Here is a 204,563-nt window from a genome sequence, read left to right on the forward strand (position 1 = left end):
TCCTCTCCTCTCCTCTCCTCTCCTCTCCTCTCCTCTCCTCTCCTCTCTTCTCCTCTCCTCTCCTCTCTTCTCCTCTCCTCTCCTCACCCCTCCCTCCCCTCCCCTCCCCCCCTCTCCTCTCCCCCCCCCTCCCCTCCCCTGTTTTCCTTTCCTTTTTTTTTTTTTGGAAAGAGATTACTAATTAACAAGCTTCTGACAATGTATCTGTAGTTAGCAGTAAAGCACATATTCTTAACATTTGTTTGCTTCTATTCTTCCCTTAATTAGGACTGGATTTTTTTCTTTGTCTCTTTTTAAAATATTTTATTTATTTATTTGACAGAGTGAGAAAGAGATAGTGAAAGAGAGAGAGAGCACAAGGTGGGGGGTGGTGTGGTAGTGGCAGGCAGAGGGAGAGGGAGAAGCAAGGTCCCTGCTGAGCAAGGAGCCCATTGCTGGACTCTATCCCGAGACTCTGGGATCATGACCTGAGTCAAAGGCATATGCTTAAGGACTGAGTCACCCAGGTGCCCTAAGATTGTTTCTTTCACTATATTTTGCAAATTTAATTACATCTCAGTGTTGGTCTGCTTTTGTTGATTTTGTTGGGACTTCTCTGTGCCTCATTGACCTGGATGTCTGTTTCATTCCCCAGATTAGGGAAGTTTTCAGCTATTATTTCATCAAATAAATTTCCTGTCTTCTTTTCTATCTCTTCTCCTGGGACTTCTATAATATGAATGTTTGTTGGGGTCCCTGAGTTCTCTAAGTGTATTCTCGTGTTCCATAATTCTTCTTTCTCTCTTTTGTTCAGCTTCATATTTTCCATTATGTTGTCTTCTAGATCACTAATTCATTCCTATTTCTTCCAGCCTGCTGTTCATTGCATCAAGCCTGTTTTCAATCTTGTCTATTACATTCTTCATCTCAGATTGATTCTTTTTAAACTGTTTTATCTCCGTTGTAAGTGTCTTCTTTTCTTTTCTCTAGCCAAGTGATTATCTTTATGATTATTTCTTTGAATTCTCCATCAGGCTCATTACTTATATCTTTTTCGCTTAGATCTCTGACCATGGCCTTACCTTGTTCTTTCATTTGGGATAAAATCTTCTGTCTTTGCATTTTGTCTAAGTCTCTGCCTTATTTTTTGCATTTGAAAAGCCAATTATGTCTCCTGCTTCTGAAAGTAATGGCCTCATGAAGAGGTCATTGAGGTTCCCAGAGCCTGGTGCTTTGGGGGAGTGTCTCAGGTATGTGCTGCATATGCTCTGCTCTTGTGTTTTGGCTGCTCTATCCTTCTGGCCATTTTGCAGAGGATCTCCTTGCCTGTTGTGGGCCATTTTTGGTCCCTCGCCAGAATGTGGCCAGTTTTAACTAGGTATGCTCTGGTCTGCTTGTGAAATGAGACCTGAACTAACTCCACAAGAACTGGGGCCCTGCAGAACTCTGGTCAGGTGACATGATGTGAGCACGATTTTGTGCTTATCTTCTGGGAGATGGGAGGGCTGCTGCTCCAGGACTGAGACAAGCTTGACTGAGAAGGGCAGTCCTGTCAGAGTGCAGGGGGGTGGGGCTTGGTGTTAACACATGCAGCAGCCAGTGTTCCTGCTGTACCGACCTCCTACAGGTGGTTCTGTGTTTATGCTGAGGAGTGGGGGGAGGGAAATGGTGCCAGCCAGCACCTTTGTTCCCAGAAAGGCAGCTCCATGAATGTTGCCTCTTGGGGACAGCCTCTGAGAAGAGTAAATCATCTTCCTGCTGTGTACAACAGGTGCTCTTTAGATCACTATTTTCCCACTGTCTGCCCAAGTACTGTTTTCCTACTTCCTCTCCAGGAGCAGTGTAGTGCCCTCAGGGCTCTATCCCAGCCAAACCCATTGACCTTTAAAGCTCCAGTTGTCAAGCCCTGCTGGTTGCAAAAACTCAGAAAATTTAGCCTCATTTTCCAAGCCAGTGACTTTGGGAAAACATTTTCCTTGCGCAACCATCCCCCTGTTCACTCCTCTCAATCTTGCCCTTCTCTGAGACAATGGCTCCTTATCCCTCCACAGCACCTGGCATCTGTTTCTTCCCTGAACTCCATCTCTGACTTTCTACTGTCTTTGATGTGGCCTCTTTTCTCCCTTTAGTTGTGGAGTTTGTTCTGTTTGTGTTCAGGCCAATTTCTGGGTCATTTAGGATGATTTGATAGTTATCTAGCTGTGTTCATGGGATAAGATGGGCCAAGGGTTTTCTCCTCTGCCACCATCTTCCTCTCCCTCCAAAAGCTTCTTATGTGTTGCTGTTCCCTTTTTCTCACAAGTCTCTGGAAATAGGGTAAGTCCTTGTTCCTTCTTTTAGCTTCCAGGTGATTCTTCCCACTTCCTCCCTTCCAACTCCAGATTTCCTGTCATCAGACTCTAACACTCAACTATAAACACTGAGCTATACTTCACTGCTGCAATCATACCTACCCTGATTGACATTCCTCATTTCCAATGATTAGCTCTTCTCACTTGTTCAAACAATACTCCTTCCTGTCTTGAATCATGGTTATTTTTAGTATAACCAGAAATGAAATCTCAAACTCCACAAGTCCAAAACTTAACTCTTATAGACTGCCTTACCCAGTTTTTCTCCTCTCAATTTCTTTCTTCTCATATGACACTTCTAATCATTCAGGAAATTACATTAGTCTTCAAAACATCTTTAGGCAGTCTTTCAATTAACTGGTCTATTTTCTGTGCAACTTCCAATTTTTCTGGTGGCATTTGAACTTGCAACTCAGAGGCTCCTACCTACATCCCGGGCTCCTTGTGACTGCATTCTAGATTACACCTTCTTCCACTCTTCTATCCCTGGAGGAAGTCACATTCCCTTTACATTAAACAATATATAAACATAGTGTATTGCTATCCATTTCTCCCACCCTCTCTTCCTGTGGTCTCCTCACCATTATGGATTTATATATTTATGTATTGAATATTATTTGAGTGGGATGGAAATGAGACAAAATAAGAATTAGATAAATATGGTTCCTTGTTCTACTCTCTTGAACCAGAAATCCCATATCATCAATATGGCCTCTTGTCTTTTAAAAGTCTTTAATCTTTAATGGACACATGAAAAAGTATTCATCATCATTAGCCATCAGGGAAATTCAAATCAAAACTCCATTGAGATACCAGCTTACACCAGTTAGAATGGCAAAAATTGACAAGGCAAGAAACAACAAATGTTGGAGAAGTTGTGGAGAAAGGGAAACCCTCTTACACTGTTGCTGGGAATGCAAGTTAGTGTAGCCACTTTGGAAAACAGTGTGGAGGTTCCTCAAAAAATTAAAAATAGAGCTACCCTATGACCCAACAATTGCACTAGTCGGTGTTTACCCCAAAGATACAGATGTAGTGAAAAGGGCCATATGCACGCCCAATGTTCATAGCAGTGATGTCCACAATAGTCAAAATGTGGAAAAAAACAAGATGTTCTTCAACAGACGAATGGATAAAGAAGATGTAGTCCATATACACAATGGAATATTACTCAGCCATCAGAAAGGCTGAATACCCAATTTTTGCATCAACTTGAGTGGGACTGGAGGAGATTAGGTTAAGAAATAAGTCAAGCAGAGAAAGTCAATTATCATATAGTTTCACTTATCTGTGGAACATAAGGAATAGCATGGAGGACATTAGGAGAAAGGAAAAATAAAAGGGGAGAAGTCAGAATGGTAGATGAACCATGAGAGACTATGGACTCTGGGAAACAAACAGAGAGTTTTAGAAGGGAGGGGGAGGTGAGGGGATGGGTGTGTCTGTTGATGGGTATTAAGGAGGGCACAGATTGCTTGGAGCACTGGGTGTTATATGCAAACAATGAATCATGGAATACTACATCAAAAACTGATGATGTACTGTATGGTGGCTAACATAACACAATAAAAAAAAAAGAAAAAATAGAAAAGTCTTTCATTCTTTTATTGTAACCATAAATGACAAAATAATAATATCAGTAGATTTAGTTTTAAATGTGTATCTTGAATTTTATTAACCCAATTTCATAACAGAAGCTACTTTTTAAAGGCATCATTCTCTAAGATGAATTGTGGAAAATTATATTGTATTCTAACTTTGGACACCATGGATAGGATAAACATTGATTTCAGAAGGTCTCCTGAATTTAGGAAAATGTTCCCTCAACAATGTCTGATACTAAAGTATTTTTCTGATATCATCCTTTCATCCTTTGACTCAGACACTTGTTTTTCCAGAGTTTAGTCACCAAATTTGAATTGCTTAAAAAAAAAAGAAATCCAACAATCTTTGCTACATGATTTTTAATGACCTGACTTAGTTTTTCAGTATTCTGAACAAAATGGGCAAATATAGGACTTGAGTAATAAAGCTGGGAACAAATTGTGAGCAAGTGATGGTTTATTAATGAGTAATTGATTTTAAAACAATCATGTCTGAAAGCAATAGGGAAAGTTAAAGAATAATTCCTAGAATTAGAAGGTGTGGGCTTCTTTCATACAAAAGTGATACATTTGAATAAAATAAATATTCATGTAAGCAAGATAAGAATTTCAGTCTCTAAATAACCTCAGTATCAATCAGAAGTTCAATGGAATTAAATAGATGTTTATAATAGGAAATTCTTAGAATCATTTGGAAAAGGTGATATGGGAAATATACTCTCATTTCACATGAGTTTAAAGAGAAATTGCTATTTTCACATAAAAAATAAAGCTGGCTCTAATATGCTGTTTTGAAAATTATTATAAATGGCCCTCTGAGAAAAATCTCAAGTGTCATGGATGCCTCAGAAATACCAATTGAACATTTTTTTATCTTGAGCAAAAACAACATCAACAACAACAAAAGACACCAAAACTTGAAGTTCATAAAGATAAGAAAAAGTTACCCTCTGTATCCCTATTGATTTTAAAAACAATTAAGTTGTAGTGAATTCTCCAACTCTGGGAAACATGATATAATAGGGCATCACAGTTTAGTTTTCAATTCATCATCATTCAAGACTTTGGAATTTTGGTGCATATCTTTGCACTCATTTTCCTTTCCTGGAACTTTTGCCTCTATAAGCACAGTTCCTGAAGAGACATTTTCACCAGGTAGACGACGTTTCTTCAAAATAATTAGGATTAAAAAGGCTGGAATATAGCTTATTCCTCTTAGAGCTGATGGCAAGCCAAGATAGATGTATCTATCAAAAAAATGTTAAAACATATTAAATCTTACATAGTGTGGTGAGTACAAGCTAGTATTGCATATCTTTAATTATTAATATTTCATTCCCATGAGGACAATAGCAGCTAATTGTTTTGCATGTCAATTTTATATAAGCAACTTCTTTGAATTCACTTATTCTAATGTTTGTTAAATGTTTTTTTTTGGAATTTTTCATCCAGAAAATTCACACTTATTTTCTTCTTTTCTAACCTTTTAGGTTTTTAAAATCTTTTTACATTAAATTGAACCTCTAATTTAAATGTAATACTGACAGCGATAGCAGTTTTATTCCAGTATCTAATTAAGAATGCTCCCAAAGAAATCTCCATCAATTGTGATTTCTACTCTGGGGGGGTTTTTTGATGACCTTAATCAAATTAAGGAACTTCCTCTTCTATTCTGAATTTGCTCAAAGTTTTAATTATGAATATGTAAAGTATCACCAAATTATTTTTCTGCATATAGTTAGCAGAATATCAAAGATCTTACCCCCTTTACTGTGTTAATCTATTAGGTTAATAGATTTTTCTCATATTGAACCATCCTTGAATATCTAACATAAACTCTGTTAGTGAGTGTTTTATACATTAGATTTGATTTGTTCATTTCTTATTTAGAATATTTGCATGCATAGTTATAAGTAAAATTAGCCTGAACTTTTTTCCTTCTACTGAACTTGTCTAATGTGAATATCAAGATTGTACTAATTTGTAAATGAATTGGAAAATTTTCTCTTTTTTTCCATTTCTTAGAATAACTTGTTTTATGCAGAAATCATTAGTTCATTGAAAGTTTGTAAAACTTGCCTTAAAAGAATCTGGACTTGATGCCTTTGGAGAATGGGAATTTTCAACTGATTCATGTTTTTAAATAGCTATGAAAATATTCATGTTTTCTATGTATTTATAGTAAAATTTTGTAAGGTGTACTCATCTAGAACAGTCTCTATTTAATGTTTCTAAATTGCTGTATCTATCCTTTTATATTCTTCATAGTGTTTATTTGTGTCTCCTCTCTGTTTGCCTTCCCAGATAACTGTTATTATTATTATATTTTAATCTTTTCAAAAAACAGTGTTTCACTTTTTTATGACCTCTATGGTGTGTAGTCTATTAATTTCACCATCTTTTAATTTCATCTTTTTACTTCTAAAATATTCTTATGAAACACTTCAAGAATATAGACAAAATAAATTAACTAGTATGTTTGTACTTACCACCCAGGTTTTCAAAATGATTAAATTTTACCATTTTTGTTTCAGGCCAATTCAAAAGAAAATACTAATACATTAAAATCCCATGTGTGGCCCTATGATATTATCTTCTAGCCCTTTCTTGATGTAAGACTATGTTGAATGTTATGGATTTTCTTTCTAGTTTATTTTTATAGTTTTACAAGGTATATATTAATAACATATATAATTTATATATTTTTACATTTTAAATAATTGGTATATGCTATACATTTTATTTTGAAAATTTCTGTTAGCCCCTCATTTTAAAATTTAAAATCATTTCTGTTAGCCCCACAGTTCTACAGTTCTACTTTTTTTTTTTGAACCACATTTTAATTTGTGAACATGCCACAATTTATTAATCCAGGTCTCTATTGGACACTTGTATTATTTAACTTTTTTCTAATATCAACAATACTGCAATAAAACTTTCATATGTCTCCTTGTGTACGTGAACAAGAGTTTCTCTAAAATATGTCTCAGGGTTGTAGAGTACACAACTTAGTAGATATTGTCCAAAAGTTTTCTTCATTAGTTTTTGTTCACTACCAACATTCCTCATTATCTACAGTGTCTTCTATTATAAAGAAATTTAAAAATTTATAGTCACATTTGCTCATTTCTTGCTATGTGGTTTGTGTTTTTGACTCAAACCCAAAGTAATAAGGATCAGAGATATTAAGCTCTATTGTTGCTGGTACCTATCTGCTATTGGTCTAATTGTTATTTCTTTGTAAGCCATCTATTTATTTCATAACAGGTTCTTTCTATTTATCTTAAAAGTTTGTAATTTTACTCTAGTATGTCCATTTATATTTATTCTATTCTATTCAGAATTCATCTTTGATATGAAAATTCATGTCTCAAATACCAGGAAATTCTAAGCCATTAATTCTTATATCTGACACTTCCTCCATTCTCTTCCTAGAATTTTTTTTTTTTTGAGGTGTATACTTTGTTAGTTGATCTTTAATATTATTTAAGCATTCATTTTTGTTGAATCAGTTTAGGTTATTGATTTACATTCTGGATAATTATTTTTTTCAGTTCACCAATTCTCATTTTAATTAGGTTGGCTTGAAATTTGTTACATACTTAGGATTCCTTTTATTATCTCAATGCTATACATTTATTCTTTTGTATTTCCAAGAGTTCTTTTGGCATTCTCCTTTCTGCTTGATTTTTCTTTTAATTTGTTATTCACTTTTAATGGATATTATGTCATTTATTTACTATTTTTAAACCTATTGTACTGGTTAAGCATACTTATTTTAAAGTCTTTGTCAGATTATATAATTTAAAACAGATTAAATTATATTAAATTTAATCTGGAATGAAGCCATGTTTCATCTGGTAATTTATGCGCATTTTTTTTTTTTTTACCACTAGATTTGTTCATGTGTTTTTAAGTTTTAGCTGGCAAAACTAAACAATTTTGAGTATTTTGTTGTTGCTGCTGACCGTTCTGGTGTTCTTTCACTATATTTATTCTTCTAAAATCTCTTTTACAAAGAGGTTTGTACTAGTTTCCTAGGGCTGCCATAACAAAGCACCACAAACTTTATGGCTTAAAACAAAGTTATTCTTTCACAATTCTGAAGGCTTGAAATTGGAGGTCAAGGTGTTGGTAGGGCCAGGCTTCCTCTGCAGGCTCCAGGAAAGAACCACTTCCTTGACTCTTCTTAGCTGCTGGTAATTGCCAGCAAACCTTAGCATTCCTTGGTTTGTAGATGCAACCCTGAAATGTCTACCTCTGTCTCCACGGTATTCTTCATGTGTATCTGTGCCCTTGTGCCTCCTTTCCTCTTCTTATAAGGACCCTGATGATTGGAATTAGGACCCACTCTAACCCATATGACCTCATTTTAATTTCACTAATTCAAAGACTTATTTCCAAATAAAATCATATACTGAGACTATGGGTAGATGTGAAATTTTGAGGGACACTACTCAGCTCAGTCCAAGGGTGTTGAACACCACCTCATGGATTACAACATTGAATCTGGATCTAATCTCTTGACTCTTTTGAAGAACTTTATTTTCTCTGAAGCCGATCATCCAGAAACCACTGTCCATTTCTATGTTTAGAGGCTTTGCATTCAACCTTTGTGCTCAGCTCTATTTAAGCCTATATGTTTCTGTTCAGTTTCTAGTTCAGGAAAACTGAATGTCCAGAATGATGTTTACATTATCTTTGGAACCAGATATATCCCTTTAGAATTAAAAAGATATATTGTATCTATTGTTCTTATTTGAAACAGGAAATATATCAATATATTAAGTTATATAACTTAATGAATTATTTATCAGATTTCTTTACTTTATTCGAACTTGCATTGTCCTTTTTCTAAATTCTGAGTTCACTAATTTCCAGTCTTTTTTAAAAACATGTATACATTCAAATTTCTAAATAAACTTTTGAGTACTGGTTTAGCCTTGTCCCAGAGGTTTTCCTATTCAATGATTTCACTGACATAGAGTTTTTATTCCTTCATTATTTTTTATAAATTATTTATTCTTTAACCTATAATTAATTTCATTTGTGAGATTTTGGTAATATTTTATCATAGATTTCTAATTGCATTGCATTATGGGCAGAAAATAGTGGTTACATGGTTTCAACACTTTTTTTTAACTTTGTGGCATTAGACTTAGTTGTAATAAATGTTTATTATAGGCTGGAGAAAATATATATTCCATTGGTTGAGCTTTTTAAAAATTGATATATATCTACTAGATGACTCTTGTACAGTTTGGTGGTTCACACTTTTCTCTATCCTAAATAATTTTTGTTTATATTTTCTATTCACTTGTTGGGAACGTTTGTTGAAATTTTCCATTCTGATTTATATTTCTTCCTGTAATTTTGTGAGCTTTTTGTTTTATATGTTTGAGATTAAGTTGATAGATATATATGGGCTGATTACTGGTATATATTATTGATAAAGTGTTACTTCTTTTATGATGTAATATCCTTCTTTAACTCTATTAATCTTTTTCACTTTTTTGAAATTTTTCATTTTTTTAAAGTAGGCTCCACATCCAGCATGGAACCCAATTCAGGGCTTGAATTCATGACCTTGAGATAAAGACCTGAGCGGAAATCAAGAGTTGGATCCTTAACCAACAGAACCACCCAGGTTCCCCATCCTTTTCACTTTAAATTCTATTTTGTCTCAGACTCATTAATATAACCACAGGAATTTGATTTAATACCTGCCTGGTATATCTTTCTGACCTTTATCTTGAACATTCCTCACATTATATTTTTTAGGTTGTGTCTTATAAATAACATATAGCTAGAATTTTGAAATTGAAACTCACGTGAAAGTCACTATCTTTTAAGAAGCAAGTTCATTTGCTTTACATTTATTGTTAAATCTGATATATTTAGGTTTATTTTTTCAACTTATTTTGTATGCTCTTATTTTCCTATTTCTTAGTTTCATTGAATTTTCCTTAATCCTTTCCTTCCTTTCTAAGTAGCTTAGAATAAATGTAAGTGGCTATCCTTATATCCTTACATTTTTGGTAAAATTTAATCAGTACTTCTGTTCTTAAGAACTACAAAAGATTTCTAGATTTTACCTGGATTTTGAGCTAACAAGTTAGCCTGCCACAGTTGCATGGATGCTGATTCAAGATACAAGACTTCCAGGTCAGAGACACAGGATTTTTTTACTCACAGTACAACAATCAACAAAAGCTGCAAATTCAGGTTGGTTCTCCTTAACCTTCAAGTCCGAAAGGAATCACACAGTGAGAGACCTACGAGGATTTTGTGCACACAGTAGGCTTGGATCATGGCTAAGGATCCCTAAGTTAAGGAAATCCCATTCTTTTAAGTGGACTACAAGCAAATCTGCCAACCTTTGCCCTAGAGAGAGTTAATATTTGTATCATCTTAGACAGCAAACTCTGTTCTATAGAAAATAAACCTCACTTATATCTTCCAAGGTCATTTATTACTCAAACATCCTTGAGAAGATAGTCCACAGCAGAAGCCTCTGCTAACAGGATATGCAAAAATGTAAAAGAGACCCATGGAGAACTGTCTACCAACAATGCCCACCTCCTATTTCTAAGCAATATTAACATCTGGTGAATTTTCTCATGAGTACACTTTATCAGCTACTCTAATTAACCTCACAGAGTTTGGTACCAAATATAATTATTTTGTCTGAAATAGCATTTAATTAAGGCTGCTATCAACAGGAATCCTGGCAGCAGGCTTAGGCCAATCTACATTAGGGGCCCTTGGGGTTTCTCAACTGTGAAGCAAACACATTCTGTGCACAGTTTGTGCCTGGGCGCACCTCCACTCTACCTCTGCAGAGCTTCAGGGGAACAGAGAACTGATGAAAACATGAGTCTCATGCTGTCTGCACCCTTCACAGTTCTTCACATAGATCCTTTTACTAATCAACGTAAGACCTTAGAGAATTTTAAAGAATGCTTCATTGTTTTTTAGTAAATGAAAACATTTTCGAACTGCCCTGTCAAGAAAAATTAATACAAATTTAACAGTTCAGGTCTCCAAATGAAAAAGAAATATGAAAATAGAGCAAAATGGAAGTGTTTGTTACAAAACACATTATTATTATTTTGAGTTTTTTTTTAAAATCAGACTCATAATAACAAAAGAATATATATTCTGGAAACACAACCAAAAGTAGTCTAGTATCTGACAAAGAAAATGTTACACATGAATGGTACTATTTTATGTATAACCTGTGCCTAGAAAGCAATCTCCAAAAAATTTATTATCTTTACCTGAAGTTGGTAGAATCATATATCCTGCATGCCCCTGACTCACCACATTTCAAAATTCCCCAATGTAAACATGTGGAATCCACTAAAGCTCCAAAATATATAGGTGCAGGAATTCCAGCTACAATTGAAGAGAGGAGAAGGAAAAATCCATCAACAAGGAAAGAATTAAGGCACATTATTTTGTTTGGAAACATTTTAATTTTCTCTATTTGTAGAACAAATAAAGTTTAACAAAATATGAATAGAATGTTCTGTTTTATTTTTAGAAATTAGAAAGTACTTTTATTATAAAGTTTCTAAATTATAAAAGATAAGTAATATAATATATAAATGCAGCATAAAATTATCACATTGAATTAATGATTCTTTATATTTTTTTCTGCAGTGTTTTAAACCGATCATGTGTATATTTTACTTCAACAACGCATTTTTGTTCATTTGATTTTCAAATCTTCTAATAGATGAAAAATAGAATTAAGTTCAGATAGATCTTTTTCAAGTAAAAGGGGGAGGTTCTCCATGTCTTATTGTACCACATTCTCATATAAAAGAACAAAGTGCTGCAAGCAGAAGAGATATTTGCTAGACTATTACTCTGGGAGAATGATTTCATTTACTTAGTATTTAATAATGGTCTGATGCTGGAAAAAAGAATGATTTTTACCAAATACTCTTGTGCAAAATGTATGTAACCCCACACCAAGAGACTTCTCTTCAGGCTTGATGCACCTAAAAAATAAGTAAATACACAAATAAAATAGAAGTAGAGATTTAAACACTGTCATAGTTTTTTTTTTTTAACTCTTTGTATGCTGGTAACACACTGGGCACTAGAAAATTGTTTTGCATGCTCAGGTCTTGGTTATTCAAGAATAATTATCCAGTATATAGCCTACAGAGGACCTCTACTTCTGGTCCTTGGCATTTTACCCATCATTTTTTGCTCATTCATTTGATAACTCATTCAGAGTTATCAAGGAAGAAAATATTTCATATCGATTTCTATGCCAATATCCACTTATTGACATGGCAGTTCTTTATTAAACCTTCAGACTAAAAACAAAACTATGCAACTCTCACTGTATTAAAGTCATTTGTACTGACAAAATACAGAAAAGCCAAGAATTTGTATAAGTAAATGGAAGGCAGAAAGAAAGCAGAAATAAACATTTTCAAAGGAATATAACAAATCCAAAGCAAACATATTTTATGTGATTTGGTACTGTTTCGAGTCACACAGATCTCTCCATTTTCTCCCAAAATTCCACCACTTTTGCACTGTTGCCTGAAATTCCTATATGTAGAAATGGAGACTATAATTCCCCAGTGGCCCTTTTTGTGTCCCACTCACTCCAGCATCAACATTGCTAACTCCCCAAAGAATTCACTTAGAGAAGTCCACTGCATTCCCTTCCCTTCCCTGATTAACATAAAGCTGAGAAAATAAATTCTGCTTTCTTCACAAAGGCATACAATACATTTTTACCAAAAATGTCATCTTATTGGCATTTTCTCAATGTAAGTATTTTACTAAATTTGAAAAATATCATAGTTTGACCTAGACATTATCTTCCTGACATATAGGTTACTTAGACAACATCAGTGATTTATTCAGAAGGTAGTTAACAAAGCCAGGAGACCTAGCATGATCCCCTTAGTCCCACGGTTTCCATTTAATACAGAAAACAGGGCATTTAAATTTTATTGAAATTTTTTTCCTTCCCCTCTATCTCTAATATAGCCCTTAATGATCTCACAGAAGCATGAAATACTAATAACAAAGAAATTATTTAAACTGTTGGAACAGTTTAAACTGTTCTATGAATACAAGGAAGGCAGTGGCGTGGCAGAGGAGAAGGAGTTATTTTTATTTTTATTTATTATTTTTTTTTTCACCACAAAATTACTTTAATTTGGAAATGTTCAAAAAAATAAGTTAATGAAATAGTCTGGTCATCTGGCTAATCAGTTCTACAAACTCCACACATGAGATGAGCACATGTCAAGTCAGGGGAAACAAACACACATGCATATATACAAAATCAGAAAGATTAAAGACTCCTAAATTCACAAATAAAAGCCCTTTAACAGCGCAAAACTCAACCGAACACTATAATCATTGATTTGTGTTGATAATAACGTAGTGTTATTGTAATCACTTTCACTGATTGGTGTTGGTAATTTCTAGAATTCAAGAATCAGAAAATTAGCATGCAAATCATGCAAAAATGCTGAGAGAAATTGAAATCATTCTTTAAACTGGCAGATAGCATTGATGTTGTGCCCCTTTATCATCAAGGTAGGAGATCCAGGGAAATTCCACAAAAATAGAGACAAACAGAAGTATATTAATAAAAACCTTGGGGTTAAATTCTACAATATTGTTCTGGCAAGAGACGGGGGAAGAAAATAGAGACATGAAGAGAACCTGATTAGGTACTTGTTTTATTAGGGGGTAGATACTAATATTAAAAAGTTTTGAAGTTGATAAGTAAAACATTAATGTAGAATTTCAATAATTAGGTTTAGCCATTTGAAAGATACAGCTTTCAAAGTAGTAACAGAACATCCAATATACACAGCAGTTCCCCCTTATCTGTGGTTTCACTTTCTGTGGTTTGAGTCACCCGCAGTCAAGAAGCAGATGGTCTAGGGACTGGAAGATCAAAAGCAGCTGAAGGCTACAGTACCTATATCACAGTGCCTATGTCATTCACCTCCTTTCATTTCATCATGTGGGCATTTTATCATCTCATATCATCACAGGAGGAAAAAGGGTGAGTACAGAGGCACTTGGGTGGCTCAGTTGGTTAACCGTCTGCCTTCAGGACAGGTCATTATCCCAGGATCCTGGGATCGAGCCCTGCATTGGGCTCCTTCCTCAGCTGGGAGCCTGCTTCCCCCTCTCCCTCTGCCTGCCACTTCCCCCACTTGTGCTCTCTCTCTCTTTGTCAAATAAATAAAATCGAAAAAAAAAAAAGGGTGAATACAGCACAATGAGATATTATAATAGTGAGAGAGACCACATGCACTTAACTTTCATTGTTACAATTATTCTATTTCATTATTAATTATTATTGTTAATTTCTTGCTGTACCTAATTTATAAGTTAGATTTTATCACAATTATGTATATATAGGAAAAACACAATTTGTGTAGGGTTTGGTACTATCCACAGTTTCAGGCATCCACTGGAGATCTTAAAATATATCCCTTGCAGATAAGGGGTTTCACTGTACAATGGAAAGCAAAAAAAAGAAACAAAAAGAAAGCAAAATCAATAGAATGTATTAAGTAAAATAGTAAAAAGAGCTTTGCCACAATAATTATAAAAAAACATAAATGGGTTAAGTGTACCAATTTTAGATGATAAAATCATACCTACAGATTATCTATGGAGCATAAAGGAAGATTGAAGACTGAAAATAAAGGGAAAGGAAAAGATGTAACAGGAATAGTGAACCAAAAGAAAGCTAGAACTATAATTTTAATAAGAAACAAAGTATAATTCCTTGAAAGAAATAGCTAAAAGATAAAGAGAATTAAGTGATGCTAATAATAGAAGTACAATGACCAAAAGCATATAATCCTATAATATAACCTCCAAATACTAAATTAAAAAAAAAAAAACAAAAAACGGGTGATGGGTATTAAGGAGGGCACATGTTGTGATGAGAACTGGGTGTTATATGCAACTAATGAATTGTTGAAATCTATATCAAAAACTAATGATGTACTATATGTTGGCTAACTGAACATAATTTTTAAAAACTGACAGAATTATAGCAAGAAATACATTAGCAATATTTAGAGATTTGAACACCTATCTCTGAAAAACTGATGAATTACATTTACAAAATTTCAATAATAAAGTAATTTACTTCAAAAGATCTGAGAACTGTATACTCAAAATGTAGAAGTTACCTATTCTTTTCAGAAAAATGTGAAGTACTCAAAAAATGCACTAGGCCCCAAAGAAAGCCTTGACATCTCACCTTCCCAACCTGTAATCTTTCAGATTATGTTCTCTGAACATAAAAATGAAATAACAATTATATCTATAGAAAGTATATATTATATCGATAACAAGTATATCTATAGAAAGTTCTAATCAATATGAAAATTATATAACATGTTAATAAATAAGCTTTGGTCTGGTGGGGCAAATCATAAGAGAAATTGCAAAATAGTTCAAAATAAACTTCAAAGAAAATATTAATTGAGGCATAAATAAGTAATAGTTGGGAGGAAATGTATAGTTTCATCTATAGTAGTCAAAATGAACAAATGATCTAAGTATTAAACTCAAATAGTTAGATAAAGAACAACAGAACAAGCCTAAAAGAAAAAAAAATTAAAAAGAGCAGAAATACATGAAATAAAGATTAACCAAATGAGAACTGATTCTTTAAAAGGACAAAAATAAAACATATGTCTCTGGCAACAATGATCAAGAAAAAAATGATGAAGGAACAAAAAAGTACATAAGAAAAAAGAGTAAACCTTTCAGATATACCAGAGAATATCAGAATGATAAAAGAACATTATAAACACTTATTCACTAACAAGCATACAACAGGTGTAAGTAGAAATGGAAAATGTGAATAGGCACTAACATTGAAAAAATGGAAATAATAATCAAATATCACTGTCCAAATGAGCCCAAAATATAAATATTTTTATAGGTGGATATATGTAACTTTCAACAGATAGATATTTAATATAAGTAGTTCCAGAAATTAAAAAAAAGAAAATTTATAAATTCATTTTGTGCAGTCTCAAATGATTCCAAAGCAGAACAAGAATAAAATAGTAGGTCTGTTTCACTTATAAAGATAGATATAACAATTTTAAATAAAGCATTGTTTAAACAAACCAAATCATATATAAAAATATACCATAACTATGGTTTTTCTCATCCATGCAATCAGTTTAACATAAAAAAACTGTTTTATTTTACTACACTAAAAATACTGAGTAGAAAAATTATAGAATCATAGATGCAGAAAAATACAATTAATAAAGTTTGTACCCATTTCATTATTAAAGACTTAGAAACTAGATGGAAACTATGTACTGAAAATCTACAGCAAGTATCATAATGGAAAAATTTATATGGTTTCCATTAAGATTAGAATACTCACTATCACCACTATCACTACAATCACCAGTATCATTTTACATAATTTTGGAGGTCCAAGTTGATGATAAGAAAATTTAAAAAGCCTAGGATGTGTAAGGTTTAGAAGTGAAGAGATATAACTCTCCACATTTGTACACCTTTCTATATAGAAAACCTAACAAAATCAAAAAATTATTATAATAAGAAAAATTAAATTAAAAACTAAACTTTAAAAAATTAACAGCATCCCTCTAAATTAACAATAACCAACTAGAAAATATAAGAGAAAATAGGGTCACTTATAATCACAAATAAATACATACCAGTATGTATTCATACAAACATCCATATCCGTGTGTAGATATATGTGGATATGCATATGTTTATAATTGTGAGTGATATAATCTTGTATATATGTATATATTTGGGTATATGTGTGTGTATGGTATTTATAGAAGAAAGTTTAAATAAATGGAAAGATATTCACAAAAGATATTTCACAAAAATTTGATGCCAGATTTTCTCCAGTTAATCTATGAGTCCACACAAGCTCCATCAAAATTCCTATGTGAGTATAAAGATCCATACATCAGTAGCTAAATCAGTTTGTGAAGAAAAGAAAAAAGAAAGAGTAAAGATGACAGTTTTGTATGCTCTCATACTGTTACCATATTGATTTTATTACTTTGATATTGTGTATGTTAATATCTCATATGGTAACAGTATGAGAGCATACAAAACTGTGGAATAAGAATAAAAGTGAAAAATAGCCTCATGTAATATTAAAACATGAGATATGATAAAGGTGGTACCACAAATCAATAGAGACCTCTTATTTATACTGATGTTGGGAAAACTACTTTATTATATGTAGAAAAAACAACACTGAACATCTGTCCCCCTTGTACCACACATAAAAATAGACTTGCAGTGGTTTAAAGAACCATATATAAAAGGTGAAACTATGAATATTAGGATAAAATTTAGGTTAATATTTTTATAAATTAGGAATGAAAAAACACTTTTAAAATATGACTCCCCAACATAAAAATCCTAAGGCAAGAAATTTCAGTATGATAAATTTCAGTATGATAAAATTTAGGATTTAATTTCATAAAAGATACTATGGAGAAATTAAGGATGAGAGACTAAGAGATAATTGTATCCTGTAAACAATATTATATTAATATTTATAATTTAAGCAGAATCATCAAAATTGCCAAGAAAAGTGTAGGAAATATAATAGAAAATGGACAAAGAAAATCAATAAGCATCTTGAAGCAGAAGCCTAGAGCTAAAAAAAAAAATTGATAGGATGCTTAAACACACTGAATCAGGAAATCACACATTAAAACATCAGTGAACTACCAATCTAGACCTGTTGGAGTGGTCAAAGTCCGAAAGTTAGATAATTCCAAGTGTTAGTGAGGCTGTAAGTGTAGGAACTCCCTCACAGTAAAGGTGTGAGAATAACTCATAAGTACTAGCAGTACTTGGTGAATTTATGTATGCCTGTGCCTTATGAACCAAAACAAGATTTACAGCACAACAGCTCCTGTGTGAATATAAAAGCACATACCAACAAAAAAATTAGCATTTTACAAAGGACAATCCATTAAGATCATATAGCTATCATATTCATGTGAGTGCCTATGGTAAGAGGATGTGAAAAATGGAACGAAAAAAGCAAAGTAAAACAAGAATGAAAACTTGTCCCAGCCTATGAGAATAATGTGCTATGCACTGAGAATTGTAATTATCTTAACTCTGCCTCTAAGTTCCAATAAAATACGAAGAAAAGAGAAAGAAATGCAAATTTTGTTCACTAGGAATATCTGCGATTGTCTACTAGGCATGAAGAATGCTGGAATTCAATGAACACATGTGTACGACACCTAAGTTTGAATTGGAACTCTGCAGTTTCCTAGTTTGAGAAAGCCCTTCATCATTTGTCTCTCACAACAGACTTGTAAAAAGAGTTGAACATTTATTGTTACGCCTATTTTTTTATTAAAAAAAATGAAGCTCAGATTAAGTGACCCCAAGGCTTCTGATGGCTTTACACTCGATGTCCTACAGCTTGAGCCATATGAAATGACTGCTAGGCAACTACTCTTTACCTATTGAAATGACCATTTCATACAGTTTATACTAAAATATAAATGTCTCTTCTTGTGTTAAACAATGAGAGGGTCACATAATTTAACTGCAAAAAATAAAGGAAAAGTTAGGAAGAGAAATTCCAAAAGGTGAATATTCATATTCCTGAACTATAAAATTTTATAAAATTTCAACAATGTAGAACTCTTATTAAGTGATACATGAAAGCACTGAATTCTTAGATAACATGGGCTCTAAGTGGCTTTCTGAGAAAAAATTACCTTAATAAAGGGCCAAAAAGGAATCCAAATAAAGAAAATGATTTTTGTACCTTAGGAGAACCATATATCCAGGTATGGCAGATAAAGAATAAATAAAGCTGCCAACTGCTGACAAGATTAAAAAGTACTGAAGCATCATGGAACAGTCATGTCCTTTGTCACACAGTCCAAGAACTGCAGATGAATTTGCTGACATTTGAATGCAGCTACAATTTCGGAACACCTGTGTGAAAATAATATATTATCCTATTTAAGAAAGTAAAATTTTGAACACAAATCACAAATATTTTCTACATAGCCAACTGGATCAAGATGGAGACTATTTATTCCCTTTATTCTCATCTCAATTATGGTCCCTCTCAGGATTATAGCATAAAACAAGACAGGGAAAGGCGGTTTTAGAAAAATACATTGCTTTCTAAATATGTGAAGTAAATTTGCAATAGCTCAGATAGTCTGAAGTCATGTCTTTTAAAAACATATACTGTTTTGTTACAATAGGAAGTATAATAAAGTTTGTTTCAGAACACTCAGTGGAAATATTTAGATACTTATGAATAAAGCTTTATTTCAAAAAATACAGTTCATTTAAAAAAAACAGAGTAAAGTCAATCCTTTAAAAATTCTTGTATGTTTCCAGGTTTTCATAAGAATTTTATGAAAATTTTTTTGAAAGTTTTACTTTATCACCAACCAACATTTTAAATACTGTAACATTACTTAGGCAAAGAAAGAAAAGGCTAATTCCATCTTCTTAAAAAGCTGTCAGGGGGCGCCTGGGTGGCTCAGTGGGTTAAGCCTCTGCCTTTGGCTCAGGTCATGATCTCAGGGTCCTAGGATCGAGTCCCGCATCGGGCTCTCTGCTCAGTGGAGAACCTGCTTCCTCCTCTATCTCTCTGTCTGCCTGCCTCTCTGCCTACTTGTGATCTCTCTCTCTCTGTGAAATAAATAAATAAAATCTTAAAAAAAAAAAAGTCAGAACGTGAAAAATATAGAAAAGGAGAAAAAAATGGCAAAGCAATTAGCCGGATAATTGAGATAAAAACCACCAACTTCATCTCAATGATAAAAATATTTTAGTCCAGAATATTTTTAAAATGAATTATCTGAGTAATGACATTACTGCTTTATTAAAGATCAGTGATCAGTGTCCACTATATTCAAAAAAATTAAAGAAAAAGATTATTGGTCAGGCATTATGGAGTTAAAATAAGATTTGTGGAATAAAAAGTAAATCAAATGAACATTCAGAAAGACTTCAATTTTACTTTTATCAAATGAGGACTCAGTTCATGTTGGAAGTTTTCAGTGCAATGCATAAAAACAAAGTTCTGTGAAAAGACCAATAGAATATGTTACCATATTTATTCCTGCTCCAACAGATGTCTCACAACCAGCAAGACAAGCTGACATATATGACACACCATTGTTTCCACACACAGGGTCCCATGTTTTAGTTGGACAGTTGCAATCCCTGTTACAATCAGCAAGGATGGTATCTCCCACATATAAATCTTGTTGCATTCTGAAATGATTTATAATAATGCATGAATGTTTAAAGACTATCAGAGCATTTTCTTTTTCTTCTTTTCATCTTAATCCAAGATTTTATTTCCTCTCCTCCCCAAAGTGGAAACAGGAATCTTCCCACTATCCATGTGTGGACTCAGTACTAAGCTCTGGCATTAAAAAATATCTGTTTTGGTGACCACATAGCCACTTTTCAGTGATTTTCTTCAGATAAAGAAATAGCCAAAACAGGCATTAACTGAGTGCCTATCACATAGAAGGTGCTTTTTCAGGCATTATTTGAACACAAAAATGAAGATGACTGAATCCCTGTGGTTGATCCATATGGTAGTAACAAGAGATCTTATGCTTGAACGCAATTTTGAAGATCAGAATCTGTAAGTTCAATTTGTAATGCAGATAGTACATTTAGCTTTAGAAAGCTAACTACTTGAGTAAACAAATACATTCTCCTAGTATAAAGTATGTGCAGTGGTCACCAAAATGGCAAGATAGGTTGTTCTGGACCAGCCTCCCTCCCAAGAAGACCAATTAGCAGCTATCCATAGATAAGATAACATAGTGAAAATCCCAGAACCTGGGGGTGAAGCTAAAGTACCCCCCTGGACCATGAAGACCTAGAGAAACCACACTGGAATGGTACAAGGAGCAGATGCACTCTAAACAAATTGCCCCACAGCCAGCTCAGCATAACGCCTCACTGGGAAGGCCTCCCTGGGCCTACAATTTTGCCAGTGGGAAGAGAGAACCCAAGGTGGACATCAAGCTCCCTCGGCATTGTGAGATGTTTCCCAGGAGGCCCATTCAGGTCTCACCTCATGAGGATCACTGGGAGAATCTGCAGGCCTCACTTATGAGGAATTAGATAAAGAAGGAGAAAGGGGACAGGGATTATAGCAAGCAGCACTCAGATCTTGGCAGACTGTATTCTTACTTGCAGCATTGACCAAGTACAGATCCCAGCCTGTGGTACAGCTCATCTATAGAGCTGAATGGTGGCTTCTTTTGGCCAAGGAGCTCAGCTGGCACTTCTGCTTGATTTGGGTACCTAGTCAACAGGCCATGGTGGCTGTGGAGACAGTTCAGCTGCCCTGTTTGGGCAGAGAAGCAAACTCTGCCTAACTACTGAGCACAGCCTCCAGTCCCACCCATCCAGAAAGCCTGGCCAGAGAACCTAAGCCAGAGAGTCCATCCTATAGCCCTGCTCAGTCTGGGAGCCAAGCTAATAGCCCTGCCTTACTGTTAAATGTAACCTCTGGCCCCACATAACCAAGGAGCCTGAACAGTAACCCTGGGCAACCTCAGAGCCCAAACTACAGCACCACCCAGTAGTATAGCCCAGCCTTCGGCACTACCCGAAGTAGTAGTGAACACAGCGTGAAGCCTTGCTCAGGCAGGGAACCTAGTCAGTGACTCTACCCAATCATGGAGCAGAGCTTACAGCCTCACCTGATGAGAAAACGTGGATAGTGATCCTACCCAACCAGAGGATGCAGTTTCTAGCACCACCTAACTCTGGGATACAGCTAGAGGCTTCTCTCCTCCAGAGGGTCGGGCTAGCAACCTTGTCCCAACAGTAGAGCACGGTTAGCACCTTGTGAAGCTCAGCCTCAACAAAATATTGGCAGAGAAATTAAGAAAACAATCCAATAATTGCATCAAAAGAATAAATACTTACGGAATAAATTTAACCAAGGATGTGAGAATATGTACACTGAAAACTATTAGACATTGATGAAAGAAACTGAGGAAGACACAAATAAATAGAAAGATATTCTAAGATCATGGGCTGGAAGAATTAATATTGCTAAATTGTCCACACTACCACAAATAATCCGCAGATTCAGTGCAATCCCTAAACAGATTCCAGTGTACCACTGGCATTTTTCATAAACATAGGAAAACAATTCTAAAGTTTGTATGAACCCACAAATAAGTATCCAAAACAATCTTGAGAAAGAAGAACAAAGCTGGAAGTATCACACTTCTGGATTTCAAACTGTTTTTACAAAGCTACAGTAATCAAAACAGTATGATATTAGCATAAAAAAGAGTCACAAAAATTATGGAACAGAATAGAGAACCCAGAAATAAACCATACATATATGGTTAATTTACAACAAGAGAGCTAAGAATTTACTGTGGGGAAAGGATACTCTCTTCATAAATGATGTTGGGAAACTGGACAGCCACATAAAAAGAGTGAAACTAGACCACTATCTTACCCAATACACAAAAATTAAACTCAAATGGACTAAAGACTTAAATTTAAGACCTGGAGCCATAAAATTCCTAGAAGAAAATATAGTGGGTGAACTCTTTCATATCAATCTTGGCAATGATTTTTTGGATTGACACAAAAAAGCACAAGTAACAAAAGCAAAAATAAGTGGAACCGCATCAACTAAAAAGCTTCCAGACAGTAAGGGAGATCATAAACAAAATGAAAAGACACCCTATGAAATGGGGGTTAAATATTTGCAAATCATATATGTGTTAAGCAATTAATATCCAAAATATATTTTAAAACTAATAAAACTCAATACCAAAAACTAAAAACTAATAAAACTCAATACCAAAAAAACAAACAAGCTGATTTTAAAATGGGCGGAGGATCATTTTTAAGCCTTTTGATTAAGACCAAGTGTTAAAATGGGCAGAGGAACTAAACTGAGAATTTTCCATAGAAGACATACAGATGGCCAATAAGGAAGTGAAAGGATACTCAATATCACCAGTCATTAGAGAAATAAAAATCAAAGCCGCAATGAGATATCATCTCACATCTGTTAGGATGTATTATCAAAAGTCAACAGAAAATATTACTATGCATAACCTTCCTATAAATTCAGATAACCCTCAAATACATATCCAAAACTATTCAATGATAGACACATAATTAGACAAATGAAATGTATGAATTTACATATGAATTAATATTTCATGTGTTAAGATTCAGTTATGCTGGATGTGAGCCCATTGTGGAAACATATAAAGGTGATTGAGACTTTATAGGTAATTCTTAATTTTACCCACTTATGAAAGTGTAAAGTATATGGATCATATATCTTAATACAACCTAAGACTGTTGGTAGTTTGTTTGATATCCTCTTTACTATATACTAGTATCATATACACACATGTGCAGTCATAAACTCACTAACCCTATGATATGTTCCCAACCTCTTTAATAAGCCTAGAGCCTGGAGGACTAGGCTTATAATTGACAGATGGAGGAAAGGTAAAGACCATGGGTTATTGTTGGGAATTCTAATTAGCTAATGATCTGGTCAAGGGTAATCATTGAATAAAATACATTATTAACTGTCCTAAAAGTATGATATTCATTAGAAAACAACATACCCTTTATAAGTGGTGGTTATGCCAGCAACTGAAGAATTATCACAGATCATGAGAAAACACAAAAAATGGAGAAGATACTCAATTAAAGATAACCAACATCCTATGTGGGCAGCTTGTTTGACAGTAATTTTGAACTTCTTCATAATTAAACCACCAGCTATATATCCAATGCATATTGGAGGTAAGTTATAAATGCCTATAAATGTAAATAAAATGTTATTTACAAAGAGACTTAGCAAAAGAACAAATATGATAACACTTATCTAATATGTCTTACGTAAGAAACCATTTAGGTCCAACTCACAGTGAATAAAGCTGATTGAATTTTATCTCCAGTTAGTTATTATATCATGTATATATATCATGTCTTAGGTTGTATTAAGATATATGATCCATATACTTTATGCTTTCATAAATGGGTAAAATTAAGAATTACCTATAAAGTCTCAGTCACCTTTATATGTTTCCACAATGGGCTCACATCCAGCATAACTGAATCCTAACACATTATATGTACTAAATATAATCTCACGTATGTTAGGATATATTAACTAAATGGAGATAAAATTACGTACAGAGAGATTTTTAAATGCCCCACCATGTCAAAGTATTTTGAAGACTGTCATCACTATTCTTCTTTTAATTAATTATAGTAGGCTGTAAATTTCTCATATGCAGGGATCATATTCTACATTTCCTTCTAATGGTTCAGGTAGGAGTGACAAGTCAAAGTTGGCCATTAATTTATGATTAATATGATTTTGCGGTTGTTTATACCCACTCTAGATGTTGAGAATTTGACTTCGTTCAAGATACTTTGGAAGATTGCTGAGCCTGTGATTGTCAAGTACATTTACATTTCGTGTCTCTCTCCCTAAAAAAGGGGGAAACATCAAGAAAAAGGAAAAGACAGTGCTTGGTTGCATCCTTACAATGCCAGGGTAAGTGAATCCCATCAACATTTTCTTGGGAGACTGGTTAAAAATTCATTCCAGAATACCACACCAGATTGTCTAATTTAGTATGTTTGAGGTGGGCACCAGGTATCTGAACTTTTAACAAGCACTCTAGGTGATGAGGCTGCAGGCAGTTTGGGAAATTCACTTTTCAAAACAGTAAAAAGCTCTCACGGGAAAGCCAAGATGGAAGAGAGCCACTAGAGTTAATGTGGTCTCGTGAGAAACAGAATGCTTGGGCTGTAAAGACGCCTCAAACCACCAGAGGGCCCGAGGAACTAAGGAATTCATAACCTTGAGTTAAAAGAGTAAAACTCAGACTCCTAATGAATTAACATTGTTTTCCTTTTTGCATTAATGGTTTGCTTCTCTGAAAATTATCTCTAATCCGTACATTCCCCAGGATTTCCAAAAATATTTTGAATTTGCATTCTGACTGGAGAAAGACCAGAAAAGAAAGCCAGGATTTCCTGGCTTCTTTCCTTCCCTTCCTTGTTGATTTCCCTGGAGAATGGAAGGGGGAAATGCGCCAGAGACGGAAACATCTCCACATATTTCAGTTTAGGAGTTTGCTAGACCCATCATCATCACACTATTTACCCTTTCATGGTTAAAAAAAAGGGGAGGGGGAGCTACTGATGTAAAGAAGAATAAACATACCAATTAGAAAGATTGCATCTGAAGATGATTTTCCATATTGCTGTTCCAGATATTTAGGCATGAAGGTGAACATATTAACAAATGCATTGAACTGTACAATGCTAATTAGTATGAAAAGCATATAAATTGTGTTGCACAAAAGACTTTTCATGAATGGTAAAAAATCTGAAATGAAAGAATGACAATAGTGTTAAACTAGCTTGACTGCATTTTGAAAATGACTTTTTCTAAAACATCAACCTCCCCTCTCAAATTAAGTTTTTCTGCTTATGGTACACATACTTGTTTTTGTTTTGCTTTGCTTTATTTTTTTACCTCCTGAAAGCTAAAGTTATATCACTTTGGTACCCTCTGCAAGTCAGTAATGCAGCTGACTGTGCAGGGAGCAGAACACAACTGTTTTACTATCACTAAGTCACTATTGTGTCTTAAGGAAAAACTATAACATAATCCAAATATTGTCTGTGTTCACACCAGTTTCTTTATTTTTCTTCTTTTTTTCCTTCTCTTAATATCCTCTCTTTTCTAGAGATTGCCTAGAATGAAAGATGCTTGGTCTGTTTTTTAAAGTTTAGAAGGAGATCAACTTGATCAAGTTCACACTCAAATATTTTATTATTGTTCCTGACCATTTAAAATATGTGGGAATTTATGGTATATAATTTTCTCAAGTGCCAGGTATTTTCCTACTGCCACAGAATGACAGTTTGGTCCTGCCAGTAGTTCATACTGGACACACAATGAAACCACCTAGGGATCTTTTAAAATACAAACTCCCAGGTTCTACTCTCTGAGATCTTGATTCATTTGGTACTTACTAAGGATTATGTAAATGATATAACCCAAACTTTCCGCTGTCAGTATGGACTGACACAGCTCAGGGCCAAACTTGTGACCCATTTCTTGGAAATGTTCCAAAGTCATCCTGCCACCATTTTGGGGGTAAAGTCTCACCTATAATTACTTTTCACTTTTCCTATCTTCATATTCTTTGTCTTGATTTCCTTACTTACTGTGTATTTTTTGCCCAATAAACTGGCTGGAATCCAAAGGATCAATAAATAAATTCAGAGAGAGAAGGGTGCATATCTTAATGCAAAGAAACCTATTATAGCTGTAGAATTCCTATTATGAATAAAATACATGGCAGGTGAGAAGTGCTCAGAGCACTTTGGAGATTTTTAAGTTGTCCATGTTTGTTGACATCTCTGTTCTAGTAGATAAGTCTCAGTAGTTCAAATCTCTTTTCTATATGTTGCATACTAAGTTCAGCTGTTCCCTAGTTGTGAAAACTGATCTTGCAGATCACAAACAATATTCTATGTTAAAATCTTCTATCAGTCCGTATCAACCTTTCAGAAGGAATTGTGAGTATAATCACGACCACTCTGAGAATTTTGAAAGGTTCTGAATTGGCTTCAAATGATCTGAGAAGTATTATGTTTAATAACAGTTTAAGTGAATGTGTACTTGTTAATAAAAAATTCTGTGCAAACTGGTATTATAATTTATGGGTGATGGTAGAAGTAGCATCATCAACAGTAATAACACTAATACTAGTAGCAGTAATAATAGTAATATGTGCCAGCGCTCCTTTTACTCTCACACAACAACTCTGTAATAATAAGTACTGTTATTAACCCATTTTACAGATAAGGAGACTGAATCTCTCTTCACCTTGTAAATGAACAATCTTTAAGAGTTCCAAGGCCCAGGCCATACCTCATACTAATTAAATCAGACCTCTTACTACATATACTACAATATTATTATTTTAATAATACTACAATATTTCTGGGCATCAGTATTTTTTTTGTAATTTTGCAGGTAATTCCAATATATGGACCAGTTTGAGAATCAACGTTCTTGAACATTAAATACTTAGATTACTTTAGCTTAGTTTCCCACAGAAACACTTTCTGTAAATTATTCTTTGAGCTTTTATTGAAGATGTATCCAAAAAGAAAAAAAATTGTTCTATAAAATATGCACTTGTACTTGCTGGAAACTATGTGGTTCCATTTCCATAGTGCTTGCATTATACATCATATGATAAGTTTTTCTTTTTTTTAGTGTGTTACTCGGAGAACACTCTCTCTTTGAGAATTCTTCTTCTTCTCTCTATCAAGTATGGAGAGTTCTGTGACCTCTCTTTTCTTTTTCTGCCCTAACTTGCAGGAAGCTCATAGTTAAGCTAACATTTGTTGTTATTGTTGTTTCAGAACTATACATCTATTTACAATAGTGTATATATTTTCCTCCTTTTGTTCTCTATTTGGATTCTTTTTAATTAGACCTATGTTATCTATAAAAAAGGTTTTTTTAAAGGCAAATGAGAATTTATTTAGTGCCTGAATTAACATAAGATTTTGTATATATGTTGATAACAGATAATTTGGCTTCCAAATTATGTCACTTATTTCCAAGTAGTAGCACAGGAAGACTCAGACTTGTTAGACATTATTGACTACTGACTATTAATGACAAATTATCTTAATGCACCCTAGCATGATACAGTGTTAAGGTGAAATATAGACACATTTCTAAAAAAAACAAAAAGTAAATTATATGGTATTTAGAATTTTTATATTTGCCTTTAGTGATTCCATCCTTTTCCTTCTTGACTTTTTTGCTTTGTTTCTCTTCTTTCTCATTTTTAATGATGTCTGCATTATTCTTTAGTCCTTCCTTTGGAAGCGTTTTGGGCAGAAAGAAAAAAGGAACGGCAGTGAGCACATTCACTCCTGCACAAATCAAAAAGCCAAACCACCATGCACCAACCCAACGAGTATCAGTGGGAGTTATGGTCAGATCATCTGTAAAGAAATATACACATTTTTATTAGCTTGTCATGAACTATAATTCCTTCATGAACTATAGAAAATTATTAATATTACAGTTTTCAGGTTTTATCCAAATATAGAATTTGTAAACAACTTAGACATTCATAAAATTTGTCCGATGGTAAGTGGTATTACAATATTGCCTAGCAATAAATTATTTTGGTTCTCTGTCCTCTCCTGTAGGAAATTTATAAAAAAGGTACTTATTAAATAACTATAAACTCTAATTACATATAAATAATAATTTGATTAAAAGAAATTCAGACCTATGTTGTCTTTATATCTCTTGAGAAAAGGAAACATGGTTGTGGCACAATAGAAAGAGCACTGGATTTTGAGCCAGAAGGTCAACATTTTAATTTGTTTTCCTGCCCCCTGGTTTGAAATATTTGAAAAATTATTTAAACTCCTTTACTCCAGTTGGCACACATGAACCCACTAAAGCAAGAATGACCTGTGATAACATAACTGGAGGTGATTTGTGTATTCTAGACACTATAAATAAATTTTATTGAATTACCTGTGTTCACAGATCCAGTGTCAACATAAACATTTGCACAGAATGATGCTAACAAAAGTCCAATCAAAGGACCAACGATAGCTCCTGTTTCTACAAACCCTAAAAATAAATGAAAATATAAAGTTATAGTATAGTTATATACCCACATAAAGAGTCCTAATTCCATAAAGAGTCTGAAGACGCATTGTTTGTGCCTCAGATATATTTGCCTTAAGCTTCCAATTTGTAAGAAAATTAAGCTTGGTGTACGGATAAGTAAAAAGTTTGTTTCTGTTAATGTGGAGAAAAAAAACCTCAATATTTAAAGCCACATTCTCTAGTCCTCCAAATTCTTTTGTGTGATAAATCGCAGGTAAAATCTGCTGTAGCAGCATTGGCTAGGATCATGCTGTTGACAAAACCACAACACAGAGTGAGATTCTTTTGCTGCTTTCCGTAGGCACAGTTTTGGAGGAATTCCAGACCAACACCACGTTATGATAATTTTCTCATGACATGTTCCTCAGAAAACCTTCACTCCCACATCTCTGACTTGAAACCTCTTCTTCTGGCTATGTTCTCACTGTTACTGATACTTCTCTTCTTTGATCATGATCTCCTTTCTTATCCTCCACATTCTTGCCTTCTATTCTCATCAATCCCCTCTGCCCTCACGACTTCTTACTCATCTGGAATTTCATCATCGGTGAGTTCATGGCCTACCTGCGATTTAGAATCAAGGCTGAGCCATCCCTACTGCGGAAAACACAGACATAACCTTCTTCAATGTGCTGCTCCTTCCTTCAAAATATGTCTTCTGCCTTCTCCATGGTTCCATAGGCTACCCCCCATCCACAGACCTGACTACTTGACCTCAACCCCTTCTATCTTCTCTGAGGTCTTGCTCAACTAGACATGTTTTTTTGTGTGTGTGCTGGTTTGGTCTTCCCTGTTCACTGATTACAATATCTCACATATCCACCCTGCTTGCTTTCATTTCACTGCTCTGCATTTACAGCCCCACCACTTCCTGAATCTACTCAAATCCTTCCACATTCTTCTCAAAATACTTGCAGGTAGCACCAGTGTCCTTTTCGCCACTTATTTGGTGTCCTTTTCTGGTCTCCATTCTCCTAACTCTTTATGTTATTTGACACTGCAGGCTAGCTCCCCTTTTGACATTTCCTCCTAATACTTTCACTAAACTATGCATTTATTGTTTACTTTTTCCCTTGTTACTACTCCTTTGATTTTTTTCTTCACATTCTTCTCAATAACTAAAAGTGTTCCTTGGTGTTTTAATGTAGAATTTCTCACTAACTCATTTCTATCTCTCTCTTTTTTAAAAATTTTATTTATTTACTTGAGAGAGAGAGAGCATGAGAGGGGAGAGGGTCAGAGTGAGAAGCAGACTCCCTGCTGATCAGGGAGCCCAATGTGGGACTCTATCCCAGGACTCCAGATCATGACCTGAGCTGAAGGCAGTCGCTAAACTAACTGAGCCGCCCAGGTGCCCACTCATTTCTCTCTTAATTTCATTTGTTTTCTCTATGTAAGTGACTCTCAACATTCATTTCTACTTTTCTGTTCTCTCCTAAACTTCAAAGTCATACATGGAACTATTTTCTCCCATTGTGTAACTTATTGATTTATAGTTATTTAATTATATGCATGTGTACATTTATTTATTTCATTTTTTAAGTATGATTTTTTTCTCTAATTTAATTACACACAAGTATTTATCAGATTTGGTTGATTTATAATTATGTAGTTATTTATAAACTAAAACTTATATGGACTATGTCTTATTCATCTTAGTACATATAGAGATTATTACTATTATTTCCATATATTATACACCCTAGTATTTATTGAATAAAGAAACACAGATTATAACAAGGTGTTTGTTGATTTATTGCAGGCAAGCATTTGTATTATTTCAAGATAAATATTTGTATTCTTTCAAGATAAATAAGGGATTTGAAAAGACAGAAAAGAAAAACATCATAAAAGCTTATTGAAAAATCAATGAATGAGCAAAAAGTGCCAAAGATTACTTGGGGTAACGTCCTCTAAATATTTGATCTATCTCAATTATGTATAACTCTGCTCCAATTTTCTTTCACCCTCTTTGACATTTCTGATTCTTAAAATATATGTCTACATTAATAGCAAAATATGTCCAAACTAAAAGCTACACTTTTATAAATAACAACAGATTGAACAAATAAAGAACACAAATAAGCTATTCATAATAAATTAAGAAGATTTAGGAGATTAGTAGACTACATAAGAAGGCAGATCCTATTTTGGTTATTGTGGGAGGTGACATTGATTGATTTTAGAAAAGGAAATTTCAAGAAACATAACCAAAAGTATGAACCAGATATTTATGAAGAATCTGAAAAAGCCTGACTAGCATGGAGAGATTGTGAAGAAACCAAACAGACTGAGTAGTAATTGGAGAGATTAGATTTAGTAAAGAAAGAGCTAGTATGTTTTATTGACATGGTAAGGAAGACATGATTAAAACATTATTTGAGAAAAAATATACTGCAAGCGTGTTTATTAGAAATTGAAAGAAAAAGCTAGTGATAACATGACCAATGAAGATGTTATAATAATCTATAGATGAAGTAATAAAGACCCAAACAAAAATAGAGGTAATGAAAATAGTGAGAAAGATTTTGAATGTAAGAGACATTTTAAAGAAAACATTGGTAAGTCACTTAACAGACTTGGTATAGAATGGTGTCAAGGAAATGGATGAGTCAAAGAGAACTCCAGGGGTACTAGATGAGTGGTATTTTTAATAGCAAAAAGCAGAGTTAGAAAAGAGGCTTATTTGGAGTTAGCTCAATTTGGTAAACTTTTATTGATGACCAGCTGTACCAAGGTACTCTTCTCCTCATTCTGGAAATCACTGAGTCCAAGTAACTGACATCCACCTGTAAGGAACTTCCTTTCCTGAGAAGAGGTTAAGGCAGATTTTCAAACTCACCAATATATAAAGGAGAGTTTTCAGATTTGGCAAAATCTTCTATGTAGGAAATACCCAAAGGCATGATGGGAGTTTCTCCAATTCCACGTATGATATTTCCTACTAGTACATACACCCACATTAATGATTTCACTTCTTTCACACAGTCTGTATTAAGGACAAAAAATATTGTATTAGTGTTTTGGTAGTAAAGTATCAGTAATACTTAATTCTAGATTTTTGGTCAACATTTCAATTCTTTTCTTTTTTTTTTTTTTTAAGATTTTCTTTATTTACTTGACAGACAGAGATCACAAGTAGGCAGAGAGGCAGGAAGAGAGAGAGGAGGAAGCAGGCTCCCTACGGAGCAGAGAGCCTGATGTGGGGCTCAATCCTAGGACCCTGAGATCATGATCTGAGCCGAATGCAGAGGCTTTAACCCACTGAGCCACCCAGGTGCCCCAACATTTCAATTCTTACATGACATGGCATCTTGTCAATGATTTATACTACTATGTCAGCTATGCATTATTGGACCATCCTATTTGCATTTTCTGACAGGGTACTTAGGTATGGCCAAATGTAAGTGGTATATTGGAGCTAGTTCCTACTGTGTTGGAATAGATGAGTGGTATACACATCTCTTTTCAATTTAGTATTTAATGCAAACACATTGGTAGTTTGATGGCAGTATTTACACACACAGATTGACAAACAGTAAAAGCCATAAACTTTTCCCTCCAGAGAGACAGTCTATCAGCACCTACTGAACCCAGCTGGCTGCTGTGAGAGCTACCCCACTTCTGTACTAACTTAGGGAAGAGAAAAAAACAAACACAAATATCTCTTTCTAGAATTGATACTGTGAGATTTCAATAAGAATCTCTCTGAAGTTTGAATTCTCTACAGCTCTAATTACTTTATAGAAACTAAAAATATTTAATCAGGTAGTAATCACATTTTCTCTATAGAACCTACTGCATACTGTTAACCACCAAATAATTTTTAACAGAGAAACCAACCCCAATCCTTGAAGCAGCGCTGCTCAGTAGAGTAACAAAGAGTAGGCCAAAGGGAATGAAAGGGAGGAAGATAGGCAGTTGTCTGAAAACAGCCAATTCTGTTCTAAGCCTATATGGCTATCAAGCCAGGAAGACACTCTTTAGGGTCATGTTTTCAGAAAAGTGAATGACAATTTATTTTTGTCTCCTACAATCTGCCCAGGTACCCATAGATATGAGGCTCCTGAGCTCAGCTGGGCCTGGAAATACCTTGTGAGGTTTATCTCTCAGTTATTCCCAGTCCAGAAAATCATAATGCCCATTTCTGGGTATTTCCCCCCCTACCCCATGGTGAGCACAGTGTCTAGAGATCATGGGCAAATTCTAGGCCTACTCCAGGACAAAAGTTAACATGTCAGGTGATTAAAGTATTAATGTACTTTTCTGGAAATTCACTAGACTGGGAAGGTTTTGATTTATCTACTACAATGCAGATTTAAAAAAAAAATAGGAAATAGGACCTAGGTCAGCCTTTGGAAAAAGTCAGTTCAAGAAAAGAATAGAGGCCACCATTGATGTCACAGGGTTTTTTTGTTTGTTTGTTTGTTTCCCCAGGGAGTTGCTTTGGCTTAGAGTTTCTGAGACAGCTATTCTTACACTCCTTGAAACTGTTTAGTTTCCTCTGATTCCATGCCAGCAGTGAAATTCCCAGCCTTGGGGATGAATATAACTCCTACTGATATGAATCCAGCATAAAAATGTCCCCATCAGAGGAAGAGAAGTTCTGGTCTGAAGTAAATCAGTGGGTTAGTTCCAGACTAAGCATCACCAGATGATTATATAGGTCCCTTCACATATGAAGGAGCAGAAGCTGGCATGTTGGTGTCTGGGACTGCAGGAAGCCAGAAGAAGCACCGCTATTGTGTCAGGATATAAATTAGTATCTCTGGTAAAGAGGAAGAAGTAGAGCAGAAAGAGAAGGTCCTAGTTCAGCAGAAAGAGAATAGAGTAAATCAGAGTCACAGCATACTTGCCTGCTTTCTCTGCTATAGAAGACCTGTGTTATAACACAGATCTTTTTGTTTCTGTTACTCATTTACAAATCATCAGCATAAATCCTCTTTCTAAGATGTTTTCCTCTGTGGAATTAACTCTAAGTGGTCCTTGGATGGATGTCTTTGACTTATTTTTAACTAACCATTTCAAAGAATAGATAAGACATTCTTATTAAGTCTATTCAAATATGAGAGGAATAACATTTAAATTACAGGCCATTTCTATTTCCCTCCATGATCTCCTCCAAAATCTCTGAAAAAAAATTTTCTTTTGTTCATTTACCTTACTCACTTAACCAAACGTAATAACATTCAAAGCCCCTCAGCAGAAAGTGTTCAGTTACAAATTCACTGAACAGAAAGCAGTACAATGAAGTAGACAACCTGATGGATCTTCTGTTGGTCTGAAAATCTGGGTTCCATTTTCCATACACAAGAAACTGTTTGAGGACAAATTGCCTGAAACTGAAACTGTAGATTCATATTCATATCTGTATGAACACAGGGAAAACATGGTGATGTTAAGGAGCCAATGAAGACAATGTGAGCATTGTGCAGATTAACTCCTGCTTCACTTAAGACACAACATCTAAATCCAGGAAAGATTTCTTTTCATTTTGCCACCTAATTATCATAAATTAATATAATCAAAAATAATTTGCCACTCACTGTCAAGGTACAATCCCATGACAGCTAGCTTTCAATTATCTGTATGTGAATGATCTACCTTTTAAATCATCTGACATTAACTTTCAGTGGTTTTTAGGTGATCATTTCCTGGAAATAATTACTGTGGGAGAAGGAACAGAAACCAAGAAAAATAATAGACTCAACAAAATATAATTAAAGGCTTTTGGGGGAAAAAAACAACACAACAAAACAGGTCTCCCATTTCTGAGAATCCAAACAATAATCCCTTCATGTGTTCATTAGTGTCCTCAGAGAAACAAAACATGTACCCATCATAATGAGAAACCTTAGGAGAATCTCAAACACTGTGGCAGCACAATGTAATGACTTTTTCTTTTCTCATTAGAACAAAAGTGTTAATAATCTGTGACCATTATCTTAGGCAAATTACCACAAGATCCACATGCCTTTTCCCAGAAAGAAAATTACATGCTGCAACAATGGAGGAAAACATGTCCAGGTCTCTTTGTTAGAAATTGCACTGGGTTGGTTTCTATATTTCTATTAGAGAAGAGAAAGCCAAAGAAAACTTGCCTCTCTGAGTTTCAAATAAGCTAAAGAGTGTTATGCTTGGATGTCACCAAAAGTCCTAATCATTGTGTTACAGAACACAATAAAAAGGGTTAAAATACAGAGATACCCATAGAATTTGGCTATGAATTGTGGACAAAGGCTTCTGTCTCCAAGCCCATGATCCTATGAGACATGGGAGCTTCAGACAAAAAAAAAAAAAAAACAAAAAACAAAAACCTTTGATAGAGTGTAGAAAGAAATTAAAATAATAGCTGAATATTACTTGCTTCTCCTTGAAACCTCTGATACCTTCAGAAATAACTGAAAGTTGGAGTATCTTTTTCATTTAAATTATTTCTTAAAACCCAGTAACTCATTCCATGTCCATTCATTCCCCAAACATCCCCAAATGGGTAGTAATGGATTTTAAAATAGGAAAGGAAAAAAACACAATACTATGCAGATAAAGAGAAGGGAGGATTTGACAAGAAGAGAGAGTTTAATAGGATTTTGAAAATAAAAAAGCAGATAAGTGAATGATCACTGAAATTGTGGATATGAGAAACATAACCCCGAGTAAGTGGTTATAGGAGAGCAACTAAACACATGCCATACAAACCTGGAAAGCTTCAGGCAAGAAACAAGATACTTCTAATGTGAGAGTATGCATGGTCCCAAAAGAGGATTGCCTTAAAGTGTGTATAAGGAGCAGTTAAGCCCTTATAGACATCCTCTGCCATCGCAACTGATTATGGCCTTTGTCTCTAGAGACTAAATAGATACTGAGGCTAGGGAAGCCATGCTAAAAACTACAGACATTAGGATAAAAAAATCTACATACTGAAAATCAAGATTCCCACCCCCATGTGCTGGTAGCCAAGCTCCAACCTCCCAGAAAACAAATTAGAGAATCACCACCTAAGAAAAACTCACTGTTTAGGGGCAGTTCTAAGCCACCTAAAAAATAGCCAGTCCCTATACAATCACCCTACAAAGAAGTCCTCCATTAATTAAGCCTTATACACATACACAGAACTTCCAGTTAGCTTGTTGTTGTTATTCCTCTTTCTTAAATATGACTAGATACCCGAGAACCACCAGATATGCGGGGAAAGCCTGTAACAGTAAAGATAGAGACAGAAACAAATAAAAACTGTACACTCACAGAAAACAGAGACAATGAAGTGAGATGAAGAAAATTTAGACAAAGAAAATTTACAAAAGGACATTGCATTCTTGAAAGAAGAACAAAATGTTCCTTAAAAAGATACAGTCAAGGATCAAAAGAGTTGTTGAAAATTTAAACTGTGATAGCAAATGTTAGAAATTCATTCAGAGCTTTGGAAGATAAAAATGTCTCCCAAAAAGTTACAAAAAGATGAGGATATAGAAAATTGGAGAAAAAAAGATGAGAAATATATAAACTTAATCCAGTATGTACAGAATTCAAATAGTAGAAGTTCTAGAAAGAGAAAATGGGGAGGAGGTATATCATCAAAGAAATAATACATGTAAGTTGTCCAGATTGAAGGCACCTAGCACAATAGAAGAAAAAGATTTATACCAAGATAGTTATGATGAATCCAGACTCCGGAGCTTAAAAGAAAACCCCAGTAGTTCCCAGAGAAAAGAAACTGGTCATAGGGATTAGAATGGCATAAGAGTCTCAATAGTAACATTGGAAACTAGAAAACATTGGAATGATGTCTCCAAAATCGTTAGGAAGATATTTCCAATCTAGAATTTTATATCAGCCAGGCTATCAATCAAATATGAGAGTAGAATAGAATATTTTCAGATGTCCATGGTCTTAAAATTTCTACTTCTTTTACATACTTTTTCAGAAACCTATTAGATTGTGTTTTCCACAAAAAGGAGTGAGAGTAAAAAGTAAAGCAGAAGATATGATAGCCAGGATATAAGTTAACTAAATGGAGAATAGAAGCAAACAAATTCCAAGAATAACAGTGAGGGAAGATTTCAAGGGAAGAGCCATGCACCAAGCCTGGGGAGATTCCCATTCAGACTGCAGACAAAGACTTGATGGTGACATAGAACTATCTCTAAGACAAAAATGAGACCCTGTGATATGTATGAGCATTTTGAGATGTTGCCCTATCAGTGGAGACTTTGCTGATGATTAGTGAGAGATTAAAAAGAAATAAATAAAGAAAGAAAATGACTCAAGTAAAAAGGGAACAATTATTAAATCCAAGGAAAATAAAGATGATATAAGAAAGGAATAACAACATGGTTCAGCAATGAAAGACACTTACATAGTACATGGAAATAGTGAATATAATTTTATAGCAGAAAATCAATATATGTTACAGAACACAAAAGTATTAACAACTAAAAAGATGAACATTTACTTAGAACCATGGAGACAAATAGCAGAAGAAAGTACTAAAAGATTTGCAAGTAGCTACTCATGGAAAGCAGTAATATGAACAATGTTGAAGGGATAGGGGACAACTCTTTTTTCAAAATAAATTTAATTTTACAAGTTGGTGCACATATTACTTTGGTAAAAATTAAAATAAAAACCATCCTTCAGACTGGTCTGTCTCTTAGTGACCTACATACAAGTAAACAGAATCTCATTGTAATTAGAAGTGTCTAAAGACATTTTCCCAGGTCCTAAGACTCTTTTCATCAGACTCCACTCCATAAAGTCCCAAATCTCTGTTTCATAGATGGAGATAATGTGACTATGTAAGTGAAGCAAGGAAGCCTAGAGCCCAACTGACTTGTGGAACAAAATCTGCATCTTTCAGCTCCCATTGCTGTGCTATGTGCTTTTAGGAAGTATTGTTCCTAGAAAGGGAATTTCAAGTTTCATTTCATGCAGCCAAAAGTTGAACATAAAAAGTCACCAGAAACTGGAATACTTACCGGTCCATGAGGAAATGAGGTAGAGATTGTAAGAAACACCCTAGGCCCATAACCACACATCCAACACCAATCAGTATAGGTCTATGTAATTTGGTTCCAAAATAACTCACAAATATAATCAACAAAAGATTTCCTAGGAAAAAATTAAGATAAAAATGAATATCTTAATAAGCATGATCAATAGCTTAGCTTCATCCAGTCATTTACTGTCTGGCATTTATTGTATAAAAACTATTTTGAGTACCAGGACTGGTGCTAGCAATGCATAAAGCAGTAAATGAATAAGACACAACTCCTGCCTTGAAGAATGACTCTGTTTCACAATCTCAACAGATATGTAAACAGATCTCTGTGGAACACAAATATGTAAGGAGGGCAGGGCACCTGGGTGGCTCAGTGGGTTAAGCCGCTGCCTTGGGCTCAGGTCATGATCTCAGTGTCCTGGGATTGAGTCCCACATAGGGCTCTCTGCTCAGCGGGGAGCCTGCTTCCCTTCCTCTCTCTCTGCCTGCCTCTCTGCCTACTTGTGATCTCTCTCTGTCAAATAAATAAATAAAATCTTTAAAGAGGGCAGAAGAGAAGCCATTGGAAGGGACTGAGCAATGGTTCTAAGAGATGTTAAAGACTGTGTGTGTGATTATGTAGCTTAGAAAAATGGGATACCAAAGTACGTGTTAGACTTTATGTCACCTCTGGCCTTTCTCTCCATGTCTGCTCCATGCTTGAAAAGAGAAGCCAAAGTCAAATTCAGATAGATATATGTTTAACTCATGATTTAAATATAACCAACCCAGAGATCTCTAATTTTACTTCTACCCTTAGAAGTAAAAAATAGTAGGTCCTCACTTCTCCAACTGGGTCTTAGAAGTAAGTCTTGCTTTGAGAAGTCAATTCAATAATAAATTTATCCACGTCTTAGGATGAAGTTTAAGGATAAAGAAACTAAATGTGGAGGCCCCATTCTAAGGGACAAGCCCTTGATAAGAATGACATAAAAGGTTGTAAGAACAAAACACATGAGGAAGTTCTCATATGATACATTTAAAATTTAGTAATCAATATTTTCCCTGATCCTACTCTGCATAGGAAAACTTCTATGATGAGCTTGAGAACTATAAAAATTTAAAAAACTCTCCCTTAAGTTTTTAATAATTTTCCAAGTAGTAGTGCATATTTTGAAGACTTTTCTTTCCATATCTGTTTCTCTCTAGTCTGCCTTATAAGAAGAAGAGATGTCAGTACCTACATTCTTTCATGTAGACAGTGCCCCACCAAGTGCTACCACAGTGACCTCCCTAGGTTTCTAAAATCCCCATCATCAAAGCCATCCATGTTGAAGGTATTATCTCTAGAAATCCACCATTGGAAATCCATATCCATTTTGGAAACAAGAAGAGAGGAAGAGCCTCCTCTCCACGTAAGGGTGAGCTTTTCAAGCTGCCTCTCTCAGTCGGTAAAATAATCACATGAGATGGAATAGAAATGGATAGATAAGATTTTATGAAGGGTATGGAGAACATGGTCTATAAAAATTACTGAGGAAAGGTAAGCAAACTAATGCCGCTTTATTGGCATCTGTAAATTGCCTTTCCTCTTCCCTTCAGCCATTATTTCAGATCTTCATCATTCTTCTCAAGCCACCTATTGCCACTCACTTTCCATAGTCAATACTTCCTACTTTGTCAAGAAATTTGGGGCAGTCATGTTTCCCACCTTACGGCCTTACATACTTCCTTCAGTTTCAGAGGTTGTGGTGCCCATCTGACCATCCAAAGTCCAACACCCTATCTAGGCACTCCCATTCTCTCCAGCAACTTACTCCAAGAATTAAAATCTCTCTCATACAATTTAAGTCTCTCTTTCTCTGCTGTGTTTTAATTACAGATATTCTCTAGTTTCTCTCCAAACCGACAGTCACCTGTAGTCACAGATTCCACTTCTTCCCCTCCCCTTCTTTCCCAAAGTCATTGCGCTCTTCCTGCCTTCTAGCTTCTCTATCTACTGTTCAGGTAGATAGAGCCCTGGCCAACATCATAATTATCATACCATAAAACCTGGGGTATAGTTTTCTATTCTTGTCTAATTGGATATGTCTAACACTTTTGAGACTGCTGACAATTTTTTCTTTTGGAAATTTCTACTCCTTTGGTATCTATCATTATATTCTCTCCTAATTTCCCTCTTAATTCTCTGATTATTCCTTCTCTTAACACTTTGGTGGGCTCCTTTCTTCCACTTGTTCCTTAAATATTGGTGCACCTCAGGGATCTACCTTTTGTCCCTGGTACTTATCTTTCTTTACCATCTCCCTAAATAGCCTCATCTGTTCTTTACTTTTAACAACTACTGGCTTACTCAGTAATCAGTAGCTCCAGCTCAAACTGTTCTCCAGTGCTTCTAGCTCATATAACTGCCATGCAGACATCATTACTCAAAGAGCTCACTGCTAATACCACAAATAGTTTGCGTAAACAGAAATCATCATCATCCTCATAGCCACCAGCACAATCTCGTCCCCCTTCTCCTATTCTCTGTGCCAGTACCACTATCCACTCCACTGCCCAAGATGTAAATCTGGGGATACCTGCTTTTCTCATCTGCCACATCTAATCTTCCACTAAGTTCTCAGGAACCTAACTCCTCAGTATTTTGTAGGTCACCCTCTTCTCTGTATTTCTATAGTATGATCCTGACTCAGACCCAGACAGCTCTCTCTTGTGCTTTTGTGTTATCCTGTTAGGATCCTCTCTGGTTGGCTGGCCACCTTTAAATGTATCTCTAACATAGTCACAAGCATGGCCTTGATTAAAAGCAAATCTGACCTTTGGTTTTTTGTTTTGTTTTTTTCATTTTATTTATTTATTTGACAGAGAGAGAGAGAGATCATAAGTAGGCAGAGAGGCAGGCGGGGGCGGGGGGACAGACTCCCTGCTGAGCAGAGAGCCCAATGCAGGGCTTGATCCCAGGACCCTGAGATCATGACCTGAGCCGAAGGCAGAGGCTCAACCCACTGAGCCACCCAGGTGCCCCTGACCTTTGTTTTAAATAGCTGCTCTTAACCTGTGGTGTATAAACAAACCTCCAAGGAGTCCATGAATAGAAATCAGGGGTTCCATGAACTTGAGTGAGAAAAAAAAGTTGTGTCTTTTATTTTCACTAAGTTTTAATTAAAATTGATATTAACATTTTCTTTGATAGTGAGAGTAGGTATAAACTATGTAGCATTAACAGTACTTAAGATTTTGTCACAGATTGTCACCAATAGAAGTTATAGATATTTGCTTATGATACTACAGTTGTTGCAGATACCTCAAAATATCAACCCTACTTATTACTTAAAAAATTAGTGTAGATATTATATTTAGTATGTTAGTAAGCACAAATATTACTATATGACAGTCATTTTAATATTTTGATAACTTTACTCAGTTTTTTTTTACTTTTATAATTTTTATTTTATGCAAATTCCATAGCAAGCACACAAGGCTAACCATAGTCCATTTCTCACCCCTGCCCATTTCTCTAGGCTCCTATCTTAATAAATTCCACATAAGCTTTGTGAGTCAATAATATTGGGCTGAATGTTACTCCCCATACAAATTACTAAGCTATCTCGCCCTTAAGCTTTTTCTATTGAAATTCCCTTCACATACATCCTTGTTTCTTCACCTAGAAAGCTTTTTACTTATCTTTGAACATCTTCCCCAAGTAAGGCTGTGTCCCTGATGTGCGTTCTTATAGGACTTTGCACCTACCTATACCACCAAACTTACTGCATTCAATTGAAATTATTATTGTACATCAATGCCATCCCTTAGATTGTGAGCTGGGTCCAGGCTGGACTGTATAAAGAGTTATATCTTTTCTCCATCCCCAGGATCCAGCGCATGAGTGGTGCAGAGTTGTGTCTGGGGGAGGGGAGTGTGTGGTTAAACACTAGGAGACAAGATCAAGCATCACCTGTTTCAGTTTTCCCTCTCCTCAAACCCAATTTTTCTTCCAGATATTGATTAAGTATATTAAAGATAACTTGCACCTTGGAGGAAGTAGAAGCTACTCTAAAACTGTGAAAGAAAGGCGTTCATAGTTCTACGCAGCTTTGTTTACAGGAGAAGTCTTTTTCTTCCTCATTCTTCCTGTGTCTTCACATCTTCCCAGTCCTCCACAAAAAGCAGACAGTAAGAATAGATTCTATTCTTTCCTAGAGTCTGTTTCTGAAATAAATTCAGGGAGATAGAAAAACAGTTTCTTTTTCCTTCTGCACTTAGAAAGAATTGTTAACTTCCCAGAAACAGCAGAAGAAAAATATTCATGTTTTCCTTTAGAAAACAGATTCCTTTGTTTTCCATGATGTGTATCTTCTAAATAGGAAGATGGAGCTTTTAAAAATTATCAAATGATAGATTAGATACAAAAATTCTTCTAGTATGCTACTCATACTAGATAACCAATAACTATTACAGTAAAAATTCCGATGGTGAGATATGTGGCAATATTTGATTATTATTTGGGGGATAATATTTAAACTAATTGTTTCTATGAATATTCCAAAGTTAGCAAGGCTATTCATTCCTTTTGGAAAACATGTTACTCAGTTAGATTAGATGTCCTAAGATTACAAGTAAGGAGAATAAAATTCAAAGTAGCTTTATAGATAAAATAAAATATAAAAAGAAGTAATGCAAAAATAATTCATTACCAATCTCAAAGCTTCCGTTAATAAATCCGACTAGAGATGTAGGGATGTTGAATTGTCTCTCTATTTGTGTGAGCATGGAATTCATATAAGATCCAGAGAGTGTTTTGGATACAAATGCACATGTTATTGCCAGAAGAAACATCTATGGAGAAAAAAATGTGAGAAAACACAGGAAAAGTTTATTTTTGATCATGTATGTTTATATTTGCCACCTGTTGACAAAATATCTTCTACCATAAGACTGATTATCTCCAAGATAAGTAACTCTTGAATATGCAAGAAACTTTTAATGTGGTCCATTCTTCTGGTCTTTCATGCCATGTTATCTCTGAAAACTCAAAGTGGGACTGAATTTTGTAGGTAGTTGTAGCCTCGTTATTTTATAGGCACATCTTGTATATACACAGAGACAGCCATTCTAAATAAGATATAGCTAGTAGTTTTAAATAGATCTTCAGCACAATAATGCTATCTGTAGTACAAAGAAGACATATACGATAAGAAAAAAAGGAACATGGCATTACACAAAGACATTATTTCTATAGCAAATTTGCTCAGGCTCTCTCCAAAATAATAGGTAAGTCATGCAACATTAGATCGCTGCTCACTCCCAGTTTATTTATTTAAAACCATGTTATATGTTATAATATATTTACGTATATTATAATAAGTAATTAATAAAAATATTTCTAAACTGACCAAGTATTTGCTATAAGAAGAGAATATGAATACAATAAATTTCCATGCATTGAATTACATTTCCTGTATACTGATATAGTTTCAAAGGACAGGTTGATGGGATCCATTAAAAAAAAACAAGGACAACTTAACAAATAGAATCATTGTAATCACCAAAAGCTAGTATGGTCTCAATAAAAACATGGAAAAGTAAAAATTTTGGTAGTTTTATTAAATTAGAAAGAAACAGACTTAAATTTCAGTAGAGGATTTGACAAAGGAGTCTTAAATAATGGGTAATAGTATAGTTAGGTAGATTAAGCACTGCTTCAACACCAACAAATTAGTGATGAATAGATTTAGGTCATCTTGAATGATGGTTTCCAACCCTATGCCATAGACTTTTTCCTTGGTCCCACTTAAATACGTTTCCTGATGACATTTCCATCCTGGGAGACTGTTCAGTCTATGCTCAGCATACTCAAATCCCTAAAATCCTCACCCCTCCACCTGCCACTTTCCCATTCTTGAACCAACCCCTCAATTTATATTACACCTGTACAGACCCTTCAAAATTATTAACAATCTTTTCTACTTCTCAGTCTTCAACCCAGTCAGGAACTTTCCATGACCAGCAAATGATCTCTGCAACAGTCATCATCAAACTTACCTCCATCTCTTCCTCTCTAATTCCCCTCCTGCCTTTGAAGGATAGGTGTCCCTTTTCCATTACAATAAAATCCCTCTACCCATGCTTTTTGAATCCATTCTTCCCATTTGAGATTATGATTTATCAATAAATACTCTCTCCTCTATTTCCAACCTCACACCCTTTACTGCCTCTCTCCCCACTATAAATATATCTAAGATATTTCTGTCTTTAAAAAAATATTTTTTTTCCTTAACCCCTGATAGTTGCTACTCCAGCTAACACCAGGCTATTTGGAAGAATAATGTAGGTTTACTGCCTAGACTCTAACCTTCCATTCACCCTTTAGTTCCCTACTGTCTGTCTTCTCCTGAAGCTACTCCATGAAGGGTCAAAAACAACTTCTTAGTTTCCATGTTCAATAGATACTTCTCAGTCCTCAACTAACCTGTTGTCTCTGAATGATTTGGCCCCACTAATCACTCTTTTCTTCCTGAAATTCCCTACCCCCGTGTATACCTAAATGTCCACCTACCTTCTAGACTCTTTCCATTCAGTCTTCTCTTTGGCCAGCCCCTTCAGGATTTGTCTTATACCTTCTACTCTTTGTGCTATATGTGCTCTCCCTAAGAAATCTCACTTATTCCCATAGCTTTCCCTATCACCCATATGCTGAAATCTCTCAAATGTACACAGTTTAGCTGAGATAATTGCCAGCATTCCTTAGTTGCCTCTAGTCTTGTCCATACCTACACTCCCTCCACTTGCCACCACCACTAATTTGGAGCTTAGTAAATATCTGTCAAATGAATTAATAAATGTATAACTAGCATGTGATTTCACTTCTTAAAATGTTTTAGTGATTTCCCATAAACAAAAATCTCTACTTTTTTAGATGACAAAAAATGTCTCATCTATATCTCAGGATCATCTCCTGCTGCTTGTCCCTGGACATAATGTACTACTTACAGCTGCTTCTTCTGCTTCTTCTTCTTCTTCTTCTTCTTCTTCTTCTTCTTCTTCTTCTTCTTCTTTTTTCAGTTTTCCAAGATTCATTGTTTATGCACCACACCCAGTGCTCCATGCAATATGTGCCCTCCTTAATACCCACCACCGGGCTCACCCAAGCCCCTACTCCCTCCCCTCCAAAACCCTTAGTGTGTTTCTCAGTGTTCACAGTCTCTCATGCTTTGTCTCCCCTCCGATTTCCTCCAGCTCACTTCTCTCCCTCTCCCAATGTCCTTCGTGTTATTCCTTATGCTCCACAAGTCAGTGAAACCATATGATAATTGACTCTCTCTGCTTGACTTATTCCACTCAGCATAGTCTCTTCAGTTCTGTTTACTTACAGTTTCTTAATTCACCATGCCATTTCATGTCTCAAGAGCCTTTTACAGGATGGTATTCCACTTGTAAAGTTTTTCTTCCCCTTATGCATCTGATAAATGTATACTCTATTTCAACTATCAACTCTATCATCATTTCTATTGTGGAGCCTTCCTCGTCTCTCTCCTCCCCAGGCAGCCTTGACTACTCACTCATTACCTACCTGCTGTATACTGTCTCTATTGTAGCTCTTATCATAATGCACGTTATGTATGTGCTTGGATGCCTATAACCTCCTCCCTCACTATACTGTGAATAATTCAAATATAGGATTCATATATTATTTACCTTTGTATCTTTGGTGTCTAATAAATACTTAAAGACTAGTAGGAACTCAATACAAGTTTGCGGAATGAACGACAGAATAACTATTCAACAACATCCTGAAGAAGTGGTCAGAGCTGAAAGTAGGTTGAATATAAGATGAAATATAATAGAATTAAATAAATACTCCTAAGCTGAGTTGGCTATGCCAATTCATTTGGAGAAATCTGAATAGAAATTTATGTGAAAAAGACCTGGGGGATTTAAATAGCAAGCTCAGTATGAGTCAAACCTGTTACTTGGCTGAGAAGATAATATGGCTTTATCTCTAGTTATTTATTCTTTTATAGTAAATGTCATTTATAGAGACCAACTTCACAGTATAAATCTTTGCAGAGCACATGACTGAGAATAAAAAATTTCATATGATTTTATAACTCAGAGTTTTATATTTAAAAGTAAGGTCTACCAAGTAACATGTGAATCATATTTGGGAGAATAATTTAATTTTTTTACAATTTAAGGAAGGAAACTAGGTGAATCATGACCCCATTGTTTTTTCCTAAAACACCTAGATGGGTAGCCGAAACAGTTTGGTTCTAGTCACAAAGTGAAAGCAACTCGTGGCTATTCTGACTCATATCTGGTGCAAAATAACCTCTATATTTATGTAGCTAGTCTTACTAGCATTTAATAGTACTGCCCGGAGTTCGAAGTAAACTTATTTTGAGTACAGTCTTCTGATGCTTTCTAAAGAATTTTGTTTAATATGCATATTTCTAAGTTCAGAGAAGCAAAAAAAAAAAAAATCTGACTATTAGGCATTTGGAATCCAATTTTACATGATAAACTTGTCCTCTCAATATTTTTGCATAACATGAACATCAATATCTAATCTTGCCAAACTCCAAAGTAAGCAAATATTAAATTAAGAGCAATTGTTTATAAATAACACCTGACTTGACTTTTTTAAATTTAAATTCAATTAGCCAACATATAGTAGTACATCATTAGTTTCAGATGTAGTATTCAATAATTCATTAGTTGCATATAACACCCAGTGCTCATTACCACATGTGCCCTCCTTACTGCCTATCATCCGGTTACCCCATCCCCCTACCCACCTCCCCTTCAGCAACCTTTAGTTTGTTTTCCAGAGTTAAGAGTCTCTCATGGCTTGTCTCCCTCTCTGATTTCTTCCCATTCAGTTTTCCCTCCCTTCCCTTATGATCCTCTTCACTATTTCTTTTATTCCACATATGAGTGAAATCATGTGATAATTATCTTTCTCTGATTGACTTACTTGACTTTTATACTATTATAAAATGCTATTAATTTTTCTTCCAAGTTTTTATTTAAATTCCAGTTAGTTAACATATGTTATCCATAATAATAGCTAATATATATTGAATGTTTACAATATTCTAGTCATTTTTCCAAGTTTGTAAAGGGTAAAAAATCCTATGAAATAGGAGTATTGTTGTTAGCTATTTCAACTAAGAAAGCTGAAGCACACAGAGGTTACAGAACTTGTCCAAGGTCACATGGCAATTATACAGTTGAATCTTGGTATGAACACAGGGAGCCTACACCTAGATCCTTATTTTTAACCAATTTTAGACAAAAGACAAGAGAATTTGGGGACAATTTAAGAGGAATTTTTAAAATAATTAATATGACATTTTAGCCAAAAGTAGTTTTCTAGTTCTAGATCATAATTCTCTAATTTTATGCACATGTGTAGATTTTCCCTACATGTGTGTGAAGAGAAAACAAACTTTGATAGGGAGAATATTGGTGGCAGTTTTAGTCTGGAAGCCACTTGCTGGCACTAGCTGAAGAATCCAGACAAATTCCCTCAGTTTAAAAACAAATTCAAATTTTCTTTGAAGGCAAATGGCTTTGAAGCTATACAAAAAGAACTTGCTCTGAAATAGTCAAGAATACCAGAAACAGCTAACAAAATGGGCATTATTCTTACAGAGAATGATTGATATGTTGCCAAAGCTTGAAGTAAACATTTGTTTTACTGGGTTGTTTTGAAGTAATCATTGCATGCAGATCAACAAAGCATTTCTGCCCAGGGAACCATTTTCTAGGAAAGACCCCTATACTCCTATGGCCTAGAAACTCCATAAGGGTGAGCATTAAAATGGCCTTTTGATACAGCACATTAAATCCTGGTGTAATATATTATGTGCCTGAAAACTTTAAGATCTTATCTTCCATTTAAGTTCCTCAAAATCATTTCTGATTAAATTGCCTGAATTGATAGCCCTCTTTAACCCTTAGTTTAAAACCAACCTCAGCAAAGCAAGAAATTATCAATATATCAACTAATGTGACATTAACATTAAATCACTTCATGTGAACAACTTTATAAGCTCTAGGTTAAAAAAAAAAAAAGGTACATATACATATATCCACACACACACAAGTCCATACCTTCAACTTGGAAAGACATCTTATTCTATGGGTTTCAATTCTTTTCTCAATTTCTGCCATGTTGCTCTTCTGAGTATTCCAAGGCCTTTAGGTTTTAAATCTTGATATTTCTTAGTTCTATCCTTTTAAGAAGACAAAAATCTATTAATGACAAAATCATAAATCGTCATTCTTTTGAGGGAAACACGGAATCTGAGTAACAATCAGAATCCATTGTATTACAAAAATACCTGAGAAGCTTTGATTCAGATCTAGAAGAAAATAATGACGTTAGAGAAGATTTAGTTTCTAATTTTCTATTGAGAAAGTTACATCAAATAACTTTAGTTACTCTTTAGTGAGATTAAAGATATTAGAATAATTTGCTATGGTCCCCTTGCAAAATAATGACCACGTGATTAAAACAAAGCTTTTCATTTCTTTAGCCAAACAAATAGAACCAAAGTGAGCTTTTTGGACTTACATGAAAATGCTGCTTTTAAGTATACAAAGACTTTGATTTGTGTTTGTGCTAAAAATCTGCTTCAGCAAGCCTACCAAGGCTCAAAAATCTCTATTTGGCCAGGCTCCCTCTTCAAGTTCTTTGCGTTCCAAGACTTCCCTGGAGTCTCAGGAAGGGAAACGTTTTCTGGGGCACTGCTGATTCAAGGAAACCTGGGGAGATATGGAATTTTAATCATGGAAATAGCCTAAGTAAAAATAACAAATAATTCTATGATCTGGAAAAGAACCCTACAGTTCCAAGTTAGAATGTGAGGTTTAGAAGAAGACCAAACATGTAAGTGCCTACACACATAATAAATATAGATATATGTATATTTACACACATATATATTAGTCACACATTTTTATATGTAAAACAAGATGAGTTAAACTCTATTAAATTCTACTAACCCCTTACAAAGATTTTGTCTGCTTGTGTCTTGAAACTAGGACATTATTTTGCACCAAAACCAAAGTGTTTCATTCTGACAGTATTTATTCTACTAAATCTACTTCAGGTTGCCAGAATGATACCTTAGTAGTATCCCCAGCATTAATATATTAAAATGCTCTGAACACTATCCATTTAACAGCTGATCTCAGTGACACTAATTTATAAAACCTAATTGCTTTCCCTCTATACATTTGCTGAATCCCACTTCCCTACATGCATTAAGGCAACAGCCACTGAACAATTATGTATGAGCTTAGTTCTCTTTACTCATCCTCTCACAGACATAACAAATATTTCTTGAAAGTCAGCTACGTACCAACCATAGGGCTAAGCACAAGCTTTTAGCAGTGAACAAGAAAGTAAGCTGTCTTATAGACAATATAAACAATGTAAAGGTGTAAGCCAGTGTGGAAAGCACTTGGACCCAGATCCCAAGGAACTTATATTTTTATTGAAAGAGGTAAAATTTTTAAATAAAACACCTTAGAATACAACTGAACAGTATATGACCAAATACAAATTGTCTGGTACCTACGTGGTGAAAACTTCATAGATCATATGTGAAAATTATTAAAGACAGTTTTGGTAAACTGAATAGCTTACAAATAAACTCATGCTGAAATCTCCCCCATGCCAAACCACCTTAATTATAGAGCAAGCACATGGCACTAATTTTGGAAAAACCAATAGATAAGGTTAATTTTTCAAAGGAATGGGAACTGCTAGTCTTCAGTCCTCATTTGTAATATATCTGCTTTTATCAGAAACCTCTCAAGTGTCCTCATTTATTCCTTCTCAGGATTTAGAATCCAGTCTTGCTCTTCTCTTTTTTTCCCTTCTGTTTTCCTTGCCAATATCTGAGCCCAATTATGGTCACCCAATCAAACAATAAGAGAGGAAGAAAACCTATTCCTCTTCCAGGTCAAAGTTAGCTTCACTCTTTTTAGTGGCTAAAGTCATGACTATTCTAAATGCCTATTTTTCCTATGCTGTGGCAACAGGACATAAAAGATGGAGATAGTAACACAGAAAATCCCACAAACAGGAATTCTCTAGTTCCTTCTCTGCATGATGATACTATGTGCCCATCTTGAGCAGTTTTTATCACCAGGACTCAAATATTTGTTCAAAATGTGTTTATTGTCTTGAGAGAAATTTTATAAACAGTTGTCTTGACTGGGGTAAGAGGTAGTGTTTGAAGCTAAGCACTTGAAGAAGTTAAATGTGATTGAATTAACACTAAGCATACCCTAAAACATTTCAGCTTTTCAGACACATTTTAAAAAATTTAATGGAGGAAATTAAATAAATGAATCAATTAAATTTATTTTCCTTATTATAAAAAAATTCATGAAACCCAATAGTTAATGTCACAATTACTGTTTAGTACTTTGGCTCCAAATCAGGGAATGCATGCGTTGTTTTTTCATACCCTCGTGGCCCTGCCAGTGCCAGTCATGTGAACAAACCCCTTTTGTTAGCACAGTGTTGTTTGTATGGTGACTTCTGCTCCTGGGACTGCAATGTCACCAACAAATCTCTATCAATCATCACTGTTAATGAAAACAACTTGCTCAAGTTTTATTAAGTGGAGAAACATTTTCTTTCTCTAACTCCTTCTCAGCATTCAAAAGGGGTCAAGTAATTCTTTAGTATGCATTCTTGCACAGATGTGTTTGAGTTTCTTGCATGTTTACTCATCAGAACCCTACTGGGGTTCTTTGTTTTTTAGCTGTGGTGAAAGCACATTATGGAATTGTTAACTAAGTGCATATTTGGGGTCATTGGACCTCTAGAGCTTTTCATCTTGCATGACTGAAACTCTATAACCATTGAAAAGCAACACCAGGTTTTTGGTACCCCTGGGTTGTCAGCCTTTAGTGATATGTCTCAATCACAGAAGAATATAATGTTTTACAAAATAAATGGTCTTGTTTGTGATTTTTTCCCAGTGTTAAGTATCTAGACTAGACATAGTTTTTTATTACTATAGAAATAGTTTTTATTACTATAAATCACTTGGGGGAAATACATATGTTTAATTTTACATTATTCTATATTATTGAATAAATAAAAATAAAGGCTTTCCTTTATTATGGCAAAACTGGGAAGAAGAAGACTTATCATCCTTCCCTTGGATGGATGTTTAAAAAAAAGAGAGGGCTGCACCAAAAAAAAAAAAATCTTATGAAAGTTATTCATTTCCAGAACCTTCAAATCTCTCCTAGCTCTGCAAGAAAAGAACAGCCTCTTGGTGGTATCCAGCTGAAATAATTTCAACCAATACCAAATCAACTAAGTGCAAGTAAGGCATGCGTAGAAGCAACAATAACTTTTCGTGTGATGACTTCCAAATATTTTTCTTCTATTAGTTAATTTACATCTGAAATCAAAAAACAAGATGATGGATTCTGCAACTCAACCTTACAAATATGATGTGGGAAACAGAGGCAGAAGAAAATCATTAAATTTCCCTACCTACTGAAAAGCCCTTGAAGCAGACAGAGTGGTTCTCCTCTAGGGACTCAACTGCCCTCACCTTGAGGCTTTGCTAAGGGCAAAAGGATAATCCTAGCCTGACTGACCCCTACCCCCAACTAGGATCCTGTAAGTCTAATTTAACTATTCCTTTATGTCACGGCCAGCGCAACAAATCAACCAGGAACGTGAGGGTAAGAGGATGAAGAAAAGAACTCGAGAAGCAGAGAGATGGGGGCAGGAGGAGCACCGAGGAGGATGTCCAACTGTGCTAAGTTTATTCAAAGCATTAAGGCCATATATATAGTGATATTACCATAGGAAAAGCAATACATCTGTGTCTAGTTAAACAACCACGAGTTCCCATAATAAGTTTCACAATTAACTATAAGCAGACCTTGTGACACCAAATGGCTGATGCTAGTACAATTGTTCTGTATTGATACAGCAAACCTGAAAGTAATTTATGAGCTGTACTAGGGCAGCAAGGACCAGCCACGAACTGATGATCCCAACCAAATTGTTCTCATTTGTTTAGCAAGCGTGTGGGAAGTCACGTAGGTGAGCGCACAACACATAGCACAGACCCTTTCTCAGTGCTACTCAACTTTTCCTGTCCTAAACCTTTTGTTAGGTTACTCGGACTTTAAAGGAGGCACAAGTCAGGGCCTGGTTTGGTCCTCGTATCAAGCCTTATTGCGGCCTCCCACACTTTTAGGAAACTTTATCTCTAAACCTCCAAGTGTGGAGGCCAAGAGAAACAAGGCTGTACCCATCTCGAGTCTAGCCCAATTTCCAGAGACAAATAACTCAGTTCCTTAAGCCCTGATGTCACCATCCCCTCCATAAACAAAACTGAAGGAGGCTGAGGTAGAAGGAAAAGTAAACAAAGTTAATTTTCTTCTAAACCCAGATCTCACTAACAAGGACGCTTGATAGCAAAAATGTGACATTCCACCACAAAACTCCCAATTATCTTCATGCTAGTGCCTCATTAAAGGGAAAATGGCCTTGGCTTGATAGTAACCAGGCCTTCAATATCCTGACCGTCTTCTTTACCCTGATAGCCCATCCGAACACCCCCTTTGTCCTCACCCACTGCCGAGTCCACCTCTACTCTGCTTTTAAAAACTCTGACTGTGGTCTGGCTCGAGGTCCAAGTCCCTACCCTGCTGCATCGGGTATACTTGGGCCCAAGCTTAAGCATGTCACCTCAGGGTCCAAGTCCCTACTCCATTGTGTCGGGTATACTTGGGCACAGGCTTAAGCTTGTCAAATAAATCCTCATTTATTGCATCAGTGCTTGGCTCCTGGGTGGTCTCTCGGACACAAAAGCTCGGGCATAACACCAAGATAGTGTCGACAATCATTCCCAAGCATATGACCCACTGATATACATCTAAAGGGTCTCACAAGAAGATTTGTATTACTGGTAATAAATAACCTTTCTCCCAAACAATAGCTAGCCCCTCAAGGTCCTGGACACCTTGCTTCCAAAATTCCTTAGAGACTTATGCCATCCCTAACCCCCTCCCAACTTACAAGTATATCCCTGGGGCAGCACCTCTTCCTGCCCACAGGTCCTGTCCCCGTGCTTTAATAAACCACCTTTTTGCACCAAAGATGTCTTAAGAATTCTTTCTTAGCAGTTGGCTCCAGACCTCGCCCCACTGAACCTCACCTAGATCCCAGAACTTCATCAAATATAGGCATTATTGTACTTCTTACATTCAGAGGAGGGACCAGGAATGCATAACTCCAGGCAAAAGTAGAGGAGAAACTTAAATGAGTCGTAGACTCATACATTGATTACACCATGCAAAGGAAAGGATGGAAGACACAAAAACACAAACACAAAAACCTCCAACAACAATCCAGCAATATGAACACCCACCTGTTACTTTGGATAACATACTGTATAACTCTAGATAACAGACCGAGATGTGGAAAAGTAAACCTGAAACCTGACTTCTAAATCTTTTGGGGAACTGATTATAAATATCATCAGTGTTATATCCCATGCCAAGTCAACCTAGCGAATGATTAGATAAAGCCATTGTTTTCCACACTTGCAATTTTTAAAAAAGATTGATTTATTTTGGAGAGAGAGCACAAAAACATGGGCAGGGGCAGGGGTGTGGGCATAGAGAGAGAATGTCAAGCAGACTCTCTGCTGAACTACTGAGCTCAGGGCCTCCCCCAGCTTGATCTCACAACCCTGAGATCATGATCTGAGCCAAAACAAAGAGTAGGAGGCTCAACCAACGGAATCATTTGGATGACCCTTCCACACTTGCAATTTAAACTCTTTCCTTTCTTCAGATTATTATCCCAATTCTTTTCTTCTTTTTGCCTGTATAAACCTAATTTTTGGATACAAAAACATGTTCTTTCATTTAATTCTGGCATGCTCTTTTTCCTCACAGAGATAAGATTTTATTTATTTATTTATTTATTTATTTTAGATTTTATTTATTTATTTGACAGACAGAGATCCCAAGTAGGCAGAGAGGCAGGAAGCAGGCTCCCTGCTGAGCAGAGAGCCCTATGCGGGGCTTGATCCCAGGACCCTGGGATCATGACCTGAGCAGAAGGCAGAGGCTTAACCCACTGAGCCACCCAGGTGCCCAAGATTTTATGTTTTTAAAGCTCCCCAAATAACAGAAAATCCTTTAAAATGTTTCCATTTTCCCCCAACCCATTGATTTATGTATTTGTTCCCTGACATTAATGGAGGGCACTAGATAGAGTAAAAATGTCAGAACTTGAACCCCAGTTAGTGAATTTTAGTTTAGTTGTGAGTTGTTTAAACTCTTTGAGCCTATTTTTCCTTGCCTAAGATGTGGGATAGCTATGTGTTTATGCCTACCTTGCAAGACTGTTAATGAAGATTGAGTTATAAAATTTACATAATGCCCCTTGTGGGGTTGTTGGAATGAAATAGTTACTGCATAAATGGCAATGATTATTATTCATTCATTCCCCAAATATTTATGAAGACTCTACTGCATTCCAACCATAGTAGTTGGTGCTAGGGATACAAAGATGAATAACATATGTGCTTGCTCATAAGGTATTGGGAGAGATAGACAATTAAATGGTAATCATAGCTAGCTAATGCCATTATGCAGACAATTTGAGCTAAGGGCTGAGAAGAGGCAATTAATGAAAACTTTTTATTTGGATATTCATTTAGAATACTATTTGAATACAGCACAATAGTTTAAGTATTTGGGCTTTGAATCGAAGCACAGAGGGTTTGAAAGGTTGTTCTTAAACTAGCTGTGTGATATTGTACAAGTCACCTTAATCTATCCACATGATGAAGAGAGTCTCTATGTTTCGTATCAGTCAAGGTCCAGACAGGAAAACAGAACTCGTGACAGGTAGTTCAATAAAAGAATTTAATATGGAAAATCAGATATAAAAGTGTCAGCAGAGTTTAAAAGTCAAACTGGGGGGGGCGCCTGGGTGGCTCAGTGGGTTAAAGCCTCTGCTTTCGGCTCAGGTCATGATTCCAGGGTCCTGGGATCAAGCCCCACATCGGGCTCTCTGCTCAGCGGGGAGCCTGCTTTCCTTCCTCTCTCTCTACCTGCCTCTCTGCCTACTTGTGATTTCTGTCTGTCAAATAAATTAAAAAAAAAAAAAGTCAAACTGGGGAGATAATGGGCAATCAAGAAATTTATACCAGTAGGAAGTCACTCCCACACCTAAGGCTGAATCAAAAAGGGAAAAGGCCTGAGCTGTAGGAGCAGGAGTCCTCAAGGATACACAGCCCTGGCCAGAAGCACCACCTACAGAGGAAGAATATGCCCAGGCTTTTCTTCTCTTTACAATCCCATCAAAAGTTCATAAATAACAGAAGTCAAACCAATGAATCACTGAAGTAATAATTAGTAAAAGTTTACTGTACATACACCAAAAAAAGAAAGTTAGAAAAACTAGGAGCACTCAAATCAAAACATGGAATGAGGTTCAGAAGGATATTATTATAAAATATATAGTAAGAAAACAGTGACAATTTCATTTTTGGAGCAGTTGGTCAGAATATTAGAAGTTTCTTAAATGATAGTGAATTGGTCAGTGGCTATTTCATATTAACTTTGGGAAAGAGTTAAAGTTTTCCTTAAAATTTCCAGAAGCATAAGCAAGAAATGACCCACATCCAGTTAGTCTTGCCAAAATAAGCTAAGTTAAGCTTTATTTGTACAAGTAAACTGCTTTGTCTGCTCCAGGAATTTCCAAGGCTGATCTTATTTGTTTCAATTTTAACAACTCCAGTCTTACACCAATACCTGGCATTCACAACCTAATTTGAAATCAGTTGCAAGAGAACCTGGGAAATTTCAATTTTAGAAGGCAGTGTCTTGAGATGCAGGGAGGATCAGAAAATAAGAGGCAGAAAAACAAATAACCAATTCAACCACAATCAGCTGCAGTAGAATTAAGATAATATGTAATAAATGTGTAGCAGGCTGTTAGCACACAATCAGCATTCAGTGAAGGATAGCTATTTGTATTACTGGATAATATACCTTCAATCATTAATGCTTTAAATTCTTAGTAATAGACTCAGGAGATTTAACAGAGTCGCACAATTGGCCAGCTCTTGGCATTACATATACAGACATTGCAATCTCTTTGTGATACCCAATAAAACATAAGGCTTTGCACCAAATGAACTGATTTTCTCTTAACTCATACATTAATCAATTACTTTTACATCATGTAAACACAGTTGTGGTCATCAAATCTTCACATAGCCAGGCATATCCAGCTTTCTAATTCAAGTTATATGGGGAGAAAATGGCGAAAGAAATCTGAGCTACATAGTCTGTTACCATGAGTGCTTTGTTAGACTGCTTCAACAAGCAAGTTTTTATAGGATATTAAAGTCAGAAGTAAAATCTTTCCATGGTGGAAGAAGAAAAAGGGAAAAAAATAATATTATTATTCCTTATTCTTACTATTTTCTTTTATGCAGATCGAATTCCATTGGCATGGCCTGCCTTTCCTCTCTTTGTAACCTCACTTACCCCACGTGAGACAGCTGATCAGATCCAATGACTTACCTGGGGAAGTTTATGTATCTGGTGGTCAACTGTAAGGAAGCCTGCTTGCCAATAGAAGTAAGCCACATTCCCTCATATCAGCTTGTTAAGTACTGAAAGTGATATTTTGGACTCTCTGTGTTATACTTCTCTGTCTTATTTTTCAGTGGACTCACAATTAGGATGAGGGGAAAGCTGGTATTAATTTATTTATTGGACACTCTTAAAGGCCCTGATACGCAAGGAAAGCACGAAAAAGCAGATTTTCTTAAAGGGCTATAACCAGATTGGAAAAACATAAGATCTATTATAGTATATACAGTGTGATATCATTTTTTAAAAAAAAACTATAATTAAAGATAATAATAAAACTATAAATATTATATACTACTTTCTATATGGTAGGCATTATTCTAAAAGATTTATGGATGTCAATCAGTTTGATTCTCATAAAACTCTATGATGTCAATCTTATCCTAACCTTAAAGATGTGGAATTAAGGTACAGAGAGGTCAAGTAAATGTGTGCAAGGACACACAGCTTGTGTCAGAGCCAGCATTGAGACCCATGCACTCTGGCCTTAGAGACTTTTTTTTTTTTTTAAGGATTTTATTCATGTGTGTGTGTGTGTGTGTGTGTGAGAGAGAGAGAGAAAGAGAGAGAGAGTGTGTGTGTGTGTGTGTGTGTGTGTGTGTGAGAGAGAGAGAGAGAGGGGGAGAGAGAGAGAGCATGAGCAGGGGGAAGGAGTTGAAGGAAAAGCAGACTCCCTGCTGAGCAGGGAGCCCAGTGTGGGACTAGATTCCAGGGCCCTGGAATCATGACCTGAACTAAAGGCATATGTTTAACCAACTGAGCCACGCAGGGATCCTGACTTTAGAGGCTATTAATCATTACCCTAATCTGCCTCACCACCATGGTCTATGGGGTGTGTGTTGTGTGTGGGGGGTTCACTGTTGTATTTTTTAGATAAAATACTGAAAGACCAAAACCAGAATCTTGACAGTGGTTATCTCTTAATGGGATTATCATTGATTTTGTTTTGTCTTTCCTTTGGAAATTTCTGTGCTGTTTTCCACAAGAATGGTTATACCCTTTTTATTAAAAAACAAACAAAAAAAACCACAAGGAAAAGAATGTCTTTCATTGGAATTGATTTTTTTAAGGTAATATGAGCACAGCACATTTCTAGTCCATGTTAATGTTCTATTCTTCACTACTTCTGTTTTTCTTCTTGCTTCTCTATTTTGCTCTCACTAAGAACTTTTGTGTGTCTCCTTTTTTCTCCCTTCTCTTTGATTACTTGGGCTTCAATTTGGCTAAACAGCTGAAAGCATCTGTGATTTCCCAGACTGGAATCACTGAAAGAGCTGGAAGGCACCTGGGGTCATTATGCAGAACTTCCTACTGGATGTGGCTACAGACCATAAAGGTATCCATTCCAGCCTTTACTCTGGGGATTAGTAAATAAAACAATTTTCAAGTTATACAACTTGAGCCCTAAATACATGCCAAGCAAGCAGTTTGGGGACTAGTGTTAATCATACGATAAGGCACATGATTGGCCTCTCCTTCAGGTCACCCTTCAGCTGAATTTGTCCGCATTAACAGCTTGGATCATTAGACAATTTTAAATTATCTTTATTCATGGTCATATGCTGTTTTATTTATACATCTAATGGGCCACTAAATAAAGACAGGAAGCTTGAAGAGCACTGCTGTTAAAATATAACCTAATGGGGAGCATTAAAAAATAAAAATGTTATAGATTTCCCTCAATATTATCGTCATTGGATCAGTAAGTTTCATTCATCTAATCAAAATTTTTACCTACTACCTTATTTTATAGTACTATTGTTCTTAAACCAATTTTTGGAGAATAATAATAGATGGAAAATTAAATCTAGATGGTCTTTTTCATTCTCAGAGAAATATCTGCAAATAAAACATAACAACCATTCCTTATTTCCTCAGTTTGAAAAAAATTCAAACATTCTAAAACTAAGCTTACTGATTTTAAAAAACTTTTTTAAACATTCTAAGTATAAAAATTTCTAACATCATAATATCAGCTTTTTAAATTTTAACGCCTTAACACGTATAATAGTTAAACACCAACCTACATTTTCATATATGATTCCTTATAGCCGAATACAACAAATTTTTGAATTTGTTTCTTAGCAGGTCATACATTTTCTCACAACACTAATTTAAAATAAGGAAGTGCATACCTGTGTTAAATAAAATGATATATATGAGAAGAAATTAGTTTTTATACTATTATTACCAAATATCATAATTAAATTAGGTTAATAATTGCCTATAAACACTTAGGTAGAATCATCTGCTTTTAAATAAACTGTTTTTTAATTTATAAGAAAATTGAAAAGATTGTACATTACCATGAAGGAGAATAAGAATCTCTCGTATAAGCCTAGAGAGACTGGCAAACACTGGTCCAGCCAAGTTCTCATTGGCAAATATGTATATACGATGTATGTATGCACGCAAAACACTTAGCAAAGCACTTTAACACACAAATCATTTTGACTAAAATCTTAAAATATCATTGAAGTCCATGATTCTTATCCATAACGTATCTTAATAATTGGCCTGCTGACCTCTCTTGGATGGTGGATGAGAAACACTCCCCACCAGAAATGAATCGCGTTAAAGCAGAGCTTTTATGAAGAGTTTCATTTGTTGGATCTGCTCCTTTAAGCAGCAGTATTGTTTTAGCAATGTTTATTTTGTATAACATCAAACATAGAGAAAATTTGCAAGAATATACAGGATTTCCATATATGCTATTTTTTGTTATCAAGTTTTTATTTAAATTCTAGTTAAAATATCATGTAATATTTGTTCAAAATTTCTATATCTCTTTACTCAGATTCACCAGTTATATTTTGCATGATTTTCTTCCTCATTCCTTCCCTTTTCCTCCCCTCCCCCTTCTCTCTTGTTCTCTTTGTGTATACATATTTCCCTCTCTGCTTGGAAGCCACTTGAATACTTTGGAGATACTGTGGTCCTTTGTAACTAAATATTTCTGTGTGTATCTCCTAAAAACAAGCATATTCTTTTATATAATCAAAACACAATTATTGAAGCCTAGAATTTAACATTGGTTAAATATTCTTATCTAATCCATGGATTATATTCAAATTGTGTTAATTGTCTTAATAATGTCATATAGCTTTTCTAAGTTTTTGGTTTGTTTGTTTCTTTGTTTTTAAAGATTTTCTTTATTCATTTGAGAGAGAGAGCACAAGTGGTGTGGAGGAGCAGGGAGAGAGGAAAGGGGGGAGGGAGGGGGAAAGGAGAAGGAGAGGGACAAGAAGACTCCCTGCTGAGTGGGGAACCCCATACAGGGCTTGATCCCAGGACCCTGAGATCATGACCTCAGCTGAAGTCAGATGCTTAAATGACTGAGACACCCAGGCACCCCTAGCTTTTCTATTTTAGATCCAGGATTCAATCCAGCACCATACACTGTGTTTCATTATCATATCTTAGTTTATTTTGATCAGGAGCAGTTACTCACCCTTTTTTTTCTTTTTCTTTTTCTTTTTTTTCCCTTTTCTTCTTAGTGTTTCTTGACCTTAACAGTTTTTTGAGTGTAAGTTAGTTGTTTTGCAAAATATCTCTCAATATGAGTTTGTCTGATGTTTCTTCATGGTAAGTTTTAGCTACACATTTTGGATAGGAATACTACTGAAGTGATATGTCCTCCTCAGGGTTTGAGATACATGACGTCAGTTTGTTCAGTTGTGCAAATGTTAGCTTTGATCATGTGAACGTATATCTGCCAGTTTTCTTTCTGTACAGTTATTATTTTCCTTGTGTAATTCATAAGTAACTTCTATGTTTCCAAAATATTCTTTAATAGTGGTAGGGAGAATTATAACAGACTCCCTGTGTCTGCTGAATGCAGGGAGAATGTGTTTGTCTTGGACTCAATATAGAAGTTAAACTTCTACCAAAAAACAAATAGGAAAATGCAAAAAAGAAAAGTAGAAAATAAGAGAAATAGCAAAAATATAAAAACGAAGAAAAACAACAACATAAAATAGTATAATAAAGACTTAGAAACTTAGTGAAAAAAATTAAAAATGGTCATTGTGGAGGTTAAAACAAAAAGCAGAATGGAAGTGAGTAAAATATATTAGACCAACTGCTAGACTGAGTCAGACTAGATGATATGATTTTATAGAAGATCATAAATATTTTTGTGTAATTTGTGCCAGAAATATTCAATAAGGAGAAAAAGAGGGAGATAAATAGAAGTATGTGTTCATCTAGAATTTGGAATTGGCAAATTTACTTGGCAATGGGTTAAGGAAGTAAAGGAATCTAAGAGGCCAGTAAGTATAGAATTAAATTATGGACCATGAAGTCAATTTTTCAAAATTTATTTATTTATTTCAGACAGAGAGAGCTAGCAAGAAAACATGAGTGTTTGGGGGGGTAGGGGCAGAGGGAGACACTGACTCCCTGCTGAGCAAGGAGCCCAACATCGGGTTCCATGCTAGGGCCCTAAAATTATGACTTGAGCCAAACACAGAAGCTTAAATGACGGAGCCATCCAGGCACCCCCGTGATGTCAAATTTGAAAGCAGAAAGAAGGGAAGAATGAAGGAAGTGGCAGATAGAAACCACAGGGAGAGTCATGTTGTGAGTAATGTGAGAGAGATGAAAAGCTGATTAACTGAAAAGGTTAGAGAGTTAAATAAATAAAACACTGTCAAAGAAAAACTATCCAGATGCACTTCCTGGTGCAAGATGTCAGATGAGGAGTAGTTTTTTGAGGTAACAGCATCACAGGACAACCAGACAGGTGTGCTGTTGATCTAAGAGTGGAAAGAAAGTGAAATGGAAGCTTCCTCAGAAAAGCAATGCCCAGGTTTGAATAATTGATACACAAGGATGTGAAATGTGCCCAGGTTAAGTAAAAAAAAATTCTCAAATGCATCAAATAAGTTTTCAAATGCATTGTTTCTCAAAATTTTGATATGATTTGTAATTAGTTTATGTTAAGATTGTGGGTTCTTCTGACATGGAAAAAAAAAATTTCTCCTGGGGGCAACTGGGTGGCTCAGTCAGTTAAGCATCCAATTCTTGATTTCAGGTGAGGTCATGATCTTAGGGTTGTAAGATCAAGCTCTGTGTGTGGGCCTGCATTCAGCACAGAGTCTGCTTGAGATCCTCTCCGTCTGCCCTTCCCCCACCCCCTCCCACTCGGGTGCTCTCTCTCTCTCTCAAATAAATAAATGAATGAAATCTTAAAAAAAAAAAAAAACTATCCTGACCAACATTTTAAAATGTTTAAAACAATATCTATTTTCCCCTTTCCTTCCCTGATACAACCCTTACATATAAAGTCTTATCAAGGTTTAATATTTGGTAGGGGTTAAGCTAGGGTGCTTCTGTAAAGTCTCTTAGAAACTTAGAAAAGTGACAGTCCACATTAAGTGAAATAGAAATTCCAGAACACCCATGGGAAATGGTAGGAGAAGGGGTCAAAAAGCTCAGAGAAGCAAACATGCTAAAGTAGACGTCACCTAAAGCCCCAAACCCTCCCAGTCATCTGTGTTCCTCAGGAGAGACTCCAAAGCATACTCCATTTGTCCAAGCCATATACATTCATTGGTGAGCATTTTTTTTTTCTAAGAAATTCAGGGATGACTACCCTCTGTAGGCCAGGGATAACATTAAGTTGCTATTAAAGAATAGAGCTCTTCGAGAGCAAAGAGGATGATAAAACCACCACACGATAGAGGTCAGATAGTAGCATTTAAATATCAGAAGCAAAGTGGATATAATTATTTTAGGTAGTATTAAGGTTGGGGTAGTAACCAGTGGGATCTGAACTTCAGAAAGTTAAGGGGATCATTAGTAGAACATGGCAACCTGAGGTGCAAGATAGATGAGTAACCAACAAGAATATTACTCAGCCTATACAATCACAAGAAATCAAGGGTGGATTATCAGGAGGCTGAGTATAGCCATTCCTAATAAAATGTGCAGTATCTTGTTCTGTTTCCTGATATGAGCCATTTTTAGATTAGAACCTATTGACTGAAGGGGAGGCCAGGTCCCCAGGAGGAAAGGACCATTACATCTCAAGTCTTCCAGTCTGTCCTCAGTGAGCTATATAACCATTTACTAGGGTACTCTTATGCTGGGGAAAGTGATATACTCAGACATTTCAGCGGCTAGTATATAAGGTCTGAGTTGACACTGATATCTCCCATTAGTCTGGGGCCATATGTGGGCAGACAATAAATGGAGTCCTAGTCCAGCTCTAGCTTGCAGTGGGCTCACAGACACACTCAGGGTTGTGTTTTTGATTTTTTTTGTTTATTTGGGTTGTGTGGGTTTTTTGGGGTTTTTTTTGTTTTTGTTTTTGTTTTGTTTTTTTTTTTGATCAGCTGTAAGTAGACTGATATTCTTGGTAAATGGCAGAAGCCCCACGTTTGTTCCTTGGCTTATGGGGTAAGATATCTCATAGTGATCTATGGAGAACAGCAGAAATTAATGCTACTCTAAAAGACCAAAAATGCAGGATTCCTTTTCTATCTCCCATTTAACACACCACTTTGGCCCCTGCAATAAATAGAAAATGCTAGAGAATGATAGTAGGTTACCCAAACTCAAACTAGCAGGAATCCCATTTGTAGTTGCTATGCAAGATATGTCATCTGTTCAAGGGAAAGTTAACATGATCTCCACTCTTTGTTATACATGTGTGTTATATAACCATTGATCCATGAACTATATTATTTTCTGTATCAAAAAAAAAAAACAGAAGTTGCTCATATTTGTGTGGGAGAAAAAATGGTATATATCTACAGAGAGAGCTATAATGGGAAAAGACAACGTGTGGAGGTTATGGCAAGCCCCAGTGTGAGTCACAGCAGAGACTCCCCTGAGTTTCCGAAGCAAGGCCATGCTCTCTGCAGCTACCAGGCCCTGGGAATGATGGTGTCAAATGACCATGTGACCAGAGCTGCCCACGATGAGCTGAGTTCTATTGCACTCACCAAGTCAGGTGGGTGCAAAGCTGTCAATCATAAGATAAAAGTGAGGCATTTGGCATGAGGCACAAGCAAGTTCAGAGAGCCTGAGTGAGCTGCAGAGCAGATAGATCAGACTCCGTGTTATCCAGGAGTGTTCTGCATGCATCTCTCCAACAGATCGTATCTACACTATTAGCAAAGTTCCTCAATATCAGCTAACAGCAGACCAAAAAATATGAGCTCGGTTCACAGATGGGTGAGCTCAATATGTGGGTGTTATGCAGTTATCCCTAAAGAAAGGTTATCAGATAAGGTTTTGCCCCTGAGGACATGCCTTAATGGCCAAGAAATCTTCAGTGTGATAGGAAATGATTTTATTTTGCAATTGCAGATTTCTAGGCTCTCTATAATCCCTTTCAGTTCTGCTGGAAAACACGTCACCTTCTGAACACACCTCTCTTTTGCAGTGTCTTTTGTTGCCACTAGCAACAACCAGCTCAGCAATCAATGTTTCTCTTGCAAAACCTCCTTATCTGTGTCTCAAATTCATTAGGTACTTTTTAATTTTCTAGGCTATTGCAGACAAACTGTTTGACCAAATGTTTTACCACCATGGAACATGAGTCACCACCGTTCTCCTAGATCATATTAGAGACCTTTTCGCCACTTGAGTCTTAACACTAGTGCTTCATACTTCATTTTTGTTACAGAAGAACCATATTTCTAGTACCAACTTCAGGATTTATAAGGTCTTGTGCAATCGTGATGCAGAACAACCTCAAAAGCCTCAAAGACATTAAAGCAACAAGATTTTTGCACCTTTACAACTCTGTTGTTTGGTGATGAGGCATACATAGTGTGTACTTAGCTGAGCCAGGCTGGATGTGAGGCTTCTGTTGTGGTTCACTTCCATGCTACATGTTTTCCTTTAAAAACACAGGTGACCTGAAGCATATTCTTCTGGTGTCAGCTGACAAAGAGTGCAAGTGAAGTAAGTAGAACATGCAATTACAATGTTCCTTAGTTTCGTGCTGAACTTACTCAGTATCGTTCTGGCTGCATTCTACTGACCAGAGCATGACAAATGGCCAAGCCAATGATGGGGGTGGGGAGGGGTGGCAGAATATATTCACCTAGAGCCAGAGGATGTGAAAAGATCCATGGCCCCAACTGTAAGAGCCATATTCATTGATATACTCACCCTCTGCTACTTGTATGGGCTACTTACTTTTTCCAATGCTTGTATGGGCTACTTACTTTTTCCAATGCACCTACCACACTGTTTTTCCCTTTTACCAGAAAATGTTTCTGCTTTCTCTGCTAATTCCTCTTATTCTTCAAGGTCAGACCCCCAAAGCACCAGTGTTAAGTCTCCCCCGACCCATCTTCATCTGCCTTCATACAATTTGTTATTTTTCATTGCATCACTGCTTCTTCATCATAAATATATAAGTATCTGTATCTCAATATAGATTATTATCTCTTTAAAGGAAGATTATAATATTTTACTCATAAAAAAGACCTTCTTCTACAAAACAGCTTCCCAAACTGTGTACCACTTATTTAGTGAACAGATTAAAGGGGTGGTGAGATATGAAGAGTCTAGCAAAAGATGGCCAGTCTGGCTTTGGGCCAACCAGAGTCCTTAAGGCCGGGAGCAGAGTCCTCCAGGTGGGAGTAGCCAGTACTGTTGGCCCTGATATGCAACACAAATAATTATTTTCCATGTGTGCCATAGAAAAACCTCTTAGGCACCTAGAAAAGTGTTGCTCTGTTAATCAATATTTCCCAAATACTCGCTGACTACATTAACAAACTATATATCCTTTCTATAAAATAATTAAATATCACTTTAAAATTGTATATTTGGAAGCAAATATTCTAGGTTCAACATACTACAAGTCAGTGTGAGTCCCAGGATTTCTTGGAGTTCAGGGTGCAGAAATCAAATAAGCTGTCATAGAATTTCTTAATTTTGATGTTAATAGATACAAAAACATGATTGTGCGAAGTACATAAAGACTACATGCTTGAATAACATTTAAAAACACCATTAACTGAGTCTTTACTTTCTTAAGTATAATGAAGTCCAACTGATAGAAGTAAGTCAAATAATAATAAACAAAAGTTTGTCTAAGAAAAATTGTTCAGGGACATCTGGGTGGCTCAGTGGGTTAAAGCCTTTGCCTTCAGCTCAGGTCATGATCTCATTGTCCTGGGATTGAGTCCCGCATCAGGCTCTCTGCTCAGCAGGGAGCCTGCTTCCCACACCCTCCCCCGCCTGCATCTCAGCCTACTTGTGATCTCTGTCAAATAAATAAATAAAATCTTTAAAAAAAAAGGAAAGAAAATTGTTCAGCACATTTCTTCTGGTCGAGAGAAAATTATATGTGCTGGGGGGCTAATGAAAACATGCCAAGGTGATTTATGATAGAAAATAATTTCTATGTGTCTATTTTATCTAAATCTGAACCTTGGCTGATTTGACTTTCCTTTCTACAAGGCCAGAAATCAGGAAAAAGAACAAAAGCTTATGGGTAGGCTATGTCTCCTCTCTTTTCTCTGGTACTAGAGAGCTATCTCTGCATCTTATTTTATCTTCCCGACACTAATACCAGTGTATATGAGGTAGATAAAAATAACCAGGTATTTCCCTTAGTTTAGAGGTCTCCCACCATGGTGAAAGAAATTATTAAAAGCTTTATAATCAAAGCTTTATTTAATCCCATCTATTCTAAGTGTCCTTAAATCAATTTTGTTTTCTTATCTCCTTTGCTGCCACTTTAGTCCAATTTGCCATCTTGTCTAATGTACTCTCAATGTTAGCACTTTTATTTAGTAAGGGAAAATAATTCCTTCTCCCTTATTTGATGACATAACTCTCCCCATCCTGCTTTGTACAGTTTTGGTCAGTAAACATATATGATATACCTAATACATATAGAACAGTCTTCTAGATGCTTGGAGGATAGGTAGCTTTAGAAGATGTGGTTTCTATCTACAGAAGGCCTATGGCTTAATAAATACCTATTGTAGTAACTGTAACTGAAAGTTATATCATGCCAGTGCATAGGCTAAGGAAAAAGAATGTAGGTCCTGGAACCAGACTAATTCCAATCCTGACTCATAATTTTCTAGTTATCTGGCCTTAGAAAAATTATCCAGCTTATTTCCTTATCAATAAAATCTACTCAATAATGGAGAGCCCACCTCAGAGGTTTTTAGTGAGTTACTGTGAGCTACTATGTGCAGAGATCTGAGCATCATGCCAGGAACACAGACAGAAAGTACTCAAAAAAATATTAGTTATGATTAGTATTACTTATTATTAAAAGAGAAAAAGAGCAAGCCATCACCTGCCCAGTTCCCACAGCAATCCCTCATCCGCAGGCCTCTGGTGTCTCCCTACCTTTGTCTCCTATGCCCACAACACATATGTGCACAAGCATGGACACACACACACACACACACAGATGAGCACACACACGTACATGTCTGCCCAAGCATGCGTACACATGGATCTTATTTTCCATCTGTCTACAGGTAGACAAATGTACATTCTAATGTGAACACTTAGAGGTAATGACTCCAGTTTTGTCTCTGTTAACCCAAAGTAGTGACTAGCTTCAAAACAAAGGAAAGAAGAAAGTAACTTTGTAGCCTGCTGTTATGGGCATTTTTTCCCCCCAAGATTTTATTTATTTGAAAGAGAGAAAGAGAAAGCTAGCACAAGCAAGGGGACAGGCAGCCCAGCATAAGACTCAATCCCAGGACCCTGGGATGAAGACATGAGCTGAGGGCAGATGCTTAACTGACTGAGCCACCCATGCACCCAATGGCTCTTTTTTTAGAGTAAGCAGAACTGCAAAGAATTTCATGAAAACCAGTTGTAGCTAATTTTACTGGCCATGAAGGAGAAAGCAGAACGGATGAAAGTCTGTCCTGTCGCCCTAACCCCCAAAATGATGTGAATAAGGCAGGCACAAAAACTGTTGTGTAACACTAGAGTAAGCTGAATAAAAGTAATTTTTAATTTATTTTTTATATTTTTATTTTTTTTGAGATGGTGAAGACTTATTTTTTATTTTTTCTTACTTGCATTTTCTAAACTTTTTTTTATTGTGTTATGCTAGTCACCATACAGTACATCATTAGTTTTTGATGTATTGTTCCACAATTCATTGTTTGCGTATAACACCCAGTGCTCCGTGCAATCTGTTTTAAAAAAATTACTTTGGAAATAGTCACATTAACTCTCTATGTTTTAAGTTAGTAGATTCTTGCCATCTTTGCTGCTTACTTGAAACTGCGTGGAATTGACATCTGTATCCCAAGCAAAGTATTCTCTCAACTTAGCCAACCAATTTCTTAAGCCGTTCCCCTAATGATGTCATTTAGGATGCACAGATGTGTTAAAAACAGGACTTGAAATACTTCTGAGTTCATCTAAATCATCTGAGTTGCTTGCAAATTATCTTACACAAAGGGCTTTTATTAATACAACCTAAAGAAAGAAATGTGATGTAAGTTGACTGTAGCTCAAAGACTTCATTTTTCTCAAGTTTTTCAAAAAAAGGTCATAAATTATGATTCATCAATCTCTGGCTTATGGAACTAGATAACATTTTACTTTCATTACCCACCAGGCTATAATTCTGAGTTTGTAGAAATGTGACTATCTTCAAATTCATCATACAACGGCAAAAATGGTTCTGCATTAGCAGAATAATAGCTAATAGATGTAATTTACTAACACATCTTTTTTTTTTTAATACTTTATTTATTTATTTGAGAGAGAGTATGAGCGAGGAGAAGGTCAGAGAGAGAAGCAGACTCCGCGTGGAGCTGGGAGCCCGATGCGGGACTCGATCCCGGGACTCCAGGATCATGACCTGAGCTGAAAGCAGTCGCTTAACCAACAGAGCCACCCAGGCGCCCACTAACACATCTTTTGTTTGAAATATCATTGACCCTACCAATATGGGAAATTTTAATTAAGCATCTGTTGGTGGTCCATTAAGTCTTCCCTTTGGCTGGGCTAGATGGGATTTTAAACAAACTAATTCCAAAATCACTCTCTGTAGGTTAAAATTTTCCTATACTCCTTCTTAGTAAGGTATTACAGAATTCCTGTTAAAAATGTATTTCCATGCATAAAAGAGGCTCAGTAAATATGTGTATCTTGGCTAATAGTGTATCAGCTGCTATCAGATTGCCTTATGCACAGTGAAATAGTTGGTCAAAAGATACAGCTGATCACTTATGAAGATCTACCACATGCCTCCAGTCAGACTAAAACACCTATATATGCTGTGAGAAACCCACACACAGAGCCTACCCACACATGGTCTACCCATACACCCTTATGATCCACACCTGTTTTCCTAGAGTCAAATTGTCATTGTCATTTGTTTTTCCTTCTTTAGTCTGAGAAATGACAGGTGAAGTTAAAGACTACTATGAGAAAATATTTTTTAGTCCCTTTTGTTCTTCTCCCTTTCCCTTAACTCCTCAGACGCGTCCCTCAGGGGTCTCGTTTTGTTCCTCTCCAATGTGACAGCAGCTAACTAAGGACACCGTTCTCATTAGAGTGTAACATCATCTTTCTCCTTCCCAGAAAACAAAAATGCATAAATGTCCTTCCGCCTTCTTAGGAAAAAAATGCGAAATACGTCCCTGTTTGTAAAATAAAAGAGAAAGCCCTTACCTTGATTATGTCATGTAAAGGAGACATTTCAGGAATGGATATTTCCATTGGCAGGGACATAGGACAGAATAGCACACAATTTTTCAATAGCTTTCTTTTTTTTATTTTATTTTTTCAGCTATTTAGTAAGGGAAATAGCTTTCAAATCACATCTGTTAGGTGGCTATTTATATATGCTAATCTATATATTAGTAATATATATATTATTCTATCTACATATATACCAGTTCTTATATAAAGGTGTGAGTATTGGCTGAAAATAAAAAAAGCAAAGACTAATATGAGTCAAATTGTTTTCTTTTGCTTGCTGAATAATTTCCTTTAAATCTGATAAAATTACTGTGAAACAGTGAAAACTAGGACTTTCATAACTGAATTTATACATGTTAAGAAATCAGGTAAATCTAATTGTGTACTATTTGCATGTAGCATTGATGTTGGAGGTTAAATAATTATATGTGCTGCCTATCAGAATGACTACAGTGGGAGATCCATAAAATTTTAACATTATAAAAAACCCAAGAGAAGATGTAATCCAAGAAACATCCCACCACCCCTTATCCACCATACCATAAACCCACAGTGTACCCCAATCTTGGCCTCACAGAAGCATAAATTATTAGTGGTCCACCTGATTCCTTTTCTACAGTATTCTATGACCTTATTCTGCTTTTTTCTAGTTCCTAAGAAACTAATCTAATTAATAAATTCATACTAATATATTATTGCTTCTTAGTTTTGAATTTAATATGCTCCTCCCAGGCAGGTACATATTTTAATGAGCCTTTTGTTAGAGTTTTTTCATTAAAAGGACTGGCTCACATGTTAGGAATTTTAGCACATGAGAAACAAAAGAGGCAAGTATATTTGATAAGAAGACCTTTAAAGATCCTTCATATTATACTGTAATTTATCTGAATGAATGTAGCAGAAAATTATATGCATAAAAGGAAATGAACATATTAATTAAAGTCCTACTCTATGCAAGTGCATTTGACTCATCAAGTCATACAAATACACTTTTCTTTTTTTAAAGGAAAGTTAGCAGTCTGAGGTTTTAGATTTAGAGTAAGTTTTTCTGTACACTGAATTTGGATGTTAGTAACCCCCAGCCCTTCTTTAATAACTAAGTGTAGTACTATTTCTCCCTCTTCTTGGTAAAATCTGTGTCAAGAATATAGGTTCTTTTTTCAAATCCCAGCTCATGTGTGCAGAACAAGTTTTGTAATCCGTATTTTATAAACATGAAGCAATTAATCTATAGGAGAAAATAGGTGGTACTTCTTATTGTACACCCACACAAAATGAAACCCTAACAGTATATTCAAAGAAACAGATTAATATTCAATCTTCAGTTGCTTTTGATCTGTTTTTATTTTATATTTGATTTCATTAAGCACAGTCTCAGAGTTTTCTAAGACTGTAATTTTTCATCGTCTAAATTCAGTTCATTCTTTACCTAAATCTCAGAAAATTAAGGCTAACTGTATGTAAAAGGCTAAAATGTATGTGCATATTCATACAGAATCTATCCTCTCCTTGCAGTAGGAAAAGTAAATTTTTATAAATCTGTGGGTCAATGCTTATGATATGAGCATAGTAGTCTACAGACTGAGAATAGACTAGACTATTCTGAAATTTTAGAATCAGAGAAAGAATAACAGATTGATCTATAAGCAAGCCCACACTATCTTTTTTTATTCCTTTGGGTAAACAATAACTCTGCTCATTAATTTTAGGTGAATGGCTAATCCTAAAAAACTCAGGATCACTATCAACTTGTGGGAATGAACTCATAGTATCATGTTTAGAATTATAATTAATTTTATTTTACTTTATTTTTTTTAAAGATTTTATTTACTTATTTGACAGACAGAGATCACAAGTAGGCAGAGATGCAGGCAGAGAGAGAGGAGGAAGCAGGCTCCCCGCTGAGCAGAGAGCCCGATGCGGGGCTTGATCCCAGGACCCTGGAATCATGACCTGAGCCAAAGGCAGCGGCTTTAACCCACTGAGCCACCCAGGTGCCCCTATTTTACTTTATTTTTTAAAGAGAATTTACTTATTTATTTGTCAGAATGGGAGAGAAAGAAAGAGCACAAGCAGGAGGAGCAGCAGGCAGAGGGAGAGGCAAGATCCCTGCTGGAAAAGGAGCCTGATGCAGGACTCTGGGATCCCAGGACTCTGGGATCATGGCCTGAGCCGAAAGTAGACACTTAACCCACTGAAACACCCAGGTGTCCCTGACTTTAGGTTAGCTTTTGCTGTGTCATCATAGAAGCTAAACAGGCAAAATTGAGTTAAAGTTATAAAATTGAACTGTATTTTTCCATTCAAGTCATGAAAGACAATCACAAATTATGTTTTTTAAAGTAAATGAACTAGTTATAGAATTAAATCTGAAGTCAGTAACAAAGTCAATTTACTAAATGACAAATTTACCAAATTTGCAAATTTACAATAACTTTTTATAAGGCATATTGTTTTTAAATACACATATATTTTCATTAAGTACATTTTGAGGAATTTTAAAGGAGTTCCTTAAGGAATTCCTTTTAAGAAATGTTCAATTTGTCAAAAGCTGAGTCCTAGACTTATTTGGTCTTTATTATTTTCTAATAAATGTATAGAATATATTAAAATATACTTAAAATTAATATATTCTAAAATATTAATATATTAAAAATAAGGCCTAATAAGGTACTGTAATAAGCATAATAAAGATGAATAAATTCATTGAATATATTCATATTTGTGAAAAATATGTTCATGAAGAATACAATTAGGAAGAATGCATTTATGAAGAATGTATTCATATAAAATATGTTCTTCAATAGATTCTTGACTATATTCAAGAAGTAATATTTGTATTTATTATATATAACCAATAAATTATGTTCATAGAAAACCATATAAAAAACAATTTAATGTGTTTACACAGATTAATCCTTAAAACAATACTTTTGGTAAACCAATACATTTAGAAATGGGCTATTCCACAAGAGGCTTTCAGCACTTTGATGTCTGAAGAATTTGCATACTTCTATAACATTGTGCTAAGAGCATAGTATGTATTGAAGAGTACATATATTTTTGCTGAGCACAGGAGGCAGATCGAAGATAGATTATTGTGTTCAAAGAATTTACCTTGTATTACTGCCAAATCAAACCATAACTGCTAACTATGTTGACTTTTTTTTAAATTTTATTTTTTATAAACATATAATACTATGTGACTTTTTATTGAGAAGATAGGACCCAAAAATAACACAGATGTGGAACAGTGATTGTCTTTAACTCTGCTTCAGCAGAAGCCATGGGCATCGCCATCTTTCCAGCAGTGATAAATACCTAGTTTTAGATTCCAAAGCAATTTCTCTTTGACTAAAGTTTGGCCTGTTGTATGACCCAACTTCCAGTATCATCAGATATTGCATATTCTAAATTTGCAAAGATATAACCATGGCTTTGTGTTCAACTTCACTATGAAAGAGACCTCCACATTTTCTAGGGCACTTCATGGGGAAACAAGATGAGCTAGCAAGCCATACCCATGCCATTACACCATTAATAGAAGGTCCCTTATGTTTCTTGGTGATTGCCACCTATGTAAACTAGAGCCTTTCCTTCACTTCTTGTGGGAAACTCTTAATAACATGACTAACCTCAAATTCGGACTTGTTTCATATGTGCCCAAGTTGGTCTACTTCTCAAGGACAATTTATGTGATATTTATAGGATACAAAACAGTGCAGTGGGTGTTGGAGTTGAGGCCATTTCATCAGCTTCTTTAACTCTATTTTCAGTAATTGTCTCACTTCACCATTAGCAGGCACACAGCTGATCAGCATGTTTGTTGTATAATGTGTCTATGTCTCAACAATATATAAGTTTCCCTGTGGCCCAGGACTATGGTTTTGCCTTATTTTTCTACCCATGTTTCCTAATTAGTGTTGAGTTTCAAATGTGTGCTGAATTCATACTGCCGGGCAGTACAATAATGTGGACTCAAGAGTTCTCAGCTAAATGAAACATGACTAAATGAAGGGCTGGTCTCACTTTACAGTAACCTGTCTTGACTGCCAAAATAACTAGGTATTTACATACATCCCCTTAGACCAGTGCTCACTGAGTCTTGTATCAAACCACAAATGATCAAACACATGACCCTTTTATGTCTTTACTTTTATTATCAGTTCAACCCAATCATTTATTATTTTTACTTTTCTTTGAGGTAGTTGATTGCCCATAAGAAAAATATTAAATTCCACTTCATCCATACCACAAAATAAATTAAAAAAATAGTTCTGGAAGAAAATTTTTGAGTTATTTATAGGCTATAGTGGAAAAATAGGCCTTTTAAAATATAAAACTAGAGGCAAAAATACCTATATTAAATACTAAAAAGTTAAAATTTACAACAACAACAGTAAGGAAAAAAATAAAGCCTATTTGTAGCAAATAAGAATCTGGAAAACATTAAATATATGTGATACATTCTAATAGCTTTAGATTAATAATGCTTACCTACCAATAGGAAAACTATACCATCAAAAGAAACATGGACAAAAAATAAAAACAGATGAAAAGTAAATAGTAAATATATTTAAAATGATAAAATTCTAACTACTTTTAAACAAATCACCTGTAATCAGTATCTTCATTTCTTAATCTCATTCCTCAACCACTGTGGCTTCTAGCCAAGCCATTGCACTAAAATCCTTCACCAGTAAACTTGGTGTTGCTCAATTCAGCATCTCCCTTTTAGTCTTTCTCTTTCTTCATCTTAGCAGAATTTCACAGTAAGAACAATTCTGTTTGGGGGGAAAAAAGTATTCTCTTTCTTTAGCTTCATGACACCACATTCAGTATCACCTCTTACCCCCACCCTCACTGTACTGAGTCATTTATCACCACCAGAGATCAAAGCCAGAAGACATTTTTATTACTTCTTGTCCCTGTGGATTTTACCTACTCCTATTGTCTCCATTACTATCTATAAACACAAACGTCAGAATCTTTTAAACAGTTGCCTGGTGAACATCGCAATATGGGTATCTCGCAAACGTTCCAAACATGCTGGTACCAAACTGTCCAAATCAGAAATTTTGGAGTCCTCCTAGATTCTGGTCTCTCCCTCACCTCCACATGCAATGAATTGCTGACTCCTGTTGAAACTGCTTTATAAATATCTGCTGAATCCATCCACTTATCCCTACTTCATAATGGACATCTGTTGTTTTGACTTTCTAGTACCCTTTCCACTTCTTTCAGTTACCAGAAGACCTCTGTTGGATTTATTTTTAACTCACTGAAAATATGAGTCTGTCCTTTTCTAGATGATGAAGCAGCAATAGTTGCAAGTCCACCTGTGGCCTTGTTTTTAGCCATACGGAAGAAGCCAGTATGAGAGAATAAGCCTGAAAAGCAGAGAGTATAGAAAAAAAGATGGGTAATGACAGCAAAGGGAATGGCAAAGAAAGGGAAAAGGAACAAAGGGAAGAGACTGTTGGAGTTTTGGGTTTCCTTTGTCACTAAGGCCCAGAAGAAAATTTTACTTTAATGTTTTGGTTATAAGAGTTAACAAATTCTCACTTTTGTCTTAAGCTGGTTTGAGTTAGATTCCCATCACATGTAACCAAAGAATTGTAAGACATACTATAAACCACTCCAGTTCACACTGTTGCCACCCACCTAATCTCCCCATAGGCATCCTTGGTCTTCAACAATCCATTCCCAAAATGCAACTAAAATTATCTTTTAAAAAATGAAAAATCTATCCATGGGGCACCTGGGTGGCTCAGTGGGTTAAAGCCTCTGCCTTTGGCTCAGGCCATGACCTCAGGGTCCTGGGATCGAGCCCTGCATCAGGCTCTCTGCTCAGCAGGGAGCCTGCTTCCCTTTCTCTCTCTCTGCTTGCCTCTCTGCCTACCTGTGATCTCTGTCTTTCAAATAAATAGATAAATAAAATCTTTGAAAAAAAAATAAAGTCCTCAATTTTAACATGGCTTTCAAGGCCCTTATGTGATCTACCTGACCTCGAACTACTTCTCATGTCGCATCTTGAATCTTTCTATGGTGGTCACATCTTGAATCCTTCTATGGTGGTCCAGGTACTAACTATGCTATATTTTCTTCAGTGCCTCAAGCATCAGTCAGTCTGAAAGCTCGCTCTTCTGTGCTTCCCTGAACTTCCTTCTCTGCCCAGCTGGATCAACTTCTGCCCATCTGTGAGTGCACTTCAGGGAGCCAAGTCTAACACCTTGGCCCAAGTTAAAACTTCTTTAGTATGTTCTTCCTCATCACACCTTTAATTGCTACCCATTCAATGTAGATTTAGACTGCCATCATCACCTTCATACATTCAAACCTGCTAAACTTTAAGTTTCATCAAAGTAAGAGCCTGATCTGTCTTGCTTACCTCTAAATCATCTCTCCCACTTCCCACCATCACCCAATTCAATGCCTAGAATAGAAGAGATGCTCATTAGTATTTGCTAAATTGATAATGAATTTTAAAATACAAATGAGCAGCCATTTTTTATCAAATTGTCAAGATTTCTTTATTATAATGCTCAACATTGGTAAAGATCTTTCATTCACTGAGGATGAAAATAAAAATGATATGGTAGGGTGCCTGGGTGGCTCAGTGGGTTAAGCCCCTGCCTTCGGCTCAGGTCATGATCTCAGGGGTCCTGGGATCGAGTCCCGCATTGGGCTCTCTGCTGGGCAGGGAGCCTGCTTCCTCCTCTCTCTCTGCTTGCCTCTCTGCCTACTTGTGATTTCTCTCTGTCAAATAAATAAAATCTTAAAAAAATGATATGGTATTACAATGGTAACTGAGTGATAGGTATCAAATATTTAAAAATGTAGTCTTTGACTTGACAAGTCTACTTCTGAAAAGATTAAGAAAAAAAATTAATTATAGACAAAATAATGTACAAAGGAATATTTACCACAGCTTTGCTTCAGTAAATTTTTTTAATGCCCAACATTAAGGATTGTTTATTTTATACATATACACTAGAATAAAATGTGGCTACTTAATATTACAAGGCTATTACTGATATGGAAAAGTATTCATAGCACGTTCTTAACAAAAGGCATGTTATAAAATGGTATAAATAGTATGATGTCACTTTAAATATACATGCAGATATAGAGAGTTTTAAAAATCAATGTTGGGAGAAAATTCACCAAAATGTTAAGTTTTATTATTTTTCAGAGGTGAGACTAAGTTGGTTTTTACTTTAATACTTTTGCTTACCTATTTTTTTCTGTTTCTTTAATGAGCAAATATAAGGTGATTTAAAATTTTCCTCATAAAATTGCCTCCATATTTGAGGAATTTGTAATCTTGCAGACACTGCAAAATGTTTCATATGCTTTTCCATTTAATTATCACATAATTGCAGAAGATTGCTTTTGTTATTTAGTATTATAAATGAAGAAATAGAGACTTAGAGATATTAATTTGCTTGAGGCCACACAACCTCGATTCCAATCCAGATTTGTCAGCCTCCAAAATCCTAGATTTTTTTTTTTTTAAAGATTTTAATTATTAGAGAGAGAGAGAGCACACACATGTGTAGGAATAGAAGGTGGAGAGGGACCTAGGGGGAGGGAGAAGGAGGTGGGAGAGGGAAAGAGATAGGAAGACAATCTCAAGTAGGCTCGCTATATGGAACTCATGGCAGGGCTGGATCTCATGACCCTGACCCTCACTCAAAAGTGAGTCAGATGTTTAACTGACTGAATGAACCCCTGAGGTACCCCTCCAAAGCTCCAGCTTTTAATCATTTTACTATAATAAAAAGGTACCTAAATGTGTACAAGGCACTCTACTGAATGCTAGGAGGCATTCAGTAAACAAGAAGTTAACAATTAGTAGCCTTACTTTCAAGCAGCTTACAAGTCAATAGATGAGACATGTAGACTACTCTATGACATGGGAAATGTGTTTTGTAACATGAAAAGTACAAACCTGGAGGTCACAAATTTCAGGATATGTTGGGAATAACAACCACATCATCCTGTTTTATCAGTGCAGTTTCTCAAAATGTGGCTTCAGTCCACATGCCACATATTCCCGGGCCCTCAGGAGAAAAAAATCCCTCTCAACTCAGGAAAATTCAGATGATCTCCGGGAGTATCATACATTTGTTGTCTTGCATTTTTTTTAAATGCCTTGCAATCTTTATAAACATCACTAGCAATGTAATGCTAAAAGCTTGAGAAGAAACCATTGGTCTAGGGAATATATGGGGTGTGCCAACACTAACCCAAATATCTAAGGTCAGACAAATGCCATGTAAGCCCACAAACATCTCCTGGGCTTTTGGGTCTTAGTTTGTACTAATTTGAAATGGGCCTTAGGAAGTTTTCTTCCAGGTTTCAAATAAAATCTTGGGACAAATTTGAATGAGAGATCGAAATGGATCCAAAATGCCTCTAGATACCCATATTTTTAAGGAAAATATCAGGTCTCCAATTATATCAGCCTTTTTGTAACTACCTTAAAAGGTCTGCTGGGATTTTGTTTTGTTTTGTTTTATTTTTACCAGATGACACTTTTTTAAAAAAAATATTTTATTTATTTATTTGACAGACAGAGATCACAAGTAGGCAGAGAGACAGGCAGCGAGAAAGGGGGAAACAGTCTCCCTGCTGAGCAGAGAGCCTGATGCGGGGCTCGATCCCAGGACCCTGAGATCATGACCTGAGCTGAAGGCAGGGGTTTAATTCACTGAGCCACCCAGGTGCCCCACCAGATGACACTTTTATTTGATTTTATTTTTAACTGTGGTAAGAACACTTAACATGAACCCTACCCTCTTAAATTTCTAAGTACACAATACAGTATTGTTAATTATAAGCACAATATTGTACAGGAGATCTCTAGAACTGATTCATCTTATATAACTGAAACTTTATACCTGGTGAATAGCAAATCCCCTTTCCTCTTCTTTCAGTTCCTGGCAACCACCATTCTACTCTGTATGCATTTAACTATTTTAGAAAGCTCATAGAAGTGGAAAATCATGCAGTATTTGTGACATAGCAAAATGTCCTCCAAGTTCACCCATGTTGTCTCATATGGAGCTAACAGACTACAGCCCTTGTGGTTTTTAATGACTCAAGTCTTTTAGAATTTGTCTAATTGCTACCGTCCACCCCCTCCTTTGCATTTAAGGATAGCTTTTAAAAAGGGAGGTCTTCTGTTTCATTTCACAGATTGACAGGTTAGAAATACCCTTCACCAAGGCACTTTAGTGCAGACCTACCTCCCCAAAACTGAATTTATCTCTGGAAATGCAAAGAGAGAAAAGACTAAAATGGATAAATGGTAGCAATTAGCTAAGAATCTAAGAGGTTAGAGCCATTAAAACATTAGGGGGCTTTATTTAGTCTGGTAAATAAAGTCAGTAAAATTCCAAGTGATCCTACTCCATTTTTCCAGTAATTGGGTCATCACCCTATTTCTCCACCTTCACCCATTTCGGTAAGGTCATTTGAGTAAGGGAATCTCTAATTTGGACATTTGGGTCCTCTGAGTAAGGGTACTACTATGGCTGTGTGTAGGTGTATTTGAGAACACAGGTCATCATCTTGAGTCCTTCAAGGCTGACCACATATAAACACTCCTTTGTGCTTGTCAGCGGTTTATAGATAAAATTTTGTTGCTGAGGGCCTCTGAAACTGAAAATATGTATTCAAAATACATAGGTGTTGGCTGTTTCACCCATATCCAGCAGTGCAACAAATATCGTCAATCCATCTATGCGGAAACACATTGAAATAAAAACACTCTTTCCCTGTTACTCTACATATTTGGTTGGTTCATTGGTTAGTTAACCATTTCTATGTGAGGGTAGGAGAAGTATGAGTGAACGTAAGCAAAAATATGTCAGTGAGATTGGCAATTTTGTCCCCCAAACAATTTATACTTAAAGTGAAACCACTAATCTTTAAAGCAATTTTTGGCATAAGTTACTTAATGTCTTAACAGTGGATATATGATATATGATAGATTTCAACCTAAATTATATATTACTCTTAGCAGTGCTATAACTTAATCACAGGGTATCCCTCTTAAATTATTATAGGACCTTTTAAGTAATCAAATCCTAATCAGAGTTCTTTTGACTTTACACAGGATCACTTAAAACTCATCTCTGTAATTAGATTACATGTAATTATCATTCATAACTAAAAGAAATGACCACTTGAAGCCAGTTAATTTAATTACATACATATCTGCTTAGTTTGGAAGTTACATAACATTAGATCAAATTGCAATTAAACTCAAGTATAAACAACAGAAAGTAATATTATTTATAAAGTGTTTCTAAATATAAAACAAAACAAAAAATATAAACAAAGTTTCAAAGAGCGAATGATCTTTTGAACCATCATGGACAGTAATATTGTGTAAAGGAAAAAGAGATTAACACCAAGACTTCTACAACATGGAAGGTGTATAGCCTTTTTCTGTACTTTCTGGATTGTCCTCAGGGAAAACAACAATAGCACAAAAATCAAAGCTCAGTGACTTTAGTAGGAGATAACATATGATTGCTCTGATGGGCTTATTACATTCTTTTTTGTGTTTTAATTTTCTTTTCATTTAACTCATATTTGAAAATCTCCTGTAGACAACTTGGCTCTTTCCCAGAGGTTTGGTCCAACCCTAGTTTCCTTTGCTGTCAGGCTTAGTGGAGAACAAGACATAGGCCAGGCAGCTGCCGGTCTATGAGGATATGGGGACACCCCTTTATGTAACTAAGGAGGCATTGCTGACCAGTCAACAGGAAAGAGAAGGTCAGGCTATTGGTCATTCTCAGATAGTCATTTTCTGCCATTTGACAGTAAAAATAGAGATTCAAATTTCCAAATCTACCTTCTCTTGAACTCCAATCTCAGTTATAAGAATTACTTTCTTATATATAATTGTTCCAACTATGTGGCAGCTTTGGTGTGTGACACATGGTGGTTACATTTTCCTTGACACTCTCTAACATGAATTTGAAAAGTTATGTAATTTCTCAAAGCATTGAAATGCTCATCTGTAGAAGTTAATATTTTCTACTTCACAGGGTTGTTTGAAGATCAAATGAGATATTGTACAAAACATATTAACACAATACCTGACACAGAGTTGATTCAGGATAAGCACACATTCCTAACGTCTACCTCTCTCCTCCCCATAAGACATTGTCTTCCGGCTCTTTGGGAACACTATGCTAACAATGATCTTTTCTGTCTCCCAGTTCACCAAACTCCCCTTTCCTGCTGGCTCCTGAAAGATCAATAAACATTTATTGAATGTGTACTTAGCAAGTGCCAGGTATTTTTAACATGTTATATTAACCTAACCCTAACCTCTCCTAAAGCTATTGGTCTTTCTTTCTTCTCTTTATGATGAAACCTCTTCAAAGAGGCTACTGTGGAAGAATGCATATAATGAATATTGTCAGAGGAAATACGAATGTCTGCATATTGTGCTCAAAATTTGGATGGCATGCTCAAGTGTTTATTTTCTACACACACAAAAGTCTGTTCATAATCTTAAAAGAATCCTGATTCTCAATATGTTCAGATCCACTGATGGACATCATTAACATTTCAGAACTGTCATACTATTCCTTAATATCTGCTTTTCTCCATACCATGCACTGAAAGTATTCTAGTTTTAGTCATCAGTGAACTTCTACTTGCCAACTTCCAATTTCTGTTTTTAGTCTTCATCCTCTGTAATGTATAAGCATCATATGACATTCATCCCAAGCTTTCCCTCTTGGAACTTTCTTGTCACTTCTCTTCTGATATTCTTTTCATCTTGGTAAGTCGTGTTTATGCATTCCCATTTCTTTCTCTGCTCCTAATCCTCAGTATGACTCCTAAATTTTGATGTTTCCAGGATACACTTTGTCTTAATTTACTCTTGTTGTACATACTCTTTTTGGATTATACAATTCATTTCCAAAATCGTCCCACATCTCTAGGTCAAACCTATCCTGATATCCAAATCCATATTCCCAGGTAATTAAAAAACAGATTGCATAAATGTCCAAAAATATAGTAAAGTTTTAAGCTTCATCAGTAATCAAAGAAATTCAAGTTATTATAAAAATATTACTTTCCTTTACCATATGATTCATGGGTATTTTTTTTCTAAATAATACAATGTGTTGAAAAATTTAAGGATAAGCAGATACACTAATGTATTTCCAAAGAAGAGTAGATTATTACAACCTTTATATAGAGGAATTGACTTTATAGCTCAGAATTCTTTAAAATATGCATACACAGTTCTGCTTTTGTAATATGCAGTTATTCCAAAGGGACTTCCCACTAAGACAACTAGAACTTCAATAAATTAAGATATTTTTAAGGCATAGATAAGCTCATAAGAAGAAAAGGAAATCTCAAAGTACGAGAGGAGGAGGCAATGAACTAAAATTTGTGCAGAGCCACAAGTAAGCAGAAGGTAAAAGAAAATTGCCCTGGAAACAAATACTGATAGAAATCCTAAAATCCTGAACTCCTAACCTTTAGGCTTGTCTCAGGGTTGGAAAGCAAATGTGAGTCTCTCATGTTATTCGGGACCTTCTGTGGAGCTAAGGTGATCCCAGATATTGGCAAATTCTGATAGTGGCAGATATAACCATATATATCCTTTTTAAGCGAACATCCCAGTATGGGCCCCTAGGATTCCTACAGATTGAATTTAAGAACATGTGATCTTATAAATACAAGCAAGCCATTGTGACAAAGACTTATCAGAACCAAAATACAGATTCAATTTCTAAGGAAATTCATATGCTGAAATTATCAGAAACATTAAGTAAACATATATGAAATGATTAAAAAACTGAAAGTAGATTATTTTAAAATCAAGAAAAGACTATTAAAAATGACTCAGAAGTATTTAAAAGTAAAACAACATAATCTTTGATGTTAAAAATTCATTGAATGGGAAATAGTCTATCAGATAGAGATGAAAGAGATAATTCATGAATTAGAGAAGAGATCTTGGGAGAATACTCAGAATTAGCAAATGGAGGGCACAAAATAAAGAGGCTGCATGATATAATAGATAAAAAGCATATCATAGATAAAAGATTCAGGAACCAGACTATGAATTCCAGCTTGACCACAAACTGGCTCTGTGACCTTGGTCATGTTACTGTCCTCTCTGTACTTCAGTTTCATCATCTGTTAAGAAAATAGGGAGTTGGGTAAGGATGAAGTGCTTGGGCCAAAGATGATAATATTAAGCATATAGAATAAATGCTATTAATATGACAGAGGTAAGCCCCAAATATCTATTATATCAAGAAACATGTGGGCTTAGCTTCCCTACCAAAAGGAGTTTTTCAGATAACTCACAAAAGACATTTCACTTTATGTTGTTCAAGAAACACATTAAGTACAAAGTTATTCAGGAAAATGAAAATAAAAGAATCAGCAATGATATGCACAGCATATGCAAAAAAGTAAAAAGAGAAAAAGAAAAAAAAATATGAGTCATGATAATGTCTCACAAGGTAGAATTCAGAGCAAAAAGCATTAGAAAAGATATGAAAAGGAAGATTAAAAGTACACATGGTGATAATTCACAGCGAAGATATAGGTGTTATGAATTTCTGTGCACCCAATGACAGTGAGGTGATTTCTTAAGGCAGAAAATGCAGTAGGTTCAAAGATAAATCAGCTGAAACAGTAATTGGGTTTAATTCTCCTCCCAGCCCAAGGTGTAACAAGATGAAAAGCATAAAAAAGGATTTATAAAATTTAAATAACATTTTCAATAAAGTGGATGATATGTCCATGTATTGAACTTTTATACTGAAGTGGAAAATATGGCTTTATAAAAGTGCTTATGGAAACTTTACTAAAACCGATCATTTATTACGTCACAAAGAAAAAATTTACTGAGGTCTAAAGAATCAATACAGAAAGCATTGCTTGACCACAAAACAATAAAAGAAAACTCCACTGAGAAAGAGTTTTTTTAAAAACCTGTTGAGTTAAAGAAGAGGACAAAAACAAAAATCACAGAATTTCTAGAAAACAATGTTACAGGTTGAAGCGTATTCCCCCCCAAATTCATATGTTGAAGTCCTAACAGTAAACTGAGATACACACATAATGTCACATGGAAATGAAGACAGAGATGGGAGTGATGCTACTTCAAACCAGCAAACACCAAAGATTGCCAGGCAACCACCAGAAGCCAGGGGAGAGGCATGGAGCAGCCATCTGAAGAAAGCATCCTGCTCATGTCTTGATCTCAGACCTCCAGCCTCCGGAACTATGAGACTATGCATACTTGTTTTTAAGTCACTCAGTTGACAGTACTTTATCCAAAAAAAGTAAAAACATCTCTGCTATTTGTGCTTAGTTGCCCAAAATCTCCCATTAGACTATATTTCAGGGTTTGGTACCCAATAGATGCTCTAAATATTTTTGAATAAATAAGTCAAGCTTTAGAGGAGAATAAATTAAATTTTCATTACAGTTCCTTCAAATGAAAGACTGTTGTTCATTTGTTTGTGTGCTTATTTTGTTTCGATTTTGGGGGAGGACTTTCAAAATTTCCAAATTGTTTGTCTGAAGTAATAGGATCTTAGAAGTCATTGAAAATACATTATTTTTTAAAATACTGAAATGGTTCAGGCTCTCTCAGCAGGGAGCTTGTTTCCCCCTACCCCTATGCCTGCCTCTCTGACTACTTGTGATCTCTCTCTCTCTGTCAAATAAATAAATAAAATCTTTAATAAATAAATAAATAAATAAATAAAAATACTGAAATGGTATAGAGAGAACGCATGTTCGTTAAAATCACTTCTTGAGAAACTTTTAAAATATAAAGTTGTAAACCATTAAGTACTAAACTCTCCACAAGAGTGTACAAATGAAATGAAGCTGTGAGGGAAAAGCATTGCTCACCCTTCCTTAGATTATGGTGGGATGTGATGGGCTCCTATCTCTTTTCAAATTATTACTCACATGTCTTGAACTGGTAAGAGGAGATATGAAGAGAGTGTTGGAGAAGACATTTTTCACTATAGGGATTTAAAATTTTTTCTGCGCTGCATTTTAAAGGGTGGCAGGAAGGAACAACTAGATGCGGAGTGAAAGCAATGGCAATTCTGGATTGCTTTCCAGCAAAGTGCTTCTGTGATACAAAGAGGTGAAAATATGTATGAATTTGTTGCTTTTTGCATAGAAAATAATCTTATTTGGGGTGCCTGGGTGGCTCGGTGGGTTAAAGGCTCTGCCTTTGGCTCAGGTCATGATCCCAGGGTCCTGGAATCGAGTTCCACATCTGCCTCTCTGCTTAGCAGGGAGCCTGCTTCCTCCTCTCTCTCCCTCTCTGCCTGCATCTGTGCCTACTTGTGATCTCTGTCTGTCAAATAAATAAATAAAATCTTTTAAAAAAAGAAAAAGAAAATAATCTTATTTAACCCATCACAGTGGAGTGGAATAGAAAAAACATTATTTGATAGCAAGTGGCACAGATTTAAAAACACATTTTTTCCTCTGAAAATGTTTAGAACATTGATACCATTTTCACGCTATGTGTGGCAATTCATTAGCAAGATAGTTTTTTAAATTAATTTATCGTCTGAATTCTAGTATAGTTAATAGGCATTGTTATATTAGTTTCAGGTGCACAACATAGTGATTCAACAGTTCTATACATTACTCAGAGCTTTTTACAATAACTGTACTCTTAACCTCCATCACTTATTTCACCCATGCCCCTACCCCTCTCCCTTCTGGTAACCATCAGCTTGTTTTCTACACTTGAGTCTCTTTGTCTGTTTGTTGCTTTTTTTCTTTGTCCTTTTGTTTTGATTCTTAAATTCCATATATGAGCAAAATCATATAGTATTTGTCTTATTTCACTTAACATTATACCCTTTAGATCTATCCATGTTGTTGCAAATGGTAAGATTTCATTTTCTTAGCTGAGTAATATTCCATTGTGCATATATATACCTATCTATACCACCTCATATTTATCCATTCATCTATTGACAGACACTTGAGTTGCTTCCATATTTTGGCTATATAAATAATGCTATGATAAACATAGCAGTGCATGTATCTATTTGAATTGGTGTTCTCATATTCTTTGAGTAAACACCTTGTAGTGCAATTACTGGTTCATAGAGTGGTTCTATTTTTAACTTTTTGAGGAACTTCCATACTGTTTTCCAGAGTAGCTGCATGGGTTTGCCTTCCTACCAACAGTGCATGAGGATTCCTTTTTTAACACGTCCTCTCCAATACCTGTTTTTTCTTGTGCTTTTTATTTTAGCTCTCTGACAGGTGTGAGGTGATATTGCATTGTGGTTTTGATTTGCATTTCTCTGATGATGAATAATGCTGAGCATCATTTCATGTGTATGTGGACCATCTGTATAACTTCTTTGGAGAAATGCCTGTTCATGCCTTCTGCCCATTTTTTAGTTGGATTGTTTGGTGATTTTTTTTTGGGGGGGGTTATTGATTTGTGTAAGTTATTTATATATTTTGGAAACTAACCCCTTATATAGATATATCACTGGCAAATATCTTCTCTCATTCAATAAGTCGTCTTTTAGTTTTTTTCATTATTTCTTTTGCTGTGCAGAAGGTTTTTATTCAGATGTACTCCCAGTAGCTTATTTTTGCTTTGTTTCCCTTGTTTCAGAAGACAATATCTAGAAAAATGTTATTATGGGCCAATGTCAGAGGAATTATTGCCAGTGCTCTCTTCTAAGATTTGTTTGACTTCAGTTCTCACATTCAGATCTTTAATCCATTTTGAGTTTATTTTTGTGTATGGTGTAAGAAAGTGGTCCAGTTTCATTCTTTTGCATGTTGCTGTCTAGTTTTCCTAGCACTATTTGTTGAAGAGACTTTTTCCCTATTGTACACTCTTTCCTCTTTATCAAAGATTAATTGGCCATAATTCTAGGTTTATTTCTAGGCTTTCTATTCTGTTCTATTGATCTATGTGTCTTTTTTTGCCAGTATCATACTGGGTTTTTTTTTTTTAAAGATTTTGTTTATTTATTTGAGAGAGAGAGAATGAGAGAGAGAGAGAGAGCATGAGAGGAGAGAGGTCAGCGGGAGAAGCAGACTCCCTGCGTATCAGGGAACCCAGTGTGGGATTTGATCCCAGGACTCCAGGATCATGACCTGAGCCGAAGACAGTCGCTTGACCAACTGAGCCACCCAGGCATCTACCAGTATCATACTGTTTTGATTACTATAGTTTTGTAGTATATCTTGAGATCGGAGATTGTGGTACATCAATTTTGTTCTTCTTTTTTCAAGATTTCTTCAGCTATTCTGTGGTTCCATACAAATCTTAGGATTATTTGTTCTAATTCTGTAAAAAAATGCTTTTGATATTTTGATAGGGATTGCACTAAAGTTGTAGATTGCTTTATGTAGTATCAACATTTTAGAAATATTTGTTCTCCCAATCCATGAGTATGGGATATCTTTTCAATTATTGGTTTTGGGGTTTTTTTTTTTTTAAAGACTTTTATTTATTTATTTGATAGAGAGAGTGCACAAGCAGGGGGAATGTCAGACAGAGGGAGAAGGAGAACCAGGCTCCTTGCTGAGCAAGGAAACCAATGTGGGACTTGATCCCAGTTCCCTGGGATCATGACATGAGTCAAAGACAGATGCTTAACTGACTGAGCCACCCCAGGCATCCCTATCTTTCCATTTCTTTGTGTCATCTTTAATTCCTTTCATCCATGTTTTATGGTTTTCAGAGTACAGGTCTTTCATCTCTTTGGTTTAGTTTATTCCTCTGTATTTTATTCTTTGTGATAAAGTTGTAAATGGGATTGTTTTCTTAACTTCTCTTTCTGCAGCTTCATAATTAGTATATAGAAATGCGATAGGTTACTATATATTAATTTGTATCCTGTGAATTTATTAAAAATCACTTATCAGTTCTAGTAGTTTTTTTGCTGGAGTCTTTAGGGTTTTCTATATACAATATCATGTCATTTGCAAATACCAAGAGTTTTAGTTCTTTACCAATTTGGATGATTTTATTTTTTATTTTATTATTATTATTATTATTTTGTCTGCTTCCTTTGGCTAGGACGTGAGTATTATGCTGGATAAAAGCGGTAAGAGAGGACATCCTTGTCTAGTTACTGATTTTAGGGGGAAAAGCTCTCAGTTTTTTACCATTCAGTTTGATTTTAGCTGTGGGGTTTTCATATATGGCCTTTCTTATGTTAAGGTGTGTTCCTTCTACACTTACTTTATTGAGGGTTTGTATTATAAATGAATGTTGTACTTTGTCAAATGCTTTTTCTGCATCTATTGAAATTATCATGTCATTCTTATCATTCTCTTTCTTACATGATGTGTCATATTGATTGATTTGTGAATATTGAACCCTTGCATCCCAGGAATAAACCCCACTTGATTATGGTGAATGATTTTTTTTTTTTTTATAATTTTATTTTTTATAAACATATATATATATATATATTTTTTCCCCCAGGGGTACAGGTCTGTGAATCTCCACGTTTACAAACTTCACAGCACTGGTGAATGATTTTTTAATGTATTGTTGGATTCGGTTTGCTAGTATTTTGTTGAGGACTTTTGCATCTAGGTATTGACCTGAAGGATTTTTTTTTTCTTTTTCTGGTGGTGTTTTTATACAGTTTTGGTCAGGGTAATGTGGCCTCATAGAACGAATTTGAAAGTTTTCCTTTCCCTTCTATTGTTTGGAGTAGTTTGAGAATAGGTATTAACTCTTGGTAGAATTCACTGGTGAAGCCATCTGGTCCTGGACTTTGTTTATTGGGGGTTTTTTGATTACGAATTCAATTTCATTGTTGGTTATTGGTCTATTCACGTTTTCTATTTTTTTCCTATTTCAGTTTTGGTAACATATGTTTCTAGGAATTTATCTCTTTCTTCTATATTATATTGGCAACTGTTCGTATTTATGTGGTGTTGGTTGTGATTTCTTCTCTTTCATTTTTGATTATATTATTTGAGTCCTCTCTCTCTCTTTTATGGATCTGTCTAGTTCTATCAATTTTGTTGATTTTTTTAAGGAACCAGCTCCCATTGATCTTTTCTATTGTCTTTTAGTTTCTAAATTATTTACTTTTTGCTCTAATCTTTATTTCCTTCCTTCTGCTGGCTTTAGGCTTCCTTTGTTCTTTTTCTAGCTGATGTGGTGCTTGATCCCAGGACTCTGGGATCATGACCTAAGCCAAAGGCAGATGCTTAACTGACTGAACCTCTCAAGCACCACTAAAAATTCTTTCTTTATTACTACTTTTTTTTTTCCTTGCCATTTTAATTGTTATGTGTCTTGGTGTAGATCTCCTTGGGTTGAATTTGTTGAGGGCTTCTCATGTCTACTGGATCTGGATTTTTGTTTCCTTCCTTAGTTTCAAAAAGCTTTCAGTTATTATTCCTTCAAATAAAATTCTGCCCCCTTTTTTCTCTCTTCTTCTGGGATCACTATAATGCAAATGTTATTATGCTTGATGGTGTTACAGAGTTCCCTTAATCTAGTCTAACTTTTTATTAATCTTTTTTCCTTTTCCTGTTCAGCATAATTGCTATTATTTTGTCCTCCAGGTCACTGATCCATTCTTCTGCTTCCTCTTCTTTACCATTTATTCCTACTAGTATATTTTTATTTCAGTTATTGAGGTCTTTATCACTTATTAGCTCTTCTTTACATTTTCTGTCTCTTTGTTGAGGGTGTCACTGAGGTCCTCCACTCTTTTCAAGTCCAGTGAATATCTTTATGATGATGATTTTGAATTCTCTAGCAGGCATATCACTTATCTCTGTTTTGTTTAGCTCTCTTGCTGTGATTTTGTCCTGTCCTTTCATTTGGAATGCCTTTCATTGGAATGTCTTCATTCTGTCTAACTCTCTGTTTCTACGTGTTAGGAAAGTCAGCTATGTCTCCTGTTCTTGAAAATAGTGGCTTTATGAAGAAGTCTTATAGTGCCTTGTAGTCCAATGTCCCCTGCTCACCAGAACCTGTAGCTTCCTATGTGTTGTGTGTGCCCTACTGTTGTGTCTGAGCTGCATTTGCCTTCAATTCAGTCATCTGCAGTGGCTCTCATTGCCTGTAGTGGCCAGGGTTTGGTTCCTGTGTTGCTAAGGGGCCAGTCGTAGGCCACCTTGGGCATGAGTTCAGTCAGACCAGGCCTTTGACAGAGATGTGGTCCCACCAAAGTATAGGGCACTTTCCTTGGGCTGTCCCCTATAAAGCTTTTGTTGGTAGGTGGGGCCTGAGGTCAGACCAGTTGTCTGCTCTGAACCCACTACTGGAACAACAGTCAAACTGGTATAGTTATTTTCCCCTCTCCCCAGGGCAGGGGGCACTTTGTGGTAGTACTAGCCCCTATCAGGGATGTTTGAACATTGCCACACTTGTGGAACCACTTTGGATAGACTCCTGCAGAGGGCAGGTTGGAGAGAGTGGATCTGCAGAAGAGTGTGGAGGCAAGGCACATTGTATTAGAAAGTTTTGTACAAGTCTGCTGTGGGAGGAGACCTGGTGCTGCTTTGGAGAGCTGCAGAGACTAAGTTGAAGTGATGAGTCTGCAAAAGAGCATGGAGGCAGGCCATGTTGTTAGCAAGTGAAGTAGAGAATTCATGTTGTGCTGTTTCCCACAGGTGTCCCTGTGACTAGGTTGGGTGGTGAAGGAGGGAAATGGCAATTAGTAGCTCTTTTGTCCTTGTAAAAGTCTCCCAAAGATCCCTGTCCCTTCTGCACATGCTGTGAGATGAGTAAATAAATCTCCTTCTCACATACTGCAGGCATTTTTCAAACTACTGTTTCTATGCTATATCTCAGTGGGACTATTTGTTATGCTGTCTTGTTAAAGGCAGAGACTCAGTTTCCTATCACCCTCTAGGTTTCCCAGAGCCAACCAGCTGATTTTTAAAGTTGCAGGTGTTAAGCCCTGCTAATGTAAAAACTCAAGATGTCAAGTCGCTCGGGTTTTCAAAGCCAAACATTATGGGGATTTGCCATACCTGAGTGTGTTCTCCTTGCCTACAGTGTCTGCTGTGGGGTCTGTTCCTCTCCCTTCTCTGTGTTTACTGAGTCCCTCCTGGAGACAATCCCATGGGTCAGCTTAGCTTCTGACCAAGTTCCCACCCTTCCTACCATTTTTGATGTGGCCACTTCTTTATGTTCAGTTGTGAAGAGTCCATTCTGCCACTCTTCAGATCATTTTCTGTATTATTTACACTGATGTGGGTATTATGTAGGTGTATCTGTAGAATGAGGTGAGTTTAGGATCCTCTTATTCCACCATCTTTCCCAGAAGCCCCCAAGATAGTTTTAAAACTATGTAGCAACAACAAAAATGTTTACATAGAAATCAGCTATAAATTATTACTATTTTTATGTTTTCTATTTTATATACACATATTGCATATATTGTGTATAGTTCAGGCATTGAATACAGACATTTTTGAATCATATTCTATCTCTCTAAAAACATAATATTTTCTTTATTCATCTGTCAACAGCCACTTAGGTTATTTTCCTACATTGGTTATTGTGAATATGCTGTGATGAACATGTGAGTACAGGTATCTCTTCAAGGTAATGATTTTATTTTCTTTGGTTATAAATCCAGAAGTGAGGCTGCTGGATCATATGGTAGTTCCATTTTCAGTTTCTCAAGGAACCTCTGTATTGTTTTCCATTGTGACTGAAATAATTTACATTTCTAGCAACATTGTGTAGCTGTTCCAACATGGGATAATTTGAACATCAAAAAAGGGGGATCAAAATAAATATATGCTAAAATATATGAGTTCACAATGAGAACCACCAAAAAAATTCTTTGGTCCCTTTTGGAGGATGCTAGAGAAGGAATTCATTATTATGTGCAGAAAACTGGTAAGTAAGGGGAAAGAATTAAGCATATATCTTGCCTTTTCTTTAAAACTGTGTCTCATGGTAGCCAATTAGTTAATGAGGAATGCTCTCCTTTGTTGAAGAATTTCAGCTAGTAAACATAGAGGAAATAATAGAATCAGACTTTCACTTGCAACCTGTAATAAAACAATGATTCTAGGCAATTATCAGCAATGATTGCTAAAACCAGTGACTAAAGAGCTAATGGAAAACTCAGAGTGGACAATGTGGCTGACAAAATCTGATCTCACTGATCAATCTTAACACCACAAGAGATTCAGCCAGATGTTGTGATGCAACAGGAAAGAAACAGTATCACATGTGAAGGATTCTTACCTGAATGGAATCAAGCCACTAGATCAAACAATAAGTATAGAAGAAAAAATAAAGTTAGGAAAATAAATAAATATGTAGGTTAAAAGCAGGTATTTGGGTTTAAATGAACAATAGACCATAAATCAGGAAAACTAAACTTTGGTTCAGGATTTCAACGTGAACTAGATGTGTAATTTTGGACAAGTTATTTAATATCTCTGGGCTTCTTTATCATTTCTAAATCATTGTATGTACTTTGTTAAATACATTAATTATCTTCTTATAGGAAATCATCATTCTTCCAAATCATTTGATTTTACATTTTTTTCCTTTTGGAATATCAGTAAATTTTACAGAAATATCAAATTGCAAAATCATTGAATAATTAGAATAAGTATTGAAAAAAAATTTTATTCTTTCTTTCTGAAATTTTTACTAAACACCCTCAAACTGTATTACTAAGCTTTAAAGAAGTATATGAGCTCAGTGAACTTAATTTTTTTACTTGGGGAACTTCCACCTTTTTTAGTTTATATAGATATGCATGTTTTCACTAGCAGTTGGAATTTGTTTTTCTTGCTATATATAATATTAAATTGTCACAACTTAGATTATTAACAAATATAACTTAGAAATATAAGAAAAAAGAAATGTATGGAGAAAATAAAAAAATAAATTTATTCTTTCAAAATAATTGCAATGTTTCTATGCAGTAATAGAAAAAGCAAAAATTTCTTAATTATATAGGTACATGTCTATTTAAATGCTGACAAATGAATTTGGGGATTGAAAATTATTTTTTTGCTGCCTTTAATCTTCCATCTCCACTTCACTGTAAATAACTTCTGATTTCTCTTTTGCGTATATGTGTGTGTGTGTCCTTTTTTTTTTATCTATGTTACCCTCATAGTTTAATCTACTACTGAATGTTCATGGAATTAAGCCTTTGGGGTCATTTGGCTTTAGCTTCCTCATTAGATTCCTCAGTGTCCCTGGCTTTGCTCTTTGCATATAAACACATTTGTTATTCTTAATCACTTCCTTTTATCAATCCCTTACTAGAGCATACTGCTTACTAGAGCATACTGCTGTGAAAATCCACACTTGTATTTTGCAAAAATGGAAAATTCAAAATTCTGCTGTGTGTGACACACCATTAACTGCCCAAAGACACTCTGTATCTGCTATGTTAGTATTTACTGATGTGTTAATGTAATAATCACCCATCTGCTTCTGCTATGAGGCACTTTCTATCTATAGGGGTGGAAATTAATGACAGTCTCTCTGAGCTGTCTGATGTCAGAGCTGGGAAATGTGTGAAGGTATATAAGAGCTGGATTACTCATTGGCAAGTGGGGGAAAAATACTCCAGTGGATGCAAGCTTGGGATTGTTCATGAAGCTTTCTTACCATTTAGAGACATTCTCTGATATTGCTGACACTGAAACATTAAAGGTAAAGAGTTTCCTGTTTATGGGAAAATATTATTTGTTTAGGGAAGAACAGATCTGGGATTAAATATATAGCTTCTTTCAAAGAATGCCTAAAGAGACAAATTGCTATAATATCAACTTTTGAAATTTTTTAGAGAAAGAAATTGGGAAAGTGAAAATTTTGAAATTATTTGAAAATTGTTTGAACATTATCAAGGGACTATATCAATAAAATTACTATCTTTGGAGATTATGTTTAAAAAGGGATCTTTTACAGTAGGTTCTAGTCTCAAATTCCATCTATCAGAACTATAAAAATTTTCATTTCAATGCTGAATTATTCTTTTCAGAAAATTTAAAAAGCAATGTGCCTCCTGAAGCTGCCAGTAGTTCTCATCGTACTCTCCATTGCATTAAACCATCTGAAAGCTACTCCCATTAAAAGGTTAGTATCTTAAAAATCCCGTTTCTTTTGTAAAATGTGGGAAAATTAGAATTAAAAACTGCTATTTAACTAACACCTCTTATGGCATTAGATGTATCTTTCTGACAGAACTTCTGACAGACAGGAATGGATAGTTCCAGTTTTGTCAAGAAGTATGTTCTTGGAACCTAGAAGGGCAAAATGAGAACACAAAGCAGGAAAAGCCAAAGGGTAGTAATTTCCATTATATTAACCTGATTCTCAAATAAACTAAAGAAACTTAAAATATATATTCGGTATCAGGTGGGATTTTATTGTATATTTACATAGTTTTTTTTTCTCAGAGGGCTCTGGCAATATTAAAAATTATTGCATCTCCTTCTGGAAATTGAAATACATAGAAATAATCAAGGAGAAAATTAAAATTTTTAAGAACGAGTTAAAAAGCCATTTGTTCTTAGGGGATTCTTTCTATATTGTTAACTGTTCTGTTAAGGAAATAGAACTATTTAAAAAATATGTTCTTCATGAAATTACTTCTGAGCTGCTCTAAATGTAAATTTATCCTTCTTAAAAATTTTTCAATAGGTAGCACATCCATCAGGATTTCCTAAGAAGGCTTATTTCAAAATGTGTCATGTCATTTAAGTGGTAATTTTAAAGAAGTCTAAAAAGTATGTCAGGTGAAAATGTTAGCAGTAATTACAACTTTTGAGGGGAAAGAACTGCAATTCTCCATTTATTTAAAAGATTCTCAAGTCCAAATTCATGCGTATGTCATAAACAATATAATTGAGGATTTGTTTGTGCCTAAAGTAAGTTTGACTTCTTATAGTCTTGTAGGACTGAATTTACATACTCTTTAAGACCAAGGAGTATTAAGGTTACTTTTGAAAAGAGTTTGCTTCAAGTCATATTAAAACTTTTCTCATAGAATTACTAGCATCTTGTCTATTTTCCTTTGAGGTGTTTTTTGTTGAGGTGGCAGTTTGTGGTGATATGTAGAGCTCTACAGCACCCACACATGTAATAAATAGCAGGAATCTTCCCTTTGCCCTTTCAAGCTTATCGAATTTGCAGAATGTTCTAAGAATTTACTCTAATTTTCAATTGGATTTTTGTGGGTAAAAATAAATGAAACTGACACAAAGTTTCTGGTAAACCAGCAGAACAATAGAATAACAGGAAAATTAACAGTATTACCTAGTATTTCTGTCTATATCTTGATTTTTTCCCTTCATTAGATATAGACTTCTCATAAGCACCTTTATCCAGTTTGTCTTTTTATTATGAGGCAAAGTTCACTCACAAATAAAATAGTATATAACATTTTTTATTTTCAAGTTATTTTCATATTAGTCTCACAATCTTTTAATTCGAATTTTTATTAGAAATATTTCCAAGGCATTCTTCAAATTACTCTTTAGTGAATTTCCAGAAATCAGTATGTTTGGTCATTTTTTTTTTAAGGGGAGAGAATTTATCATCCTGAGCTACTCAACCATGTAATATTTTATATATCTTATAAAAAGCTGTGAAACCTTTGTAGGAAATGACTCAAATTTCACACACTTCTAAAAGACAGTCTGATATAGATTTATCAATGTCATTTTTCTTATAAAATTTAATCATCTTATTTGAGATCTTTTTTTAACTCCTGTACCTGTGACATGAGATTAAGCGGAAACAAACTGACTTTACAAGCCATACCAAAAAATATTTTATACTCTTGACTGAGGCAAAAGGATCACACAATTGCCCACCAACTTTGAAACACTCAGTATACACCTGTTTAGCAGATAATCAGAGGTTAAACAACAGTGTCATTACTTCCACAAATGACTGTTGAGAACTAGAGCAGGGATACAGTTTAAAACAGTTTTAAAAATCCTTGAGGGAGCTTAGGTGACACAGTCAGTTAAGCATCCAACACTTGGTTTCGGCTCAGGTGGTGATCTCAGGGGGGCGGATAAAGTCCCTTACAGGCTCAGTCCTCAGTGCAGAGTCTGCTTGAGATTCTCTCTTCCTCCCCCGCTGCCCCTCCCACTCATGTTCTCTCTCTCTCTCTATCTAAAATAAAATAAATAAATCTTTAAAAAACCTTGAAACTGAGATATTTTTAAAGCAATATAAGAGTGATGATACTTCAGTCTATAGTCTGTACTGTTTAAACTCTTAAAGTTATAAATGTGTGCATGTGTGTAAGTGGTCAATAATTTGAACTAGTGTCTGTTACTAAATGTTACTAAAAGTGGTCAGTAGGTTTGAACTAGTGTCTGTTACTAAATACTAAATGCCTTGTCTGCCCAAGTAGTTAAAGAGAAAAAAAAATGCCTGAAAGTAGGGATGTGATACCTTTTACTAAGCATTTCAGCCATCTTTTTCTACCTTAATGATTGTTTGGGAAAGAATCTTATACATATTAATGCTATATTTACATGAAAAGTCTTGTTTGGGAAAGCAGTTTCATAATAATGAAACAAATTGATATAGAAGCTCTTAATATAGTATCGGTTTAATTCTTAAAAAGCATTAAATCACTCTTTGGAAATGTACGTTGGCCATGCTTACTATACATGCAAAGAGAAATAATTAAATAAATAATATAACTAATATTGACATATTAGACCAGATAATTGGGTCCTAAAGTGGGTTTCCTTTGTCTGAATAATAGGCTTTGTCAGCATACACTTATACTCAACAATACCAAGTTTACCTGATGCCATAGAAATTTCTGTATTTGGAAGAAAATATGAACATAAAAACCTTAAAGATTTACATGAGATTTAAAAACACTTTCTCTTAGGCTATCCCTATACAGAGATACAAATAATGAAGTATTCCCCATACAAAGTAAACACTTGAGATAAAAATCTATTGCATTTTGCCCCAAATTATGTACAACCACTTGCTTCCGGACATATCTACATATCTACATCTCTTTCCCAATTTACACTTATCCTAAGTTTTACTAATATTTTGATTTCTATGGAGCTGAAAACGAAAACATTTCCCTGGCTTTCCTAATCATCTGCAAAAAAGGGGAGCATGTTATCATTCTGTATCAATTGCCAATACCATTTTGAGAGAATGCTGGAACAAAGGGTGGTACAAAAATATACAGTTGACATAAACAATTCCATATATAGAAATAAGAGTTAATATTCGAATAAATTGCTTAACCATAATGATAATTTCTGACTTACCTGGAATATTATTTTGCAATTGTTCCAGGTTGCTAAAAGAATGCAATGAATATTGATACTATTAACATAAAAGTCTTTTGTTTTTAACATTCAACATAGTCCTATCATTAAAATTGTTCAAAAAAACCAAGTAAGTGGCAGAAAGATAGTAATGCTTATGTATTTATGTTAAGAGTAATAGAACTTCCACTCTATAACAATGAGAGTTTATGAACCAGAAATAAATTTGATTCCCCTTGGGTCTTAATAGTACCTGCCATTTCTCTCTTAACAGCCCTGATTTAATGATCTCAGGGAACTTAACAAAAATATCTTATACTGCTTAATTTTTATTGGAAAGATGTGGGAAATATATATATATATGTACATGTATATACACATGTACATATATATATAAATTCCACATATTCCAAATTAATATAAATTTTGTATTCTATATCTTTTTCCTATATTGGGAACTAGATTTATCACGATTTAGAAGAATAAAAAAATTAGAAGAATGTAAGATAAAGAAACATTTTTATTATTACTACTATCTGGAATATATGCTGAAGTTTCAAAGCTTCATACTAAGAAATTCAACATTAACTATAAGGGATAATTGTTATATGATGTCCTAGTCAAAAATTGCTTCTGCTGTATCTTCAAGGTGTCAGAAAATCTCAGTCATCCAGATATTTCCAAACCAAAACATTGAGTTCCTTACATGAAAATGTTTCCTTTAGTTTCCATCAATATGAGATATTTGTTGTCCTATAGATGTATCCAATCCTGAGTCTAAGGCTTTAACTTTATACATTTGTTCTATGTCACCAGTCACCAGATGGAAAAGCGGAAATGCAATACTGCCACGTGTGTGACTCAACGCCTGGCAAATTTCTTAGTTCGTTCCAGCAACAATCTTGGTGCCATTCTCTCGCCTACTGATGTGGGATCCAATACATACGGCAAGAGGAACACAGCTGAGATTTTAAACAGGGGGCCAATGAATTACTTACCACTTTAGAGGTCAATATATCTCTACAGTTCTTATTGTTTGTATAAATATACTAGTGAATTCCTGTGTATTTTAACATAAGCTTGAACATGAGTTTTATGTCCCATGTTTACTGCCAGTACATATAAATTGTGGTGGTAAGAATTGTTTTAAATTTAATGCTGATTAATACCCCATAATAAAAAAGTCAATGTCTTTAAAAATGAAGTTTTCTTGCTACTGATTTTTATTTTGAAAACATATTAAAAACTCATTCTTTTGCCTATATTTTTATGACCAGAGTTTGAGAACAAAAGAGAAAATGGTATTTGGAAACTTGGTAAATTGTAAATAGCTATCAGTAAAGTTAAGAACATTTAAAAAACAGCAATTATAAGGACTCTGTTAAGCAATTCTTTTTTGCATTAGATTTCTGAAATGAGATAAAATGCTATTTTAAAAAACTAATTTTCGCTGTTGACTCAGTCAAAATATTTTTTGAAATTATATTCTTTTTTGTACTTGCTGGTACTAGAGGTTATTTAAAAAGTACAAAAGCAATTTGAGGGTTTCATTGTGATGAGCTTTTATTAAACTTATATGCACTTTATTCCATTCAAATGGCTTTCAGCAAATTTCACTCATATTTTGATGCAGGGTACTGCAAAAAAAAAAAAAAAACTTATGTTCCTATTAATCATGTATGTCTTCAATTAAAAGATCACAGACTTCTGGAAACTATATATTGTATGGTAACGTATTTTGTTTGTTAAACTAATTGGACATTTCCAACAGAGGTTACATGTGTATGATACACTTTTTTTGAAGGAAGCTGTTGAATTGGACATGAAATATAATGTTTCCCTCCAAATCTGATTCCTACAGGAGTATCTGCTTTCCCCTGACCATGAGTTAGTTATACTTGGAAGTAGCATTAACTCAGATAAACTGCTATTGTGTTGTAATTTGCCATTTCTAGAGGCATTAAACTTGTATTAAAAAAAATAGGGAAAAAAAAGCGTCTCAATCTGAGTGGGAATCTGACTTGACTTATACATTAAAATTTCCCCTTATAAAGGGTGCCTTAGATTACCATATTATAGTTGTGTGTGTGTATGGGTATAAAAATAGGATATGAAATTTGTAGTGATTTTCTTTTTTCTTTTTCTTTTTTTTTAAGATTATATTTATTTATTTGACAGAGAGAGAGATCACAGGTAGGCAGAGAGGCAGGCAGGGAGAGGAAGGGAAGCAGGTTCCCTGCTGAGCAGAGAGCCCAATTCGGGGCTCGATCCCAGGACCCTGAGATCATGACCTGAGCTGAAGGCAGAGGCTCAACCCACTGAGCCACCCAGGTGCCCCTGTAGTGATTTTATATCATAAGTTGCATGTTGAAATTAATAAATGAATGTGTAAATTCCTATTTGTGATATTCAGCTGTCAGCCCATTTTTGAAAGTGGATTTGAGCTCAGCATTTTAAATTGAGTATGATTAAGTTACAATTTCTTAAACTTACTTATTTAAAATTTTCTTATAATAGTCTACTTTAAATAAAATTCTATTGAATATCACCTCCAAATCAACTTACCAATATATTTTTCAAGAGTTAAAAAAATTTTAATGAGTGCATATGACATATAAAGATAGTGTGTATTTTAGCAAACAATTATCAGGAATAAGAAAAGAATTATGTGTAGTTATAGTAACCTAACAACCTCTGGTGCTAAGGAGTGAAATGTAGTTAGGGCAAACTATGTAACTTACTCCAACTGGGAGATTTTGGAGAAGAAAAAAGGTTATTATATTAATATGAGGGATATTAACAGTAGATGTTTTTAAATTTAGTCATTAAATTTATTATCAAAGTGAAATATTTGAAGAAATTCAGTATTATTTTCTTTGTTGGTAGGCCAATAGGAATCTAAATATATAAAACTGGGAATCCCTTATTGTATGAGGCTTACTAGATACTTTCCCTGATTTTTATAATTACCTTATGAAAATAATGAGCTAAACTCAATTGATGTAATTGAAAATATCAACAGTAGGTTTTGGTGACTACATTTGTCCCAACCTTTCTCACTGTGTCTATGATACCTGAAATCATAGATACTCTCAAATAATCTGGAAGTGATTAAGCCTCCAAATACTGGGGCGTCTGGGTGGCTCAGTGGGTTAAAGCCTCCAAATACTAATATGCATGCCACAAATTATATTTCACTAAACAACTAAATATACAAGTGATTCCTCTATCTTCCATGTTGCAATACAGAGTCAGGCATAGAATTTATTTAGTAATGCTACATTTAAAACTTCTGGAAATTCTCTTCAGCACTTTGAGAGACCATTATTCAATGAAACTCTCACTTCGCTGAAGCCCAAATATTATTATCTAGCAATATTATGCAGATTATCTTTTGATCAAAGTAGAAAAGCCTGTGAGTCCAAAGCTCCTTTGACTGAGTACAAAACAGGTTTTTCATATAAATTAAGAGAAAGTATTCTTTTTCTACCATTTCCCTTTTCCACGTACACACTACCCAAAGCTATAGAAAGATTCATCTTCCACTCAGTGCATTTGTAGTAGACATTATTAGTGCTCACCAATATCCTCTTTCCTGAGCATATGAGAGATTACAGTCTCAGCCCTCTTGCATTCAGGTGAGGCCATATGGCTAATTCTGGCCAGTGAAATATTAGTGGAAGTGATATGTGTCATTTTCAGGCTGATCAAGTAGGTGAAAGACCTATATTTTTCAATCTTCCTCTTTCCTCTGCTGCAGCAGTTCCTGATGAGGAGGCCTCGACCAGGCAGGAGCCCTGAGTGACTTCATGGCTAACATTTCTACCAATCTGTCTTGGACATGGTGTATGATCCAGAAATAAACTTTTGTGACTTTTATCTATAGCCTACTTTAATACATAACCAAAGTCAAACTTTCACCCTACCTAACAAAGCTGCTTCTCCTGTCAAGTCCACTGAATTTAATAGGAGCATAATTGTAATCATTCTCCCACTGTAGTTCAGTCTTGAATTATCACCAATTGCTCAAATTCCTTACTCCAATATTGAAGTCAGTTACCAGGACACATGTACTTGAAAGCCTCCTTGCTACTAAGGTATGTTTCTTCTTTCTTCTTCCATTGACAATAATGTAACTCCAGCCTCTTTACTATAAGCCAAGACCTTACAGAAACCTGCAGATAGTTCTCCAACCCCCAGGATTTTCTGCCATTCTGTACACCAATACCAGAATAAGGTTCCTAATGCACATTCTTTACTCATCAGTCTTCTACACAGAATTTTTAAAAGGCTTGTTCTAAATCTATGAAAGTCCGTCAAATTCTTTATCCTGACATTCAATTCCCACCATAAATTAACCCCAATCTTCTTTTCCAGCTTTACTGCACATCATCTCACTTTATACATTCATTCCCTGCCAAACTCTTTGGTTGTTTTATTTGTTCCTGTTCCATCAGCACCTATTCTTTTCTTTTCCAGTCTCTGTCTCTTCCCTCCAACCCCCCAAGCTGAACAACTGTCCCCAGTGCAGTCTTTTGAAATCTTTTCATGACAAAGTCAAGATCTTTCATCATTCCCTTCCTGAATATAATTTCTCCACCCACTGAGTTATCATCGCACTTTGAGATATCTTTTACATTCAGAATAAATACATAATTCGAGTATTATTTATTGCCTCTTTATTGTATTAAAAATACCATATTGTTATGTTGTTGCTATATTATTTGTGTGACTAACACAATTCTTTCCCACACTGCTAGGTTCCTAAGGGCACAAATAGGACTCAAATATTCTCCATTCCACAAATTTTCTGTTTTACAAACGAGGAGCTTAAGCCTATTTACACATTCTGGAGAAAGGTATGCTACTTGAGTAGTTTCTGTTTTCTGTCCCTGATATTATACTGGCATAGAGCTTAACAGTTAATTCTTGTCTTCTGAAAATGATTTGACATTTACCACCAGCATCTTTTGGTATGGAATGTGCTTTACACATACCAGAACATATTAATTATGGTTTTCTTGTCTTGAGTTACTAAACCCTTAGGAAATGAATTCCATCACCCAATAAAGTTAACAGACTATTACACAATTAAATATTTAAATTCCATAAAATAGTTGTTGAAATAAAATCCTTAATTTCCATATGAAGTGGGATTAAATAACTTCCACTGAAAGTAGGTTTTCTGGTGGAGTGGGGCAGGAACAAATAATTATGTTTCTCAATTTATTGTAAGAAAAAATGCCTTTCCATTTGAAAAATGATAAAATATGCTAGCATCCTTCCCTTTCCCATTATTCATTTAGACTATACATTGAATTCATAAACAAATTTCTTTTTTTAAAGATTTTATTTATTTATTTGATCCGAGAGAGAAAGAGATAAAGAGAGACAGTACAAGCAGAAGAGGGAACAGCAGACACCCTGCTGAGAAGGGAGCCCAACATCGGGCTTGATCCCAGGACCCTGGGATCATGATCTGAGCCAAAGGCAGATGCTTTAACAACTGAGCTACCCAGATGCCCCAATAAACAAATTTCATAAACAAAATTTAAATCTTGGCCTGTTGCTTAAACTTTGAAAATGATTTAATATTTTATTATTTTTATGAGAATGTGGTGTATATTTGTCATTTCTTCCAATGTGGCTCTTTAACCTACATTACTTGGAAAATATTTATACTAGCTAAAAGTTCTCTATGTTGAAACATTTATTGATGATTCATAATGAGGTAACATAGAACACAGTGAGTCATAGTCGTGTAGCATTTTCAACAGAAGAAATTAAGACTCAAACACATTAGAAATCCATCCATCATGATGCTCAGACATTCCTTGATAATCAGTCCTGAGAGTTAGTCCATCAGGGAGAAATGAATTAAGTATTTATGCTAAGATTTATCCATTTAGAAGCCAATCAGGAGCTAAAGTTTTACATATTAATAGCCAACATTTTTGTGTATGAGGCAACATGTGAATTAGCAAAATAGCTATATCATTTGGCTTATAATTAATATCCTTAAGGATGTAAACTGTCACACTTTATATTATCTGGGATTAGGGCAACTCTCAATGATTCCTTTAAAAATTAAATATATTATGACAGTTATTAATACTGCAGCTAGTATTTTTCTTCTGGGGATTCAGAGATCTTTTCTGCATAATGGCCACTAGGCTCTGCTATCTAAATACTTTCAGTTAGAATTCTATGAGGTGATCAGGTGATAATAAGAATACAAATATATGCTTTACAGATTACAAGGTGGATCACCAACTTTTTTGGTGGGTGGGATCAGGTATTACTCTTTAGTCAAGTAAGTGAAAAATCTAAAAAGGTAAATCTATTGGTAAAACTCCATAGTACAGTTTTGGGAAAAATCCAACATATGCTTTTGGATACCTGTAATTATCGGATAATTATTTAAAGGGGCTTATTCTTAGGATATACTTAAGAAATATATCTTATATACTTGGGAAGGAGGACTTTCTAATAAAGTGTTATTTTTCAGCTGCTAAAGAAATCACTGGGTAACAAGTCCAGTGAAGAGTCCACGGTGCTTTGAAGGTCCCTTGGTCATCTACAAATGGCATGAAATACACCTATGTTGGTTAAGAAATGGCAAATTCTTTAAAAATTGTTGTCAGATTCTTCTCCTCTTGCATAGGAGGTATCAGCAGTATCCATGATTATTTCAGACCTGCTATTTCTTCACAACGGCAGTGTAGAAATTCTTATGAGGTGAAAATATAAACTGCTATATAGACCAGAGATTTGAATTTTGATGTATCATTATTGATCTGAAATCTTCTGTGTAGATCTTAGAAAAGATAAGAATACACATTCCTCTTACCATGGAGCATAGGAAGCTCTTGTCTTTCTCAGCGGAGGGAACCGCCATTTTGTTGCTGATCACCAAAATAGGAGATTTACATTTGTTCCATAGCAACACCCCTTGGACTGACTAGGGGCGAGCTGATGAGTGTGTGTCCTCACTAGGGCCTTACAGTAGGAAAGCTATGCAGCCTAGAGTCATGTAGACTTTTGTGACTATGATCAAGTTACTCTGAACCTTCCTTTCTTCACATGTGACATGAAAAGAATTACTAATTCAGAGATTGGCTGTGAAGATGAAAAGAGATTGTGTCATTAATGAAAATAGCAAGGAGTTTGGTTACAAATCTGTCCTGTAATAAATGCTGGTTTTCTTCCTTTCCCTGAGAAGAAGGCTCCTCTGTCCCTACTCTCTCCTGTCTTCCCACAAAGGCTACCTTGCCACAGCAGAATGATATTGGGCTACACTTTGTAAGGGGGAGGTACCTGCCCACTGTAGAGCTAAGGAGGGTGCCTGAAGAAGCATATAACATGTTTCTGGTTTTTTGTTTTTTTTTTTTTTATAACAGATACTCCATCCTACATCTGAATGTCCCTATTTATCCATCTCAGCTGTTTATCCATCTCAGTGTTTGGTACAATGTATTTGTACCCATTAATTGTGAAGCACTCATTGCCTTCCCATTTAGAACTACATATATATCATGCCTACTGTGCTCCAGATGCTATTTTAAGTTTATTCAGATGCATTATCTGATTTAATTCTCATAAAATCCTATGAAATAAATACTGTTATTTCTAGTTGTAAAGTAGATAACTGCTGGAGATGTAATGTACACTATGGTGACTATAGTTAATAAAATTGTATGTTTGAAAGGAGCTAGGAGAGTAGATCTTAAAAGTTCTCATCACAAGAAAAAAACATTTGTTACCAAGTGTAGTATGGATATCAACTAGACATATGGGAGTGATCATTTCTCAATATATACATGTATGGATCATTATATTGTACACCTGAAACTAATAGGATATTATATGTCAATAAAATCTCAGTAAGAAATACAATAATTATCCCTCTTTTGCAAATGAAGAAACTGAGGCTGTTTGACATTGAGAAAGTCATTTCACCTTCTTTTGCTTCAGTTTATGCCAAATACAATCCAAGTCGAATGGCAGAGCCAAGATATTAACCCAAATATTCTTCATTCTACACGTTTGCTGAACACCTATTCTATGTCAGGGACTCTGTAAAGTGCTTGGGATGAATCAATAATCCAGACAGACAAAACTGCTATCCTCATGGAATTGGCCTCACAGTTTTGGGATTGTGGGTACAAGAGGTGTGTTCTTAGCCATCATGTTATACTGTTTCCTCCTAAACTCAATTCTCCCTAATCTAACTCCTAATTTGTAAAATCTTTCTTCTCCCTTTCATAACTTAACAGTCTAAATCACAAAAATTTTGAGGAAACCAAAATTCTGTCCAGACAGAATTAGGAGAAAAAAGCCTCTATTTTATAGTACCATCTATACATACATACATATATATTATATACACACACATAAATATGTATAAATGTATATATTATTGTTAATTTTCACAAAACTCTATGAGGCAGGTATTGTCATACCATTTAGTGATAAGAACTAAGGAGCAAAAAATGAGCTGACATAATGCATAATTTCATTCTGCAAAAGTAGATAACAACAATAAGGATTTCTTTGCTGTCTCAAAACAGCTGCATATTTCAAAATAAAGGGATTCTATATCTTTAAAAGAAAATGAAGCAACATGTCCAAGATCACACAATTAATAAGGGTCATTCCAATAGTGGAACCAAGGTTTATCAGACTTCAAGGTCCAGTTTCTCTACATCATGTCCAAAGAAAAATATTTTTATTCTAATTCCACTGTGTCCTGTGGTTTATTTTATGTAGAACTCTGCCAAATCAGTTGGTCCTGGAACTGGATAAACAGGTCAGACAAAAGAATAATGGGACAAAAATACCTTTTCAAAATATGAAGAACTTGTTTGATGTTGAGAATAACAACCTTTATTCATTATGAGATAATTTTGTCTTATTTTTATTTTGGTTTTTAAGGTTTCAACTGAAAGAAAGTTTGAAAAATCAAACTTATTAAATATTTCTAATACTGAAAGATTGCTCATAGCTTTTGATTCCCACTCCTCACCAAATTCAACTTACATTTTCATATTGAGTTTTTTATTGAGACTTTTATGTCTTTGTTCAGTATACAACTAAGAAAATTTTCTTTTATGGTGTAACAGAAACTCTGCTGAGTGAATAGGCCTCATTTTGGAGATATTCCACTAAGGTCTTTCCCACGAGAGTTCAGACTGTTTTTAACTGTGTTGCTAGCACTTCTCTTATGTATTAACCTCTGCATGCTTCACACACGCCACAACACCGGTCATCTAATTTGCTTACCTTGCAATATTCTCCCTTGACCCTCTAGGAATCTACCTCCAGGTTCTGCTCAAATACCACATTCTCCAGGGGATCTCTTATGATCCTTTTAGCTCTTCTCTGGATTTACACAGACTATTATCTGTATTACTCTTGGTCACTGAATAAATGTTTATTCAGCTCACTTTGGTATTTGAATATACTTTAGTGGTCAGAATTTCAAGAATATCTTGATGATGTTCATAGTTTCAATCTTGTATTTTCATTATATATGCATGGATGTTATTTCCTCATGTAGTCTGTAAACTTCCTGGGGACAAGGAAGTAGGATGTTTGAGTCATCTCTGTAATCCCCACAGTAATTAAGCCTATTACTCGAACATAACAGGCACTCAATGTATATTGGTTAACTAAATTTACTCTATGAAAAATGAACAAATGAATGAATGAGTGAAAATAATATAAATTTATGATATATGTGATAAAGTTAATTATGACAGCTTACACCCTTTATAAGCAGGGGATAATAATTGGAGGGTTTTATTAAAGAGTAGGAATAAAATATGCAATGTACGTCACCTATCTCGGGTGTTCAATCATTGAGTGATAGCTATTACAGCCATGGTAACTGCACACAAAGAAAGGAACAATATGGTATTATAGTGGGGGCTTTTGTTATTGACAGCAAACAAAAAGGATTTAAAAGGGGGAGGGATAAAGGTAGGTAACAAAAGTGGGCTCAAAACAATGAGAAGTATTCAAAGAAACAAAAAGGGAAATAGAATAATGACAATAATCTACTCAAATCCCAAACAGGATTTGTATCACAAGATACCTTTCCTGCTCCAATTACCAATATGCAAAGGCATTTGCCTGCACAACCACATCTAGAATTACAAAATTTTGACAGAACCATAAAAGATGCGGGTTCTAAGAATCCACCCTCTTTGCTGTGAGAAACATTCCTTTTGTTACCTAGAAGAAAGGTCATGATCAGTAAGAAGTGGCCCACAAATCCTTACAAGAAAAAGGCAGAAATAGGCAGAAACAATATAGAAAAATCACATCTGGTAGAATTTACCTGGCTTGGAAGTAGCTTAGAAGAGTAACAGGAGGAGCACCTGGGTGACTCAGTGGATTAAAGCCTCTGCCTTTGGCCCAGGTCATGATCTCAGGAAGCCTGCTTCCCTTCCCCCTCCCTCCGTTCTCTCTCTGCCTGCCTCTCTGCCTACTTGTGATCTCTGTCTGTCAAATAAATAAATAAATACATAAAAGAGTAAGAAGAACTTCTAAAATTTTTAAAGGATGGAATTTAAGTAGTCAGAAATATTACCACATATATAAAAAACTATATATTAATAAATTCAATATTTTTAAAGTTGAAATCAAGGACAAGAATTATAAAAAGGAAAATTAATTTTATCAAAAAATTATAAAAAATAATTATCTTCATTTTGATTATTCTATAAACAAGTGAACATGGGGCCTATGTAATTGACATCCTGAAGTACTTAGTGTAAGTTCACCTGAAGGCATATAGTTGTGATAAAACTGTTGGCGATAATTGACTTTATTTTACAGAATACCTGCCTCCATTTCCAGAAATATGAATGATCTGAATAAGCAACAACTCTTATTTGAGCAAAATTCCAATCCCAATTAGCCACCATAACTGTCTGTGATTTGAAATCTATTATTTTGCATTTTAAAGGCTTTTTAGTTCAAAAGTCCCTCGATAAAAGTCAAATCCCTCTTGACAGGCAAATCCTTACTATTAACTAACACCTAGTTGAAGTATGTTAACAGCTACCTAAGAATAAACCCCTGGAGAATGGAAAAGGCCCCTGAAGACAAGAAAAAGAAGGGTATTTGGGGGTGGGGGTAGCAGGGGAGGTACTCTGGTTACAAGGAAGAAAAGGGAGAAGGAGCAGGAGAAAAAGACATAAAAGGGTCCTGGTTACCTCCAGTGGGGCTTTGAAGCCTACATTCATTTGTCACCATTTCTTGCACACTGTTAGCCATGACAATGTTAAAAACACCAATTTTACTCTGGTTATAAGGATCCTAAATGTAGCCTGGGTCAGTAGGGTACAGAAGGCTGGCAGGAGGAAACAGTGAAAAGAGCAATACAATGGAAACCTTTTGTTTCTCTGAAGCTTCCTCTGGCTTCCTCAGAGAGTATCAGATCCTTGGGAACCCTTTTGTCCGGAGTCCGCCACCTACAGAGAGTGAACTGGAAAGAGACTCTGAAACAGAACCAAATTCTTTGAGAACTTTGGCATTCAAAGTCAGTTTCTGGAGCTTTCTTTGAATTTGAGTTTATAATTAATATTTATCTATACCCAGGAGATACTGTCTAAGTGTGTTCAACTTCCATAATAGAAAAGTAAATTTAAGCACTTCAAGGATGTCCTGTTGTCATGGTGAAGAGAAACAAATCAACAGGATATTGGAAGCTACCACAGTAAGGCTGCTACTGTAGTGGGAAGGGTGGGTTTTGGAATCAGGCTGACCTTTATTAGGATCCAGGCTCTTTTCAAAACTTTGAATACATTTCTTAATTTCATTTAACTGCAATTCCTTCATTTACATATGAAAAAGATATCATCAAAGGATAGATATAATGCATGGAAAGCACTTAGTATATAATTTTACCTGGTTACACTACATTTAGGAAATTTTAGCTGTGGTTATTATTTTTTAAAGATTATATTTATTTTTTTGAGAAAGAGGGTGAGACCACAAGTTGGGGGATGGGTAGAAGAAGAGAGAGAGAATCTCAGGCAGACTCCTGGCTCAGGGAGTCTGAAGTCAGACCAGGGCTTGATCCCAGGACCCTAAGATCATGATCTGAGCCAAATGAAGTTGGAGGCTTAACTGACTGAGCCACTCAGGTTTTCTGACATTGTAGTTCATACCAAATTTAGATATTAAGTAGTCTTACCATTTAGCCACATTTAGCATAGATTTTTACACCAAGATTTACAGCATAAATAATAGAAATGCATATACCACATATGACATAAGTAATACTAGCAAATGAAGAAAAAAAATCACACCCTCACTGAAATAAAAGAAGGAGGATAGGAAAAGAAACTAAGAGGTTTTCAAAATGAGGTGCCTCTTCTGGGCTTTTCACTGGCTATTTCACTGGTTGTTTTTTCATTTGAGAATCAAATAAATTCATACAGTTTCACTGGATCACCATATTATATTTTCCTAAAGTAGATGAAATCACGGATTGTTACTGCCAGAAAAATTTCTAATTTGGAAGACAAAAAATGTTGGCCAGTCAAACCAATGTGGAACCTGGTCTACATTATCCAGTTCTTTTCCTACATTAGCAACACATTACAGTTTACATCACACATTTAGGTGACATTTTGGAACATCCAGGGTCCTGCTGCCACATCCGAATTAACTTTTAAACCCAAGTAGCCTAAATACCTCTGATTTTTTGGGACTGCCAAGGGACCATCTAGGTGGATCTTGTCAGGATTTATAGAATTGGTTCAAGTAGGAAAAATCTAAATCTTCTTGCTGGATTCTAAAAAGAATAGACATCTACATAGCATGTAATGAAAAATGAGACAAATGATGTAAAATACCTATGAGAAAGCCTGACATAAGTTTCAATCATTGGTAGCTCTTGTTACCTCCATTGCTAGATAAAATAACTAAAAGTTGTCAAACTTGAGCTTCACTGTATCCTTGTTCTGCCTCTAGGTAGCTATATTAAGTAACTCTTTCTTTTTTCTTTAATCTCTACACCCATTGCGGGGCTCAAACCCATGACCCCAAGATCAGGAGTCACATGCTCTTCTGACTTAGCCAGCCAGGTGTCCCTCTGTTAAGTAACTCTTAAGACATTTTCTACTTGCTGTTCTCATTTCAGAGAGAGGACATGTAATCCTATTTACATCCTGTCTTTTAAGAAATAAATAGCTATTTTGAAGGTTTAAAATACTATCTAAATTTCTGAAATTAACATCATTATTATAAATGATAAATTCTACTTTAAAAAAATCTCCCTTTATAAAGTGGCCCAAATTTGACTCCTGTGCTTTGACTGTGCTTACCAATCCCTATCCTGACATAGATGACATACTTTTAAATCTAAATCTATCCCCAGGATTCACAAACATGTCTTCAGACTAGATGGTAAAATGTTATGTATGTGTAGAAAATTCTTAAGTAGAACTAGCCACAGTATACTGACATAAAGGGAGGGTTGAAAGAAGCCAAATATATAATCCTGGTGTCTTCCTGAGAAAGTCCATATTCACTGAAAGGGACGTGTTATTGAAGAAAGACTTAAAAGTTGAAATAATCCACCCTTGTGCTCCTGAGCAGTATTTGTGTTTACCTACAGAAATAGATCGCAAGTACAAGTTCCCTGAGCAAATGGGATTTATGAAATCAGACAAAAAGCCTTACTCTTTTCTCTGTACTGCCTATAAAATTTACTTTATGGGGCCAGTTCTTTTTCTGATATTGAATGGAGTCTCAGACAGGTTGCACTACTTTCTGTTGAATTTCAAAAGAAAAAAAAAGTCCTCTGGTCGTGTTAGTCCCACAAAAAGGAATTTGAACATCATTTAAATTGCAGCTTCTTTCCTCCCACTACAACATATTCATATCCTACAATTGGGAAAAGGGGTCCTGGTTGTTTCTCTCTGTTCTCTGACAGCTTCTCCTGCCTCTCTACCCAACCCCACTCCAGCCCTCCCCCCCACAGTTGGACAAGGTTGCTTCTGTGACCTCCAGAGTTGAAACTTACATGAGGGATGTTAACAGAGCAGCAAATGTCATCCTTGCTTTCTTTGGTCTGCAGAGTTATTTAAAACAGACTCTCCTGGCCTTTCCGTGGGTCTTTGGAGATGCTCCCCTTCATTTGTGAACACTAACTTGCAGCGTCTTCCGCAGGGTAAATGTACTTCCTCTGACAGTCCACACAAGTTCTTCAAATTTTTACATGCACCGTGCACTTTTAGCCTCTCTGCTGGGGTCTCACCACTGCTGCATATAATCCAATCAGTCCAGATGTAAGACCCAAACTAGTGCCTGTTGGCCCACCATTGACTGGGATGTTGCTCCTTTTCAAATGTAGCCCCTGCTTCCTTCCACCTCCTGGCAGGAGGTTCCACCCACAGCCTTGCCTTCTAGACTTTTTTAGCATGAGTCAGACACCAGTTCCTGTATCCTCCAAACTGCAGAAGACAAATATAAGGTACTCTGAGGAAACTTCTGAAAGTCATGCTCACTAGGCTCAAGGTCAGGCAAAAGAACACTTCACACTGCCCTGAAACTGAAAAAGATGGTAGGCACCTGCCTGAGAAGATGCTGAAACCTTCTGCATCACTAATTTGATTAAAGCAGAAAGCCATGAGCAAAAGAAGTAGGTAAACAAGTCACTGGTACAAAACAGTCCATTACTACACCCAGTAAAAATGAAAATGTAATATACGATAAACACCGCAATAATAGTTCATCAGGAAAAATACAGTTTCTTTAATAAATGATATCAGTATCATAATTAGATCTCTATCTGGAATGAAATAGAGTGTTAGCCCTCCTAACCGTCATGTTCAAAACGAAAAAGAGCAATGGATTAAATATTTACTGTAAAAAATAAAAATACTTTTTAAAATAGGAAAAGTGTGAGGGTCAGGAAAATACTCTTAAAAAAAAAAAAAACAAAACAAAACCAAAGAAACAGAAAAACAAGGGGCACCTGGGTGGTTCAGTCAGTTAAATGTCTGCCCCTTGATTTCGGCTCAGGTAGGTAGGTCATGGGCTCCATGCTCAATGGGGAGTGTTCTTGAAGATTCTCTCCCTCTGCCCCTACTGCCCCCACCAAAATAAATAAATAAATCTTTAAACACACACACACACACACACACACACACACACACACGAAACTATAATGGAAAAAACTTACAGAGTTGACTATGTAATATTACAAATTACACAAAGACAAAACAATATCATAAGTAAGGTAAAAAGAGAGAGGAAAAAGAAAAGGTTTAAAATACACAAAAAGGAAGAAGTTTATATCTCTAATGTGAAAAGAGAACTCTTACAAGTCGATAAGAAAAGAAACAAACATGGGTACAAGCTGGGTTTTGTAAAAGAGGAAATGCAAATGAACCAAAAAGCTTATAAAAAAACCTTTTTCTAAAAGATGCCAAATCTCACTAGCAGCTAAGGAAATGCAACTTGAAACAGCACAATACCCTCATTTTTTTTCACATAACAAACTAACAAAATTTTTGAAAACTCATAACATCGAGTGGAATGGTGTATAAAAATGGCAAAGTTGTGAATTTTTTTTTCCTGTGATGTCACTTTTGGAAATCTATTTTATAGAAATAGACATATGTCTTTCTAAGGTATATAGGTCATGAACGATTTAGATTTATGTGCTGACCTAGAGAAATGTTTATGGTACACAGTTAAATGAATACAGCAACAAGGTAAGTCATATATATAATGATGATCCTATCCATATGACTAAAAGTAGGTGGAACATATATATATATATATAATGTATATAATTATATATATGTCATATATATTTTTATATGAGTATGGAAAGAAATATAAATGACATATACCAAATTGACTTTTTATATTTTTGTGTCATTTGGGGATTTTAAAAAATAACTTTCTCATTTTTTTTTTTTAAGAGAGAGCTTGTGTGCACAAGCAGTGGTGAAGGGGGAGAGAGAGAGGGAAAGAGAGAATCTTTTTTTTAAATTTTATTTATTTATTTGATAGACAGAGATCACAAGTAGGCAGAGAGGCAGGCAGAGAGAGGGGAAGAAGCAGGCTCCCTGCTGAGCAGAGAGTCCGATGTGGGGCTTGATCCCAGGACCCTGGGATCATGACCTGAGCCAAAGGCAGAGGCTTTAAACCACTGAGCCACCCAGGTGCCCTGGGAGAGAGAGAATCTTAAGCAAGTTCCACACAGGGCTTGATTTCATGACTGCAAGATCATGATCTGAACTGAAACCGAGTTGGATGTTTAACCACCTGAACCACCCAGGTGACCCTCTCATTTTTGAACTTTGAAAGAAAACACCAATAAGTATGTATTGTGTGTGTGTATAGTATAGAAAACTAATGCTCTAGGATTTCAGGGGAGACAGAAGGAGGGATATGGAAAACAGGGGGCTTGATCAGAATGAGAAGGATGGGTTTGGAGGAATTAGATAACCAAACGAGGGTCTCTCAGACCATGGGCAAAGCAGGAGGAAAGAAATATTATCTGGAATCACTTCGGCTCACTTCAAATGCTCTAAACCATTTGTAACTACATATTTGAAAAAAGTCAACGTATATATTCATATATTTGTGTGTGAACAAGCAATATTATTATTATTACATGATCTAGCATTACGCAGAGTATCTGTCACTATCGGGAAATTAGAGACAAGGTAAATAGAGAATCCAAAGAGTCTTATATTTCTGAATATTAACTTTACCTTATTTTTTTTCAAGGCAAAAAACAACTGAATTGCAACTCACAACAACCCAAATAAATGAGCTCCCTTTACCTTTTCATTGACCATCCTCTCCATTCATTGCTCCTTCTACACTGTAAGATCATCAGATTTTTTTAAAAGTACACATTGAGTAACCAATGTGTATAAATCTCTGCACACATGTAATGCGAGTGGAGCTTCTTGCCCTGCAGTGAATCAGTGTTATATAAATAAAGGGAACTTTGTTTATATAAGTTTTAATCCTTTGATAAAATTTCTTTGGCTCTGAGGGTTATTTAAAACTGGTTATAGAAAAGATTAGTCACCTGGAACCAGAGGTTCCTCCCTTGCAGTTTTTCTTCACAGTTAACTCTTATGTGTCTGTGGCTCTGACCATAGCATCATATTAAAAGAGTAAAGACTCACTCGGTCAGTGAGTAAATAATAAGTTAATAAGTATTCAACTTGCTAAGTCTTCAGTATTTTTCCCTTGAAAATTACTAAGGCTTACTAAGCCTTACTTTTGCACCTTTACTTTGTAAATCAAAGAATTACTGATTTACTCATTTAGTGTAAATAAAATGCTAATATGTTGAGCGTTAGTTCAATGTTCTGGGTGACTGGATAACCTCAGAAAAAATGACACTGGGACACCTGGGTGGCTCAATTGGTTAAGCCTCTGCCTTCTGCTCGTCATGATCCCAGGGTCCTAGGATGGAGTCCTGCATCAGGCTTCTTGCTCTGCAGGGAGCCTGCTTCTCCCTCTGCCTGCCACTCCCCCTGTTTGTGCTCTCTCTCTCTCTCTCTGACAAATAAATAAATAAAATATTTAAAAACAAACAAACAGACAAAAAACAAACAAAAATGATAATACCAAAATAGGAATAAACTTGGAAGCAATAAACTTGGAACAGTGCTGTGCACTGGAACATTCATTTCTATAGAGCGCCACCAACATTTCTGAATAGTAGACTGATGGGAGAAAAACAATTTGTTTACCAATTATTTCATTGTTAACTTGCTACCCAGATTTGAGGAGTGAAAGATTAGGGGTTATGTCATGTGCTGAGGTGGTCATATCCAAGTAAAACGGATGAAAGATGAAAGGATGGTTGGATTAACATGCTACACATGTTATGGAATGCTTACAGGCACTGGCTAAACCAGCTCCAGCACTACAAGTTGTGATCTTGGACAAGTTCATTATCTTCAGTTTTTTAACCCATTTCTAATTATTACATATGATGTAATTATTGCACTTACATCAAATAATGGCTGAGATGATCATTCTTTCATACAACAAATATTTGCTGAGTGCCTATTTTTTTTTAAGATTTTATTTATTTATTTGAGAGAGAGAGAGAGACAGTGAGAGAGAGAGCACGAGCGAGGAGAAGGTCAGAGAGAGAAGCAGACTCCCCGTGGAGCTGGGAGCCCGATGCGGTACTCGATCCCAGGACTCCAGGATCATGACCTGAGCCAAAGGCAGTCGTCCAACCAACTGAGCCACCCAGGCGTCCCTGCTGAGTGCCTATTCTATGCCAAATACTATTCCAGGTGCTAAGAAGTCTAGATGTCTACTTCATGGATGTTTGTTCTGATTGAAGGAAGATAATTTAAAAAATCAACATAATAAGATTAAGAGGGAATCTTTTCCCCTCACTAGCTTATTTAATAAATATGTTTTTTAAAACTCTCAGGGGCTTGGAGAGAGAGGCAGGATCAAGATAGGATTTATCAATATTTTCAGAACTGAGATGTCTTTCTGAGGCCAACCTACAAGCTCTGTCTGTCTACACTTCAATTGCCTGTGTGCTTTTAAGTTTGAAGCTATTTAGAAACAAAAGTAAGCTATATTCTACCAGCCATTCAGAAATTATTTTAAGATCGCCATGGGGATCTTTGGACATATTTTTTCAATCCTCATTTTTAAAGTGAATAAGCTCACCTTCTGTCGTGACTCTGTTCTGTCTTATCTGTAATCACTCCCTTAATCACACACATGCACATGTACATACACATGCGCACACACGCACGCGCACGCACACACACACACCCCGAAAGGGTAACTTTCAGTTACCCTGACTCATATGCCTGCCTGCCTAGGACTTTTATTTGGCAACTTATAGGACCAGCATCTTCAACATGATACTGACCATGCTGGATTTTCATCTATAGGGGAGGGACTGGGATACTCCTTTAGTGAGACTCTTCTCTAGTGGACTCACTAGCCAAGTGCTGAGGAACATATGTACAGGTCTTCAGGTGCAACACAGCATATGGTAAAATCTACTGAACATTGTTAAGGAATCAAAACAAATGTTGGAAGCAGAGGCAGAGTCAATAGTGACAGCTTAAAGGACTCTATGTTTCACTGCTGCTGAGGTAGGTATTTATTCAAAGAAGAGGCATCCAAAAATAACTGAGAAGCCTCTTTTAAACTCTTACTGTTTGCTTCCCTCAAGACCTCATCTCAAATTTGCAGCTCTGGACATAGTGTTCTTTGGTAATAATACCATTGTAAAGATCTTACAGTCTAGATCGTAGGATTGTGTTTCTTCTCATATTGGAAGTTGTGGCAACCATTGAGGGATAATTCATTAAAACTTAAATTCTGGCCTAAATACCATCTCACAACACTGGCAAACATGGTATATTGATGCCTGTTCCCCCACCATAAAATATACAGACTAACCATTGGATGGATAAGATTAAACAGGATTCAGAAAACTATGCTTTCGGGCCACATCTGACCTGTCACTTGCTTTTATAATCAAAGTTTTATTGGAATACAGTCACACTCAACCATTTAAATTTTATCCCTGGCTACAATCAATAAAAGCATTGAATAGTTGTAACAGTGATCTTATAGCCTGTGAAGTCTACAATGTTTAGGTTTAGCCCTTTATAAAATCAAGTTTGCTGACCTAGTATAGAATAATGCTTTTGGTGGCAGCAATGCCAGTGTGGAGTCATATCAGCAGAAGTTCTGATAAAAATTGGGACTTACAGCTATCCAGATACCAATGTGAAGTGTCGGAATGAATCCGTGTGTGGCTAGTGACCCACTACTATCCTTGTCTCAAATAACCTTTGAGATCATCGTTATATCACTGAGTTGTAAGGTTCAGAAACTTCCTTCAGAGTCTGTACATCCTGCTCTCTCTGAACTTCAAACACATGATGTGTGTTCTCTTCACTCCATTGCACACATTCATTCCTCTCAGTGAGCACTGCTTAGTCAAGTAGCTCCCTCATAACTCTTTAAAATCTATTGAAATAGTACTTATTTATTTTTTCAAGTTTTATTTAAGTTCCAGTTAGTTAATCTACAGTGTAACATTAGTTTTGGGTGTACAACTTAGTGATTCAATGCCTACATAACACCCAGTGCTCATCACAAATGCCCTCCTTACTCCCCATCACCTATTAGCCCATCTCCCTACCAACCTCCCCTCTGGTAACCATCAGTTTGTTCTCTATAGTTAAAAGTCTGTTTTTTGGTATGCCTCTCTCTTTTTCACCCGTATGATTTTTTGTTTCTTAGATTCCACCTACATGTGAAATCACACAGTATTTGTCTTTCTCTCACTGACTTACTTCGCTTACCATAATACTCACCAGCTCCATCTGCATCATTGCAAATGGCAAGACTTCAATCTTCTTTTATGGCTGAGTAATATTCTGTTGTATGTATATACCACATCTTCTTTATCCATTCATGACCATAGCAATTTATTACTAGATATGTCTCCTGGGGTAAGGCAAACAAAGGCAAAAAAATTAGTGGGACTTCATCAAAATAAAAGCTTCTGTACAGTGAAGGAAATAATTAATAAAACTGAAAGGTTTTAGGAATGGGAGAAGACATTTGCAAATGACTTCTCTGATAAAAGGTTGGTATCCAAAATATATAAAAACCTTACATAATCCAACACCCAAAAAACAAATAATCCAATTAAAAATGGGTGGAAGACATGAATAGACATTTTTCTGAAGAAGACCTACACATGGTCAACGGACATATGAAAACACGCTCAACATCACTCATCATCAGGGAACTATAAATCAAAACCACAGTGAGATGTTACCTCACACCTGTCAAAATGGCTAAAATCAACAACACAAGAAAAAACAGGTGTTGGCAAGGATGCAGATAAAGGGGAACCCTCTTGCACTGTTGGTGAGAATGCAAACTGGTGAAACCACAGTGGAAAACATGGAGATTCTTCAAAGGTTAAAAATAGAACTACCTTATGATCCAGCAATTACACTATTGGGTATTTATCCAAAGAATAAAAAAAAAACTAAATTAAAAAGGATACATGTATCCTTTATAATTTTTTTCTGTGCTCTCTTTTTAAAATGTGGAAAATAATTCTTTTAGGAAATCATTCATTTAGACAAAAATATATTTTATGGGCCTCAGGAACACAATTACTTTCATCATACCTCTTTGTTTACTTGTTTCCATATTTGTCCATGCATGGATGCTTTTATTTGCAAAACCTAAGACCTTATAAATAAACTGCATCTGTCTGATTTTCCCCATCAACCCACCTACTGTTTCACCCAGTTTGAAGTAACCATCCACTTAAATCTTGTGTTCACCATGAATCTTTCGTTCATCATTCCTTTGCTTTCATTTTTATGTAGTTTGCATTTGTGCATATTCCTAAAGAGGGAGAGAGTGTGTACACACCCATGCATGCATGTGTGTGTTTAATTGTTTTAAACTTTATAAAGTTTCAGGCTGTATATAATTTGAAGGGACTCAATTTTTTCACCTATTACTATGATTCATTCATTTTGTTGGATATATTATTATAGTTAATTTGTTTTTATTGCCAAGTAAAAGTCCATTGGGTGGAAGTACCACAGTTAAGTCATCTACTTTCCCATTAAGGACATGTAGGTTTGTGAAATCATAGAAAATATATATTGGTCTCTGCTCCCTGTTCCTGCCACAGAGCTCCCCAAACCCTTGTAATTTCCTAAGTGATAAGAGCACAAAGAGTATCTTGTTATAATTGTTTTTTACCCCATCCCTGGCAGAGGGTTCCTGGATATTCTATTGAGGGAATTCTAGGTGAGCCCCTGGGATGGCTCCTGAATGGGGCCTGGTCACCAGAAAGACTAAACTATGATTAGAAGCTTGGAATTTTCAGTTTCACCCCCCCCCACCAACATCTTCCAGTGTGAAGAGAGAGGCTGGAAATGGACTTAACATACCGATCATGTTTATGTGAGGAAGCCTCTATAAAATCCTGATAGCACGGGGTCCAGAGAGCATCCAAGTTGGAGAACACATCCTCATACCCGAAGGGTGACATATCACAATTCCATGGGGACAGAAGGGTCTGTATTTGAGACCCTCCCAGACCTTGCCATATGTATGTCCTCACCTGGCTATTCACCTGTGTTCTTTATCATATATTTAACAAACTAATAAATATAAATATAGGTGTTTCCCTGAGTTCTGTGAACTACTCCAGCAAATTAATCAAACCTGAGGAAGGATTATGCGAACCTACAATTTGTAGCCAAATTAAATAGAAGTTGTGGATAACCTGGGGGTCTACTACTTGTGATTGATATCTGAAGTTGGGGGCAGTCTTGTGGGACTGAGGCCTTAGTGAGATCAGATGCTATCTCTAGGTAAACAGTGTTGAAATTGAGTAAAATTGTAGGATACCCAACTGGTGTTACAGAGAATTGCTTGATGTGGGGAAAACCTCACACACGTCTGGTAACTATAGTGTCAGAAGTCCAGTGTTCTATATGCATGTGGTAGTGGTATTGGAGTAAAGGAGACACACAGGGAGAAATATGGGAGGAAAAAATTGGATTTTTTCACTACTCAAAAGGGAGCACTCTAGTTTCCAAACATAGAACTGCTTCTCTGGGTTTTGCTATTAAGAACTCCTGTGGGGCACCTGAGTGGCTCAGTGGGTTAAAGCCTCTGCCTTCAGCTCTGGTCATGATCCCAGGGTCCTGGGATCAAGCCTCGCATCAGGTGGGCTCTCTGCTCTGCAGGGAGCCTGCTTCCCCCCTCTGTCTACCTGCCTCTCTGCCTACTTGTGATCTCTGTCTGTCAACAAATAAATAAAATCTTTTAAAAAAAGAAGAAGAAGAAGAAGAACTCTTGTTATACAAGTGAAAATACTTCTTTTGAAAATAGGCTTACCTGCAGAAGGATGCAACTGAGGGGATGTGAATGTTCAAATTTAGGAGGTAAATCCAAATTCTTTGCTAGTACTTATGTTACTTTATACTCAGCAGAAATGCATGGAAGGTGTTATTGAAGTACAGACTTGGTATTTTCAGACTTTTTCATTTTTCTTGAAAGGATGGGTATAAAAATTATCTCATGATTGTGATGTGTAACTCCCTGATTAATAAGGAATATTGAACATTTTCTTTGTATGTTTGTTGGCTATATGTGTATCTTCTGTGATATGCCTGCTCATTTCTCTGGTCTATTTTTCTATTGAGCTGTTTGTGCTCTTCTTACTGATGAGTAGGTCTTCTTTGTATATTATTGATCCTAATCTATTAGTTGTAAGCATTGTAAATATTTTCTCCCACTTTGTTACTTGTCATTTCATTCTTTATCTTGGCCTTTGAAGAATAGAAATTTTTTACTTTTAGATAGTATAGTCAAATTTTTCAGTTTTTAAAAATGCATTGCCAGGGGTGCCTGGGTGGCTCAGTGGGTTAAAACCTCTGCCTTCGGCTCAGGTCATGATCCCAGTGTCCTGGGATCGAGCCCCGCATCAGGCTCTCTGCTCGGCGGGGAGCCTGCTTCCTCCTCTCTGCCTGCCTCTCTGCCTACTTGTGATCTCTGTCTGTCAAATAAATAAATAAAATCTTTTTAAAAAATTAATTGCCAATGCCTATTTGTGACAAGAAAACCCTGTCCAAAAATATTTTTTATTTAAATTCAATTAATTAACATATAGTGTATAATTAGTTTCAGAAGTAGAGGTCAGTGATTCATCAGTTGCATATAACACCTAGTGCTCATTACATCACATGCCCTCCTTAATGCCCATTGCCCAGTTACCCCAACCCCCTACCAAAGTCCCCTCCACAGCCCTCAGTTTGTTTCCTACGATTAAGAGGGTGCTTGGGTGGCTTGGTCAGTTAAGTGTCTGCCTTGGGCTCAGGTCAGGACCCCAGGGTCCTGGGATCGAGCCCCATGTCAGGTTCCCTGCTCTGCAGGGAGTCTGCTTCTCTCTCTCTTCCTCTGCTCTTCCCCTTGCTTGTGCTCTCTCTCTCTCAAGTAAATAAATACAATCTTTTTTAAAGAGTCTCTTATCGTTTGTCTCCCTTTCTAATTTCATCTTGTTTTATTTTTCCTTCCTTTCCCTTATGACCCTTTGTTTTGTATCTTAAATTCCACATATGAGTGAAATCATAAGATAATTGTCTTTCTCTGATTGACTTATTTCAGTTAGCATAATACCTTCTAGTTCATCCACACCATTGCAAATGTTAAGATTTCATTTTTGATGGCTAAGTACAGGGTGGTTCGGTAGCCCTACTTTCAACTTTTTGAAACTGTTTTCCAGAGTGACTGTAACAGCTTACATTCCCAGCAACACTGTAAGAAGGGTCCCCTTTCTCTGAATCCTCACCAACATTTATTGTTTCCTTTCTTGTTAATTTTAGCCATTCTGACTGGTGTGAGGTGGTACCTCATTGTGGTTTTGATTTGTATTTCCCTGACACCAGTGATGTTGAACATTTTTCATGTGCCTGTTGGCCCTTTGTATATTTACGTTGGGGAAATGTCTATTCATGTCTTCAGTCCATTTTGTGACTGGATTATTTGTTTTTAGGGTGTTGGGTTTGAGAAGTTCTTTATAGATTTTGGATACTAGCCCTTTATCAAATAAGTCATTTGCAAATATCTTCTCCCATTCTGTTGATTGTCTTTTGGTTTTGTTGACTGTTTCTTTTGCTGTGCAAAAGCTTTTTATCTTGCCCAATGGTTCATTTTTGCTTTGTTTTTCTTGCCATAGGAGATGTGTCTATCAAGAGTTTGCTGTGGTCAAGGTCAAAGAGGTTGCCGCCTATGTTCTTCTCTAGGATTTCAATGAATTCCTGTCTCACATTTAGGTCTTTCATCCATTTTGAGTTTATTTTTGTCTATGGTGTAAGAAAATGGTCTGGTTTCATTCTTCTACATGTGGCTGTCCAAATTTCCCACACCATTTGTTAAAGAGACTGTCTTTTTTACATTGGATATTCTTTCCTGCTTTGACAAAGATTAGTTGTCTATAGAACTGAGGGTCTATTTCTGGGTTCTCTATTCTGTTCCATTGATCTATGTGTCAGATCTATGTGTCTAATGATTACAATTTTGTAATATATGAAGTCTGGCATTGTGATGCTACCAGCTTTGGTTTTCTTTTTCAACAGTCCTCTGGCTATCCAGGGTCTTTTCTGGTTCCATACAAATTTTATGATTATTTGTTCCAACTCTGTGAAAAATGATGACGCTATTTTGATAGGGATTGCATTGAGTGTATAGATGATTATACACATTTTAATAATATTTAATAATATTTATATTTATAATATTTAATATACTATATTTATAACATAAATAAATTTATAATAATATAATATTTAATAATATTTATTCTTTCAGTCCATGAGCATGGAAACTTTTTCAATCTCTTTGTGTCTTCTTCAATTTCTTTCATAAGTGTTCTATAGTTTTCAGAACGCAGAACCTTTATGTCTTTGGTTAGGTTTATTCCTACGTATCTCATATTATCTTTGGTGCAATTATAAATGGGGTCAATTCCTTAGTTTCTTTTTCTTCTGTCTCATTGTTAGTGAATATAAATGTAACTGATTTCTGCACGATTTTGTATCCTGCCACTGCTGAATTCCTGTATGAATTCTAGCTAATTTTGGGTGGAGTCATTAGGGTTTTCCACATAGAATATCATGTTATCTGCAAAGAGTGGGAGTTTAACTTCTTCTTTGCCAATTTGGATGCCTTTTGGATGCCTTTTGTTTCTTTTTGTTGTCTTATTGCTGAGGATAGGACTTCAGGTACAGTTACTATGTTAACAATAGTGGTGAGAGTGGACATCCCTGTCATGTTCCTTACTTTAGGGGAAAAGCTCTCAGTGTTTCTCCATTGAAAATAATATTTGCTGTGGGCTCTTCACAAATGGCTTTCATGATATTGAGATATATTTCCTCTATTCCTACACTGTGGATAGTTTAAATCAAGAAAGGATGCTATATTTTTGTCAAACAATTTTTCTGCATTAATTGAGAGGATCATATGTTTTGTCCTTTTATTAATGTAGTATATCACAGTGATTGATTTGCAGATGTTGAATCACCCTTGCAGTCCAGGAAATCAATCCCACTTGGTCATGGTGAGTAATCATTTTAAAATATTGTTGGATCCAATTGGCGATCTTGGTGGGAATTTTTGCATCGAAGATCATCAAGGATAGTGGTCTGTAATTCTCCTTTTTGGTAGGGTCTTTGGTTTGGGGATCAAGGTTCTCATAGAAAGAGTTTGGAAGTTTCCCTTCCATTTCTATTTTTTGAAACAGCTTCAAAAGTATAGTTATTAATTATTAATTATTCCTTAAATATTTGGTAGAATTACACTAGGAGGTCATTTGGTCCTGGGCTCTTGTTTGTTGTGACATTTTTCATTAGTGCATCAATTTCTTTGCTGGTTATGGGTCTGTTCAGGTTTTCCATTTCTTCCTGTTTCAGGTTCCATTTCTTCCAGATTGCCTAATTTGTTGTCATATAGTTGCTCATAATATGTTCTTATCATTGTATTTCTGTGGTGTTGGTTCTGATCTCTCCTGTTTCATTCATGATTTCATTTATTTGTGTGCTTTCTCTTTACTTTTTGATAACTCTGGCTAAGAGTTTATTGATCTTATGAATTCTTTCAAAGAACCAGCTTCTGGTTTTGTTGATCTGTTCTACTGTTCTTTTGGTTTCTGTATCATTGATTTCTGCCCTAATCTTTATTGTTTCTCTTCTCCTGCTGGATTTAGGCTTTATTTGGTATTCTTTTTCCAGCTCCTTTAGGTGTAAGGTTAGTTTGTGTATTTGAGACCGTTCTTGTTTCTTGAGGGAGGCTTGTATTGCTATATAGTTCACTCTTAGGACTGCCTTTACTGCATCCCAAAGGTTTTGGAGAGTGATGTTTTCATTTTCATTTGCTTTCATGAATTTTTAAAATTCTTCTTTAATTTCCTGGTTGATTCATTCATTTAGTAGAATGTTCTTTAACCTCCAAGTGTTTGTGTTCCTTCCAAATTTTCTCTTGTGATTGATTTCAAGTTTTAAAGCACTGTGGTTGAAAATATGCATAGTATGATCTTAATCTTTTTGTACTGGTTGAGAACTGATTTGTGACCCAGAACATGATCCATTCTGGAGAATGTACCATATTCACTCAAAAAGAATGTGTATTCTGTTGGTTTAAGATGAAATACTCTGAATATATCTGTGAAGTCCATCTGGTCTAGTGTGTCGTCCAAATCCCTTTTTTTTCTTGTTGGTCTTCTGCTTAGATGATCTGTGCATTGCTGTGAGTAGTGTATTAAAGTCCCCTGTTATTGTATTATTATCAATGTGTTTCTTTAATTTGTTACTAATTGGTTTATATAATTGGCTGCTCCCAAGTTAGGGGCATAAATATTTACAATTGTTAGATCTTCTTGTTGGATATATTCTTTAATTATGATATCGAGTCCTTCTTCATCTCTTATTACAGTTCTTGGTTTAAGATCCTATTGGTCTGATATAAGGATTGCGACCCCAGCTTTCTTTTGATGTCCATTAGCATGATAAATTGTTCCTCACCTCCTCCTCACCTCCTTTCAATCTGGATGTGTATTGGGGTCTAAAATGAGTCTCTTGTTGACAAGATATTGATTGGTCTTTTTTTTTTTTTATCCAATCTGATGCCTTGTGTCTTTTCATTGTAATAGTTAGCCCATTTATATTCAGAGTAATTATTGGAAAATATGAATTTAGCGCCATTTTATTACCTGTAAATTCTGTTTCTGTGTATTATCTCTGTTTTTGTTTTTCTTGTCATTGTTACTTTTAGGCTCTGTCATCCCTTAAAGTATCCCCTTTAATATTTCTTACAGAGCTGGTTTAGTGATCACAAATTGTTTAAGATTCTGTTTTCCCGGAAGCTTTTTATTACTTCTATTTTGAATGACATCCTAGCTGGATAAAATATTCTTGGCTGTATATTTTTCTCATTTAGCACCTTGAGTACATAATGCCAGTCCTTTCTGGCCTGCCAGGTCTCTGTGGACAGGTCTGCTGCCAACCTTATGTTGCTTCCCTCATATGTTAAGGACCTCTTGCTCTGAGCTGCTCCTGCTTTCAGGATGTTCTCTTTATCTCTGAAATGTATAAGCTTGACTATTATATGTTGGGGTGTTGATGTATTTTTATTGATTTTGAGGCATCTTCTCTGTGCCTTCTGGACTGGAATGCTTATTTCCTTCCCCAGATTAGGGAACTTCTCAGCTATAATTTGTTCAAATAAACCTGCCCCCCCTCCTTCTTTAACTCCTCCTCCTCCTCCTTCTCCTTCTTCTTTTTTTTCTTCTTTCCAATTATTCTAATATTGTTTCACTTTATGATATCACTGATCTTTTGAGTCCTCCCCTCATGATCCAGTTGTTTGCCTCTCTTTTTCTGAGCTTCCTTACTCTCCATCATTTTGTCTTTTATATTACTGTCTCTCTCTTCTCCCTCATTAATCTAGCAGTAAGAGCCTCCATTTTTTATTGCATCTCAGTAACACTCTTTTCCATTTCGAACTGATTAAATGTTAGTCCTTTTTTCCTCTGGTGAGGATTCTCTAGAGTCTTCTAGGTTTTTTGAAAGTCCAGCTAGTAATTTTATAATCATTGTTTTGACTTCTGGTTCTAGTTCTAACACCTTATTATATTCATACGGATTAAATCCCTGGCAGTAAGTAGTGCCTCTTATTCTCTTTTATGGGGTGAGGACTCCCATCTTGTCATTATGCCCAGAAAGGAATAGATGAAAGAGCGAGAAAATACAAAAATAGCAACAATAACACCAGAAAAATATACACTAAGTTAATCGGGAAAGAACAGAACCCACCCCCCCACCAAAGGAGAGAGAGAGAGAGAGAGAAACTGAGAATAAAGTCAAACAGAAGGTGAATGGAACAGAACAATAAACTAGATCCTGACTCTGCATGTTAGAATAGATCCCAAAATAAGAAGGAAAGAAAAAAATATATATATATATACAAAAATAAAATTGAATAAAATGAAAAGAAACCAAAAATGAAAAAATATATATAAAACATAAATGTGAAAATAACAACTTCAAAAAAGAATTGATAGAATAAGAAAAATAGGGGCTGCCTGGGTGGCTTAGTGGGTTAAGCCTCTGCCTTCAGCTCAGGTCATGATCTCAGGGTCCTGGGATCAAATCCCGCATCGGGCTCTCTGCTGGGCAGGGAGCCTGCTTCCTCCTCCCTCTCTCTCTCTCTCTCTGCTTGCCTCTCTGCCTACTTGTGATCTCTTTCTGTCAAATAAATAGAATCTTTAGGAAAAAAAAAAAGAAAGAAAGAAAAATAACTGGAGAGGGGGAAAAAAAAACACCTGAAACTGAAAGAAGAATCATAAGAAAAATCTACAAATGCAACATACTGTTTTCCCCTAGTACTGGAGCCTTACAGCTCTCTATGACTGGTAAACGTGGCATTAGCCGGATATTCCTGCTGGTCTTCTGGGGTAGAGGCCTGTAGCTCTGATTCTCAAGTGTCTTTTCCCTGATTGGAATTGCATCACCTTTCCAGCGGGCCAGGCTAAGTAAGTGGCTCCAGATTGCTCTCTGTGATTTTTGTTCCTGGAAGGATTTCAGCACTGATTTGAAGGATATAAATGGCTGTGCCCTGATATTTAGCCCCAGAGCTGAAAGTTCACACCCCTTACTCTTTAGTATACTCTTGCAGAAAAGCAATCAATCACTCAGCTCCCTAGTTTTCCTCTGAACTCTATGTTCGTCCAGCTGTAACCAAGTGTTTCTATCTCAGGCACTCAACCCCACTTTGAGTCTCTACACTTTACAGATTATTATGGTGCACACACATTTTGCTCTTCCTGGGGCAGGGAAGGGGGTCTCACCATGGTTCTGCCTCTTGGTAGGCCCCTGCTCAGAGAGCAGTTACCCAACCATGTAGCAGTTCACGGTTTGTGGCAACACCAAACAAAAAGACAGCACCCGGGCTCACTGTTTGTGAGTGGTGTCCTGGTTCTAATGCTTGGGATCTCTGCTGCACTCAGGCACCCCTGTTCTTTTTGTGATTCCAGGGATCCTGAGATCATGCTGTCCCACCTGGGATTCCACCCCTCTTCACCACCTGAGCACGTTTCAGGCACGGATGTCTCCCACCGGAGCAGATTTGAAAGTTCTGATTTTGTGCCCTGTTGCTATATCACTTTCCAATAGCTGGCTTATGGAGGCTCCCTCCCCCACAGTTTAACTTCCAATATAATCACCTTGGATTCACGTCTCCATATCTCTTGCCTTGCAAAAAATGGTTACTCTTCTATTTGTATAATTGCAGCAATTCTTTTCTCATATCTATGGTCGATTTTGCAGGTGTTCAGAATGATTTGGTAACTATCTAGCTGAATCCCAGGGACCAGACAAAATTAGGGTTCCCTACTCCTCAGCCATCCTAGCTTTAGGTTCCCCAAAATATATATTTTTAAAAAACTAATTTTTTAAATGAAGCTTTAAAATTCTGGTTTTGATATGTAGATCTTTAATATACCTGGAGTTGATTTTTCTATATGATATAAAATATTAACCCAATGTATTTATTGGACAATTTCTCATTTCCCCATTGATTTCTCAGATATCACAGTTATATACCAAAATTTCAAAGACCTTTGGGCCTCTTTCTGGACTCTCATTTTATTCTATTTGTCAATTTAGTTCTGTACTATTACCACACTGTATTTATTACCATGTCTTTATAATAATTATTAGAATAATAAACCCCCTATACCCCACAGGCTTTCCTTAGAAGCACCCTGTTTGTAACCTTTTTTTTTTAAGACTTTATTTATTTATCTGACAGAGAGAGAGATCACAAATAGGCAGAGAGGCAGGCAGAGAGAGAGAAGGAGAAGCAGACTCCCTGCTGAGCAGAGAGCCCGATGCAGGGCTTGATCCCAGGACCCTGGGATCATGACCTGAGCTGAAGGCAGAGGATTTAATCCACTGATCCACCCAGGCACCCCTGTTTGTAACCTTTTACTTGGTCATATAAAATCAGAATAATCATCAAGTTTCATGTCTATGAATTGTATTAAATCTATGGATCAATTTTTAGGGGAAATGTCATCAGTATGGTATTTAACACTATCTATGATCATTGTATTTCTATCTGGAACTTTAAAAATATTTCTAAATAAAGTTTCATAATTTTTCCTATAAATATACCAATATATTGTGTTAAATTTAATAATTTCATAAATAATTTTATAAGTTTAAGATTCTTTTCCTTCCATTCCTAAGTTATTTGAAATATTTACCATGATTACCTGTTGGATTTTTTCAGCCATTAATCAAATGATAATGTTTTTCTCTCTTAATCTGTTAATGAGTTACATTCATGAATTTGTTTTGTTAGTTTTCTAAGAAAATAAATTTTGAACTTTCTCCCTCTTTTTTTTTAAAGATTTTATTTATTTATTTGACAGGCAGAACACAAGTAGGCAGAGAGGCAGGCAGAGAGAGAGGGAGAAACAGGCTCACCACTGAGCAGAGAGCCCGGCGTGGGACTTGATCCCAGGATCCTGGGATCATGACCTGAGCTGAGGGCAGCTGCTTAACCAACTGAGCCACCCAGGTGCCCCAAACTTTCTCCCTCTTTAATAAGTTAATTTATCCAAAACTAATTCTCTGTAGCCTATCCCTGCAAAGCTCCACTGGAAACCAGCTATTTTTTTAGTTCATGAGGCAATCATTCTTGGTAGAGTTTTAAGGTGAAGACTCAGGCCCCAAGTTCTGTAAGGTTTGGATCTCAGTCCCTGAGGGCTGGTGCCTTCGCATTAATAAATGCCATAGTAAAGGATTAGGGATAAAGACCAAGATTCTACCATGTTACTTGGTAGCATTTTTTAAAATTCCCAAACATATGGGGATTTTGTATTAATGTTTTGTTGCCAAGTTCTAACTTCTAATTCATTCTAGCTTGTTCATATATTTTAAATCTTTCTAACTTTCTATATGTTTGACTTATCAATAATCAGAAGAGTGTACTGACATTCAGTACTGTTAAAATTAATTTGTATGTCAGGACCCACAAAATGAAGGTCACCTCAGCGACCTTGACCATGTCACAAATGTAAACTTAAATCAGCCTGCGGTCACAGAAAACACCTCTCAAAGTATCCTAACATACACCAATTACAGTTCTCCAGCTTAGCTTTAGTAGGTTACCATACCCTAGAAATTAGGACCTGCTACCCTAAACTCCCAGCCAATCATGCCCGTTTCCAGGTTCCCTCCTCTAAAGTTCTACAAAACTCCCTCTTACCCCAAATTCCTTGGGAACAGTGTTCCACGGCTTGTGAGTTACTGTGATCCTCCAACACATGAACCGCTTTTTTCCTTGAATACAAGGCATCACTTGTCACTAAATTGTTTTAGTTTTATCATTTGACAGTACAATACATTTCACAGTACAATGGATATATCAATGTCTCTAATGTCTATTATTTAATGTCTAATGTTTATTATCTAATGTCTCTAATGTCTATTAATTGTGATTCATGTATTTTAAGGTTTAAATTTCTACATTTTCCAAACATATTGAAATCTTTTTATCATTATGTGATGATTTATTCTATTCTTTTGCAGGGGCGGGCATAGGGAGAGGGAGAGAGAGAATCTTAAGCAGGCTTCATGCCCAGTGGGCAGCCCAACACAGGGCTCAATCTCACAGCCCTGAGATCATGACCTGAGTGGAAATTAAGAGTCAGACACTTAACCAACTGAACCACCAAGGCACCCAACTTTCTTAATAGTTATTTTTTATCTTGAAGTCTACTTTATCTGATATAAGTAACTATACCAACTTTATCTTGACTAACATTTGCCTGATGTAACTTTTTTTCATATTTTTACTTTTATTCTTTACATGTCCTTATATTTGGTGTTTCTTTTGTAAAGATTATACATTTAGATTATTTGCCCTATTGACCACTTCTGTATCTTTTAACTGGGGAGTTCAGTCTAATTGTATTTCTTTTAATTACTTGGACCTGCTTCTACCATTTTAATTCATTATTTCAGTTTGTCTCCCTTTTACTAAGTTTCTTTTAATTCAGTTCAACTGGATCAAGGGAAATGAATGGCTCAAAGAGGGAAAATTCTAAGGACAAATAAAACCAATACATTACTGATGTGTTTGAAACTACTAAGCTGGAATATTAAGTGTTTGAACTTAGTGATTTAGAATATTAAGTATGTGAACTTACTGATCTAGAATGTTAACTTCATGAAGGCAGTAAGTAGCACATAGTAGGTACTTAATATGTTAATTTGGTATATTCTTGACATATCTTCATTCTTTGGACAGTTTGGGAATAAGGTAGAAATAGGAACAAAGAAAACTAAGCAAATAAAAAAGCAAGGCAACTATGAACTCCAGGAAAAACAAAAAACGTTGTATAAGACAAGGAGTATAATCATAGTATAAAAGCAGCATTGAATAATATTTATATGGTCATAACTATATAAACATTGAATACATATTTAATGAAAATTATACTTCACTATACTGGGATGCTATCAAAAGGAGTATTGTGTGTGTAGTTGTATTTATGAGGGATTATTTAAGAGTTACATCTTTCATAGGAAGGAATAGATAAAAAGTATAAAGCCAGTTACTTAGATTAAAAAAAAAAAAGTGATGCTGATAAGAAACAAAAAATGATGTTTTTATTTAAAAAAAAAAAACCCTTCTTTAATGAAGGGTTATTTGGAAATGGGGACAAGTGACAAATACTATTATTTTTGTTGCAAGTTTTGCAAAATTATTGTCATTTATATATACATAATTTTGATATTGATAAAAACAATTCATTAAAAACAATTTATTAAAACAACTCATTAGAAAATTTAAACAAAATATAAAAAAAATAAAAACTGTATGAATTAGTATATTTACTCAATGACCAAAACTATGTGTAAAGATGGGAATTGGTGCATATCAAAGAGAAGTTAAATCATGCTAAATTTCTTGAATTGTTTGGGAGGTTAATGGAAGCATACACATTTTAGAAAAGTACAATGCACATATGTATTGAAATTTAATTGGAGGGGGAGACAAACCATGAGAGACTGTGGACTCTGAGAAACAAACAGAGGGTTTTGGAGGGGAAGGGGGTAGGGGGATGGGTGAGCCTGGTGGTGGGTATTAAGGAGGGCATGTGTTGCATGGAGCACTGGGTGTGGTGCATAAACAATGAATTTTGGAATACACACACACACACACACAAATTAAATTTAATTAAAAAAAGAAATTTAAGGATAATCAACAAACTTACAGAATTAGAATGTTGAGCTTTGCTTTGAGCCTTATGTCATATAAGAGCGATGAGAGACTGTCTCACTACACAATATCTTCTTCAGAACACCTCCAGCTTCCAGAAAAAAAAAACATACTTTTTTCCAACCTAGCATGGGTCTCCACAGAAGTAGGGGAGGGTTTTGCCAAAGAATGGCAAAACTTTATGACCCTACTCCCACTCCCACCCTTTACCTAGGTTACTCTAAGGATGAAGACAAGAACAATACTAATATTGGAATGCTATACCTTAGTCCAAAAACAACAGAAAGAAACTAAATATGAGTCTCCTTCACTGAGCCAAAATTTTAGATGAAGTTTCCAAGTCAGTGGTGTCCCTGGGTGTCAGCTGAAGAAGGAGATCCTACCTGGAGAAAAAAATGTATTTTAATTTCGTTTCATGATTAAGATAAAATAATTAGGCACACAAACAATGGGAAAGCAGATCTCTTTGAGTGAGAGTCAGAAGAAATAAACAGAATCAGACCACTGAGAACAACAGATACTGGAAATTTCAGTCACAGTATATAGAACAGTTATTTATAAAGATTTAAAAGGTAAGGGAGTTTCTACTTAAAACAGAGCATTTAACTCTTGATACATGGAACAACCTTGATTCTCTGGAGAATTATGCTGAGTGAAAAAAGTCAACCCTAAAATGTTACTTATTGTTTTATTCCATTTATATAACATTCTTTAAATAATGAAATTATAGAAGTGGAGAACAGATTAATGGTTACCAGCAATTAAGGAGTAGATGAGGGCGGTAGGGAAGGAGAATGTGGCTATAGAAAGGAAGCATTAGTGATCCTTGCAGTGATGGAAATGTTCTAAATGGTTGTGATAGTGTACTGTAGCTTTTCAAAATACTACCTTTGGGGGAAACTGGGAAAAGGGTACATAGATCTTTCTGTATATTTCCTACAACTGCTTGTGTATCTTCCACTATCTCAATATAAAATGCATAAATTTTTAAAAAGTCTGAAACTACTGGGGTGCCTGGGTGGCTCAGTGGGTTAAGCCTCTGCCTTCGGCTCAGGTCATGGTCTCAGGGTCCTGGGATCGAACCCCGCATCGGGTTCTCTGCTCAGCAGGGAGCTTGCTTCTCACCCCCTGCCTGCCTCTCTGCCTACTTGTGATCTCTCTCTCTCTGTCAAATAAATAAATAAAATCTTTTTAAAAAGTATGAAACTATTACATGGAATTCAAATTTCTGTGTCCATGAATAAAGTTGTATGGGAAAATAGTCATGCTAATTTGTTTACATATTATCTATGGCTGTTTTCATGCTTCAATGACAGAGTCGAGTAGTCATGAGAGAGATCATATGGTCTGCAAAGCCGGTAATTTCTAATTTACTTTTAAATATGAGGAAGATCATTACATTATGATTCCATAAGTCATGGCTATCTGATAATTTACATTAATATTCCTTTTCAGATGGAGCATTGATAAATTTATAAAAAAGATAGTGTGGGATCCTGGGGCAGATGTCTGGGACTAAACAAAAGAGAAAATAAATAGGTGTTCAATTTCCTACAAACACCAGATGCTGTAACCATTCTATAACTGGTAATACATTAGATTACTTCAACATGTCAAAAAAATGAATCATTGCACAGCCAGCTAATGTATCTCTTTAAACACATGTTTCATCCTCCTGAAGAAAAACTTTTCCCTTTATGAATGCAATTTCATAACCACAATAATAATATTTTTTGATGTTATACAAAATTTTTTTAAACAGCTACCCTTCAAAATCGTGATTCATACAATAAATAACCTCATCTGAACCAAACCAGAAATTGGTTAAACTTTTGTCTCCCAAATCTTAAGAAGACATGTGAATTTCCTTATGGAATCATAGTTGCTAGAAAATTTTTTGACTCAAGATCATTTTGATGGCTAGAATTCAAAGTCCCACGTAAACCTGAAAGTATTTTCAGGACTAAAATGGAGAAATTTGGCTAAACTTTCATATAAATTTGCCTTGGGTTAACGTGAACACAGAAACAAAATTAATAGAAAAGATAAATAGTATTTGCAGTATTATTTGAAACGATGTAATTTTTTTCTTTTTAAAACAGATAAAATTCTTTGATACAACTATTTCTAATGCCAGTATTTTATGTCAACTAAAATAAACTGAATTCATTTGATACTATAATTTAATGTTTTTCTCATTTGGAAGGAAATATGCTAGACCTTCTTTATACTTCCATTTATTTTATGGGATCTACAATTTCAATAAACAAAAAGTAATAATACAGAGTGTTGTTCCTTTCTCTTCCCTTACTATAATAACTAGCTGTGGGAAATATTATACTTATTCATCAGAAAACAATCTGAATTTCTCTTACCTTCAGTGTAAAGGTAATGTTAAAATATTGTCTTATACACTAAAATGGAAAATAGTTAAGTATCAAGATAAGTAAATAATAATTCATTCCAGTGGACTTTCTCCATTTCCTCTGAGTTCCAGGCTGTTCTCTTTGCCCTTCCTCAAGGGGATTTGCTTTCATAATACACAGGAGGATCTTGACCCTAGAAAATGAATCTAAAGGTCTTTAGAGGATTTCCTGGCCGTTCCATGCTCCACCTAATTACTAATTCATTCAGGACATCTACACTGAGCACTCACTACTAATTGAAGATTGAGGATATAAAGGGAGACTAGTAATAATCCCTGAGATTAAGGAGTTTATGGTGGTGGGGGATAGGGTCAGGTGGGATAGTAGGTAGTTTTAAAATAAGGTGTTACAAGTCTAAATTCAGAGGTTGACGAGGTGCTATTGGAGCATATAGAGAGAACACCTAGCTCAGTCTTAAGGACATTTGATAAAGCTTCTTAGGGAGGAAGGTGATGGCTAGTTGAAATCAAAGGTCAGTGAGGATTTAGCTAGGGAAATCAGTTGGAGGAAAAGCATTATAAAAAAAAGTTATGTGCAAATGCTCGGAAAAAAAAAGAACATGCCAAATCTTGGATGCTGCCAGTATGGTTCAATATAGATAGAGCAGAGTGAGTGAGATCATGTGAAAATAAGAAGCTACAGGAGTAAACAAGACTAGATTTCAATGGGCTTAAAGTACTATTTCCTCTTTCTAGAAACATATTGTTTGGTTTTCTAAGCTGGTAATAGGAATTAGAATCACTTTGAACTCCCTACTATTTACTTTATTAAAACACAGTAATTACTAGGATATCAGTAAATATCTGTAATTACATGGTAGGTTTTCCTATTTATATAGAATGGTTATTTCCAGAGTTTAAAGCATTAAGGGGGGGGGGGTCATAATTAGCAGTTTTAGAGTGAGCCATTTAGAGAAATTGTACCTTCTTAATATTATAGTAAAGCACTAAGGGAAAATATTATATGAGATAGTAAAGGTAATATAATTAGCAAAATAATGAAAATAGTGAACTGTAATGTGAATATAGTAAAAAAAACTTTAAAAAAATTTAGTCATTTCTCAAAATAAATGAAACGTATTAGCAGTAAAAATAAGATTGGGAGTATTTATATATTTACTTATTTTAAAATTATTTTTATTAATATATAATGTATTATTTGCCAAGATTGGGAATATTTAATTCCGCCTTCACACATACTATTTACTAGACACTTTGGAAGAATGTTCATTTATTTTGACAAAATGGCGAGCAATTCTCTACAGTACTGGAAATTTTCGCTGAGGTCAAAACTGTAAATGGAAATAACTTCTCAGAACAATTCAGTAGTATTGCTTTACTTTGCTTTAATATGCCATGACAGATGTGCTTCTAAAATATAAAATCTTGGATTGCTAGGCGAAAGGTAAGAAAGGATGATACTGCCTGTGACATAAGAGTTTAAAAGCTAAGTCTATATCAAGTTTCTCCTAAGAATAAATAGTGAAAATAGGGGCGGTTCACTTATTCTGAGAATGCTCTGTCCTGTGAGAACTCTGGTCTGTGTTTAGAGAATTTGCTGAGCTTCCCTTGGCGACCCATCCTCTTTACTTTCTCTTCTTTTATTTTGTTCTGTGTCTTCTCCTTATCAAACTATGTGGAAAAACCACATCCAGGCGACTGGCAGTAAAAGAAAACTCTGGAATCAGAGAAACGTCTTTGGATTTGGGAATCGCGGTCCGAACCGCAAACTCAAGGACACTAAGTGTGAGCTGCCGGGCACCCGTAGCGCAGTCTCAGGCTCGGCACCGGCACCGGAAGTGGCGGCCTAGCGTGACTTCCGCTCCCGGAGTACAAGGCCCCGCGGGTCGCCCACTGGTTGTTGGTAAGGCAGTGGGAATCTGAGAGCATGGAGGCAGCCCGGCCTATCTCAACGGCCGGGAAGTTTGTGGTGGTCGGTGGTGGTATCGCGGGTGTCACCTGTGCTGAACAGGTAGGCTGGCGCACAGAGCCCCGCCGCTTTCCCGACCCCGGAGTCCCTCGTTGGCCGCTTCCCTCCCGCCGCACTCCTTCTTGCTGCCAGTGTTAGAGACTGCGTGGTGGTCCCTGGTCGAGGTTGTCAGAGCCTCTCAAGCTTCGCCCTGGGCTCAGGGAAGAGTGGGGAGCAAGGTTTTGGGAGGGGACCCCAAAGCTGACTGAACCAGATTCTGGTCCTGGTTATGTCAGAGCTGCAAGAGGGCTAAAAACCAGTAAGTACTTGGTCAGAAAATTGAGCCCTTTTTCTTAATTAACTGATTGAATTCAGCTTTCAGGTAGATGCCCGATTCTTAGTTCATCGTAAGTAACTGATAAACTCCTCTAACGTTTTCTCTTATACTTTTTCAGACTACACTTCTAGTCTCTACATGATGGAAGAGATTTCATCTCCAGTTATGTTTTGTAAAACAACCAGCAATAGATTAAATGTAGCTAGGACTGCTTTTCTGATTTTAGTGAATAATCAGACAATATATATACCTGTGTACATTCCAAAAAGGACTGTTCCGTTGATATAAAGTAAACATAAGCAATTACTGAAGTCACAGAAGTAGAGCAAGAAATTCAAGAGATTTTTGCAAACTTTTAATTTTTAGGTTTTTTTTTTATTTTCCGTTTTTTTTTTTTCACCAAGTAAACAGCTATGATCCAGGCATTGTACTAAGGGCTGATTAGTTATATATAAACAAAGCATGCTACTTCCTTTTTTAGAACTCACAGTCTAGTGGAAGACATGTAAATAAATCTTTCCAATTTAGGGGTGCCTGTGGAGTTGGCAGGGTGTAAATCAGGGAGGGAGTGGCCTTTTGTCTTAGTATGGAAAATTGAGTAAAAGTTCACCAGATAGACAAGAAAAACCAGAGGGTCCAAAGGGAGGCAAGGATATAATCTCAGGTGGGAAAAGTATGGCATTACCTAAGAGCGGCAAAGCTTAAAGAACATGGTGTTTGGAGGAGGTGACCAGAGATGAAGGTAGGAAGATTGGCAGAGACCAGATCATAAAGGGGTATATAAGTCTTGCTAAGAATTTAGCAAGAAGTTGCAGGTAGTGAGATGATTTGGAACAGTGGCCTAATGTGATCAAATGAAATATTATGAGAGGTGGTTTGTTCCAATGCATTTGGGCCAGGGGCAGCTGGTTAAAATGTGACTGGAAGGCCAATTGAAAGGTGAATTTAGTAGTATAAAGAAATTTTGAGGGCCAGATGTACCAGTGCAAACAAAGTGGGGAAATAAATTACAGAATATACAAAGAAAAGAAAGGTGGAAAGAGGGATAATATTATCAAATATTATAGAAAGTTCAAATGAGATGATACTGAAAAGAATCTGGTGAAGTTTAAGGATGTATAGGTGAATTGAAGATGTTCTTTTTTCCCCCTTATTGAGTCATTGACATACGGTATTGTCTTAGGTATATGTCATAGTGATTGGATATTTTCATACATTATGAAATGATGACCTCAATAGGCATAGTTACCCTCTATCACTATACAAAGTTATTACAATATTATTGACTATATTCTTTATGGTGTACATTACATCCCTATGACTTACGTATTTATAACTGGAAGTTTGTTCCTCTTAATTCCTTTAATCTATTTTGCCCAACTCCCCTCCACCCCCAACCCCTTTCCACTCTGGCAGTCAGCAGTTTGTTTCCTGTATTATGAGTTCTGTTTTGCTTTCTTTTATTCTTTTGTTTCCACAAATAAGTGAAATTATATAGTATTTGTCTTTCTCTGACTTATTTCACTTAACATAATTACTCTCTGGGTCCATTGATGTTGTCACAAATGACAAGATTTATTTTATCTTATAGCTGAATAATATTTCATTGATATTTATACCACATCTTCTTTATTCAGTCATCTATCAGTGGGCAGTTAGGTTGCTTCCATATCTTGGCTATTGTAAATAATGCTGCAGTGAACATAGAAATGTATGTATCTCTTTAAACTGGTGTTTCAGTTTTCTTCTCCTAAATACCTAGAAGTGGAATTGCTGAATCATATGGTAGTTCTGTTTTTAATTTTTTGAGGAACCTCCATACTGTTTTCCATAGGAGATGCACCATTTTACCTTCCAAATAACAGTGTACAATGGTTCCCTTTTCTCCACATCCTCACCAACACTTATTATTTCTTATCTTTTTGATAATAGCCAGTTAGACAGTTCTGAGGTTTATCTCATTATGGTTTTGATTTGCATTTCCCTGGTGATTGGTGATGTTGAGCATGTTTTCATGTGTTTATTGGCCATCTATAGGTCTTCTTTGGAAAAAATGTCTTTTCAAGTTTTGCCCATTTTTAAATTTTTTTATATTAAGTTGTGTAATTTTTTATTATGTTTTGGATATTAACCCCAGTTGGATATGACTAGCAAGTATCATCTCCCATTCAGTAGGTTGTCTGTTTGTTTTGTTGATGGTTTCCTTTTTTCTGCAAAAGCTTTTTAGTTTGATTTAATTTCGTTTGTCTTAGCTTTTTAGCTTTTTGTTTTACCTTGCCTGAGGTGAATGGTTCAAAAAATATTCCTAAGCCTGGTGTCAAAGAGCTGATTGCTTATGTTTTCTTCTAGGAGTTTTGTGGTTTCGAGTCTTATATTCATGTCTTTAATCCATTTTGAGTTTATTTTTGTATAAGGTATAAGATAGTGGTCCAGTTTCATTCTTTGGCATGTATGCTGTTCAGTTTTCCCAACAGTGTTTATGAAGAGAATTTTTTTCCCTGTTACATGCCTCCTTTATCAGAGATTAATTGACCATCGTATATGTGGGCTTGGCTCTCTGTGCCATTCCACTGATCTGTGTGCCAGTGCCATACTATTTTGATCACTACAGCTTTGTAGTAGGGTTTGAAATCAGATAGCATAATACTTCGAGCTTTGTTATTCTTTCTCAAGATTGCTTTGCTATTTGGGGTCTTCTGCAGTTCCATACAAATTTTAGAATTCTTTCTTTCAATCCTGTGAAAAATGCCACTGGTATTTTGATGGGGATTGCATTGAATCTGTAGATTGCTTTGGGTTAGTGTGGACATTTTAACAATATTAAATCCATGAGCATGATAGATCTTTCCATTTATTTATGTCTTCCTAATTTTCTTCTGTCAGTGGCTTATGGTTTTCAGAATGTAGGTCTTTCACATCTTTGGTTAAATTTATTCCTAGGTATTCTATTCTTTTTTATTCAGTTGTAAATGGGATGGTTTTCTTAATTTCTCTTTCCAGTAGCTCGTTATTAGCATATAGAAACGTGACCACTTTTTGTGTATCAGTTTTGTATTTTTTTACTGAAATTTTACTGAATTCATTTGTTCATTCTAATAGTTTTTTTGGTTGAACATACTCAGTTTTAATGGTATAGTAGGGAAAGAACTAGAAATTGGTAGAGTTTAGGAACCAGAGTGTGATTTAAGAAAAGTCTTTCAAGTTTAGAGAGAGTGAGGTTGTAACCAGAGGAAAATGATGAAACAATTAGCAAGTTAAGCCTCTAAATTCTGTTGAAGCTAATACTAAAATGGTTTTGTTTTCCCAGAGTGTATACTGGTTGGGCATTTGGAAGAGGCAGAATAGCAATGCCAAAGCACTTGGGAAAAGTCAGGCTAAGATTCTGAGTGTTTATTAGTAGGATGTGCTGTAATATTATCCTACTGTGGGGAAATGAAAATATTATTTTAAAATAAATAGAAGTTGAGTAAAATGTGTAAGCCTGACAATTCACAGACCTGTACCCTGGGGCAAATAATACATTATATGTTAATAAAAATAATTAATAAAAAAGTAAAATTAAATAAAAGTTGGTTTAACTGTTATTTAGGAAAATATTTTCTTCTCATTCTCTGCATGACAACTTTGAATTGGTATTAAGATAGTTTAAGTAAATAAGGAATACATCTTTGTATCATTTTTCTTGTTCAGGAGGCTTTGTTAGTGTTTAGTGTAAATGTATTATTTGTTTTATCAGTATCAGTGTTGAACATTACTCACCACTGCCCCATAAATAAGAATAATGGAGACCTTTAAGTGTGGAAAAATGAGTTTATAGTTTCCTAGATTAATAACATTGTTAAAATTGCATTATCCCTGTCTCACCCTCCATGGTATATATAATAATACCTAAAGTTATTTATCATGTATTTTCTCCCAACTTTTTTTTTTTTTTTTAATAAGTTGGCTATTCTGTTTCCATCAGAAGATATTCTCCTGGTAACAGCTTCTCCTGTTATTAAAGCAGTTACAAATTTCAAGCAGGTAAGAACCTTTGTATAACTTTCTTAGTATTAATGTTTTTAAATTTCAGTATCTTACGTAGTAGTTAGTGTAATTATAGTTTTTAAATGTTTAAAATGACAAATATTCTTTTGATAGTCATTTTAAAATCAAAGCTCAAAGTTTAGAATTATATATTGAATATCGAGAGCACCCAAATGATGTTGAATTTCTGGTCCTTTATTTTCTTCCCATCTTTTCCTCCCACTCAGAATTACTTTTGAGAAAATTTTAAATAAAGTGTTTTTGAGGAAAAATGTTATACAAATGTGATTACAAATGTATTTGGATATCATTTTATATATATATATACACAGACACACGCAGTTGTATATATACATACATATACAGTGTACGTGTTTGCAAATCAGAAAAGTGCTTCTCAGCCAAGTTTACATGTGCAGATGTTTCAGATATGTAATAAGCATCTCAGAACACTTTGTAGTTCCATGAATTTTCATTACACACATCATTACAATGAGAGTCTGAGATCATTTGGTTAATAGTATCATAGAAGAGTTAGCTCTAAACATTTTTGATGTGGTACCTCACATCAAAAAAAGTTTTGATGTATGTCCTAATATATATATATTTACATATTTATAAATTATGCATATATTGTGCTATAATTATGTTATAATGCTATGCAAAAAATTAAGTAAGTCTTTTGTTTCCATACCTCAGTGAAGAATACTACCATAGTCTTTAATACAAGTTTTCCCTTACATCCTGATAATAAAATAAAACTTTCTCATGTTGTAAACCTCTAAGACCAAGGGTAATTAAGCGCAATATAGTTTGTTTACAACCTGCTTAGAGATACTTAAGGTATCTTACTACCTAGGTACACCAAAGGACTTATGGACTTGGGAGAACCAGAGAATAAATTATGGCTATTAATCTCTTAAAAGAAAAAAAATATACATTCAATTATAGGCTTAGAGCACGTACATAAGAGAAAGATATATAGCTGGGTCTTACAAGTGTTTTTCCAGAAGACTGAATTTGGTGTAACTATTCCACAGTTGTAAGACTTGAGTTCAATTTTTGCTTATTTTGTAAATTTTGTACACTAGAAGGAAAACAATCTTGGGTTCTAGACCTAATTTATTTACTGGCTATGTAGCCTTGGCAAATCTGTATCTCAGTTGCTTCACTTGTAATAGTAAGGTAATAATATCTTCCTTGCTTAAGAAGTATTAAAGTTGTATAAGTTGGGAGTTTAAGATATACTAATATATGTGAAAGTGTATTAGAATAACAAATATTATGCAAGTGTTAGTTATTTGTAATATTAAGAAGTAGGAACTTGCATCCTTTTTATCATTTATCAAACACTTATATATCAACCAGTGTGCTAGGTATCCAGAATACAGAGATTGAAAGAGCTTATACCGAAAAGTCACTAATGGTTATCTCTGGAGTCAGGGGACAGCAGTAGTGGTGGGATAGTGTGAGATTCAGAGAACGGTAAAGAGGCACATTTTATTTTATCAGGAATTATTTGTTTAATGTTAAATGTTAATGTTAAAGTTTGTGGCTTGTGTAATTTCTAAAGGAGAAAGTACTAATTTTTACTAATAATAACTCATATTACTTATGGAGTATTTACTATGTACCAGACACTCATCTAAATGTTTTAAATGTATTAATTTAATCCTTAAGTAACTCTGTGAAGTAGGTTCGTATATTATCCCCACTTACAGATGAGGTAAATGAGTCACAGTGAAGTTGGGTAAGTTTCTGAGATATGTATAGATAGGTTTTGAATACAGGCCCTTTGGCTCCATAGCCCTCATGGTTAATGAGTAGCACTTTCTCAGAATAATTCCTCTCTATTGGGTAACAAATCTGTAAGACGTAGTTATCATACAGTATGGTAATTATACTGATAGTGGCAAAAAAAAACTGAGGTCATACTATAATATATGCATAATTATTTTTATAAATATATTATGAATGAGTGCCAAAGCCTGGCTTTAAGAATCCAGAAAGGCTTTACATAGGAGGGTGTATTGAAACTGAGACTGAAAGAATAGTAGGTTTTCCCATGTTTGTAAGAGGTTGAATGGAGGCAGGCATTTGCCAAGGTGCATAAAGTATATTGCTATGTAATACACTCTAACAGGTACCAATTTAATGCTGCTGGAGTGTGAAGTGTGAGGTCGAACCAGTAGCCAGGGGCCAGACCATGATGGGGTTGTATGCTATGGTACGGAATTGTATTTTATCAAAATTTAGATGTTGCCAAACTTTTGGAGCATCTTCAGCAGGCGAGAATGCTGAATTGGAGATAGAAATTTAGTATTCATCATAGTCTCGGTGTCAGCTAAGCCATAGGCATGGGGAGCAATCTCCCAGGAAGAATACATACAGTGAGAGAACCCAGCAGCAGTGCCCTGTGGAACACTGACATTTAAAGAAGATAAGAGAGAAAGGAAGACCTGAAAATGGCCACCCTTATTAGTCTAGATTGAAGAGGAGAACTATGAAAGAGGGGTATCCCTTGAATCCACAGAAAACAAAAGTTTAAGAGGAGTGGTCACAAGACACCTGGGTGGCTCAGTCAGTTAAGCATCTACCTTTGGCTCAGGTCATGATCCCGGGATTATGGGATCAAGTCCGGCATCAGACTCCTTGCTCAGTGGGGAGCCTGTTTCTCCCCCTGCTTGTGCTTGCTTGCTCTCATTCTCTTTCTGGCAAATAGATAAATAAAATCTTTGTTACAAAAAAGCAGTCAAAGTTGTCAGATCCAGGGGAATAGTCAGGAAAGACAAGGACTCAGAAGTGCTCCTTTCTAGTAAATCATTGGTGACTTTGAGATAGTTTACACTATCTTCAGAAGTTAATAGGGGGTTAACTCTAAAATGACTGTAAACATAAACTTTTCTCTTTTGACATTTAGCTGCGAAGAAAGAAAAGATAGAGTGGCAGCAAATCGAGGACATGAGGACTAGCATTACATTGAGTTTTAAGCTTTAAAGGTGGAAAACACTTTAGCATGTTTACCTGTTGAGATTAAGAAGCCAGTAGGGAAGGGCACCTGGGTGGCTCAGTTGGTTAGGCCACTGCCTTCAGCTCAGGTCATGATCCTGGAGTCCCAGGATCAGGTCCTCATCAGGCTCCCTGCTCAGCAGGGAGTCTGCTTCTCCCTCTATCCTTCTACCCTCTCATGCTTTCTCACTCAATCTCTCTCAAATAAATAAATAAAACCTTAAAACACACACACACACAAAAGCCTGTAGGGAAGAGGGAAGGCTGAAGATGAAGGAAAACAAGGAATACATAATAAAAGTCCTGAGGAGGTAAGTCATGATGGCATATAGAGCACAGATTACTGGATTCAATTGAAACGGTAGAAATGGGTCAAGGAAGGCAGACTATAGCCAAGAATTATATGGATGGTGGGAAAGAAGTAGTAAGAGTTCTTAGTAGTCCCTTTAAGCCTAGAGGTAAGGTGATTTGCTGGGAATGCAGAGAATGTAATGTGTTTGGGAAACATTAGAATAATGAACTTTCGGAAAATTACTTAGGGATGGAAGATGTTACTTAGATGTTACTCTTCTCACTATGTTGATGCTTAAACACCAATGGTATAAGAGTAACAGTGGCTAAACTGGATTAGAGGTCATTGTATTCTTCACTGCCACACACCCAGTTAAATAAATTAGAGCCAGTAAAAAATGTTAGTTTTATTAAATCCTGGCTTTAAGTGTACATCTTTTTCATACTCTGTATGATGAAATGGTCTGCATGCATAAAGCACTTGTTCTATGCACAGGAGTAGTATTGTCTCAAGGAAAAGCAGATGTGCAGTTGCTGAGTTGTGAGAGGAACTAATTTCTCTTTCATGGACACCAGCTTTACTTGAAAGAACAACTGACACACTATAGTAATTCATATTTGGAAAATGAGTGAAGTGAGTCTGTCACTTCAAGGAAAACAAGTGACAGTATTTGTTGCCAATAGGACAAAATTAGAGCTTTCCAGCCAGAATTAGAATTTTGGAAAACTCATTTCCTAACTGTGAGTCTCATGGTACTTAAAGCCTTTCCTAATGAGATTGTTGGTGATAGTAATGTGATCTTTTGATACTGTAGTGATATAAAATGTGTTAACATTGGGAAGATCTCCATAACTTAGGGAACCACTATTGTCCACATGACGAATGTGATGTTTTGAGATCCATTCCAAGTGCAGGATAGACCAGCGGATTTCACAGTTAGAGAGGATGAAAAATTCTTTGATATGGTTTCAAATTCTACATTGCAACTAATCTTTAAGAAAATGTGCTTGTTGAGTTTTAGTGTAACATCAAAGAAGAATATACAGTTCTGAAAAGGCTGCATATACTTCAGCCAAATTAATATATTGTAATAGTTTGAATGGAGAAGCAGATCTTCTGTTAAGACCAGACATTAAAGATATTTGCAAAAATGTGAAAAATGCCATTCTTCTTAATTTCTTTTGGAAAAATTGTTATTTTTTTATTGAAATTATATTATTTCTCTTTAACATGTATTGCTTATACTTCTAATTGAATTGAATATTTTACATTTTTCTCATTTTTCATATCTAAGGTAACAGATATCACTGAGCTTAACTCACATGGACAAAAGTTCTTTGGGGTCCTCAGTTATCTGTAAGTGTGTAAAGGGGTCTTGAGACTAAATGGTTTGAGAACTGCTAGGGCCATGTTATAGGATTTCCCAGTAGTATTTAGGTAGCAGCTGAGGTCAAATGCCGGTCTGCAAGGCTCAGTCCTTCCACAGCAGACCAGGTATATAGGACTGGAAAAAGCAGCAGTAGTTCAATCTTTGTTGGGGGTTTTCAGGGTAATTAATGGTTAAAGATTAGAAAGCAAGGAAGTAAAATTTGGGGCAAAACATGAAATTATCTACAGTGGAGTTATGGCTGCACAGGAAGAGAAGGGAGTCCAAGAGGATGCTAATGGGTTTGGACAGCAGGAAAGAGTCTAAAGGCTAAATCACCATAAAGTTAGCTAGTTAATGGACAGAGAAAACAGTAAGGATAAGGAGGTCAATAAGCTGGTGGTCAAAGTATGCAGAAGTGACTAGAGTCAGCCCTCATTTTCCAGGCTAGGAGACTAAGGCACAGTGACCTGGCTGACTTGCCCGAGTGGTAGGACCAATATTTGAGTTCAAGTCTTAAAATGTGGAGTTAGTCCTCTTAACGCTGTTTATAGTACAACTGGCCGACTTCGTTTTATGAATATGAAGTAACTAGTATATAAACACAAATGCAAAGGTTTATTATTTAAAATTCTTGAAATATGGGGCACCTGGGTGGCTCAGTGGGTTAAAGCCTCTGCCTTCGGCTCAGGTCATGATCCCAGGGTCCTGGGATCGAGCCCCGCATCGGGGTCTCTGCTCAGCGGGGAGCCTGCTTCCCCCTCTCTCTCTGCCTGCCTCTCTGCCTACTTGTGATCTCTGTCTGTCAAATAAATAAGTAAAAATCTTTAAAAATAAATAAATAAAATTCTTGAAATATTTCTTAAACATGCATTTTTTACCTTTATGATCTATTACAGGTTTCTAAAGTATTGGAGGAGTTTGATGTTGAAGAGCAACCAAAAACCATGTTAGAAAATCGCTTTCCCAACATTAAAATTATAGAATCCGGAGTAAAGGAACTGAAGAGTAAAGAACATGTAAGAGGATTTCTTTCCTTTTCTTTCTTTCTTTCTCTCTCTTTTTTTTTTTTAAGATTTTATTTATTTGAGAGAGAGCATGAGAGAGGAGAAGCAGACTCCCCTTGGAGCTGGGAGCCCAGTGCAGGACTCGATCCTGGTACTCTAGGATCATGACCTGAGCTGAAGGCAGTTGCTTAACCAGCTGAGCCACCCAGGCGCCCAAGAGGATTTATTTCTTATTGACACCCCCTGTTCAATCTTGACAGGCTTTTGCCTGCTTTCTTTTGACCCCGACTCTACCACCACCACCACCACTAAGGTCCCTAGTTTAGTGATACTGGTTTATATTATTACTGGGAAAATTTATACTTGTTGTGGGTTATTGGGATTATATGATTAGTTTGATTTAGCATTTTAGGTTTTACATTTTACATGAGCATTAACATTTATACAGTGTCTGCTGTGTTCTGGGCACCCCGTTAAGTGCTGGGAGACAACAGGAATATTACAGGGCACCTGCCCAGGGAGCGTTCAGTGTCATAGCGAATATACACATGCGCACCTGTAACTATAGGAACGTGAAAAGCACAGTCACTGAAATCTTACCAAGCTCTGATATTAGGGATTTGGGACTTCACAGAGGGAGTAATATTTGAACAGGGTTTAAAAGGTAGGTAAATTAAGAGTTCTTAATTAGGGGCACTCTAGGAAAAGGAGGTGGCTTAGTCAAAGGCCCAAAGAAAAGGAAGGGGGCATGTGGGAGAGTGACGCTGTCAGAGAGACTGTGGTGGGGACAAGGAAAGAAGATTGGCAGATGAGGCCAAAGAAATAAGACTGTGAAGAGCTCTTTACATCATGCCAAGAAATTTATTTGATAATCAAAGGAAGAATGAAGAGATTTTAGGTCGAGGCAGGGTGATACTGTATAGGATACTCTTTTAGCAAGGTAGATCTGACAGCAGTGTTGAGGAGGAAGTGGGGCGGAGTGAGGGGCTGTTGGCCAGCCGCCAAATCGGAAGGTGGTTGCAGTCCAAAATGGTAGAAGGCCTGAACCAAGACAGGGATAGTGTAAGTTGGGAAGAATGGCCCAGATATGAATGAGATTTCTACTGTAAAGTCAGCAGGACCCAGTAACCCATTGGACATGGGACTTACTAAGGCGGGCTCAGGAAAGGGTATTGTCGGATGATCAGCAGTATCCTCAGATGAGCTTCAGGCAAGATGGGAAGTAGAGTTTGCAGTTGTTTCCCTAGAGTAGCTCTCCCTTAAGGAGAAAAAACACTTATAATACATTCAAAACACAAATAATTTGATAGGAAAAAATAAATAAGTACTGAATTTTATGAGGAAAAAGATTAAAAATCTGAATCCCAAAACCAGAATAAATTTCTAATATTTATATAGTACCTATTATATATAACATCCATGTCAATTAATTTGCAAATAGAAGTGTGCTCAGATGTGTAAATAAATTGAGGTAATTTATATTTGGGCATTTGAGTAAATCTAAGTGCCTCCCGTTACCATTTGAAGTGTCCTAAATGAGATCATGTCTGTATTATCTGTCCTTTATATTCTTTAATGAATTAGAGATTATGTGTCTTGTCTACTTCTAAAAATTTAACAGTAAACAATGAAAAGAGTTCTTGTGTGTGTTTTTTCAGTAGCTAAGTCCAAATTATTTTTTAAATTTGGTCAGGATCTATAACTAATGTTCGCTAGATAAAATTCTAACCATATTATCTGCAGGAAGATTTTATAGAATTATGTGTGTTATACTGTGTGGAATTATTGGCTTTGTTTTTGTTAAGCAGCTGAAGAGTTACAACAGGTAACAAATGTCTCCTTGAGTATCAAGTGCTACAGTTAGGAGTTGCCATGTTTTATAAATCAAACACATGGCACAGTGTTAACCTCTAAACCACTCTGACAAAGTCTGGTATCTCTCATAGTCATATGTACTTACAGATATATGCTTTCTAAAGGCTACTATTTAGATGTAGGTTTTCATTCAGTACTAAGGAACAAAAACAGTGGATCTCAAATATGTATTTTTATTTATTTATTTTTTAAAATTTCTTTTCAGTGTACCAGAATTGTTTATGTACCACACCCAGTGTTCCATGCAATATGTGCCCTCCATAATACCCACCACTGGGCTCACCCAACCTCCTACACCCCTGCCCCTTCAAAACCCTCAGATTGTTTTTCAGAGTCCATAGTCTCTCATGTATTTTTAGACTCAATGATGTCATTAAAAATTAATAGAAATAACTTTAAAGCCAGTACATGCTAGGAATTAAGGTTAACATATTTTTTACTTATATGAAAATATCCCCAAAGAGCATGTTTGCTGGTAAAGTGATTGTTATTTGTACTTAAGAATATATATAAATACTATTTTTTAGCATTTCTAATGTTTTTAGATAATGTACCCTTTTCTACCACACTGTACCCACCCTGTACCCATACCAGGTATTAAGGTATGATATCATTAGAATTACTACATCTTTCTTAGAGTAATTTCCACTGAGATTGGAAATATTCATTAAGGCCTACCCCAGGCATAATATCAGAATGCTCATTTTTAAAATTTCTGAATGTTTAATTTTTAATCTGAGGTCAACAATACCCCACTGAATATCATGAGTTTTATGTAAAATCTGGTGTGAGTATACCTTTTTTCCTAGGGGAGAAAGACTAGTTTTCACCAGATTCCCAGAATGGCTTATGTCCCTACAATGATGGTGAATGATGATGGGAGAATGCATTCTCACGTTTACTTTGATTTGTTTATTTGATTTGCTGTAACAAAATAGAGTGCCACCAAGAGTCAGCCTTAATGTATTTTTTGTTTTCCTCATATTGAATTTTTGATTTAAAGTGAAGTTGTATCCATGGATGAACATGTTCCTTCTCTCTCCTTCTTTGCTCTATGTTCTTACAGTGCATTGTAACAGGAGATGGCAGTCAGCATGTGTATAAGAAACTCTGTCTGTGTGCTGGAGCTAAGCCAAAGTTGATATGTGAAGGAAATCCTTATGTATTAGGAATCCGTGATACAGACAGTGCTCAGGTAACATTCTTAGGTTGGGTCATAGGAAAGGAACGTGAATATTTCTTAGGCTTTTCTATATTTGAAGCAAAGTATTCTCCTTAAAGTGTTAATTCTTAAATTATAGAAGAGGTTTGTTTTAGGATCCATAAACCAGAAAATAGTTATGTTATTGCCAGTTTCAATTTAGCTTTGGTTGATAATTTTTGTTTTTTTAGTTCATGCTGATGTTCTGTGTTCTTTCCATTGTGCATTGTATCCCAGGTATAACAACTAAGCTGGAGGTTATAACTTATACACACATACATTACTGTAGTTTGGGAATATGTGATTTGTAATCTAAATAATGTAATGATCTTCTTCCAAAAAGGTAAACCATTTCCCAAACTTACTGAACTTACCCCTTAGCAAAGAAATTAATATTGAGAAGATCTTTATGGTACAGAATCATGACAGAATCCCAGAACTGAAAAAAATCATTTGGTTTGTTGTACGCAGGAACCGTAGTAAACTATCCCAATAAGGTGAAACTCTGGAACCTTATACAACTTTTTCTGGTAGTGGATTTAAGGGCTTCCAGAGTTCACTGACCCTTTTGCCAAGAAGCTCTTCCTGGTTTCCAATAATAATACTGTCTTACCTCAAGCTTGTTTTACTTCTGTCCCATAGGGTGATAAATTTTACATTTTTTGATAACATTTTATATTCTTAAAAATTGATTTTTTTTCAGCCTGTTCTTAATTAAATAGGAATTTAGAGAAAACTAGAAAAACTTAATTATAAATTATAATTTAATTATAAACATTTCAGGTTCCCATTATCAAAGATTGAGTACATAACTATGTTCCAGCGAGGCCCTCTGCAGACATGAACTGCTTATAATAATCCTGTGTAACAGTATTACTCCCGTTTTACAAATAGGAAACTCTGGTGGAGAAATTAAGTTTTTATCTGTGCTAAAGTAGTTATTAAGTCTATCAGAAGTACAATTTAAACTCATACCATTTATCTCTATGTCCAATGTTTTTAACAGATTTTTCTTAAATTACTTATTGTCCTCAGTGAAGGACAAACTAAAATTAACTCTTTTTTTTTCTTGTAACATTTTAAACAAGTCAGCTTCAGTAGTTATTTATTGACTATTACAATAAAGTTTTGGATGAATTTAATAGAAATAGGATTTAATAGAACTTGACATAGTAGGAAGAGGAATTTGGCTATTCAGATACCACTGTGAAGCAGTGGGACTATTCTGCTACTTTTGAAAGTGCCATAAAAATGACCATGGCGTCCTTACGGTCATTGTGATCCTTTTTAGGGGGCAGAGGAGGAAGGTGGTAGAGGCATCAGTTAGTTGTCTCATAATAATAAGAGCAAAAATTTTTTTCTGATAAATGTTAGACATTATTGTGCCTGCCCCTAACAGCATTATTTACATTATCTTAATGCTTGCAGAGGCCAAATGAGATAGAGTCACTTCTTGTTTCCCTTTGTAGTTGAAGAACCAGAGGGGCAGAGGGGTTAAGCAACTTGTCTAAGTTACTAATTGCGGGCAGTTACTAACTCCTAGAGCCAGAGACTCTTAACCACCAAACTGTTGCACTGCTCATTCATGCAAGTTTTGAGTGTTGACTGACTCCAGGGAAAGCGTCAACTGAAGGACTAGGTGAAAAGAAATAACCCTATATGTAAGATATAGATCAGTTCTTGTTAGTAAACTGATTTGATCAAGGAGTCAGGAATGTGATGATGAACTACAGGTTGTACCACTTTGCTGGAATTCTGAACTATGTAATGACTGTAATATAATGTAAGGACTTGAAATGTAATGACTTGAAAGGCAAGGGAAATCAGCAGAGGCACTGCTTTGAAGACAGCCTGGATGAAACAAAGTATTTGTAATATTACAAAGTATTGTAATATTGCGTCCTGGCAGAGTGGGCAAGTGGTATTTATTTTGTTCCTGTGAAAATCAGATAAAATTCCTATATTTTCAAAATATTACCAGTGAAGCCTCTTGCTTCAAGTTTTGCCCACTACTTACAGAACACTGTGTACTTTTCAATACAGGAATTTCAGAAACAGCTTACTAAAGCTAAAAGAATAATGATCATAGGGAATGGCGGCATTGCACTTGAACTGGTGTAAGTATGTATTTTTAAATACTTTTTTTTTTAAGATTTTTTTTATTTGTTTATTTGACAGAGATCACAAGTAGGAAGAGAGGAAGGTAAGCAGGCTCCCTGCTGAGCAGAGAGCCCGATGCAGGGCTCGATCCCAAGACCCTGGGATCATGACCTGAGCCGAAGGCAGAGGCTTTAACCCACTGAGCCACCCAGGTCCCCTAAATACTATTTGAACACTGCTCTGTGATTCGTGTGATTATTGGCAGACTAGAAACATCTTGGTATTCTGAAACTCAAAGATAAATGTAATTGTTTTTCATATATTTTGAAGGAAAATATCCACTTTGTATTTTTAGCTTTCATGGAGTTCATAGTTGCAGTGATATCATTGCACAACATGAGCTTAGGGAATGTTTTCTGTCTCAAGGGGTGACACACAGGAGACTGGAGAAATGTGGCCCATAGATATGTTTGGTAAGCATGTACTATCTTGAACAACAATTTGAAAACACTTGAAAACAACAAACACACTTTTAGAGATTTCTAATAACCGTCCCCACCACTTACTATTTATACCCATCCTGCTTCACTCATTTATATGGTTACCTGAGTGGCCCATGACTCACTAGTTCAAGATATATGGTACTCCCAGTTCTTCGTTTTTTGGAAGTCGGAAAACATTGAACACATAAATTAAAATACTATCTTAAGATGATATTTCAGGTTCAGAAAACATTGAGGAATCGATACCCTGCTATGGTTTACAGAGCATTGATTTTCTTTGTAATTTTATCTTCCAACGGATGGCTGACATGGAATTGTCTGGACATTTTCAGGCCAGAAAGTGGAGTCCAACTACAGCAGGACAAATTTGTATCAAAATGAGGAATTTTCCAAAGCCCTATCCATTCTAACTGTTGGACTAGGTTTTTGCTCCTTATTCTGAAAGGGTGGTGAATCCCAGTGGAAGCTTTTAAGAGTTCCTCAATTGCCTGAGTACTAAGAGTGGCAGTTATTCTTGAAATGATGAAGTTTGTGGCACTAATGAGAACTGCAGAGAAAAACAAACAGAAAAACTAGAGAGTCAAAACCAAACAGGACGAAGAGGAGGGAGGAGGCACATGACAAATTTTCTCCACTAACGATTACTGAAAGTATAGCTTAATATTATTATTCTTTACATTGGAAAATTTTCCTGTATTCAGAAATGTTCGTAGTCTTACAACATTTAGTCCTGTTCCTCATTTTCTTTAGGTTGGAGATAGACTATATAATTTGATAAAACTCCTAAGGAAAGGCCACATATAATGCTGTTATCTCAGCTTAGGTCCTCTGATGATCAGGTGTTCATCATGTCATGATGAGAAATCATGCACACAAACCCTTTCTGCTCTTCAGTAGCCCTCATGATCCCCCAAGGCAAATGCTCATTTTCTTCAGTGTACTTTCCTTCTTTACTAGTATAGGTTAATCCTTTGCTTTTCAAAACCTTTTTTTTTTTTTAATACTTTCACAAAACCATACTTCACTGTTTTTTTAAGGGTGGTCTTAAAAATGAAAGTATTTCTGCTATTGTGTGAGGAGACCTCTGTGGTGATGTATCTTGCTAAGGGTATAGCTCATAGGCTAAGGGGAGTACAGGGTGTCTTATCAGGTGGGGCACATACAGGAGTTCTCATGGTTACTTATTACTCTGGCTTACTAGTCAAGCATCAGTATTTTAAGCTATACTGATATGCGTTGTACTATTATATTACTTTAAAGTTTTTACAAAATGGTAGAGGAATTTCTAATTTGTGAAAGCTAAAGAATTTCATAGTAACTATGTGCCTATATGTATATTGATATAAAATTTATTACTGAATGTTTGTATATTCTACTTTCTGCTTATCAGCAATCCTGTATGACCTGAGCAGCATATAGAATATTCTCCAAAGAATGTGAAATTTAGTAACTGTAAATGTTTTTTTCTGCCATAGTGAAGCAGGAATTTATGAACACATAATAAAGGCTCATTAGATGGTACAGGAGGATCTTTTACCATATTGTCAGAAAGCATGAACATCAGATGATGTGAAGTGAGATGTATTAAACCTTATTTTTTGTATCATCTCTTTACTGATTAGCTTGAAAAGTCCATGTGTTATGTTATAGCGACTGTGACATAAAGATGGTGATACTTTGACCATAAGTCAGCATTAATAGTTCTTAACACATGATACTCTTAGTACCACTACCGGTTCAAATAAAATCCTAGTACAGTTAGGATGACCATATATCTTATTTGTCTAGGATTGTCCCAGTTTATCAGTTGTACCAAAACAAGTATTAACAGAAGAAAAACTTAATGGACTTCAGGGACTTGGTGAGATGAATACTAAGCAAACCACATTCTGGGTGACCAGACCTAGAGATAAAACAGCAATATGCAGGAGCCCTGGCCATCTCATGAATGGTGATGGCCCATGTACACCACAGCTGTTCCTTTCTTCCTTTTCTGTGAGCCGATCTTTTTTTGGCTGGATGGCTTGGAAGTTTCTGAGACAAAGGGAGAAGACTAGAGAGTAGTGGTTTCTTTATAATAGAGTTAAAATTTTAGTTGATAACTCTAATTCTCTCCTTTTCCTATCTCCTTCCATAATGTTGCACTTTGAGTACACAAATTACTTGTTACCAAAGAAGTGAGGTATTCTCAGTATTTTAACTGTATACCATCCATCTATCTATCCATCGTTCGTTATACTATAACCACGTCAAAAAAGTACTGTTCATTCATGGAACCCTGGAGAACATTCATACAGTAACTATGTTGGGGAAATTGACCGCTTAGAGTGATGTTCACTGTAATGAAATTTCACCTGATACTCAGTTACATATGTTTGTTATTTTTATGTTCTTTCAGTAAACTGGTTAAATTTCTTTTATTACTTGTTCTACTTCAACTCTTTTTATCCTGAAAGAGTATTCCATTCCTCCTTATAATCATTCTTGCTCGGTTTGTCTTAAAGTACTTTCTTTACTTTTGCCTTCAGAGATAATTACTTGCAAATACAGAGATTTCTACTCAGACTTTCAGAATTGCTCTGAGTAACTTTAATATTCCTTTTAGGTATGAAATTGAAGGGTGTGAAGTCATTTGGGCCATTAAAGATAAAGCTATTGGGAATACTTTCTTCGATGCAGGAGCAGCTGAATTCTTGACTTCAAAGCTCACTGCTGAAAAAGCAGAGGGCAGAATTGCACATAAAAGGACCAGATACACAACTGAAGGTAAATACAGCATCTTGTTCATTAATTCACAGATGAAACTGTTTTTAGCTTTTTAGCCATATAGGAAAAGGCTACAAGAAATATAGATAGTATCATTTCTGTATGTTACATGACTTAGATTTTCCAGGATTTTTTAAATGACAAATATGTATAATTAAAACTAGAAATTTAAGATGAAGTAAATGAACCAGCCTATCTGCATCTTTGCAAACAGATGGTACAACTGGACATGACCTAAGGTAATTTTACCAAAACATGCAGTGAATTAAAAAAGAAATACAGGGATGCCTAGGTGGCTCAGTTGGTTAAACACCTGCCTTCAGCTCAGGTCATGATCTCAGGGTCCTGGGATGGAGCCTTGCATGGGGCTCCCTGCTCAGTGGGGAGTCTGCTTCTCCCTCTCCCTCTCCCCTTTCCCCTTCCCCCCAGCTTGTGTATATGCTTGCATGCTCGCTCTTGCACGTGCACGTGCATGTAAATAAATCTTTAGGAAAAAAGAAAAAAATACAAACCTAGTTTTTTTTTTTTTTTTAAAGATTTTATTTATTTATTTATTTGACAGACATAGATCACAAGTAGGCAGAGAGGCAGGCAGAGAGAGAGGGAGAAGCAGGCTCCCTGCTGAGCAGAGAGCCCAATGCAGGCCTTGATCCCAGGACGTTGGGATCATGACCCAAGCCGAAAGCAGAGGCTTAACCCACTGAGCCACCCAGGTGCCCCGTGATTCAGTATTTTTATACATTATGACATGTCACCTCAGTAGGTTTAGTTACTCTTGTCACTATACAAACTTACTACAGTACCACTGACTGTATTTCCTGTGCTGTACTTTATTGCCCTGTGACTTATTTGTAACTGGAAGTTCATACTACTTACTACTGTTCACCTGTTTTGCCTGTGTTACCACTGTCTCCCTGTGGCACTATATCTGAGCCTATTGCTTTATTTATTTTGTTGTTTTAAAATATTTTCCCTAGTTTAACTTGCATGTGTTTATTTTAAAACAATTTTACTGAAGTATAGTGTTACTGAAATAACTGAGTATATAGTTATTTATATATAGTGTTACTGAAATACTGAATATAGTGTCATATTCGTTTCAGGTGTACAATAAAATGATTCAACAATTTTGTATATTACTCCGCGCTCCTCATGATAGGTGTACTTTTAAGGTGTACTTTTAATCCCCTTTATTTCACCCATATCTCCATCCTCTGGCAAACACAAGTTCTCTGTATGTAAGAGTCTGATTTTTGTCTCGTTTGTTTTTTAAATTCCACATATGAATGAAATCATATGGCATTTGTCTTTCACTTATTTCACTTAGCATTATATCCTCTAGGTCCATCCATGTTGTTGCACATGGCAAGATCTCATACTTTTTAATGGCTGAGTAATATTCCATTGCATACATACCCCCACATCTTTATCCATTCATCAGTCGATGGACACGGGATTGCTTCCATATCTTGTTTGTTGTAACTAATGCTGTAGTTAACATAGGGCTTGATACATCTTTTCAAATTAGTGTTTTTCTTTTCCTGGGGTAAATAGCCAGTAGTAGAATTATTGGATCATACGGTAATTTGGGGGTTTTTTTGGTAATTCTATTTTTAATTTTTTGAGGGAACTCCATACTGTTTTTATGCTGTAGCAATTTGCATTCCCACCACCACTGCATGAGGGATCTTGTTTCTCCTCATCTTTGCCAAGACTTGTTATTTCTTCTTTTTTTTTGATTCTAGCCATTCTATAAGTGTAAGGTGATACCTCATTGTGATTTTGATTTGTACTTCTCTGATTAATGATACTGAGCATCTTGTCACGTCCCCATTAGCCAGCTGTCTTTGGAAACATGTCTTTTCGGGTCCTCTGCCCATTTTTTATTTTGATTGTATTTTTGTTACCAAGTTGTAGGAGTTCTTTATATATTTTAGATATCAACCTTTTATCAGATCTCTTACCCTTCACTTTAACATACATTTGGGGATGTATATATAACATCCCCAAAACACATTGTGTTTAAACTCAACACTTGATCAAAAGATTATCCATTTTATAGCTCTATATCACAAAATATTAAGATAATAATCCATACATCATAAAATATTAAGATAATAAAATAATCCATACATTATCTTAGTTTAGTCATGCTGCATATATGTACGTATGAGAATTATAACATTTCCTAAAAGCTTGAGAATACAAAGCATACTTCTCTGCCTGGCAGTTTTTAGATCATTTGAATTTTGAGTTGAGTTTATTTCTTCAGGAAGGAAAAAGGAAACACAAACCCCAGCTGGTGCTGGCAATATGGGCAGTGCTTTGGGACCTGATTGGCATGAAGGCTTGAATCTTAAAGGTACAAAAGAGGTAGGTGTTCATATATGAATTAAACCTAAGATGCAATTTTAAGTTTTAAACTATTCGTTACAAACTGGTCACAAATACGTCAACTGCTGGGTCACTTTACTTAAAATCCAAAGTGCTAGGACAGACAATACCAATGGCAATTGGTCCAATTCCTTACCAAAGACAAGTATTTCATTCATCTAAAACTGATTCGTGCCCTTCTGTTTAGTTCCCCAGGCAGACAGATTTCCAGACCCAGACAACAGTGACTATAACTGTCCTATTTTTAAATTAATTTTTTCTCAAGTCACTTCACATGCATTATAGTATCTTAAAGATTATTTGATGAATTCTAAATAAAATACGTATTTAACATCCTAATTGGATAAGCAGATGACTTGCTTTTTTTTTTTTTTAAAGATTTTATTTATTTATTTGACAGAGAGAGATCACAAGTAGAGAGAGAGAGGGAAGCAGGCTCCCTGCTGAGCAGAGAGCCCGATGCGGGACTCGATCCCAGGACCCTGAGATCATGACCTGAGCCGAAGGCAGCGGCTTAACCCACTGAGCCACCCAGGCGCCCAGATGACTTGCTTTTATTCATTTTATTTATTAGATATTTGTTTTTAAATAGTTTAAAAAGGTTGTGATATTTAAGTACTGTAAGAAGCATCTGTGGAGTCCTCATCACTGTGTATGATTTGTTTACAGCCCTGGGTAGTTTGGAGGGGAGCTGGCTTCATAGCATATCTAATTTTTGTGATAGAAATTATATAAAATCATTTCTTCCTGCATCTTCAGATCCAAAGATTAATAGTATTTTTAACCTGAGAACTTCAGCAGTTTGGTTCAGTAAACATTATCTCCTTTATACTTGGCACTTTACTAACGTTCTGGATGTTACAGTAAGTTGGCAGGGACCTGCCCTCAAGAGGCTTTTATAGTCTCTAGCAGTTGTAATTTTTAAACACTATATTTGTAATTATCATTTATACTTAAATGCATCCCCTGCCAGTGCAACTAGTTGTTCTCTTAAGTTCTGAATGGATTTCTGCTCACTCCCTTCATGCACAGAAATTGAGAGGCTTTTTAATTTGGGGCATCCAGTGTGTTTTCCTTTATACTGTAAGATTAATTATTTTTTCTATATGTTTCTGCAAGTATATTGTAATTTTTTAAAATTACGAGTAACCTAAGTCATTTTTTTGGAATTTGTTATTTTAGTTTTCTCATAAGATTCACATTGAAACTATGTGTGAAGTAAAGAAAATCTTCCTTCAGGAGGAATTTAGAATTTCTAAGAAAAAGTCCTTGCCTTTTCCTAGAGACCATTCTAATCAGTCAGTCACAACCAATAATGGTAAGTAATAAAATTAAAAATACCAGTAATTTAAAAGGATGAAACCTTAATCTTACTATATTAAAAACTTCAATTTCTATATGAAATTTAAATATAAAAAGTAAAAATGAAACCATTAATTAATAATGTAAATCATTTCATTTTCATTACTTAAGTCTTCAAGCTTCCTAATAATTTTACATGGGGTTCATGATGCTATAGCCACAACTCTTTGAGTCAATTACAGATCAAAACAAATATAAACTAACAAAGCCTTTATGCTCTCAGAGGTGAAATGACTTCCCCCAAATCAAACAGATTGAAAATCTATAAATTTGGGATTAAGAAACAGATCTAATCCCTATTCCACACTTCCTGTGAGAACTACTACCATTTGAAGAAATAAACTCAGCTAGACTGCCATATGAAATATTCCAGTTTTTGAATTCTTTGTATATTTCCATGGGAAAAGGTAGTGTTAGAGTTTGAATATGAGTAATAAGGGAAAACGTTGCAAAGTGAGAATTTGGACTAAACTCTTAGTGGAGTATAATAGCTTAATAGTTTTAAAGAATTTATAAAATGGTTATTGGCTTAAAATCATTTTGTTGGAAGTAGTCTAAATTTGAAGGAAAGATGTTTAGAATGCCATAATTTTGTAAATATACTCAAAACAAGAAGACAGTGCTGACTACATTATAATTGTTTAAGCAAATATGCCTTATAAAGTTAGGGGTATGTTTTAAAGTCCTCTCCTGCCTTTTTCTTTCACTCTTTATTCTAGGCATTACATATTCACATGCTAATGACAGCTGGTGGTGATAACATTTGAGAATGAAGGTGGTTTTTTTCTGTTTGTTTTAAAGAGGTATGGCCTGTATATGTGGAATTGACTAATGAAAAGATATACGGCTGTGATTTCATTGTCAGTGCTACAGGAGTTACACCAAATACAGAACCCTTCCTCTGTGGCAACAATGTAAGGTGAAATTTTTTGTCCTGCTATGAGTATTTTTAAAGTAGTATGAGATTTCTAATTCTCATTTGCTATTTCTCAATTTCTATTCAAGTATAAATAAGTGTTCATTGTGTTAGTGTAAAACTGTAACTTAAGGAAGCTAAGTTTAGTGTACAGTCATGTTTTATTTGTAGTATTTCATATTGCCTACCTAAAATCCTTAAGCGGTAAACATCCCAGCATCAGTTTCCTCATAAGTGGGACATAATGCACAGTTCATTTGTCTAAAGGTTGATGAGATGAACACCTATGAATTCTTACAAATGATTCTTTTAGAGAAACTGCCTTTTAGCATTCGAAGCTCACAAAACTGAAGAATATTGTAATTATAAGTGGGGTAGTAACTATGGTTACTGAGTGTTCTTGATGTTGAAAGTCTTGAGAATTTTTGAGTGGGTCTATCCTAGTAGGATTTTGATTCCCTAATAATTCAGCTGAGTTATCTAAACTTTGCAGCTGTTTTTTACTCTCTCACTAAAGACAGCATACCGAGGTATAAAAATTTGACTTGGTCTTTTACTTTAGAACAAAAAAGACATCTTTCATTTTTCTTCCCATGTATACTTATCAGGAACCTCATTTAGTTTGCTCTAGGAGAAGATGGTGGCCTGAAGGTGGATGCTTATATGCACACATCTCTCTCTGATGTCTACGCCGCTGGTGACATCTGCACTGCATCCTGGCGGCCCAGCCCGGTGTGGCAGCAGGTAAGCTGGCATCCATCATCACACCTTTGTATCTGATTTTTCAGATTCCATCTGACGGTAAAGGAGTCGCTACCAGCAAATCCAAATTTCTGGTTTTCCCACTTAAGTAGGAAGCTATCCTAGAGTTTTCTGTGACCTTTTAAAATAATGTTTCCCTTTTGGCAAGTTATTAAATAGAGATGGAACACACTGGGATGTCTTACCTTCATACATTTAATAGCATTGTGCAGTGGAACTCTGTGACAACAGAAACATTCAGTATGTTTATAGTGTCTACTCAATAGCTACATGTCTCTGTTGAGCTGTTAAAATGTGCTGAATGTGACTGAGGAACTGAATTTTAATTTTACTTACATTACATTTAGTGGCTGCCAGACTGGACAGCGCAGCTTTAGATGAATAAATAACATACTGAGGTATAAACCATATAGATGATGACCCTGTGGGATCCTGATGACCAGTTCTGTCCCTCTGGGAATTGTGACTAAAAAAATTTCCTATACTGAACAGCCTTCCTCAGCCTAACAACTCCATCCAACTGGATGTCCACGTCCTCCTGCCATCATGGTGCTGCCTGCCTCTTCAGAGTGGAGCAGAATCCTTCAGGAAGATACTCAGACTGTAGTCATAGGCTTAGGAGGAGTAGAGATGCAGGTAGACATCACAGATAAAAGAACCAGGTAACACTCAGTGAAAAACCAGCTCCACAGGTAGATTTTACTCCTTCAGATTAACTATGGAGTGTGAAGTAGCAGAAGGGCTAGATGTAGTCTGAGAGGCACCTTCAACACTTACGTGTTTTTACAGAGATAAGTCATAGAAAGAGTGCTTTTGGCCTGTTTTGAAAGTGCGAGCTTGTTTTCAGTTTTTCCTACATTCTGTGACTTCTGTGGCATAGCTGTCTTCAAGTCTGTGGGATTTTTTTAAACACTTTAAACCCTCTAGGGTAAATTATATCCTTATTATGTGTCATACTCTGCTACAGGCAATATCCAAAAACAAAACAGGTGTCTCGTTCTGAGTGAATCTAATAGATCTTGTCTCTTAATTTGTAGAAGCAATAAATAGGTATACCAGTCAGTTTTACATGATCCAGGACCCTACATTAGCTTATTTAATTCTCTCAATAGCCGGAGAATAGGTGGTGTATATTTATGTTTCAGGTGAAGAAATTAAGGCTGTTAATAAATATGTAGAAGAGTTGATATTTAAATCTCTTGACTTTCACAGCCAGTGTTGTATCAGGGATTCCTAAAACTTTGTAGAAATAAACATACAGTAAAGAATAAATAAATAATGTAAGGGAAGAATTTAAAATTCCCAGCATCAGTTATTGAAATCTGGTAAGATTTCCTAAGGCTGTACACCCAACTAATACGTCAATTTAACTGCATGGGAGGCCTTAACTATGTAGCACCAAAATCTGAGGATTAGGAGAAGAAATGAATTCTTCAGTGATCATCTATTGTCTCTACTTAACGCTGATGATTAAACTTACAATGAAAAAGGAGACTAGTTAATTAGTAGTATTCTTACCTGGTATACCCTGAAATGTTTTAGTTATTTGTAATAGTTTATTGAAACAGATTTGGTAATCATCTTTTAATTTGAAAGGCAGTAATTTGGATAGAATTATCAAATAGCAAAATCGGGTTTAGTTAGGACGGATTGGTGACTGCTTCTACAGCAAAGACAATCCAACTAGTCCTCTAACTCGCTAGATCTAGCCAGGCTCAAGGACTGTCAACGTTGAAGTCCTTTAAGGAATTTTGTAAGGCATCTTTAAAGTAAGAACAATGAAAAATTTTCTCATGACATTTTTTTCTTTCAGATGAGGCTGTGGACCCAGGCTAGACAGATGGGTTGGTATGCAGCGAAGTGCATGGCTGCAGCTAGTTTAGGAGAATCTATTGACATGGACTTCAGCTTTGAGCTTTTTGCTCATGTAACAAAATTTTTTAACTATAAGGTAAGATAAGCAAATCAGTGCCTTTTCCTGCTTGTTAGTCTTAAAACGAAAACCATGTAAATACTTACTCAGATGAGAAAATTAGATAATTATTTTACAAAAAATGACACATCTTCTCATTTCCTTATTTCTTGGAAATCAGTACCTGTTACTACCGCTGGTCTTAATTCCTATTCATTATCCACCTTCCTGTGCTATACTGTTTTACCCATGAGCGGGGGAAAGTCTCTTCTAAAGAGGCTTATTCCCTGTTGGTACATTTTGAGATTCATTCTTTGTGGGGAGAACCAATAGCTGTTATATTTAAGAATGAACCAGGTGCTTTGCCATGAATATTATTTACTCTTCACATTACTCTGAGGTAAGTTTTTTCTTCATGACTCTAAGCTGATGTAGTCCGGATCCTACATATGTTAATTCATTAGATATTTTTAATGTTCAGAGACTGTGGGGTGGTGTCATCCATACAACAAATGCAGTGCCATTCAAATGTTTTCTTTGGGACACTCCCCAATTTTTGTGAATAGATTCTAGGTTAACAACACAGTATATATATATACATATATATGTATATATATATATACACACACACACACATATACATACATACATGTACATATATAGTGTTTCCTTGTTGGTACTCATTACAATAATGTTTTTATCCCTATCTATAGGTTGTATTGCTGGGAAAATACAACGCACAGGGCTTAGGTTCAGATCATGAATTAATGCTGAGATGTACCAAAGGACACGAATACGTCAAAGTCGTCATGCAGCATGGGCGAATGATGGGAGCTGTCTTAATTGGTGAAACTGACTTAGAAGAAACATTTGAAAACTTAATTTTAAATCAAACAGATCTTTCATCATATGGAGAAGATCTGCTAGATCCAAATATTGATTTAGAAGATTATTTTGATTAAAGGCATTTCAAGAACTACGTAAAGTTCCAAACACTAAGTCACAATAAGGTAATACACTGATTTAATGAAGTTAAGAATACAGAAGTAATAATGATTTCAGTGGGAAAAGATTAAAATATAACAAAAGCACTTACAAAAATGAAAGAATTTAGGTTACTCATTTCTGATTAAGCTAGGTTGTTACCTACTTAGCCAACAATTTGGTCGGATACGCTAGTCATTCTGATTGTGCAATGTCAGGGTTATGGTTTCAAGAGGCTTATAGTTTTACATAGAGGTGTAGCAATATCTTACTTGCTAATATCATTTGTATTGATCCCTTATTCTATTTACGTTTGGATTCTATAGCTGTTATGAGTTGAAATCACTCCCTTTCTGTAATCAGCTTTTGTAAAATATTCCACATAACTTTGCTATCAAATGTTGGTTATATCAAAAGAAAATAAAAACATGTCAAGGCACAAGAGTTTTAGTTATGTGAACTTGAGTATTTTTCTCCTTTTGTACTGTAAGTTTTTATAAATTATCTGAAATGTTCAAGTCCAGTACTTCAGAGATAAGTTCCATATGTATAAAATATTAATAAAATTGTCTCAAACTTTTAACTACAAAATAATGGTGTATACATGCATAAACTGTTTTCTGCGAAAATATATAAACACCCATCTCATGATTGCTGAAGCAGATTTGCACACTTCTGGAAGTTACCTGAGTTTTTTACTTCCTCCTTTTTATCAGCTCCTTTAGAATCCAAGTTTGAGATGATTCAGTCTACAAATAAAGCAAACATTGTGGTCAAAACTCAGCAGTTCCATTTTCTCTTCAGGTTAAATATCAGCTCTTTAGTTAAGTATCTAGTAGTCTGGTTTTTTATCTTCAAGTATGTACTCAAATATGAGCCCTATCCGGAAGGGATGTGCGGTCAGAGACAGTGGTACATGGCATGCATTTGCAGGCTTGAGAGTATTTAGTGTGTGAGTCGTTGGTTCTCAACCTCTGCTGCACAGGCCCATTTCTCAACCAGTGTTGATCACAACCAATATTGTGAGGGCAGGGTGCGTCACAAATTAGCACAAAAATGGATTTTTCCTCTTTTGAAAGGTTAGAAACCCTAGTCTATATTTTAAAAAGGTAGACTAAATTCCATTCTTTAATATCTCTACAGAAAAAAACAAAGGTATGCTCCACTGGACCCAGGACAGGGTTACAGCATCCCTTTAAGCTTTAATATGTTTTTTTCAGTATATAAAAATTAATAGCCAGTTACCCTGAAACAGTTACCTCTGCATAGGCTTCTTTATTTTCATGGTAATAAGATATGCATCACTATCACTATTCAGGTTAGCTTTAGGTGCTATTTTGAAATATGAAATCTCTGTGGAAGGTATAGGCCAACAATCAAATTTATAAAAAAAAAAAAAAGTACAGTAATTTTAATATACTGATTTAAACTTGCACAAAACATACTTTCTATAAATTGTTATTTGTAAATTTTAACCACATAAAAACCACTTGTTCTGTTGCAATTATAAGAAACAATTATAAAGACAACACTAAAGGACAGGAAATGGATTTATATATACTTAAGATACTGCTGTAGAAGAAAGTGCAATAATTTTTACCAGGTCTTCATTAGAAGTTTGGGAGGAGCAACACCTACCACTCTCGGTTCCAGTGGAGGGTCCTCTGCCTACTTGAGGATCTTGATTAGATCTCTGCAGTGTGCCGTGACAAGCTTTCACATGCCGTACTGAGACCTGGCAACTGGAATTTAGAAATTAAGGACAGGCTAGTCTAAGTGGTTAAACTGGCTTATAAGTCATCAACATGAGCCACCTGAACACTGATGTAATTTGTTCTGAATCTAAACTAGGCTATTCCTCGGTTTGTTTCCTGAGATTAAGAGTCTCTGCTGGAGGGGAGGGGAGGGGTGGGGACAAGGTGGCTGGGGGATGGACATTGGGGAGGGTATGTACTATGGTAAGTGCTGTGAATTGTGTAAGACTGATGAGTCACAGACCTGTACCCCTGGAATAAATACTACATTATATGTTAATATAAAGCCCATCAGGGACAAAAACTAGGGTATAACTCAAGTCTGTCACTAAGTTATAGTCTCTGTAAGACACTGTTGAATTTACAGTGATGTAAAGGAAATAAGCTGGTTACCAGAAGGCATTGGGGTATGCTCTACAAACCAGGGTGTTTGCCAGACATGACAGATTTATGAGAGAATCAGTCTGTTTTTCATATTTACCTGATTTGTGCTCATTGGGCAATATTCTGAAAACTATGGCTTCCTCCATACTCAGATTCAGAGATAAGAACGTCCTGATCAGATATTAGTAATTGTTGATTCTAGCACCCTGATTTTTATATATATCAGACTCCTGTTAATGTGGTCAGTATAATGCAGTGTAATAAACTCCTATACAAGTTTCTCTAGCTGCAAAGTGAAAATTATAATGACCTCCTTCACCCACCGAGGCATCAGAACTCTGTGAGGCGGGGAACTGGTTAGTCCAGCTCTTCAGACACAGCATACACATAGGATGAAAAAAGTTAAAATGCAGCATTGAGATATTGTTAAGTTAGTGTCTTATGAGTGGTTAGCCATTATCTGGTTCAAAAATTATTGACTACTCAGGCACCTGGGTGGCTCAGTCGTTGAGTGTCTGCCTTTGGCACAGGTCATGATCCCAGGGTCCTAGGATCAAATCCTGTGTCGGGCTCCCTGCTCCACGGGAAGCCTGCTTCTCCCTCTCCACTGCTTGTGCTCTCTCGTATTCTTCTCTTTCTCTCTCTCAAATAATAAAATCTTAAAAAAAACCTGACTATAATCTCTCTTTTGCATGAAATGTCTCTTCCCAGTGACTATAAAGTATTAGAGATTGGCCTTTTCTTATATAGTATTTCTGTTCAGAGGAATGTAAACCTCTCCATTTCTTAAAAATTTAACATGCCCTTAGTATAGCAATATAAAGTAGATGAATACACCTATCCCTTTTCCTTTTATTTATAATTTTTTTAAAGGTTTATTTATTCATGAGAAACAGGCAGAGGGAAAAGCAGCCTCCCCAAGGAACAGGAAGCCTGATGTGGGACTCGATCCCAGGACCTGGGATCATGACCTGAGCTGAAGGCAGACAGTTAACCATCTAAGCTACCTAGGTGCCCTTACCAATTGTTTCAAAACTTTGAGTTACTTTTGAATCTAGAAAATGCTATTCACAGCTTGCTTAATCCATTCTGGGGCCTACTATTGCCCTCATGTAGTCCTAGTTATATATATTACCCTGTTCTTTTTTTTTTTTTTTAATTTTACTTACTTAACAGAGAGATCACAAGTAGGCAGAGGCAGGCAGCGGGGGGGACGGGGGGGTGGGAAGCAGGCTCCCTGCTGAGCAGAAAGCCCAGTGCAGGGCTCGATCCCAGGAGCCTGAGATCATGACCTGAGCCGAAGACAGAGGCTTAACCCACTGAACCATCCAGGTACCCCTAGCCTATTAAGTTTAAAGAACAATGAACTAGGGAGTGTTCCAGTTCAAGATGGTGATACAGGAAGATCCTGAAGTCCCCTCCATGGGCACACCAAATCTATACCTATTGACAGGGAATTCCTCCTGAAGAAGAACTGAGGGCTGACTGAACAGCTTCTGTACAAGAGAGACTGAGACATGGTAACAAAGGGTGACCCCACCTCTGATGCTGCAAACTGCAGTGCAGAGGATAGTAATAAGGTACCAGGAACAGATTCATCTATGCTGGGCCACAGAAAATAAAAGGCATGGCTTAAAAGAACAACCAGAATATAAAGAAAATAGCCCTTGAACCCTGCTAACTGGCAGGGAAGCTGTTCCAACTTTCTCTTGGTTGGAGGGTCCAGTGAGTGCCACAGTTTACGTTCCCCCACCACCTTGACAGCATAGATGGGTACACAAAGCAGCCTACCACCCCAGTGAGCCATGGGCCCCCAACCCACACCAACCTCGCTGTCCTACAAGAGCAGCTCCATGGTGGCGCACACTGGGACAGCCCTGGTCAGTGCTCACTACAGATCTAGCCCTCTCACGACACTGAGGCAGGCACAAAGTACCCTGGAACACTGCAGGCCTGTATTGCTTTGGCTTCAGATGGCTCTCTAGGGCACCCCTGGTTGATGCCTTTTTCAGCTCCAGCTGCCCTGCCAGGACACCCTGGCTTACACCTGCTTCATCTGTCCTTTCAGAGGACCCTATGGCAATCCCAGTCCATGCCCATATCCGCTATAACTATCCTTCCTAGTTGGTGCCCTACACAAAGCACCGAAGGACCCTCCAGCCAGCAACCACCTTGGCTATGGGCTAGCCCCACCAGGGGATTTTTCACACACTCCAGAACACCCCAGCTTACCCCCACTTGAGTTTCAGCCATTCTGCCAGGGTGTCCACAGAGAACCCTGGAACTACCCATAGCTTACAACCACTTCAGCTACAGGTGTCCTGTGGTGTATCCACTGCATAGAGCCCAGGGACTTACTTGCTGGCATCCCCTTCAGCATTAGCTGTCCTGTCAAAGCACCCTGTGAGGAGAGACCCCAGCTTGAACACATTTACCCTCAGCTGTCCTGCCAGGGCACCCTCTGCAAAAAGCCTCAGGACTCACCCCCAGCCCACATTCACTTAATCTCCAACCATTCCACTAGTGCAGCCCCAGCAGAGGGCACCCTGCAATCCCTAACCCACTCCAGCCACAGTTCCAGCCAGCCAGTAAAAGTCACCAGGTATATACAGTTTACACAGGGGACAACCACATACCGAGAACATTCCTTCAAGTTTAGGAAAAGTAGCTTTTCTGCCTAATTCATAGAAACAAACACAAAATCAATCGAAACAGAGAAAGAAAGGAATGTGCCCCCAAATAACCAGACAAAACCTCAGAAAAAGAAAGAAATGAAACAAATAAGCAATGTGTCTGATGAAAAATTTATAGTAATGATCATAAAGATGGACACTGGGCTGGAGAGAAGAGTAGAAGAACTCAGTGAGAACTTCAACAAACACCTGGAAAATATAAAGAACCAAGGCTAAAGAATATACATGAAAAGGAAAACACTAGAAGGAATCACAAGTAGATTAATGGATACAGATGAATGATATGGAAGATGGGATAATGGAAAGAACCCAAGCTGAACAGCAAACATAATTTTTTTATTTTAATTTTATTTTTCTTAAGTAAACTCTATGCCCAACATAAGAATTGAACTCATGACCCTGAGATCAAGAGTCACAACCTCCATCAACTGAGCCAGCCAGACACCACCCCAAAAATAAAGTTTTTAAATGAGGATAGGTTGAGAGATCTGTTGGACAGCATCAAGTGAACAAGCATTCATATTATAGGGAAGAAGGTGGTAGAAAATTTATTTGAAGAATTATAGCTGGAAACTTTCCTAATCTAGGGAAGGAAATAGACATTTAAATTCATGAAGCATGCAGAGCCCCTTAAGAAGATAAACTCAAGAAGCTCAATACCACAACACATAATTAAAATGTCAAAGGCTAAAGAGGTCATTGGAAAAGCAGTGAGAGGAAAAACAAAAGTATGTACAAGAGAAGTTCCACAAAGCTATCAGCTGATTTTTAGGAAGAAATTTTGAAGGCCCCAAGGGACTGGCATGATACATTCAAAGTGCTGAAAGGAAAACAAAACAAAACAAAAACAAAAAACCTGCAATCAAGAATACCCAGTAAAACTAACACTTGGAATTGAAGAGATAAAGAGTTCCCAAAAATTGCACCCAAAACTATAAGATACCTAGGAATAAACCTAACCAAAGAGACTAAGAATCTATACACAGAAAACTATAAAGTACTCATGAAAGAAATTGAGGAAGACACAAAGAAATGGAAAAATGTTCCATGCTCCCGGATTGGAACAACAAATATTGTGAAAATGTCTATGCTACCTAAAGCAATCTACACATTTAATGCAATTCCTATCAAAGTACCATCCATTTTTTTCAAAGAAATGGAACAAATAATCCTAAAATTTATATGGAACCAGAAAAGACCGCGAATAGCCAAAGGAATATTGAAAAAGAAAGCCAAAGTTGGTGGCGTCACAATCCCGGACTTCAAGCTCTACTACAAAGCTGTCATCATCAAGACAGCATGGTACTGGCACAAAAACAGACACATAGATCAGTGGAACAGAATAGAGATCCCAGAAATAGACCCTCAACTCTATGGTCAACTAATCTTCAACAAAGCAGGAAAGAATGTCCAATGGAAAAAAAGACAGCCTCTTCAATAAATGGTGTTGGGAAAATTGGACAGCCACATGCAAAAAAAAAAAAAAAATTAAATTGGACCAGTTTCTTACACCACACACGAAAATAGACTCAAAATGGATGAAGGACCTCAATGTGAGAAAGGAATCCATCAAAATCCTTGAGGAGAACACAGGCAGCAACCTTTTCGACCTCTGCCGTAGCAACTTCTTCCTAGGAACATTGCCAAAGGCAAGGGAAGCAAGGGCAAAGATGAACTATTGGGACTTCATCAAGATCAAAAGTTTTGCACAGCAAAGGAAACAGTTAACAAAACCAAAAGACAACTGACAGAATGGGAGAAGATATTTGCAAACGACATATCAGATAAAGGGCTAGTGTCCAAAATCTATAAAGAGCTTAGAAAACTCAACACCCAAAGAACAAATAATCCAATCAAGAAATGGGCAGAGGACATGAACAGACATTTCTGCAAAGAAGACATCCAGATGGCCAACAGACACATGAAAAAATGTTCCACATCACTCAGCATCAGGGAAATACAAATCAAAACCCCAATGAGATACCACCTCACACCAGTCAGAATGGCTAAAATGAACAAGTCAGGAAATGACAGATGCTGGCGAGGATGTGGGGAAAGGGGAACCCTCCTACACTGTTGGTGGGAATGCAAGCTGGTGCAACCACTCTGGAAAACAGCATGAAGGTTCCTCAAAATGTTGAATATAGAGCTACCCTACGACCCAGCAATTGCACTACTGGGTATTTACCGTAAAGATACAAACGTGGTGATCCGAAGAGGCATGTGGACTCGAATGTTTATAGCAGCAATATCCACAATAGCCAAACTATGGAAAGAACCTAGATTTCTATCAACAAATGAATGGATAAAGAAGAGGTGGTATATATATACAATGGAATACTATGCAGCCATCAAAAGAAATGAAATCTTGCCATTTACGACAATGTGGATGGAGCTAGAGGGTATTATGCTTAGCGAAATAAGTCAATCAGAGAAAGACAACTATCATATGATCTCCCTGATATGAAGAAGTGGAGATGCAATGTGGGGGATTTGGGGGGTAGGAAAAGAATAAATGAAACAAGATGGGATTGGGAGGGAGACAAATCGTAAGTTTGTCTTAAGCTCACAGAACAAACTGAGGGTTGCTGGGGGGAGGGGGGTTGGGAGAGGAGAATGGGGTTATGGACATTGGGGAGGGTATGTGCTATGGTGAGTGCTGTGAAGTTTGTAAACCTGGCAATTCACAGACCTGTACCCCTGGGGATAAAAATACATTATATGTTTAAAAAAAAAAAAAAAAAAAAAAGACTTCTATTCACAAAAAAAAAAAAAAAAAAAGAACTTTTTGGACTTCATCAAGATAAAAACTCCTGCACAGCAAAGGAAACAGTCAACAAAGCTAAAAGGCAACCTATGGGATGGATATTTGCAAATGACATATCAGATAAAGGGCTAATATCCCAAATCTATAAAGAACATCTCAAACTCCATACCTGAAAATAAATAATCCAGTCCAGAAATGGGCAGAAGACATGAACAGATATTTCTCCAAAGAGGACATACAAATGGCCAAGAGACACATGAAAATATGCTCAACATCACTTGTCATAAGGGAAAATAAATCAAAACCATAATGAGGGGCCCATGGGTGGCTCAGTCAGTTGGGCATTTGCCTTGGCTCAGGTCATGGAATTGAGCTCCACCCTGCACTCTCTGCTCATTGGGGAGTCTGCTTCTTCCTGTCACTCTCCCTCTGTGTTTCCTCCCTCCCCCTCCCTCTCTCAAATAAATAAATAAAATCCTTAAAAACACACACACACACACACAATGAGATACCACCTTACTCCATTTAGAATGGCTAAAATTAACAAGATGGGAAACAAAAAATGTTGGCAAGGATGTCGAGAAAGGGAACCCTCCTACACTAATGGTGAGAATGCAAACTGGTACAGCCACTCTGGAAAATGGTATGGAAGTTCCTGAAGAAGTTTAAAATAGATCTACCCTATGACCCAGCAATTGCAGTACTGGGTATTTACCCCAAACATACAGATGTAGTGAAATGAAGTGCCACCTGCTCTCCAATGTTCATACCAGCAAAGTCCACAGTGGCCAAACTGTGGAAAAAGCCAAAATGTCCTTTACCAGATGAATGGATAAAGAAGATATGGTTTATGTATACAATGGAGTATTACTAAGCCACCAGAAAAAATGAATATCTACCATTTACATTGTTATGGATGGAACAGAAGGGTATTTTTCTAAGTGAAATAAGTCAAGCAGAGAAAGACAAATATCATATGGTGTCACTCCTATGTGGAATTTAAGGAATAGTGCAGAGGACAATAGGGGAAGGGAGGAAAACTTACTGGGAAGAAATCACAGATGGAAACAAACCATTAAAGACTTTATAAAAAAATTTTATTTATTTATTTTATTTATTTATTTGATAGAGAAAGAGCTCACAAGCAGGCAAGGCAGCCGGTAGAGAGAGAGCGGAAAGCAGGCTATCCGCTAAGCAGAGAGACTGATGCAGGACTCTATCCCAAGACCCTGAGAAACAGAGGGTTTATTTCAAAGGGAAGAGTCAACGGAGGCTAGAAAAACAGGGTTTAGTTCAGGGGGAAGAAGTCTGTGATGCAAGCTCTGGGGAAAGAATGTGCTCCCTGGATCCTCACCCTCTACCTTATACCCCCTCTTCCCACAGCCCAACCAGATCACTGTCCAGGTCCCTGGTCAGAATCAGGACAACAGGAGAAACTCCCCGGGCTTCCATGGGGCCTTTCCACACTCATCAACGATAACTTTCACCGTCATCCTGATCTGTCTTCTTCTGAAGGGCCATTGGTGGTTCATGATCATCCCCAAACTTAAGTCATTATCTCTCAGCTTAAACTTTAGAGCTTCAGCCTCAGGCTGTAATTCCACAAGGCCCTCTTTGCTTTCAGCAAAGCAAACTGCTTTATTCTCTGCCTTCAAACCCTCACACTGACTTCTGTCTGCCACATACTTTCCTCTTTTATACCTAGGTCTGTCCCTTCCTTTCTTTCAAAACCTGCTCGGTGCTCTTTTCCACAAGGAAGGCCTCTCTAAGTAAGTGAAATGTCCAATTTCAAGCTTTTTTTCTTTTTTTAACACTATGTACTATTAGTATCTGACCTCTAAGTCAAATGACCCTCTAAGTCATCTTAGAGATAACCCTCTAAGTCAGGAGCTAATTTAGGTACTAAGGATATGATGTCTAAGAGAACTGAGTACAGGACAGACAAGCAGGAGACAGATGTTTTTTCAGCAAATATCCTGGAGCAAAAACAAAGTAAATGAACCAGAGAAGGACACTTACCATATATGATCTCTCTGATACGAGAAATTTGAGAAGCAAGACAGAGGATCATAGGGGAAGGGAGGGAAAAAATGAAACAAGGCAAAACCAGAGAGGAAGATGAACCATAAGAGACTCTTAATCTCAGGAAACCAACTGAGGGTTGATGGAGAGCAGGGTGGTGGGAGGGATGGGGTGGCCCGGTGATGGACACCGGGGAGGGTATGTGCTATGGCGAGTGCTGTGAATTGTGTAAGACTGATGATTCACAGACCTGTACCCCTGAAGCAAATAACAGAATATATGTTCATTTTAAAAAAATAATAAAAATAATCCTGTAGCAAATCTCCAAGGATGAAGGAGCCAGCTTGGACAGCTGCCTGACCCTGGAGTCCCTAGACAAGTCAGGCAGGTGGAAGGAATTCAGGGAGCACACAGAAGCTGCTACACCTGAGACATGATCTCATTATGCTGGGGACCTGGGCACCCCACACTTAAGCTCAGAACTGAGTATAAAGGGGGTATGATGGGAGCAAATGCACCACTTCCTAATGGCACAGGGGAGAAGAATGAGGCACAAACAAGTCAGCTGCAGGAGAAAAGGAGAGGAGGGGGAGTGGGGTGGGGGGAGGGTCGACCACTGAAAGGACTGACACCTCCAACAACTCCTCAGTCCCCTACTTATTAGATACAAGACAACAATCACTGAAGGAGTCGCAGGAGCTTATAGATAAGCAAGAAGAAAAACAAGATTTGCCTGATCAAGCAGTATTGGTTCCCGTGGAGTAAACGCATTTAAAGGGATCAGCTAATTAACTACAGGGGATCTCCAGGAGAAGGGGAGATAACAGAAAAGAGAAATAGGCGGGTTCCACCCTGAGCAGGCTGGGCAGTTCCTAGCTGCTAGGCTTCCAGGACGGTATCATCCTCTCCCCCAGAGGCCTGTTGCTAGGGCATGTTTAAGCATGTTTGGTGACTAGTATAGTCAAGCAGTACATTATTCTGAGGGACGGTTCCACAAAAGTCATGGTATTCTGGGACAGAAAGCAAGTTTGAATCCTTGATATGCCAGGAATATCTTACTTTTTGTACTTTGGGTAAGTCACTCAAGTTCTCTGACCGTCCCAGGGAAAGTGAACAAAATTGAACATCCAGGAGTTTTACAATATCCAGGTCTTATGCATGTGAATCGAACCGTGGCAGCAACTTCAATGGCCTTTCCCGCGCACCCACTGACCTCAACCTCTTCTCCCGTGATCCAATGGCCAGTGCCTGACATCAGACAGTGTTGAGGCTCCTTGAAGAGCTGAAGAGACTGAGAAATAGGTTCCTACTGCTGTGAGAGCAATTTCAGGAAGGATCATTGGACTATAGCTACCCAAACTTGGTTGCTGGTTTCAGAAGAGAGGCCCATCTAGCTGTACTCAGGTCAGAAGGACACTGCCTGAAGGACTCCCTGAAACCCCAGACCACTCCGCTGGCAAGAACAGTCTCTGGCTTCTGCTGCATCTTTCCATCCACAGACTTGGTAAATGTAACTAGAGATACCAGAGGCGATAACTCAGTCATGGAGTTAGAGTCCCTACCCCCAGCAAAGATTCCCCAGCCTCACCAACCTTCCTGGTCTACCCCAGAGCTTGATTCTTTTGAGGATGTGAGAAAGTGGCAGTTCTCCTTCATGGCTTCTCCCGACCTGCTGCAGAAATCAGAACAGAAATGAAGAGTTTTGGCCAATAGCATGGAAACTGGTTGTCTCTCCAGCTCTCCCTCACACTCTCCCCATCGCTTCCTTAGCTTCCACTATTAAGCCACATCAACTCATAAGATTTCTTTATGACCAATACACCAATTCATTTGGAAAGAACAGAGGAATTGCTCCTTTGGGGGATGGGGGGTGGGGAGTCTTTCTAACCACTCACCTCAGCTGAGGTAACCTTCCCTTATCATCACCCTGCTTCTCCTCCTAACCCCTACCATCCAACCTCACCATCCCTCCAACCCCTTCTCCCTAATTCCACACAGTACCCCCCCCCATCCAGAACTCCTGCTCTACTGGTCCCCAATTGCAGATCCTTCAGTTTCATAAGCCCTCAGTGAAGACTTGCTCACCCTATGACAGTCTCTGAGGCCAGATACCTTCACCCCTATCTAGACCCATTCTTCGTACCACTTCTACGCATAGTACCTGTTTTCATGTCCCAGAGTCCCCATTCTTGATGTCCTCCAATTCAGATTCCTTATCACTTATCCTGCCCCCAGGTTCTCAAACACTGCCTCATAAAAAGCATTCTTACAAAATGTCAGGACTTCCTATCTCCCATTCTCCTCTTCCCTCTCAGTCTTAATTCAATCTCCAAACTGGATGCTTGAATACCAGGGCCCCTCAAGGGAAGAAAGAGAGAAGATAAACCCTCAGTGCTCCCTTTTTCTAACCTTGGGGGTGCCCTGGTCCAGCCCTGATCCCCAGTGAGGTCTGTGAGTCTCAATTAGCCTTTCCAGATTGCCCTGAGATTCTTCAGAGAGGCGCCAAAGACTATTCTGAGCTGTTAGGAATTTTGCTGGCATCTTTTATGGCTTCATTTGTTCTGCAGTTCCTCCAGCTCAGACTTCTTTTCTGAGTCTCTTCAGTAATAAAGTCACTTCAGAAGGACAAGCTGAAACCAAACCACACACAACACAAACTACACAACGCTGGTCACCCCACACTTTCATGTCCGTTCCCATGCCATTATCCTGCTTTAGTCTTGTAGCATTTCTCATGTAGACTTCCACACTAGCATCCTAACTGGTCTCTCTGCCTCTGTCTCTTCTCCAAGCTTACTTCCCACTGCCTCAAAAAAATCTCATTTCAACCTCTTTGCATGTCAGTTCATCCCCTCCACTATAGCCCACAGTTCTATTCAGATCTCTTAGAAGGTCCGCACATGAATGCTCCATGCCAGATAAACAGGTCATTCACTCACTCATTTATTCTACAAATATGGACCTAACATCTGGCTACTGTATTTTTGGCATGTTGAGAAAGCAAATGTGAGTATACATCGCCTTTGACCTTAAGAAGCTCAGAGAAATCTCCCTTTAGTATCCCCAGAATATAGTTTTGGCTTTCCTGCTCCCTTAACTTTGTGCCATGTCATTCATGTGGAATGCTCTGTCTAGTCTTAACCTTTTCCTTAAAATTCTAACCACTTCCGTGAAGCTTTCCCTATCACAATTCTCCCTCCTTTCTCAGAGTTTTAGTAGGCTTTAATTATCTGTATCTGGGCATTGTCTTACTGCCTTGAGGCATAGTTTGCCAATGCTATACTTAAATGCACTCTGTATTATATATTACATGTAATATATAATATTTATACCACTCAATTCTATCTGTATCATATACATGATATATATTCAAATCTCCTACTCAATTTACACAGCTCGATTATATGTATTATATATGATATATATTTAATCTCCCCAGATGACTTCAAGCACTGGAGGGTAGGGGCTCTGCCTTTTTATGTCACCCCAAGGCATTTAGCACGGTGCCTTATACACATGATTATGCCTATAATTAGAGACACGACACCATACCAGCCAACTGAAGAATCAAATTTCCAGAATGAAAATGCACTGTGGTGTCCTAGAAAAACCAAAGTTTCTGAAGTTAGAAGTGGTGGGAAACAAACTGAGAGTTTAAGAGGGAAGGTGGGTGGTGTGGGGAATGGAGTAGCCAGGTGGTGGGTATTGAGGAGGGCACGCGTTGTGGTGAGCACGGGGTGTTATATGCAACTAATGAATCATTGAACACTACATCAAAAACTAATGATATACTACTATATGGTGGCTAACTGAACATAATAAAAAAAATAAGATAAATAAAAAAGAAGTGACTTTGTTTCCCAGCTCCGCCAGTTATCAGCGGAGACTTTAACTTCTGAACCAGCTATGCAGGGGTTTATGAGTATTTAACTTCATGAGAAAACATAGGGAAAACATCAGTGCCTAGCACCTATAAAGAAATACTCAGTAAATATTTGTTTCTTCATTTATTTCAGTTTGGCTCTGGTAAGATGGCAGGTTGTGTGGAATAACCTCCTTGGGTCTTCCAGCTTTAGCCTGTGCAGGTCTTAGGAGCACAACTCAGAAAGAAGCACTAAGCCACTCAATCACTGCTGGCTTTCTCTCCATAACTTACGTAATTTATAACTGCACTTGTTATATACCAACCCACATTCTCTAGGAAGCTTCTCACTCGGCTTTTACCCAGGATTCCCCAAGCTAGAAAATTAGTCCCAGGACTCCAGATCTGTAGAATGGATTTTCTCCATCCTCCCGGTTCCTGGGCCTGACATTATCAATCCATCTCTTCTGAAAATGCGTAAGCCTTCTAGGGTATTAGGGCATAGGGTGTCAGCTTCCCTTCAAGGAGCCCCTTCTCCCCATGAACCTCAACCATCACCTTTGCCAACATCTCACAGATACTGTGAGAAATCTTAGGACAGTGACCTGAGCAGTGATGTGGCCAGAGCCCAGTACCTCTCTGTGCAGCTGGAAAGTCAAGGGTCATCCACCCCAGAAGGAGGGGAATTGACTAAAAGTTTCTTTCAGTTTTTCTTTAGATTCAGGTAAGAATTAAATCAAAGCAAAACAAACAAACAAACAAACAAACAAAAACAGACAAAAAGCCCCAAAGGGAAAACCCAGGAATCCCGGACCAGCAGAAGTAGAGACAGAGGCCTCCTCTCTTATCACCACCACCTTAATCAGCCACAGCAGATTTCACAGGGGCCAGGAGAACTCCTCCAATGGGGAGACAGGAAAGGGAGGGATGAGTCAGCAGAGGCTAGAAAAACAGGGTTTAGTTCAAAGGGAAGAGTCAGCTGGAGGCTAGAAAAAGAGGGCTTATTCAGGGGGAAGAAGTCTGTGATGCAAGCTCTGGGGAAAGAATGTGCTCCCTGGATACTCACCCTCTACCTTATGCCCCCTCTTCGCACAGCCCAGCCAGGTCACTAGCCAGGTCCCTGGTAGGAATCAGGACAACAGGAGAAACTTCCTAATAGCCTGGGGCTTCCATGGGGCCATTCCACACTCATCAACGATAACCTTCACCCTCATCCTGATCTTTCTTCTTCTGAAGGGCCATTGGTGGTTCATGATCATCCCCAAACTTAAGTCATTATCTCTCAGCTTAAACTTTAGAGCTTCAGCCTCAGGCTGTAATTCCACAAGGCCCTCTTTGCTTTCAGCAAAGCAAACTGTTTTATTCTCTGCCTTCAAACCCTCACACTGACTTCTGTCTGCCACATACTTTCCTCTTTTATGCCTAGGTCTATCCCTTCCTTCCTTTCAAAACCTGCTCAGTGTTCTTTTCCACAAGGAAGACCTTTCTAAGTAAGTGAAATGTCCAATTTCAGCTTTTTTTTTTTTTTACACAATATACTATTAGTATCTGGTGTTCACTTTGCAATTTCATTCATTGTGTCTGTCATACTCTACTTTTGTAACCTGATATGCCTCTTCCTCCTCAATAATTTTTGACAGTTTTATGCTCAGAATGGAACATAAAACGAGTTCAAGCTACAGAATTACAATAAAACAGAGTAAGCAACCTGGGAAGATCACGATGATGAGAACGTGCGATACAGAAATTTAAGAGGTAACATGACATAAGAGCACAGTTATTTTCACAAATGCTCAGAGCAACATGGCCCTCTAAAATGTATTTTACTCCATCCCTCACTTCTAAGAAAGAAGGTAATTCTTGTTATATCCCTACTATGTGTCAGTAGTAGGTGCTTACACATATATTATTTTATTTATGCAAGCCATATCTCCAACCAAGGCCTTCCAGAAAGATTGTTTATACTTTTTCCTTTAGTATCCTGCAGAGAGGGTAACATCACACGTTTCACAAGGGTCTTCCCTATTACCATGCTTAAAGTTTTTCTTTTGACTAAGGACAATACTTTATGGTACAATTAAACTCACTTCCATTCAAAGATTCTCTCTTATAATCCCTACCTTATCCCTCTCCATCCCTTATCCCAGCATCCCCACATCACCCTGTGTATTTCTTGTTTTCTTCTCTTCTGGGTTCCTTGCTCCCTTTTTCCACCCCAAAGGCAAACAAGTCTCCCTAAGCCAGTAAAAGGTAAATGGAAAGAAGAAAGAGGAGGGCACTGGACTAAGATGGAAGCCTTGAGTCCAGAGAGATTAAGGATGGGAAAAGAGAGCCACCCACCCTCCATCAAGTTGTCTTCACCTGCAGTTTTTATTATCCATTGATTTTCTTATCCAACTTCTTTAGAGCTACTATAGATCTTCAGGTTGTGGCTGTTTCTCCAAATATTGTCATTCATTCTAAGCCCTCTATCTCCTTACAGAGGTTATGGGGGTGGGAGGCATTGACTGGGGGTACCAAGGGAAAAGGCAGCCAGGAAAGATGAACAAGGGTTCCTAAGTAACTATTGTCAAGGAGCCAGTGCCAAGGAGCATCCCAAGCTACCTGCTTATTCTAGCCTACCCCACTTCCACATCCTCCCCTCACTTTATAGTCACTTTATAGACCCATCAGGTCTATAAAGCAGCTTGATTTTGTCATCTTCACCATCTGCAGAGCTATTTCCTCAGATCTTCAGGTGGAGGGCTACAGATTCCAGTGACTGAGAGTCTCCCACTCCAGACCTGGGCTAGTCATCAGAACACCCATCTGTCCTTGGGATGGCACAATTAAAATAAATTACTAAAATATTGTAATTTAATTAGCAAAGAGTTTCTGTCTACATAGGCATGTTATTTGTAATAGTCTGAATTAAGAGGGTGGACATGGGAGCCAGAGCTTGTCCTGCTCCCTAAAAAGATTTGAGCCCCTTTAGAGACACTCCATTATTTGATCTGAAATTTTTGAAGTCCAAGAATAGAAGATATATCCTGTTCCTACATCCTTATCATTTCCAAACTAAAGTGACATTTTGATTATTTAAAAATTGATGATCTACTGATTAGAATTATCCATGAACACATCCTCAGTTGATGCAGATACCGGAAAGTGCCGCATTATATTTTAAAACAAATTTACCGGGGCACCTGGGTGGCTCAGTGGGTTAAGCCACTGCCTTCGGCTCAGGTCATGATCTCAGGGTCCTGGGATGGAGTCCCACATCGGGCTCTCTGCTCAGCAGGGAGCCTGCTTCCCTTCTTCTCTCTCTGCCTGCCTCTCTGCCTACTTGTGATCTCTCTCTGTCAAATAAATAAAATCTTTAAAAAACAAAAACAAAAACAAAAACAAAAACAAATTTACCTTATTAGTTCCATTCAATGCAAATAAATATTAGAAGTTCACATTCCTTCACGGGTAGCAGAGGGAGTATATATAGCCAAAAAAAGCTGAAGGGAGTGGGCAAGGAGAGTATCACTGAACAAAGCCAGTATAGAATTCAAATTCTGCCACAAATACTCTAGAAGGCAGATAATAATCCTTTCACCAGTAACCCCAGTTAACCCTGGAGTCACCATCTCTGAGGCCAGTTTAGAGGATGTTGGGCATTACCCTGGGTTCTCACAAGTATCCCCATTTCTAAATTGACTAAGGACATTCTCTTCACTAGACCCACACTTCCTATCAGATGCCAGATATTGTTCTCAGGACAGACAAGAGAATACTTGTATTTGGTCCAAGGGTCTCATCCATCCTCCTGTCATTATGGACGAGAACATATTCCACAGTCTTCAGAATCTACCAGTTTTCTGATTCCAAGAGTCAATAAGTACTTTTCAACTTTCCTGATGCTGCTTTTAGACCAATTAGCAACACTGAAGATAGGAAGTACTTTTATCTAAAGATCTCCAAAAGATAGTTATACAATATTGTGCAGTGTGGGGAAAAGGCACAGCTTCAGAGTCAGATAGACAATTTCTTGAGCAAAGAAGTTCACCTGCCTAAGCTTCTATTTCTCATCTATAAATTGAAAATATCACCTATTCCACATAATTCTTGTAGAATGAGAGAAGGTATAGTATTTTTTCAATAATTGTATATAGTATTTGATATTTGCATATATTGTGCAACGATGTGTGCAGGGTCTTAACATAAGTTCTCAATAAATAGCTATTGCCATTATTATTATTATCATCATCACTATTATGATGATTCTGGTCTACCCAGAATTAAACAAATGGAAAAGTCAAAACAGGGGACCACTCACCAAAACCCCCTGTATACATGGCCACCCAACCTCCAAACATGAGATAATTATCAAGGAAGTGACGCCAGAGGCTGAAGCCATACCAAAGGAACAACACAGACCAAGAAGGTAACCTCTACTGAAGCTGGGATAAATGTAAAGTTGAGGCCATAGCCTTGGTCTGTCATATCTTCCTAAGGGTCCCCAATTATATTATAACCCCACCAAAGTATGAATTAAGAAATTGAGAAGAATGGGGAAAGGAATATTCTGTAGGACCAAAGAGTTCCCTTTTCCTTGACCCCTTAAACTAATCAATTTTATTTAAGTCTCTGTCATTTGCATCTCAGCACCATCTATTAGGGAAGATGGGTCAGGAGGCACTGAGGTCACTTTATTGGTGCCTTTAAAGTTCTTCCTGATGTCTGACCACCATGCCTCTGGCTGTGCCCAAAGCCCAGTCTCACACAGATTCTCCCCTTAAAACTCCTCTTTCCATCCCTTTAAAGTTGGAATCATAAATGAAGAAGGTTGAAAGGAAAAAGAAAAGTGAAATGATGCAGAAAGAAAATAGAAAGAACTCACCAGGCAGTGTGTGGAGTGGAGTAGCAAGAAGGGGAGGGAGGGAAGAAGAAGTTGCAGAGGGATAATCAAAGACTGAAGAAGCATGATTAGAGAGAGTGAAATATATAGAACATTATCCCTGACTCCGCTAGGTGGTTATAGAAACAGCCCTGACGAAGAGGGAAAAGAGGAAGATGGGAGAAGAATAAAGAGGGAGGCAGACAGCTTTTCTGTAGGAAAACAACAGCAGACCAAGTCCAGGGGAGAAATTGCCAATAGATATGCTGCTTAGTGTTGCATAGCCTATTCTGAAAGAGACTTGGGACCAAAAGGCATTCCCCTGAATGAGATGGGTCACAGGAGTATCTGCTCTAGGAAGACTTGATAAGATAAACTCGCATGGTGTGGAATGGAGGATCAGGGAAGATATTAGCAGTCTATTTTCTATTTTTAATCAGTTTGTGGTTGACAAGGGATGAAGTAGGAAAGCAAAGCAATCAATGGAGACAGTGATTCTGACTGAAGCCTCCCATTTCTTATCCCCTAATCCAGTGAGTCCAGAGAGATAATTTGACCCTCTTCCTTCCTCATTGTCCCATCCTCTCATCCTCCACCTTTGAAGAAAGCTCATTGGGAAAATCTGCCTATATTCACCCACATTCATGTCAGCTTTGGCACCATCATGTGCCCTGGCCTGCCCTGAACTACATGCTCTATCCTGTCTGCCTCAGAAGGGAACCAGTAATGCTGCTGCCCATTGAGGGAGAGATTCCAGAAAGGCCCTTCATCTAGGAACTAAAGTATTAGTACAGTATAGTATAATCTATTTATAGATTATGAACTCTGCCCAAGTTATAAATTGGCGCTCCCTCGTTTCAAGAGTCAGCTTCACCATTCTTCTGCCTCCATGTATATTCTGGCCTCACTCTTCCTTTTCCTCTTCCAGACAGGCTTCGTTATTTCCACCTCACTTCTCTGCAGCCATAGCATGAAGTTCCTTGCCAGATCTGAAATCTATTTCAGCTCATCTCAGGTACTGGTCCCTAGTGCAGATGTTAGATGATGTATCTTCTGCTTTCAGGCACAGCAAGTGGCACAACATAGAGAAGATCTTGGCTGTTTGACAAAGCCTAAAGCTAACAGAAAGAAAGAAATAAGATCAGAGCAGAAATACATGATAGAGAAACTAAAAAATCAAGAGAAGTTATCAATGATACTAGGAGCTGGCTCTTAGAAAAAATTAACAAAACTGATAAACTTCTAGCTAGACATTTCAAAAAGAAAACAGAAAGAACCCAAATAAATAAAATCATAAATGAGAGAAGAGAAATATCCAATGTCATAGAAAACTAAAAAAATTGCAAAAGAATATTATGAAAAACTATATGCCAACAAACTTGATAAACTTGATAAATTCCCAGAAACATATAAATTACCAAAACTAAAATGGGGAAAAATAGAAAACATGAACAGATTGATAACCAGCAAAGAACTTGAATTAGTAATCAAAATATTGCCAACAAACTAAAGTCCAAGACCAGTTGGCTTCATAGGCAATTTCTACCAAATGTTTAAAGAAGAGTTGATAGCTATCTTCTCAAACTATTCAAAAAAATAGAAAAGAAAGCAAAAACTTCCAAATTTATTCCATAAAGCCAGAATTACCCTAATACCAAAAATAAGACAACACACAAAAAAAGAGGACTATAGGCCAATATCTCTGATGAACAGAGATAGATGCCAAAATCCTCAGCAAAATACTAGCAAACTGAATACAATGTATTTAAAGAATCATTTACCATGATCAAGTGGGATTTGCTTTGGGGTTGTAAGGGAGGTACAAAATTCACAAATCAACATGATATATCACTTTAATGCAAGAAAGAATAACCATATAATTATTTCAGTAGATGCAGAAAACCCATTTGACAAAGTGTAACATTCATTTATGATAAAAATCCTCAACAAAATAGGTCTAGAAGGAGCCTAACTCAACATAATAAAGTCCAGAGATGAAAAACCTGCAGGTATTATCATCCTCAATGGTGAAAAACTGAAAGCTTTTCCTCTATATCAGGAGTAAGACATGGATGTCCACTCTCACCACTTTTATTCAACATGGTACTTAGCAACATAGACTCAGCAATCAGAAAACAAAAAGAAATAAAATGCATCCAAATCAGCAAGGAAAAAGTAAAACTTTCACTATTTGTAGAAGATATGATACTCTATACAACCAGAAAGCATCAAAAAACTGCTAGAACTGACAAATTAATTCAGTGAAGTTGCAAGATATAAAAAACAATATACAGAAATCTGTATATTCACTTTCGGGGTGTTGAATAAACAATGAATCTTGGAACACTGAAAAAAATAAAATTAAGATGTTTAAAAAATAATGAAGCAGTGAAAGAGAAATTAAGGAATCAATCTCATCTAAAACTGCATCAAAACCAATAAGATAACTCATCATAAACCTAACCAAAGAGGTGAAAGACCTGTACTTTGAAAAACACAAAATATTGATGAAAGAATTGAAAATGACACAAAGAAATGGAAAGATAATCCTTGCTCATGAATTGGAAGAATAAATAATGTTAAAATGTCTATACTACCCAAAGCAATCTACACATTTAATGTAATCCCTATCAAAATACCAACAGCATTTTTATTTTTTTAAATTTAATTTTATTTTTTTCAGTATTCCAGGGTTCATTGTTTATGCACCACACCAGTGCTCCATGCAATACGTGCCCTCCTTAGTACCTACCACTAGGCTCAACTAACCCCTCTTCCCCCTCCCCTACAAAACTTTCAGTTTGTTTCTCAGAGTCCACAGTCTCTCATGGTTCATCTTCCCCTCTGACTTCCCCCAATTCACTTTTCCTTTCCTTCTCTTAATGTCTTCTGTGTCATTCCTTATGCTCCATAAGTAAGTGAAACCATATGATAATTGACTCTCTCTGCTTGGCTTATTTCACTCAGCATAATCATTTTTCACAGAGCTATAACAAAGGATGCTAAAATTTGTATAGAACCAAAAAAGACCCCAAATAAAAGTAGCCTTGAAAAAGAAAAGGAAACCTAGAGGCAACACATTCTGGACTTCAAGTTATATTACAAAGCTGCAATAATCAAAACAGTTTGGTACTAGCACAAAAACAGACACATAGATCAATAGAATGGAATAGAGAAACGAGAAATGAATCCACAATGATATGATCAGTTTGACAAAGGAGAGATGACTATCCAATTGGAAACAAGACTGTCTCTTCAGCAAATGGTGTTATGAAAACGACAGCAACAGACACAAGGGAATGAAATTGCACCACTTTCTTACACCATACACAAAAATAAATTCAAAATGGTTTAAAGACTTAAAGGTGAGACCTGAAAGCATCCAAATTTTAAAGGGAACACAGTAACTTATTTGACATGGACTATAGCAACTTCTTTCTAGATATGTCTCCTGAGGCAAGGGAAACAAAAGCAAAAATAAACTATTGGAGTTACACCAAAATAAAAAGCTTCTGCAGAACAAAGGAAAGAGTCAATAAAACTAAAAGGCAGTCGAGACAATATGAGAAGATATTTGTAAATGACATATCCAATAAAAGGTTAATATCCAAAATATATGAAGAAGTTATAAAACTCAACACCCCGAAAGTGAATAATCCAATTAAAACATGGGCAGAAGACTTGATCGAACATTTTCCAAAGACATATGGATGTCCAACATGAAAATATGCTCAATATCACTTATCATCAGGGAAATGCAAATCAAAACCACAATGAAAAATTATCTCATATCTTGTCAGAATGGCTAAAATCAACAACACAAGAAACAACGGGTGTTGTTAAGGGTGTGGAGAAAGCGGAACACTTATGCACTGTTGGTGGGAATGGAAACTGGTGCAATCACTATGGAAAACAATATGGAGGTTCCTCGAAAATTAAAAAGAGAACTACCTTACAGTCCAGCAATTGAACTACTAGGTATTTACCCAAACAATAAAAAATACCAATTCAAAAGAATACATGAACCCCTATGTTTATAGCAGCATTATCCACAATAGTCAAATTATGGAAAGAGCCCAAGTGTCCCATCAATTGATGAATAGACAGAGAAGATGAGGTGTATATATTTGTACAATGTCATATTACTCAGCAATAAAAAAGAATGAAATCTTGCCATTTGCAACAACATGGATGCAGTTACAGAGTATTATGCTAAGCAAAATAAGTAATTCAAAGAAAGAGAAATACCATATGATTTCACTCATATGAGAACTTAAGAAACAAATGAGCAAAGAGAAAAATAAAGAAAGAGAGGCAAACCAAAAAATAGACTTAACTCTGTGAAATGATTGTTACCAGAAGGGAGGTGGCTTGGAGGATAGGTTAAATAGGTGATGGGGATTAAGGAATGTACTTGTTAGGAAGAGCACTAGGTGATATGTGGAAGTGTTTAATCATTGTATTGTACATCTGAAAATAATGTTAAACTATATGTTGACTAACTGGAATCTAAATAAATATCTAAAGAAAGAGAGAGAACTTGGTTTTTTACTTCAAGGGATATGTAGATGCCACTCCTCCAAAGTACCTGTCCATCTCTGAGGAATAGCTGTGTGCCTTGTGTGTGCCCTAAGCAGTTAGAACGAGTTATAGGTCCTCATCCTACAACAAAGAATTCTCAAAACAAAGCAGTAAGAGTCCTCTGAGCACAATTCTGGACTATAGAGCAGAGAGGTGAGGTTCCTCTTGAAGCAGAAGAACAGCTTTTACCCATGTGCAGGATGCCACTTGCAGAGAAGCTGGTCCCAGTGGAGTGGGGGAAGGCTGAAGAGAGGTGTGGGCTACAATTTGAATTAGAGGAACTTATGGTAACCTAAGCAAGGTCTTCTCAACAGTCTGAGGTGTCCCTCAGAATGACCAAGGATGTCAAGGCCTTTGTGAGAAGAGGTACCTTCACCCAAGAGCTAGCAACCAAAACGTGTTTTCCCTACAGGGAACAGTGTCAAGAAAGGGTTAGTGGTTGTAAAACTCCAGGTACCTGTGTCAGATTCTTCATATCCACTCTCAAGCATTGCCTTGCCCTGCCCCGCCCCACCCCACCTTCCCTTTCCCTTTCCCTTTCCTTCCCCATTTCCCTTTTCCCTCTCCCTTTCCTTCCTTCCTCCCTCCCTTCCTTTCTTCACTTTCTTCCTTCCCTTTCTTTCCTTCTTTTTCTTCCTTTCCTTCCTTTCTTTCTTTCTTTCTTTCTTTCTTTCTTTCTTTCTTTCTTTCTTTCTTTCTTCTTTCTTTTGTTTCTTCCTCTCTTCTTCTTTCTTCCTTCCTTCATCCATTCCTCTCTTTCTCTGTTTCTTTTCTTTCTTCTTTCTCTCTCTCTTTCTTTCTCTTTTCTTTTTTCTTTTCTTTCTTTACCTTTCCTAATGCTACTACTCCTCTAAAAGAGACAGAAACTAATGTTACCAACTGGTGCCAGGAGAAGGGGGGCAGGAAAGTAGTCAAAGGAAGACTCTGATAATGAAAAATCTAGATGAGGCTGCTGGGATACTGGCAGTCTACATGCTCCTCACAGCCTTGTTAGTCCTCAGCCTTGGAGCAGGGATCCAGGGATAGTTGTCATGGTTTGGGGGGGTGGGTCTCTAAAAGTCACTCAGAGTTATCTTCCTCCTCCCCCAAAGCTAAAAAGGCCTGACCAATTACCCCAAGAAGTGTACAGTCTAGAACCCACTTAGGAAGGTGGGAAGTGAAAGGGAGTCTCTGTGACAACAGTTTACCTCTATCTTTGTGTATTTCTGTCTCCATCTCTTCCCTAGCTTCTCGCATCCTGGGGCATTATTTCAGAGGACTCAACCTTGATCTGTCTGTCTGTAGCAAGATCAAAGCTCTTAATCTGTGTTTTCCTTGCCAACTCCTAGGTTGGAGAAGACAGGGAGAGTCTGTCCTGAGGCAAGGGGAAGGCCCAGACTTCCCTGCCTCCCAAGGGAAGGGGAGGTTACAAAGTTGGACCAAAAAGGAACCAGTCTTAAGGTTGCATTGACAAACATGTCTCCTGTTGGGAAGACTACTATTCTCACTTTGGATTTATTATTATTGTTCTTCAGGTTAGAAATTGAATGAACTTATAATCATACTCAGGTAAATATATGACAAAAACCACAAAGGTTTTTCATAACCTCCATATCTAAAGAAAATTCCATTATTCTTTATCACAAGACCCTGTTTGCTTCTTTTGGGTGTTACCACACACTATAATTATTTGAACATTTGTTTTCTTTCTTTTTTTTTTTAAGATTTTATTTATTTATGTGACAGAGAGAGAGATCACAAGTAGGCAGAGAGGAAGGTGGGGGTTTGGGGTGGGAAGCAGGCTTCTAGCTGAGCAGAGAGCTCGATGCGGGACTTGATCCCAGGACCCTGAGATCATTACCTGAGCTGAAGACAGAGGCTTAACTCACTGAGCCACCCAGGTGCCCTTTAAAAGCAGGTTCCCCACTGAGTAGGGAGCCCAATGAGGGACTTGATCTCAGGACCCTGGGATCATGACCTGAGCTGAAGGCAGTTGCTTAATCAACTGAACCACGCTGTTTTCTTTCTTATTGTCTATTTCTTACTAGGAAAAACTCTATATTTGAATGAGAGGAAGAATGCATGATGAATAAATATATTATATGGGAATAAATGTACTGGTGGGATAGAAATTTCCTATTAATATGATATATACCTGAAAGTATCATGCAGAGACCTATGTTAACAATAGTATCATTAATCAATGTTCATAATACCCCTATTCTACATCTCTACCCATGGCATCCTTCCTGAAAACTGTATCCCACACATGAAAGTTACTTAGTAATCCTTTAACTCTGTGTTAAACATTCTGGAGAGAATATAAAAATAAACAAGACACAGTCTCCCCACTCTGGAAGCTTATAGTTGAGTGAGGGAGAAAGGGAAAACACAGGGTAACTACAACTATAGACAGCGTATGGAAAGACAGTCAAGGTAAGACTGACACAAAGAAGTAGAGGAGATCAAAGAAAATAAATTGCTTCTGATACAGATTATCCAGGAAGGTGTGGGCTGGAGGTAACATTTAAAATGTACTGTGATGATAGTGTACCATTTCATTGTCAGATATTGAGAGGATGGAATCCCAAGGAAAAGACTAGCTACTAGGATGGATTTCTTAACTTTGGGCATCATTTGATATTGAACTTTTGCTCATAATGAGAGAGTGAAATGCAAGGATCAGTGAATTCAAGGTAAAACTACAGAATCTGGAGGCTTTGAATACAGAAGACAGGAGCCATTTATCCCCATTCCTCTTGCACCTGATCTCAGTGAAGTGGTGTGAGGTTCAAATGGGACAGGATACCCAGTATGTCTCCATCTGTATATCTCCCACCTTCTCTCTTCCCCCACGGAGTTCTTGATAAGCAATGAAAGGATTTCTTAATCTCGTTACTGAGAATAGCACAAAGCACAGAAAAGCATATACTACACTAATTAAATTAGGAGATTTGTATACCTGGGGAAAGAGAGAAACCCCTCCTCCTTCCATCTCCATAGTCCATTTTCCTAGATCTTCTGGCACTGCATGTAAATAAATACGTGTATTTTCTCCTCTGGACAGGCATGCTGTGAAATGTCAGATAGAACGTTTGTCATAAAAATCTCTCATAAAAAGTTCTTCCAAGCACTGACATTGGAAGGTAGAGGAGGGGGTTCCTATGCTGTGTCTGCCTTCAAACCTTGTGCAGGTCATTTTGCCTCCTGCTTCCAGAAGCTTTACTTCAGATTTTTTAAAGATGTAAACAAAGTAAAGAGAAAAACAAACATTCAACTCTTCTTACCAATCTTACTATTTTCAAAGCTCATTGCTTTTTTATGAAATCGTTTTCATGAATGGCTAGTACTTCACAATCTCTACTCTAGATTCCTTAATTAGTATAATTTTTAATTCTTTTCTTTCTGGGATGGCTTAAGTACAGAGTCCTACTTGGAATCAAAGAAGATAATAAAATAACTTCTCTTAGTACCTTTCATGAGGAGAGGGGAGGTAGTTATGGTGGGTGGTGTACATAGAAGGGTGTCTGTGTATTAGGCTAGAAAGAAAGGTAAAGAGGGCATTGTCTCTGGCTGCTGTTTGTCTTTCTTTGCAAAACTGGTCTGATTGTTTCAGATGTATATGGGCTCCAATTAGCCCAGCATCTTAGCCATAAACTCCTCAGAAAGAAAATTCATTGATGGTCCCTTGAGAGGTAATGAAAATAAATATCATAGTTTGGTACAAACACACCAAACAGGGTTTGTGTACACACACACACACACACACACACACACACACCATACTCGCAAAGTCTAACAAATATGCTCATATTTATAGACCTACCAAAATAAACATACCCAGATACTTGGTGCATATTTCCATTCAAATTCTAACACATATGTCCACATAGTAGGTTCACACACAACTTTGACATACACACACGATTCGTCCCCTTTCCAAGCTCCTCACTGCAGGATGGGACATAGTGAAGGTGAAGGAGAGAATGTCTGAATGTGAGTTATATGTGTCATTAAGTGTGTTTCTGTCCACATGTCACAAACAAATAGAAATTGTATTTTCATTTTTCACTATTTGTAATTATCCACTACCTTCAGTTACCTTTATGCCATCAAGTTTCAATGATCATCTATCCCTTACTGAGTGGCTACTCCATGAAGTATATAGCTGTTGCTCAATCTTAGTACAGATCCTAGCTTCATCACTTACTTTTTACAAATGACTTAACCTCTCTGTGTTTGGTACAAAATATAGGGCATAGTACTAAACAAATAGCTATAATTATCATCATCACTTTAGGGACATTGAAGATAAAAGACATAATACATAAAAAAAGATGTTCTTTCCCTTAGGGGTTTTTAAATCTCATCAAAGAGACAAACTAAATACACTGTGAGAGGGAGGCCACGGAAATATAAAATTTGAGCCCTGACATGTGAATTATTCTCCTAAATCCAAGACAGGTTTTAAAATTTTCAGCAGATTTCAACGCTCTATGAAGATTGGTGTTTTTCTTCTGTCATTCATCATCCCTATGCCTCACCACCTTACATACTCCCACACATTCATCCCAGCCTTTCATTTCAGGAGTTGATTGGAGAATTCTTGGGATGAAAAAGATTTGGGGGGGGGGGATTCATTTTATACACTTCCCTGATTCTGAGCAGAAGCTCATCTGTGATGTTCCAAACCCAAGTGAGATAGCCATGCACATGGCCAGAGGGCCTGCACTCTTCCATCTCCCTGTCACCCTCTAATCTCAGAAAATTACCCTTATGTTTAATCTCTATCTGTTTTCCTTCAATATTGTCTCTCTTTATCAGTCATTCTGATTGGAAATGAGGAACACAAACCCTCAGAAGCTTAAGAAAATTCTCAAAATCTCAAAACTCTCACCTGATAATATTATTTCATTTCCTATCACTCCAGATCTGTGGAATAATAGGGCTCTTATGTTTTGTTAGTAACCCACTAAAAATCATCAAAAGATCCCTTAAAAAGCATCAGTTTGGTCCCTACTAGAGTATAACCCCTCATGTGCTTATCTGATACCTCCTTAAAGCTTTTGAAAGATGAAAGTATCCTAATTTCCAGGACAAATCGTTAACTCCTATTTCAATTCCCCCATCCTCCATGATCTCCTCAATCACTATCATCACATTATCATTCATTGGACAAGGGGACAGTACAACCCTGAGGTGGGGTATGACTAACATGACCTCCCCAGTTCCTTTCAGGCCATGATATGAAATAAGGGTAACAGAATTGGCATCAGTCTTGATGCATGCAATGCTTGCCCCATGAGAGACCCCTGACGACCAGGCAGACACCAGGAGGGGCATAGTAGGCATTTCCTCAAAATGGGCAGCGTGCTAAACTCTGGCATAGTGACTATCATGGGAGGCCTGGAGACAGGAGAGTAACCAGGGCCCACACTTCCCCCTCTTCTTGGGGGGAATCAACTTCCCCAGCCTAGGCCTCTCCTCTTGTGCTCCAAATTCCTAAGTTTTCAGACCTTCCATAGTGCTCATCTGAGGCCAGACACACATCATGGATCACCTGCATTTCTCAAACTGTAAAGAACACACAAATCACTTGGGAGCCTGTTAGAAATGCAGTTTCTGTATCAGTAGGTCTAAGTTGGAGCATGAGATTCTGCATTTCTAACAAGCTCCCAAGGTGATATCCACATTGATAGATTATGGACCATATTTTTTTAAAGGATTTTTATTTACTTATTTGAGAGAGAAAGAGAGAGACAGAGAGAGAGAGAGAGAGATCATGAACAAGGGGGAGGGGTAGAGGGAAAATCAGACTCCTCACTGACCAGGGAGCCTGGGACTCAATCCCAGGACCCTGGGATCATGACCTGAGCTGAAGGCAGACTCTTAACCAACTGAGCCACGCCAGTGACCATGGACCATACTTTGAAGAGCAGGATCTAGATGACTGCAGCAGTTGCTACAAGTGTCTCCCAGAAACAATCCTTCTGTCCACATCCTCCTCCCTGTCTATCCTCCAGATGGCAATGAGAATCATATCTCATCCTTTTCTGATTCAAGAGTCTCACTCCATGGCACAATACACAATACAAACCTGGCTTGTAAATTCTCTTCAAGTGTGGAAACACATCCCTCACAAGTCTCATCTTTCATGACTCAGAGATCCATGTAACCCAGAATTACTGTCCTATTTCTTTTCCAACTCACCTATTCCCCTCTTATTTCCCAAGTGGCTCCAAAGGCATCCTCCTCTAGGAAGTGTCTCTTAACCAATACCTCTTTCCCATTTTTACACCCACCTTCCCTTTCAAAGTAATGATGCCTTAGTCTAACATCCATGTATTAATTCCTCCAATGTTGGTCCATTTTACTCCCTATTTGGGGTATAAATTCTCTTTCCCTAAACAATCTGAGATGCTATTGTAAGATTTTTGCACCAATCTCTCAAAAAATATCTAAGGGAGTCCGTAGTATATGGGTAACCCTGCCTCTAGCAGGCTTTCCTGGAGTCACCCACTCGCTATTGGGAAAATGGGAAATTCCACAAGTAACAAAGTAGCCTCCTATCATTTTCCTCCTAGGGTCCTGCCCTGAAGAGGTCTACATAAATACAATAGAAAAACGCTGGCCCTCCTATACCAAAGCATAAGACTCTGATTGCATCAATAAAGATGCCTGTTGAAGTGCCTGGGTGGGTCAGTTTGTTAAGCACCTGACTCTTGGTTTTGGGCTCAGGTCACAATTTCAGGGTCATGAGATCTAGCCCAGGCTTGGACTCCTTGCTCAGCTTTGAGTCTGCTTAAGCTTCTCCCTCCCTCTCCCTCTCCTCGGTCCCTCCCCCAAGCTCCTGAGTGCAGGACTGCATGCTCGCTTGTTCTCTCTCAAATAAATGTATAAGTATTTATAAATAATAAATTTTAAACTTATATATATTTACATATCATTTATATAAATATATATCATATATAAATATATATATTTGTAATAAATAAATATAAATAAAATCTAAAAGAAAGAAAGAGAGAGAGAAAGGAAAGACAGGACAGAAGGAAGGAAGGACAGAAGAAAGGACAGAAGGAAGGATGGTTGGAAGGAAGGGGAAAGACAGAGAAAGAAAGAGAAAGAGAAAGAAGGAGAAAGCCAGTCTCACCTTCAGGGATTCCCTGGAGTCAGAGCAGGTTGGATCTTCTATAAATTTCCAACTGCAGGCCCGTCCCTACCTCCCATGGGAAGAGATGGAGCTGAACAAGGGAGGTCATTTCAGGCATTCTCTTGTCCCAAGGCTGCATTTCCCCCGTTATTTTTAAAGGAACAACACTGTTCTTTGTTTCCCTCCTTCATCTTTATAAATGGAGAGCCTTCAGCTGGAGTTTGGTTTTCAAAGTGGGATCCCTGGACTCTTGGGAACGTCACCAGGCATCACCTAGGAACTTGTTAGAAGGACAAGTTCTGGGCCCCATCCAGACGTACTGAATTCCAAAAGCTGGGGATGGGACCCAGCAATCTGTGTTCTCGTAAGCACTCCAAGTGAGGTGGCACCCACTAATGTTGGAACACCACTGAACAGAGTACTAATCCCGGCCTCTTTCTACCCACCCCTTACTGTGACTTTGATTAGTGAATTGAAGAGACAGACATGCCCAGCTCAGCCTCTCCGTTTTTTGTAGGATTCCCTTTTTTATCCAGAACCATTATGCTGATATGACATGTGCATTCTAATTTAATAAAAGGAGATTCTCTGCTGTGGTCAGGAGGCAGAGGGTGCTCAGCACTACTTGTGATGAGGACTGTATCTAATTTAGTGATGCAGGATTAAAAAGCCAGTTAGGCTGCAGATCTAAAGCTGATGGCTTAATCATCTGTTTCTATGTCATGATTATCAATAGGTTCCAAACACAGGAGGGGGAAATGGGTGTTATATATTGGACCCCTACAGCTCCAACTATGGGTTTTAGTGAAAAGTGGGCAAGATGCAGGTTCAGATGGTGTGTAGTAATAGAGAAACCTAGTTGAGAGAATAACAGGACAGAAAAACCAGAGGAATTCCAGAATTTTTCAAGTAAATGGAACTTCAGAAATCAGTTGTGACCTCTTACATTATGGATAAATAAACAAAGCATGGAAGGAACTGAGAGGCTTGCCCAAGGTCATATTGCTAGTTAGTGGTGGAAACCAGAACCCAGGACACTTGGTTCTCAACTGTACACACTGTGAGCAGGTGGACCAAAGCAGACAACAGTAGAGAAACTTCACAGTCCAGGAATGAAGATAAGGCCAAGCATAAGAAATAAACCTGGGGATTTTCAGCATGGGTATTGAGTTCAAAGCCAAAGTGCTTTGTGCTCAGAGGAAAGCTCTGGCTCCAGTCCACGGTGCATGCTCTGTTGTCCCCTCACACAGTCAAGGCTCAAGCTACACATTCCACTCAGTGTGCTCTGAACACTGTTTTGTTTTCTCGTGCTTTTTGTAGTGACTTTCTGCCTACAGTCTCTTCCTCTATGTGTGCCTATGTGTGGCAAATCCCATCCATTCGTGGGGAGAGCCAACTAATCCCAGTTCCATTCCTTTATAAAGTCTTCTGATTTCACCAATCTGTTCTCATCTCTGTGCCAGCCACAAGTGGTCATCCTCCACTCTAAATTCACAAGACACTTAATTTGTATGTTACTAATGATAACACTTTTTGCATTCTGTTACTCTATGCCTTACCCTTTGTATTAGAATATAATAAGTTCCTTAAGGGCAGAGGTCATATATTTCATCTTTTTTTTTTTTTAGTCTTTTCCAGTTTCTTTCTTTCTTTCTCTTTTTGTTGAAGTGTAATTTCGTACAGTATTGTCATATACTCTCAGGCATACAATATGATGATTCAACAATTCCACACATTTCTCAGAGCTCATCAAGATAAGTGTACTCTTATATTCTTCATTTCCTTTATCTATTTCACCCATCCCCTTACCCCAACCACTTTGGCAACCTCAAGTTTGTTCCTTGTGTTGAAGAGTATGTTTGTTTGTTTTTGTCTTTCTTTTTAGTTTGTTAGCTTTATTTCCTATATAAGAGTGAAATCATATATTTGTCTTTCTCAGTCTGAATTATTTTAATTAATTTATGCCCTCTATGTCTATCTGTGTTGTTATAAATGGTAACATTTCATTCTCTTTTATAGCTAGGTAGTATTCCACTGTGTCTCTGTGTGTGTGTGCACATATTACTACATCTTCTTTATCCTTCCTCTGTCAATGGACGCTTGTGTTCCTTCCATATCCAATTGTAAATAATGCTGCAATAAATATAAGGGTTCATATGTCTTTTTGAATTCATGTAAGCAATTTTTCACAGCAAAGGAAATCATCAGCAAAACAAAAAGGCAACCTATTGAATGGGAGAAGATATTGGCGAATAATATGTCCAATAAGGGGTTAAACCCAATAGACATAAAGAACTTACACACACACAAGAAAAACAAATCCAATTTTAAAATAGGCAGAAGACCTAAATATTTTTCCAAGAAGATAAACAGATGGCCAACAGACACATGAAGAGATATTCAGCATCACTAAACTTCAGGGAAATGTAAATAAAAATTACAATGAAATATCATTTTATACCTGTCAGAATATCTACATCTAAAAAGACAAAAAGTGTTAGAGAGGATGTGGAGACAAAGGAACCCTTGTGTACTCTTCTTGGGAATGTAAATCAGTGCAACCACTGTGAAAATGGTACTGAGATTCCTCAAAATATTAAAAATAGAATTACCATACGATCCAGTATTCCCACTACTGGATATTTATCCAAAGAAAACAAAAACATTTTTTCTACTTTATTTTAATAATAATTTTTTAAAGCCAGCAAGCAGCTACAGACACAAATGAAAGGAGACAGAAAAAAAAGGGGGGGAGGAAGAGTAAAGACACATCCTTCACCACAGAATGAATACAGAGCTCTATTAGTGTTCTCCCACCAACATGCCATGGGAGGCATAGCTTTACATGTGCTCAGGAGTACTCTCCATTGTTGTGCAGAGGACCAGACAGCATTCGGGGTGATGATGTCAAATCAAATATGTATTGGCACTGCTGAGTTCAAGGTCTAGAGTTTGGGCCCTTACTTCAGTGGGGCTATGCAACCAGGCTGTGCTGGATTCCATACATGAAGTAGATAACAAACCCAATCAGCATCCAGATACTAAATGGGGCCCAGGTAACAGCTGACATCTGTGTCAAAAGGCAAACATTCACAAAGATGCTCAAGAGTGGGAGGAGAGGCAGAGCAGGGACCTTAAAGTGAAGAGGAGTGGAGCTCTGTGGCTGTCTCCAGATGACCCCAGTGATCCCAGTGATGAGCACCAGGAGCAGCATAACCACAGTGATCGGCACTGGGTCTCCAGAAAACAGACCTGGCCAGTGGGCCAGCACCAGGCAGAGGAGAGTCAGCAGCAGAACAAGCAGTGAGGAGCAAACACAGACAATCTGGCCGGAGAGTGGAGTGGGGGTGGGGCTGCCTGGAAAAAGTAGTCCTTGTAGAGTCAGCTTCTCTATTGCAGGTGCTCCTCCTGCTCGTGTATTTGATTTTCCCCATTCTCACTCTCAGGCTGATACCTAACGATGAGAACAGAAAAAGCCATCAGGGAATAAGCTAGCAGGGTCCCAACTGATGCGAGGTGCACAAGATCAGCAAGTCTGAAGAAGAATGCCATGAGTGTTGCAATAATGCCAAAGATCACAGTGGCCATGATGAGCCTATAGATGCCATTATGGATTCTCGCAAGGACAGAGAACAGGAGGCCATCCTTTGCCATTACATATATCAACTGACCTATGGAGAACACATAATTCAAAGGCCTGACAGAAAGATGACAGAGGAATACCAAAGCTACAGCATAGTAGGCAGGGGCCCAGCCAATATGGAGAAAAGCCTCAGGCAAGGTGCTCCCAGGTTGAATCTGGTAGTAAGGAACCATAAGTGTAAGGGCTGCGGAGACACCAAAATACACCAAAACACAGATGAGCAGTGACATCACAATGCCCATGGGGATGGAACTCTGGTGGTTCTGGGCTTCTTCAACTCTGGTAACAATGTTATCAAAACCTATAAATGTATAGAAACAGGTAGCTGATCCATGAAGAATCCCTGCAAAGCCAAAAGGCACAAATCCTCCAGAGCCCAGAGGGCCCAAGCTAAAGGTGCCATTGAGTTCATCCTTTCTGTAGTCTTCTTCTGTGAGCTTCCAGTTGTGTAGGTCCCCCTTAATGAAACCAGAGATAATGACAAAACTGAGAATCAAAAGTCTCACCAATGTGACCACTTTGGTTAACAGCATCGACTCCCTAAACCTCAAAGTCAGTAATCCAATGAGCAAAAACACAAGGCCCACAATAAAGAAACCTAGAATCTTTACAAGGACTTGGGGAAAATGCAATAAGATGTTTTCACTAAGGGCCCGAGAGATCTGGTACCCAAACATGCTGTCAAAAGCTGAAATCCAAGCAAAGCCATATTGGCCATACAAGCAACATAGGAGAAGATGAGGTTCCAGCCAGTGATGAAGGCCCAGATTTCACCTACAGTGACATAGGCGTAGAGATATGCAGAGCCAGGATGGGGAATCTGGGCACTAAACTCTACATAGCACAGTCCAGCCAACAATGAAGTTAGGCCAGCCACCGTAAAGCAGATCACAATGGATGGTCCTGCTTGATTACTGGCCACCTCATTAGCCAGGAAATATGCGCCTACACCCACTGTGCGACCCACACCCAGAGCCACTAAATCCAGAGTGCTCAGGCTTCTGTCAGAGTCAGGCTTAGCCATGTCTTGCTCTAGCATTCGTCTGCGTACCAGTTTTTGACCAAATCTGTGCAGTTCCTGACACAGTCTTCTAGCTGGAATTGAAGAGGATTCCATATCAGAGAGCTGTAGCAAGTCCAGGTTGCTGAGTGTCTCAGACCAGGTTCGGTGAGGCTGAGTTAAGTGGAGTTGGGTTGGGGCTGCCGAGTTCCATCGCTCAGGCTTCAGGCTGCTGCTTCATATTTTTCTTATATGTGCTGTCGCTACATATACCTAAGTAAACAATAAATATTTACTCAACAATGGTGTTCAACCAATGCTCAGAAGTCACATGTCACCTATTGCAGCCCAAGTATCACAGAAACTAACACCAAAAGATATCAAAGAAAAATCAACTGGCAGGGCACCTGGGTGGCTCAGTCATTAAGTGTCTGCCTTCAGCTCAGGTCATGATCCCAGGGTCCTGGGATCGAGCCTCACATTGGGCTCCCTGTTCAGCAAGGAGTCTGCTTCTCCCTCTCCTTCTCTCCCTGTTTGTTTTCCCTCTCTTGCTGTTTCTCTGTCAAATAAAAAAATAAAATCTTAAAAAAAAAAAAAGAAAAAGAAAAATCAACAGGCTTTCCCCCAAGTAAGTGTCAAATACCTCCCCACATTCTCCTGTTGTGCACACCACAGGACATAATCCTATTTGAGTTTATCTAAGTCATGTAGGTTCATGTACTAATTAAGCTATAAGACACAACAGGGCATGAATATACTGTGCAGTTATTCATATACAAGATATGCGTGGTACTTGAGCATGAGTTATGACACATTAATTCACAGACGAGTGGACCTTGTTACAATTACAGAATCATTTTTAAAATATCATCTAAGGTTAGAATACAAATATTGGTCCACTGGTCTTAAGACCCTTACCCCAGGTCCCCTGGGTGGCTCAGTTGGTTAATCATCTGCCTTCGGCTTCAGCCATGATCCCAGGGTCCTGGGATTGAGTCCTGCATCAGGCTCCCCGCTTGGTAGGAAGTCTGTTTCCCCCTCTGCCTCTCTCTCTCTCTGTCTCTCATTAATGGATGAATGAATGAATGAATAAATAAATAAATAAATAAATAATAAAATCTTTAAAGAACGAAAACAAACCCTTACCCCAACATCAGCTAGCCAAGGTCAGGTGGCACTTTGCCACCCCTTTATCCTCATTCTGCATCATCATTTAGCTGTACTGATGGCCAAGAATGTACAGTCTTCCCCTTCCCTTTATCCACTTGGCCCACAGAGGCACTGTGAACAGAGAGGAAGAGGGAGAAAGGGGCAGGACCTTCATAAACACCTGCAAGAAGGAGAGGACCAAGCTATCTGGGAAGGAAATACTGGAGAAATGAGCATCAGCCAACCCAGGGCCCAGGACTGAGATGGGAGAGGAGCCAAGAAGGTAGTTTTATGAATTCTGAAATTCAACACATCTCACCCAAATCATCCAGGCAAAATTCACTATAATTTTCATGCCCTCAGCTATGAGAGTGTGATCCAAAGGGAGAAAAATAAGTCATCTAGCTCAGAAGCTCATGACCAAAACAATTCCTTTGTTTCCTCCTCTCTGGGTTCCAGGAGAGAAGGTGAATTCACTTGTTTAGACAGTCTCCTCACTAGCCACATTGTGCTCTACACACACCCTGTGATGTCAGCTGCCAGGGTCTGTGAGCTTGTACTAAAACACTCACTTGTGACTCCCTATTAATTTTTCAGATGGAGTTATTTTTCACTCATTCAAAATGTGCTCTCAGTATGCCAAATATATTTTCTTAATGAAGGAACTGGCATGAGGGTCCTTCTTCCCCCTACTCTCCTGCTACATTCAAATGGTTTCCTCCTCAGGGGAGAAAGGATCAGGAGTAATAATTCACAGCCAAGCCCCACAAAGGAGTAGTGAAGAATGGAGAAAAGAAAGACATGCAGCCCCTACTATCCTCACTACTCATGCTTTGGTTTGAGAGAATTTTAGGAAATATTGTCAGAGGTTTTTAAAGATAGAAAGATCAAATCAAAATTGAGAAGTTGTTTCTATAGTGATCAAAAGGAACCCTTGAGTTATGGGTCAGACCTTCTGTCTACAAATCCATTTATCCAGACTCCTTATTTGCCACTTAACAGCTCCAGTGTTACGATTTATCAAGAATAATGTGTGAGAGATAGGGAGAGCCAATTCTTCACTCATGGAACCTGTCTATATTAATAAACATTATTGAGGTGTCCCCCACCGGCCCCTAGGCTTCAAACTCTTCAATGGTTCCCCACTGCCTTTCCTTCATAGTCCCTCCTTCCTTCATAATCTGACTTGAGCTAATTTCTCTAGCCTCATCCCCTCCCCAGTTCCTGCTCCAGTTGCAAAATTCTACACTCACCCTGTTCCCTTGCCTTTTGGCCCCTTCATGTAGCGAAACCCCACTTCTCTTTCAGTTCCCAACGTAGAAGTTACTTCCCCGGAAATCTCCCCTGACCCTTATGTTGCCCTTCCAATGTGCTCTCATAGCACCTGGCTTCCCCCATGTGCCATTGATACTAAGGTATCTAAATTCCAGGCCAGCTGCCTGTCTCCTCCATCAGACTAATGTAGATGCTCATAGGTATTTGCTAACCAAATGACCACACTGAGAAGAGAAACCCAAAAGAGCACACAATCTAGAATTCATACCTACTTGAGTTTGAAATACATACTTCGTAGCCAAGCAGCTTTTATAACACTGGCTCAGGTAAAGATATGGATGGTATCACCTTCCTTGAAGAAGCCAATCAAAATGAAAAATTTGAATGGAAAACCTTGACTACACATCATTCATGGCAGCTATAAGAAACGCGTAAGTGATAAAGAATTGCTTCCTTTTGAGGACGCTTGTTTTAAAAATATGAGAATGTCTTGGGTTATAGGCAACTAATAACCCATACCCAGTTAGAGAAACTTCATGCTCAGGCTCTATAATCCAGGCAGGATGTCCTAAGGCAGAGGTTCTCACTTTGGGGGACAGAGGGAGGCATAATGAAGAAACCTGGGGACATTTTCAAACTTCAGATCCTCTCCCTAGGAGATTCTTGTCCTCTAGCCCTGTATTTCCCAGGACTGCTCTAAACCACACAAGTGACAAGAAATTGTCCTCAATTTCAAGGGGAAGAGATTCTAGAAGTTTCCTTTACAGGAAGGCAGCATAGTTGACTCATTAGGAGTAAGGTTCTTCAGGTAGGCTGTTCAGGTTCAAATCACATCTCAACCTCCGATCTGGTGACTCTGGCAAATTAGTTCTCCTCTTGGGGCTTTAGTTTCCACAATAGTTGAATAGTCAAGTAAACACCACCTAGGATAGTTGTGAGGAGTAAGTGAAATGATGCCTGTAAAGTTCTTAGTTCAGTGCCTAGCAAACAATATGGACTTAATATAACTTACCTAGTATTTAATATTGAAATCTGGTCCAAAGTCCCCAAAAGTTGATAAATACTTAGGTTTTATAAATGTCTATCTTCAAAATCATCCACTAAACAGTCAATCCTGTTAGTTAGCCCTCATGAGACAATGAAATTAGTATATTCCATATAATTTTCCTGGAAACTCAAAGGACTCGAACTGGATACCTTCAAACATGCTGGTCCTAAACATGTGGGGTCCTAGGATCACTGAGTTAGACCAGGAATCAAAAAATGCAAGGCTCAAATACAATGATGATGATGGTAATGATGATGATGGTAATAGTCTCTTTGCCTGCAGATGCCTCGTCTTATTTCTGGAACAGGTAGTGCTGCGTACTATAGATGTAAGAACAATGAACACTATGGCAGAATTCTGCATGTGAGGTCCTGGCCCTTCCTCATGACTACATGAACTCAGGAATTTGCTCACTCTCTCTAAGCCTCAGTCTCCTCATCCACAAGGGACCTCACCTGACCTCCCTCATTGGATCAGCATGAGAATTCAGTGAGGAGATAAAAATTATCACACAGTTGGTGGGAATGTCACTGGGACACCATCCTGAAGCACTATCCCAGTGGAATTAAGAATGCACACACCCTCCCACCCTGTAATCCCTCTCTGATGTGTACACTCTAAAGAGGCTCTCTCCTGAGTCCATAAGGAGCCCATGTGAGCACATTCATCACAGAATTGTTTGTGGTGGCTGCAAATGTGAGCTGTGCCAGCAACTGTTCCCAGAGGAATATATAAGTAAAATGTGCCATATGTGCACAATGAAGTGCTACACAGAAGTAAGAGATAATAAAGCAGATTTACAGATATCAATTTGGGTAGATCTCAGAAACTATGTTAGGTAGCAAAAGTAAAGACAGAATGAAGTATATGGCACAATGTCTTTTTTTTTTTTAGATTTTATTTATTTATTTATTCGAGAGAGAGCATGAGAGTTGGGAGGGACAGAGGGTGAGAGAGAAGTACACTTCCCACTGAGGAAAAAGCCCAGTGGACACTTGGGGCTCCATCTGAGGTCCCTAGGATCATGACCTGAGCTGAAGGCAGATCCCTTACACACTGAGTCACCCAGGCACTCCTAGCACAATGCCTTTTGTGTACATTTAAAAGACAACCAAAAAAAATTGTATATTTGTCACAGATACACATATATCTGTTAAAATGTCAGGACATACCTCTGTTCATTTTCTTCCACTGGTTTCCCTTTACATTCAGACTAAAGCTGAAGTCTATATTTACAATGACCTACAAAGTCCTACAGTATTTGTCACTGACCCAGATACCACTTAACCTTCGTTTCTTTCTCTTCCTACTCATTTCTCTCTAGGCACTGGCCTCCTAACATTCTCGTCTCCTAACATACCAGGTAAGACCCTACCTCAGGGCCTTTGTACTGGCTGTCCCCTATAAAGGCATCACTTCTGGCCCAGATAGCCTCATAGTTGCTCTCTTAACTGAATTTGGTGAATAGCAGGATTATTGGCACAGCCTTGCTGAATCATCACACACACAACTGCAATCTGCTCCTAACCACAGACAACAGACCTGATCTCCGGCCCTTCTTTTTTTTCCCTAGTACTTATCACTATTTAAGATACTGTATGTTTTACTTATTTATTTCTTCATGATTTGTCTCACTGAAAAAGAATGTAAGTTCCAAGAAGCAGGGAGCTTTTTTTTCCCACTCTTTTGTTCCTGGCTATATTTCCCAACCTACAATTATGCCTGACACATAGTCATCACTGTATTTGTTGAATGGATGAGAATATCTAACTATGCATAGAGAGCATGGACTGGAAGAGCATTTGTCAAATACATTAAAGAAAGTGTCTCCAGTGAGAAGGGGGAATGAGAATAGAGAGAAGCATGAAGGGGAAAATAAAATGCACTAAAAAGGGGCCTGACCAGAAGTGATAGTGCAAACATGCCATGACTGATGGAGGGAACGACTCCACTCTGTGCACTGCAGGCTCCACATGGGAATTTTGGGAGATAATGTTGAAGAGGATCTGGTACAGAGCCTGATAAATGGCGGACATTCAGTAGATTTAATGTGAAGGAGAACTGGAATCCTGTGATGGTCAGGATATGGAGAATACAAAGAAGGAATACTAGCCAGTAAGAGGGTTCAGAACAAGGGAAGATGGGGCACCCCTCCTACTAGTTCCCTCTGAGCCCATTTCCTTTTCCCAATTCCTCTTTCTCCATTGGGTCTTTCAACTGTCTTTGGAGGATCCTATATAGTTGGCACCAAGGATGCTTTTGCCATGTTTCTCTCTCTGGGGAACCATCCCCAGCCATCTACCTCCCAACAAAGATACAACAGCGGTTCCTAACATTTGTTGAATCACAGACACCTCTGAGGTTGGTCATCTCGGGGAAAAAAAAAAAAAAGTCATACACTCTTCTGAAGTCCATCCATGGATCCTGATCAGGAATCTCAGAGGACCATCTGAATGTCAGAGTCAGGGGGTTGCGGGTAATGATTGATAATTGTTGTTCTCCTCAGCTGTGTTGTGTAGGGTGGTCTTTGTGTGCTTCCCACTTTTACTGGAGATGAGGGAAAGTGGGCCTACAGACAAAGTATGAATATACTAGAGAAATGGCCCAAAGAACAAAACATCTGGGAATTAAATAATATTTTATGACTCCAACAGAAGCAGGCAGAATGAATTAAAAAGCAGACTTACAGAAAAGAAAGCAAACCCATGATTGTGAATCCTGAGAGAGCCTACCACATATCCAACTTATAATAACACAGAAAAACATTGTCCTTAAATGCCATATTCAGAAATGCCCAATCTCTTTGCAATAATCGGATAATTTCAATAGTTTCTATTCAGTCCAGACTGTCTGACCTAGTGGTCATAGCCCCATCCTAATTCTCTCCCTACCCTCAGGCTCACCTCCTGCCTGACTCAGTTCCTCACATCCTATCTTACCCTTCTTGTGAAGCCTTTGGCCTGGGTAATTTACCTGCTCTTCCAGGAATGCCCCCCTCACTCCTTTCTATCTAGTCTTAACCATCCAGCTCTTCTCAACATTAATGTTAACCTCAATGTTATTCTACAACATTTTCCCCTACTTCTAGGAAGGTTTTCCTAAGTCATCCTGACTGACCACCATCTCTAGCAATAGCAACATGTAACTGATTCCCAGTTGAGAAATTTTCCTTTTCTGACTACTGGTGTCCTGGGCATGTCACTTAAATTCAGGATCTATATACCTCCTCCTTCTGAATTCCACACTCTCATCTCCAACCCTCACAACCGTGGACAAGGATCTGTTCATAATAGTAGCAAGCAACCCAAAGAAGCATTTAGGACAGAGAAAATGAATATACAGGTGTGTATCGACTAACCACTATATCTTGAGATTCCTAGAAAAGGTGTTATTTTGTTTTGTCCTGGTTTTTTTGTTTGTTTGTTTTTGTTTGCTTGTTTTATTTGCTTTTTAAGAAACAGAGAAAGGAACAAACAGAGGTGAAACAGGAGACTAAAACATGTACACATATATTTCAGGAATATTTCCTGGGGAAGTTTCCTAATGGGGCCCTGGGTTTATGAATCTCAGTTTCATTAGTAAATAGTCTCTCCCTAAGGAAGTGCTTGTTCAGGGAATGTGCTTACAAAAATACAGAGAGTATGCTGAGTGAAATAAGTCAAGCAGAGAGAGTCAATTATCATATGGTTTTGCTTATTTGTGGAGCATAAGGAATAACATGGAGGACATGGGGAGATGGAGAGGAGAAGTGAGTTGGGGGAAATTGCGGGGAGGAGACAAACCATGAGAGACTGTAGACTCTGAGAAACAAACTGAGGGTTTTGGAGGGGAGGGAGTTGGGAGGGTGGGTGAACCTGGTGGTGGGTATTATGGAGGGCACGTATTGCATGGAGCACTGAGTGTGGTGCACAAACAATGAATTCTGGAAGACTGAAAATAAATTTAAAAAATAAATAAATTTTTTTTAAAAATGCAGAAGGGTTCAGGGAACATGAAGCCAGCTTGTATGAATTCTATAATGGCTACTGCTCTCCCTTCCTCCTTCTTTCCCTCTGTGTTTCTCTGTCTCTGAGCTCCTTCCAAACTCCAAAACTAAAGTTCATACCATGTTACCCAGAAGAACACCTGACAAGTCCAACAATCCATCCATAAAATTGGAGGCTGTCTGTCTTTCCCAGTCAGCCTCACCCACTCTCCGTTGTCCTGGAGGTCATTGTGTTCACTCCTCCATCTCTAGGAAGGATACTATCCTCATTCTGGACCTTTCCTTTTCAAAACATTTTTCCAAGGTACTAAGTTCCACTGCTACCTTGGTAGAGACTTAACACTCCTACCGTCAGGAAGTTGGCCTTGTAGCTCCTCCTGAATAGTTTCTTTCTTTCTTTCTTTCTTTCTTTAGTTTTGCATTTATTTTATTTTATTTTATTTTATTTTTTATTTTCAGCATAACAGTATTCCTTGGTTTTGCACCACACCCAGTGCTCCATGCAATCCGTGCCCTCTCTAATACCCACC

The 204,563-nt window shown here is 36.8% G+C and overlaps 4 protein-coding genes across 12 annotated transcripts; 2 read left to right on the forward strand and 2 right to left on the reverse strand.

Moving 5' to 3' along the window:
- Nucleotides 1-4,847: 4,847 nt before the first annotated feature.
- SLCO1A2 (solute carrier organic anion transporter family member 1A2) lies at nucleotides 4,848-110,665 on the reverse strand. 5 transcript variants are annotated; one of them, XM_032855124.1, is made up of 16 exons: nucleotides 110,387-110,665; nucleotides 48,287-48,477; nucleotides 47,824-47,940; nucleotides 42,402-42,543; nucleotides 37,703-37,835; nucleotides 33,989-34,095; nucleotides 31,570-31,716; nucleotides 28,590-28,688; nucleotides 27,821-28,042; nucleotides 25,227-25,391; nucleotides 23,611-23,806; nucleotides 20,077-20,242; nucleotides 18,768-18,940; nucleotides 11,879-11,943; nucleotides 11,215-11,332; nucleotides 4,848-5,181 (listed from the first exon to the last, which is right to left on the reverse strand). In XM_032855124.1, exons 3-16 carry the CDS (start codon nucleotides 47,881-47,883, stop codon nucleotides 4,962-4,964), a joined length of 2,013 nt encoding a protein of 670 aa, XP_032711015.1. In that variant the 5' UTR covers nucleotides 47,884-47,940; nucleotides 48,287-48,477; nucleotides 110,387-110,665; the 3' UTR covers nucleotides 4,848-4,961. The 5 variants fall into 5 exon arrangements, with proteins under 5 accessions (XP_032711015.1, XP_032711013.1, XP_032711014.1 ...); XM_032855122.1 differs by having other exon boundaries at nucleotides 47,824-47,945; XM_032855123.1 differs by lacking the exons at nucleotides 48,287-48,477; nucleotides 110,387-110,665 and adding an exon at nucleotides 48,054-48,185.
- IAPP (islet amyloid polypeptide) lies at nucleotides 90,579-97,385 on the forward strand. Of its 2 annotated transcripts, none has more exons than XM_032855127.1 (3): nucleotides 90,579-90,649; nucleotides 93,066-93,160; nucleotides 97,162-97,385. In XM_032855127.1, exons 2-3 carry the CDS (start codon nucleotides 93,081-93,083, stop codon nucleotides 97,349-97,351), a joined length of 270 nt encoding a protein of 89 aa, XP_032711018.1. In that variant the 5' UTR covers nucleotides 90,579-90,649; nucleotides 93,066-93,080; the 3' UTR covers nucleotides 97,352-97,385. The 2 variants fall into 2 exon arrangements, with proteins under 2 accessions (XP_032711018.1, XP_032711017.1); XM_032855126.1 differs by lacking the exon at nucleotides 90,579-90,649 and adding an exon at nucleotides 92,605-92,737.
- A 24,335-nt stretch (nucleotides 110,666-135,000) lies between the features above and the next one.
- LOC116866275 (pyridine nucleotide-disulfide oxidoreductase domain-containing protein 1) lies at nucleotides 135,001-162,318 on the forward strand. Of its 4 annotated transcripts, none has more exons than XM_032855130.1 (12): nucleotides 135,001-135,017; nucleotides 139,342-139,422; nucleotides 144,992-145,111; nucleotides 148,041-148,169; nucleotides 150,219-150,292; nucleotides 153,384-153,544; nucleotides 155,817-155,917; nucleotides 157,121-157,256; nucleotides 158,102-158,214; nucleotides 158,838-158,960; nucleotides 160,792-160,929; nucleotides 161,604-162,318. In XM_032855130.1, the coding sequence occupies exons 3-12, from the start codon at nucleotides 145,040-145,042 to the stop codon at nucleotides 161,850-161,852; spliced, it is 1,296 nt and encodes a 431-aa protein (XP_032711021.1). In that variant the 5' UTR covers nucleotides 135,001-135,017; nucleotides 139,342-139,422; nucleotides 144,992-145,039; the 3' UTR covers nucleotides 161,853-162,318. The 4 variants fall into 4 exon arrangements, with proteins under 4 accessions (XP_032711021.1, XP_032711019.1, XP_032711020.1 ...); XM_032855128.1 differs by lacking the exon at nucleotides 135,001-135,017 and adding an exon at nucleotides 135,029-135,125; XM_032855129.1 differs by lacking the exons at nucleotides 135,001-135,017; nucleotides 148,041-148,169 and adding an exon at nucleotides 135,029-135,125.
- A 32,515-nt stretch (nucleotides 162,319-194,833) lies between these two features.
- On the reverse strand, nucleotides 194,834-196,693 carry LOC116866032 (cationic amino acid transporter 3-like). The gene is given in 3 exon segments (XM_032854644.1): nucleotides 194,834-195,326; nucleotides 195,329-196,279; nucleotides 196,282-196,693. Coding segments are annotated over 3 exon segments (1,782 nt in total). The 3' UTR covers nucleotides 194,834-194,907.
- Between the last annotated feature and the right edge of the window lie 7,870 nt (nucleotides 196,694-204,563).

This window comes from Lontra canadensis, unplaced genomic scaffold, assembly GCF_010015895.1.
Source record: "Lontra canadensis isolate GAN:19392208 unplaced genomic scaffold, GSC_riverotter_1.0 scaffold9, whole genome shotgun sequence".
In the NCBI taxonomy this organism is placed as follows: Eukaryota; Metazoa; Chordata; class Mammalia; order Carnivora; family Mustelidae; genus Lontra; species Lontra canadensis.

What these genes read in the sequence shown, in the direction of transcription:
- SLCO1A2 (XM_032855124.1), bottom strand. Translation starts at nt 47,883, where the DNA reads ATGGCAGAAATTGAGAAAAGAATTGAAACCCATAGAATAAGATGTCTT. An exon ending in ATAACCACCACTTATAAAGG is followed by an intron (nt 20,243 to 23,610) that starts GTATGTTGTTTT and finishes AAATCATTTCAG; the next exon opens with AATGCAACAAGATTTATATG. An exon ending in ATTTTGCACAAGAGTATTTG is followed by an intron (nt 11,333 to 11,878) that starts GTAAAAATCATT and finishes CTTCAATTGTAG; the next exon opens with CTGGAATTCCTGCACCTATA.
- IAPP (XM_032855127.1), top strand. Translation starts at nt 93,081, where the DNA reads ATGTGCCTCCTGAAGCTGCCAGTAGTTCTCATCGTACTCTCCATTGCA. An exon ending in AAAGCTACTCCCATTAAAAG is followed by an intron (nt 93,161 to 97,161) that starts GTTAGTATCTTA and finishes CTATGTCACCAG; the next exon opens with TCACCAGATGGAAAAGCGGA.
- LOC116866275 (XM_032855128.1), top strand. Translation starts at nt 135,042, where the DNA reads ATGGAGGCAGCCCGGCCTATCTCAACGGCCGGGAAGTTTGTGGTGGTC. An exon ending in CAGTTACAAATTTCAAGCAG is followed by an intron (nt 139,423 to 144,991) that starts GTAAGAACCTTT and finishes GATCTATTACAG; the next exon opens with GTTTCTAAAGTATTGGAGGA. An exon ending in GACCAGATACACAACTGAAG is followed by an intron (nt 153,545 to 155,816) that starts GTAAATACAGCA and finishes TTATTTCTTCAG; the next exon opens with GAAGGAAAAAGGAAACACAA.